The sequence below is a fragment of the Artibeus jamaicensis genome, unplaced genomic scaffold, assembly GCF_021234435.1.
Source record: "Artibeus jamaicensis isolate MK-2021 breed Jamaican fruit bat unplaced genomic scaffold, CSHL_Jam_final contig_76, whole genome shotgun sequence".
Taxonomy (NCBI): Eukaryota; Metazoa; Chordata; class Mammalia; order Chiroptera; family Phyllostomidae; genus Artibeus; species Artibeus jamaicensis.
Window position 1 is genome coordinate 10,671,369 of NW_026521954.1, and position 288,358 is coordinate 10,959,726.

The 288,358-nt window shown below is 35.9% G+C and overlaps 1 pseudogene; it reads left to right on the top strand.

Moving 5' to 3' along the window:
• The first annotated feature begins 72,992 nt into the window (after positions 1-72,992).
• Positions 72,993-184,416, top strand: LOC119044313 (tropomyosin alpha-3 chain-like; annotated as a pseudogene).
• The last annotated feature ends 103,942 nt before the right edge of the window (positions 184,417-288,358 follow it).

The following is a 288,358-nucleotide window of genomic DNA, read 5'->3' on the forward strand; positions in this document are numbered from 1 at the left end:
CAAGTCTTTACATAAAAATTTGACATATTGGTTAAATATGTGAGCTCATATTTAGATAATAAGTCAATCATTTTAATTGCAGGGGCATATTTAATTTGTATATCACTTTTATCCAATGAAGAACTCTAAGGGATATTTATTTAAAAATCTAAAACAATAATTCCACATCGCTGCTCACTAGGACTTTTCACTTAGTTTGCATTTAATATCAGTGTGAATTAGAATATTTCCCCTACAGTCACGGACATGAAATTGAAATTATTTGCATTATAAAGTCACCTTTAAATATCTTCAAAGATGGTTCATGGCAAAAGAAACCCATTAGCTCCATACAGGGTATAAAATGAGGCGGTGTGTGTATTGTAATATGTAATTGGAAGGTCACACTACGTCTTTGCTTGGAGGACCTTTGAATAGAGACCTGAAGAAGCAGGAAAAAAAAATGGAAAGGGATTCTGTGAGTTTAATTTGCTTGGAGCAGCAACAAGAAATTAAGTTAAAATAGGTATTGCTTAACTGCAATTTAAAAATGATTCCTAGATTTAACATCTTAATAACACATATAATGTGTGCTTTAGTAATTCAACTATGTAAATTCTCTAATACATAATTGAAGATGTAAAAGAAGTTAGCACCGAAAGGAATTTTTAAGCTACAATTATGAAATAATACCAATAGCTAGCATTTGTTTAATGCTCAAATTTTGTTAGTGCTCTCTGCATTGCCTAACTTAATTTTCTCTATTAACTAAGAGGTGCAAAATACTACCGGTACTTTAGGGAAACTGAGAGCTGCTCAGGTATTAAACGAGGTAAATTATGGAATAAATAAATACCTTGCAATCACCAAAATGTTAATGTTACTAAACAAAGTAGGATATCGCTGCCTGCTGCCACACACAGGCATAAAACAGAGATCAGCGGGGAAAGAAAAAATTCTTTATTAAAATGTTGCCAATTTGGGGGAAAGGCGGTGATTCCCCCGCCAATCTCTCCTGCAAAACACAGAAAGAGCCCAGCCACACCGAGAACCAGAGTCCAGAAACCTCTCTCCATTCTTCTCTGTCTTCAGGGGCCCAAGGCGGTCGTGTGAACAGGTTTCCAGCTTCAGGCTCTCTCTCCCGAGTGTAGGCACTTGTGGGGCCCATGTCACCACTGACACGTCGCAGCTCCTTCCCTCTCCCACAGGACAGGGAGCCCAAGGCCAGATTCCCACATCTGTTCATGCGGGCGTTCCATCTATGGGGTCCCCCCAGAACCTGGGGATGCTTGCAAACCCAAGGCTGGCAAACACTCAGGTTCCCGCGTCCATGTGCTGATCTCGAAAGGAGAGAAGAGATGCAGTTTTGGCGCGAAGCCTCAGCGTCCCGCAGGTCACTGCTGGAGGGGGTAAGGCCCAACGTGGGGCTCGCCCTTCCCTTGAACTGGCTCCTGACCAGACGAGGAGGGGCAGAGGGTGAAAAGGTGCAAGAGCCTCGCAAGTACTCCAGCTCCCCGACTGGGAGATCCAGGGGAAGGAAAAGAGGGTGAGTCCCTGAGCACCCTCTGTTTAAAAGCCCCGGCCCCAAATCCAGTGTGTGGCAGAATCACCGAAATCCGCAGCCAATGCAGGCTAGCATCCATCGCACTTGCCAGCCTGCCCGGCCTCGCTGCGCCTGATCCTGCCACCAGGAGAACCTCCATAGCACCCGGGTGTTACGACCTTTTCAGCCCGCGTATACTGCGTGGAAGCCTCCTCTGGTTGTGTCGCCAGCGCCGCTGTGTGTTCACCCTCACCAGGGGCCATGGAAATGGGTCACATGCCAGCTGGGTTTCAGTGCCGCCACCCCTGGCACTTCTGATTCTTTCCAGGGCTTCCTCCCCTCTGCCCAGCAATCTGGACAGACCCCCTCTGTAAGCGTGTTCTCAAAGTACACCTGACATGTGAAAAATATTGTTAATATGTAAATGAAATAACTAAGTTGGATAGTTATTTCTGAGTTTTGGCGTTATGAATGAATACACTTATATTCTTTATTTTTTTTATATTTTCCAGATTTCATAGAGTTGACTTGTACATCTTTTCTAAACTAAAACTATTTCACTTATTACGTTATAAAAACAGTCCTTAAATTTTTTCCTTTAGATATAAAAAGCAGAGCTTTGTGCCTACTATGTTCCAGGTACTGCTTTAGATGCTTTGCTCCTCTATTAATTCTCTATGCCTCATAATACTTGAAGAAAATACAGTTATTTTTATTCTTATCTCCATTTACTAAGGCATAGCAGTTAAATTCGTTGCTTGAGATTACAGCTACAGAGTGGCACAGCTCGAATTCAAACAATGGAAACCCTTTTAGTTTCCTTGGCTACTCCTGTCTGCCAGCACGAATGCATTAGTGATCTTTCTTTCCCACTCTGGTTTTCTAAACACTCTTTATCTTGGACTTGAATGTGTGTCTTTAAAATGTTTCTTTTACCTTTGCAAGTGGCAGAGCCCAACAAGGCAGTTCCTGGTTGGGGAAGCAATGTGATGCAGGATCTCCTCCAAGTACAAAGAAAATGACATGTAAATTAGAATCATCATTACATTTTCTCCCTTCCCGCTGAACTCTCCAGCCCTTTATCTCATCACAGGGGCACTGCCAAGAGGAAGGGTGGTAACGTCATGAGTCCCGGTTGACTGGAGTCTCAGCCCTTTTAACACCGTAGCCCTTGCCATTAGTCCAGGACTTCATTTAATATTCTCTACTGTCAGAGTGAGTGTAACTGCAGGAGGAGGCAGATTTAGCAGTTTCGGATATATGCTCATTTCTCAAGGTTGTTTTTTCTCTTCAAATTAAATGGCACTTCATAAATTTAAATAAAATCACAGATCTTAGTTTATATGTTTCAGTGGGTTTTGAATTTGAGGATTAAACTCTTTATTTATTCCTTCCCAGGCCATTCAATATGAGCTATAATATAATTAAAAGAGCAAAGTTGCCAATAATTCATAAATCTTTGGCTTTGCAAAGTTACTTGTTTTATTGTTGATGCTTATAAGACTCGCGTAAATATGAAACAATTTGGGGGCTGTAAGTTAATTTATGAAATATAAGGCTACAGATTAAAAATAATAAAGCATGCCCTGGCTGGTGTGGCTCAGTGAATTGAGTGTCAGCCTGTGAACCAGAGGGTCATGGATTCCATTCACAGTCAGGGCACATGACCAGATTGTGGACCAGGTCGCCAGTGGGGGCCAAATGAGAGGCAACCACACAACGATGTTTCTCTCCTTTTCCCCCTTCCTTCCCCTCTCTCCATAAATAAATAAAATAAAATAAATGAAAATAAAAACTAATAAATTGCCTTGGCTGGTGTTGTAGCTCAGTGGATTGAGTGTGGGCCTGTGAGCCAAAGGGCCACCAGTTCAATTCCCAGTCAGGGTATATGACTGCATTGTGGGCCAGGTCCCCAGTAGGAGGTACTTAAGAGGCAACCACACATTGATATTTCTCTCCCTCTCTTTCTCCTTCCCTTCCCCTCTCTCTAAAAATAAAATCTTTTAAAAATAAAATTTTCAGATATATAATTATTTAATTAACAAAAATGGAATATCATTAAAATAATACCAATTTACTGTGCAAACATAAATAAAATACATATATTATGACAGTGAGTCTGTTTATAAAAATAAAGCTGATGATAGCCATGGAAAAAACAGGGCCTTCCTCATTTCAATAAGTATTGTAATTAGGAGCTAAAGGCAAGTCACAGTTCCTGCTGAAAAAGAATAGGATGGGATGTCCTACAGTATAATATTTGATTATCTTTTCCACAAATTGTGAACAATAAAAGCAGTGCTTTGATAAGTCATACATCCCTAACTGGACAGGCCATAGTGGGTAGTCATGCCCCAGGCCTATAACTCCTTTGGTGAACACAAGTCTTACCCATTGTTTTGGGACAAATTGGTTGACATACCTTTGAAATGCTAGAACTAATATTCCTGCAAGTCTTAACCACCCCTATGAAAGCACACGATCTTGTAATCTGATGCTAGCCTTGCTTTCTTCCCACAATGATGTAATATTCTTTACACTTGTAACCAAGCAGCATGGAGTCCAGCTGCTTCTTGCCATGTAGATGCATAACAAGAAGATTTGTGGGGAAGGACATAGGGTTTTATTAATAAGGTTCTTAATTTGAAGAGGTTAAAAGTATTCCTGCTCCAAGCGGACCAAGATACTTCTCCTGTAAACCAGAGAAAACCACCTCCCCAGGAAGTTTAAAGTCCAAATTCAGATCCAGAAGTTTCCCATTATTGCCTATCTATAACCCAAGGTTGCTCCATCTCTCCAACTCCAGGCTCTTTCTCCCTTGTGCCAGAGTTGACATCTCCTCACAGCAGCTCTCTCTCAGAGTCTGGGGTGCACTTCCTGATCACTCCAGACAGCTGTGCAGCTGAAGCTCCATGCACAAGGAACTCCCCAGCTCATGCCTGTGTGTGCTGCTCTCAGGGTGAGAGAGTACAAGCAGTCCAGAACCCAAGAGCCATGCTGCACAGGGTTGCAGCCTTCCAAGGGCTGGCACCTGGCAAGTCATGCATCTCAGCGTGGGACCCTGTCTTCCAGGGGCCTAAGCCTCAGGTGGGTCTAGTGTCTGCTGCTCTTACCCACGGGGGTCAAAGCAAGAGAAAGGCTCTTGCCTGCCTCCAGTTTAAAAGTCCCCCAAATCCTGTGTGCTCCAGGAGCCAGTGGGAGTGTCCACCTTTTCAACCAATGAGAGCTCATGTTGGCCATGTTTGCCTTTGCCCCTCTTCCAGCCACCATATTGTGCAAGGGGGCAAAGGCCCCAGGCATGCCGGCTTCGTACAAGCTCCCTTCAGCTGAGTCATGAACTGCCTGGATGCCTCAGCAATTTCCTTTTTCCTGCACCTTCTCCTTTCCTGGGAGGGCAAGCTGATCTAATTCTTTGATTTCTCCTTGGGGTTTCTCTCTGCTACCTGCCTTCTCCAGTGATTTGGCCTCACCACTCTGTTACACTCTTCGTCCTCTATTTCAAATACTTAATACCTTAAAAAAAAACACACACACACACAAAACCTCTGAGAAACTGCTATTCTCCAAAGCGCTTGAGATTTAGCTTTCTAGCAGTTGTCAGTTTTGGGCTCAAATGAATTCTTGCAGAAAATTTTCTATAGGTTTGGAAGTTTCTTACATCCACAGTATCAGTTAGCAGGATAGATTCAGCAGATAAACACTTACTGAAATGAAAATGCGTATTCTAGATATCCAGTGCCTCATTCTCTCATTACCTGGAACTTACCACGTGGCTGGCAGGCAGCATGACCTCTGGATTCTCTCTGACGCTGCAAGAGAAAGAATAGAAAAGCACAAAACGGAAATCTCAGTATTTTCTAACCTAATCAAAGAAAAATCACCCTTCCCTTCTTTCATGTTGCATTTATTAGTAGTAACTAGTAATGAGTCCCCAAATCCAGCTAGTAGGCAAGCAGGATACCAGGAGGTGGAGATTACTGGGAGCCATTTTCAGAGTGCCTGCCCCACAAGTGTCTGTATCAGAAAGTCCATGGACTGAAATTCAAGACTGTGGCACAGCATGATTTAACTTTTACATAAGAAATAATAAAATACTAAAGAGATCATCAGAGACCTTGTCTTATGTCTGTATTTCACAAATTAGCAAGCTAGAACCAGAGAAATACAACTTGTTCAAAGAAGACCTAAAACAAAAACAGTGTTTTCACTTATTTTTTTCTATTAGCTATGCTATTAAGGGGAGCATGATCTGCCACCTCAATATGTCTCTTGGGCATAATGATTGCTTTAATATTATTATCTTTAAGAAACAGTGGATTTTGGTAAGGCTCTCAGACTGAGAAGTTATTCTTTTGTAAGATACATTTACATTTTTAAAGAAAATCTCAATTTGTAAAGATGTTTCCAGCTTTGTAGGAGAAAGAGAATAATGACTAAATATCTAGAAACTCTTATTAATGGAGGAAGCAAAAGACCTAAATCTGTATAAGAACTTTGACTTTATTTACTGTGCTTTTCTTGATAGCTTCCCATAATTGGCAGTGAACTGTGAGCTACTGAATTCTGGCAGCCTTTAGAAGCAGAAAAAGCAATAAAACAGATTCCCACTAGAACTTCCAGAAAGGAAATCAGCATTGTAGACACTCTGATTTTAGTCCACGGAGACCAATTTTGTACTTCTCATGTTTGGAACTGTAACAATAAATCTGTATTGTTTTAAGCCACTGGGTTTGGGGTAATTTGTTACAGCAACAATAGGAAACCAATAGGATACCAAAATAATAGTCATTTAATGTAATTCCCATTTGAATTTTTACTAACTTCCTTTATTTTTTCATTTAATCTTTATTGTATTTTTCCATTAGCATTTAGTTCCTTTCATACCCACCTCCCTCCTGCAAATTAAGTGTCCACTCTGTGGCACTTAATTTTTTTCATTTCTGAAAAAAAAGCACTTCAGAAAGTGCTTATCAAAATTCTAAATCATGCTTTGCTAAATTCACTCAACAAACTTTAAATAACTGATATAATACCCTTCAAAAGATAAGCAGCCTTATATTGGTGATGCTTTGTTTTGAATTACTGGTCAAAAAGTTAAAAGTTAAACTATTATTTACGGTTTAAACCAACACACAACTCTGCCAAATATTGGGAGCTGTTGATGTTAGATACATATTTATATGATAAGAAAAGTGTTTTAAATGTGGTAAATTATGGCCAATGAAATTGCTGATTTGTAATGCAGAAACTGCCAGGTTGGAGGTAACATGGCTTGTAAAAAAGGCTAGAAAAAAAGGAAATTTGTTCATCACTGTTGCCTCCAGCAAAATGAAATGCTGGCATCTGAGAGCAATTAAGAACATCCTCCCACATTTTTATTTTTGCCTCAGAAGATGATGATTCAAATCATCAGTAAAGTGAGAGTTTTACTTTCTTCACAATAAAAGAGACAAAGAGGGAAATGGTGAGACACAACACAGCCATGCTTTTTTGGCAGAAAAACACAGCTGCAAACAAGAACAAAAATTGCTATCCCTGTTTTCTTTTGAAAGTAGAGTACCTGATACTTATCCCCTTTCCATTACATGCATACAGTTGATTGGTAAATAGCCCTCTCCCCATGCCTATACCTTGCTCTCATGTATAAATAAGTGTGTGTGTTTGTATATATATGTGTGTGTATATATATACATGTGTGTGTATATACACACATATTTATACTATAAATAAATATATTAATATAGGTATATTTGTATATAAATATAAACAATATATAGTATATTATATATTTATATATAATATAATATAAATATATAATGTATTTAACTATATTAATATTTAAATATATAATATTTTCCCTTGCTTCGGGCTGACAAAGGCTGGGAGCAGAAGAGAATTCACATCTCACAGTCTTCACCCTTCCCTGACAAAATGCACTCTCTATGTCTGATGTATTATTTCCTCCACTGAAAACAACTTAGTAAAAAGTAGTAACACTCTATGGAAATGAGGACAGTTAGAAAAATAAAGGCAACTGCATAATTTCGAGGTGGCTGTGGCAGTAATTAATAGAAACATAAATTATTTAAATATATACTTATATATGCAAATTGCTCCCCCAATGCCTGAACATGAGGACAAGGGAGACCCAAGACAGGCCAGGCCTCTCCATATGGTCAGCGGCAAGTTCAATGAGCAAGGGAACTCCTGAGGTTTGTCTTAGGCACCAGGAAGAAGAGTAGATGTCAGCCCCCACCCACCATTATTTCAAACATTTACGTGGAGAACTTCCCTGGGTTCAGCCACGTGTACTGTCTTGATTCCTCCACAACACTAGCCCTCCCAAGGCTGCGTCCTTGAAACTGGCTCTCGCTGTGCGATAGGTGAGCAAAGGTGCATTCCAGGGACGGGGCGAGGTGGTGGTGAGAAACCTCACAATTGCTGGAATCCAGTCTGCCTCGTGAATTGGGACCGGAAGTTGCCTCCTCTCACTGACACCAGGACCGCACCACCTGTGGACGCCCCTGAAAACCTTACCTGCTCCCTTACATTATTCTACAATGTGCTCTGAGCAGTCAGCAAGGGGTTCTGCCAGCATGAGGGCAGCTGTGTGTCTGCCTGGGAGCCCGCTTCCACAGCAACAATATAGGCACATGCACACGAAACCACGGGTTGAGGTGATGATTCCTGAACTAAGTGACAATTATTTCTCTCAAAAGCCACAAGATCTAAGCCACTGATTTATTAAGTCCCAGAAGTTGGGTTTGACTAGATGTGGTATCCACAGAAACCAAGGCCTTATTTAGTACCCTCCTTTTGGAGCAAGAGGCCAATATATTCAATTTGCTAGTCCCTCACTTGTTGGGACCTCTGGTAGGTGGCCCCAGACTTTTCTGGAAGTTGCCTTGGATGTGTGTTCTTACTATATGATATAATTATTATATAAGAAATATAAAATTGATCTGCATTAAAGGAAGTTGCCTCTTTCATTAATTTATAGTTATTGCTTTAATTACATGTTAGTTGTAATCATAAATCTCGGTAGATTCTAATGCTATTCACTTAGTCAACTGATATTTATTCAGAGCTTATAAGAATCCGTGAGGGTTTCGAGGCACTGGTGACATAATAGTGAAGAAAATCAAGTCCCTCTTACTCGTTCATGAATTACATTTGGAAACACAAATAGTTAACAAAAAATACACAGGTACGTAGGATGTTACTTGGATAGGAGTGCTTTTTGAGAAATGCATCAAAAAAGGGTTTGGATAACTAAGGTGATGTTGGTAATGCCATTTTCTTTAGAATGGTCAGAAAATAGTTGCTGTGGCTTTGCAGTGAAGGAACATTATGCTTTCAAATGTTATAAAAGATCACACTGACTACATGTTAGAACTAGACTGTAGGGAAATCAGTTGGGAGACTATTGCTAGAAATATTACATAGCTCGCCATTGTCTTGGGCCCAGATGGTAGCAGAGAGAGTGGTAGGACATGATAAAGTCTGGGTATATCATAAAGGCAGAACTGGAATTATCTGACTATAAGTCAAATAGGAGGGTTCAAGAAAGAGAAGTACTAAGAATAATACATTAAGCCACTTGGAAATGTGATCTTTAACCAATTAATTATACTAATGACTTGCCTACAACAAAGGCAGTGTCATTTAAGTTACATAAAAATAACATAGTGAACTCAAATAGAGCCAGTTTATCATAGTCAAATAAGTAAACAACTGCATGACTTTGGACTATTAATGCAAAAAATTTATGAGTGCAGATTCAAACATTCCAAGATTGTGATTGAGAGAAACCGTTCTTGCATATCCTGGGGTAGCAGTCTCTCTTATTTTGCAAAAGTGTCTTTAAAAATACTAGTAATATACAAAATTTTATTTTTGTAAAAATTTAATTAATACTTAGATAATCAACTGGAGCTAAGTGTTTATCTTTTTTTTTGCTTATTTAGAAAAATTATTATCTCGCGTTTCTTTGCAGACAGACTGAAACATACGGCATCAGGAACAAGGCTTTCCTTAGTGAGAGAAATCAGTGGGAGAAAATGTTACCTAGGAACATTGAAAAGGTTCAGAATAGACTGAGAAGGAACAGACTACTGCACTACAAATATATATATTTAATGGTTATAATTCCTATTATCCTCAGGAAATAGTATCCCAAATATTCCCAAGATTTCCTTCTGCCAATCTCGATTGGTTCTCATTCATCAGTTCCATTCTGCTAACAGCACTTGTCAAATTGACTGTGCTTATGTCTGGGAGGAATGTCCAATGTATGCTTGAAATAATTTGGATGGAAAACATTAAGATCCCACAAGAAACCACTGCTCACTTTGTCATTTGATAACACAGACAAAAACATATTGTTTTCTTTTTACCCCTCTGATCCTCCCTTTTAACTAAATTTGTTTCTTCCATGAATTGGGGTGACATTGGTTAATAAAATTATATGTAGGTTTTGGGTGTCACTTCTATAATACATCATCTGTATATTGTATTGTGTGTTTACCACACAAGGCAAGTATCCTTCTATCACTATTTATCCCTTCCATTTTTATGGAGGCTTCAATTTAACTCTTAATACTCACATTCAAAACTCTAAAAGAGAATTGCTATCTTCTGTTGTAAACATTTTGAGAGAGAGAGAGAGAGAGTATCTGGCATAGCCAAAAAGGAAAAGTGCACATGAAGAAAAAAAAATAAGAACCATCGTTCCATTATTTGCTACACTATGCCATTTCAATATGAAATGTTTAGAAAGTCTACTTGCCTTACTATTTGCAGAAAGTGCCCATTTGATTTTCTCTTTTCAGAGGGATTTGCCAAAGTCGAAGTAGAAATGCTGATTTTTAAAACCTACAGCAGGAAATATAATAAACGCCTGACAGAAGCAGGAAAGTTCAGCACCCAAATGGAAATGCGATCTCCCATTACGGAGGGAAGCAGGTGAGGATACGGACAGATTTGTCTCTGGGATCGCAGGGTTTCTGATCCTGTTTCTAGTACGCACTTCCTCATCCTTGCTTAGAACTGCTCTCAGGGCTCTGAGAACAATTGCAAACTCAGTGTCTTTCATGATAATATTTTTTCAGCCCTTCTACTGTCAAACATTTTTAGCAAAGTGTACAAGGTTTGCTCTTTCCAGCCACGAGCATAGAAAATACTATATTTCGTGTGCCTATTTTTCTGTTTCAGCTTAGAGTACCTTTTTTGTATAGAGAAATAATATCCATGTACGTTGTTTTATTATTCAATCAAATATACACAAACTGACCATAAAGATTTTGCTCTTTTGTTTGTTTTTAGTTATTCACTAAAATGTTGAGTCTCTTCATCAGCATAATTGTATCTATGCTTCTAAACATATTCATATGTTTGTTTGTAATAGAGAACATAACAATGGAAAGGTAATTTATGAACTGTCGGGTATTTTATGACTAATTTCACGCAGTTTCATGTTGTGCCAATAGGAAAACTGAGAGTCTAGAGGAAGTGTGTTTTCTAACTTCTTCCATAAATTTTGTGTCAGAGTCACCATTATATTTCTGTCACTGAAATCAGTCCTTTTGTTATAATTCACAGTAATATGAACTCTCTTCCCAATTAAAATCCTCTTCTTTTATAACATTATTTTCAAAAGACTATAAAGTGTTTGGAAGAACAGAGAACATTTAAACATGAGTCAGTTTCTGAAACAAAATCAGTGAGTGATCATCTTATTTGTACAATAGCAACATGAATGTAAAAAATCATAAATGTAGTATTTGGGTTAAGTGAAGATTTTTTGAATATTGTAATAATTTTAAGTACTTCTACTGCAAATTAATTTTGGCATTTTTTATAATGTAAGGATAGATATGGAATTAATTAATGAATGTTTAAGTCACTATAATTATAAAAGGAAAGGAAATTTTCACTTTTCACCTCTTCTAGACATATCTCTAAGTCAAATTTAGCCTATAAATGTCAATGGACATAACATTCTAACACAGTTTTTGTATTATGATGTATAGGGGCCATTTTTTTAAAAGATTTTATTTATTTATCTTTAGAGGGGAAGGGAAGGAGAGAGGGAGAGAGACATCAATGTATGGTTGCCTTTCATGCGTCCCCTGCTGGGAACTGGCCTGCAGGGAACCAGCCAGCAACCCCGGTATGTGCCCTGGCTGGGAATCGAACCGTGATTGTCTGGTTCGCAGGCCCGCACTCAATCCACTGAGCTACACCAGCCAGGGCTAGGGGCCATTTTTAATTCGCAGTTTAGGAATCGAGTGTAGAAACTTCTTAAAGGAAAGTATTTCTGTTGTTGTTGTCAGTGCTGGTACCATTTTCCTTTGAGTTAGCCTTCTTAAGACAACCACTGGTCTGGAATGGCATTTTCTAGATTCTAATAACTGTCTGCCTCCTTTTTTGTTAAACTTAGTAAAATATATGACTGTTAGGCTAGTTTTGTGGGAAGTAAGAATAAACAAACTAACCAAGAAAACCTACCTTAAGAAAAATAAAATTTACTGTAAGAATTTTGTGGTCAAGGAAGAGATCTGACTACTGGAAACAGAGCAGTCTTGGGCTCTCTGTCTTGTCTCTCATCTATTTTTTTCCACTGCCCTTCACATAATACTAGCTGACTGGGTATCAGTTTACTTATTTTAGATTCCTCAGAATGATAGAATTTAACCATGCTTACAGATTAGACTTTCCGATAATTAATTTTATGTGTCAGTTTGTACAGGTTATGATCCTCAGCTTAGTTAAACAGTGGTCTAAATGTTGCTGTAAAGATATATGTTAAATGTTATTAATATTTAAATTAAACAACATTGAGTAAAACATAAATATTATTCTACAAAATATGGTTGGGACTCATCCAATCAGGTGATGACCTTAAGAAAAAAGACTGATGACCCCCAAAGCAGAGGGAATTGTCCTCAAAACTGTAATATAGAAATCCTGCCTGAGTCCCCACTGTATATATACATATATGTGTGTGTATGCATATATATATATGCACATATATATATGTTCTTCTATTAGTCTGCTTCTCTAAAGAACTCAGATGTATGAAACAGCTTACGACATACTCATGAAGACCAATATTAAGCTACTTCTGATCCCGTTAATTAAGCATTAAAATTTAAAGAAAAATGTCCACCATTAATTAATAATGCAAAATTATTTAAACAATAATATGCAAAATTCAATTTCTCAAAGAATATATCTTTAATTAAAATTTTAATTTCTCTGTTTACTGGTTTTGTAATTTTGCATAAATCATATAACCATAAAAAATCTTAGCAACTTTATTTTATAATAGCTTATTTAACAATAATGCAAACTTTGTACAGTTACTAAGTTATTAAAGTGAAATTATCCATATAAAATGATTAACACAGTTACTAGAGTAATCAAGTAGAAAATTCTCAGTAAATAATTGCTCAAATTATTTTATTATTATTAATTATAATGACAATCTCTATATTAAAGTTGGCATGATTATAAGCATAAATATAAGAAATAATTTATATATGATGTTTTTTCTTATTTATAATGCACAGTTTTAATCTTAAAATATTTGAGAAACCTGTCTTTTATGTAAAATAAAATTTAATTTGAATAATTTCACTTGTATAATTTTACTTTAACTTATTCCCCAATTAATGAACCAACTCCCTTTTAAATGTCCATGTTAAAGTCTTTCTGTTCTTATGAAGTGTGTGATCTCATAGTAAATATAATGTGAAAATAGTGTCTCAAAAAAAGCATCATGCTCAATTCCTCTATTGTAAAAGCAAACTAGATGTTTCAGATACATTTTTCTAAACATTTTTCTCTTCGTATCATTTTGTAATGTTTTTTTATTTATTTTTAGAAAGGGGAGAAGGGAAGGAGAACGGGAAGGAGAAGGGGGCAGAGAAACATCAATGTGCGGTTGCCTCTTATGTATGCCCCCCCCCAACTGGGGACCTAACCCACAACCCAGGCATGTGCCCTGACTGGGAATCAAACTCTTGACACTTTGGTTCACAGCACTCACCAACCAGCTCAAGCCCTGAGCCACACCAACCAGGGCTTTTTGTATCATTTTTTTCCTATCATGATGTTATACTCAAAAGAAACAACTTTGGCCCTGGCTGGTGTAGCTCAGTGGCTTGAGCGCGGGCCTGTGAACCAGAGGATCGTGGTTTGATTCCCAGTCAGGGCACATGCCTGGGTTGCAGACCAGTTCCCAGCAGGGGACACATGAGAGGCAACCATACATTGATATTTCTCTCCTTCTCTGCTTCCATTCCCCTCTAAAGATAAATATATTTAAAAAACAAACAAAAAAGAATAATGTTTTTTTAAAAAGAAACAATTTTGTTAATTATTTACTTGAAAATTTACATAAAAGAGGAATCAAAACATAGGTCTCATTTGCCCTGATACCAAGATCAATGAATTAAAGATCATTCCTTCAGTTGTTCACTTTGCTTTCGATCAGTAAGGTATGCTTTGGTTTCTCTAGCCACTATGTTTTACCTTCCAATATTTCATTTCTTGACAAAATGTTTCTTTCCATATCAGTTGGGCTCACGTTACTTAAATCACTGTTTTCAAAGTTAACATTCACCCCCATTCACCCATAATATGTCAACTCTTCACAACTCGGATTATGTTGAAAATGGATTCTAGGCAGGCAGCTGATTCCAGAACTGTCATTTATCTTCTCTAGAGAGCTCATGAACCTTTAAAGGTTGTGCATGGTTCCATAATTATCTTGCAGTAGGATTTTTATTTCTTTTCTGTTTCATCGGGTTGCCCCTGTATATGGCCCACTAGGAGGCTGACACTTTTTTAACTCTTTGAGCTGGACAAGGGGTTGGCCACACAGAACATAGAAAAAGCAAATACTATTTTCCTACCACCATTCATGTCTTTAATATTTCCTCACACATGGAAAGAAAAATTATGAATTTTAATGCTTAAAAATTATATAAAAGTGATTTGAAGAAGGAACAATAGTATTATATTCACTTTTCACAATTATTTTTCAACATTTACTGAAAACACTGTCTTAAAAGATTCATATTTTACATTATTTATCCATTTGACTAACTTGTAGCTGTATACTACATTCTTCATTTTTTTCTTAAAGCACTAGCTTCCAACATAAAGACAGTCTAATGAAAGACTTAGAGCTGATTTTCATACTTTAGAGTAGTCTAACAAATAAAAACATTACTCAGAGCATGAAATTGTATAACTGTGATGCCAAGCATTTATACAACTTATTTATTTTAATTATTGGTAGAAGGCTCAAATTTAAAAAATTAAAACCTACAATTCATGAAAATACACTATAAGGACTCTTTTCATTGAGTCAAAGAGGCAAACATTTTTCTTTTTGCTTATGTGACTCTCGTGTTCCACAGTCAAACCACCACACTAATATCAACCAGTTCCTTGGTCTCTGCAAGCCTTATCTTCAGAAGATGAGAGAGAGTAAGCCAGCCCTGGGGGAGAACTAAGTACACATTTCCTTCATATTGCCCCTCCTCTCTAACCAGATACAAGGCACAAAATAGATATGTCATATATTTTACTGTCTGAATTGATCAACTAATAATTTACTCAAAACCAATTTATCAGTGAGCTCAGCAACTAACGTTACTCCTATGCTCCAAAATTCTTTACAGTGATTCAAAGAGTTTGTGTCTGGAATAACTAACTTCACAAACTTCATGACCATGAAAGCAAAATGTTGCCTAAGGATAACCTTTGTTAGATCCATCCTTTTCCAAGCCAGGCAGCTCATTAGACAGACTGACATTTGTTTGGTGAATCTGAGGCCCCTTTAGCAGTTTTACTTATTATGATATAAAATAAATCATTCTGGACATAAAATCTGCTGTTTGCCTTGTTGTATTGAACTACATGGACTCTCTCTCTTTCCCTCTGTACAACTCACTGCTTTCCACCATATATCAAATTCTAGGACAGTGGTACCTCTGTGTTTGTTGGCTTCAGAATGTGTCCAACCTAGTACTCATCACAGTTTGATGAGAAAAAAATGTTTCCACACTGGGCACTTGTTTGCCTCTCATCGCATTTACTAGAACTTGTGAAGTTCTAGCTACCCTAGAATTGGCAGGTGCCACCCGGCAAGAGAAAATGTTTCATCAATTGTCCTTGGCTTGCCACTTGTTAGAACAAATTAACAATGAGTACCAAGGTTCCACTGTAGATTCTTTACAGCTGAATATTTTAATATTACAACTGTAAGAGATAAAACTCAGACCATTTTTGTTAAGTCACAGTTTTAACTTTTCATTGTAAACATCAACAGATCAAGAACACAGATGTGAAGGGAGCTCAACATATAGGCACCAAAATCTAGAGAACTTAATTATCAATAGCATCATGATTTCCAAGTATGACAACAAATTATTTTCAGAGTACACAGATGGAGGTTATAGAAACTTTTGGTTTTAGTGGGATCATTCCTATTTTATCTCCTGTCTGGTAATGTATGTTGTGGCCCCTTTTACAACTGTCCTAAAAAGCTCACAATTAACAAGCATCAGTATGGCTACATAACAGGACAGGTTGGAACAGAAATCTCTGAGTTGCAAAGGACTCCAATTTGGGCAGGGGAACCCCAAATCCAACACAAGACCCCTCCTCCTATTGCCAGGAAAGACAGGGGTGGGGAAAGCTGCTGAGGCTTCAGGTGAAAAGCATCCTGACTTCTCCAAGGCAGAGAGGAGCTGATGGAGCAGAAGGAGCAGTGCTTAAAGCACATTGCATAACAGGCAGCCATCATCTGTAGAAGAACCAGCATGCATTACACCACAATGAGGCAGCCTCTGCCTTCCCAGCAGGGAGGGGCAACGGGAGGAGATTCATTGCTAGAAGGCTCACAGGAGAGGATGCAAAGGTAAACATTGTGGCATCCACCAACGCAAGCAACAAATGGTCGGAAGCTTCCAGGAGTTTAAGATGGAACTTAATTGGCCAAAGCTTTTCCTGCGCAGGGGCGAACTCTCGGGGTGTCCGGAGACACAGTGCCAAGGGGCTGCAAGTGAGAGTCGCGCCGGGCGCTTACAGCCTAGGGTTTTTATTGGGGTGAGCAAGCAAGCAAATACAGAAGCAGACGTAGCTGTTAGCAATTGGCTATCTCGAGAGAACACACATGGCGATGTTCTCTGCTTGCAACAATGGATACTTTTCTGCAAAGACAAGGTCATGCACAAGGCGGTTATCTTGTTCAGCACTCTTTGTACTTTCTATCTTCCTTGCTGAGTCAGTCTGGAGCCTGCCTCAGGTTCCTCTTGGCTACTTTTATCTAATTCCGGGCCCGACAACATGACCACCAATAGACCTCTTTGGTTAGAAAGCTGGATACTCCCCCGGCTTCCAGAATGCATGGGATTCTGGGAGAGAGAGCTTTTAAAACAGGAAATTGGGAGAAGCTAGTTGTCTTGGCTCTTGGTACTTGGCTCTTGGCTAGTGGCTCTTGAACTTAGGACTTTTGTTGCAGGTACACTTTGGGTCTCTGGCCCGTACTCCCCTTATGGACAGGAGTGCTTGTGTAACCGGGCAGATACTGGGCCCACCGAGGTCTTAGGCCCTGCAGGGTTGGAAGCCGGCTCCTGGAGGAAGGGTCCTATGCTGGGATGTGTGCCTCACTGGGCTCCAGCCTCTGCAACACTGCGATCCAGTGCAGCAGAGTCCATGGATGTGGGACTGATACACGGAGGCTGAGAGCAGCGCATCCCAGGTTCCGAGAGAGCTGCTGCGAGAACATGGCGACTCTGAAACCCCCGAGCACACACTTCGGAGAAGAAGGAGATCTGTTTGCGTGGCTGACCAAAGCTCCAAAAGAACAGATTTGGAAATTGGGAACTTCTGGATGTGGTTTTGGGTTGCAATTTTTTGGTGAGCAGAGAAGTTCTGGGTCTTGTGGGAGAGAAGGGCTCATAGCAGGTGTGTTCTCAGCCCCCATATGGGAACCCTGTTAATAAAAACCTGTTTCCTTCAACACAAATTGTTAGGTAATAGATTAGGGCAACACACAGTTGCACAGTTAGTTATATAGCATAGGCAAGTTACTCAATAACTAGGACTAAGTACTAAATTAAGGATAAAAACACAGTGTTTTTCTAAGGTTCTTTTATAAATCAAGGAAATGTAAAGTCATGTGAATACATCCTGGGTTCTAGTAAGGATTTTAAAAATATATCACCATTAGAATTAATATTCTATACCTTGAGAATAATTTTCCAAGAGTTCAGGGTTCATATCATCTTAGTGATTGTTAGTGATGAATTGTTTCACTCAAAAAATGTATGTGTTGAAGTCCTAATACCCAATGTCTCAGAATGTGACTGTTTGGAGATAAGGCCCTTAAAGGTAATTAAGTTGAAACAAGGTAAACCTCCTCTTCTCATAAGAAGAGGAGGTTTGGACACAGATGCGAAGAAGAAAGACCATGTGGAGATGCAGGAAGATGATTATTTATAAGCCAAGGAAGAGGCCTCAGAGGCACCCAACAACCCTTCTGACACCTTGATCTTGATCTTCTAGTCTCCATAACTAAGGAAAAAATAATTTAATTTCTTTAAGCTACCCAGTGCATGGTACTTTGTAATGGAAGCCCTAGCAAACTAGTAGAGTGATAATCTATGAGCAGCCAGTGAAGTAAAATTGGGCTTTGTGAAAAACAGTTGCAGAAGGCTGTTAATGTTCTTTCTTTTCCTAAGGTCGACATGGTATTTCATCAGTTTCACTGTGCATGTCTGCTTGATTTTCTGTATTAATTAAATTAGAATTTATTGACATATTAATACTCAAGATTCAGCCAAAGAAAAACAACTAAAATCAATTATGTATATTTATTTGTGGCATAGAAGGATTTAATGCAAGGAATTAGCATTTGCAACACATATGGTGGAGCTAGAACAAAGGACACTGAAATTTGTCAGAGTTGCAAAAAATCTGGAAGTTTTAGGAATTACAGAACACCAGTGCTATTTATCACACTTCTTTCTGGCAATGAAGTGTGCAATTAACTGCGGATGACAGAAACCACTACAAAATGTTGTTGACTGTTTCTGGAACTCTCATTCCTGCTTCACCTTTTCTGGCAGTAATGGTTTTCCTTACACTTCTTTCCAAATCTCATGCACTCTCTTCACAGTGGTAGAATCTTTCCGTCAAGAAAATCTACAGAATATGCATTGCTAGATTAGCCTCTGGTGACAACAATATCTTCCATTTGCCTAATTACCTTTCATATGTCCTGTCTAACTTTGCAACACACTGTAGATCGTCACAGTCAAGAGATGTTAAGACTGCTCCAGAGCAACGTGTGCTTCAGATAGGTCTCCCCTCACCTCGGGCACCCACACCTGCACTGGCCACAACCCAGAAGGTGCTCAGGAAGTACAGGCTGTGAATGAACTCGCCCTTCCCCAGATCAGCATTTTCACTTGGTAAATTAGGCAAATATCTCAAAACTTTGTGCACTTCTGGGAAGTCTGTCACCCTCACTTACCCTGTGACACTTGCAGCCTCATCTCTCAGGTCAGTTTTATTAGTCAGGATTCTCTAGGGAAACAGAGTAATAGGCTATATATGTACAGTTATTATGGATAATTGACTCATATAGTCACGGAGGCTGAGAAGTCTCATAATCTATATGGGCAGCTGGAAACCTAGGAGAGGTTATGTGAAGATCCAATCTAAGCCCAAAGACCTGAGAACAAGGTGAGCTGATTGTGTAAACTCCAGTCCAAAGGCTGGCGGTATTGAGAGCCAAGAACAGTAAATGTTTCGTTTTCAACCCAAAGTCTGGAAAAGATTAATGGTCCAGCTCAATCAGACAAGAGGAGTCCCTCCTTCTTTGAGGGAGGTCAAACTTTTTGTTCTATTTAGGTCTTCAACTGATTGAAAAGGGCCACCCGCATCAGGGATGACAATCTACTTTGCCTTAGGTTATCAATTCATATGTTAATTTCAACCGGAAACCTTCTTACACACAGAATAATATATGACCAAATGTCTGTTCCCAGTCAAGTTTAAATTAATTATCATAAATAATATGCCTTGTCACAATGGCATCCATACGTACCTCTTTAAAACGCATCTAATCTCCACATTGAAAAACAACAAGTTCATAAGTCTACCTAACACCATACAACTATGCTGAATACAACTGAAAATCACTAACCCATTCCCCAAAACACAAGGTAAGGACCTTGGGGGTTGTTGACTGATGTTTATTCTTTACTTAAGTAGTATAATATGAAATCAATAATACTTAAATACTATGATATATAGTCAATGCATCATATGTCACTTGATAAGAGAATAGAAGAAAAAGATATTTGCTATACACACATGCAGACAAATTCATAACAAAATAAAGAGGAGATATAACAGTTATAGTCTTTATACCTGTGTGCCTTATGGTTATAGCTGGTATTTATATTTATTCTCTTCTACTATACATTCTGTATTCCTTTTGCCTTCAGCAAGTACATTAGCAACTCATGTAATTTTTACCTGGGGGGTGGCTCAAATTTTCATTCCTAAGGGTCAGGGCCATTAGTTCCTGCTTGGATTAGGTTCTTACATTTTTCCATTCATCTTAATCACAAGGTATGGTAGATAATACTAAAAGATGCCCTAGTGCATTCTACACATCAAGGTATACCCAGAAAAACTCCAGCCATTGTTAATATAATGAGAAAGGTTTGTACAGCATACACGTAACCTGTCAGCCAAGGAGAGTGGGCTGGGATGAGCATGTGTGAATAGTGATGGCTTCACTATTCTAGACAGTGGAGGCTGTAGATACTGGTCAGTGAGCATGTGTACTGTGTGGCCATTGCATTCAAAATGACTAACTAAAGAGCGACTAAAGCAATGAATCTGCATCAAATTTTGCATTAAGCTTGAACATCCCTCTGTGGAGACTATTCAGATGATTCAGAGGGCCGCAGCTATAGGCAACTGGTGACTGGCAGCTTTATCACTACAATAAGCCTGCCCATGCATCACATCTTGTGCAAAGTTCTTTGTTGAAACATCAAATCACCCAGGTAACTCAGCCCCCTTAAAACTCAGATTTGGTGTCCTGTGACTTCTGGCTTTTGCTATAATTAAAATCACCTTTGAAAGGGAAGAGATTTCAGATTGTCAATGAGATAAAAGAAAATGCAATGGGGCAGTTGATGGAAATTGGGAGAAATGTGTGAGGTCCCCAGGGGCCTACTTTGAAGGGGAGTGAGGCATCATCATCCTATATGCAATGTGTCTTGTATCTTCTTCAATAAAAGTCTCTATTTTTCGCAGTACATGGCTGTATAATTTCTGAGCACACCTAGTACTTTCCCTTACCTCCACTGTGGATGAGTAGTGAAATTTCCCCTTGGCAAGCAGTTGATCATCTAAGCCAACACTTTAACTCCCTTCTGTACCTGTTAAAGGCATGAGGAGCTCAACTTGACCAGTTTAATCAAATGATTATTATACATATCGGTAGAGGTATTCCTCCCTTTGTAGCTATGAACTTTAGCCAGCAAAGCATAAATGTAATGGGAATAGAAAGCAAACATTTTGCTGGTTAGTCACTAAGGGTATTAGCAGGTGGCACCACTCCCTTCCACTCTCAGCTCCCTGGCCTTGTGAATCTTGGCAATGGGAGGAACCACAACATATGTGGGATGCAGATTCAGAGCACACACAGTCTTCCAGAGAATCTTGCTTCAGCACAGTCTTCAACAGGCCACTTCAACATTCTTTCAAGTCACTGTTTTAGGATAGTGAGGAACATGGTAAGAACAGTAACACTGCTATATGTCACTGTCCCATTGCTATACTTCTGTTGCTGTGAAGTGAGTTCTTTAATCATAAGCAAGACCATGTAATACCTCAACAGGGAATAAGCCATTCTATAAGCCCATAGATGATAATGCTGGCAAAGGCATTGCGTGAGAGAATCCATAGTTAGAGTAAGCATCAGTTTCACTAAGAACAAAACACTGCCTTTCTCATGATGAAAGTGGTCCAGTGTAATCAATCTGCTACTACATAGGTGACTGATAACCCGAGGGAATTAGTGCCATGTCAGGGACTTAGTGTTGGTCTCGGCTGCTGGCACATTGGATACTCAGCAGTGGCCATAGCCATGTTGTCCTTGGAGAGTGTCTGTCCATGTGGCTAAGCTCAAGCAAAACCTCCATCCCTGCCCCCAGGGCTACTTTGTTCATGAGTCCATTAAGCAACGACCGAGGTAGCTGGGAAAGGGGCTAACTGGTAGCCACAGAATGGGTCATCCTATCCACTTGATTATTAAAATTCTGCTCTGCTGGGGTCACTGTTTGGTGAGCATGCCCATGGGACACAAATATCTTCACTTTTTGTTCCGTGAAAAAGTGTATCAAAATCATTCTTTCCCAGATTTTCCAATATCTTTTCTATATGTCTGACCACCTAATGAAACCATTGGCCACAGCCCATGAATCAGTATGTAATCACACATATGGCCATTTCTACTTCCAAGCAAAGTGATGAGTTTGTATGCAAATATGACACATAAGAGAAATCCAGAACTCCTAGGTAGTGTTCATGCCCTCACATCGAATCCCCTCCCCTGCTCATTTTATTTCTGTGTGTCTCATCACCATTTGACATATGTGGTGCTTAATTATTTTGCTATTAATTGCTCATTTCATTAGAATATAAATTCTACAATGCACCCTGGCTGGTGTAGCTCAGTGGATTGAGCGTGGGCCTGTGAACCAAAAGATTGCGGTTTGATTCCCAGTGAGGGCACATGCCTGGGTTGCAGGCCAGTTACCAGCAGGGGACTCACGAGAGGCAACCATACATTGATATTTCTCTCTCTCTCTCCTTCCCTTCCCCTCTAAAGATAAATAAATAAAATCTTAAAAAAGAATATAAATTCTACAATGCAAATAATTCATGTTTTGTTTTATTCACTGGTGTAATTCTCAGTATGTAAAGGTTGGTTTGTAGTAGTGGTTAAATATCCATTTGATAAGTGAATCTCACAACTTTAATATTTACCACTATTTTCTAAAAGTCTCCATGCTTTTTGCTTTACATCTTCAAGAGAAAGACCCAATGACCCCAAGATAACCCTTTGAGCCAGATGCTCATCTAATACATTGGCTGCAATCATTGGACATAAGTGTTTATTATGATCCAATCAGCTCATGGCCAAGATTAAAACAATGTTGTATATGTAGTACTAGGAAAAAAAACTAACTTTCAGGTAGTTAAGTGCACAGTTTTCTAGAAGATTCTGTCACCAGGTAAAAAGAAATATTTGTATATATTTAAAAAATAGTAGTCAGCGATTAAATGTACTTGTTCCATCTCACTTAGTATTGAAAGATCTCTAAATCATTACAAAAAAAGGGGAGAGAGGGACTAGAAGCACCATGGGAAGAATTGGTAACAAACCCATATTCAGCTGCATTTATTCTTCCTTAATCCAAAATGAGAATTTAGGTAGTACCCTTAAAAATATCAAAACTTTAAGAATTCATTTAATGATGAATGTGTTAAACAAAATAATTTTCTAAAATTAATTTAATTCTGTCATTAATTAGATAGTTTAGGACAAGAAAAGAAAAGAACAACATTTTGAATTAATAACCTTTTTAATAAAATGAGATTACTTCTTCCAAGTTTTCACATGAATTTATGAAAAAATGCTAACATTCCTAAAAGTTCATTAGTTTATAACATTAATTATTAACAACTTTAGATTAATTATTTAGCTACAAGTCGCCTATAAATGTGTAGGGAACAATTTAGAATACTTTTACTTCGGTTTCAAATAGAAAAATAACAACTATAATTTAAAAATAATAGTAGAATTAAAATAACACTTTAAGTAAATGGCAAACATGTTAACATTAACAAAATACCAAAATGTAAGTTAGTTATAATTTAACTGTTTAAGATACTTTCAACATTAATTTAAGAAGATGTAACTGGAGGTGTGAATGAAGGTATTTACTGAGGGTGCATTATCTATTAGGTGCTGGTCAATAAACCCAGGAAATAGCAGAGATGAAAAAAACAAAAATCTTTTTGTGGCAGCAGCATTCTTGGTGTGGATGGGTTGAGTAAATGATAGATAACCACTAATTCTAGAGAGCATTAAGAATAAAAAATGTCTCTATTTTTTATATAAAAAAAGAATATTGAGGAAACAATGTAATGAGACAAGGTAAATGACTAGACACTACCTAGTCCACTTTTTGTGTGTAAAACAAAACTTTCTTTGATAAGATGAATGTTGAACAAAAATTGGAAAGAAATGGAAGAGCAAAAGACATATCTGATGGAGGCAATTCCTAAGCAGAGCAAACATGAGTTCAACCAAGATTCAAGCATTAACTATGTGTTAAATTTTTAGTGGAAGACCAGAAATAATAAGATCTCACTGTTGGCACTAAGAATAGAATAATGGGTTCTGATGGCAAGTTACATAATTCTGAAGAAACTACTAAATTTTTTGTGTGATGGGAACTGGCCACAAAAGACTTGTTAAGGTGGGGGTCAAAACAAAACAGAACAGAACAAAACCAAAATAATTGAATATCACTTTTAAATAAGAAATTTTAAAATATCAATTATTTAAAATGTTTTTGACCATTTAATAAAATACCATTTTTAATTGGTGACAGTAAATAAATAAGACATGTTCCTTGTTATAATGGGGTCTGAAATATAAGTGAAAAGATAAATATACACAGCTGCTTATATAACAAAACAAAACTATATGAGTGCCAAATAGTGGCTATAAATAACAATTTTACTAAGAATATGATAAGATCACAAGAAGCAAAGGACACAGTATATTAGGAGAAAATAACAATGTCAAATATTATCCAGAGAATGTAGGCTATTTAAGAATTTTCTTTAACCAATAATTTTCAAAAGGTACAAAATACAAGTACCTTTTATTCATTAAATCTCTTTCTGCAGTGTTAAGAGTTCCCTTAAAAGTGAGAAATATTTTGAGAAACCTTTAATAAATTTCTTTAGGAGTTAATAAAACTACAGGTAACTTATAAAAAACATATAAAGTTAACTCATATGTATGGTTAAGAAAAGCAAGCAAACAAAGAAAATGGCCAACAAGCTTCATTATGAAATATTTGCCTACAAAGAGTGAACCAAGTCCAAGTCCATCTAAATGTTGCAAATGCACATCTGAATGCAGGATTCAGTGAGAATTCGTGGGTGGCTCCTGTGTCTACCCACATCTCTAAGTCTGTGGGCTTCTTTATAGAAAGGACCGAATATTATTTTGTATCCAGATAGTCTAACAATAAAGTCTGCAGAAATGAATTTTAGATGCTTATTGAACAAATAAATGAATATAATACATTTTATAAGAAAGCTAAAAACTAATCTTGATTTCATATGATAAATCCTGACTTTAATTCACTCCTCTAATTATGTGAAATAATTCTTTTCTGAGGTTGGATGGTTTTCAAATGAAAACTTGTATCTACCTCTCACATGTCAACACTTTCTAATATTGCCTGAAATAAAGTACAATGAAGACAAAGGCTGGGATATGATTTTAAGCCTTGGATAACAAAAAAGATAGGGCTAGGCATTTAATTTTTTGAGGAACTTTTAATAATTCACATATATGTGTATATATGTGCGTGTGCATATGTGCCTATAATACATACACATATATGGCTGCTTTTACCATTTGAGGTAGGTGCCTAGGAGGTTCAAAATTATTTTCTGTAGAGAGCCACATAAAAAAATATTTTCAGCTTTTGTTGCAGATACTTAACTATACAACTGAATCACAAAAGCAGACCCAGAAAATACCTAATTATATGAGCATGGTGTTGTTACAATGAATTTTTTTTACAAAAGCAGAAGCTGGGTCAGATGTGGCTTAGGAGATGTAGTTTGACAAGTTCCTCTCTCGCAATGTATTTTATAATATGCTAGAAAATGACAAGTCATATGGAGAAAACAAAGGCCAAGTTAGAGTGGAGGTGGGAGAGGAGTTAAAGTCGTAATCAAATAGTCAGGGTAGACCTCATTCAGAAGGGGCTATATGTGTAAGAAATTGAGAGAGATAGATGAAGGAAGAGACCGTGTACCCATTTGGCAGTATTGTCCTGGAAGAAAGAACGCCCAATGTACAGGAGCATACCTGGCTTGCCTTGGGATGAGCAAGGAGAACAGGATTTTTGTGATGAAATGAACAGAAGATGAAATCAAAGAATTTTCAGCATGCAAAACAGTGAAGGTCTTCATATGCCAGTGCACAGTTACTTGATTTTACTTTGAGATAAAAAGTGAGCTCTCATTCTTAACTACATATAATAATTATTATGCACAAGTATTCATTCATAATTTTGTGTTATTATTTTATTTAATTCATACAGTTGTTGAAGGAAATAAATGAGATAATATCAGTAAATAATTTAGGACAATAACTAGTAGATGGCAAATGATCAACAAATACTAACTTGGTGTTACCATCATTAACATCATAGTACATATGAAAAGTAAATCTGGTGAGAATAACAAACATACATAGAATCTGGAGGCAGAGAGGTGACTGAGAAAGCAAGATATCATTTCTGTATCTTGGCTGGCTACTAGGTTCCTACAGTAGAATGTTTGCAAAAATGACACAATTATTTTCTACCCTTTTACTTTTGCTCATTTGCAACATGGCTTTGAAACTCCTCCCATTGTCTGATGAGATCTATTTTTTTCACCTATTGAACATGGACTGGTTTTGTGACTTGCAAAGTAGCAAATGGGATGCACAAAAGTCATGATGTGGTTCTAGGAAAGCACCTTAGAACTCTGTGCTTCCCTTGTGAACAAGTCCAGGCTAGTCTAAAGGAGAACGATAGACACTTTGCCTCTCCATATTTCCAGTTGATAAACATCTGGTCTAACCAGACAAGTGAGCAAGGCTATCTCAGACCACCCAGCACACAACTGACTGGAAACACATGAACAAATCCACAACAACAGCTGAGAATTACTGACATCAACTAAGTCATCAGTTGCCCATACACTTGTAAGCAAAAAATATTAATAAAAAAAATTTATAATTATCAGAGAAACCCCGAGCTACACCAGCCAGGGCAATGGCTATTATTTTAAACTACTGAGATTTAGAGTGATTTCTACACATCAAAGCTTAACTGATACAGCTATACATAACTTATAAAGTTTTGAAAGTAAGAAATAAAGGACTAGACTTTAATAAATAGGAATAGTGGAACACTTTCTTTAAAGATGCTAAGTCAATTGAGTTGTATCTCAGAAAATCCCTGGCCCCTTCCTAAACTATGTGGACAAGAAAGCCCTGGGGAATCTGAAGGGGTCTGAAGGGGTGAACATAGAAGTCAGTGATTGTGAAGGCGCTTATGCATAATCAAGAGGAAGAACCAAGCATTGTTATTTGCATGAATGGATTTTACCCACTGAAGTCACTTTTTATGTCTTAAATTTCCTTTCTAATGTTTTGCTAAGCGTGTTTTTTAATGGTAATTTTGGTAACATTACTTTTAAATACAAATTTCAGATATCCCCATCATAGTTGAAAAAGTGAAATTAAACCATCTTGAAATGACCTGAGAAATCAATTACCACATAACCATCAAAATATTTATAGTTTTTATGTATTGATTTATAGTGGTGATTTTCAACCTGCATGTTGCAAGAATATTTTTCTTTTCTTCTTATTTTTCCATTATCATTTATCCCCCTTATACCTCCTTCTCTCTTCCCTGCAAATGAACAATACATGACAATTTAGTCAGGAGAAATCTTTTTCCTTAGATTTTCAAATTAAAGAATGACAACCATCAACACAACAGTAGCTGTCTGGTGTGAATTACCTGTCTTGAACCATAAATATATAGGTCACACAATAGAGTTTGTATCTTATTGGTCATCTCAGCTAATAAGGTTGTGTCTGATTGGTAGATTCTTGGTACCAGAAATTCTTATATGCAAGTATATATGCAAGTATATATATGCACTTGCTTTTTTTAAAAAGTCACTTTGGAGCAAGAAAATATATAATTCATATTATTATTACTTGTAAATCAATTAAAATTATGTTTATGTGTTGTCATATTAGCAAAAATATATATATTTTGGTGTGCTGTAGTAATTTACTAATTAGTTTATGTGTAGCATGAGATGAAAAAGGTTGAAAATTACTGGTTTATATAAAACTTTGTATTAGTTGAGGCCAATGTACTAACAGACAATTTGTACACCTTTATGGTCAGTAATAAAGCTCTGTTATGTATCTATAGTTTGTACTACCTTTTAACAGTCTATTTTCAAATGATAAAAGGATATATTTAACCAAGACTTCACCTAATTCAACTTGAACATTTTAATGTTAGCAGAATAGAAGCTCCAAGATGGCCAGGATTTTTATTTGCATCAGTTACTGATTCACCCCAAGAAGTAGAGCTGTGTCTGTCCTACAGAAAATTGCTGCAGCAGATGTTTTGGGTGCCAGTGCCACAACCCTTTGGCCAATCCCTGATTTCAGCTTAGCTGTGCCAAAAAGTAACTGACTCGCCTTGGCCGCCAGTACTGAACTCAAGCATACCTGTTGGTTTTTCCACATGTACCCCAATACCTTCCTCAAGACTCTGAAGCTCTAGATCTGGTGAAATTTTAGCCCGTAAGTGTGGGGGACAACTCTCCACTGTTAACAAATGGAAACTTATATAATACTCCAGCCTTCCATCTTCCAATTGGTTGCTTCTGGGAGGCATTTGGTGTACTTCTCAATAAAACACATCATCAGTAAAGCATATGAAATCACCTTCCATTTGACTCTCCCAAGTCTTTGTCTTAGGTACTGTTTTGGGGGGTTGGGTTTGGGAGAGGGGCTGAACTAAATCTATATTCTATGGCAGCAATTTTCATCCAATGCTCCACAGCAGGCACACTCGTGTGCCACCAGAGTTTTAAAAATATATAATACCTGATTATTTAGTCAGGGGCACTGACCTCTTTTCCCTTACATTTTCAAATTAAAAACATACCAATGAAGAATACAACAATAGCCATCTAGTGTAAATGAATACAAATTATTCCTATATTTTGTCAGATTGGCAAAAATGTATTTTTGCCATGCCACAGAAGTTTAATAATTATTTTATTTGTTTCATGAAAGGAAACAGTCTGAAAATCACTGCTCTACAGCTATTTAAATTATATATGACACTCTTCATTTTTGGAATGCATACCCCTGGTCCAGGTGGGAATCTTTAAATTCACATAAAGAGAGAGTTGCATGAAAGGTGTACTCTAAAATCTGCAGTAACACACAGTTTGGGATAAATATTCCTCTTTGCCCTTTTATTAAACATAGACAGATGAGAGAAGAATGGCACAGGAATTCACAAGGTGCTCTTCTACTATTATTTAACAAATCATATTTTACAGGTCAACTACACAGCATTTGAATATGAATCAGCAATTTGATGGCTATTGGTCAAACAAAAAGTATAATTGCTACTTCTTGTTTCCTACTTTAATACATGAGCTCACTATTTTTCATTTATTGAAGTACATTTTAATTGAAGTCATCCTCTTCCAGGCACTGAAATATGTAGATAGCACTTACCTGGTTGGTCAATTGCTTTGCCTTCTGGGCGCTCAATTTCTTGGCAAGCTCTGAGAAGCCTAAGAGAAATGACTTTAGGACAAAACTAAAAAAGAGAAGCGTTATCCCAGTGTCTCCCAAGGCTCCTCGACCATAGTTATCTCCCAGGGCATTGTACTTTCATGGGCTCTATGCTGAGATCTAAGTAGTTTTCTTCTGGGTCCATCCATACAGCACACAGAACACCCCAGGATTGAAGGAAGTATGCTGTGTTTTAGGTTGAGGTGGGGTATCTCAAGATGTACCAGCATGAATTTGGTCCTGGTACCGATGACTAGAACACAGGGCGAAGCTGTGAGTATTCAGTGTCGTACATGAGCAATGATTGAGGTCCACTCCATTCCACCTGTGGGTTTCCTCGTTGTTATTGCATTAGGTTTATTTTTGGAGATTGTAAACATGTTTCAGGTATGTTTTTGTTCTTCATGATACTTTAAAATCATTTCCTTTTAAAATAAACACTGGATTGTAAACCCCTTCTATGTAAGGTCAAAGGATGTGTTGTTTGCTCCTCTATCTTTATTAGGTAAATTGTATGCACTCGATATAATTTTGTTTCCAATTGCACAAAAAATTATCAAATGGTTAAGATTCCATATTTTCCATCTGAAAAGTAAATGGAGATATTTGTAAAAAGGCTGATAATACTTTATTTATAATATGATAATGTCCATATAATTTTCCCTTGGATTTCTTGTATTTAAGAGACTAAAAAAACTACTAAAATTTTCAAATAACTAGCAACCAACCTGACAGAACTGACCAAGGTCTGTAGGAACATTGTTGAAAAATATATACTTTTACAAAGTTAAATAATTTTTATTTTTATTGAAAATGAACTTTAAATTAAGTAATTAATCCTACATTGTTTTTTTTCAATAATGAACCATTTACCTAGGGAACTTAATTTATCTAGGTAACTGACATGTTACAGAATGTGTTGGCTTCATTCATTTGCATCTCCACCTGCATGAGCCCTAGCCCCTCCATATCTTTATGAAATGTTGCTATTAATAGTTGTGTGTATTTAATAAAAAATAATATTCATAGCAGTTTAATGTAGACTTGAACCCTATATTACCCTATTAACCAACACCACCCCAATAAATCAATTACTTAATTAATTAATTAAACATAAAAGATTTTGGTAAATTGAGCAGCTCATTCTAAAAATAATTGACATTATGAAGGGAAGAGATATGAAGCTCAATTTATTTTAATAAACATTTGTTAAGTATCTCTTGCCATTCAAATATTAATTTAATTAATATAACCATTAACCATAATCTCTTACCAAGTAAACCATACTCAATTGGTTGATATAAGTAATCAGGTAATTTTTCTACATCGACTTTCTTTGCCCTGTTAGACAAGTACATTTTCGAATATATAAAAACTAATACTAAATATTTAAGAACATGTAGAACATTTAAAATAAAGTTCATTGTAGTTATTGAATAATTATATATTAATAAAGTTTTATTTTCATTTTGTTTATTTTTACAAATGATGTAAGCTAAACATTAAATACCATAATTTTTGTCTCAATATTACTAATACGATTATTAAAATAAGTACAGAACCTATGCAGACATAATTGCTTTTATTCTATTTCTAAGAAACTACCAAATTCCATGTAGGAGACTGTACCCATTTATGCCAATTTTCATTAGCAAATATTCTAAGAGTCCCCCATTCTGCTTACTTTCCTTTATGGTCTGTCTCATAGGGAAACAAGAGTGGGGATAGAAGGTGAAATAATTCACATATTCTAAAGAATTTTCTAAGATAAGAGTTCAATTTTAAAGTTAAAATTAAGGTATTAGTCTACAAAGTTTCAAAATAGTAGTGATGGCTTAATGGAAAACAAAATAGATTAAAGTCTTTGAACTTGTATATTTCATTTTACAAGAGACCTAACAAAAAACAAATAGAGTCAGAGCAGAACTATATATATATATGTAGCAAATAGAAAACTCCTCTAGAAAACTCATAGCAGAGATTGCCAGCACCCATCAATTATTGTCCTTAAACTAATCTGGGTGATTAACTGAAATGTATTCTCTGTAGAACTTTTTAGGTGTGACCCTGTGACTAAGTTTCTGTCTAAACAATACAGTGTAAGAGTAAACTTGATGGGCATCACTTCCAGGACAGTCCCTTAAATTCCTCATTCCTCAGAATTTTTTCTTGTTTTCCACCTGTTAACTCAATGGAGACAACGCTAAACATATTTTAGAGATGGAGACACAAGATAGAATGAACCTGGCCATGGGTAGGGCAGAGCCCTGGCCCCCTTGATATTACCTCTTTTTGCCCACATTAGATACTGTGCTAAAGAAGAGGTACATTTTTATTATGATAAGCCAGTGAAATATCAGAATGTATTTGTTACTGCAAATAGTATTATTTAGCATTCTCTGATAAAGATGTGCTTAGATTTCAGTCTGGTAGAGTACATGAGTGGAGAGTAATATTTTTGAAAATTTGCCTAGAGTCCCAAAGAGACTCCGTTTGTCCATTTCCCACAGAAAGCCTGCAGAAAGAATGAAAAACAGCCAGACAGACATGAGGACAACCACGCCATACAAACTCATTCCCACCATCCCTCCTTTAACAAGATAGAAGGGAAACTGAAGACAAATATGAAGAAAAGCATGCTCAAGGGGCTCCTTGCCTGGCGGTATCAAGCCAATGTCCTACATAATCACTTAGGCAAATCAAAAGATGGTCTTTTTGGTGGCTTTTAAAATTAGAGTTGTAGTAATACAGATGCTCTGTATGATTAGACCTTGGCCTCGTAGACTGTAAGAGAATGCACTTGTTCTATATAAATATGTTAATTAAACTGAGCAGGAAGTGTTTGTTGTCGTAGAAGACTACTTTGGCTGAGATAATCTGTTGAAGCCTCTGGTTTTTGCAGGTTTATTTCATTGAATGTCAGTTATAGAAGAATCTGGGTCTTTAGCCGGCAATAATAATACAATAGGTTTGCCAAACTTAGAAAGAGAAGAATTAAAATATAAAGCATATCATACCATGAAATATAAAATTCATTAAGCCTTACAAGAAGATGCTTACCTTTAGTTGTCAAAGAAAGGGCAAAGATTTTAAGAGAAATAACTCAAGCTCATTTCAATTAACTTAAAATAACTCAAAACTGAAAGCTAGGAGACTTTTTGAGAAAGAATATAGCATTATATTCTGTAACGATTGACATTAATTAAGGTTTAAATATATCATTACTAAACTCTAAGTTTTAAAATCAAATAAAATACAATTTTAAAAAGAAGGAAACATTTCTTTAATATTGTTTAATGTAAATGTGTTAGAAACCAGGCTTATATTTTTAGGTTGGTTTATATTTTAAATGATATCTTCTTTGTGATAAACTCAGTAAAAAACCACATACCATAAATTTAGAAAATCAAACTGCAATACCAGGGCCAAGGGACAAAGAACTAATTTTGAAAGTAAGGTTGATGTTCAATTAATAAATTCTGTTGGTGAAAACAGGTCCATTTATGGACATATGGACACAAATTATATTAATTTGATCAAATCAGAATATATTAAAGCTAAGGTAGCATGGCAGTGCAAGATACTTTTTATTATTTAGTTAATCAGACAATATATGATATAACAAAAAGATGTATAGATCATGAAATTAACATAAAAGAGGGAAGATACATGAGGGTAATTTTGAATTTAAAAAATGTCATGGCTCCAAGACAACCATTCCTTATTCAACTGCAAAATCTGACCATGACTGTGAACATCTGTCATGTGTGCTTCTGTATCAATCACTGTCTTTATGCTACATAATTATATTTTCTCCTGAAGTAGAGAAGTCGACAGTTGCACTTGTAGCTGCAAGGGTATCCAGCGGTATTCCTCTTATAAAATGAGATTGTGGTTTGTTACAAGAACAATTTAAAAATACCTTTCCTATGCTGTGATATTTATCAAATGATGAAATCACAATGACATATATTTTTTAAAGATTTTATTTATTTATCTTTATAGGGGAAGGGAAGGAGAGAGGGAGAGAAACATCAATGTATGGTTGCCTTTCGTGCATCCCCTGCTGGGAACAGGCCTGCAGGGAACCGGCTTGCAGGGAACCGGCCTGCAACCCAGGCATGTTGCCTGACTGGGAATCGAACCACGATTTCCTGGTTTGCAGGCCCGTGCTCAATCCACTGAGCTACACCAGCCAAGGCTATAATGACATATTTTTAAAAGTCTTACTATTTTTTCATTTTATGTTTGTAAGATTTGCAGTATAAAAACACTGCAACAAAAGAGTTGCATATCCATTATGATAGTGACTTGAAAGTGATCAGTTTATTCAATCACATTATAATAAGAGGGTGGAAAAACAATACAATGGACCCAACTGCAGAAAGTCTACTTGTAAAGGTAACAAAAAGTATAGATTGCTTTGTTATTACTCATAAGCCAGCCACATTTTTCTTTTTAAAGGTCAATCAACGACAGCATGAACTTTTTCTTTTCCAATACTGAAAACAGCAATAAATGGCTTTTCACTCTACATGGTGGTACTGTATACTCTTGGATAAGTTTTAATTCCCAAAATCACAGTAAATGACCTTCTTTGTAATATCACAATTGTTTGTCTAGTTTCAAAGATAGTCTTGTGACAACATCCTCAAATTTTCACAATTCTGACATTTCTTGTCAAGTTGTCAGTCATGCAGTGAATTTATATTAAAGCCTATTTTTCTTAGAGAATTTGGAGTTAAAAGTTCAAATACAACTTAAAGTAATAGAGGGACCTATAAAATCTAAGTGGTGTATTATAGATTTTTTCAAATTAAGATAAGTAAACACTTCAGAAAATGGAATAGAACAAATATATACCTGACACCTTTAAACCTTACCAAATAGAGTTTGTAATATTCTATTTCCAATTGGCAAGCTTATTCTTCTCATTCCTTGGTCATATCATATATCCTTTTAAGTAATAAGTGGTGAACGCAATTTGTAAGATTGATATTATCCAATCAGCACCAACCATCTGGAAACACATTGCAAAGGAAATTACACACCATGTAGGTCAGAATTAATAAAGAGTTTACAAAGGTAATTTAACTTATTTATTGGCAGATGTATTGTCCCTAAAAAAAGAGAGAGATTGGGAGCTAGGGTCCCAACTAATCTTCTGTAAGTTAATTTCCCCTCAGGTGAAATTGCTTTTGGGTGATTTTGATCAAGTCTTTAAAAGTTTCCCCTGTGATTGCTTGATATCATGTATCAGCCTTGCTTATGGAACTTCTGGTTAGAAATTAAATCCCTGAGCCTCAAAACTAACTTAATGAAACAAACACTGAGGAACAACATGAGGTTTGGGAAAAATATTCTACTGTTGATTCTTCCTTCACCAGAATGCTACAATTGTTGACTAAAACTTGTAGTATATTGAGGATTATACTTAGGCCATTTATTCATCTTCCTTTATATGTGCTGGGAAAAAAACGAAGTCAGTAAGATTTTTTGGATTTAATTTCATAATCAGACTTTTCAATTTTTTAGAAAACTGGCTTTCTGTTCCCCCAGATTTATCCTGATCCTGGTTATGAAAGAGCTACAAAGACAGACATAGAGGAAATAACATGAGCCTTTGTCACACTGAATTTGGCAATTAAACCTTGATTTATCGATTTTTAAGATATAAAAAATTTGGCAAATTTAACTTCTCTGACTCAGTTTCTTCAAGATAATAATAATGTTTATTGGGTACAGTTGTCATCATAACTAAAGGAGATTATATATATACACACACATACACATACATATGTATATATGCACACACACACACACACACACATATATATACACACAATAACTGCAATTAAAAAACTGTGGTTTCCCATATTTTATATTATAATTTTTCTGCCTTTGGAAGTAGAATTAATCATGCATTTCAGCCTTAATATAAAAACATCTCATCATAATATTGTTTACCTCTTCCCTTCCAAATATCCATTTAGCTTACTGCCTCACTTTCTATAGGAGTTTATTAAAATGGTAGCCTTCAGTAAGAATTTCATTAGCCACTCTAAATGTATTCCTACCTCTTCCTTCTCTCTCTTCCATAAGTTATTTTACTCCATATTTTGTCACTACCTAACACTCTAAAAATTTTACTTACGTTGTGTGTTTAGTAACAGCTTTCTACTGTAGAATGCAAGTTCATAAGAACAGATAATTTTGCTAATATCTATTACTGCTAAACTTATAGGACCTAGAAAGATGCTAGCACCTGTTAACTATGCAATAATAGTTTTCTAAGGATTAAAAATTGATAACCCAGAACCACAGCATTTTACAAATCAAAAGTTAGCTTGATATCCTGGAAGCTATTTTTGCACAGTTATACCAAGGATACCTTATAAAATGTACTTTTTCATCTTTCAGGTGCTCACAAATCATGTAGATGTTTTATTTAAAAAAATGAAGTTTCTTATTCTATAGACCATGGGGGGCACCTGGGACTCTGCATTTTTATCAGAGCCAGCTGATGCCAGTGTTGGGTCTCAGACCTCCAGTTGAGTAGAATGATTACAATGTGTGAAAGATTTATCAAAGTCACAAAGAAAACACTATAGAGAATGATGTAGGAATGTGCATGTCAATTAAAGACTACTTTGTTGTCTTTCAAAAACATGTGTAGCTTTTGGTTTGAGTAGCAATTTGGATTTTGCATACATAAATTCCTATTACTTGTTGAAAATTTCCAAACTCTAAGACAATCTGTGAATGGGAAAAAGATGTTGCTAGTTGCTGCTCAGATCCAACCTTCAGAAGCTGGGGCTGTGTGTGTGACATCTAATTTCCTATCACTTAGCCTCTAGCAGACAGAGATGTTGTCAAGTTCATGTCCATTGACCACAGTTTACCCTCCCTCTGGTAATCTCAGTTAGTCCCCCTAATAAATGTAACCTTACTTCAAGTTTGGGAAGTTTAATAAATGAGAGAAAGGACGGAGGGCATTACCAGTCTTCTAAACCAAAAAATAAGAAAAAAAGGAAGTACAATATAATTTTAGAATATTTTGCTGCTATGTATGTGATTTGTATGGGAAACACAGAAATTTTTTGTTGGTGATTATAAAACCTTAATTCAAAATATATAACAAGATGGATGTTAATAGATTTTGTGACATGTTTCAAATTATTAGTATTTTAAACTCATATTTAATAAAAATGAATATTTATATTAAAATTATGTGTTGAATTATTTAGTTTAGAAGAAAGAAGAATAGACTCTGACTACTTTTCACATTTTTTGACACTCCATGACCCCCAAAAAAGTGAGTATATGGGTCTTTTGAGCAACCATTGATTTTAAAGTTGATGAAAGATGCAATAATTAAATCTGATTTTTATCTTTAATATTGATTTTCTTCAGTATCAATTTGTTTTTAACTAATATGTACTGAAGTCGTTCAAGTAATTGTAGGTCAGGAAGAGAGATCCATAGCTGACCTTCAAAGACCACCTCCGAGTCTCCAAGTATTTCATGTTGGAGGCTTTGAATTCAATACAACTGAGAAAACATTTAGGCAAAAGTTTAATGTGCCAGAGCTTCTAGTGGAGTAGACTAGCTAAAGGAAGTTGGAAATTATAATAGAAGTAGAAATAAGAAATAGAAATACCCCTGGCACAGCATCACAAAACCGGAAAATATAAGATTGCTATTTTTTAGGAAATATAACCTTGTACAAAATGAAAAAGTGGGGAACCCTCATAGATTTCTTGGGGCAAGGAGATAAGTCTTTCTATGCTATTTCCCCAGTAGACTGAGTCTATAATGATCTATTTTCTCTGATTCCAGTTCATGACAGAAGGGAACAGGATAGTTTATTTGCTTCATACTTTTGTATTTCCACCTGCTAACAAATCCCCAAGACTACATAGTTCACTGCCATGTGGCAATAAATGTACTGTATTCTTTCCACTATGGTGTCAACATTCTCTTTGTTTTATCCTTTAAGCTCTGCGCACAAGCAAAAATTATGTTTTTATTCTTATTTTCAGCAAATTTCATAGTCCCTTGTCCAAACTGAATTTTAGCTTTCCAAATGCAATTTTTATGTGTAATGGTAGGGATGCTTCATGATACTGAAACTAAAGTGTGTAGGTTAGCTTCTTAATTCATGTTTGCTTCTTGATTGTCTGAAAAACAAATGTTTGGTCTCAGGCTTTCCTATTTTGTCTATGGCTATGTTGTGCCACAGTTTTGAAATCTCAGTGCCAAAGCCTAGATGGGTGGGAGTGAGGAGGGCGGGGACTTCTCTGTGAACTTTCTGTCTACACAGATTGCTCTTAGGTGTTTTGATGCTCATTTGTGTATTCCTTCGCTTCTGTCATCTTTGCTATTTTCATAGCCCTCTTTTGTCAAGATACCTTGGTCACAAAGTTGCACACATTAATTGTTTTCTTTCTCATATTTACACACTTTCTGAGACTCAAGAAACAAGTCACATGGCCTTGGTGTTCACAGCACTACACATGAGTTATATGTGTTCTTCTCCTTCATCTACCAGAATATTTAAACTTTTTGGAAAAGCTTGTATCCTTTTAAAAAATTATTTTTCATAAAGTTTCCTGAGAAGTATTTCCCGAAGCATTATCTCAAACATGAGTTTAGATCTTTTGGAACTAAATTGCCCCCGGAACAAGGAAACTTACTGTGTGTTATCTGCTGACCTAGTGAAAGAGATATGCGAAAATAATGGGAGAAAAAGAATAATTTAACATTGCATTTAATAACACTATCTGTCCTGTATGTTTCATCAATTATTTTGTTCATGTTATCCCTTGTATAGTTGACACTTTGCTTCACTGAGAACTTATCTCTGGATGTACTTTAATATCTTTCATTCCCCATTAATGGTTTTGGTAAAAGATAAACTGAGGCATGTTAAAAATTTTAAGAGTTCATTTGAACACACATTGATTTAAATCAGTTAGCATCGACCAAAGTGATGATGAACTCTCCACATACAGGAACTAGGGGAGAGGTTTCTGTAAAAAATATACGATGGTAACTTAAACCATTGCCTTACTTGGAATATCTTCACTGTCTACTTGTGGTTAGGGGTCATTAAATTGCATTCACTCAGATTCAAGTGTACTGACTGGTGTAGGTTTAGGTTTGCTGATGTAGGCTACCAAGAGATTAGAGCCACGCCAGTCAGATGGCTCCCTCATTTATTTCCCTTAATTGTTTGCATGCATTTTTACATCTATTTCTGAATCTATAGTTACCTATTTAATTGCTGTCCATGGAAACAATTTTGTATACACACAACCACTTTTAAACCTCTTATTAATCTATGTTTTATCCATTGTCACTATAGGGGTCATCACTGACACTAAGAAGCACAAAGTTCCATATGTTACTATTCAAGGTGATGAACAAAAATCCTCATGCCCACTCTTCATTACTCCCCAAGAAGAGAGAAATAATCCAATTGATCATCTTCTGGTTTTAAATTAGGCCATGATTTGAAGAGTAGGTTTTCTGTTTATTGTCACACACAGTTGTGATACTCTCTAGGTCTGTCTTTTGTGTAACATTCATGCTACAGAAATGGTGAGTAAAAAGTTTCAGGGATAATCAAATCCCAGGTTTGTCCTGCTCTGCTTTCTTCTTGAACATGTATAAATTAATAAATCCTCTACGTAGAAATCACAACCACATTTCCTTATAGCACAAAGTCCAGAAACCCAATTCCCTCTTTTCTGACATTCTTTATTTATGACTAGAGAGTGGTTGGGTAGTTGGTGTGAAGAGTTCAAATATAAATTATTGATCATCTTTCTTTTTGAGAGATCTCTTCACTTAAATTTTATTTAACATTAGGAAGAGGTAAAACTTAAGGATAGAATTTTACTTTCTTTTTATTACTGCCCTTTCTGTATCTTCCTGAGGGACCTTATAAGAAAGGAACACTAGCCCAAGGTGCATTTGGGCTTCTTATGATCCTATGAAAATATAGAAATTAAATACATTTAATATTTACAAACATAATGCATAGTACCAGGTGTCTTCATTCCTACGACACACTTAGATTCGGATGAAAGAGTTGCTTTGCATCAGGTTAGGTGAGTTTCCACAGAAACCAACTCATTTTAAATATTACTCTCTTTGCTGTATTCAGTTATAACAATGACCTTCGTTTATTTCTTGAACATAACTATATTCCTGTAACTACAGGACTCATGAACTTGATATCCCTTCTTCCTGGAATGTTCTTTAACTATTTAATTTTCACTTAATTGACTGTTTAATTCCCATTCTCCATTCTTAGTCCTCTTGATACAACATCACTTCCTGAAGGACTCTCTGTTCTGCTTATTTAGGGCATGGCCTCACTTAGGCCATTTAACCAAGTGGCCACTTCTCCCACGACTATAGCATCGATGTATGTATGCCACTCCCAAGGGGTTAAAATCATCAGTCAGACTTAGACCTGTTTTTGTTCATTAATGTATTCTAGACCTCCTCACAGAGTCCAGCATGTAATAAACACCAACAAACCAGAAATTATTTTCTGTTCACATAGTGTATATTCTTTTCACTTAACACTTTATTTTGATTTGCATATAATTATTTTTCACTTTCAATGGTTTGTCCTTTTGTATTCCATCTTCCTTGAATTGGAAAACCCTAAATTTTGTGTATATTTCCTCATGGAACCTGGAATAATATCAGGTTTTAGGTTCATAACACAAATTTTAAAAACTTTGATACATAAAAATAGTAGTTTTTAAAATGATGTACTGTCTATATATTTCATATAAACATTATTAAAGAATTACAATGACTTTTGTACATTAATATAATAAATCACAAATAAAAACATCTTAACTTCAAATCTTTTGTTATTTAAGACAAAGTATGGAAAATGAAGCTTTGTTAAAGCAGCAAAATTAATTTTGTGTTGTAATATAACATAAAATAATATTCCCTTTGGATTAGAAGGTGAGAAAAAACCTTGAAAAATAATTATTTCTTTGGGACTTATAAAACTTAAAGTCATTAAGGCTTCGAACTGTATTGAATGTATTAAAGCAGTTGATTCAACGTGTCAGCATCACAGTAATTCACATAAAGAGGATTCTGTTTTTGAAAAACAGCCTAACAATAGCAAGAAAAGTCAAATTTTTTAGAATTATTGTGTCTTATACTGTACTGTTACATATTTGGATATATTCACTGATTTTTTTTAGATTCTGAAAGTGGCAAAATAATTCAAAATTGCAGGTAAAAAATAGCTCCTTAAAATGATCCAAGATCATCTTTGAAAACATAAAAGTTGAGTAGTAAGTGCTGAAAGCCGAAGTATACTTTTAGAATTATTTGGCCACTATATCTTATGAGTGAGCATGTTATCCTTAAAAATAATCTTTTCTTCAAATTTTACTTATATATTTAGTTCATTTATGTATTTGTTTATTATTATTTTTACTTTGCCAGAGGCAATTTGCTTAATACCATCAGTTTATTTGCCCATGGGTTTGCTTGATGCAGAGTTAAAAATGTCAGCAGAGAAGGAGAAATCTTTTGTAAGGTTTCCATATTATACTGCAATGGCTTCGAGAGTGCTGTTTTTTCTCTCAAATTGATTATATGCTCTTTGAAGGCAAATGTAATTTACTTTCCCCCCCAGTTTCCAGAGAACCCAACATTATCATTAACAAATAAGGATTCCTTAGAGAATTTTTTTGTGTGAATCACTGAAAAAAAGGTATTTAACAAAACAAATCTCATGAATTAAGATAATTAGAAAATAAAATGGCATATACATTTTTTAATTATAGAATGAAAAGTAGAATTGGAAGAGAAGGTAAAAAACCATTATAGGTCAAAGTTTTAAAAAAGAAAGTTTGTAGGGGTGTACCCATAAACCAAAGAAAACAACATTTGTTTAAGTCATCCATTCAAACAAGCTCCTGGTGCCCAAATATAAAAAATAAAAATTAAAAAAGGTTAAATAATACAACATTGAATTCTACCTCAAAATGTACAATGAATATACACAAGTTTATATTGATATAAATAAATAATTGAATAAATAAATAAACAGCAAGAAGACATCCATCTTATTTTTTAGAATATTTTAAAATTATATGCAGGTTTTTTTCCTCCCTGGGAGGTAACATTAAATTTCTTCCTTCTTCAATGTGAATTAGACTTCAGAACTTGCTTTAAAAATATATTATGCCAAGAAAAATCCTAGTGACTGCACACCAAAAAACTTAGAAGATACAACTATGACTAATAATCAAGGTTAACCTCTCCATAGTAAGTCGTATGGATACCACATACCCTTGGTATAATATGGTGAAAGGGGATAATATGTTCTCTGATTTTCTGCCCCAAACATATAGTACTAGTCTAACTATGAGAAATTAAGGGACATTTCTCTAACTATGAGAAATTAAAGGACAATTAAAGGACATATAAAGGACATTATACCCTTGGTATAATATGGTGGAAGGGGATAATATGCTTCTCTGATTTTCTGCCCCAAACGTATAGTACTAGTCTAACTATGAGAAATTAAAGGACATTTTTCAGGGTAAATGAATAATGTTCTTCAAAATTCTCAAGGTCACAAAACACATGGAAAGACTGCTGAACTATCACAGCTAGGAGGACAGGAAGGGTGCATGAAAGTTGACTGCAATGTGGCATCCTAATTTGGATCCTAGAACAATAAAAGAACATTATTGAGAAAACTGGTAAAATCTGAATGCCTTCTGGGGTTTAGTTAATACTAATGAACTAATGTTATTAGTTTTGAAAAATGTATAATGGTTATTAAAATGGGGGGAAAAGGTGTTGAAGGGTGTGTGGAGTGCACTCTATTTGCAACTTTTCTATGTAACTAAAATTACCCCAAAATAAGAAGTTTAAATTTTATTAAAATTATATGTCACTATCTAAACATTTATATACAGGATATAGCAAAAGTAGATTTATAGTTGTTTGTATGGGAAATAATCATTAAGAAATAATAATAAAATTGGTGTATCTCATACTCACAACTATAAACCTACTTTTGCCATACCTTGTATTATAAAAATATATAATTTCCATCTAAGTCAGGAAATTTTCATTCAAAACATTAACTATAAAGGTCTTTAGTTAACATTTTTATTACTGAAAAGTAACCTTCTTACGTAGTAGGTACCTGTGACTTTGACAACCAATGGAAACGATGCTCCATAAATGCTTATGGATGATCACATAGTCTATAGTGTGTTGTTAAAGAAGACAATCAAAATAGTTCTTAAACAAAAGGAAAGGAATGTACATGTAACACATGCACATATTCAGAATGAAGTCAACAGGGCACAGAGAAGAGCAGGGGCTCTGACATCAGACCTGTTGGACTCGGGTCTCAGTTTCTCATAGCCACATCGTGCTCATCAGCAAGGTGCTCATTAGCCTCAGGTTCATTATCTGTTAAATACATATAATGATATTTTATATCACTCTATTATTCTGAGATATTAACAGGAAATGCATGCAAAGTGATTAGTATTAACATATAGTAAGCACTTGTTCAATGGTTAGCTATTAATATAATTATTTTGGGCATCAAATATAGGTCTACTATAAAAAAACATTATTTTCCACATCCTCTTAGAGGAAGAGTGGGAATTGATATGCATTGAGCAACGACTAAGTACCAAGTTCTGTGCTTAATAAATTCATATCTGTGTCTCAAACATATAAATTGGTATATTCCTATTATACACATGAGAAAATACTGGCTTAGATGGTATAAGTAATTTACAAAAATTTAGAACAGCATCAAATTTGACCTGGTAAACTCCAAAATCCATGTTTACAATGGTAAGTATCTTTCACTGACTATTGTCACTCTTTACGGATTCAAGGTAATTAGGTTAAATGAAAACAGAGGACAAACAGAACTGTAACTGGCATACAGAATGCCCTTTCAATAAAAGTTTATTTTTTTTAATTCGTATCTTTTAACATAGCCCAAGAAGAAAGAATCAAATTATTTTTATATTCAGCTATATTTCTATCTGATGAAATCAAATTTCAGTTCCACAAATTTGTTTCAGAAGTTATCACTGTTAATTGTCTTCAGAGTCTTGTTTTTTGTACTATGAAAAAAGGTTTTAGAACTTGCATTCTTGTCATTTATTAAATTATATCTCTTAAAAAATCTAATTCTATTGTACCCTTAGAGAGGTAATGGGATGAGGCTATGGACAAGAAGAATTGACACAATTTTCAGTGCAGAAGCAGAGCAAATGCACACACCCCTAAGGTCTGCAGTGCATAAACGCCCTTCACAAACACATTGTTAGTACCTGGATAGAATCATCTAGCAAAGCGGTGTCAACGAGCAGGGGGAGAGAAAGCCATGAGCCTCGCCTGTACTCCACTTATCCCTTTTATTTCCTTCCCACAACAATACACTGAAGGCGCTGTCTCTTGAGAAGGATTCCCTCTTTCCTACTGCAATGAAGAAAGAGGAGATCGATAATGTCTAAGGCAGATTACAGAACGATGTCTCTCCTTTTCTACCTCCGTTCAATCAGCTACTATGAAAGATCTTTGGGAGGAAGTGAGAACTAATTCAGTTCTGCATCTGAGTGTCAAGAGATAATATGTTAGCTTTGCCTGTCCTTTTCCTTCCCAGTCCAGTGTTAGCTTTCTTTATTCCATAGTTGAAAGACAATATTTCTTGATTTTTTCCTCTTCTCGGTTACTGTTCAGTGCCATCTGCTTCTCCTTGACTCTCCCAGTTCTTGCAAGCCTCCTGCTGTGGCCCTCAGCTGGTGTTCCTGGGAACACCCGCTTAACAGGACACGGCTCCGTCTGCAGAAGCTGATGTGGTTCACACAGGTCACCCATCTACTCTGTATTTCTAGTTCTTTATTCATGACAAATTAATCACTCAAGAAACTGTGCGTGCATTTTATATAGATTTTTAAAGGATTAGAGTAATTAGAGCTTATTAGAATAAGCTCATTATAAAGTAATAAAAATAATTAAAATTGTAGGCAATGTGACGTGTTTTACTCTCCTAAAGGCAAAACACCTCAGGAAATTGGAATAGAAGTTAAAGCGGTGAAATGATCAGATTTCATTTAGGGACTTTGATAATAAGGATATGATTGCTTTACTAAAGTATAAGAATGAAGTTTATTAAAATAACTTAAAGGATGCTTATTTATAAGTCATCAATATGCCCATCTGTATAGTTTAAAATTTTATTACCATTACATATATTTTTTAATCTCTTGAAAACTACAAATTTTATTCCCAGGAGCATGCGCAAAATTTCACAACTTCAAGGTTGTTATCAGTCTCCTTTTCCATTAGAATCAATAAGGATGTCGTTGGTTGTAAGTAACAGAAAAATCTAAATTAAAATAATTTAAATAATAACAAAAATTCATTATAACACATAACATTAAGTTGCAAGGTTGGCGATACAATCACTCAAAATATCACAATGGACATCAGTACTTTTCATCTTTCTTCTCCGCCACCGTTGGCATGTCAGTTTGCATTTGGGACTAGCCCTCTTCATGGACACAAGATGGATGCATCAGTGCCCAGAATAGCAACCAGAGCTGAAAACGTCCAGCTAAAGAAATGATGATTATTCTTGGTTTGTTTTTTTTTTCCAGAGAGGAATCTTTTCCCAGGACCATTCTTCCTGCCTCCAGACAACTTCATCTAATGCCTAATTGCCAGGATTGATTCATATCTCCATTCTTAAATCAATCTATTGGAAGAAAAATTAACTTTCCATTAAGGGCTTAGGATGATGTATATGGAGCAGGCTTAAAATTTAAATAAAATTGAAACACTGCCAGCCAAAAACGAGGAAGAGATAACCATAAGGATTGAATTGAAATCCAAGCCACTGTTAAGCCATATTAAGACTGAATGTTTTGGGCACTAGTTTAAGAAACCTCTGCCAGAAACTGTAATCAAAACCATTATTACTTGTACATTAGCAAAAAAAATCAAGAAGCAAATAAAGAAAAATGAGACAAAGGGATTGATAAAAAGCAGAGCAATTAAACCACAGTCTCTCAATTCCAAAATAAAGAGTTTCAACAGGAGAGTGGTGAATTGCTTTAAATGTTTCAGGTACAAAAATGAGTATGTGCACAATAAAGATTCTACACAAATGCCATCATATAAGTAAAATGTTCCTTTCCTCACATACATAGAAGTGGGAATTTTCATCTGCGAACCTCCAGAGGAACATTCCACCTTGCATGAAGGGATCTCTTCCCACTGCTCTGTGCTTCTGTATTTGGTTTCACATATACCTCAGTATGCACAACTTTAAGATTTACTCACATTCTTAATCAAAGCAGGAATGTTCTCCTTTATCAAACATTTAAACTCCCATGATTCTTCGGTGACTACTGTGAGTCACACTTCTCTCTATCCAAAGCCTCAAATCAGTTGCATTTCCTAGTGAAACTTCCCCCCACACTACACACCATATTATTCTCTCCATTAAACAAAGATGAAATTTTAAATGAGGTCATGTAGTCTTGACTCTATCCCATGATGACTGTAATTTTAGGCAGGAAAATACATGAGCTCGTACTTGATCTCTTTAGTTGTGAATTGGAGAGTGAAAATTCCTCTTTTATTAAAGATTTACCTTACATACTGTATGCAAAGTGCCAGTACAATGCCTGACACATGGTAAACTTTCAATAATTTTTAGTAAAAAATAAAATGCATTAAAGACAATGTATCACTTTTCAGTTTTCTATTATTTATCTCTCATTCCTTTCAAACCCTCACTATTAGTTTCACAAATCAAAGTTCATCTCTGTAGCTAAGCCATGTCCATCAGCACAGCCAAGGTAAGTGGTTCTCTGCTTTACTGTGCATAATAATCATATAGAGACTCAGTAAAAATGGAGATTTTCTGGATGCCCCTTGGAGACTTACATATGGAGGGGTTATGTCTTTGGCCAGAATATACATGCTAAAGCATCACCCAGGTGATTCTAAACAGGAGACCCATGGATGACGTGCAGAGAATCACTACTTCACAACTTCAAAAGGGTGGGAACATACTTGGATAAACACTTGCTTAGGGAAATAAGGCAATGAATGCAGGATTTTCCAGTTATGTCATATTATCAGCTGGATAGTCTTGAAGTTATTACTTAAAAGAGGTATGTGGAAGATAATATCTCCCTTTCATACGTGAAATGTGTTCCTATATGCTAAAAGGATGTACAAATTTGATTTAATGCAATTTTAACTTCTTTGAAGAAAGTCACAGTTTTCTTTGTGCCACTTAATTGCACTTGGAACACAGTAATCAATAATACTTTATGTATGTATTGATTTACTATCATAACTGAAGTGGACAAATTTCTCTTAAAATAGTTTATATTCAAGTGTGACATTATTTCAAATTCAAAGAACATATATTGCTTAAATATCCAGTGTAATATGACCCTTGCAGGTGAAGTCTAGTAGTCTGCTTGGTTGCCTGTATAAATGCAGAGTTATAGTCTTTCCAACATTTTTCTAAAATATTAATAACTATTTTTATAGGTTTTCTTAACCAATCATAGAAGCAGAGACAATCCCTCCTGGGATAACATTATTTCCTGCATTTCATTTGTGTAACTCTCCAGGGCTACATTTTTCCAATAAACTGCATGAAGAGTCACACATCTAGAGTAGTTGTACATTAATGAATCATTCAGCATAAGAGGAATAATGTCCCATAGCTTTCTACATTTTCTAAGAATTCATCTAACAGCCATTGGGCAAGTATTAAAGAATCTTCTTTGAATAGTCATTCTTATTTTTATCTTGGCTTGCCTATCTGCATTAGTGTGTAAGGTATGATTAAATACATTGAATTTTTAAGATAGTGTCTCCGACTGCATATGGATTCTCATTACGGTGTTTTTTTAATGTGGACAATTAACAGTGATGTATTTCATTTTCTCTTTTTCAGCTACACTATGTGTAAAGCCAGATAAAAAGAAGAAAGTTACAATCTTTGGGAGTCAATACAGCTAAAGAATGAAATTCTTGTTTAATTAACTGGGCAGAACTTCTTGATTTATAGCATTCTATAATATTGTGTAGGATCTGTTCAGTACACACTACCATTGTAGTGTTTCTTTGTTTTTGACAGGTTGTGATCATGAGCTTCCCATGTCATATACACATCGTATATTTTTTGAGGAGGAATGGTATGTGATATTTGAGTGGCCAAAAAGTGCAGCTTCCTATATTTGCTATTGTGAGAGGTTTTCAGATGTTTAATGCAAACTAAGATTTTTCATTCAGAAAAATATTTTTGCAAAAATATATTCACACACCCCTTGTGGTTGGTATATTTTGACAGTAGTCCTCAAAGATTTCTGCTTCCTGGTATTCACACTTTTATATAATTTATTTCCACTGAGTGTAAGCTAAAGCCAATAATTCATACTTCAAAAAATCTTGATTTCTAGAGAGAGAGGAATGAGGGTGGTGGAGACAGAGGCAGAGAAGCATCAGTTTGTTCCATTTATTTATGAATTAATTGATTGATACTTGTATGTGACCTAACCAGGGGGATCGAACCCTCAAACTTAGCATATTGGGACAACACTCTAACTGACCAAGCTATCCACGCAGGACCAAACTTCTTTTAATAAAGAAAATAAAACAGAAGTGATAGAATATCATTGCTATCTTATTAGCTTTCATTCATTCTATGTCATATTACCTATTCAATGAAACCAGATGTCATTTTATGGGGTGACTTATGGAGAAAACTTGGGGCAGCCTTTAGCCAACACATAGACCAGCCAGCAACTGAGTCATAACCAGGTAAGTGAGTTAGCATGGAATTCCCCCCCAAGGAAGCCTTCAGATGACTGTAACATATGAAGCCCAAAACTTTGATGGCCCCCCAGTGAGAGATTCAGTTCAAGTTCCTAAACGGTGCCAGTCAACTTCTAAAACCCTGACCACTCTGGCCTGATGTTGGGAAATTGAAACTGGGAGAGAGAGTCTTTACTTCTTGTATAAAGGCTATCTTTAAGCACACTGTAAGATTTTGCAATTTTTGGGGTGGGGGAATTCCTCCTACTGAACTGCATGTTGATATTACTTCACTATAAAATATAACTTCATATGCTTAGATTACATTAAAGAATAAGTATATGTTAATATGGTTTAGTGTTACCTAAAATGTAGACAAAATTTTGGCAGGCAACCAGAGAATTCATTTTTGTATCTCTAAAGTAATAACATATACATATTATATTAGTCTGTTCATAAAGTAGAAAAATTCAAGTAGGATTATTTAAATAACAAAACTAAATTTTACTTAAGTGTACATATGTTTAGCCAAAGATTGATATAAGCTCTTTGGTTTAAATCTCTTGAAATTATGCAAAATCTAAAATTTCATATCTGAGGATAGAATTATTTTTAAATATTATCTTTACTGAATTGTTTAAAGTTTATATTACAGAAATAAATCAAAGAACTTTAGTCCCTAAAGTTAGATTTTGATTGTATCTTTTATTATGCTACTATAGTTACCTTAATCAAATATATATTTTTAATTTGGCAAAATCACTTATTTTCATGCAGAGCTACAACTCTAACATTTATGTTCATATTTCTCATCTCTGCTCATTTCTCCTAGTGTAAGGGCCAGATATTAATTTAATTAATGTATCATTGGACTTTTTCTATATCATAAGTTAAATTTAGCATCCAAATTCTAAATGTCTTTCCAATGGACACTTCCTCTTAGCTTATAAATTATTAATGCCAGTGGGCAGTTATATTTTTAATGTGTTAGGGTGTTTTATGATCATAAAAATTAATTTAGTTGGACATAATAGCATTTCTATAAAATTTATTTCATGAAAAAATAAATACACCTACGCTCCAATGCTTTAGACATTCTGGAATGACAGTGTAAGTTCTCTACGGTGTAAGTACAGACTTGCCATTTTTTTTCATAATGCCAGTAATACAAGGTGATGTGATATTGTATTTTTTATTCCTATCTATAATCTTCTTCCAAGCATCTCCCTTCTAAGCTTTCAGAAATCTTTCTAGAGAAAATACGCACATGCACACAAATGCACACATGTACAATTAAATGAGGGTGTTCTGTTTCAGCACACAGGAGATAAAATCACAGGTGAGAGTAGTCAAAGCATGTATTATATAAAGCTGGAAACCTCAGGAAGGGGTATCCATGTACACAGAGTACAGAGGGAGGCTTGGTTTTTCCATCACACCTGCACAATGAAATACACCATCTCAAAGCTTGTTCATTTCAGAGTGGCCAACTGATACAGGGAGCAGCATAGACATTTCACAAATTTGTCAAAGTCTGTCTCTGCACCAGCATTGTGAAGAAGTCATCGGTCTGAAGGGAGGTTACAGCTTGAAATTGAAACACGCCCCTAAATGGACACATCACAGGAAGGAGTCAGCTCCTTCTACCATGATTCTTGGAGCGTGGGCTCCAGTTGTGGAGGTCACAGGATCTCACAAAATAAATTACATTATTTGTAACTGTGCAAAATATTTTCCTGGATTCCCATTATCTTTAGGGTTAAATGTACATCATTTAGCATTTTACCTGCCTGCAAGCCTGGTACCAATTCTGCGGTTTCACTGTGGCAGTTGGCTCCTCATTTTCGGTGCCTTGGCTTTTCCTTCATTATCAGACATGATCTCATATTCTCTGAATATTTGGTCACCCCAAAATGCTACCTCTTTGCTTATCACATATAATTCCTGATTGTTGTTCATATTTAAGCACAAATACCACTTTTCTTACAGAAGCAGAGAACTCATGACGCTGTCTTTCACAGTGTTATCTGAAAGGGATTGTAGCAGCTGTTTCCTTACAATGTCACCCTAGCATCCTCCATCAGCAGACACCTTTCCAAATGCTGTGTTCTCAGTGTTAAAGGTTGTTACCACTTTAAAAAGACAGCTACTTTTTTTACTTTTAGTAGTTTATTAGTCTCCTTACAACAGAAGGCAGATCTTGATAGTCATACAGCTTTTGAAATACAAGTTCCATATATTTTGAACCACAAAAGGACTTGTGATTTCTAAGCTTGGCCTTTTAATAGTGAACAGCAAGTACCTGGATAAAAACATTATCTTTTCAGCAAGAGAAACAACAGAATTGGAAAAAATGAGGAAGGATGTAAGAGCAGGCATCTACTCCAAATATGTTTTGAAGCATATGTTCTATGAAGCTGTCTACAATGCTATCTTCTCAAGTCTGCATCTATAGAATATCACAAGGTACTATACAAAATGTAAATTTATTAAATACAAAAATAACATTTTTGTTAATTAAACAAAGGAAGATCTATATTTTGAAAATGAAAGAAGCTAACTTGCAATTTGTGGCCAAGAGAGAGTTCATTGGAAGAATCCCAGTTTATCAGAACTAAGTACTGCAAAAGTAGGACTGTGGCTAAGTAACAGAAAACTAAAACCAAGGACTTAATGTGGGCCATTTTCCTCTCTACTAATCATTTTTGAAAAATCTTCTGTGCCAGCTTTATTCTTCTCTACATGGCAGAAATTTGAAAACCAATGGACAGAAAACATAAATTCACACCTTGACCACCAGAAATGAATCACTACTTTTTTAAAAATCAATGTATGGTTGCTTCTGGTGCATCCTATGCTGGGAACTGGCCCCTGCTGGGAACTGGCCTGCAACCCAGGCATGTGCCCTGATGGGGAATCAAATCGCGATCTTTTGGTTCGCAGGCCCATGCTCAATCCACTGAGCTACACCAGCCAGGGCTGAATCACTACCTTTTAAAGTTAAGTCTAGTTCAAGTATCCCAGGTAAATTCTCCTAATCTTTTCATTCCTGAGCCAGGAACTGTGGGCCAGGATGCAAGGTGCTCTGGTGGGTAGCACGAGGTTCCTTGGAAAGCCTGATTCAAGTTGCAGATCATACACTAACTTTGCTAACCTCTTTGAGAGAAATTTGCTTAGTCCATTATACTTTGTATTGTAGGTGGCTCTCAGCAGGCCCCTGGCTGGAGCTGAAACCAACTTGATATTACCATTTCATATTTTTCTTTATTCCAGGGAGCAAACCATATAATAAGCCATAAGTATTACTTTGAATATTGTATTCTTGGGTCTAGTTGCCCCATCCAATATGAAGATGTACATACAGGATAAAACAAAAGGTATTTATGGAGCCCTTTATAATGTATAAATGAAGTCCCTTTTTCATGTTTAACTTCACATTTCTAGAGATGGATTCAGGGGTATACTGCCCACTGATATTTAGTGGATATTTTATTTAATAACACAAATATTATTTAGTGTCCAATATAACTTTTAACTGTATAGTAATGTCTTTCTCAGAATATTTAAAGTCAAGACAATTACACAATTGTATTTATTTTTAAGTGTGTGATCACTTAGAATAAATTAATCTTAATTGAGGTGTTCCTTGGTTTTCTAGCTGGCTGAATTCTTTACTTTGGGCAGAGAGACCACAGATAATAAGGCTACTAATATTTTAATGAGCAGGACCTGGATTTTAATTGGTCGTAGTCTATGCATCTTTTAGTTTCCATGTCATTGCATTTGTAAATCCTACTAAGGCAGGATCAACTTATAGTAAAGTTCATATCAACATTGTGAAAAGATTACTGATGATATTGGGAATGACAGAAAAAAATTTTGAAGCTTCCAAGGTCTTTTGTTGCCATGTATAGCAATAAACCATCATTTTTTCTTTAAGTCTCTATGACTTTGAGGAACCAGTATAATGTAAACAATATTTATTTAAATATAGAGTAATATTGAATAAATACTAAGTAAAATGTTAAATCTGGTATAAATGAAATATTAAACAATATATTGGTATATATAAGAAGGCTAATGAATTGTGCTCATTAACATGTCATTACATGGTCTCATCTAAATCAGTAAACATCAACTCATAGAAATCTACAAAAAATATAATGATAAATTCTACTAATAGGTCCATTGCATAGAGTTGGAAATGCCACAGAAGTATTTACTAATGAAGAGCATGATCACCTGGATCTGGGTTTGATTCTGAGGGAACATTTGGCAGATGGAGAAGATAACTTCATTTATTCTGTGTCTGAGGAAAAGCCCTTTCCTCAATGCATTGGCTACAGCTCCAGCTCTTCAATTCCACTTTAATCTTTAGACTTGGAAATCAAACTCTATTCCTACTGTTCTCAGAACTTTGTTTCTTCATGACCCTGTGAATGAAGTTTGCCATATTTTCCCATCAGCATCCTTGCTTTAGTAATATTCCTCTTCAATTTGTCACACTCGGAGTGCAGAATTATTTCCAAAAGCACAGCTCAGATTACAATACTCCCCAACTGCAAACGTTAATCAGCAGCCTGCTGCCAGTTTAGGAAGTCAGATGCCTAATGTTGGATCTGCTTATTCCAACAGTTACCACTCCAACTTTGTTTTTATTTCCTACAAGTCAAATAAAACATACTTTAAACAATGTTATGCATTAATCTCTCTAGAGTTTTCACGACTTTGATAGATGACCTACATATATTTTACTCAAATATACTTCTAACCACACAATAGAGTGTAATCAGTGACATATTTTTCAACAAGCACATAGGTTTGAGTGACCATTTCTTACTTAAATTTCATTGTGAGTTGTGAATAATAATAAGTTATTACAGTAATAGAAAAGGTCTATAACTTCCAACACTGTGCTAGGTAGCATTCTAAACTTTAGTAGGCAGTGGTCATTCAAACGTATCTACTATATCTTATAGACAAGTCAGTTATTATATTATTAATAATAACATTAATATAGCTAATAACAGCAATAATGATAATAATTATAGTTACAACTAAATGTATATCAGGCACTAAGCAGCTTCAAAACCCTTTATATATATTAATTTATTTAACCCTCATGATATGGTTTCAAGTGGGTATTATTGCTATCCATTCTATAGCTTATAGAAATTTTTATCAAGATGAATACTTGATAAAGTAATATATAAATATAGTCATTTAAATACAAATGTTCTTCACTAAGGCAAAAAAACATATTGTTTAAAATAATTGTTTTACATTATATCAAATAACATTGGATATGAAAATACATACATTTTTAATATAATAGAGTAACAACTTTTATAAATATATTTCATTAAACAGCCACATATGCTATAACATGATGATTAAATGAAACTATATTTATGTCAACTGATGCATGCTATTCTTATGAATAAGATTATAAAACTTTCTAAAATATGTTTTTCAAAAACTTATTTTAAGAACATATTTCTATTCACTAACCCTGAGAATAACTATGAAAAATGCTTTTACTTTATAATTTTATATTTTAAATTGTATTTTGGACTAATGGCATTGTCAACAATGTGAAAGGTTTTTTTGTATACATGTGAATACATGAAATGTGGATCTTTTTTCAAGTAAAACTAAAACATGTTTTTAAATTCAAAATTAGACATTAAATAGAGTTTCTTCCAAAACAGTCTCTGAAATAATTAATTTTGATATTAGGGAATTGAGTATTTTAAAACACTATCTGTCTTCTTAACTGTCAAAGGCTGCTATATCTACAAGAACTACTGAAATACTCTTTCCACTTCTTTTTTTCTTTTTTCTGATTAAAGACCCTGCCTGATCATTGGTCTTTGGATTCTTTTCTCTTTTCTCCCTGGAACTAGAGTTACATTATGCCCAGAGAACGTCTCCCTTCCCTGAGAAAGCGAAGTAGGATAGCAGAATAGCGGAATTTGGACAACTGTTTTCACCATTCGCACACCTAAGACTCTGATTATGGAGTCAGTGTCTCCTCCTCTAGTAGAGCTCCACCCACCAAGCATCACTGGTCCACTGGTGCAGTCCTGAATTTTGCCAGGATGGTTTATGGACCTTTATTTAATCTAGCATGCAGGATTTCAGCTTCAGGTCATTTTGGATTTTTTTTTGCCTCTGAATGCACCTTTTAGTTAGTGACTGCAATTTTTCTGAGTCATAAGACAGACTTTTCCATATTCTGCCTGGACTTTCACATCCCAGCTTCTAGCTTTCTTGCTGGCAACTCTTCCTCCTTGCAGACAGCTTCGGACTTAGTGAGGCTTGTAGAAGTCCTAGCCAGCTGGGGGGGTGGGGGCGGGGGGCAGTGGGAGAATACAATTATTTTATAACAATCCCAATACATTTTTGTTCCAGAAGGAACATAATGTAAAATACAGATAGTAAGGCAGGAAGGTCAATTCAAAAGTGTTTAATTAAAAAGCCACTCAAATCCAAAAGGCAGAGCGGATGGAATGTAATTGAAATGGAGATTGGAGGACTGAAATATGTCCATGTTCTGCATGCTTGATGAGACCATTCTGTATGTGGACAAGGAAGTTGTTTTCATGCTAATTACATCAGAGCGAATAATTGAAGTCAATCAATAAGAAAATATATGAATATGTTCCATGTGGAGAAATAAAATAGGAGAACATGATATGATATTAAGTGCGTATCAATTCAGAGAAGGTAGTTCAGTAAGATTTTTGTGGATATGATATGTAAGCTGAGATATTAATGACGAAAAGATCCTTTCATGTGAACAGCAGGGGAAGCTAAGACAAAACAAAGGTAAACTGAAAGTTCAGAAAATATTCCAGTTAGCATGGCATCCTCAAAAATACTTTGAGTGAGCTTTGCCAAACCAGACAGGAGATGGTGGTTTAAAAACAAGAAAAATACTTTTGATTCTCAGTAAATATTTACCAAGCACCAGCTTGGTGTCAGCTATTCCACTAGACATTGGAGAAAATAACAATGAACAGGACGTCCTGCTCTCCCTGTAGGTACTTAGTTCCAACAGAAACATGAATAAATGGATAATATTTTGGCAGACTTACACTGTGGCTTACTCGGATGCACTCCCATGCATTTTCACTTTTGTTCCTATAATTCAGAGGCAAAAAAGCTAAAACAATATACAAACTGCAGATGCCTTAGCCTGAAATGGTCTAAACATGATCCAGCCTCTGCCCTGTGGCACTGGGGAGTTTGTAGGAGAGACATGTGTGAGAGACCACACGGGAGGTCAGCCTTGCCAGGCAGGACTGCACAGAGGAGGCATTTTTGCATCTTCTGGAGTAGTTGTAATGTAGGGTCTTATATTCATGCTGTAGTCTCATCAATCAGGTCTGCATGTGTATTACTATCAGGTTTACACCAGAACAGTCCAAAGGTACAATTTCATATCTTTCCTGTCTCTGACCTCCTGGCTATTTGAATGCAATCAGTTTTCTTTTTTTGGGGGGGGTGATTTTTATTTATTTTTTAAATTAATTATGTTTAATTGTTGTTCAAGTACAGTTTTCTTTCTTTTACTCCCATCCCAGCCCACCCGCCCAGCCCTCCCCACCTCCCTCCCATTTCCACCCCCCTTAGTTGTTGTCCATGTATCCTTTATACTTGTTCCTGTAAACCCTTCCCCTTTTCCCCTGAAATTTCCTCCCCTCTCCCCTCTGAACATCAATCAGTTTTCTTGTTCATTTTAGGAAAGTTCCCGTGAGTGACTTAATGTATAGTTCCCTTTTAATATCCTTTGGATATCAGTTCTTAGTACAGTAGGCCTCACTTCATGTCATGAATAGGTTATTGGAAACTGACTTTAAGTGAAACAAAGTGTAACAAAACCAATTTTAACAGATGCTACTTGAATTAAAAGTTAGGTTCATACAAAATATTCCTGGTCACAAAACCATCACCACACTTCTAAATAAAGATTCAAAATACTTCTAATATTAAATAGTGAAATAAATGTCAGCTATGCTTATATTTAAGAAAGATGAATAAGAACAATTAAGGTAATTATTTTTCACCTCATTTATCTCAATTAAGGGCCCCTGGTGGTGAGAGCCCATTCAGAGAGCTCAGAATGCAGGATGGAAACTCACCCACCCAGACAGCACACCTGTCCATCTCAGGGGCCACTCATACCACACACATGCACACACAGACCCACTTGGACTGGGACAATGTGGACATGCCCATTCACCTCATCTGCCCATCTCTGGGATGTGGAAAGAAACCAAATGCTGGAGAAAATTCCTGCAGCTGTGGGGGGACAAGCAAACCCTACACAGACAGTGGCCCGGTTGGGTATTGACTTTTCTCTCATCAACATTATCATGAAACAATATGCTTTGAGGATGTACTATTGCCTGAACAGGTGACACCAAGACCTGACCAGAAGACACGCTGTTAGTGAATCCTCACCCATCAGTGAATCCTCACCCCTGTCATGAGTGGGTAGAAAATTCCGGTACCACCCCATATCTTCATGGCTCTGCATTCTCAGGGTCCCCGCAGCCATGCCAAGCAGTGCAGACGACAACTGGTATCAGTCGCCAGCATCTCTGAATGGCAGCTTTGGCCACTGGAATGACCTCCCTGGCATCAGCAACTGCATCTCGCCCACACATTAGCTGCTTGTTCTAGATCTTGGCATCCTTATTGTTTCCTTTGGCTTCCCATAATGAACCAGAGTGTTCTGAGATATGATGTTAAACTATTTATTAGAGCTATGTGGTTGTATTCAGAGCTTCTCTGTTACTTATACTTCCAGCCAGAGATAAATTTTTCTGACATTTACACATTATTGTAATGATTAATAATAATAATGTACACTTATATACCACTTCAACTTTTTCAAGCACTGTAAAATTAATTTTTATGCTGTATCTTTTCCTGAACTGCACTCAGCCCAGGCTCTCTACATGCAGAAGAGTGGGATAGCACTGGTACATATCCGTCCGCCAAGCTGATCTCGTCCTGCGTTCTCTCTTGGTCCCATATTAAATGCTGTTTCCTCCAATATGGCTCCCACAGCCCCACCATAAATCTAAATCATTTTTTTCTGTTTCACTCTTTTATCATACTTTACATTGTTTCCTTTAAAATTATACCTTTGTTTTTGTTATTTGCTTAATATTTGCCTCACCAAGACAGCATTTCCTTGTAAGAAGCCTGCCTCTTTTAGGTTACCAATCTGTTGCCAGTGTCTAACAGATTTTTTTTTAATTTTATTTTTTTAAGGTTTTACTTATTTATTTTTAGAGAGAGAAAGGGAGGGAGGGAGACAGAGAAGGAGAGAAACATCATTATGTGGTTGCCTTTCATGGGGCCTTAATGTGGTTGCCTACTGGGGTCCTAGCCTGCAACCCAGGCATGTGCCCTGACTGGGAATTGAACTGGCGACCCTCTGGCTCACAGGCCACACTCAATCCACCAGGCAGGGCTAGATTTTTGATAAATATTTGTAAAATTGTTGTATAATTCATTGGCAATGCTGAGGTACAGTTTAGAAGTAGAGGTTAAGAACTCTTACAAGGAGGGGAAAAGTATCTTCAAAATAATTTATAATTTGTATAGAGTTGGGACATGAATTATAAGTATACAAATGAAGACATGATTTCTCCTAAGTGCAATTTGAAGATATACCTCATAGACCCCCTGCTTCCTTGCTCATGGTCAAAGGTGTACAGGCATACCAATGTGTTGACAGAAATTCCGCAGGTGCTGCTGGAATGGACAAAGATGCTTGAGCCTCTTAGGGAACATTTGTCAGGGCTCAGCAGACTTGGAGAGAGCCAAACTGCTGGATGTCAGAGTCACTGATCAGAAACAAGCCAACAAGAAAATAATGACAAAGCTTTTAATCACTCCCTGCTGTAGTATGAGCAAGAAGCTAAACTATGAAAATGCCCACTACCCCATGTTCCATTCTCTGCCGTGAGTGCACTGGTTGAGACGCAGGCGGATCAGGAAAGGTGCGGGGACTGCCTCACTGCTGATGCAGTTTTGTGGACAACTGATGCGGTAGAATTAGGAATCAAACATATCCCCTCCCTTCTCTCACAAATAGCCATTGGCAGAGGTACGTGAGGAGGTCTTCAAATACAGGGTCTCTGAATGAAGGCACCTGAGCTAAGAATGTACCTGCATGAAGAACGTGGCCAGCCAGAGGGCCTGAGTCCTTGACTGTGACTCTCTGGCTGTGGGACTGGTCTGGTGTGGGGAGGGCAGCTTTGCCCCACGAGGCCTGGCGTGGTTGGGCCTACAGAGTCTCACACACATCCATTTGGCCTGCAGCTGGGTTCCTCCAGGGTGGCACAGCCTGGAGCAGATCATTACGGCTCACATAGTTGTTCATGTTATATAATGAATTGGTTGCAAAGCTGTACATGTCCAATAGGCATTTCGAAGTTATCACCCTTAAAATTGGACTCTTGATTCTTCTTGCCAAACAATTTTTCTTATTTTTTTTATTTCTGTACAAGAGCCCTTTACTAACAGTTGTTTAACACAAAACTCTTGAAATCATCCTGAGTTTCACTTTTCCTCATATCTCAGTTCTAATCAGTGATATTCTGTCAACTCTCCCTCTGAAATACCCTCAGAACACGTTTTTTTTCACCACCTCAGCACTACCACCTTGGTCCAAGCCAGCATTATCTGTCACCCTTATCGTACATCAGCCTCACCAGCATTTTATCAGTTCTTTTTATCAGTTCTTTCTGCTTTAACATTATCTTTTACATCTTATTCCCCACTAAACAGCCAGGGTAATTTTTTTTTTAAATGGGTCAAATCATGTGACTTCTTTGCACAAAATCTTCCAGTGGTTTTCCATGAACTCAGATAAAACTCCGAGTTTCTTCGAATGTCTAAAATTACACCTTAATTTACACATTACACATCTACTATGGCCTGAATGTTTTTGTCCCACTGAAACCCGTATGTTGAAATTTTCACCCTCCTGGTTTTAGGAAGTAATACTTCCGGGAGGTGACTGAGACATGAGAGGGATGCCCACATGATTAGGTTCAATGCCATGGTGACAGAGACCCCAGAGAAGGAACTGTCCTCTCTGCCCTGGGAGGACACACAATGAAGACGTTCATCTGTGAACCAGAGAGTGGACTTTTACCAGACATCTAATCTTCCAGCACCTACCCTACACTTCCCAACCTCTAGAACTGTGAGAGATAAATGTTCGTTCTTTGTAAGTCACCTGGTTTATGATACTTTTGTTATATCAACCTCAACAAGCTGAGACATCTTTTTCTACCCATCTTTTTCTTGCTCACCCATTTTGCTCTTCCTTTGCTCTTCCTCCAACTCACCAGAGGTTTTGCACTGGCATTTCCTCAGCCTGAATGTTTCTTTTGCCCTATGTTCGTATAACTCTCTCTTCTTAATTCAAGTGTCTAAACGAATGCTCAGCTTTCTGTCTTTCCCATTTGTAGGTCCAATGTACTTAGTAAGCCAGAAAGATAGACTTCTGGCTCATGGAAATTGTCACACAATAATATTATGTTGTTTTAATTTGCTAAATTACTGGTAACTTGTCATGTAACAATTGAAAACTAATTTAATATTTTAAACTGGTAAATTGTGTTGATATTTATTATAAAGCAGTATCTAACAAATAACACAAACTAAAAAATCTTAAGATTGTTTCAGGGTCTGCTTTTCAATTAGCAAAATGAGAGCTATTATACCTCGCTGATATAGGTCTATATCCTCCTACAAATAATGAATTTTTTGAAAATTCATTCATGCAGAGGCATTAATTGTTTTCTCTTCCTTTCAAATAGCAAATATTCTCTTTTGGGGTATTTTTCTTCATACAAAACAAAGAGATGAATAATTAACATAGTTAAAAGTAACAGAAAAGGCAAGTAACCTATTTTTTATGTTTTTCTTTTTAATCTTGAGTATTTATTCGAAGGTAACCATAGTAACTGTCACTCTAGCACAATCTGTAGGTCACTTCAAAATATTCACTTCTCTCATTTGCATACCTGGCTTATGCCCCTGTTAGGCTCTTTTCTTCCTCACTTGCCTTTAATGTATCAGTGTAAGACAACAAGTTAGGAACAGAAGGTGATAAATAAAAGTGTTGGTGAATTAATTGCAGAAGCATTTGAGAAAAACAAAAATATTCTATAAAATAACAGCTCTTGGCTTTCCATCAAAAGACAACAGCTAATCTTTTACCTACTAGAATGAAAGGAAATGAAAATCAATCACTTCAGCTCATGCTTTTCTTTGGATTACTCTAGATAATTAAGCACAGGGAGACTCAGCTGCTAACATGTGTTTTAAAGGAGCGATTAAGGCTAACATGTGAGTGATTTCTCATAGCAAGGATTTCTCCTCGACATGACAAACTTTGCCTATTAGCTTCATAGACACAAACCTATAGCAACTATGAATAATGGTAGAAAAACATTAAAAAATATTTTTTACCATATAGGTAGCATAATCAATAAAATACACGTTAAAACAAAATGTACAAAAATAAAACAAAACAAAACAAAATCCCAATGTAAGTATTCATAAATAGTAGAATGGATAAATTGTGGTATAATCATAGTATTCATGAATTTCAAAAAATACTTACAAAAATGTGATTTCATATTTATAGAGAAAATTAAAAAAAACAGGTTCCAGAGTAAATTAACAAAGGTAAATCAAGAATATAGACTTTTGGGGAAAATGGGTAATAATACTTACAATTATTTGGAGCAGTTATTTGTGTGTGTCTGAAAAAGTTCCTTTTTTAATGTTCATTACTCAACTCTGCAAATATGCTTATTTTGTTACATTTATTATTCTACCCCTGATATTTGCCTTTACTCCAAACTTTCAAGCTGATGTAAGATTTCTAAGTTATGGACTTTAAGTTCTTTGTAGGAGAACTTTTTTTAGCCTATTTATGACTTGAATATTCTGCTAAATGCTCAGAATAATATAGCTACAGTTAGAATAAACCAAATGCATACTTTTGTAGACAATTTATTATTATAAACAGGTTTTAACTCTAATTCTAATTTACAATGGAAATACCCATTTATAACCCATTAAGTAAAAATTAAACAGATTTCTCTTTTTGAGTTATGTTTATACCTAAAGAGGTTCTGCCGTTATCCGTGTAGATGAATAGTTTCTAGTTGTTTTTATTCAAAATTGAGTAGAAAATATGTGCTTAAACATAAATGATAGAAATGTGAATTCAAATCCAGAAAAGTGAACTTTTCTATGGTATATTTAAATAATAAGGAAAATGAATTATTAAAAGATAACAGAGCACATATCATTGTCTTTGAATTATAATGGGAGAAATAGGAACATCAGAAAATTCCCAACTTCTTCATAATTTATGGCATCATGTTTTTTAGAATATTAGGTCAGATCAAAAACACTGTTTCTGTCATATTGAGGAGGTTACTGCTATTGACTTTTTAAAATAACATGTAAAAATGTTTCATCTAAAATATCAGAATTAAGAAAATTTGAAGGTAGAATCATCATTCTGAAAAGGAAATGTCTAGAATGGACCATGGTGGATCAGCAAAAAGCAGAGTTTGAAAACTACAGACAGAGAGATTGTACACTGTTGGTAAGCACCATATTTACAAATAAATAATAACAATGATCTATAGTGAAGCTAGAATTATTAGCCACCATTTCAAATCTACACATCTATGTATTATCTTTGAAAAATCACAGCAGGCTATGAGGCTCCACTGGTCAACAGCATTCTCAGACAGAAAAGTAAGTGGGCCCTGAGGAGCTGTTTTGCATGAAAGAAGGCTATGCTTCTGGACCAGGAGTGGAGAGACCTGATTTCTAACCTGGTTCTTCTGTCATTTCACTCTCCCATTCTCACTCTCTTCTCCCTTCTTTCTTTCCTTCCATTCTATTTATTCATCCATTCAGCAAAAACAGATCAGGCCTCTCCTATGTGATAGGCTCTGTGCTTGATGCCGTGGATACAGAACATATAGCATTTGTCCCTATCCGGGCTATAGTTCAGCCACGAAGAGAGATAGGTAAAAAGCCCATAATAATACAAAGTGAGGGATGCTATGACATGTCCAGTAAGAAGAGTTCAAACAAGAAACAAAAATCAGTATTTGGGGGTCAGGAAAATATGCAACTGAGAAGAGATATGTGGATGATGAGCAAGGTGAAGATTTGAGCAAATGTCAGTAAAACAAGAGCAGTATGTACAAATAGTTTTATTTTCTCTTTCCAGTGTGTGGCTTATATCCTTCCACTGGAGTTTTGATGTGTAAAGTATGCTTATTGGTAAAATTGCTTCATAAAAGGGCAATTAAGTAGTACACAGGTTAATAAACCTTTACAAAGAGAGGATTTCATGTTCAAAAAATGAAAAACTGCCCTGGCTGGTGTATCTCAGTGGATTGAGCATGGGCCTTTGAACCAAAAGATTGTGGTTTGATTCCCCATCAGGGCACGTGCTTGGGTTGCAGGCCAGTTCCCAGCAGGGGCCAGTTCCCAGCAGGGGCCAGTTCCCAGCAGGGGATGCACCAGAAGCAACCATACATTGATATTTCTCTCCTTCTCTCCTTCCCTTTCCTTCTAAAAAGATAAATAAATTTTAAAAATTTTTTAAAAGAAGAGATTCATTATTATTTAAAAAAAATGAAAAACTATAAACTCTGCAGAAGACACCCTCTTGCTCACTCCTGCCTCCCACAATTATTATTCTAACACCATAAATTAACATTGCCTGCTTCTGAACTTTATATAAATGGACTCATTGTAATGTCTTTTGCTGCATATTACATTTACATGATTTACCCATATTGTATACCAGTGCCCACATGTATCATGTTGCTGCATGTCCCATCACTATGGCCTTAGTTATTTCTTCTCCAATGAAATAGCTTGCTTTCTGTATTGAGATCTTCACACTGATGCTCTCACTTTGAAAATGTTCTCCTCATAGTCATTTGTATTGATCGCCTCTGCATTCAGGTCCTTGCCTAACTTGATTTCTAGCAAACTTTCCCTGGACACGGTACCAAAACATCCTGTCCACTTAATGACTCTATATTTCCTTTTTTCCTGTTTATCTTTCTTCACAGTATTTTCTGTACTTAACGTTCATTATATATCTATTGGTTTTTATTTGTTGATTACCTATCTTCCAAAGTAGAATGCAAATTTCATAATGACAGAAGAATATCTGAGTTTTCCCTGCTGCATCTCTCTCCCATTGATCATTGGCATATGCTCCCTGAAACCATTTAAACCCATTTTCAAGTAAATAGATGAGAATGCAAGTGTGTACTTCTGAACTGTTCATATCTCCACTATAGCACAGGTGGCATCTCCAAGGGGCTGATGTCAGGACAGTGAGTGCTCATGATTTCCATGCCCAAAGCCCCAAAAGATGGGTTTTCAAAACCAGAGAACCAGACATCAGAGAGCACAGCACCTGACAGTGGTGGATAATGGCTATAGGAGTAAGAATGGGGGGGAGAGTGAAATTAGGAGGGAAAAATAGAGACAGAGGCAATGGTAAAAACTGAATTGGTCTCCTTTTGAGTAAAAAAATTTGCTTGACAAACAACTGATACAGGAATTCAATATATGTGTATTTTATGAGTAATTGGAAGAAAAAACAGTAGGAGGAGGAAGAGCCTGAAGGAGATGAAGAGATCTAGAAGGATTTGAAGTGGAAGAATAACTGATATGTGAACTGAAGAAAAAGCAAAATGAAACAAGGTCATTCAGTCATCATAACATTGAGGCAATAATTTGTCTTGTGTGGCCTGGCTTGAAAGGTACATCCAGAACACTTCAAACAAGGTATAGACACTGCTTTAAAGTTAAAAAACAAGTTTGACTCTTTCAACTCATTGATTTGTTGTCTAAGTGATATCATGTTTCAGCTTTAGGCCTCATTTTCATCATGAACAAAATAAAATAGTTTTGCTATTAATTTTCTGAGCTCCTTTGAAATTTTAAATACCTACAGTCCTTGTATGAATAGCCAAAGTCAATGCATTTAGCATTTGCTAGGTGCAAGAAATTCTGTGATATCAAACTTAATATCTTCCACATAAGCCTGAAATATTAGAATTTCCCCAGGGGAATCAGTAGGCAACAACAGATACAGCAGGTGTCATTGGCATAACAGTGATGAATCAGGCTATTCTGTTGGAAAATTGAAGACCATGATGGATAGATAGTAAAGGATTTATTTGGTGAGCAGGCAATCTCTCATGAAAGAGTTCCCAGTCAGACACACTAATATTTTGTGCTCTAAAATCTTAAAACTCAGTATGTATTTCTTTTCTGGCCACTCATCCTTTGGCTAATTAAGATGTGCATAAACAGAATGTGTAAGTGAGAGTGAGTTAAAATATAGTCTTGGAAAAGACTATAACTATTTGGCTGATTTAGTTAAAATCTGTCAAATTAAAGCTTTCCCTTGAAAAGACCAATATCAGGGGGGAAAAACAAGTACTTGACTTTTTAAAACTCATACTAATTAATAGTTCTTTTCTCTGCTGGTTGAATAAACCAATGTCTACATGTACATACACATGCATATGGAACATTAGATAAATTGGACTAAAAGATTCACTAAGAGAGTAAGACACTTCATAGGCTAAATGTATTAAACTTTGCTTTGGGACAGAAAAGTGTCGGCTGTGGGAGACACACCCAGGGATGATCCCTGAGTGTGAGGAGGACCTGTGATTTGCCTTTGAGCAAGAGAACAGAGCAAACCTGATGAATGCCACTCCCATGTTGAGATGAAGTCACATTGCAGAGGTGTTAGGATTTTACCCCCATGATTGAATATGTTGTACACTCATCCATTTTAGGAGACTGGAGAGCGTCTCTTCCTGGCTATCAAAAAGTAAGTTGCCATATTGTGAGAAAGTCATATGGTAAGGAATTGCACATGGCCTCTAGAAGCTGAGAATGACCATCATCTAACAGACAGTCAGACAAGGGGATTCTCTGTCCCACATCTACAAAGAGATGGATGTTACGAACAGTGTGACTGAGTGAGGAGTAGACTGTTTCACAGCCAAACATCCATATAGACTGTAGCTTACTGAGTCCCCAACAGATGACTCAGCAAAGTCATGCTCAGGTTTCTCACTTGCAGAAATTGTCAAATAATGTGTAGTTTTTATCCACTGCCAGAAAGTAACACACCACTGCATTTATTTTAGATGCTGTTGACCCTTGACCAACATGCATTTCAACTGCACAAGTCCATCTACATGTGAATTTTTTCAATAAATATGGTAATTTTTTAATCTTTATGATTTTCTTAATAACATTTTCCCTCTAGTTTACCTTATTGCAAAAATACAGTATGTAATATATAAAACAATACAAACTTTGTGCTAACTATTTATATTCGGTAAGCCTATTTGGTCAACAGTAGGTACTTAATACTTAAGTTCTTATACACTCAAAAATTGTACATGGATTTTCACCTGTGTGGGTGTTTGGCACCCTAACATCCGTGTTGTTCAGGGACTGACTGCATTCCCCACTGGCAGAGTGTAAGGTAAAGAGGTTGTATAGAAATAGAATACAATGCTGACAAGTTGTCTCCATCTACATCAGAAATTACATCACTAATCTACCTAATTTTATCTACTTCCTCTCCAACATTGCAATATATTAGCATGTGATGAGATATGTCAAAGTAGAAGGTATCTTCTCATTATCTCAAATATCTTATAATGTGAATGGAGGACAGATTTTTGAGTATAGAAAAAAAGCTGATGTACCAATGAGAAAATTTGAAGATATGGGAAAGCGTAATTGGAGTTGGATAGTCATTTAAACAGGGATATAATATCAGTTGGCCACCATTACTTATACATTTCATATAATATATTCTACAGAATACTTATTTCATAAGTGATCATCTTAGTCATCAATTCCAGTAAAAATGTCTGCAGCATGCTGTCAAAATCCAGTTTATGTCTTGTGTCTTTCCTTTGTAAAAACCAGAACCTAAGTAAAACATAACAAGAATTCCTAAGTGTGCTGTAGCTATGAGGAATGCTGATCCGTTAATTATATCATCTATAGCCTGTACATACATAATGAAAACAAATCACTTACCCTCTCCACTTGAGTCACTTTATCTGTATTTTGAAAAATACACTTTCTCATACAGTGCAAGTGTTAGGAAAGGCATGCATGTAGGTGTTTGACCCTGACTCAGTCACCTAACAATGAGCCTTGGTTCTGGAACACTTCTTTATCACAGATAAAGAGTCCACACAGCCTGTGGCAGGCTTATCAACTTGTATGAGAATGTGTTTTCATGTTTTGTACTCAGTGGGGTGTTCCTTTGCTTTACTATGCACTTCTGTGGCTCTCGGGCAGCCCCCAGCTTTCAGTATATCAGGCTCTGTGGGGCAGGGGTGGGGGTCTTCTCCTGTAGCCCTTGAGGGGCTCAGAGGCCAGTCGCCCTGAGGCATCACTGATGGGGATATGGGGGAGGGACAAAGACAGTGTGTATTAGGAGCTGCTAGTCACCAGGGGTGAATGCATGCTATCTAGCATGGTCTCTTCTCTAGGTGATTAAAGGGGAAAGAGGTTGTTTCATCCAGGACTTGACTGTGTTGTGTTTTCCTTGAAGAGCCTGATAAAAATTCAATGGGTAGGAGCGTGTGGACTTCCAGTCCTAGAGGCTGTCATCATGATGATCTTTGATATCCTTCATGTAATTGAATCCTGGCTTTGGCAAGTGGTACTAGGTATTTTGCTGGACAAAAAGACTATTGGACCCTGACTGGTGTCACTCAGTGGCTTGGGCATCATCCTGCAAAGTGAAAGGTCACTGGTTCGATTCCCAGAGTGCATACAAGAGGCAAGCAATTGTTTTTCCCTCACCCTACATTTCACTCTCTAAAAGAAAGAGAGAGAGAGAATCAGACACTGAATTTATATTGTATCTTAATTGTGAGATATACTCTTACTATTTTCTAAAGGGTAGATTTAATAAAGGGGTAACTAATAAAATTTATAGAATGTGCTATTTAGGTAACTTGTAAACCTTAGATTTCAATATAACACAGGAATCATGTTCTGCAGGCATAGTGAAAAAAAACATACAGGCATCAATCTGTGAGTGAATCAAGAGGAAAGATGTTTCTTGATCATCTTTACATTACAGTTTCTAGAACCATATTACATATTGGAATGTAAATGCTTATATTAAATGCACAATGTTAGGAATGCAGATAGGTGTAGAAAAAATATTAATATAAGAAGTGCAATGTGATAAATTCTAAAGTCTGCAGCAAATGACATATTTTTAGACAGTAAAGTTGCTTGAGGTTTGGTTTGTAGAAAATGATTTAGGAAAGTATCCCAGCTTTATGTTACAAAATGATGAAGGCTGAATAAGGAGAGGGTTCAAGGCAAAAAAGATAGCCTTCCAAGATGAGAGCAATGAACTTGTACTGTGTACAGCAGTAAACACAATGACAGATCTGAAGTGGACTGATTACACACAGGAATATACTTTGTGGGAAAAAATCAGGAGAATCTTGAAAAATCTATTTGAGATACTCAGTTTGATGTTCCAATCATAAAAACCAATAGCACGCTCATAGGGCTAAGAATAACACGAGGATAATATTATTCAAGGAAAATAAATGTACATATGAGATCACGTCTTTGCCTCTGACTTATAGCAACTAGGAAAATGCATTCAGGATTAGAATCAAGTCTCTTTCATTCCCTTGCTGTGCATAATAACTGCCTTTTATGGGCTTTAATAGATGACCAGTTGTGAAATGGAACAATTAAAATACCTATTAGGATTATTTTAAATAAAACTTTAAGTCTTAGTAAGGGTTCAACCATCATAAACTTTTTTGTTTTTCCCAAAATAATCTGAATAGATACATGATCAAAAAAATAGGTAGACAGAAATAATTTGGATATAAACTTTGTTTTTCCAACAATAATCTGAATAAATAGTGTTACATATGTACACACGATTATTCTTCAAAAAACAGTATTTTCTTGCTTTTAGGCTCTTCTTTATATTTTTATTTATCTAATGCATAAACACTTAGAGGAGAAAAACAGTTTAAGAAAAAAGCATTACCGTAATAGCCAGACAAACTTTATTAGACTATATAAGTAGCTTTAAACATTCCATAAGTTTTATTCTACCATACCTTTAATCACTGGCATTTTCAAAGATGTATCAATTACTTAAAATTGTTAAGGTTCAGAAAAAATTTTGCCAAGAAAAAGTAAATTATAAATATATCTCCTCTGTCTCTGTTTCTTCTCCCAATGTTTTCAGAGGGCGACTGTATATAAAATATTATGGATCTGACCATATCTTTCTTATTTCATAAACATATGAAACAAAATAGTGCATTTTAAAAATTATACTCTTAGCCTTGGCTCCTAGAAACTGTGAGTGTGTCTGGGCACAGTTCCACCATCACTGCCTTTGGTAGGAAAACAAGACATTGCTTTCAAATCTGTACAAAACCCAGAAATTGAATCTTTAAGCCATTGACTTCTGAATTAAAAATCAGTCTGGATCAGAGTCTTGGAGCGGTCTGCCTGGATTTAAGCTTCGGTTGTACCATAGGAACCACGTATTGCCTTTGCTGGGTTGAAAATTGTGAATTTTGCTCTACGACTAATTTCCTTTTCATTAAACACCTACTCACACTTGTCAAGGTTTTGTCAAGTAAACATTTTAGATTCTAAGAAAGCCCTTATCCTCCAATTATTTTGTTCAGAATATTTGGTATTTTGATTTCTGGAAAAGTTTGCTTTCCTGCAGTATGAATAAGTCTTGCCAAGTACTGGGGTGATTATACCAACAATAATAATGGAGCCATCATGCAGGAGGAACATCTGAATATGGATGAATTTTCAGTCTTTTCTTTAAAGAAAAAAACAACTCTTCTGTGGAAACCAGGAAACCATCACAGCTGTGCAACTGCAATTTTGTTATATTATTAGATGTTTCAAGAAAATAAAATCTCAGTATGACAATCTAGGACTTTTAATATTGTACAGAACATCATGCCCTGATTCTGGACCTACCCACTGAAAATGAGGCAATAGTGCTAAAAAAAATGAAGAAGACTTTCAATAAGTGTTTCTTAAATAATGTTAACATTAATGCAGATGCATAGAAATATATAAATATGTGCTTTATACACCTCTAATATAAAGTCTACACTACAGATATATAAAAATGAAGTAACCATTAACTCCATGCCACGATAAATGGTATAGTTATGATTTCTGATTTGTTTGTATTTGTAATTATTTCCAAGTTATCACAATATGATTGAAGTTGAAGGACTGCTTTTGCCACTGTTAGAGAAAAACAGTAAAACGTACCCCCAATTTCCTGAGTTCACACCCAGAATTTCTCAGTTTTCATTTTAACTAAGTATTTAAATGGAATAATATTTTCTATTTTTTAGAATATAATAGGTTCATAAAGGCCAACAACATTCCTTTATATTTACCAATTCTGTCAACAAACATTAACATATTCTGACTTTATGCAAAGACTGCATTTGGTATAAAAAATATACTGGAGAAGGAATCTTTTACAGCTCTGGACATTACAGAGCTTACATTCTAATAGGTGGCACAGAATAGAACACAGAAATACCAAATTAACTGTTCAATTAAGATGATGACAAGTGTATTGAGGAGAAGTATAAGGTGTCATGAGAGTATGTGCTAGAAAAAAATTAGTATAATCTTAAGTATCAGCAACATTTAAGAAAATAATGCTTGATTTAATGTGTGTATATGTAAAGACAAAGGAAAAATTCTGGGTGAGGTAGGCGTTGAATGTCTTTTTGAAGGGCTGGAAGCAGGTATAGATATGGTTGAGGAGAGGAGTTACTGTTTCCAAGCAGAAAATGACATAAAAAGACCACACTAATATTAAGAAAGACATTTTCTCTCAAATTAGCATCTTTCAACAATAACTTATTGCATGGTTATGGCAGTGATTTCTTCTTTTAAGACTATTTTATTTTTTCAATTTTTACATATTTATTTCAGAGAGAAGAAGAGATGGAGAGAGGAAGAGAAAAATTGATGTGTTGTTTCTTGCATGGCCCCTACTGGGGACCTGGCCCACAACCCAGACATGTTCCCTAGACTGCCAATAACCCTTTGGTTTGCCGGCAGACACTCAATCTGCTAAGCTACACCAACTAGGGCATAAAACAGTGATTTCTATCTTAAGTGTCCCTCTTGATATGTGCTTCATTGGATATAGTTCTCATTGTGTCTGGTTTTCTGTGACTGTAGGTGGAACACAGTCTCTGGTTCTGTTTCAAATAAATAGGAGCTCTTATCATTGGTGTCTGTTAGGCTAGGACAACTTTAAAATGATCAGTTCTATTCCTTCTAAATGATAGTGATTTATTTTTAAAGATTTTATTCATTTTTAGAGAGAGGAGAAGAGAAGGAGAGAAACATCAGTGTGTGGTTGCCTCTCAGAGGCCCCCTACTGGGTACCTTGCCTGCAACCCAGGCATGTGCACTGACTAGGGATTGAACGGGTGACCCTTTGGTTTGCAGACCAGCACTCAATCCACTGAGCCACACCAGCCAGGATTCTAAATGGTAGTTTTGAAGAGAATCTAAACTTTTCTCTTGACTATACTTCTATAATTTTTAACAGCAATACTCGAAATATTTTCAAAACAATCTATTGATATATTGGTTTAGGCCTAACACATTTGCAATCTGTGGACTGAAAAACAGCTTGCAAAAATATTTAATTTGGCTTATAGTGTGTTGGCACATACAATATCAGAAAGCATTTTTCTAATGTTAAAAAAATTAATAGATTTGGCAAAAGATCAGGATTAGGCAACATAAGACTAAAAGAGAAGAACAAATTTGGAGGACTGACATTACACAAGTTCAAGACCCACCATAAAGCTACAGTAATTGAGACAGTATCATGCCATTTACAAAAGAATAGACAAATTAGTCAAAGGAGCAGACTGTAGCCCACAAATAGATCCACATAAATAGCTGATCTGACAAGGAGCAGTGGCAATACAATTGAGTAAAAATAGTCTTTTCAACAAATCATGCAGGAAGCTGGGCAGCCACTTGTTAAAAAAACGAATCTAGATATGAAACTTAAACTTTTCATAATAATTAATTCAAAATTAATCAGAGACCTAATACAAAGCACAAAATCCTCAAGAAGATAACAAAAGGAAATCTAAATGACCTTGGTAATGGCTATGCCTATTGGTATACAACACCAAAGACATGAGCCATTAAAGAACAAGCTTAATACAGTGGGCTTCATTGACTTTAAAAACTTCTCTAAGAAAGACAGTGCTGAGAGAATCAGAAAACAAGCCACATATTGTGAGAAAATGCTTGCAAAAGACATATTTGATAAAGGACTGTTTCTAAAACGTACAATGAACTCTTAAAACTTATAGTAAAAATCAAACAACTCAGTGAAAAAAATAGGTAAAATATCTGAATAGACATTTCATCAAAGAAGTAATACAGGTAGCAAATCCACATATGAAATGATATTTAACATCAAATATGTCACTAGCAAATTGCAAATTGGAACAGCAATGGGATATCACTGCACATCCATCAGAATGGTAGAATCCAAACCACTGAAAACACCGAAGGGTAGTGAGGATGTGGAGCAACAGGAACCCCCCATTCATTCAATGCCAGTTGGATGCAAGATGATAGAGCCAAACAGGAAGACTGGTGGTTTCTTACAGAAGTAAACATATTTTTATCATACAATACAGCAAACCAGCAAACATGCTCTTTGATATTTACAAGAGTTAAAAATATATCTCTGCACAAAAATCTGTATACACAGGTTTCTTGCAGCCTCATTCATGATTTCCAAAACTTGGGAGCAGCCTTTAAAAGGTGAATGGATAAACTATGATACACCCAGATTGTGAACTATTATTCAGTGCTAAAAAAGAAATGAACTATCAAGTCATGATATATGGCAGAAACTTTAATTCATGTTACTAAATGAAAGAAGCCAATCTCAAAGGCTATACGCTGTATGATTCCAACTACATGAATGACATTCTTGGAAAGGCAAAACCATGAAGACAATGAAAAGACTAGCGGTTGCTGGGTTAAGTGGGAGTGATGAAGAGGGAGGAGAGCCCAGGGGATTTTTAGGGCAGTGAACAATTCTGTACCGTACTATAATAATGAATAAACATCATTATATGTTTGTTCAGATTAATAGAATATACAATTCCAAGAGTGGATGCCTGGTAGTGATGCTATGTCACTGTAGGTTCATCAGTGGTAACAAATGTACCACTTTGGTGTGATGTGTTGATAGTAGGGGAAGCTGTGCCTGTGTGGGGCAGAGAATATATGGGGAGTTCATGTGCCTCTGCTCCATTCTGCTGCTTCAAAAAAGTCTATTAACATTAAAACTAAGCCCTGACTTGTATGGCTTAGTGAATTGAGCACCGGCCTGTGAACCAAAGGGTCACCAGGTCAATTCCTATCCAGGGCACATGCTTGACTTGTGAGCCAGGTCCCCAGTAGGGGTGCGCAAGAGGCAACCACACATTGATGTTTCTCTCTCTCTCTCCCTCCCCCTCTCTAAAAATAAATTTTTAAAATATTTTTAAAAATTAAATTTAAAATAGTGTAAAAATTATTTCTCAAATAAAAAGGCATTCATTTCACATTGGGGCTTTTTTGTGAAAAATATGGCACTCATAGATGAGCATCATGGTCATCAGAGAAAGGACAGTGCCTGTGACTTTCAGACAGGGTCCTCGCTCTGCAGGTCCGCACACCCCACCGGTATCCATTACCCTGGACACGGAGGCCAAACGGCACTTGCCATTAAGTCCACTTAATTCTGTTAAGGTAGCCGTGTGACATCTATAGGCAATTAATTCCGCAACCCTTAGCATAGGGAAACAAGCCCATGCCATGCCTCAGTCACACACATATTGACTCTTTCTTCACTTGTACTAAGTTATCCTCCCACTGGCTTATGTTTGCTTAAAATTTGTGTTACTATTTTCTTATAGTTGTGTATGGCCTGCAGGATTTCTGTGCAGGATCATTCACTTATATCTCTAATTGCCTGAGCATGGCTATGAAACAATTCTGATAAAATAGTTTAGCTTCTCTTCACATGATCCCCCACCCAAAATATCAGCTTCGAAACTGAAGATTTCTATGACTTCCCAAGCATAGGAGTTGTTCTCAGTATTTTATAGTCTTCAAAGATGGATAAGTTCATCTTAAATGCAAGCTTGGACTGTAATACCTTCTCTATATTCCTCACTTCTCATATAGTAATAATTGACAGCCACTGGTGCTATCCTCCTTACATAAATGGTCAAAACTAGAAGCACAACAAATGCATTTGTGGAAGGTTAACACATCGGTAACCAGGAACAAGATTGGAGATCAAACCTGAAATTCTGAGGTCAAAATCTGACTGTACGGGAAGGTAAAGGTAGGATCTCTGCATTACAAAAGAACAAGCTGTTCTTTTCAATTTTCTCTAATGGATAAATAATGAACCATATGGTGTTTCCTATTATGCAGGTTTTTGTAAAGTATTTTCTTTTTTCTTTAAGAGAAAAAAGGAAACTCTTTACAAATATATGACTGTAATTAAGATGAAGCACAGTGTTACACTGTACTTATTTTGCATTTGGTTATAATTCTATGAATGCCAATTAAACATTAACCTAACGCATAAATAGCTTTATCTTCATAAGCAATGGACTATAATTATAATAGCATAATTTGCATATAAGCATGAATTATGAAACAGTAACTACAAATCTAATCTACTTATTAGTGACTGATAAACACTGATGCCAAACATTATTAGTATCTTTTAAAATAGCCTTTCAAAGGGAAAATTACCAAAACTATTATTATTTTACTGTGATAACTATGACCACTCTGACTTCTCTTTTTCACTAAATGCTATATTATTGTATATTCTAAGACTTATGGGAAAGAATATTACAAATATTGTCTAATATACTTTCAAATTGGAATAATGGTATCTCATGTTTGAAATAAGTGCTTATATTCTGAAAAAGGGCTAAAACTAAATCTACAAGGAATTTTACCATAGGATTTAAGAACTTTCACAATGGTTTAGATTCTTTAATGTTCTTACATTCAGGCCATCAGAATTGAAATTGATATTATAATGTATTTCAGACATGAGATTGTGATTGTAACCTGAGAGTAAAAGATAAATTATAGTTAATTTTTTAAAACTGTAAATTATGTAGTCTCGATCATTTTTACTTTTTATATTTTCATTTTTTTTAGATTCTGAAATGTAAAGCTATTTTTCATTGAAGTCTGATTGACATACAGTATCACATTAGTTTCAGGTATACAACATAGTGAGATTCCACATTCATACACCTTACAGAGCAATCATTACAAAAGAGGCCACTGTCTATCTGTCACTGTACAAAATTGTTGCCATGTTATTGACTGCAATTGCTACACTGTTGTTCACATCCCTGTGACTGATGTATGTTCCTATTATAAGTCTGCACCTCTCAATTCCCTTGGACTTTTTTCTCATAGCCCTACTATCCATCCTTTTGGCAACTATGCAGTCTTCCTGTATCTGTTAGTTTATCCATTTGTTTAGTTGTTTAGATTTCTCCCATAAGTTACGTAATAAACTGTTTATATTTATTTGACTTATTTTACTCAGAATAATACCCACTAGGTGTATCCATGTTGTCACAACTGGCAAGATTTCATTCTTTCTTCATGGCTGAGTGATGTTCCTGTGTATGTGTGTACACACACATGGCACACACATGTATTTCCACTGCTTATTTATCCATTCATCTATTGATGAGCACTTAGGTTGTTTCCAAATATTGGCTATTATAAATAATGCTGCAGTGAACATAGGGATAGGGGTGCATGCATCTTTTTAAATTAGTGTTTAATTTTTTTTCAGGTAAGCTCACAGAAGTGGGATTGCTGAGTCCTTTGTCACTTGTTAAACTCTGTTTTAAAGTCTGCTATGCATATTTTGTCTGCTGTACATATTGTTATCCCAGATTCTTTTGTTTTTTTTAATTTTCATTTTCCATAAATATCTTTTTTCTAAGCCTTTACTTTTAGTTCGTGTGTACCTTCCAATCTGGAAGTCCATGTAGGCAGTGCATGTAAGAATCTTGTTCTTTCCCCACTCGGGCACCATACCTTCTTCAATGGAGCACTTAGTCAATTTACATTAACATAACTAGTGATAGGTATGTACTTATTGCCATTTTAATTCTTTACATACTAGATTTATAAGTGATTTGTCTACTATCTTCACTATATATTTGTCTTTATTTGTGATATTTTTTCTTTCATATATTTTCTTATTCTAGTTTTGGCCTCTTCTTTTCCACTTAAAGAGTTCCATAGCATCTCCTGTGATGTGGATTGAGTGCTGATGATCTCCTTTAGCTTTTGCTTGTCTGGGAAGATCTTGATCTGTCTTTCAATTCTGAATGGTATCCTTGCTGGGTACAGCACTCATGGTTGTGGGACTTTCCCATTCATCATACTGAATATATTGTGTCATTCCTTTCTGGCCTGCAAAGTTTCTGTTGAAAAGTCAGCTAATGGTCTTACAAGATTCCCTTGTATGTAACCAGTTTTTTCCCTTGCTGCTTTTAAGATTCTCTTTTTATCTTTGACTTAAATAATTTAAATCATGATGTGTCTTGGTGTGGGTCTCTTTGGGATTATCTGGTTTGGGACTCCCTTTGCTTCCTGGACTTGGATGTCTCTTTCCTTCCACACACTAGAAAAGTTTTTCCTAATGTAAGAATAGATTTTCTATCCCTTTCTCCCTTCTGTTTCTGGGAACTCTAGAATTCAAATGTTAGTACACTTGATGTTGTCCCAGAGATCCTTTCTGCTCATTCTTTTGTTTTTTCCATTTTCTGTATGTAGTTTTAGTTTTGGTGCCAATGAGTAGAAGTGAGGAAGAATCTTCCCACTGTGCCACCTTGAACTCTAAGTCAGGAGTCTTGTTCTTGAATGCTAACTTAGCTTATCCATAAAATGTTCTTTGTGGTTGGTGTACTGACTCTGTGACAAATGTGCCTCTGAACTGGATCACTGAGTCACTCCTCCATCATTTTTATTGTGATGATTTTTATAAAATGTTTCCTCCCACCTACACTTTTTAAATCACACTTACAAATTGATCAGATCAATATATGTAAAGTATTTTATTGTCCTGTTTCCAGAGATTAAACCTTTAAGATTTATCCTGTAGATCAAAGTTGCCAAGGACAGCTTTGTTGCATATGCAAAACTGTTTTCTTATGAGAAATAAAAAGAAAGTGACAAAAATAAGATCACTTTGAAAATTTCACCCATGTGAAACTTGTGGTTGAGTTCTTAGTTCTTTTGCATGTTTCAAAGTTTATAAGAACTGATATATTATGAAACAATCCTTTCGGGATAGAAGTAAATCCTCTAGCTCAGCACAACCCCAGTGAAAATTCTGGACTGTTAGATATATGCAAGTCTTTTGTTCTTTCTTCTCAGCAGTTATCCCTACTGATATAGTCGATGTTTGATCTCAGCATGAAATAACATCAGATAACACTGCACTCTGAAAAGCAGATAAAATGAGAGGACTCTCAAATGAGAATGAATTAGAAATATCCCCATGGTAGCAGCCAGGAGTTAAAAACATGAAACTGACAAATGTACTGCAGAGGGGGTTTACAAAGCACTTTTCACTCCAACTTCTGATTTTTCACAGAGATTATTAGTACTGGAAAGTGTCAGACAGCAAATGATAAGCTGCCCATGACAGATTTATGATTTGAAGCAAAACCAACTGTGTAGTAGATATCCATCTGATGACAGCTTTCAAATATAAAAACAAAAGAGCAAGGCATTTTCTCAAATTGTTTTTGAAAAATTTCTGTCTCATTGCATGAATAGATTAGGGAGGGGGTTGCCTTTGACTTCTACCAAATACCTAGAAAAGTAGTCACAAGAATATTCTGTAATATACAGAACTTTCTCTATATTTATTTATATAACAAACTAAAATATTTTCCTGTAGGACATACAATTTGTTATTACTTTCTTTTTCTTTCTGGCTTTATTGAGATACACTTCATATATAACATTATGTGAGTTAAGTTGTACATGTTATGGGTCTCTTTACATTAATTTATTAATTTTGTTCTTTAACTGCAACTTACTTTTTTAAACTGTTTATAAAGAGGTCTTTGAAAATGAAAAAAATAAGTTTTTATGGTTAATTTTTTTCTTATAGCACCATTATTATTCATTCCTTCTCTTTCAACATTTTGAGAAGTTATAAACATTTACATTTCATCAGGGCCCAACTCCTTAATATCAAATATTTTACCCATAAAACAAAAGTAAGTTTCTGACTCACCTTCAGCTTAAATGTGTTGAAAAATTTTGGTTCCATCATTAGGATGGGCTTAAATAGCATAAACATCTTAGTTCAAACTATAGCTTTCACTGAGTTCCTTCTCTGGATCAGACACAGCTAAACTAGAGGAATCTCTCTCATACACATACATGCACACAGTTTATGCCTTTTCAATGTTTCTTTAACTAAAGAAAATTAAGCCAGTGTTTCAATTAAATGTAGGAAGTTAACACAATAAAAGAAGCACACAGTATTCTGGGAGCCTAGTGCATTTGTCACTAATGCAGCACAGGGAAGATGAGGGAAGAAGGCATTATACAGAACATGAGAAATAAGCCAACACATAACTGATATATTAAAGGAATTCACAAGTTAAGAGTGACTTGGAAAAGTCAATAAAGATTCCTCAAATCAAGTTATTACACAAATAGATAATATAAATGTACTATAATACATTGCATCATATTTTGACAACATAATCTTCATGGTCTAAATCATCCTGTCACCGTGATTTATTTAACAACTTCCATGGCACCATAACACCTTCTCTATTTACTGCATTTACTTATGCTTTGTGGCCTCTTTGTGAAATACATGTTTTTGCTCTACAGAAGATTTAAAATTAAAGATGCTCAGCAAGATTAAATCAAACATTTTCTTAAGGCAGAGCCAGGATCCCCTCCATATGTGTCTAACCTCCAAAATCACGATGCTCCACAGCAGCCTGCATTTTACATATCCTCATCTTTATTACGTAGATGCGCAGACCCAGAGTCCTACAGTTCTTAACAATTGTAAATTACCTTGATAGGCCCTCGGGTTTTCAGAAACTTGGAATACATGTACATGGACTGCTCTTCCCACAAGTTTGACTTGGTGACTGGACTTTTTCTTCAGATTACCTTGTGTACATTAACTCATGAACTGTTTTATCAGCTCTTACACATGCTGAAATATTACCGAAACTCTTTCCCCCCATGAACATAATACATAATTTTCACAGCTAGCAAAAACATGTAAAGTATCTAAATCTCATACCAAAGTGAAGGACCATGCTAGTAGGTTCCGCTGCAGTTGAGAGAAGCAACTTTTCAGAATCAGGCAATATTAAATATAGACATATGAATTTATTATTGTTCAGGAAACAAGGGATTCTCATAGCATCTGTTTAAGTTAATAAATTGGTACAATGTCAGGAGTAGATACTAATACAGCAATAATTAGTGGTTTATGAAAACATCTCTATATTCTTACAAATTCAAATAAATCTATTCTTTATTCTCATTAAACCAATGAAATATGAAAGGAAAGTTTGCACTGATTTTGGAGCCAATGTTCATGTTCATTAACTGAATTTGAGGGAGAGGATGAAGAAAGAAACAAAAATAATAAATTGTATCTATTATTGTTGGTGGCACTGTACCTTCTACTTATAACCCAGTTTTAATTCTCAACCAATGTTCTTCTCAAATATTATTTTAATAAGATGATTATAAACTAGAAAAATTAAATTGCCTTAGGTCACAAACTGGAGTTCATTAAGTCTCAAAATTACCTGGAAAATTCAGTTTCATCTAATTGAGAAATAAGTTTTTAAAAAGTACAATAGAAAATAAATTACAGAACACTTTTTGGAATTTTTTATTATATTGTATGCATATGGCAGACCAGATTTCATCTGACTTTGTTTAAAACTCTCAACTATTTGATAACTAATCTTTTTTGGGTGGTGAATTGCAAAGCCCATTGTTGGCAGATATATCTGCAAAGGCTAAAAAAGCTCAAATCTTTATTTTACTTTCTACCATTTTTAAGATTCCTACCTCTTCATTCAAACACAGTATTTCTAAAGGCTGTAGACAGCCCCATATAAGTGAACAAGAAAAGGGGATTATTGTTTTACAGCAGTTATAAATAGAGTTTGGGGGAATAGTGAATACCTGCCTGAAGAACTCTTAAAGACTATGCCCATTTTTTAAAAAGATCGATTCTCGGAACTCCCGCCAAGATGGAGGCATAGGTGGGAATACTTTGCATACTTGCACAACCAAATCTAAAAACAATAAAGTTTTAACAACAATAAATGCAACCAAACCACACAGAAAATTGAAAACGGAGTCCAAAAACAACTAGCTGCTCAGCTAAACCAGTGAGGGGGCGAAGCCAGCAGCTGAGCCCGTTGAGCAAAAAAGAACCCCCTGGGTGGTGCACAGGCTAGCTACGGGCAGAACCCAGGGAAGAGGCGCAGCTGGCTGTATGCAGTGGGTCCCGCATTTGCACACAGATAAACCAGTGAAGAGGCAAGCATTGACACAGATCAATGTGGCTTGCGCAGGGCAGTGGGCTCACAACTTTGCGCTGGGATAAGCAAACGGGGGCGAGTGGTGAGGCAGACGGGGTGAGCGGAGAGGACCACCATTGTTCCCTCTCTGACCCACTTCCACATACAGCATCACAAACCAGGGACCTGGGTGGCTCCACCCTGGTGAACGCCCAAAGTGCCTCTCCTCATAGTAACAGGCACTGACAGATCAAAACATGGCTCAAGAACAACTCAGAGCCCCAAAACTGATAAATATAAGTGATGAAGAAATAGCCAAACTTTCAGATGCACAGTTCAAAACGCTGGTGATCAGGATGCTCACAGAACTGGTTGATTTTAGTCACAAATTAGAGAAACATATGAAGGCTAAACTAATTAAAATGAAGGGAAATACACAGGAAACCAGTAGTGATGGAAAGGAAACTGGGACTCAAATCAAGGGAGTAGACCAGAAGGAAGGAAAAAATGACCAAACAGAAAAGAATGAAAAAACAAGAATTCAAAAAAATGAGAACAGGCTTAGGAACCTCCAGGACATCTTTAAATGCTCCAACATCTGAATTATAGGGCTACCAGAAGGGGAAGCGGAACAGTCACAAGGGGAAACCTTATTTGAACAAATAATAAAAGAGAACTTCCCCATTCTGGCAAAGGAAATAGACTTCCAGGAAATCCAGGAAGCTCAGAGAGTCCCAAAGAAGGTGGACCCAAGGAGGAACACACCAAGGCACATCATCATTACATTAGCCAAGATGAAAATGAAGCAGAGAATCCTAGAAGCAGCAAGAGATAAAGGGACTATCACGTACAAAGGAGTTCCCATCAGACTGTTAGTGGATTTCTCAAAAGAGACCTTACAGGCAAGAAGGGGCTGGAAAGAGGTACTCCATGAAAACCAAAGACCTACAACCAAGATTGCTCTATCCAGCAAAGTTTTCATTCAGAATGGAAGGACAGATAAAGTGCTTCTCAGATAAGACCAAATTCAAGGAGTTCATCATCACCGGCCCTTATTATATGAAATGTTAAAGGGACTTACCTAAGAAAAAGAAGATAAAAAAGAGGAACAGTGAAAGGACAGCAAACTCGCAGTTATCAACAACCACACCTAAAACAAAAGCAAACTAAGAGGACAGCTAGATCAGGAGCAGAACCATAGAAATGAAGATCTCAAGGAGGGTTAGCAACAGGGGAGTGGGAGGAGGAGAAGGGGAGAGAAGGTACAGAAAATAAGTAGCATAGACAGTAGATAGAAAATAGATGGGGGGAGGGTAAGAAGAGTAGGGGAAATATAGAATCTAAAGAACTTGAGACACGTGTTCATGAACTAAAGGGGGGGAATGGTGGGGGAGGGGTGTGCAGGGTGGAGGGGAATGGAGGGGGGAATAGAACAAATGTAAAGGCATAACCAATAAAATAAAATAAATATTTTAAAAAGACCAATTCTCTCTTTTTCTTTCTCCTTTTCCTCATGTACATACACCAATTTTGCGGACAATTAATATTTTATATGGTGAATGAAAGTACCCTTGGGAAGATGTAAGGAGCATGAATATTTGCCATTCACATTAACAAGAAAATTGTGTATTGCATTTTAAGCAAGACATTAAAAATAATTATAAGGCGATTCTCAATGAGACAATACAGAATTCATTTATCAAAATGGATCTTTAAAAAGCCATTACACTTTTCTGTAGATCTTGATCTTACTCCTTTCTCCTTCTAGCTCCAGCTCAAGAGATCTGCATTCTGCAACATACTTGTTGTCGAAGAGCCCACACCCTCTCAGGAAACAGACTTCTGTCAGAGATCATGCCATATATCTTCATGTCGTAAACTAAAACAATGGAAGTAGTCACAAATCATACCTATACCCAATGAAAGAAAAGGCTACTGAATATGTGCTCCCCTGTCCCTCAGGATCAGACCCCTAGGCTTTGTCATTTCCCAGGGGGAAATCTGCGTCCATGGAGGAGTTCTCCTTCAGCCAAGAAAGGCATCTTCTTCCTTAATGCATTCCTGTAAACCATGCTGTCTGAGTAATGATTCTGTCCCTGCTTCCCTTTTTTATCTCAGAATTTTCTTCATGTCTGCTTTTATTGATGATTACTCCCTTGATATATTTATAAAATCTATGGCCTGTCTTATATATTCAGATTACAGCTAGACATTTCCCCTCTCCTTGACATCTCAGCTTCTGTCTACCCTTAGGAGACTAGGCTTCTGAGAACCATCCCTGAGTTATACATATGCTCTCCTCCAGGGAGTAGTGTCTCCTTGTTCACTATTTTTGCCCAAGAAGGAGTGTAAACAATTTCTGACATTAGTGCTGATAGTGACGGCAACATAAAATGCAAAAGGCAAAGCCTCTTTTGGGAATGATTTAACAATACTTGTGAAGTTTTACAATTTTTTATATATTTTTCACTCTTAGTAAATTATCCCAAGACTGTCATTTAGATTCAGGGGTGTCCGAACTTTTGATGTCTCTGCTCCACACTGGAAGAATTGTCTTTGGCCAGACATGAAATACATTGTGACACATGATTTAAAATATCTCATAATGTTTTAAGTAAATTTATGATTTTGTGTTGGGCCACATTTACAGTCATCCTCAGCTACATGCAGCCCCAGGGCCCCAGGTTGGAAACCCCTGAAAAAAGAAAATACCTAAAAATATTAATTACAATTTTATCTCTAAGGGCGAATAGCTGAAAGCAACTTGTCATTGAACATTATAGCATAATTATAAAAGCACTATGCTTTGTCCTGGCTGGGGTGGCTCAGTGGATTGAGCATTGGCCTGTGAACCAATGGGTTGGTAGTTCGATTCCCAGTCAGGGCACATGCTTGGGTTGCAGACCAGGTCCCCAGTGGGGGCCATGTGAGAGGCAACCACACATTGAGATTTCTCTCTCTCTCTTTCTCCCTTCCCCTCTGTCTAAAAATAAATAAATAAAAAGTTTATAAAACCCAGTAAGTTGCACCAAATTATTGCATTTGGTGTGTTTATTTAATATCTATGAAGACAATTAAATTATACCCAAATATTTAATCTGTGATACTTTCATATAGAACCATAATATCATGCACACAGACACATAAACATATATGAATAGTGAATTCTCTCATGGACTATTGACAAAAGTGAACAGTTGGTTTATTAGAGGGCAACTATAAATATTTTTTTATTTGAATTTTTGTTGCTATAATGTCATTTGTGCATACTGAATGGAAAAATTAATGAATGCAACTTGGGTATGTCATTTCAGAGTAACACTTATTAAGCAAATTTTAACATATGGATAAGTTAAACATTGACTATAAGGCTCATTACATAAAATATACTTATAAAGAGTAGAAAACGTGTATAGCCAAGTAGCAAACATAAATAGCACACATAATATAGCCAAATAAATTTTAGCCATTGCACTTGGGCATGAAAACATTCATTATAAAACACCAGAATCTATAGTAATGATTTATAGTACTTATTCTTAAGGTGTTCGTTTAAAAAAATAACCATCATATTTTTTATTGGAACTAACTAAAATCAAAACTATTTTATCTTTTTCAAATTTTTAGGTAGCAGAACAAATGTTAAGTCAATTTGGTGATGAGATAAAAATCACAGTAGAATTTCTAACTCTCTTTCGTCATGTATTCTTTTAGGGAAAAATTGCATTCACATAAAAAGAAAATGGAGTAATATATAATTTCATATAAGGAACTTGCTAACCTCTCTTGGTCGATCTATGATTTCTCATCAACTTTCACAGATCCTATCCTAGTTAGATTTCTATAACAGAAATAATAAAGACTGTGTGGTTTAAACAACAAACATTTACTTTTCACTGGTGTGTAGGCCTGGAAGGCCAAGATCGAGTCACTGGCAGTTTGGTGCATAATGAGGACTGGCCTCCTGGTTCAGAGATGGCCATTCTTTTTAATTGCACTATATCCTCACATGGCAGAAAGGGCAAGGAAGCTCTCTGGAGTCTGAAATGCACTAACCCATTTTGCGTGCTCCACCCTTACAAACTACTCACATCCCAAAGGTCCCAGCCTCCTAACATCATCACCTTGGGGTTAGAATTTCAACATATGAAACTGGAGGAAACACAGAAAGACAGTTCTGGTCTTTGACTTTATGGTGAAGCACCATATCATTCATTTGCCAACAGTAAGCTACTATTATCAATACTTCATTCTATAAATTCAAATGTATCCTAACATCCAGGGTTTTGTGTACAGCACTGCCTCATGTTTGTGTAAGGCACACCTACTTGGTCATGATGGTAGCTAAATTTTTATTATGACTTTGAAATAATACAGCGGTGCTACACAGCTCCTATATTGGGACTCAGCGAGAGGACCAGTCCTGCTTGGTGGTTCTGAGTATGGATTTTGAGGATAAACTTCCTGAACTTGAATTATGACCTTCACATTTAATTCCTAAAAAAGACTGAGCAAATTCTTTGTACTTCAGTTTTCTCATGAATAATATAGACAAAATGTTAATATTTACTTCACAAGGAATTGAATGAGTCAATACATGTTGAGCACTTAAGACAGCATATGGTAGATACATGATGCTACAGAAATCTTAGTGATAGTGATGATTCATGTTGTGTGCTAACTTGGATGGTCTAACAGATAACCAGATACCTAGTAAAACAGTATTTCTCTCTGGCTGGTGTGGTTCAGTGGATTGGGTGCTGGCCTGGGAATCAAAGGGTCACTAGTTCAATCCCAGTCTAGGGCACATGCCTGGGTTGCAGACCAGGTCCCCGGGAGTGGGTGCATGAGAGGCAACCACACATTGATGTTTCTCTCCCTTCCTTTCTCCCTCCCTTCTCCTCTCTAAAAATAAATAATAAAATATTTTAAAAATAAATAATTAAAACAATGATATTTCTGAGTGTGTCTGTGAAGATGGTTCTGGAAGAAATTAACATTTAAATTAGTAAACTGAGTAAAGATGATCCACCCTCACCAATGTCAACCCAAATAGACCAAAAAGGTGAAGAGATAACAAATTCTTTCTCTTCAAGTAGGGATGTCCATCTGCTCTGCCTGCAGACACAGGTGTCTCTGCCATCAGACTTTGGCCGTATACTAGCCACCCTTCCATGTACCCTCTCTCACCCTTTTCTCAGGTATGACTCTTCAGACCAGGAGTTACACCATTGGCTTCTGTGGTTCTCAAGCCTACAGACTCAAACAGAATTCCACCACTGGCTTTCAGGTGCATGTAGCTTGCAGATAGCACTTTGTAGGACTATTCAGCTTCCCTAACCATGTGAGCCAATTCCTACAATAAATCTCCTCTCATATCTCTCTATATATCTTATTGGTTCTGTTTCTCTGGGGAACCTATTTTGGTGATTGTTATTCTTTAATTAATTCTGAGTATCTGATCAAACTCCCAAAGGGAACTATACATAGTATTTCATTATGGCAATGATGCAGAGTTGTGTGTGTACTGAAGAATGTTAGGGTGAGGAGCAAGCCTAAAGAAGTGACCAGGGACGGATCAAAGTTGGTAAGAGTACTTAAAAATTAAATATTAACAATCAAATATGTGACACATTCCACAACTAATTTACTACACAGAGAAGGCAACTATAGCTACCATTTACCTATAGGGAAAAAGGGAAATTAACAATTTTTATTTTTAAAAATTTAAGGAAAAAGTAATTTGGCCACAATGTGAAGCTTAAAAAAGAGAAATAGAAAATAAAATCAAGATTATTAGAATCTTCAGGCAAATGGTGAGAACATAAGCAGAGACTAGGACTAAGGTAATAGAAAAGGTAATAGCATAGGCATTTCAAGAGAGCATGGCTGGGACATAGTATTTCACAGTTGCTTGCATCCTCATCCTTGAACAGAGAGCATGATAGCTTTTAGTTATCATGATGGGTTGTGAGCACTGACCACCAGAGAGATGAAAGAGTGAAAAAGATTCCACCTAAAAGTGCAGTTTCTTTCTAGGCATCTAGGAGGCAAATAACACCATTAACTTAGTACCTGAACATAGGCAGAGGAGAAGCCTTTGCAAGAGTAATAAAAAGCGAGGCTATAAAATTCTAGGTAAGTCTGAAGCCACAGAATTCAACACAGTGTAAGTGATGCATTTACTGTAAGCAGTTCTCTTTAGATAACTAATTTAATTTACTTAGACGATCCAAATTGCCTTAATTTAGAAATGTGTTAGCCATATAAATCTTCCAGTGATTTGCTCTTTTGTTAGGCAAAATGAATATATTCATGGATGCATTTTAATACAATGAGTCCTTTTCTCCATACCTTCATGGGCACTTATTGTTCGTTGATTTGTTTATGATGGTGAGTTTGACAGGTATGAAATGGTATGGAATTTCCTCCAAAAACTAAAAATGGAACTGCCTTTTGATCCAGAAATTCTACTGCTGGGATTATACTCTAAGAATCCTGAATTCAAAAGAACCTTTGCATCCAAATGTTCATAGCAGCACAATTTACAAAAGAGAAGTGCTGGAGGCAACCTAAGTGCTCAGCAGTAAATGAAAGGATCAAAAAACTGTGGGCCATTTACACAATGGAATGCTATGCAGCAGAAAAAAAAAGGAGCTTCTGTCCTTTGCAACAGCATGGATGAAACTGAAGAGCATTGTGCTAACTGAAATAAGCCAGGCATTGAAAGACAAACACCATAAGATCTCACCTATAAGTGTAGCACAATCAACAAAACAAAACAGTGAGCAAAATAGAACCAGAGACATAGAAATAAAAAACAAACATACGGTGACAGAGGAGAGGGGGGAGGAGATAACAGGAGAAAGAAGGGAAAGGGTCAAGTCAAGGAACATGTATAAAGGACACATGAGAAAGACAATTGTGGGAAAGATTCAATGTGGGAGGTGCAGGTGGGTAGAGCAGGAGAGAATAAGGGGGGGAAATAGGGACAACTGTAACTGAACAACAATAAAAAATACAGTGAGTACTTACTTAATGGCATACACTACAAAGTGCTATAAAACTGTTCCTGCTTCTTATGGGAGAAGAAAGTTGGGGTGCAGAGAAACTCAGAAAGATCACTTCTTTTTAGAACTATTTCTTTAAGAATGACTTGGAGAGTTCCAGAAGGTCACGCATGGTGGAAGGAGAACAGTCCATGAAAGTTTCAGAAAGGCTGTTTTAAACGTCGCATATACTAGGAATATAATAAGGACAATAAAATTTGGTAGTGCTGCATTTGGTTTTGTAGTGTATTTTTATTTCCAGTTTTTTCCCTCAAATTAAATAAAAGGCAGAATTTCACTTTGATCCACAAAAAAGCTAGTTAATGATTATAATTTAGATGCTGGCGTAGGGCAAATAGCTATTTATACAAATTATTACCCTAAGCACCTGCTCCAATTTTTCATGTATTAGGCTAACAGTGTTTTTTGTCTTAATTAAAATGTTAATTAGTGGTGATATAAACAGTAAAAGAAGATCTGGTAACATATGCACAAAAATTTTACAATATGTGCATAACTTTTTTCAAATTGATGAACTAAGCATAAAAGCAGTCTAAAGTGCTGAGAAGCAGTTGCAAATTTTCAAGTGAACCTGACATTATTCTCTGAGCATCAGACTAGGTTAACATATGATCAGTCTCTGCTTTCATATGTTTTGTTTCTAGCTTCACTATTGTACATTTGTGAAATCTGAGCACTGCTGTGTTCATTTCAATGTTGTGCATTTGGATTCCTAAGATGATTTTCCAGCATATTTTGGCATTTTGAATTTTTCTGATCTCATCAACTCATTCTCAAAACATTTCCTAGAATGTTCAGAAGTATTGCCTTAAAAAATCCACCCTGCAGATATTGACAGGTGCCTATATTACCCATTAATGAAGAATAGGAAAAAAGGAAGTGGGTGGCAGGTGATTTCCAAAGGTATGAATAATCTTTTGTTCCTTGTCTTTTGAAGAAAGAATTCATAGCTGACAGAAGCATTGCAATTTTCTATGCAATCCACCCAGGGTTAGTGTGATTCTAAGTGAAGAGAATAAATCAGATTTCTTGTATTGCTTTTGAAATATTTTAAGACATCTTTTTCTCCATTAGGTCACCCTGTCAGGACATTTCTGATGGCTTTATCGCTATGCCAAGCAAACAAATGAAAACTGAACAACTCAGTAAAAAAAGATGTGGGCAGGGGGTTAATAAAAAACATTCTTCTTTACAAAGTGTTCAACTTATATGTATCTGGTATGTTTTTCAACTGAACACACCAAAATGTTTTTTTTAATTTCCTTTACAGAGTTTATTAGAGCACTTATAAAAATTTGATATCTAAAATAATAAATACGATAATGCAATGTTATTGTTTATTAATCTTCCATTTATCTCTTACAACTTAAGGAAAAATACAATTCACAAAATCAATAAACTCCAACTACATTATGTTAATTGGAGAAATTAATATATGGGCTCTTTATATTTTAAATTTTTATTTAAAAATTTAAATAAATTTAAAATAAAAATTTAAATAAATAAACAAATTTATTTATTTATTTTTAGAGAGAAGGGAAGGGGGGGAGAAAGAGGAGAGAATCATCAATGTGTAGTTAGCTCTTGCACGCCCCCTACTGGTGTCCTGGCCTGCAACAGAAGCATGCGCCCTGACCAGGAATTGAACTAGTGACCCTTTGGTTCACAGGCCAGGATTCAATGCACGGAGCCACACGAGCTAGAATTATGGGCCCTTTTAAAAACAGAAATAGTCTACCCTATTGGAGACAATACAATGTAACAGAATGTATGTTGGAATTTATGAGATCAAAACTCCAGTCCCCTGGTACTGAGACTGGTTTCTCCTTTTCCATATTTATTACATATGTAATTTATTACTTAGTTTATATGTTCTATTTTGTATCATTTATATAGTACTTATTATACTATATACAATTCAAATTTAAGTATATATTTAATGTGATTCTTTCATATACGAGAAGAGAACATTTGAAGTGCAAGAACACTGTTTAGAAGATTGGTAGAACTGGATTATGGGAAAACATTTTGGCATTAGAGAATGTTAACATTGTACCTGGGATTCATTATGTAAAATAGAAAATTTGCAAATGTGAGAAGATGCCTTATTTTCCACTTCCTGACTCAAAATATCATTTGTATTAGATTTAGGAGACGACATATTTTTTATTCATTTCATTTTTTTCTTTTTTAAAATTTTAAATTTTTTAAATTTTTTTATTGATTATGCCATTACATTTGTTCTATTCCCCCCTCCATTCCCCTCCACCCTGCACACCCCTCCCCCACCATTCCCCCCTTTAGTTCATGAACACGTGTCTCAAGTTCTTTAGATTCTGTATTTCCCCTACTATTCTTACCCTCCCCCTATCTATTTTCTATCTACTGTCTATGCTATTTATTTTCTGTACCTTCTCCCCCTTTCTCCTCCTCCCACTCCCCTGTTGCTAACCCTCCATGTGATCTTCATTTCTATTGTTCACTCCTGATCTAGCTGTCCTCTTAGTTTGCTTTTGTTTTAGGTGTGGTTGTTGATAACTGTGAGTTTGCTGTCCTTTCACTGTTCGTCTTTTTTTATCTTCTTTTTCTTAGGTAAGTCCCTTTAACATTTCATAGAATAAGGGCTTGGTGATGATGAACTCCTTGAATTTGGTCTTATCTGAGAAGCACTTTATCTGTCCTTCCATTCTGAATGAAAACTTTGCTGGATAGAGCAATCTTGGTTGTAGGTCTTTGGTTTTCATGACCTGGAATACCTCTTTCCAGCCCCTTCTTGCCTGTAAGGTCTCTTTTGAGAAATCCACTAACAGTCTGATGGGAACTCCTTTGTACGTGATAGTCCCTTTATCTCTTGCTGCTTCTAGGATTCTCTGCTTCATTTTCATCTTGGCTAATGTAATGATGATGTGCCTTGGTGTGTTCCTTCTTGGGTCCACCTTCTTTGGGACTCTCTGAGCTTCCTGGATTTCCTGGAAGTCTATTTCCTTTGCCAGAATGGGGAAGTTCTCTTTTATTATTTGTTCAAATAAGGTTTCCCCTTGTGACTGTTCCTCTTCCCCTTCTGGTACCCCTATAACTTGGATGTTGGAATGTTCGAAGATGTCCTGGAGGTTCCTAAGCCTCTCCTCATTTTTTTGAATTCTTGTTTCTTCATCCTTTTCTGTTTGGTCATTTTTTCCTTCCTTGTGGTCTACTCCCTTGATTGAGTCCCAGTCTCCTTTCCATTACTATTGTTTTCCTGTGCATTGCCATTCATTTCAATCAGTTTAGCTTTCATATGTTTTTCTAATTTGTGATTAAAATCAACCAGTTCTGTGAGCATCCTGATCACCAGTGTTTTGAACTGTGCATCTGAAAGTTTAGCTATTTCTTCATCACTTAGATTTATCAGCTCTGGGGCTCTGAGTTGTTCTTGAGCCATGTTTTGATCTGTCAGCACCTGTTATGTATGAGGAGAGGCACTTTGGTCATTCACCAGGGTGGGGCCACCCAGGTCGCTAGTTTGTGATGCTGTATGTGGGAGCGGGGTCAGAGAGGGAGCAATGGCAGTCCTCTCCGTTGGCCCAGTTCGTCCCAACACTCACCCCAGCCTGTTTATCCAAGCAGAAATGTGCAAGCCCGCCACCCCGCACTGTGTGGTCTCAATGCTCGCCTCTTTACTGGTTTATCTGTGTGCAGATGCTCAACCGACCACAGACAGACAGCCACACCTCTTCCCTGTGTCCGCCCATAGCTAGCCCGCACCTGGGATCCGTACCTTCTGGTGCCTGCACACTACCCCGTTCGGGGATCTTTTTGGCCAACCAGCTCCGCTGCTGGCTTTACCCCTCTTACCGGTTTAGTGGAGCATTTGGTTGTTTTCGGACTCCGTATTTGATTTTCTGTGTAGTTTGGTTGCGTTTATTGTTGTTAAAACTTCATTGTTTTTAGATTTGGCTGTGGGAGGACACAAGGTGTTTCCACCTATGCCTCCGTCTTGGGGGAAGTCTCCATTTTTTCACAGTAAGTCATGCTGTTCCCTCTCATATCCTCTGTGGTTAAGAATCCAGGCACAGGTCCTTTGGTTTTCTACATTTTATGATAAAATGAAAAGAATAAGTATGCATATTTTGTGAGAAGTTGTGCATTCTTAGTTGCATAGGGCTTTCTGGGTCACATGACCACTGTGCCAAGGAAGGTGACAACAGTAGGGGTTTTGAGGCACGGGGTATTGCATATTGTCTTTCCTGTTTATCCCACCCTTTTGAGTACCAGTAAACAAGGAAGTAAGGATGCAAGGAAAATGAAATTATAGTACATGATTTAAATGTAAGCAGTGTTATTCTAGCTATGGTTATGAAAATGTAATTAGAAAATAGAACAAGAAGAGTAGGCAAACTAACTCTGAAGGAGGGATACAACCAGGAGGACATAAACTGTACGATATTTCCAAAGGGCACAGCCCGGAACTTCCTCCTAGAAAGGCATTTAAAGTATTTAAATTGTTGGATGCAAGGTTCTGCTTAACGATTCAATGTTATCATGATAGCTCTCTCATGCTTTTCTCTCTCTCCTATTCTACATAGACATATATGTAGAGTATATACATATACTCTACATAGACATATATGTCTACTCTACATAGACATACATAGACATGCCTTCCTCTCTCTACATAGATATAACTACTTTTTTGCAAAGTAGTCTATGTCTATGATCTACCCATTTGCTGTGCATGTATCTTAGTCATAAACCCTAACTTCTTTATAACACTCCATGGGGTCATCTGACACATTTTACCTACCTACTCTGCCGACGAGGGACAGCCGATCTGCTCCCAACCCCTTTCCCTGGCCAAGAACTTTGGGGCATGGGTAACCTTGCACATGTCCCCCTATGGTGCTGTCTAGGATGACCGCCAGTCCTCACAGTCTTACCACCAGTGAGACTCACATCTCCACAAACACCTTTTCCGTACTTTTGATCATTGCTAGCAGTCTGATAGGCAAAGCTATAGCTTATCATTGCTCTAACTATTTTTTTAAATTACTGATGATTATGAATAGTTTTTGTATATTCATTAGCACTGGTAACTTCTTCTTTAAACTGAGTTTTTACTTCTTTGCAGTTTTTTAAAAATTTTATTGCTTGTTGACTTGCAGTAGTTCCTGCCTATTCTACATGCGAAGCTCTAGTCATTTCTATAATATATCTAGAGGGTATTTTTCATATCTGATAATACATATTTTAATTTTCACCATTCTTCCTCTCAACAAACAGAAATATAAAATTGTGATATAATGTTATTATCTATTTTGTCTTTATTTTTGTGCTTTTGAGTTTTTCCATCATTAATTTTAATTTTTATTTTTAATTGAACTCAACAGGGTGATAGTTAATAAAATTATATCAGTTTCAGGTATACAGTTTTATAAATACATCATCTGTATATTGTTTGTTTAAGAATTTCTTCTCTATCCTAGGACAGAAAAGCATTTTGTATGGTTATTAATTATATGTTAAGTCTTTAATCCAACTCAAATCCAATTTTATGTGTGCTCTTAGAAAGGAATCCAATATTACTTTTTCTCTATATGCTAATTAGCTTTTTAACACTGTTAACTAAACTTTCTGAAACTTCCCCAGTACATAACGTTGGTGCCTGCTTTAGAACATTAAAATTTCCACTGGTGCCTTTGTCTAGCTCTGATGTCTTAGCTCTTTATTGTTCCAATAGTTCAGTTATTTCTTCTTCGGTTAATACAGTTTATTATTGTTATCATTGCTGTTGTTAATATACCATAATTATGAATTTGAAATATAAAAGTATGTTTTTGTCTCTTTGTGCAAGTGTCTCTCATTATTATTTTACAAAGTTTATTTAGCTACATATTGTCTGTATGTGTATGTGTGAGTGTAACCAATTACTTTGTGGAGATAAATTATCTTTTTCTATTCCTAGGGTATCTTCTGTAAGAGTACACGCTCTCTCTCCATTTATTTAGATTAGTGGCAGTTTTGATCCCTCGGGGACACTTGGTGTTATCCAGAGATATTGGTTATTTACTATTTTGGCCATTATAATTGGGAAGATGCTACTGACAGCCAGGTGAAATACAAAAAATCCTACAACGCACAGGGCTGGATGTGGAGGTGGAGAAACTCTGATTTACATAACAACTCTCTTCTTTAATTGTTAGAGTTCAAAAGCACCCCACCCCCACCATGAGGTGTCTATTTATTTTCAGTAACATAATCCCTAGATTTTTACATATTTTACATGCTTTCATGTATCGTACCTGAATGAGTTGATATTGAGTTGAGCATGTTTAGTTTTTATTTTATTTCTGCAGTCTTGCTAAAATGTAATTAGTTCTAATAGTACATTGATTTTATAGGATTTTCTAGGCAAATTATTCTATCATGTTCAAAATAAACTAAACTTTTATTTTGTTCATAAGTAACATTGGCTAAGGCCTGAATTACAATGCTAGAGGAGAAATAATATTGGGTATTTTTTTCTTATATCTGATGTTAAAGGAAATGTTTATAAAATGTCCTTTTAAAGTGTAATGTTTGTTACGGGCTTTGGTAAAATAAATTAGGTATTATATATTTAAGTTTCTATTTTTCTACTGAGCTTTTTAAAAAAAATCACGAATAGATTATAAGCCTATTTGTGTTGTATTTTTCTGAAACAACTTACAAAACAATGTGAATTATTCTCCCTCAATTTGTTAAAGTTACCAAATATATCACCATATTGTTATTTTTTCTGTCACTGAAACATTTTTACAGTCTTAGAATTAAGACTCTTTAACAATAAAGTGTGTATTCAGTGGACTATTAGAATTGCTTACTTAGCCCTGGCTGGTGTGGCTTAATGGATTGAGTGTCAGCCTGTGAACTAAGGAGTCACCGGCTTGATTCCCAGTTGGGGCACATGCCTGGGCTGAGGGCCAGATCCCTGGGGGAGGGCATGTGAGAGGCAAACACAGATTGCTGTTTCCCTCTCTCCCTCCCTTTCTCTGGAAGTAAATTTTAAAAATCTTAAAAAAAAAAAGAATTGCTTACTTAATGATTTGCTTTGAATTTTAACATCTACATTTCTCAGTGAAATGGACCTGTAATTTTTATTTATGTGTTTTATCTTAATCTGGTTTTGGAAACATGATTATAAAGGCCTTATTAAATTAATCTATAAATGGAAATGGAATAATTTTGTAAAAATATTTTTGTACAACATAAAAATCAAATTAATAGTTCTTGAAAGTTTGATAAGTATAACTCTTAAAACCATTTATGTTTGAAATTTTTGAATGGTTCTTATATATCTATTTCATTTTATTTAACATCTATTTATTCATACTTTCCATACTCTTCTTAAATATCATATTAACAATGAACCAGAGATCTTGACAGTGTTTTTATTATTATTCAGTTCTAAATATTTCCACATTTTGTTTTTAACCTTAGAGTACTTTTGCAATATGTTATTTTGTTAACATAAGGTCTTTAAAAATATTCTGCCATTAATTTCAAATTCAATTACCTAAGGCATTCAAAAATACTTATATAATCACTACTCTGATAGAATATATTACATAATATAAAGACAAGGAGCAAACAGATACTGTCATGAGAATGACTGCTAGAGTGGACCATCCAAGAAGGCCTATGTACACATGGACATTTAAACAAGACATAGAAGCTAAAAACATACAAATAAAGCCAGCTTAAGGTCCATTATACACATAGGAAATAACAGGTTATTAAGCTGGGAAAATCAGATTTTGTTGGAAGGAATCTAAGAGTAAATATTAATTAGTGACTGAACAAAGAGAAGAGAGGAAGGAGATGAAATTGAAAACATGTTAGCTAATACCATCTGTTGTAGTTTATGGTACATTTGCCCTAACTGCAGCAGAAGCCTCTGAAGAGTCACATGCTGGCACAGACATGGAATGGTTTATATTTAACAATTAACCCTTCTTTTGACTGGTCCCATGGGATGCCATGAGATGCACTGCCCAGATCAGGTTCAGGAAAGGACTCTGTCTTCTCTGATTCTCTGTCTTAGTGTGAGCATGATGTTGACCATGGTTTGTGTGGACTTCTCATTACTCTTTGCAGGAGGAGTGGGTTTTACATAATCATCAGTACTTCACTACTTTCCTTTATAAATAAGTAGTACATGACTCATAATTACTTTTTTCAAAATTTACCATTGTTATGTCATTTCATATCATTGATCTCAGATCATAATAAGTCCCATTAGAAATAATACTCATGTTTCCAGTGATATATGCCCTGTTAGAATCCTGGTGCTAACAGTACACTTGTCTAGAGTAGATTCAAGTCCATGGCTACTTTGCTTGAAATTACTTTATAAAAAACAAAATCAATATACTGGGAACAGTCTTGTCAAGAATCAGTAAGTAGCCAGAAAAAATAATCCTATTTCTGAATATCAAAAACTGAGTGAAAATAAACTATGATCTCGTAGCAGAGCATGGCAGCAATAGCATGGTGATGCAACCTCTGTGTTTTGCAAGGCGTTCTTGGTCACTTTACCATAACATACTGTCATAGTCATGGCCTTCACACATGACTTCCCAGAATTGTTATTAAGCTCACAAAAGTTAGCGGATGCCAATAATGCACAACAATCTTCAGCTTCTCTAAATATAAAAATGTGGAGGAATTACATCATAAAATAAGCCTAATAAGCTTAACCTCAAAATTAATAAATATCTGTTAAGTTTTCCTATTGAAATAATAAGTTATTATTACAAGAGCTGCCATCCTGTAACTCTGTGTAATCATGGATTGGGGATAGTTCTGAAGAAGATTGCTTTAAAAAGAACATAGAATTTTCTTTTCCTCAAGATACACATTGTATTACGTAATATGATACATGTATAAAGAATCAAGATATCAAAAGAGTGTTATGGAAGTTATAAGAGAAATTCCAATAGCTGTAGAAAAAAAGGCTCTAACAATGCTCGAGATTATTCTTCAGCTACTCAACATGCAACGATTTGTTAAACACTTGTGATACTACAGACAATATAAATGGCTCTATCAAATGACTTGTTCTATGGGGTAAAGAAATTGTGGAGGAGTGTCTGCCCCACCAAACTCTCCTTGCAAACCTCTTGGTACCATATGGGAACACGTTGCAGAGTTTGGGCCAATGAAGTGAGGGCCGAATTGATGCACACGTCAAAGCTTGACTTACAAAAACTCTGTATGATCCCCCACTGTCTCACTTTTCCGTGCTATTGACTAAATATTAATGCTGATAATTTTCCTAGAAGTTGCAGTTCTGACATGGCAGAGATATGGTCCCCTTGAGTTCCTAAGTGACAGTGTGGAGCAGTTCAGTACATTGCATCACAGAAACTAATTAAACTTACTGGTTATTGCATTGGGTTTACCATAGACTTGCACACTTGAAACCTTTACAATTTTATTAACCAATGTCACCCCAATAAAGTTAATGTTTTAAAAAATTTAAAAACCTTACTAGTTATTAATGTTAAGGTCAGTATAAGTTTTCAAGTAATTCTACCTCTTTATGAATATATGTTCATGCACATGAGTATTGTATAATGAATATAAGTGTGTATGTATGTTTGTGTGTATATATATATATATATATATATATATATATATATAGTTATAATCTGATACATTCTTCTTCAACATACCCCAAATGAACACTTTTCATGAAGAGCACTTAATTTCAATTCTTCAGAGACCTTTGATATACCTTGGACTGAGAAGAAGCCACATTTTCTCACTTGTTTTTACTTTTCTCTGGTTGACATACACCCTTCCATCCCCCTACCACACGTGTTGCTAACTCAGAGAATTAGATGCTTCAGAATAGAAACCTTTTTTATTTACCTTTTAATTTTCAATGGCCAGCACAATTTCTGGTCCCAGTAGTTTAATAAATATTTAGATTAAATGAATGAATGTGTGAATAAATGCAAGAATAAATCATGGGTCTACTTTAGTTACCTGTTAATTTGTTCCCATGTTATCTGTCTGTTTCTTGACATTTTCTGCACTTGAGGGTTGTAGAGATCTTCCAAAAAGTTTACTAGCTTTGTTCTTCACATTGGTTGGAGGGAGGTGTGTCTCAAAGAAAGAATTCTTTAAAAAGACACAACCAATTAATCTTTCACTTCTACTACTTCCATGCCCTCTTTCTAAAAATCTTTCTGTTTCTAACACTCTTGAAAGCCAGAAGAATTTCTCACAGGAGTGTCCAACCCATGGTCTGAGGGCCACAGGTGGCCCAGGATGGCTATGAGTGCAACCCAACACAAAATTATAAATTTACTTAAAACCCTTTATTTTTGTTTGTTTGTTTTTGCTCATCATTTTTTGTTAGTGTTTGTGAATTTAATGTGGCACAAGACATATTAAATGTGTCTTTGTGTGGCCCAGGACAACTCTTTTTCCAGTGTGCCCAGGGACACCAAAAGGTTGGACACCCCTGTAGGGTTTAGGTAAGCCAGTAAGGTCAGCTTATAGCATAGAAGGATAGAAGAGGTGCAAGTGTTCACTGACTTCAAACTTGTCAAAAGGGGAAATATTGTGTCTGCCTATTTTCAGTGATATATAATAAATGCTAAAACTTCTTAAAATACTCAATTATAATATTTTCCTAACAATATATTGCTGTTTTTTATTTTTATACTTTTAAAATGTTATTTCACTGATTAGTTCTCTTTTTATTTAATTATTGTTCAAGTACAGTTTCCTGTCTTTTACTCCCATTCCAGCCCACCCCCCAGTGCTCCCCACCTCCCTCCCATTTCCACCCCCCCTAGTTTTTGTCCATGTGTCCTTTATACTTGTTCCTGTAAATCCTATCCCTTCCCTTACAAAATTCCCCTGAAATTCCTTCCCCTCTCCCCTCTGGTCCCTGTCAGCCTGTTCTCTATTTCAGTGTCTTTGGTTATATTTTGCCTGTTTGTTTGTTTGTTTTGTTGTTTAGGTTCCTGTTAAAGGTGAGGTCATATGATATTTGTCTTTCACTGCCTGACTTATTTCACTCAGCATAATGCTTTCCAGTTCCATCCATGTTGTCACAGAGGGTAGGAGCTCCTTCTTTCTTTCTGCTGCATAGAATTCTATTGTATAAATGTACCATAGTTTTTTGATCCATTCCTTTACTGATGGGAACCTAGGTTGCTTCAAGCACTTGGCTATTGTAAATTGTGCTGCTATGAACATTGGTGTGCATAGGTTCGTTTGGACTGGTGTTTCAGGGCTATTTTTTAAATCTGACAAGTTGTTTTTATAGGGCCTTGGTATATAATGTTTTTTACCTTTTATGTAGGTGAATTACACAAAACCCAAAATCTTAATGGACCACTTCAGAACAGGGATCCATTCCTCCTTGACCCCTTGGCTAAGGTCAAGGGCAGAGCAGGGGTGGGCAAACCTTTCTGTAAAGGGCAGACAGAAAATATGTCAGACTTTATAGATGGTAGTTTGTGCACACTACTTGTAGTTCCATTGTAGTGAAAAAGCACACAGATACATAAATGAACATATTGTCTATGTTTCAATGAAACTTTATTTATAAAAACAAGCAATAAGTTGATTTGTTTCATGGACACAATTGGGCAGTCCCTGTTCTAGATAACATTATGAAATGATAATAGTAGGTACAATTTATGGCTGGTAAAACTATTGCTCATCTTGAAGTTCAAATATATTAGATTTAATTAGTGCAAATAGGCTTTGTTGTATCAGTACTTTCAGGAAAGCATTTATTATTCACAATATGTTCTGACAAAATGAAGAAAATGAAAACAACTTAGAGTTGTCCGTATGCCAAGCCTGTAGGAGTGAGGTCATCGAGTCACACACATAACATCCTATAAGATGAAGCACAGAGTCCAGTTCAGGACTTTTTGTTCCAGCCTCAACACTGTGTGTCTAGATTACAAAGCCCTTACACATGTTAATGCTATTATAGTGAGAAAAGCTTCAGGCAAATAAAGTATTAATTAAAGACAGAGTAATGTATTGTCTTGACAAATTCTACCTGGGGAAAGCTTAGTGAATACGTTTCAAGGTGTTACTGAAGTGAAGAAAATACATTATAAGAAGATGACAAATTGTAAATAAAAGACATTGAACTTAGCATGTGAGTTTATGAACACCTTTGGCAGACCTGCCAACCCTTCACTGAAATGGTCCTCAGGTGTCCAGTTTAAACCAGGTATCAGGGCAACCACTTTGCCTCAGCTGTTCAATATAGTAACATTACTACATTAGAGTTATTTTCTCAGGTTGATGGATGTTGTAAATTAGTTTATTGGGATATCAACAATAGTGAAATTTTGCTACCTTATTCTTCCAACTGTGTATTGCTGGTACCAGAGAAGGTCAAGTCATCTCAATGAATTTCAGAGAGTCTGAATAAGGAACCAACAGTAAATAATTAGCTTAACATTTAGAGTTGTAAATCTCTGCATGTCATCCAGTTACTCTGCATTAATCTGAGATCGGAAGTCACTAGGATAAAAATCCAAAGAGAATAAATTGCTAAAGGGGTTAGGTTTTTGATTAATGGCAAGAGAGTGCTCTATTAATATCTGTCTTCTTGAGTGCCTATGCTACCTCTTCTTCCAAGAGACAGTAAAAAGGTCTTGCCTGCTAAGTTTTGCTTTTATATAGTGATGATTAAATAAAGATTCATTCCAGGTCAGACGGAGTTCCTCCTTGATAACCTATCATGAATCTTGAAGGCTGCTACGATTATTTCCCACAGAAATAATGTGATCATTTCTCTTCTCAAAACCCCCTGCTGTATCAAAATCTCATTCAGTAAGTGGCACACCTGCACTGAGAATCATAAAAATAGCTTCTTCCCCCGCCTCTCCTTTTTACTATGAAACCTTGTGAAAAAGGAACCCAATTCTCTTGTTGTCTGAGTCAGCCAACATTTCTTAGTGCCCACTATGTCCTGGGCAAGGTGCCCTGGTCACTGCCTTCAAGAAACTAAATATCAAATACAGGATATAATATGTATAAGTGATAGTCTTAAAATACTATTGGACTATGATGATATTTAAGGGCCTTGCAGCATATTTTCATTTTTTGCAATGAAAACATCACTTGCCTTTATTTTACAGATCTTAAAAGTATTATCCAAAAATAAAAATTCAGATGAGCTCAAGTTAGTAGAAAAACATTATTTTGAAAGAAAAATCATGATGTAGCTGACTTCACTTGAGAACAGATGAAACAAATGTCTTGCCTTCAACAACAATGGTAGCGTTACAGTTAAAATTTAAAATTGAATACACTGAAAAATGAACAAAACTCACCATGAAAAGCAGGTTGAAAGGGATAAACTCATGTTTTTAGGAATAAAAGGTTATGGTTTTATAGCACAAATATATGTGTAGAAGAAAATTATTTGTCAAAACATTGCTAAGCTCTTGTGTGTCATTTTTATTATAAAATGTTTTCTCGCTGAAGTGACCTTAACAACACAACATACAGAAGTATCTGAAAGGCAAGCCATTGCATCTGTGTATGTTCTTTTCTACTATAACAGTCAGGGTGACAGAATGTGCTGTCAGTTTTTAGGGAATGAGAAATGAGACGTGCAAAATGATTTTGTTAAAGAATCAAATATATATAATCTAGGTATCCACAAAAATAATTTTAGAATGTTCATGGCTAGCTCTAAATGCTTATCTCTTTATATTATAGACCCGGAAGGACTAAAAACATACAAGTCTTGAAAATGAGTAATTCTTTGGTGTAGTTTTTCCTTTTAAACTATAAGTTTCTATTCTTACTTGGGAACCTCAAAAACTGGTATGTATCTTATAGAAGTAAATATGGAAGTGTAGCCATAGATAAAAACATTGAATTGCTTCAGGGAAACTGGGTATAAAATGGGGTTCTCTAATATCTGTCATTCTTATGGATGGGGTAACAGCATATATTTTGTAGACTGATATATATATATTATATATACAAAAGCAGTGATATAATCTGCATTCTGTTGTTCTATTATTTTATTCGGGTATATAGAGATTTGGTATAAAATAAAATATTGTGAAATTAATCCACTAAGATAGTTACAAAATTATATTTCCTTTCCAAATCTTGTACATATTGGATTATTTGGATTATTATATTGGATTACTTTAAAGCTATATTATAATAGAAAATCTACGTGAAGGAAAAGATACATGTGGTTGAACAGATAGAAAAAGCATGACACAGGGGTGTTCAAACTTTTGGTGTCTCTGTGCCTCCCTGGAAGAAGAAGAGTTGTTTGGGGCCACACATTAAATACATTGCAACACACAGTCACACACACAAAAAATCTTACAATGTTTTAAGCAAATTTATGATTTTTGTGTTAGGCCTCATTCACAGCCATTCTGAGCTATATATGGCCAGTGGGACACAGACTGGACGCCCCCATAAGGTGATTTTTACATCTAATAACCTTTAAAAAGGACTCAAAGTTAAATTTATAAAGTTTTATATCTAGGACTAAAAACATGCCTACTTACTTGATTAGCTATAATAATAAATGTTTGATTATTCGTTCATTGCCACATTCCCATGTGGTTCTAGAAACCATTCTCTAAGCTTTCAGAGTTACATTCAGAAACACAGGACTCCTAACTTCCCTTTTTATATAATGTGATCAATGTGATTTCCTAAAATATTATTACATAGCATATTTATAAAATTACTATTCCTGAAAAAATGTTTAGAAAACTCACTACTTGCCAGGACCCAGGGAAAGAGAGAGAGACACACACACATATTTCCTGCTAAGGAAGTCCTAACTCTCTCAGAGAAAGAGAGATAATTGGGAACAAATTCAAGATTAGGCTCTAACAGTTAACTGTGTGGGACTAATTAAATCTCCTTGGGTTTAAAATTAAAGAACATATTTTACTTCAATTTATCAAGAGCTTTCTATATATTGCAAGTTCTATTACCATGTTTAATATATAATCTCACCTAGTACTTAAAGCCATGTGAAAAATGAATGATCACATCCATTCTACAGGCAAGTAAAATGAGATTTAAAGAGCTAACCTGTAGCTTACCTGACGCTTCATAGCCAGTGAGGGACAGAGATGGAATTCAAATTACAGATTATCCTGACAGTAAAGCTCATGCTCACAAAATCCATTCGTGGATTACTCTTTCTCTGTTTTGAGCAGAAAAAAATGTTAAAGGGTGAAAGCAATTTATGCCTTCTTATTGCATGGTGGGGTGGTAGCATTTTTCATCTCCTAAGGTAGAACTGCTTTTGAGATAGATACAGAGAAATAATTGAGTACATAATTTTCTGTACAAAATTTAAGACCATTCTCTGAAGGAAGAAAACCTCAACTCAAATACAGGTGTAAGAGTTCCTGGCCTGTTTGATGAAGCCATGTTCTTAATCAAGAGTGTTGGGGGAGCAGGAAAACCACAGCCAGTTGGAACAGCCTCTGAACAGGTGCAGCAGCAAATAGCCTGAAAATGAGCAGAACTCATTTCAGAAGTTTTTGATTATCCTGAATGCAGGTCCTTTCCAAAGTAGGTTTTCTGATTCAAATTCCTAGTGCTGCTGTATTTTGCCATTCACCTAAACAATGCAAATGGTACAGAGAAATGGTCAATTTAGCACAACTGGGGTCATTTTATTTGCTTACCAATTATTTCAGATAACATACTAGAAATATAAAAGAAGTTTTCATCTGTGACACAAGTTTACTTCCCATCTGTTTTATGATCTTTGGGGAGTTATTTGTCTTGATAACAGGGTCAGTGTCTCAAAGTAAATTAAAATTGCCAATGACTTCCTTACTTTTTAAATATAAATGTCTGAGTCAATGTATAATCCATCTGAATCAGGAAATCCGGGCCCTTGTACAAACCACCACAATTTTTGCTCTTATAAAAGGAATGAAGTTTCTTAGATGTTAGTGATTCTATTTCTTATTCATGATTCTAACAACAATGAGGATTTATCCAAACTGATCAGACACCACAGTGAACAGGGAGAGAAAAAAATCTGCGGAGACACATGCTGCAAACACACCACACACTGAAACGCTTTCCTAAACAGGGTTAAAAACAAATGACGGAGAAGGATTCTGCTGGTCCAGTTGATTCAGAACACTGTCTTTAAGTATTGCACTCCAGATACTCTATACTCTCTAAATTATGACAGGTGCTCAGAGAATAATTAAATAAAATGCCCTGAATTTCATTGCAGCCCTGTCTCAGTTCTCAGTGTTAACACACTCTGTGAATGCTGGCAGCACGCAGGTGTGCTCACACACACAAAAGACAAAAGAAATAAGGTTACACTAGGAGAAACAAAAAGAAACACAGAATGGTGGATACATATTTTAACTCACTACACACTTTAACTTGAGCCTCCAAAGATCATTAGATTTCCACCCCTGAAAATGATGAGTTATTGAATATAAATGTAAATGGGTAAATTTCTTAGGAATTACCACAACCCAACAAAGGAAGTATCTATAAATTACTACGAGGATATTTTAAAGTGATTTTGTGGATATATTGTTACACCATTAAAATTATGTGTTTTTTCCCTTTCAGGATCATTTTTTGCTGTTTTGAAACAGCATATCTTGTGAAATATTGTGAAAACAAGATTATGCTTAATAGTTTTTAAATAACAAGTAATTCCATAAATCCTGCATGTAGAACCTGAACGTATTGGCATGATACACAAGTTCACTGATCTCAATTTGGTTGAGTGGATTAGCAGAAAGAGCTTGAAATTAAACCTAAGTCTAGCAGAAATTAAACCTAAGTCTTAGGTTTAATTTAGTGATGATATTTAATAAATATCGACCTTTAAAAAAGTGACTTACAGTTCTTGAGTCTTAAGTTCCTTATTTATAGTACAGACCACAAAAGCCTGTGCATGTGATTCTTGTAGAGAATATACCTCACACAAATTTGATGGTCCTTTGACATTGCTTCCTTTGTCTTGCTACTATTGTTCCCACTCCCTGAGTCTTTAAGGTTTTGGTTCCTAGACTACAATGCTCTTACTCGACACGCAAAAAATAGCAAACTACATTGTCATAAACATGCTAAATATGCCTGCATCTCTCTAAAGTTACTCCACTGTCTTAAGTGAAAAAACTTTAACTTCCTACTAACCTCTACTTTCCCTAATGCCAGTCCTTCAATGAATTTTTTTTCTAGAACCATGGAAAGTTGAGTGATATAGTCCTTTTAATATTCTCACAGCATTTTAAGATATCTGTATTATACCACTTATGCCATTAGGGAAAATTATTTTATTTTTATTCCCGAACTTCCAGTTATAATGTGAATTTTAAAACATAGGAATAGAATTTTAGTTTTAATTTTCTTTTCAAGTAAGAACTTTCTTTCACTTTATTTTTATTTGTTGATACTGTTACAGAAGTCCCCATTTTCCTGCCTCTGACACTTCTACCCATACTTTGTGCTGAGAAGAAAGTCTAGTCTTTGTTCTCGTTCACTAATAGCACAGTTATTGAGAATAAACTAATCATTTCAAACAAATGACTACCTATAATTCATGTGGATCTTCAATATTATACTATTTTTCAAAATAATTCTGTTATAATGAGACATTATTAGAAAATGTACCAAAATATAAAATATTTAACAAAGTTTGCTTCTGGATTTCCTATGTTTAATTGTGAAAATACAGCTGTTATTATAGCATCAATACTATAAATTTCTATTAATAGTATGATTACCTGAATTGTATTTGAAAAAACAGTTTTTACTTTTTCACTTACTTTTTAAATTTCCTTATAAGTAATTAGTAATCTTAGTTTGTGTCGTGTTGCTAACATGTTATTTTATATTATGTTATGTTAACAACATAAAATATCCTCAGGTTATTTTTAGGGTTAACCCAATAAAATACTGTCAACTATAGTACCACGTTGTATGTTAGATGCTTTGAACTTATTGATCTCATAACTGAAAGTTTACCGTTTGACCAATATCTCCCCACTTTCCCCCATCTTCCAGCTCTGGCCTCAACCAATCTACCTTGTTTTTTACGAGTTTAACTTTTTTTAGACTCCACATTTATGTGACATCGTACAATATTCGTCTTTCTCTGACTACCTTCACTTAGCATAACACCCTCCTGGTTTATCCATGTTAATGCAGATCGCAGCATTTATTTTCTTTTTGTTACTAATTTCTGTATGATTCTTGTGATAGTTTCTATCTCTTTGTTGATATCCTCATTTTATTCATGCAGGATTTCACTGATTTTATTTAGCTGTTGTTCTATCTCTTTTAGCTCATTGAGCATTTTTAAGATAGCTATTTTAAATTCTTTTACAGGAGTTCATAGATCTGTCATTTCTTTAGGGTTGGTTTTGAAATTTTATTTTGTTCCTTTGCTTGGGTCATATTTCCCTGTATCTGTAAATATACCCCCCCCACCATGATTCGGGCTTTTGAATAAACCACCACCTCTCTCGTCTCTGAATCCTCACTGGGCACGGGGAAACTCTGCCTCGCTGGGCACTGCAGGATCTCACGAACCTTTTCTGATACTTTTTAATCCCTAGTGTCTACCAGCAAAACTACACCTCCCACGTGTGGAGGTGGTCAGCTGTTCCCAGTAGCTTGCAGACTCTACAACTGGTCTTGTCAGGGCTGTGAGCAGAGAGAGGCAGAAACCAGTCCCTAGAGCAGCACCCAGACATGCTAGAGCATGGTGCTTGGAGTCCACTCTTCTCTTTTTGTCCTGAAAGAGGAGCCGTACAGAAGGTTTCCTCCTGGTTGCTTGGCTTTGCAGCACTGGAGGGGAGGAGAGGATGTGCCACGTGCGGATAATATTCCGGTCCCTTTCACTGGACTCTCTGCATTGTTTTATAATCGCCTGGGCACTCTAGCTTCTCAGGTCCATATATGGTAGTTTACTTGGTGTCCCTGTCTTGGAAGAAGGCAGACCATTCATGTTTAATAGATTTTGCTTTGGGTTATTTTAGTTAAACCTTATTTTTTTTTATTTAGTTATTTTTTTCAAGTACAGTTTTTTGTCTATTTTTCCCATCCCAGCCTCCCCCGCCCCTTGCTCCCCACCTCCCTCCCATTTCCTCCCCCCTTAGTTCTCGTCCCTGTGTCCTTCCTATTTGTTCCTCCAAATCCCTCCCCCTTTTTTCCCTTAACTTCCCTTCCTTCTCCCCTCTGGTCACTATCCCCTTGTTCTCTATTTCAGTGTCTTTGTTTTTTGGGTTTTTTTTTTCTGCTTGTTTGTTTTGTTGTTTAGCTTCCTGTTAAAGGTGAGATCATATGGTATTTGTCTTTCAGCACCTGGCCTATTTCACTCAGCATAATGCTTTCCAGTTCCATCCATGTTGTTGCAAAGGGTAGTAGCTCCTTCTTTCTCTCTGCAGCATAGAATTCCATTGTGTATATGTACCACAATTTTTGGATCCATTCATTTACTGATGGGCACCTAGGTTGCTTCCAACTCTTGGCTATTGTAAATTGTGCTGCTATGAACATTGTGGTGCATAGGTTCTTTGATATTGATGTTTTAGGATTCTTAGGATATAATCCTAGCAGTGGAATTGCTGGGTCAAAAGGCAGGTCGATTTTTATTTTTCTGAGAAAAATCCATACTGTTTTCCATAATGGTTGTACCAGTCTGCACTCCCACCAACAGTGAACTAAGGACCCCGTTTCCCCACAACCCCTCCAACATTTGTTGTTTGTTGCTTTGTTTATGATAGCCATCCTGACTGGTGTAAAGTGGTATCTCATTGTGGTTTTAATTTGCATCTCTCTGATAGCTAATGATATTGAGCATCTCTTCATGTGTCTCTGAATGTTCTGTATGTCCTCCTTGGAGAAGTGTTTGTTCAAGTCCTTTTCCCATTTTCTAATTGGGTTGGGTGTCTTCTTAGAGTGGAGTCGTGTAAGTTCTTTGTATATTTTAGAGATTAAACCAGAAAGAATGTTAGATGAAGTAGACGCTGATCAACTATCAGACAGTGAATTCAAAGCACTGGTTATTACGAAGTTCAAAGAGCTCAAAGAGCTCACAGTGAGCTACCAGAAACTACAGGGAAATTATAATGATCTCTCTGCAAACTACAGCAACATCAAAAAGGAAATGGAAACCATCAGCAAGAGACAAGAGGAAATGAAGAATACAATTTCCGAATTGAAGTACACAGTAGAAAGTTTCAAATGGAAACGGATAGGATTATGAGTTGGACAGGGTAGAAGAAGAGAGGAGGACGAAAAAAAGAAAAAATGAAAAGAGGCTCAGAAAGAATGAAGAGGGATTAAGAGAAATGCTAAACCTTATTTTTAATACAATTGTGTTAATATAAACATTTCAAAAATTGTCTACGTAGAATATTTTAAACGGGCATATTTCATGTATAAACTTTTCCTTTTTCTCTATATCCATTCATTCTCTATATCCTACATCATTCTTCATATCCATTATGAATACAGTCTAGACAATAATACATTGCCATTCTTGAGGATTATCATTTGGCATGTTAGTTACTTTTGCAAAGAATATCACCTTGATGAGTTAAACGTGCGAGACACCGAGGATCTAGTCAGAGCTGCCTCTGTCCCATGACTCGCAGTTTTCGCCAAAATACTCCCTTAGTAAAACCACCTGCATAATAATCTCCATCCATAACTTCTGGCACTGTTTCTCAAAAACGACTGAGACGCTAACGCTAAATGGACAGAGTTCAAAGTGAATCAAAAGCACTCAAAATTGGGAACGGTTGTTGCCTTTTTTTTTGCAGTGATAAATGCTGTATAGATATTTGATTCAGGACTTCATCTAGCCATGTGGGAGGTATTATTTAAAATATTTTAAAAGTTATAGAGGCAACAGAAACATTACACTGGGGGGAAGTAGTAAGTTGAGTGGATCGGAAAATAACGTGGGAGAAAGCAGTGGGGAGAGACGACTGGGATGGAGGTTAGGGAAAAGCTCAGGAACCTGAAACGACGTAGCGCAGAGACTTAGAAACTGCTCGAGTTCTCATTGACATGATTAAATCTTTAAATTAGAATGCTATCTTGGTCGAAACTTTCTGTTCTGGTTAGAGAGTTTCCAGAAATATCGACGTTCTAATTCAGAAACAACCTTGTCCTGAAACTGCCTTTGGCAATATCGTTAAGACTCCTGTTTTCAACAGTTCTGTATCTTGTTGAATAGAATTTGTTCATTCCATGCTTCATGTCACTCTTACAAATATAATGCTCTATCTTCAAGTAAGGGGTTTTGCTGTTTAAAAGTTCATTTAGGTTTTTTTTTATAAACAGTCTTCCCAGTGTCTCAGAACTTACACACTGCACACTAAACCATCAATAGCAAGTGTTATGGGCTTTGGAAATATTCTGGGTGCCTTAAATTACAACACATCGTTAAGAGGCTGCAATAAAGTGACTATTATACTAGCCCAACAGTATATTTTAAAAATCCAAATTATTGGAGCAACAATTAAAGAAATAAATTACCTAAATAGAGTCTAATAGAATTACATTGTCAAGAAAAAAAAACGTAATGCTTTTATCCTCTTCCTAGACTTTAAAATAGTGTGTAAACATCAATTTTGTATAAAGGACTCCAACTTCGAGACTTGCATTCAGCCCTCCCAAGTGAGAATTAAAAGCCCCAAGAAGTGTATCTCAGTAGCTGAGAACTTTACACGGGCTTGCTTCATGTTTAACCCTGTGAAGACCATGCGTGAGTAACTGATATTCACCGGCTTTACTCACCAGGTCTTTCTGAGTAATGCTGCTCTTTCAGCTTATTTTGATAAAACAAAACAAAGAAGATCATGTCTGCATCACTACATTTTTCTGAGGTCTCACTGAATAACCCTGACTACTTTTACTATTTTACACTAATTAATCAAAATGCATAACTTGTATGTATTTAAATTATCATGGGTATTGTGTCTCGCAACCATTCTTGGTTGCGAGTAGAAGTGCCTCTACTCCGGTTACACAGAACACGTGTTGCGTGAAACTGCATGTCTGTCAATAACTGGGGGTTATTTTGTTGCTGTTCAAGTGCCTTAGTAGTGAGAAAAAATTAGAGTAAACTAGTTCAAAGCATGAATTTTTAAAAAATGGAAAAATGTATAGATTAGATTTGAATACCACCATTAGTATGAAAACATATAAACATAAGTTTTAAATTATGTTCATTTTAAATTATGAACATATTAAAATTTGAAGTCAGGTAAAAATCTGGAGAAAAATTTTGATAAAATTTATGTCTTTTCATTTCCAAGTATACAAACTTTCAGTTCACTGCCTCTGCAAGTATCTCAAGCACTGCCTCTTCAAATGAGAGCAATTTAAAAAGTCATCCTTATCTTAATGGGAATTAATGTATTTGTCTGCTTCCAGATTTACCATAAAAGCAGATATATGAAAAGTCTCAAAGAAAATGTGTGTTCCAGAGAGAAATGGAAGAACCGGGGCATTTTTCTTGGGTTAAGAAGTTGATGTTGAAAAAATATTAGGAAAATACAATTTTAGAAGGCTGTCATATTTTAATAAAACAGAAAAGATTCACACGCTTCAGTAGTTGCCCTCAATATTTGTTTTTCCTTTCCACAAAAATATTTGTTGATTATAATAAACCTACATCAGCAGAAAAAGATATATTATGGTCAATATGGATTTTAATAAATAGTCAATTTTATAAAATGTTCTATTGCCAAGTGCTTGTGACATTTCTTGGAATAAATATTATTTATTTGCAAGATTAAAGGTCAAGAATTCTTTGTTTCCTTTGAAAATGATCATCTATTTAATATTAATATATAAGTAATTTTTTCATGGTTATATGTTTCAGTGAACTGAAATTAGAAAAAAAGTTAAGCATTCAAGACGGGAATATATATAATTAACTCAGCAGTTTTACTTTTTGAAACATTTTCTTCTTAACATAAAATTGTTTGGATCATAACATGGAATGTCAACCTTTTCACAAATATTATAGACGGTAACTAATGTGCTAGTTTGCTAAGGCTGCAAACAGACTACCACAAACTAAATAGCTTAAACAACAAACATTTGTCTCACAATTATGGAGGCTGGAAGTCCCAAATCAAGGTGTACCCAGGGTAGGCAAGGTGTGGGCTGTGAAGCGGACCCCTTCTGAGCCCTGTGAGAGAATGTTCTTTTTTCACATCAGTCTGCACTCCGTGGTGTCTATCCCCAAATTTCCCTTTCATGAGGACACTTGTCATCCTGGATTGGCACCCACCCTAATGACTTAGTTTTTGCTGAATTATCTCTTGAAGACCTTATCTCTGAATAAAGTCACATTTTGGCACTGAGGGTTAGGACATTTTAGGCACGGAATGTTAATGACCCAGTTCAATCCCTAACATTTAACATTTTATGTAACTAAGGAATGTGTTCAATAAGTCATCCTTGCTTGTAAATAAATTATATGTTTAACAGCCTAAATATACAATATTCTATAATGTTATATGGCAGAGTGATTAAAATGTAGTTAAGAGAAAGAAGATAGGCAAAATTTAGAAATCTAGGGGATAATGACCCTGGCTGGTGTGTCTCAGTGGATTGAATGGTGGCCTGCGAATCAAAAGGTCTGTGGTTTGATTTCCAGTCAGGGTACATGCTTGGGTTGCAGGCCAAATCCTCAATTAGGGGAATGAAAGAGCAACCAATCCATGTATCTCTCACACGTTGATGTTTCTCTCCCTCTCCTTCTCTCTCCTTTTCCCCTCTGTAAAAATAAATAAATAAAATCTTTGAAAAAGGAAAAGATATTAAATCTGCTGAGAAAAATTATGCTTTATACTTTAAGAATCTAGTTTTACTTATTAAATAAATTATAATGTCTGCATATGAATTTATTCAAAACAGAAAAACTAAATTAAAGCAATTAATTTCTTTATGGACTATTCACTTTGATTTGGTTTGGTAGTTATGTTTTTAAAGGTCTAGCATTGTTTTAAATTAATACACTTTCAACCGATCATGTAAATGTCAAACTAAAAGTGTGTTATTAACATTTAATTTTGAAAAGTGATTTCTATTCTGACAAATCATTGCATGTATCAAATTTGATCACAATAGTTCATATATCACCTATCTAAATTCATTTTAAAATCTGGTTATAATTAAATGTTGTTAAAATAAAATTAAAGTAACTCTAATAGTTTTGGTGTTTTACTATAAACATTACCTGTCCAAAGTCAGAGTGTTCCATTGTTACACATAATATGCATTCACTAGACTTATCATTCATGTTTAATTGTAACTTGCAAACATGCTTTTTTTTTACTGCCAGTGAAATTCTTTTTACATCTGACAAGTCAAATGTGCAGTCTGACAAAGAAAAATAATACTTGACAAGGAATGTCACATAGATATGCCATTAAATGAGACATTATGTAATTCAATCTTGATAAGGGCTTTATGCAAAATTCATAACCTCCATTTGAGTCAAGCACTTCTATATTCATTTATCAGATAAGTACCACCTTGAGCAGTCTGTTTTTTATAACTGCGATCTCTGACCTATTTCTCATCTTTTTAAATTATGGTGATAGAAAAAGACTCCCAAATACTTAAAAACATTTTATCCTCAGTGGCATTTAAAAAAACAGTTCACTATTGAACAGTTGCTAAGTAGACTGTTCGAGAGAGGTATACAGGAAACTAAAAATAGCAGAATCTAGGGGGGGTGAGATTTGCATGAAGTTCAATCAAATTTAATCACAGCAGCACCACCTATTGGTTATTTTCATCAGTGTGCATTCTATCAATGCTGATTACGTTAAATAACAATATATTTTGAATTAATATTCACATATTTTCTTATGCTCAATTCATAGATTTTTGCTGAAACTAGGCAATGATTATCAAGTTCATCTCTTTTTAATAATAATATCTACCTAAGTATTTCTCTCTATATCCATGACCTTCAGTTTAATATTCTGAAAATACTCAGCATGTATTCCTTCTCACAAAATAGTGTGGACGGGCACATTTCAACTTATACTCCAGCATAGGATACATTTTCCCCTTAAAATAATGCCATGTCTCATTGTATTTTTCAGGGACTAAGTAATTTCATTTTAGAATAATCAAAAAGAGTTTTCTTATTTTAAAAAAATATTCCTTTACAGGCCTAAGTCACTGTTACCTCTCAGGATGCTAAGCCTGTTGTATGCAAAAATATTCTGACTGGAAGAGGGAGTAGAAATGAACATAATTGCTTCTGTTAACATAGGAATAGTATCCGTGACTCTTATTGGTCCTAATGTAGTCAAACTGTAATATAAGGCTGGGAAATCTTCTCTGGTTATCTAAATATGAAAAATTATAATATAAAATGTTATTAAATCCTAAGGAAGATAATGTGAACTGCAGACACATGGACATTGCTGGACATGCACAGCACGCACAGGGAGACGGAGCCATTCTCACATAGGAAAGTGGAAAAAGAAGCCTGATGACATTTTGTGAGACAACTCCCACTGACCTCTCACCCTTCCAGGCCATAGGGCGGAGCCACTGAGACTTTCACACACAATCTGTGCGGGACAGACTAGTGTTAAGTTAATAATCACAGGATGATTCCATTGACCCTCATATTCCAAACTCATTTACAGGGATTGGTAAATAAAAAGTCACTTCTCCTTATGGATGGTTGAAAGTCCCCTAAAAGAAGAACATTTTGTTTCATAATTACAAAATAAATTATCTGTGGCATAAAAAAAAGCTATTGCAAGTTTAGAACTTTAGCTGAAGAAGTGTAATTACAAAACAAGCACAGATGACTGTTTTTTAGATCATTTCCTCTTTTGGTAAGTAAAGAAAGATCAGTAACAGGGTTATAGAGCTGGAGAGTTTGCCTAACAAAGAACATCGCACACTAAAGCATTGGAAAGTCGTTGGCTAAATCCAAAAGGGCTTGCTTAGTCCAAAAGCCAGAAAACCCGGAGAAGGTAATACTTTTTTTTACTTGCTACAAATGTAGGTTACTAGTTGGAATACTTATCTAAATGTTTTGTTCATCTGTATTTATGAACACACAGATATTTGTTTCCTGAGGAGAACTCATTGTTATATCTCCAAATATTGAATTGTTTAAAAAAAAAGAAGGAAAACCAAATGACCCACTACGACTGACTGAGTTATGTCTCCCTCAAATTCACAAGTCGAAGCCTTAACCCTCAGTGTGACTATATTTGGAGAGGGCTTTAAGGATTTACTTCTGGTCAAATGAAATCATAAGGGTGGGCCCTATTCCCTAATCTTATTAGAAAAGAAAGAAATGGCTGAGAGCTCTTCTCTCCTGAGAGAGTTTGCAGAGAAAAACCCTGTGAGGACACCGTGAGCAGGTGGCCGCCTACTCGCCAGGGAGCAAGACCTCACTCAAAACCAGCCCAAATGGCACTTTGGTCTTGGACTCTAGCTTCCCAAACCCTGAAAAATAAAGTCCTGTTCTTTAAGCCACCAGGTGGAAGCCACTTGTCGCAGAATGGAACCCTCTCTGTCAATGGAGAAGCAGATCGAATGTGGAAGGCACCTCATTTCTATAATCCGTGCACGTTGGATTCAGCTACCTCGACTGGATCTTTGTTCTTTTTGTTATGGCAGCTCTAGCAGATGAGTGTACCAGCTTCTCCCATTCTCTCCCCAGTATGTTACTTTCAGATTTGTATTTGTGGAAGATGCCAACGCATTAAGTTAATCATGCATCTCACTGTATTGCCAACTGTTTGTTGCTCCTGAATTCATTCTCTTGTATCTTAAAAAGAAAATTCCCCTTCATCTCCTATGTGCACTCTCATTTCCCATCTCCTACAGAGTATCTATTGATACATGTGTGTATATTTTATATCATCTGTCTTAGTTAACTCTTGCTGCAGAGCACATTATGCTAAAACTTAGTGGCTTCTAGCAACTAACGTTTATTATCTCAGAATTTTTGTGGGTCAGGAGTCTACCCACAGCTGTAATTGGGTTCTCTGCTTCACAGTCTCTCTGCTGTCACAGATTTACCATCTCATCTGAAGTCTTGAGTGGAGAAGGATATTCTTCTAAGCTTATTTACATTGTTATTAGCAGAATTCAGTTCCTCGAGAATTGTTAGGCCGAGAGCCTCAGTTCCTCATTAGGTGTTGGCTAGATGCCACGCTCAACTCCTTTCCAGGTGAGTCTCAACAGAGTGGTTTACTTCATCAGTGCGTGCAAACTGAGATGGCGACAGACAAATGCCTGAGGGATTGAAGTCTGGTCTTTTATAATCTAATCACAGAAGTGAGATCTCATTACTTCTTGTCATACTCTATTTGTTATAAACCCTAAGATTATATCAGGAGGTGGAGATGATTGAAAGCCAAATCAGAAGTTAAGTTACATAGTTTTACATTGTACGTATATTTTCTTGGAAAAATGCATATTTATTTGAAGTATGCAGTTTTAGTCTTCACGAATGACACGTGATGTAGATGTGGTGCTGTTGTCACAGTCACTGCCCCTAACACAAGCACTCCTGCGACCCTACTTCCACCTGTAGCTCTTTCACTCTGCGTGTCTTCGTTTCTCTGTGCTTCTCCTACACACACACCCTTACAGATGTGCAATTCTGTCCTCTGTGTTCACTTCAATAAACAGTTATATGATCTATCCATGCTGCTGTATATCTGTTTTATCACTGCCTGCTACATGACATTGCTGGGAAACACTACTGTCCCCTTAATACAGAGTAATACCTAGTACAAAATTGATGGTCAATAAATAGCTATTGATTGATAAATAAAATTATATATACTCTGTGCTAGATGGCTCAAGTACCTGACTTCCTACTATAAGAATAAATTTCAAAGCTTTGAAATTTTTTAAATTTTGAAATGAAAACACACTGCAACTAATCCATGATTAGATTTGTGATATAAACTAAAGTTTTATGTTCATCCTGATGACTGATAATGCCACATTTTGAAAGCCTGTCCATATTTTGAAGAGAGCACTGGAATCTCCAGTTTCTTACTGGAAGTCCTGCCTTTATGGCTGAAGACCATCTCGTGGTCCAAACACACAAACACACACATACACACCAGCATGTACATACACAGGTGCGATCATGCACACCTCGATGAATTCTTTTTTCCCATGTTTGGTTACTGTGACAGTCTGCTAGACTGACTCCCTTTCTCTGGCTGCACATTCAGTCAAGTTCAGATATGCTTCCAGATACACAGTTTGTTCCTTTGTTTCACAAAATGGACAACCAGACAAAGGGTTTCAAAAAAATTAAATTTGAAGAAATTTAAGGTATTGACAAAAAGATGATCTGAACAGTATCATAGTTAAAAGGACAACTGGTTGGGATTAAGCATTAGCAAATTTTGTAAGAATCATAATTAATAATAGAAACTAAAAGTGTGGTATCACTGATTAAGCCATTTTAAGGCATTTCCTCAAGTTTGAGTCTCATTTTTTTAATCAGAAATAAATGACTTTTTTGATACTGCCTCTTCTATTCAGACTTTTGGGAGGAAAAAATGGCAGGAGATCATTTTTTTTCTTGGGTCCTTCCCTCAGAAATGAGAATAAATGGCTGTAGGCTGCCTCCTAATTCATTTTCTAAGACTTCCAAAATTGGATATTTCTAAAAAAAGAAAGGCATACTTTTTTTCACCAAATGCTTCCTCATAAAGTATAATTTCCTATCATACTATTTTGGTCTAAATGGTACAATTTGTTTGACTCACAGGGTCTAAGTCAGAGGCAGGTATTGCATTCCGCCAACGGACAGGTAAGTATGCCCATCATGGTGTGGACCAGACAGAAATATTGGCACAGTATCTAGTCCTAATCTTAGCTGGCTGTCACTGATAAAACTGCTGAAAACAACCTTTGTACTTTTAACTTTATACCCTTAATTCTTGAGCCGTCACTTGTGTAACGGTGGAACCCGCTCTCCCCATGGAGACCCGGAGCCCAGGGGACACCGCGTTGCTGTAACCTCTTTACTTCGGGTTCGAGTACTGGACTGGAGTTTTCATTCCGGTGTTCAGTGTTTCACAGTGTTAAAGAGTCACATTGAACTTTTTTGGGAAACTAAGTCAAAATTTTTCCCAAATATGTGATCTTTGAGTAATTTTGAATGTCTCTTTTTAATAAGTAAAAATGCTTTAACCAGTCTTTGTTCTCAAAATTCTAATTCAAGTCATTTTGCATGAGTACATTTCACCAAGCACCCTATATAATAAGCATGAGTTGCCAACTTCCTGCAATTCTGAGGCAATTTCCATATGTTACACTCTTATTATGTTCGTGTAGGCTAATTGATAATTATGCCTAAATTGGGGTTTTAGGAAATGTTACTTAATTTTGAGAAAAATGTACCTTTAACTTTTGTTCATAACTTTTTTCCCACTTAGGTACTTTATAATTCATTTACATCATATACAAGACCCTTTAATAGTGCGCTTGTGGCACCATATATTAATTTCTTAGTAATATTAATATTAAGTGAATATAATAAAAAGTCTCCAGTTGGGAAACAATTCTCTCTTCCTCTCAATCTCCAGATCCAACTCACAAAGATAATGTAAAATACGTCTTACCAAGGAGGCACATACAAAAAAACCAAAACCTTAGTGCTGTTCCCATGTTTATATTAGATGTAGGAAATGGCTGCCCTGGTCACAGCGCTATAGCGCCCTCCAGCGAAGGGCCCTGGGAGCACACCTGTTGTTGACACACGAGTTTATCGCTCACTGCAGATGTAAAGGGAAAACTCACACCAGAGTTCCTCTGCCCATAGTGTTGCCAGGCAGAAAACACTCCACTTCCCACTGAGCTCTCCCAAATTCTCCCCTCATCGGAGGTCTTCTGGAGGGGGTCACCATCTGTGTGATTTTAGGCCTTCACTCTCTCAGAAGTTCAACTTTCTCATCTGTGAGATGGATTTAAAGTCCCTTACATGTCTATCGCTGTCCCCAGATGCACCTGTTCCCCTGGGAAACCCAGACCCACTTGCATTAACCCACTGCCCCTGGATGAGAATATCTTTCTGGGCTCCCAGATGCCACACCACAAAAGGAAAAAAATGCTTAAAGATGCTGAGGTAAGAGGGAAATGTGTCAAAGCCTGGGGCCGCCTGTCTTCTGGCCTTCCCTGCTGGTGTGTTCAGTTCGGCTCTGGGATCTTTCAGAGGTCGACATGCTGCGGTGGGAGGTGAGGGGCTTGAACTAAATGATACTTGAAGTGTGACTGCAAAAGTGTGACATGCAACAGGCATTGAGAGACATCTCAGAGGTTGTTAAAAAGACTTATTAAATTTCCGTCTTGTGTGACATGATCTGGGGTCAAATGTAAGGACTTAGAGATTTGCTCTAAATGGGACAGTGTTGGGAAGCAGGGATAATGCTGCCATTTGCCATCCTAATAAATCAAACCTAGAAGAAGAAAAACAGCTAAAGCTGTAACTGGAAAAGAAGTAGCAGTCTCTCAAACTAGCAGGGATGGGGATGTTTTGTCATCTTGTCTGTGTGCACACATGACAATGACGAGGTCTTGTTTTTGTCTTGACTTGCCATGTGACCAAGGAGTCGCACTGATGTTGTGTGACATTGTTTGTGTTCAAACAGTGGCCAACACAGCCACGCTGGGCGCAGGTGCCTCTCATGGCAACAGCAGGTCTAGCTGGCAGTACCCAGCCAGTTCCTGCAAGTCAGGGCTCCTCTTCTCTCTCTGTGGTTACAATCACATCAAGGTTTTAGCCTTTTGTACGAGGTCACCCACCTCTTCTGGAAGGTGGAGATAAATGGAGAGACAGTGTGAAGCACCGTTCATTTGTGAAGCAGTGCCCCTCAGACACGGGTTCTGTGGTGGCCTTCCTGACTTGCCCCCTGTCCCTCCACAATGCCCAGCAACTTCCCACCTGAGGATTGTTCATTATCTCCACCCACGATCCTGAAATCATGTGCTCACAGTCACTATGCACGTCTTTGCTTCAACATCTCAAAAATAACTTCTTTCATCATGTCCCAAAAAGACAAGTTTCTTGAAATCAGAGACTATGTAGGTCGTATTTACCATTTCCTCTACCACATTAAAGGTCCATATTAAGTATTTAACAAATACAGAAATACAGAAAGCAAAATTCTGAAGTCCCGTGTCTTTTAATGTTCTCACTGTTAAATGTTCTTCTGAAGAAGGAAGTTTTCCTAGTTAGAAAGGTATTGTGAAGCAAAATAAATTCAAATCCCTCCATCCTAAGAGAGTGTTTAGACAGAATCTTATAATCCCTGAGAAACAGTGGCAGGGAAGAGAGGATCACTGTAGCCACTCTGTGTGGACATAATTTTGAGCACTATCCTATACTCTTTTCCAGTGCTCTATGTCTGAAGCAGTTTAATGAATTTTACATTTCAAGAAAAGAGTTAATCCTATGGCAGCCTCATTATTATAGGTTGAAGGTTTCCACCTAAGGACGCTCACCAGCAGAACTAAGAAAGCAATTTAGTTGATTGTAGGTGATTCATTCTGACAAATGTCATTCTATGACAAAGTGACCTGCCTAATCTTACGGCAGGCAGCACGGTTGCATGTAGGCAGAGATAACAAAACCAAAAAGAATGTTCTCTCTTGTGTGCCAGGAAGAGCCGATTGCCAGCTTCCCTCTTGGTGCCAAGGTTAGGCAGACTCTCAGGATCCTAGCACAGGATAAACTCAGGCATTTTTCTAGCTCACCCTTCATATGAAAGAAAGCTAAAATGATGAAATTAATATTTCTGTGACTATGCAGTGGGAGAGTTGACCATTATTTGGTATTGCAGTTATATGATAAGCATATTTTATCTAGGCACATAGTTTTCGGCTCCCCCTCTTTTTAAGTATATAAACCTTCAATGTGGGAGAGATACATCCATCAGTCAATCAGTTGCCTCTCACACATCCCCAAGTAGGGACCTGACCTGCAACTCAGGCATGTGCCCTGACTAGGAGTGAACCAGCGACCTGTTGCTTCACAGGCAAGCACCCAATCCACTGAGCCCCACCAGCCAGGCTAAATGCATTCATTTTTATATATAATATTTGCTATTGGCATATTGAGAAAATACTTGAAAACTAAAAGAAATTCTTTTTGGTATAATTTATTGATTATGCTATTATAGTTGTCCTATTCTCCCCTCCCCTTCATCCCCCTGTTTATCCCCCTTTGCCTGGTACTCCAATTCTTTCCAGCATCCTCCCACCTTTAGTTCATGTCCATGGGTCATACATATAAGTTTTTTGGCTTCTCCATTCCCTGTACTATTCTTAACCTCCCCCTGTCTATTTTGTACCTACCAATTATGCTTATTTTCTATACCCTTTCCTCCATTTTCCCCCCTCCACCTCCCCACTGATAATTTTCCATATGATTTTTGTTTCTGTCATTCTGTTCCTGTTCAAATTGCTTGCTTAGTTTGTTTTTGATTTTGCTTTTGTTGTAGTTTTAGGTTAGACTGTTGATAGTTGTGAGTTCATTGTCATTTTACTGTTAATAGTTTTGATCTTTTTCTTAGATAAATCCCTTTAACATTTCATATAATAGGGCTTGGTGATGATGAAGTTCTATAACTTTCCTTTATCTGGGAAGTACTTTATCTGCCCTTCCATTCTAAATGATAGCTTTTCTGGATAGAGTAATCTTGGATGTAGGTCCTTGCTTTTCACTACTTCCAATATTTCTTTCCAGCCCCCTCTTGCTTGTAAAGTTTCTTTAGAGAAATACACTGATAATTGTATGGAAATATCTTTGTAGGTAACTGTTCTTTTCTCTTGCTGCTTTTAATATTCTCTCCTTGTCTTTAATCTTGGATAATTTATTATGATATGTTTTGTTATGTTCTTCTTTGGCTCCATTTTTGGGGGGACTCTCTGAGCATCCTGGATTTGCATGTCTATTTCTTTAGCCAGATTTCAAAAGTTTTCTTTCATTATTTTTTAAATACATTTTTCATTTCTTACTCTTCCTTTTCACCTTCTGAACCCCCTATTTTCAGATGTTGGAATTTTTAAAGTGTCTTAAATCTCTCCTCATTGATTTGAATTCTTGCTTCTTCATTCTGTTCTGGTTGAATGTTTATTTTTTCCTTCTGGTCAAAATCTTTGATTTGAGCCTTGGTTTTCTTCCCTTCATTGATGGTTCACTGTAAATTTCCTTCATTTCACTTTGTACAGCCTTCACTCCTTTATTTTGCAGCTGTACTCTGTCATTTGAGTGAGCATCTTGATTACTAGTGTTTTGAACTCTGCATCTGGTAGGTTGATTACTTCCTCATTGCTCAGTTCTTTTTCTGGTGTTGGATCTGTTCTTTCATGTTTCTTTGTCTCCATGTGCCTGTCACCTTGTAAGGGGCAGAACTCTGGGTATTCACCTGGGCAGAACAACCCATTTTGCTGCGTTGTGGAGAGGTATATGGGGGAGGGATCAGAGAGGGAACAATGCTGGTTGCTCAGCCCTTGCACTGCTTTCAAGAGACTGGCAGTTTCTCCTGCTGCCACACCCCCCACAGATTTTTACAGCCAGAGGTTCTGATGCTTTATCTTGCTCTTACTGGAACCCTGCATTGTGTGGTCTGACTTACTCCCCAGTTGTTCCTCTTCTCCTCAGATAAGTGCCTTTAACATTTTATATAATAAGGGCTTGGTGAGGATGAACTCCTTTAATTTTATCTTATCTGAGAATCACTACATCTAAGATTACTCTATCCAGCAAAGCTATCATTGAGAACAGAAGGGCACTTTTCAGCTCCCTTGAAGATCAAGTTGCAAATGACTCCTATTGAGGAACTATGCCTCATGGCACTTCTGCATGTCCTATCTCAGTTTTTGTTTTGAACTAACCTTCGGAAGATTATTTACATAACAAACAGCCTTGGGAGATACTAATAGAGTCTCCTTCTGGGGCAGGGCAGATTGGTGTCTTGCCAGGGTAATAAAGATAATGGGATATAAAGTAAAGCACAGGGAATATAATCAACAATATTTTAATAACTATGTATGGTGCCAAGGGTATACCTCAACTATTGAGGGAAACAGTTTATAAAGTAGATGATTGTTTAAATGCTATGCTGAACACCTGAAACTAATACAAAATAATGTTAAATGCAAACTGTAATTGAAAAGAAAAGTATGTTTATCTCTGAGATCATTGTAAGAGAGGTTTGCTATAGTTCCTTAAGCTCAGTTGGGTCTTTAAGCTCAGCAGTCTTTGGCTATGATACATGCCCAAGGTATATGTAAGCATCTATAATTGCCCACCTGAACATGATTTCTGTGAAGCCTGGGGGCAGGGTGCAAGGGGACCCAATGCTATTTGGAAGCTATGAACTCTGCTGTGCCATGAGTAATAAAATCCTTTTTCTCAGGTTTCATACACCTGTGTCTTCTGCAAGCATCTATGAAACTGCAGCTGGCTAATCCAAGAGCTGTCAAGTAGGATAGAATACCAGACCCTCCACAGCTCTTGACTGCCCGGCTCATGTTTGAAAACCATACCATGTAGTGGAGATAAAAAACAAATACAGCATGCCTGGGCAGCAATGTGTGTTTTAACTCTGCCTTAGGCATGCCTTTTCTTATACAGACTTATCTTTATTATGTAGGGTAGTGAAAATAGCAAGGGTCATTTACACTGTTTCAGTATAGTTACTTTTTTGTGCACAATTCCAGTTATAGTTCCACAGTTATAGTTTTAGCTATAACTCTATTCCTTTTTTTTTCCCCTTCAGGTAAATTTAGAGATATTGGTGATTAAGCGAAAAGGATTATTAGTAACAGTCTTAATTACTTCTGTCAGTATACTTAAAAGAAAAGCAAATTTATTAAAATCTAATATTTTAAGGATTTCTAGCTATAAATTACTTGTAATTGACCATGTAGCTAGTTACGCCATATGCCATTAGAGTTCCACGGAAAACATGGGGATGGGTAATATCTAAGGCTTCTGTCAAAACAATAATTACTCTGTGCACAAGTTTGCAGTAAAAATGCATGAACGTATCATTTTCATAATTTAGAGAGAAATGCATATCTCCTTATAATTAATTTGCTACCAAGAAGTGACTTTTCTTAATGAGATTCTAACCAGAGATTTACTGTAAACTCTGAGATCCTCCTCTGTGACTGACACCAAAAAATAACACCATTTTTATGTTATGAGTGACAATGATTTATAAGCACAATGTCCAGGACACAAAGCAGGCAGCTGAAGGTGAGTTAACAGCTACAGTGAGGCACTGAATTATAGTTTTTTAGAGCATAGAAATCACTATGTCAGTTAAAAATTTTGGAATAAAAAGATTATAGGAGAAGAGTGAACTGAAAACTGAGATTTGACGACACCAGTCAGTTTCCCAGTTTGAAATGATAGTCTCTTTATGATAATTTATTCCTTAAGAAGGCATTACATCTTTAAATGAACTGTGAGCCATGGCACTCCATTTACAGAATATATGTCAAATTATGAAGAATCTAAATATGAATAGTGTTTCTTTTAAAAGAAATCATAAAACTAAGCTATGTAGTTGACATGAGGTTTTAAATAAAATGTCTGCTAATCTCAAATCTCTAATACATTCAATGGTAGAACAAATTATAAAGTTTGGCTCTTCATTTGACAAATATGACAAACAAATTAAAATTGTGTGGACATAGAACATACAGAAAACATATTGTGTCCCTTATGCCTGTCTCACTTCCCTTCCCCGTAAGGGCAAAATCCAATCCAGGGCCCTGGCAAACCAATCACATGAGCTTGGCTTTAGGCTGTTACTCTCACTTTTACAAAAAATACCCACTCGGTCTGTATACTTTCATGTTTATTAGCCTCAAAGGAAGGTTACTTGTCATTGTACTTATTTTTTCTTTATTTTATTTATACTTTAAAATTCATTTCCACATGCATAAAGAAACTTTAAAAACACCTAAGTCCCAGAGGGTTTTAGAACTTGTTGCTCAATAACAGGAATATTAATGCCAAGTATAAACAAAGAAAACAAAAAGGAATTGACATCTAAAGAAAAAGAAAACAAAATCAAAGTGCCAGTTCATTGCACTAACGCAAAGTAACAGTTCATATGTAAGCTCAGTTGGGTCAATGAACTGTCTTTCCAATCATCCATTGGTAGACCATTACAGGAGGGTACATGCTTTAGGGATATTGTTCTGGGTTGGTGAAATAGGTCCAACCATTGAACCACATGACTGAGGAGAATCTTCTTAAACCAACTGACAGCCTTTCAAAGAGTTCAGTGCCATGAGTGACACTCACTTTAAATGTGCAGGGTGCTATGAGGGTGATCATGACTAAGTAAAATAATTTGTTATATTCATTACAAAGTATAATTATTTGATTCTTAGCTGGGGTTGCCAGCACCATATTCCTCAATTGGATCATAGAAGAGTTGTTAACTGGCACTAGCAGACCACGGGTTAGCGAGTGGCAGTATCTGTTAATGACAGTGTGGACCACTTAGCAGGCACTCTGGCTTCTTCACATATATGAGTAAGAACCTTTGCTCAAAGATACGTTGTTTTTACTTTGGTAATTATGTTATGTTCCCCCTGGTTAGATAATAAATTGAACTAGCAATAGACAATTCTCAGGGAAAAAAGTCTCATCTTCCATTTCAAACAATTATTTGTCTTCTAAAACAATAATTATGTGTTGTCTTTCAGTAGCCCAACTACAACAATGCAAGAGTCTTATTTTAAAGACTTTTTACTCCAATGAAATGCATTTTAATATTTCATTGATTAAGGTATTCTGTGTTTCTCAATATAACATACCAGTGTATAATTCAAAATATATTTCTTCACTTATGCCTTATTTTCTTTGGAATATATACTATAATTGCAAGGGTATAATCTGACAATGTGAAAAATGTTAAACTAATAAAGCTGAAACACTGAGAACCTAAGAATAAGAAAGAATGTGATTATCTACACATTATATTTTATGAGTTGTTATAAACACATATATTAGGCCACATTTTGTCTCCGAGTTTTCTAACAGCCCATGGGATGAAGAAGCCCAACATTTCACAAAATGCATAAGGTGTAGAAGAAGAAGAAAAAGCTGCTCATACAAATCTAATTGTTTATGAGTCTAAGAAAAGGCAAATACACTTCCTAAGGATTCTTCTAGGTAGACATTTTACAATGTGTTATATAACAGATACATGATGTATGTATAACTTAGTATAACCCTGAAAGATATGGGAGGCCCTAGTTTTCCCAAGACTCCCCAATTTTAAAACTGAAAGGGCTTCATCCCTAAGAATTCCTAACCTCAGGCAATGAGTATGGTTGCTCCCACTAGCAGTAATCAGTAACAGAGTGTGTTCTATGCCTGGAATTTTTCCTTTTTCTTTTATTTTTATCATAGACCTGCAAACCACTGTTCTGTAGATATTTATTACAATCCAAGCAGTGATTCTTTATACCTCCAACACATACAGTTTTATATTTTCATAGATTTCCACTTCTGTTTCTGTTGAACGTTGTTCCATTCTGGATTTTCATATGTAACTCTCCATCTGGCTGAATTCAAGTACCCACTCATAACTTGTGAACTCCATAGAGCATTCTGAACAACAACAACAAAAAAGTTCTACAAATGTTAGATAAAACAAATTAAATGTATTAATTCATTCTAAACTACATTTTTATTTTAAATGTGTTAAGAACTACTCTGACTAAAGCGTTTTTGGAAGAGCTGGCTGAACCAGTCATATAATCTATGAGCATGAACAGCTCTGGAGTCACCAATCATTTTTCCTCTTCCACTTGCCGGAAGCTGTCCATGAATGCTACAGTTTGAACTTGTGAGATAAATATATGCAGATGTAGAATGACCTGAGAATCCATAAATGGTGCTGTACAGTAATGTATATGGGAGGAGGGCCACCACATGACATACCCATTCTATGTAAATAGGATAATGAGGAATTTCATCAAGAAACAAATTAAGCACTGACTTCTAAAAAAAAAGAATGGCTTTTTGTAAAGCACTGGGTTCATGGATTTATTTGAACAAAAAAAAAAATGTTTGGAATGAACGTTTTCTAGACAGGACCAGGAACCACCCCTGAGAATATGGACGTCTCTTGTAAAGCACAAAACAAAATACAGAACAAGGAGTCACTCTTCTGTCTCATAAGCCAGTTCATGCATTAATTAATTAATTAATTAACTAATGGGAGGCAGCAGGAACTGGATTGAATGATGTAGGAAGAATTCCCTGATTTTTAATTATAAATGTGTCAAAATTTGCATTAGGGAAGTATTTTTCCCCTAATGCATTTTCTTTTAATATTATAGTTTACATTAAAAAACCATTTCCTCCAGCTTTGATTTATTTTATGTTTATCAAATTGACTCAGTAAGCTTTGAGTAACTACTATATGTTAGACAAAATGATGGATACAATAAATACACAGATAAATAAAAAAGTGGCCTATTTGGAAGAAGCAGGTGTGTAATAAAAGACGGTTATGAGGTACTTCTGGTACTCAAGGAGCAGGCACATCATGATTTATGTCATTTTTATACACACAGACAGACAGAGTTCTTCAGACAGTTATCACTGTTCTACTCTTTATATACTTGAAGATACAAACATAGAAATGTAAGTAATGTAAAAAAAGTTTACATACTTTTTCACTGGTAGAGCCAAGATATATTTCTGGTGAAAAAGTAAAACGGTGAAGCTAGTTTGGAAAATAATCTAGTTGCCCATCAACTATCACACATACAATCATTAGTCATATATTCAAGAGAAGTAAAAATATATGTCCACAAAATATTCATATGTTTCAGCATTGTCATCATCGTCATAGGGTTTATCAACTAATGGATCCATGAATAAAATATGGTATATCCAAAAATAGAATATTAACTCAGAAATCAATAGGAATGAAGTTCTGATGCACTCTAAAATGTGAAAGAACCTGTAAACATTGTTATAAATGAAAAAAGTCATCTAAAAAAAGAGCTGATAGTGCATGATTTGATTTCATTTATATAAAATGTCCCGAACATACAAATCTAGAGCAACAGGAATTCTATTTGTGGTTTCTAAGGGCTGGGGGTGGGGTGGGGACTGACGGTTAATAGGTACATGGTTTCCTTTGGGAATGACAAAAATTATCTGAAATTGTAGAATACATCAGTAATCCATTCCTATTTATATCTGGTAATATATCATTGTTAGATATGCCATATTTTATTCATCAATTCATGAATTGATTGGAAAGATGGCTGTGGAACTTTACAAATATATTAAAAACTACTGTTCTGTGCACTTTATAAAGTGTTGGATTACAATGTATGTGAATTATATCTCAATAGAGCTCTACATACATACATGAAGATGGCTTTAAGAATTAAGGAAGCTAAATCTTCCAGAAGTGATTAACTTGATAACAAGTGACTTTCAGCCCTTGGTTGAATTAGGTAAACAAAGGTACAGCCCTCTAAGACAGGGAATATAGAAGAAGATACAAGAAAAAATTGGGCTTGATTTTTCAAGGTCATCAGTAATCCTTAAATTCCTTAAAAAAAAACAAGTTTTTGCATAGTCTTTTAAATATTTTCTTATAGCCACTATTTTGGTTTGATTTCCAATTTATAACACTGGACAACCAGTATCAACAGATGTGTTCATTGACTTTTAGAGAGAGAGGAATGGGAGAGTGGAGGCAGAGAGAGAGAGAAACATCAGTGTAAGGGAGAAACATTAGGCGATGGTGACGTTTTTATTATTCTTACCATTAGTCACAAGAGACAGCACTACTCATTTAAAATGTGTATGGTAAGTAGAATTTTGGAAATCTTTATTAAAAATAGGCTACATACAAATTTTTTTGTACTTGAAATCACAATTTCTGGTAGATATAACAGTAAAATATTTTACTCAACTTTTAGCAAACTGAAGTTGAAAGTTTAATGAAGATGTAGTCATCCATGTATCTTCACAAGTGCCTGATATGGTAGCCCTTCTGCTTTCAACATTTAATTCCAGTGTTACTGCTTGAAATCTTGCTAAAATCACCTTCAATTGTTTGTCCTCTTCCTCCTCCTCAGGTGAATACAGAAAAAGCAGTTATGAGCTTTCTCTTGAGATTTCTCATGAAAAGGATCTAGAGATGAAAAGGACTCTTGTTGTTCCATACTTCCTTTTTAGCAAAGTTTTCTAAATGTTAAAGTAAAACTTTCAATGTATTTCTGTGATAGACCAGTGAAATTGATCATTTCCCCTTCCCCTTGGTGCTTACATATCTTCCAATGACATATAGAAGGTGAATTAAATTGTCTTTAAAGACATTTAACTTTAATATATCAGGCTTTATTTCAAAAAAAAGGTATCATACCAGTTGAAAGAAAATTCTAAGGAGAAGAAAAATAATAGAGGCACTTGATAATTTTTAATATAATTTAACAAATGAAAAAGGTTATTCAGACATTAGTGGATAATTAACTTAGAATGTACCACTTACATGGAATAATTTCCTTCCCACAAACCACCTAAGTGCTATTCAGAGCTCCTGCTGTTAGCAGAACAGGTACCAGAGAGAAAATGAAGACAAAGCAGACAAGAAGGTATTTTGCTTAAATAAATGAGTTTGCTTCTCGAATTGTATTATCATGCCTATGCCATTATTTCCTAATATACATAAACCTGGCATTTCCCACATTAGTATTTCTCCCAGACCACATGATGTAGAATAAAAATATTGGCAAACTACATTCCAAATGTAGTTGGAGAAGATAATCCAGAAAATAAGCGGAAGGTCTCCCTAGATACAGGGACTACTACTTGCAATCTGCTATGGGGTTCAGCACAATTCCCCCGGTGGGTCCTGGAGGCTGCAGTCAATGTAGTCTCCAGTGGTTGGCTACCATAAGTAGTGCAAGTCTGGTGGCTAAGTCCATACATGTTGAAGTCAACTAATCATGACCCGAATTTGCTCGTTATATGATCTTGGGCAAGTTGCTGGACCTCCCTTCTTCATATCCTTATATCTAAAACATTGATAATGATTTTATTTCTTCTTTAGATCTTTCAGAATTCTTAGAGAAACAGTGCTGATTTACAATCAATGGTTATTTAGTTTTAAATATCATGTATGCATGCTTTAAAATAGTGATGAGAACTATTAAAATACACATTAGTTTTAATTAATATTAAAATGTACTAAATTAAGTTTAAATAGTAAAGGTTGGAAAACATTGAGGAAAAACTCATAAGATAATGAAGAGAGGGCCACAGATTATTTACATCATTATAGCCATAATAAAGACTGATCTATTTAATTTAGCCATGCTTTTAAAGACAATGTGGTAGAACAATGAAACCAAACTTATACTTTATGTGCACTGGAAAACATCATGAGATAGCTATGTATTGCTTGGTCAGATAATTCAAAGACTGATGTGTAGGTGAACCAATCCTGACTCACTTAGTGACTGGATCCCACCATCATGATCACAATATAACAATGAGAAAAGTTTCATACAAAGGAGACAATGAGTTTGCAGAATTGAATCCTGTGCTTTAGGTATCACTATGGAAAAGAATGGAGAGTTTGGGATGTTTGAGAAGTAAACAGTGGTTGAAATCATGAGAGCATGAGCTCATGTGCAAACTACAGAAATGTACTGGGTACCAGTTCAGAGATTTTGTGTATGTAATACATCGTATGATTATCACAGTGGTAACAGTAAAAATAACTAGATGGAAATAATAGCCAAGCTAGTTTTCACCAGTTACTTCTTTTTCTTGAACTATCCTATATAGTCCTAGCCTCTTTCTCAAGTAGATTTGACCATATTACTGAGCTCTAATAAATCTGGTGTGAACAGAATTATTGTGCAGCACGACAACTCTTGGTCTGGATATTTCCATGTGTCATTTTCTTTATTCTTTCATTCTAGGCTAATATGAATGCCAACACAAATTCGAAAGTTATTTATTAAAGGTGATAATCCCATCAGTTTGTGTCACTGCCTGTCTTTTTGGATCAGATGTCCTCCATTTCCCTGAAAACATCTTGGAATATATCTATATCTATATCTATATCTATATCTATATCTATATCTATATCTATATCTATATCTATCTATCTATTTATCTATCTATCATCATTTATCACACATAGTTCCATTATAACTGAGCTATAACACATAAGTAGATCAATTGTTGAATAGTTAGCATTGCCATCCCAATACAAGGATCTTTTTCTACCTAACAGTCATGACTGGAAAGAAGGTGATCCCAAGACTCAGAACACTTGGACCTTATTATTCAATTTTATTATCCTTGTGAATTGTCCAGGTTTGAAAGTATCATGACAGTTGTTTTTCTTGAGACTTTTTTTCTGATTATAATTGTCATCAAGGAGAAAAAAATCCATCCAAAGGACTAAGCCATGATAAGAATATTTTCTAGTAATCCTTAACACTGAATTGATGACTGAATAGTATTTTCCACCCTGCCATGTTGAAATTATGTGAATGATCTTTGATTTATTGTCTGTAAAACAGTACTTTTAAAAGTAAAATGGAGTCATCTCCTGAAAACGTTTGATTTGTTAAGACCTTTCTTCACTTGAATTTTTATGAGCATCCTCCTCCTATGGAATGTAATCTTGTTTATCAAACTCCTATTCTGAAAGAATTAACCAATTGAAAGAATACCAATGATGCCTGTGTGACGTTGAGTGCCACCTGCTGCCTAGGTGCCCTATGCCACACTATGTATTGAATTTTCTTCACTATTTACATCTGCACAGAAATAATCAGGACAAACTTGTCATGACTAATTTGGAAAGTATGCAATAAGCTGCTGGGTACCTTTTAAGAATCAGCTTATAACTAGGTATGCAAAGGTCTGTCCAGAAGGTGTCCAGCCATGTAATAGGAAAAACAAAGACCTTTATTGAAGAATACACAATATTTTTCATATGACAATGACACATCAGTTCCCTTCAAAGTAGGCACCTTGGGTCCTCACACAGTTCTTCTAATTGCCATCAGCTGCCCTGTGGTATTTGCTTGAATCTTATTGACAGTGTGATGTCTGTTCCTTTTCAAAGGTAATTTTAGTTTTGGGAAAGACAGAAGTCCCTGGGCCCCAAATCTGGCTGTAGGGGCCTGAGTCACCTGGGTGATTTGTTGTTTTGCCAAAACCCTGCACAAGATGTGATGTATGAGCAGGTACCTTGTGATGAACCTGCTGACCACCAGTTGCCCATAGTGCAGCCTTCTGAATCAACCACAATTTCTATGGAGGTATGTTGAAACTTAACACAAGACTTGATGCAGGATCATTGCTCTACTAGCTCAGTCATCTTGAATGTGACAACCACACAGTACACGTGCTCACTCAATAGTGTTTACTGCCTTCACTGACTAGTACAGTGAAGTTATCATTGTTCATACATGCACATTCTGGTCTACTCTCCTTGGCTGCCAGATTATATTAATGTCACACAAACTGCTTTCATTATATTAACAATGGCTGGAGTTTTTCCTGACAGACTTTGTCAGACCACATGCACACACATGGGGCATGCATATATTTCATAGTCTAGATAAATGTCTTTTGTTGCATTGAAAATGCCTTCTCCTGCACTACAGGCTGTCTTTTAATTCCCTCAGCATTGTGTTTTGATTAATAGAAGTTATCAATTTAATGCAGTCAAATTTATTTAATTTTTCTATTGTTAATCCCCATTTGTGGTATAACTTATTTAAATCTAAATATGTTACATATATATGCACACACACACACACACACTAAATTTAGTGAAACTGTTGATAGAGTGAACTGAATGATTAAATAGCATCAATTGGTTTGTGTTTCCATCAAGTTCTTTGATAGAAAAAGACATTCTCAAAACTATAAAGCTATAATAAAATTCACTTTATTTTTTATTCTGAGAGACAAAACTGAAATCTTCAAAAACCCTTCAAAAGAGCACTTAGCTGTGTATCATGACATAAAACTTTCAGTTTAAAAACCTCTAACAATCTCTCTAAATGCATTTATTTTACCCCCAAACGGGATAAGATTGTCTAAATTCTCTATACATAGATGTTGTTTCTGTCTTCATTTGAATTCTCTTAATACATCATCAAAATAAAGGATACAGTTTGAAAAGTATAGGTTAGGATGTTAGAATATATGCAAATAATTTCTTTATTTATTCATTCAAATATTCATCCAAACATTTAATAAATACAACTTCTAAAAAACATTTAACAAACAATTAATGAACATTTGCTATGTCTGAGTCATACTTCTTAATACCAGGAATATAAAAATTAAATATTTATAGAACTATGTTGGGCCATGTCTTGTCAGACAAAAAAATAAGCAAGTATTATTATAGGCCAGGGAAATAAATATAATTAAAAGTACAAAATGAAAGAACAATAAAGATTATTTTCTCTGTGTCCAAGGGAGCCAAAGAAAGCTTAATGCTAGAACTCAACACTTATGTTTATTTTTAAACTATTTTAATTTAATCTTTATTGCATCTTTTCCATTACCATTTAGTCCCCTTACAACCCTTCCCCCAGCAATCACCACACTGTGGTCCATGTCCATGAGCCTTTTTCCTTTTTGCTCACTCTCTCTGCCCTCTAACCTCCCCTCCCCACTAGCTGTCATCCTGCTCTCCATGTATGAATCTGTCCCCATTTTTCTTGTTAGTTCAGTTTGTTCATTAGATTCCACATATGCGTGGTAATGGTATACCACTCACCATGAGTGGTAAGATGGTATTTGTCTTTCTCTGACTAGTTTACTTCACTTAGCATAATGTTCTCCAGGTCTATCCATAGTGTTGCAAAGGGTAAAATTTTCTTCTTTTCTACAGCTGAGTACCATTTCATTGTGTAAATGTCCTATAGTTGTTTTATCCACTAATCTACTGATGGACACAGGCTACTTTCACATCTTGGCAATTGTACATAATGTTGCAATGAACATAGGGATGCTTATGCTCTTTTGAAGTAGTGTTTTGTGTTCCTTCTGGTATATTCTCAGAATTGGGATCACTGGGTTGAAAGTCAGATCTAATTTCTTGAGGTATCTCCACCAACAGCACACTATGGTTGCTCTTTTCCCACATTCTCGTCAGCACTTGTTGTTTGTTGATTCGTTGATGATAGACATTCTGACTGGTGTGAGATGATATCCATTGTGGTTTTAATTTGCATTTCTCTGATGTTTAGTTACACTGAACATCTTTTCATATGTCTATTGCCCATCTGCATGTCTTCTTTGAAGAAATATCTATTCAGTTCCTTTGCCAATTTTTTTAATTGGGCTGTTTGTTTTTTCATATCTTGTGTTTTGTAAGTTCTTTATAAATTTTGGGTATTAACCTCTTGTCAGATGTATTGGCAAATATGTTCTCTCATTTTGTGGATTGTCTTTTTATAGACCTTAACTATTAGTTGGCAAGGTCTGAATAGATTAGTAGGATCAAGACAGATGAGTAGGAGTTAGAGAAACAAGAGGAGATGGAAGGCATTTAGTGCAAAGAATAGTATGCTCACAATTGCATATGATAATTTAAATGGTCAGATTATGCATTCCAAGAGATTGCAAGTAGGTAAGAAAATAAATGATAAAGAGTTCACACATTTTCCTGTGAGCAAAGGAAAGCCAGAATTCTTTTTCTTAATAATATAAGAACTTCATCAGATTTAGTTTTAGAGTGATTAATTAGGACAAAACCAGTTTGCAGAAGATGACTTTTCTAAATATGCTGTATTAGCTCTAGTACATGTAAGCATTAATAATGTCAGGTTATTCTATTCTATTATGTATATTTTATAGAGGAATTTTTAAAAGGCTATCTTGAATTCATCTTTGATCACCTTTCATATAATTTTTATGAAATTCTAAACATCTGACAAGAAATTATTTATCTGATATCCTATATTGAAGTCTTATTTTCTTTTGACTAGTAAAGGAACTTTGCTCCCCATACACACCCAGTGACTATTAAGGTTTAAAATATATCCAATTATAGAAATATCTTTCAAGTTGGATTTTGTTAAAAAATTTAATATACCTAACTAGAGAGAAAATGTCTTCTACTTTACAATAATTCATATTCTTTTATTAAAAGTTGATTACAATTTTTGTATCTGCTGCATGTGTTAGGACTTAACAATTGTTCTAATATGAGCATTCAGTTTTCAAGAACTAATGTAACCCAGATCTCTCCATATATGAGTGGGAAAAGTTTTGTTGTAATGTTGAATTGCTACTTTCCTCTCTTTTTATATCTATGCCATTGAATTAAATAGTTTTAAGAAGTAAACAACTCTATCTATGTAATTCTATTTTGCTCTCGCATTATCTCCTGATAGTTTTTTATAAAGATCCAAATCATTTCAGGTCTTCTGCATATTTCCCCTCTTGACCAAAACTATTAAATCAACAATAAGTGTTTGAGTTAGAAAACTTAAACATTTTTAGTCTGAACTAAACCTACCCCCATATATGATATAGTAGATTTACATATCCATATATTCATATAGATGTATATAAAATTTCATATATAAAACAATCACTTATTCAACATTTGTGTTTTGGTGATAATGTAACAATATCTATATTTTTGTTATGCATTAGGTTACATAGTATTTATTTTCTATTAACTAGTAGTGAAATATTAGTCATTTAAAATAACCAACAATAAATTCATGATCACTACATTGGGGTCATCATAAGTTTTTAAACTGTGTCATAGAGCTTGATGAATAGCTGAATGAGATAACTAGTAGAATAGTATTTGGGAAAGCAAAATGTTCTATAAACATGGAAGATTACATATATTTGTAATTACTATGGAAGACTCACTTCTGTGAAGATAAATTGAATATACTACTCTGATGAATAATTAGATTAATCTTTGCCTATAACAGTTGTCGACACTAAAAGTTCTCCTAGGCGATGTGACAAAATTTTCTGAGTCCAAAACAAGGAAACAAAAAACAAATGGCCTATTGTGCTACAAAATATTCATTTAGTAATTTGTTATTTTTTCCTCACTCAGCTTTTTTAATTAAGAAATTTCTATTACAGTTTACAGTCAACATTATTTTGTATTAGTCTCAAGTGTACAGTATATTAATTAGACAATAAAATACTTTGCAAAGTGTCCGCCCTGATATTTTCTGTGCCCAAGTGGCAACTTATATAGTCACATGTTACAGTATTATTGACTATACATTTCCAATGTTATAGTTTACATCCCCTCAACTATGTGGGTTGCATATTTATTAACAAAAAATGAACTATAAGAAAAGAAAACTAAGTAAAAATTTTTATTTACAACTACAATAGAAATATACTGAGGAATAAATTTGACCAACGAGGTAAAAGTCCTGTATTCAGAAAATTATAAGACACTGAAGAAACTAAAATAGATAGATAGATAGATAGATAGATAGATAGATAGATAGATAGATAAATGGAATAAGATACTGTGCTCATAGATAGGAAGAATTAACTTTGTTAAAATGTCCATACTATCCAAAATAATCTATAGATTCAATGCAATTCCTATGAAAATACCAATGACGTATTTCATAGAATGAGTACAAACAATCAAAAAGTTTATGTAGGACCACAAAAGACCCCAAATAACCTCAGCAGTCCTGAAAAGGAAGAACGAAGTTGTAGAAATAATGTTACCTGATATCAAATTATACTACAAATTATACTACAAGGCCATAGTAATTGAAAAGAATATGGTACTGGGATAAAAACAAACATACAGATCAATGAAATAGAGAGCCCAGAAGTAAATCCATGCCTGTATGGTCAATTAACTAAGATCTTTAATTAAATTTTAATTTAACTAAGATCTTTTAGTTTCAAGTGACAGAAACATAACTCTAATTTAAACTAAATGATTAATTAGTTTCCACTATCAGAATATGTAATATTGAGAAGTGTGTTTAAATTAGGTTGGCTTTCAGAGATCCAATGATTCATTAATATTCACTATCTTTCCCTGTCTTATTTCCTGCTTGTTTTATTCTGTAGCAAACATGGAAATGAATGAATGCCTTACATTGACCTCAGTGAAAAGAATTTTAGAAGGAAATTTCTCTTTCCTGAGAGATCCTGGAAAGCTTTAACTCCGCTCACTTTGTCTGAGCCCATCATTAAACCAATTACTGTGACCAGAACAATTCACTATTCTAATTGGCCAGAAAGGAAGTGTATGCTTTCCCCTAACCTGGGGATGAAGTGGGTATGGCCAGACATGGAGGATGGGTGGTAAAACCCAGACATGGAGGATGGGTGGGATAACAAAGCAATGTCAGGCACACTAATGCAAGTGTGTCTGTGAAGTGTGTGAAGTGTGTACTTCACAGGAAAATGAACACCTAATAAAGGAGAAAATAAGAGAGCACAACCTGAGTTCATGTTACTCCCAGAATTCTAGGAATCTCAGGGTTTGGGATCAGAAAATCCTTGCTTCAAATTTTACTTCCATCACTTTATTAACCAGCGTTCTCAGGGTGATGATAATGATGATGATGATGATAATAATAATAATAATAATAATAATAAAGATTATTTAAAAAGAAACAATAGGCCCAAAATGGAGTCACTGGTGCTAAGCCCCATGTCAGCAAACCAAACCAAGACTTAATATAGAACAACTCGATTGCAGTTTCAACCTTTCCAGGAATGTAATCTTAACCAGTCAATCTAAAATATCCTGGTCAGCACTAGTGAGATACTCACCCAATAGACCCCATGGGAAAGCGACCTATATCTGAAACTATCTACTCTTTGCTATAAGAGCCTTCTTTTATACAGGTGTTTAGAGTCTGTTTCTATCTGCTGGATGGGATGCTACTTGATTTGTGAATTGTTGAATAAAGCCAATTAGGAATTCAAAATTAATCTGTTAAATTTTGTTTTTAATAGGGTGTATATAGTCTCTCTCTTTCCTATCATCTATCTATCTATCTATCTATCTATCTATCTATCATCTATCATCTAGAAATAGGTTCATGCCATTTTGAAGCCTGGCAAGTTCAAAACCAGCAGACTAAGCTGGCAGGATGGGAAACAAGGGTAAACTTGCAGACTGAGTTTGGAGGGAGTCTGCTGGCAGAGTTCCTTCTTCTTTGGGGAAGGTCAGTCTTCTCCTGAAGGCCTTCAGCTGATTGGATGAAGTGTATTCCATGTTATGGAAGCAATCTGCTTTACTCATACTCGAATGATTTACATAGTAATTGCATCCAAAATGTAGCTTCACCTATACATCCAGAAGAGTGGATTTTTTTTGGCCAAAAATCGGGATACTGTTGCCTGGCCAACTTGATACATGAAGGTAGTTTTTAGTCACTTAGTGTTTATCTACCTTAGAAGGAAAATTTATTTTACTTAGCTTCAGTTTCATTTCCTACATAATGAAACTGATGTAATCTACTTGTAAAACTATTAAGAAAATTAAACAGCTATGTGTCCCATTAGCACAGTGTCTGACACATAGTAAATGTTCAATAAATTGTTGCTATTATTACATTTTAATTTAACTGGCACACTTTTTACTATATAATCTAATGCCATAAAAATGTATGTGCGCCAGGTATCTGTTGTACATTTGCATACTTAATATTTCTATGGTCTTTACTGCAAGACAGAAACATGAAAAAAAGATATTGGTGACAAAAAACACAACATGATAGTATATGTTGATCAATGCAAATGGTCATCATTGGTGAAAAGGCCATTTAAAGTACTTTCCCTACTGTGGTCTGTGGGGATGAACTATGACCTGAGGGGGAGAATAGCAGGACGCACCAGCTCCAGCATTTAAGAGGATGCACAACCTAATAAAATCAGTTAAAGAGAAAGGACAAAATGACCCACCTGGAGGGACAAGTATGAAATCTATTCATTATCAAGACGAACATTATGAGGGATTTTTCAAAAGAAATAGTAAAAAAAAGATATATAACAAGTAAAATAGCAAAACAATAATGTCATAATTTGCTTAACTACCATGTGTGTCTAGAACTCTATCAATGTTTTCTTAAGATATTAGAGCACCTATATTCAGTTTGTAAACATCGACTGAGGAGGTACTTCATTAAATATACAACTTTCACAAGTACGACAATTAAGCAACAAGCATGGTGTCCTGCAGATACACAGGATGGGTTATTTGACTGTTTTCCTTTAAGTATAAGAAGGGGAAACATATGAGCAACACATAAGCAAATCCCCAGTGCTTTCCTTCACAGGACCAGACAGTCAAACTTGCACAAGGCACAGCAAACTAAGAGGCTATCTTTCCCTCTTAGCAGGGCCTAGAGGCAGGATAACGAAAGGAGGCAACACAAAAAGGCATTTCTGTCCTGAGGCAGCTTCAGGCTACTGGTCCTGAAAAACACACTCACCTAAAGCCTCAAGGAATGAATCTTGGCAAAAACAGCCCTTCAGAAATAATTCAGAACTTCCTTGACACTAAATGTTACAAAACATTTTCTCCTTCATGGACTAGAGACTTGCTGTTTTTGTGAATTTTGGTTATTCAATTTTCAGTATTTGAAAGCATCAAAATTCTTTGAAAACAGTAGAAACTGACCAAATGTGAAATTGTGTATGTGAACCTTTATTCTTGCTGTTAATCATGGATGCTAAATTATTCCAACACAGTTTTTGAAACTTTATTCTGCATGAGGACCCTATCTCTGTTTCAATGGACTCCTGTTCACCCATGTTAAGGCAGGGAACCTGCCTCACAGCATTGTGGGAGTGACCCATTTCCAGGCCATGCAGCACTAATGACATTAAGAGCAGTTTGTCTCTCAAAGCCCAGAGGATGAACATGCCACAAAGGGCAACATGAGTGTGAGGCTCAGAAACGGTGACCAACAGGACAGGGGCCATAGGCAGCTGTCTTTTGAGGTATCAAGGGAAAGGGGTTGCCACACAGAGTGCGATCAGCTTTTTAAAATAAATCCACAGGCTGGCAGGGAACTGCACCAGTTGGGGAGTCCACAAGGAGGGTCATTTCGTGAGGGACCTTGTTCTTAGGAGCAGAGCTGAGAAGAAAACGTGTGGCTGGGCCCAGGTTTTACCAGATGTCAAAGCACAACCTAAAATCAGGCCCCAACTGTACACCTTAAACCACAGCTTCAAGTCCTGTCTCTTTGTTTGTTAATTTGTATCCCCCCGGCAAGCGCCATCAAAAGCTGTCTTTTTAAATCGCAACATTTCAATCTTTTTAAATGTTGAAGTTTCACAATGTTGGCCTTCAGTTGATTTGGGGCCACAATCGTGTTTGTTTCAAGCTTTAATGAAATGTTTAAAACTGAAGTTTTAGCAGGGATGGGTCCTTTCCGGTTTGCTGCACACAGGGACTCTCTAAAGGAACACCCTCCACTTGTTTATCTTATGTGTTGTGCTTGGAATGCACTTGAATTTGAGACTCTGAGTACCACTGATAATGGCATGACCCACAAGGCCTATTTCTCTTCATGGTGTATCAATCAGTCAAACAACACAAAACAAGTAACCAAAGTTACTTTCAAAGGGCTCCCGTTTCTTACAGGTATTTCCCAAATAAAAAGAGTAGAAACACAGGACACGGTGGTACTTCTTAAATACACGAGGTCATCACACATGGCAGAGCTTTTTGGGTCCTTCTGTCTTTTCAAATTCTACCTAGTTTATGTGACCATTTTTCTTCTGTGTCCTTTCCCAAATAATTCGCCACTGACCTTTTGTTGAGAGTTCTTCAGCTATAAACCCAAAGGAATGAATAAAAAAGGCTGAACTTCCTAAGAGAGTGACAGAACAATGAAACTTTGAATCCTTTTTAGAAGGATTCAGTAGAAGAATAAAGGTTGGGTTATCTTCAAAATTAATGATGAATGCAGATTTTTATGTTTAATAATAATGTTAATTAGTTCATATTAGGAACTTTTTTATGACTTTAACAGGTAACTGGGGGGTCTTAATGGCACTCCGATTCTTGGGAGAGTCAATGGTAACAAAAGAAAGAGGAAAGGAAACAAAAAGGTATTAAACCAAGAAGAAAAGAGAAGCAGAAGAATGTAAAAATCAAGAGCCACAGTGTAAGAAAACACAGGATAATAATGTTTCAATACCTTTTCCTTGCTCTCTAAAGTAAGGAGTTAAATGAAAATCTTTTTTAATGCAAATATTATTTTGTTCCCATCATTTTACATCCTAAACAAGTCCTAAAGAAATTTAGGTTGCTACTTTTTTCAAAGAGTGATTTTGAAAGGCACTATATTAAGCTCTCCTCCACTATTTTGTGACATCCAAGCTGTACATCTTTGCATTTAACATTGATGAAATCCAGGACACTTCCCAACCTGCACCATCCAGGCAGCGGCTCCGAAGTGGCTCTCATCAGAGAAGCGGGTACTTGCAAATTCAAACTTGCATAATGGATTTTATCAGCCAGAAAAAACACTCTGAAGAAAATGGTGGCACACTCATTTAAGAAATGGTACTTTTATAGAATTGTAGACTTGAAAGCTATATAATCTTATTAACCAATATCACCCTGATAAGTTCAATTTAAAACTGCTATGTTGAAGATGCTTTGATGACATAGAAAAATGATGCTGTGTGGACAAACTGACATTGACCACTTTGAGATTAAGTGTCATTCAGAAAGACAAAACTCTGAAGGAGTAGATGTTTTTGGAAGCTTCAATCATTTTATTTTATTTATGTTTTCATTTGACTTGTGCTCAAGTTGGCTATACGATAAAAATGTATCCCAAAATGAGCCTCATAAAGTTCATTCAACAAATGGGAAATAAAAATTCTAAATGATAAATGATAAATTCTTATCTAAGTGATAAGAAAATATTGCTTTATGTTTTAATTGCCAGTGTTTTCTTACAATTACCTTAAAAATGGTGAATCACAGAATCAATCTTTTACTTCTCTTTGAGGAAAGCGGTTTCTCTGAGCCTTCATCTGGTAACTACCATCTAGGTTAAGAGTAAGATAGGGTCAGATAATATGAGTGACTAGAGAACAATAAAATAGCTACCACATTTTTGAAATGTACACATTTTTGTATTCTGTGAGGCATAAACATAGATTTAAAATTTTTGGAGTACTTGACATTACTGTGTATATACACATTATTCTATCTGCAAATCACCAGGAAATTTTCAATTTGTTCTTATCTTTACTCTGGGAGAAATACATATTTTAAGTGTTTGCAAAAAGGTGAAAAGTAGTAGTGCATACTTGTCATTCCTTATTTATTCTTTCTTCTTGTCTATGCTTAAGTGGACATGTGTTTGGCTATTTTTTGAAATGTGCTCAAGAGCTTTTTCTTTCGTTTTAGATGGCTTAAGGAATGTTGTTGACAAACTAGATATCATAATGACAGAAATATATTTTTGATACTTCTACTATATTTTTCCAAACCACAACTCACAAATAAAATATTTTCTGAGTTTGCTTTTGGGGTAAACAACACAAAATCAGCACTCTTAACCTTTGAGACCATGTTGTTCTCCAAGATTGGAAGAATTTTTTGAATCCTTGGAGTTTTGGTTTTTCCAAATAAAACTAACTTGGTTTGAAAAATACAGCAAGAAAGATATTTGTCTTTAAACAAAATCCTCTTTTTTTCTACTTCCCATATACCTAAAATATAAAATCAGTCACTAAAAGCAAACATTTTTTCATAGGGGGGAAATAAATGCTACAGTTTTGCTTGATACGAAAAACCACATGTAAGAAACACTGAATGAGTTGTAATTTTTCTCTGCAGTCTTCCACCAGAAATTGCATCCAGCAGCAGTGTCTCCCAACCCCTCTCGCACATGACATTACCATCTAACTGTTTCTCTTTGTCCCTTTTTATAAGTACTGCCCAATCGATGGCATTTCTCAAGAACAATTCTTCTAGGTCCCTTTTTGAAACTAGCCGAGCATCCACGGACATCCTCCTGCTGGATCCCCACATGCTTCCCCTCCCAACTGGAGCTCTGCCCTGGAGCATTTTCATGCCCATCATTTGCCACAAAAAAAAAAGACTGTGCTAAAGGTGTTGCAGTTGATTTTCTTTCACACTATTTTCATTATCGCCTAAGACAATGCTTTCCATTTAGATTTAAATTTAAATGAATTTGAAGAAGATAAAAAATGTTAAGGGCTTAGCCCAGTAAATGGCACATTGTAATCATGATTATACAGACAACTGAATGAGTTGTGCTCCATAGGAGTCAAGCAGGAAGTAACTTTTGTCCTTTCCTGTGCCTGCTTTATTGCTCTTGCTCATCATCTCTTCTCTTCCTCCTCAACTACTCGGGTCCACTTCTACTCCTCCGATCCTTGGCAAGTCTGGGAATTTTTCTCACTACCCTCAGATAATAAGAAAATCATCTCTCTGCCAGGTACACATTTCCATCCAGGGAAATACACACACTTCACAATCTCATCCTTACACTCTATCTCATGCAGTTTGAGCCAGCTTCAGCCCGAGAAACCTACAGCTAAGAAAAAAGCAAAGGCAGCCTCTCCCTTTCTCTATTTCTCAAGTCAACTCCTAAACAAGAGTGGAACAGCAGGGAAAGAAATAGAAGACAGACGTTTTTACCAGATGGCTACAGGTGTGTGGTTGGAATCTGGGTGTGGTTGATACCAAAAATTGACCCATTGTTTCGGTGTCGTTTATAATATTACACTCACACAACACAAACACACACACACACACACACACACACACACACACACTGCCGGGGATGTCTCTTCCTTCTGCAGCTCCTTTGGCACTGGGAATTACCACTTTGGAGGGTACCTTACAACCTATCAGCTCTTTATTAAATGCTCTTCCTCAAGCTGCTTTCTTGTGAGGTCACAAAGATCATGAAACTGTCACTGGACTAGTTCTATGCCAGGGACCGTCCTGCCCTGGCATGGTCCAGGACCTTCTGTACACCGGGCAACCTCCAGGTTCTTGACTCACCCAGGAAAAAAAAAATAAGAGTGAATTAATAAAGTGGTGGAAGTGGCGCTTTTCACAGGATCCCAAGAAAAGCATTTCATGAACCCACACATGGGAGATGGTGGTGTGGCAAGATTTACTTGGGTGGAAATAAAAGGCCACTTCCCTGTCCCATCTCCATCCATCCCACCATGGAAAAAGTCCAATCATGTCTTCAACAAGGCCAAAACAAAGGCCAGTGTCCAGAGTTTCTGTTTCATTGCTCCAGCATTAGAAGTCTCAGTCCTTGTCCAGGTAGCTTAACACTGTTCCAAGCCCTTCTGCTGTACCCAGGCTCCCACTAGGAGCCTGTGTTTGGAGTTTGCATGACAGCTGGCCACATGGATGTTAGATGTGCTGGGTTACTATGCAGAGAACACTAAACAAATGGGGTGAGTGCATGTTCCTGAGTGAGGAGAGATTTCTTTTATTAATCTGGGTTATATTCTCTGAGGCCTGGGAAACACCAGGAGCTTTCTCCAAATAACCAACCAACTTCCCAAGCCTTCAGGGTTTTTGATGGACTACTGCTGACCAATTGGTCCCTTCCCCAGGTTAGACTGACGGGTCTCTGTGGCCAAGCAGCTCCCTCTGTGCCATTTTGACTTCTTTTGCATATGTGCTTACCTCCAGACACAATCTAGGCAATCGGATCAAGGAGATTGAAAGGCCAGTCCTTCTTCCCTATTTCGAAGGGGGTGGGTTGTTGATCCCTTTTGCAGGGCAAAGCCGTGACCCCCTGGGAAGTATATGAAGCTGTAACTTCCTGTTGAAACAAATAGGCTTATGCTCCCTGGTTGATTATGTTCAATGTCTGATTCCCTTAGCTTCCTTCCTTTATTAGTAATTAGTTAACTGCCTATGATAACAGAAAGAAGTGCAAAATATGTGGCATGGTGGAGTGAATGCTGGTCAGTTTCAAGAACGAGTTGTGAGTTGTGCATGCGGTCACTTAGTTTTGGGGATTTTATGTTTATGTTTTTTTAAATTTTATGGTAATGAATTATGTCTTCACCTCCTGTTTGGGAGGATGCTTGTTCTTAATATGGTCCATTCAATAACTGCACTGGCATTTGTTCCTGTTGGTCCCCCTTCTATTTGAGGTATAAGTTTTCATTATAATGATGGAATCATGAGCTTTGGGGTTGGTTTCTGGTCAATTTTTCCTCCATCTTGGGTTGACTTGGTTTTAGCCAGTGCCTGTTGTTGAATTCTGCAGACACGGCAGGGGACTCCTGCCATAAACTGTTTTCTCTTTGACTGTGCACAGAGGTGGGGGCTCTGGTGAGAGGATTGAGGCTTTCAGCATCAGCTCCTACTTCCTCTCTCCACTCATCTGGATTTTTTCTAACTTCTTTCTATCCTGCCTCAAAACTATATTAGAGAAGATTTTTTTTCTTCCCAATGTAACTCACAGTAAATTCTATTGTATGCTTGTTGCTTATCCTGGCAGCTTTTCCTGAAGGCAGTCCTACCTCTCTTTTCTCTGTTCAGTCAGGCTGAGTTAGCCAGTTTTTGAGGCCTTTTCCTGGCACGTACCAAATGCCACGCCTTGTTTCCTCAAACTCTACAATGAGGTCCCATGCACTTCAGTATTTCTAAAGAAATTCTTTCTACCAGTATCTTCAAACTTCCAGTGAACTTTTAAAAAACTCTGTAATATTCTCCCTATCATATTTTATTAACTTTGTAAACTCTGACAGCATTGTTATCAATGTCACATTCACCTAATCATGCCTTTCTGAAGTAAAATCTGAATGCAGGCTACTCTGTCAATGTGACATTTTCACTAGTTCTATTATTTTTGTTGTATTTTTTCCATTACCAATCAGTCCCCATACAATATTGTATTCAATCAGTACCCAGGTAAGTTGCCTAGATTTGGGTAAAGAATATTGCTAGCAAAAGCAGTAACCTTTATTTATCCTATTTTTCATAGGATAAATTCAAACATATAATCTTAGGGCGTGAGAATACTTGGCACCTCCTGAATGCCACCGATCTCTGTAGGACTCTACAGAACAATGAAACAACAGAATAGCCTGGCTTATATATGTGTTTATAATCTCTCTTTATAACTATTTGATAATATGTACACATGTGAGTGTGTAGAAGAGCAGGTCGAGATAGAAAAGCAAGGAGGAAAAGGAGAATGAGGAGGAAGAGGGGGCAGTGGAGAAAGGGAGAGAGAGTAACAAGGAAGAGAAGCGGAAGGGAAAGTCATATGGAGATGATCTGACAGTTCCCCCACCAGGAAAGCCCTTCATACCCTCTTACTCCGTTTTGTTCTTTTCTCAAGAAAATTGGAAAATTTTCTGAACATGTCAAGCAAAAAGTACATAAAAAACTGCTTCACAGGTATAGATGTTGTAGACAGAAAGTCCTTTCACGTGATCCGAAGGAATGTATTCCACAGACCCACGTATGGGAGACTGGGGAGTGGCGTGGTTTATTTGTGTGGAGATAGAAGCTGCCCCCTTGGTTTCTAGTGTCCCCCATCCTCCATTTGCCCCATCACAGAAAGAGTCCAACTGTGTTTTCAGCAAGGCCAAGACAAAAGCTGGTTCTCAGAGTTTATGCTTTATATTGAAGTACAGTCGAGTCCAGAATCTGGCTAATTTGCTGTGTTCCCAGTTGCCGTCTCTTTCAGGCACCCTCCTGGAGGCATGGGCTACATGGCTTCTAGGGCCACATGGAGAGAGCAGGTGAATGCACTGTGTGAGTGAAGGCCAGAGCAAAAGAAAGAGCGAGAGTGAGAGAGAGAGAGAGAGAGCGAGCTTCTTTGTTCCCCTGGGGTTACAACCAGGAGCTTGAGTTTGGGTCCAATCACCGGGTGCCTTTTTCAAAATGAGCAATGAATTTCCCAAGCTTCCGTGAGCTCCAGATGGGGCCACCTCCCAACCAATCCCTTTTCCTCCACACTAGACTGACAGGCTTTTTGGTCAAGCACCTTCTCCTGAACCATTTTGACTTACACACTGTATGTGCCAGTCTTGCCATACTCCTACCTGGCAATCTGTTACTAGAAGAGGGGAGTGGGGAGTGTTTTACATCCACTTCTAGTGGATGTAAAGAAAAGAAACATTTTTTTGTGCCTGCACACTTGCTTAATGCTTATTTGTGAAATTAATTGTAAGAGAAATAGAAAATACTAACTTACATTCCATTTTCTGAAATCCAATGAAATACTAATCCCCATGAACATCCTGTTAAAAACTGGAAACAGAATTACAAATACAGAAGCAATTTATTTCTGATTGTATTCCATAGCACCCCATGTGAGAAAAAAATGGTGAAATAAATACACATTCAGATTGAAGAGAACACAAATTGTTTTTATTTTTAAATACTAGAGAGTGAAAGAATAGGAATAATTTAACCAGAATGACAATTTCCAAGATTCTTTCACAGCAGTTCATACACCAAAAAGTCTTAAATATATTATAATTAACATTGACTAATCTGATGAAGTCTGGAATACTTCTTGGAACAATTCCTTGAGGTGAATGAGAGTTACTCTTGAAAGAGATGTGTCTTCAAGACATTGCATCCTACTTCTAAGAGCTTGCTTCTCAAAACTAAGTGACGGACATTATTTATGCTGTGAAAAGCTTAAAATTTCCACTTCGATATATATTTTTGCAATATTAAAATTTTATCTATATTACCATTGTACTAAATTCAAAATCACAAAATGAATTTACATAAGAAAATATCTTGAATGGCATGATAAAAATCTGTCCACGCATACTTACTTTTCCTTTTAAATTAAATATTTAATTCCTCTTAACATGTTTCCAAAGTTGATATCAGTCATCTTAATGCTTTCACATTTTACACACACTGACCAACACTCAGCTGACTGACATAGGTGATCAACATACCAGAGAAATCTGAATACCAATGTGCTGTGGAAGTAGAAACGATGAACAAAAAGTGCAATTCTTATAAATAAATGACTTAGTTATGTATTATTTATGTTACACAAATTTAAACAATGTATAATGCATGAGGAGAAATTTACTATATTTGGAGGAAAAATAACTGAACAGTCTCCTAGGACCTTTATTAATATTTCAATATCAGTATTATTCTGCTGTATAATTGATTTTTGGAGAATATTTTGCATATGTTTCTGAAATCTAATGATTAAAACTCAAAATTGTGAGAATATACGAGTTTGATATTACTTGTTTGGGGACAAACTTCAGTCTGAAGCCAAGGTGAGAGCCTCGTCGAGGTGGGAGCCACTTCCAACCGCTTTCAGAGTGATCCCCACTCAGAGTTCCTCTCCACATGTTTATTCTTTCCTTTATGTTCCTTGCCTTAAGAGACATATCAGTGAAAATATTGCTGTGTGAAATACCTGAAATTTTCCTGCTCATGCTCCCCTCTAGGACTTTTATGGTGTTGTGACTTATATTTAAGTATTTTATTCATCTTGAGTTAATTTTTGTGCATGGTAGACACAAAAAAATTTGTGTTGGTGGTTGAGTTTCATTTTTTTGCATGTAGCTGTCCAGATCTCCAGACACCATTTGTAGAAGAGGTTATTTTTACTCCATTTTATGGCCCTGCCCTTTTTGTCTAATGTTAATTGACCATAGAGGCTGGGGTTTATTTCTGGACTCTCTATTATGTTCCACTGAGCTATGTGTCTGTTCTTATGCAGTACCAGGCTGTTTTTATTATAATGGCTTTATAATATAGTTTGATATCAGGTATTGTGATCCCTCTTACTTTGTTCTTATTTGTCAAAATTACTGCAGCTATTTGGGAAATTTTATGGCTCCACATAAATTTTTTTAATGTTTTTTTAAGATTTTATTTATTTATCTTTAGAGGGGAAGGGAAGGAGAGAGGGAGAGAAACATCAATGTATGGTTGCCTTTCATGCATCCCCTGCTGGGAACTGGCCTGCAGGGAACCGGCCTGCAACCCTGGTATGTGCCCTGACTGGGAATCGAACCTCGATTGCCTGGTTCGCAGGCCCGTGCTCAATCCACTGAGCTACACCAGCCAGGGCTTAAATGTTTTTTTCTGTATCTGTGAAATATGTCATTGGTATTTTAATAGGGATTGAATTGAATCTATAGATTGCTTTGGGCAGTATAGACATTTTGATGATGTTAATTCCTTCACCTCATGCTCACAATCAACTGTATGAATGGAAAAAGGATCATGTCTGTTATTTTCCCTTGTTTTCTAAGCTTCATGGGTTTTTTATTTCCTTTGAGGGGAAAGAGAGAGAAGGAGTGTTGTTTTCAATTTCTTTTAAGGAAGGCTTGGCTTCATTATTTTATGAAATAATGGGAGAAAAAAGGAAACATACTCTAAATGATCTGCCTTTGATTAATGCTCTGGATTACTGAATTTATAAACAATCCCAAGAAACTTTTTCCTTCTTTAACTAGTATTTGATCTCTCCTTTGAAAGAGCAGGAAGTAGAATTCAAAGTTGTATTAAGCTAAGGTGAAATGCTTTATGTATGTAAAAAGGAATTTAATAGCTATCTGTGTAAAGAATGACTAAGTACAATAATTTTTGTGCTTTTATTCTAAGAGAACTGTGCTAAATTTTTAAACAAACCTAAAAGGAAATAATTGTATACCAGCCTTTACAGCAAGATGGAGATCATGAAAACACTGGCAAACTCTTACTGAGTGTTCCACATCCATTCTTTCTAGGTCACCTTTGTGAATCCTCAAAATAAACTTATAAGACACATATTTTATTATTATTATTATTAACACTATCATTATTGTATTTTACAGACCGAAGGGAAATATGAGACTCAGAAAAACTAAGTGCTCTATACTCAAAATTTGTATGTAGGCAATTTTGTTTTAGAAGAGATGTATTTATTGCCTGTGCTGTGTTGCTTCTCGTATCACATAGCATTACTATTATTTTTGACAGATGAACTAACTGTTTCCAAAAATTAAGTTACCAGTTCAGAACCACAAGATAATAAATAAGTAGATCAGGAATTGAATCCCAACTCTATTTGATTCCAGTAACCACATTTTACCTCATCAGCATCAATGGAAGGACACATGAGGCCAGGAAAACCACTTTTTATAATGTATGTTAAAGTTCTAAATCTTAATACTATGACTCATAAATCCAACTCTATAATTTCAGGAATAATTGCATTTGTCTGAAGAAGGTTTTTTGTATTTTTCAGACAAAGTTTTGAGCATTTCCAAAATCACACCATCAGATTGCTGTTTTCTCTATATACTTGTAGGGTTATGTCTGACAACAGTTTCTTGTATGAGGGTATTTTTCAACATAAGGGACAAGTTGAATGAAAACTTAAATTCATTTAAAAGTGGCAAACAATCTTATAATTTTGTCATGGGTTTTGAAGAACAACTGCCCATAGATTAGAAAATTCCCAAATTATACCTCTACATTTTTCACTTTCTTCCAGCATTATTTATCTTGATATTACTCATTTATCAATCCATATATTCAAAAATATTTATAAAGCACCTACTCAAGGCCAAGCTTTCAGTTAGGTACTGGGAAGTTAGGAATAGGCATTAGCCTTACAGAGATTGTATTTCTGCTAGAGATACAAATAACTCTCTTTATGTGTGAAATAGAACTAGAATAAAGTAAGTTCAGAGGCAAATAATTTTATGAGGGCATAGGTGAAGGGCCCTGAACCTAGATACCAGGACAGAGAGGGAATTTTCAATAGCAGAAATAGCAAGTATGAAAAGTTGGAAGTTACAAAAGCATACAAATTGGACAAACTATACACAATGCTGGAGGAAAATAAAGTTTGGATCAAAAACTAAGTAGTGAAATGTGGGAGGCTTATAGAGACTGAGAAAGGTTTTTCAAGATAGAGAGTGAGCTTATCTCTGCATCTCTGAATGTTCATTATGATGGTCATATGGAACATTCCAGAATGGAACCAGAAAACCAGACAAAAAAACTACTTAAGAACAGAGGAATGATAAAAAGAAGAATGTTCCAGTGGAAGTGATGTGACTACAAAGGTGCTTTAGGACTGTGAGAGCATCATGCTAAGTGAAGTAAGCCAGGAGGTGAAAGACAAATACCATATGCTCTCACCTATAAGTGGAACCTAATCAGCAAAACAAACAAGAAAGCAAATCAGAACCAGAGATGTTGAAATAAAGAACAAACTGACAGTACGCAGAGGGGAGGTGGGAGGGAAATAATGTGGGAAAGAAGGGAAGGGTTCGTACGTGGACATGTATAAAGGACTCATGGACAAAGCCAAAGGGGGGTTAGGATTGAGAGTGGGAGGTGGGGGTGGGTAGGGTGGGGAAAAGTGGTGGTGGGAAAATAGAAACATATAAAATAAAAATACATATAAAATAAGAGGAGTGTGTGAACACTGGGAATCATGGTGGACAGGCCAGTCAAATAAAAGCTTGGTTGATAGACTGCTTTTCAGAACAGTTTCAAGGTTTGTTATATAAATTTTCACAGCAGGAGGTATACCATTATGCCAAAGTAACTGCAATTATAGATAAACCATAGATATAGATAGGAACATAGATATAGATATATAGATAGATTCCCAAGTGTAATATGAACAATGTATTCTATTCTATCCAATCAGGTAAGTCAACACTTGATTTGTGATTTTAAGACACTATTATTCACGGTATAGTTGACACATGTATCCAAATAATTTACCCTTTCATCTCAACTAACCATTTGTTAGGATGAATACAATTTAAGGAGAAGACATAACTCTTCTTTTGTTTTTGATCACAAAAGGTAGCTCATGACATGTCTCTAACCAGGAAGCAAGAAAACAAAAATACTGTTCTTATTTCTTTTTTAACTAAAGTGTAGCTATAGGGGAGAACAAGGCAAACCATTTAAAAATATTGAAAGGAAATTGAAAAATAATATTATATAGTTTCAAGAATACAACATAAAGATGTAATATGTGTAAATACTGTGAAATGGGCATCATGATAAGTCTATCACATGTCATTCTTGCTTTAAGTATGTAGGGTTTCCCAAATGGTGGTGGTGACTATAAGCCACCGACTAGCTTTATGTGGGGACTCATGTGCACCTCATGTGCACCTGTGCACCAGCTCTGTTGTTCAGAGTTGGAAAACACTCCTATTGGTGAGTTCCTGTGCAAATGAGATCATTACGTAGCTTCAATCACCTTTATATTTGGGTTCAGGATGACTCTTGCCCTTACATTCTCAAACATGAGGTGCAGCCTTACTTCGTTCCCATTGTCATCAGGAAGAGGATATAAGAAATAAGAAGGATGGGGGAAGTATGATTAAGGTTATCCTAAATCTGTTTTGCATGTACAGTATAAAGTTTTGTGACTAGAATATTTCTAATATGCCAGAGGCAATAATGACATGTCACTTTATAACTGACACTGACAAATGAATCCCCCCAAAATTCCCAGAAATTTCTAATAAAATCTTGCTTTTTGTTAACTTTTTAAAAAGAAATTTAATGTGACCGGTAGATTCCGTAGCTCTATTATGAATCCTGAAAGAAATATGAAAAAAGAATAAAGCGATAACATTAAAAAATAGCAAACACCATTTCTCTCAATCTTTCATGTTATCTCCTGAGATTTCATATTCAAGCGATAGAGGAACTGACCCTAGTCAGCTTCTAAGAACTGACAAGATCACAGCTCAAGAGAGTATGTCTTTAGAAAAATGATACTTTTTTTCTTCCTGGTTATTGTTAGTACAAATGTCTCAATAAAGTTCTGAGTTTCCATGGCTCTCCTTGAAAGTTCTCAGTTCTCCATGTACTTTTGAAGAATGAATTGCACAGAAGTATAGGCCAAAAGTCAAAATGCGTGCACACACACAATCTACATATTTCAATAAGCCAAGCCTAATAACTTACAAGTCTAGTGTTTAAAATGTTTTGCTGAAGACTGCTAGCTAAAATTTAAAAAAGAAATAATACGAAAAATGATGGATAAATATTGGAGCAAATAAAACTTAATTCTCTGGACCTCTTACTTGCATAGACCTTTACAAGACTCTGAATCTGATTTTGCAATTGTCTTTATAATATTTTCATTTATTTTCTAAAGGAGAATACTCAGAATTCTATCATTCTCCAGTCCACAAAAACTTGATATGCTCCTGATTATAAAGAATTACCAGCAATGAATAATATCTTCTCCTTTTCTAATGCTGGTGGAGTCATTAGTAGTATTAGCAATAGACTAACACTCATGCGTAGATTCCTTTGCCACTGTTAACTGGATGAATGAGTGGATGGAGATTATATATATATATATATATATATATATATATAATCTAGCAACCACAAACATTTTTATTTCTACTACTACCACATAAACCCCCCTTGCCACCCCTACCTACAACCCTGCTTCTACCTCCTGTCTTACATGCCAACTTTTGGTTAGTCAGATAATATGCTCACAAATGATGCCTACGCAATGCAGAAAACCAGTTCATTGACATTCAGGGCTATACAGACACTCAGAAACCAACTTTACACTCAGCTATCCCTGAGAAACTACTCATCATATGACTCATGCTCTCCTACAGACTTTTACTGCCCACATAGCTGATCACTGCAATTGCAGTAGCCACGATAATTAGGGGGTGTCTGATAATACCCCAGCTTTACCTCGAACGAACATTCTGTCTCATTTTTCATCATGTTCATCACAATTACTCTGAGTAAGGCGCCATTACATCTTCTCAGGAATTTTGCCCTAGTCCTTGATCGTGTATGGTCTCTCCTCAGCCCAACAGTAGGAAATGGTGCCGTTGCAAATGGAATAACTTTGTGTTACTCTTTATCAGTAACCATTTAAAGGCTATCTGATTTCAAGTGAGATCCGAAATGCCTGAAATGGCCTGCAGTACCCTGCCTGTGTATGGCACAATCCTCACACCCCGCACGATCCTCATACCCCGCACGATCCTCACACCCCGCTCGCTTCCCACTCTACCCCAGCCTCATGGCCACCTTACACTGTTCCAACAGTCAAATGCACACTTGCTCAGAGGCTTTGTAATTACTGCTCCCCGTCCTGGAATTCCCTTCCCCTGGATTTTGAAGGCTTACCCTTCAGCTCTTTGCTCAAATGTCATCATCTTGGTGAGATGTTTTGGTTAGTATTTTTGTTCAAAGCACAAGAATAAAAGCTCCCATATGCCTGTCATTGTTTCATCATTAATGTGTAGAAAATAGCCTGCCTTGTAGTAGGAACAAAATTAATATTTTATTAATAAAGGAATGAGTTATGGTTATATATTTCTGTACAATGAGGAATCATTTTTTTAGCTTTCATCATTTGACAAATGTTTTCACTGATAAAAACTTTTTAGTTAATTTAAGCAATTTTTAAGAAAAAGAAAGCACTGAGAGCGGAAAAATCTTCACAAGGAGACAGAAAAAATATGTGAAGATTAAAGCAGAGATTTAAGATGGAAGAGTTTAAAGTCTCCTTCTAATCTTACTAATTGCTTGACTTTGAGCAAGTCATTGACCTTTCTATGTTTCAGTTTCCATAAACTTAAAATGGGGATTATATGAGTACCCCCACCCTGTTTTAGGTATGTATTTATTATTAATTTTTCATAATAAAGACAAATAATACATAAATGTGTGACATAGGGTTACTATACAACAAATGTTAGATATTAATATCTTCAATATAACATCTTACAGAATATAACAAAGAACAAAACTCTTAATGGTCAGTATCCTAAACGAGTTTGCACACTAGCAATGAATAAAACCTCACCCCTCAGGTATTGTTGAACATCAGTCTTGATTATGACAGTTCTGTACTAGCAATTGCAGTAATATTGGTAATTGGTAACCACAATTTCTGTAAGATGTGCAGATACTAATTTATATAATCTCTATAAGACATTTAAGAAGTAATTACTATTGTTTTCCCCTTTTTTACATATGAGGAAATTCAGACATAAAGTAGTTATTTATTTAGCTTATCTAAGCCAGGATTCAAACTCATGTAGTCTACTTAACTACTACTTTGTATCTACTACATCTTCAATTATACTTAAGATACTTTGTCTGAGACTGTGCAGATAAGAAATGTATAATCTGCTTACAGATAAGTGATTCAAGATTGATTGTGTCTGCCCATGTGTGATACGCCTACTCTTTCAGAGGCTGACTGTTCATTTCTTCTGCCTTAACCTGTGGTCTACAATATTTTTGGTAGAATTTTCAAGTCATTCTTAAAGTTCTACAGAAAGACAGAAGGATAGTTCTTAAGAAATTTTATTTGGATAACTTCTACTCCTAATTTTCCATCCTTTTTCCCTTCATCTGTATTTTTAAATATTGAGTGCTATTGAGACATTCAATGTACTCTGGTGACTATTTCATATTGTAAAGATATGCATATGTACTTAGAATCATTTTATGTGTTATCTAAAATCAGGGATATGATTGTCGTCTCTCATTTCCTTGTCCAGGGAAGTTTGACCTCTGTCTGCAAGTTTCACACACAGATATGCTTTCATTATTTCTACCAGATTGAGAGTGTGAGATTGGTTTGGTAGCCTCTTTCCTCTCTCCCCCCTCACTGGTTTGTGGTTTCCTGCTGGTTAGGCTCATAAAGTGCCGAGTAAATTGAATACCTAAAAATTATTTTTAATCTACGTAATTTTACCAAGACTGTTAGTGATCATAAAAATCTCACACTTTAAAAAGATTTAAAAAATATATATAAAAGCCACAAATATTTATGTATATATTCACTTCCATGGCAAAAGTAGAGATACATTTCTTCACTTCTGGTGTATTACAGAACTTCCATGTTCTGCACTGGAAATGCAACTGGATAATATGAAAAATGGCACTGCTAAATAAAACGAGGTTGGCAGTCCTGAATTTTCAGGAGTTGGGTATTAGGAGATTTCAGTTTCGTTAATTCATTTATCCATTCATTACATGATCTTTATTGGATGATTGTGATGTACCCAGCAAGCTACACATAGGAATTTCCAAATTATTAGAGGTTAAAGGGAAGCTGATAGTTGATAGTTGAAAGCATGATTACTGTAAAATGCATATAAAATCAAATACTTTATTTGGGAGAATAAAATAATGTTTCCTGAGAGCTAAGAATTTAATAAGAATTAGCCAAAGGCATACCAAGAGATGGAATGAGAACTTAAAACCAAGTGGAATATGCAAGAATCTGCTAACCAGGGAGAACAAAATTCAGAGAGCTGAGAAAGAGAATTTAGGGTCAGGATTAGAACTTTACAAAACCCTAGAGTGTAGGATTTTGTTAAACCAATTCATCTATCTGACTAGCTCAAGAGTAATGTGGGAAAGATGTTAAAAGTCCAGTATCTACCAGTGAGGACATGGCCTTGCCTTCATTTTGCTGCCTAACTCTACTTTCTGATGTTCTTAACCTAAGTGATTAGAATTCACATGCCACTGAGCTGCAGCTTCCTGCTCCAAATACTCGTGTCCAATCTTTATATCATTTATTAATTCATTCACTCATTCATTCTCTCACTCCTTTATTCATGCATTAATTCATATAACACATACTGCTTCTATTAAATTATTCACTCATTTTATTAGTATAAAGCAAATGTTCATTGAGTCTCTACTATGAGCCACACAAGATAGAGAAAATTCCTGCCTTCACGGAATATTTTAGTTTTAGAGAACAATAGAAGCAGGCACAAAAATTAAATGCATATGAATATTTGATATGATTATAAATATACACATATATAAATTCTACTATCTCGCTTCAGGTAGAAGACTGACTTAAATCCTAATCTATATGAATGGAACCAGAATACTTTCTCTCCTCTTGCCACTTTCTGTTCCCAAGAATATAGACTGGTGTTGAATGGAAACCTTTTTTAGTTTAAACTTTCTTGGTTTTTGATAGCGACTTAGTCCAATTTCCAGTAATCTTTAATACTAAATATGACCCCTGGGACCAACCTACTTTATAATGTGTCATCTTAACCACTTCTACACCATTTTCTTGTTACTGAACTACCCAGTCCTTTTGTTCCTTGAAGTCCAAGCTGAACATCCAAACTTGGTCAGGTGACTTCAATGCAGTGATTTCTCTTTGGTCTGGACACTCAACAAAGATTGTTTCTAGACAATGCTTCCACTGTTTATAAATGTGTATTTATGTTATAAAGCCAAATTAACTCCTAAATCTCAGTGGCATAAAAGAAAACTTTATTTCTCACATCTCACCTTGTGTCATCCAGGTTGTTGGGACCTTGCTTTGCTAGTCAATCAGGGACCAGGAAGTCAAAGAACCCACCATCTCGTTATTCCAACATCTTAACACACAACACCATGCCAAGCCAAGGGAAAAGGGGCAAGAATCATGCCTGTGCTTAATTGCCTAAAATCAAGGATATGTATTTTATTTAAACAAATCTAAATTTAGGCAACTCAAGTTTTATTTGAGACTCAGTTACATTTGATATATAAATGTCCACTTGTTACCTTTATGTAGTGTTTAAAAAGTGTATTTCTATGTTTTCTCCCATGTATTCTTTAATAAAAACATCTTTACCAAGAATTATTATATCCTCTTTAAAGAGGAGAAGTAGTAGTCTCATTACACATGTCAAGTTCAAGATCGCAAGATCAGAAGAGATAAGATCTAGCAGATCTAAACATTAAAACAAGGTCTGTTTTATTCTGAAATAAATTCACTTCTCTTCCCATTATACCGTTTGTACCTTACTTAGAGTTTGTTTGTTAAACACATGTAAAGCAACATATATTATGAAGTTCCATGAGAAATTTCAGATAATCTGATTGAATGTCCTCATTTGATAGATGAGAGCACCAAAAGTAAGGAAGGTTCAGTGTCTCAGCCAATGTACTCAACTGACTTCAACTTATCTAACTTCAGAACTCACACTTTGTTCTACTACTTCACAATACCAGTAGGTTAAGTGTTATTGAGTATGAAACACTCAATATATTTATAGTCAAAAGAAGTTTTATCACTGATGTATTATGTAACATCTTCACTAGCCCGGTTGGAGACCTTCATTCACACCTTATGAGATTTCCATTATCACTTTATTGCCAAGGTTACAGACCAAATTAACATGAAAACATGCTGTTCTTCTCTCTTTCTATCCTTATACACCTCCGATTCTGCCCTGCTGCTAGCAGTTCACCTGTCCATTTCTGTTCTAAATTGGCTCTTCACTAAGAAGTGATTCATCAATGATTATATTCTTAGCATTTCAACCTGCTAAAAAATTGGCAGTCCAGTCTTTTTATAAGAGGGCTATTGAAAAGAGCCAACACAAGGCATATTCTGAAAGACATCTAACTCCCCACTCCATCACTCTCTCTCTCATCATTTTTTTTCTTCATAAATCCAGAATCATTCCAAACTCTGGCTTCCGGGATGTACAGAACTAATAAGACAGTTGAAATCCTTCAGCTGAAAATTCAAATGCTCAAATTTGAAGAATCTCAAAATGTAACCTTTACCTTATCCAAGGATGCTTAGATGACATCTCAAGGATGTCATCCTAATTTTCTTGCTTTATCTTTTCTCATTTTTCTATGATTAACTTAGTCTCACTTGGAATCACTGAATTTTTACTTTTGGTTAATGGTGGAGGGACATGATATGTAATTCACAGTTTTTCTCAGATAATTGTCCACCTACAACAAACTGTATTTATAGCACTGTATATTAGAAAACTATTAGCACTAGCCAGTGTAGCTCAGTGGATTGAGCATGGGTCTACAAACAGAAGGGTCACCAGTTTGATTCCCAGTAAGGGCACATGCCTGGGTTGCGGGCCAGGTCCCCATTAGGAGGTGCATGAAAGGCAACCACACACTGATGTTTCTCTTCCTGTCTTTCTCCCTCCTTTTCTCTCTCTCTCTAAAAATAAATAAAAATATTTAAAAAGAAAAAAGAATATTAATTTTATGCTACAATTTAAAAGATATTAATAGTAATATCCAAGAGGCATGGAAGATAACATTTTTCAAGGTAACATAAAAACATGATAAAAGTAATAAATTTGAAAGCCAGTGATGGTATTTGTTGAAAATGTAATATGCCAAATATTTTCTGTGGGTAAAATTTGATATGTAGTCACAAGTGAGCATTTTTCTAAATTCATTAATATACCTCAGTTCCACTGGACACTATTACGTAGAAGTAATATAGCATTGTTCTTAATAAAACCTCCGATTAGATTGCATCTATTCTTTGCAATATGAAAGTTACTTTCCTGGAATAAATACTTTTGTTGGGTATGTCCTGTCCACATCTTCTATAGAAACCAAATCTTAGTTATATTTAGGAAGGCTGAGTAAATTTAAGTAGTGTACAAAAGAATGTTCCCTATAGTATAACTAGCAGGTAATTAGTGACACCCAAGATTTACTTAGGTGTCACAGATATGAGGGCCTTAGAATTATAAATTATAATCATAAATCAATTTAACATTTATTTGAAAAAACATAATATATATTAGCCAAGGTTATGGTAGGCTATTAACAGGTTAGTAAAAATTGTTTAATAAAAGAAATATACAAAGCTGTGGACAGAGTTAAATGATAAGAGTGATAAAGTACTCACGGCTAAGCAGGAGTGGGAAAGCTTTCCCTACCCCTAAAACTGGTGAGGCAAGTGCGAGGAAGACGAACAGAGACCTACTGCTTTAGAAGAGAGTTGTGACCTTGGGTAGAGGAATCTGGCAGTTGACTTCTTGAGAAACTGTAAAGCAAATCAGGGCACGAAATAGCTATGCCTTACCCTTTTCCTATTTTTACTCTCCAAAAACTGAAGCCATACAAAATCAGAAGTAAAAGGAGTGTAACTGATATGGTCCATTACCACAAGAAAGGGTAGAAAAGAGTAGAGAGTAAGTTAATATGATCTAAGAGTATTAGCTAAAGAGGCAAATTGAGAGTATCAAGCACATCAGTTGTGTAGTTTTAGGAGATACTGTTGCTTTGATAGACATATAAATTAAAATGGATCTTTATTAACTTCAGTCGGAAAGAAGCTTGATTTCATTTCCAAAACTTGCAGTGAAAACTGTAGGAAAACTGTGTGAAACTTTAAAAAAATTACAATTCACTGATATTATTAGAATCAATGAATGAACTCAGCTGTATTGCTGGGCAAAATAATAAATAGAAAACCCTGCAAATAATGCTATATTTCATTATTCAATGAAAAATGGTTAGAAAATATAATTTTTATAATGACATCATTACAACAGCTGCAAAAACATGAAGTATCAGGAATAAGCTTAATTTAAATATCTTATATATTTAATAAGCAAGTTTTAAAACTATGATACACAAACTCATTTTTATAAAAGATCAAAATCATTTTTATAAATTGGAAAACTCATTAAATTTATTATTGAAAAAATTTTGTCATAATTCACTTTTAATTCCAGTGCACTCTAAATTAAAATAAACATATCAGTATTTGTCATACTTGGAATGCTCATTTAGATTTTATACTGATTACAAAGCGACAAGAATAGCCCCAGTCGCACTAAAAGAAGATGAAGTAGAAGGACCGACATATCAAGCAATAGCGAGTACCTAGATTTGTGAGAGCTATAAAGTTTTGTATATGTTATAAAACAGAGGGCGATTGTTTTAATTCTTTTAGTCCTCATTCGAGGACTTTTTTAATTTGCTTCTTTTTAGAGACAGAGAGAAAGGAAAGGAGGGAGACACACCCATATGAGAGAGAGATAGTGATTGGTTGCCTCCATACCCACCCAGACCAGAATCAAACTCACAACCTAGGTATGTGCCCTAACCCAGAATTGAACCCACAATCTTTCTGTTACAGGAAGATGCTCCAACCAACTGAGCCACATAGGCCATGGAAACGTAGTAAAATATTTTTTATAGTCTCACTTTGAAAAAAGATTTCTTATGGAAGACAAAAAATGACTAATCATATTTCAAAGAATGTATTTGATTATGTTACAAGTAAGAACTCTTGATAAAAAATATTACAAAGGAACTAAAAATACTTGGTAACAACATATGTGGGGGGAAATAAATAAAATGCAGAATGACTCTCGAGGGAAATACAGTAGTCACCCCCTCCTTTGCAGTTTCGAGTTACCCACTGTCCATCTCAGTCTGACAATATTAAGTGGACAAATCCAGAATTAAACCATCAGTAAGTTGTAAATCCTGTGCCATTCTTCGTGGTGTGCTGGGATCTAACCATGGTCTGCTCCGTTACCCTCAGGGCGTGGATCCTCCCTCTGTCCAGCGCACCCACGCTCCACACGCTGCGCATGTGTCAATCACTCAGTTTACCAGACTGACTGTTGCACTGACATCGTGCTTATGTTCAGGTAACACCTTTTTAAAAAAAATAATGACCCCTCAGCATAGGAGAAGTGATGATGGTTATTTGGACATGCTAAAGAGAAGCTTTAAGTGAAAACTTGAGTGCAGTAGCTAGAATAAGATATTTTGAGAGATACTGTACTCATGTCACTTTTAATACTTTATTCTAATTGTTCTATTTTATTATCATTACTGTTAATTTCTTACTGTGCCTAATTAGTAAACTTTATTACAGGTATGGATGTTTAGGAAAAAAACATAATATACATAGGGTTGGTGCTATCCTCAGTTTTAGGCATCCAAAGGGGGTCTTGGAAGACATCTCATGCAGATAATAAGGGAGGGGCTACTCTGGACAAAGAATCCATTAGAATAACAGGTGGCAGAAAACTTAGCCAGGCACTTCACAAAAGGGTAATATAAATGGCCAATCATTTCCAGCCTCATTAATAATCAGGTATATACATATTACAACTTCCAAAAATACCATTTTATATCGTTTTAAGAAGTTTGGAAGCAACCTCAGTGCCCATCAGTAAATGAATGGATCAAAAAATTATGGTGCATATACACAATGGAATTCCATGAAGCAGAAAGAAAGAAAGAGCTCCTACCCTTTGCAACAACATGGATGGAACTGGAAAGCATTATGCTGAGTGAAATAAGCCAGGTGTTGAAAGACAAATACCATATGATCTCACCTTTAACAGGAAGCTAAATAACAAAACAAACAAGCAAGCAAAATAAAAACAAAGACTGAAATAGAGAACAAGGGGACAGCGACCAGATGGGAGAGGGGAGGGAATTTCAGGGGAAAAAGGGGAGGGACTTAGAGGAACTAGTATAAAGGACATATGGACAACAGCTAAGGGGGGTGGAAATGGGAGGGAGGTGGGGAGCATGGGGGGTGGGCTGGGATGGGAGTAAAAGACAGAAAACTGTACTTGAAAAATAATTAAATAAAAGAATTAAAAAAAAGAAGTTTGAAAGTACCAAATTTTGATGAGAATGCAGAGGTGTTATAAATTACTGGCCTCAATTTTTCACCCCTTCCCATTCCTACATCTTTTGCCATATAACCAAGTAGTATCTCCCACTAAAGGTAGAGCACCTTTCCCCACTTTTGATTTAGTGATTAACCAGGTGGTCTGCTTTGACCAATGGTATGTTAGTGAAGCTGATATAACGAGAAGCTCCAGCCTCTGCTATCACCATGGAAGGAACAGGCCCCTGAAGCACCCTGATCTAGAAGGGATGAGAGGAAAATGGAACAGACACAGGCCTCTACAACTGCAGTGTCAATCAGACACAATCCACGGATTATATAGAAAATCAACAAGTGCTATGTTTAGCTACTGAGTTTGGGGTGGTTCAGTAAACAGCACTGTTGTAGTGGCAGCTAACCAATCCAGATGCAATGAGACCTCTCGCAAACTTGTGGTGACAGTATAAATTGGCACAGCATTGTGGAAAGTAATTTTTCATTATTCATCAAATGTAAATAAGTATTTAGTCCCCTAAAATGCAGAAATTCTATCCTTAGGCAAATTCTTTAGAGAAAGTCAGGGTACATTTAAAAGAATGTACAAAACTTTTGTAGTAATCAAAACTGAAAAAAATAGTAAATAGAATAAATAAATATATACATCATAATATATTCATAAAACAGAATGTAATGCCACTATGGAAATCAACCTATTTGGCTACACATATCAATATGCATTGTGTGAACATAATGGTAAACAAAAGAATGTTATTCCAAAACAATATATTTCAATTCTGTTTTATAACATTCCAATACAGGTAAAACTACATTGCTCAGAAATGCATTAGATATGTGTATATAAGAGATACGTCATTGTCTTGACTGACATGCCTTTTGGCTTCCTTCTATTCAAGGGCGTTTCCACCATGAGAATCCCGATGAATCCAGCCCCTGGATGAGCAGCTGAATACTTCTGCCACCATCCTGACACCTAGGTCATGAGTATGCAGCCCAGACTCAGAGGGTCAAACTTCTAGTAGAAAGTGAAGGTGGGGCAGTAAAGAAGTTAAGCTGCTATAAAACACAACGTTCTCAGTGTCTTTCTTAGGCGAGGTTCTGTCTGACATTCCAGCTGCAGTCTAGCCTCCTTTGGACCTTGATGTATTTTTTAATTTTTTTCATGCTAGTCCACTAAGCTCCTGCAACTTTTCTGTGCAAACCACTACAGATCCAATGAAGGCTTCCCCTTAATGAGCCAGAGGTGATCCCTAGGTCTCCCCACTGGGAAATCTGTGAGGTACAATCTCCCAAGATCTTAAAAGAGACATAGACAATTTAGGATCATTCTTTTAAGTCTGGATCAACAAGGTACTTAAAAAAAGAAGACATTCACCTAACCTTACTACCAGGTGTGTGAGGTCCTGGGCAAATCTGGGTCAGGGATGGATTCAAGTTTTCATGAAAGACACTATTACATGAATTACTTTGAAACCATGTCAGTGAGAAAAGAGCCCTTTGTTTTCTTCCCAGAATGTGCCATGAGGTTTGCTCCATGCTGTTTTGTCTTTCCACAGGAAATTGCCTCATTAATTTCTGTGACATTATAAAAGCAACCACATTACCTCATGTGGTTGGAAAGTATATCCAACCAGCATTCGATTGCTTAACTTAAGCATCCTCTGTGACTACTAAAAGGGAATTCGTCCCTTTGAAATTGTTACATACTTTTAGTTTTCATATTTAGTAATACAGAACCCTTTGAAAAGCCTGGAAGGGTTTATAAACCATGATATTTTGTAACAAACAAAAACATAAAAGAAAAATGTTGTGCAGAACAGAGTAAATCCACATGAGACACTGGTTTCACATTCATTTTGACTCTGGCAGCAAATTAAGAGCACTGGAGAATCAACAAAGGGAAAATAAAAGGTAGGAAAAACCAAAGGGCCGACAAAAGTTCTGAACATGAAATAAAGACAGCAACACAGAGGAAAAAAACAAAGCTTAATAAGGCAAATAAAATGAAAAACAAACAGAGGTAACCTATCAGGAAAATAATTGACCAAAGCAGAAAATAATCAAGCGAAGCTGAATGATAACAAAAGAATGAAAGGAAAGGAAGAAAACTTCAAATACAGGTTTAATTCTCTTGAGCAAGAAAGGATGCACTAAAAGAGTGAGGGGAAGAGACCTTAGGAAAAGAGAAAAACTACAATAGTGTGTGCAAGTTCTACTCCTTAAATCTTAAGATAGTTGAGAGATCTGAGATATGCTCATTCCTTGTTAAATACTCACAGAGACGTATCTTGCTTTGTCTCTGTGAGTATTTAAGGTCAGTGAGTCAGGGAATAAATAAAATTATCAGTTAATCAACCTGAAGTTCAGATTTTTCTTGAACAGTTAAGTTGAGAGTACGAGGCATACGAGGAAAAAGAGAGCTCATTGTCTCTTCATTCACTCACCAGAAGTTTAACGTGTTGAGGAACATCTTGTATTATACCTGGACCCCATCCATCATTAAACTGAAATGAGAAAAAGGCTGTGATACACAAATGAGCTAATGCCAAATGGATACAGGTGTTAAAGACAGTGTACCATCTGGACTCAATATGGGACCAGGAATGTTCCTATTTATCAAATTATAATCTCCATACAATATTTTATACTTGTAATTCAATGTTGATAACACAGAAATGTTTTCAGTTTTTCAAAGTGGGCTTCCGCAGTAGTGTAGAAAGATAACACATTCATCAGAGAGGATGAAGACTGGTGGAAGATGGAGAACTTTACTAAAATCTTTTTGCTTTTGTAGGGTAAGTAAGTACAGGGACAAATATTAGTCACTATCCAAGGAGCGTTAGAAAAAAGAATAAACATATTCAAGGATTATTCTTATCCCCAGCTGTCTGAATTCATTTCCCAATCTTCAAATTGCTTTCATTTCTCATTACTTATTTGAATATTAAACTGATTTCAAAGTTGAACTCAAGCTGCATCTCCCCCATGAAATCTTCCTTGTCATTACCATCTACTCCATTACAATGAGGTCTCCCTTCCTAAAACTGGAAACCATTCAGCTGGTTTTTAACATATGCTATCTACATGTGCAAGAGAGGTCTTCACTGTTTTCTTTCTTTCTTTCTATCTAGCTAACATCTTTCTTCTCTTTTTTGCCCCTGAGGAACAATTTCTCTCCTTCAAAATTGTATATTAAACACAAATAAAAAATGTAAGAATAAAATCGAGAAAGAGCAATAAGGTAAGGTCCTGCACCTTGTCCAGTAGGCTTGTCTTGTACTCAAACTTCTCCATTAAAACCTCAAAATAGTTTAATAGATCAGTAACAAAATCTGGGAAAAATAAATTAATATAAATCATTCTGTGGTAAATATTGACATTATCTTCACTTCCTGATATTGCTAGTTAGGATAACCAATATTTCATTTCCCCCCTGTTCTTAGGTAATTTCTGGCAAGAGTACTCATTCACAAGGGTACTCAATCTATCCGGACTCCTTAGCTCTTAAGGGCTAGTTCAGAGAGAGAGCTATATTGGCAGAATTTAATGTATCAACCTGGAAAGCAAAAGAGAAGTAGAGGGAATGATCAATCCCCCAGAAGCTCCTTCTTAGCAAGATGCCCTAGAATCTTGTGGTCAAATTTCCATAATTTCCTAAATCTTCTTGCTCCTTGAAATATATCATTTTCTTCAGTCCCTGAGTTTCTCAAAGGCCAAGTACTAGAACTCAAAGTTTCAATTCAATGTAATTATCACCAAAGCAGTTATTTGGTTTTTATCATATTCTCCATTGTATTTCCTAATATATTAATATATACTAATATTTTCTTAATATATAAAACATTTTATTCCTAAACATTTATAATAGAGAAACTAAATCATGTATTTCTTGCCACTGTCATATTTTTTCTAGTGTTAAAATATATTTTAAAACTCAAAATGATACTGTACTTACAGAAAAACAATTAATTGATATGTATTGGCTACTTAAAATATACTATGTGCATTTTTCGGAGTGATATACATTCATTTTACATCACATTTATAATCACTGTCATCCCACAAAGAAAATATGGTTTAACTAATTGTTCATTGAATGATTGGATGACATTGGTTAATAAAATTATACAAGTTTCAGGTGTACAATTCTATAATACAACATCTGCATATTGTACTGTGTGTTCACCACCCCAAGTCCAGTCTCCCTCCATCACCATTTATGCTCTCTCTTCTACCTCCTCCACCCCCTTCCCCCCTGGAAGTCACCATTCTGTTTTCTGTGTCTATGAGGGTTTTTTCTTAATCCTTTACCTTTTTCACACAACCCCCCACCCTCTGACAGCTGTCAGTCTGTTCTCAATGAGTCTGTTTCTATCATGTTTGTTAGTTTATTTTGTTCATTAGATTCAACATATGAGTGAAATCAAATAGAAACTGCATGTCAGAGAAGTTAAATCACATTTTTCAAAGTAATATTCCCCCTCTTAATAGAAGAGTTAGGCTTTGACTTCAGACTTAGGCTTCTTCAAAGTCTACATCCATTTTAATGTATTTACAGATGAGATTGTGTCACTTAACTCAATGCCAAAGATAGGAGAGCTGAAGCCTATTGAAAACCACAAGCTGTAGGTGTGAAAGGGGCTATTCTTCTAGTCCATCAGATCAAAGTGTAGTATCAGAGACTAGCTGAGGAAATTTGCAACACTCACACATACTCTTTTCTCTTCACTAGCACCTGAACTTTCTTCTTCACAGCAACATTGCAAGGCATGACAACTGATACCAGTAGTATATACAGTGTTCACTGACTAACTAAATCCCTACATGATATTGAACCTTAAGTGTCAACCAGTGAACCTACAAACATGGTCAGTCTGTTAGTTGAGACAGCCTGATATGACAATTTTACTTTTATAAAATATTTTCCATTCTGAATTTTAAATCTTTGGGGACTGATATCTATTTCATATATCTTCAAACAATTGCCTATAACAGTAACTTTCTCATAACAGATTTTCAGTAATATACAGTCTTTAGTTTGACATCTAAACACTTTCTTTTATGACAGAATTTCAAAATTTCGCTTGGTGCATGGTAAGGATGGTGTCTTCTATATGGGATCTTGTTGTAGACCACTCTGTCTAGTTTTAGGAATTGCATCTCTACCTTTTGTGGCTAAGGGTGAGAGATGACCTCTGGAATGCCAGCCACAGGAGACAAAGCCTGTCTCTGGTAGCAAACACTGCCTCAGTTCCTCTCCCTGCCCCCAAAGCTTGGTCGGAAGTCAATGATGGATAAGACCCCTCACAGCAGGGGGCAACCTAAACCAGGGAAGGACTCAGGGGGCTGCAACAGAGAGCAATGGACTCTCACCCCCCAGCTTTGTCAAAGCCTGAGTCCCCAAGTACTCTGGGAGAAGCGCTTCCTGGCTCTAATCCCCTTAAGCCTGAATACCGGATGGGGAGGGGTGCAGCTACTTGCCTGGCCAGAGCGTGCCCTGGGGAAAAATCTGGCAACACAAAGACTTGCTTATAAACCTGTGAAATCTGCTCTGCTAAGAATGCTTTCATTCATATGATAAAGGTTTGAGAGGAAATGAGTATGTCTCCCAAAGTTTCTGCAACTCTCTTCCTGACAGACACTGACTAAGACTGAAACCCTCAGACCTCTTTGTAATGTTATCTACTGTTTGATCCTTGCCACCCTGTATTCCTGTGTATTATAACCCAATAAAAGGCTATGGAAAAAGGCGCTCGAGGCCTTTTTCTCCTTGGAGAAACTGGCTGCTGCTGGCCTCTTTCTCCACAGAGAAACTGGCCACAGCCCACTCCTCCTCCCCAAACAGATTCAGCATGTCTTGGACATATTTACTCATTCACACGTGTCCGTGGCACCGGGGGGACCTCGAGAAGTATTCACTCCCACAGGGTCTGCCCAGAAAAAGTCCAGCCATGATTAATGTAACAAGAATGGTTTGTGTGATATCAGGGTAACCCGACAGCCAAGGAGACTGGACTGGAATGAGCGTGTATGAACAATAATGACTTCACTGTACTAGTCAGTGGGGTCAGTAGATGTCATTGAGTGAGCATGTGTCCTGTGTGGCCATCACATTCAAAATAACTGAGTGAGTAGAGCAAAAAGAATCTGCATCAAATTTTTCATTAAGCTGAACATTTCTTTGTGGAGACTGTTTGGATGATTCAGAAGGCCTCAGCTATGGGCAAATGGCCATTGGCAGCTTCATCACGACAAAGTGCCTGCTTATGTGTCACATCTTATGCAGAGGTTTTTGGCAAAACATCCAGTCATCCAGGTGACTCAGCCAGCCTACAGCCCAGATTTGGTGCCCTGTGACCTCTGGTTTTTCCCAAAACTAAAATAACCTTTGAAACGAAAGAGATTTCAGACCATCAATGAGGTTCAGGAAAATATGATGGGGCAGCTGATGGCAATTGGGAGAACTGTGTAAGGTCCCAAGGTACCTATTTTCAAGGGGACTGAGGCATCATTGTGGACAATATTTCTTGTATTTTTGTCTTCTTCAATAAACATCTCTATGTTTGATATTACATGGCTGGATACCCTCTGGACAGACCTTATAAATCTTGAGACAATTGTGATGTTTAAAATATTTATATTTGTTTATGTGTCTTTCAAGAAGTATATAAAAATTCATAATATTTAGAATATTTTCATTTCTAAACATGTGTCAAAAGGGGTATATTTTATTTTTAGCAAAAAATAATTTCCATATAACATTGTATTAGTTCAGAGATACAAGAAAATGGTTCAATATTTGTATATATTGTGAAATAATCCCCATAATAAATGTAGTTGACATCTGTCACCATAATCTGAATGTGGCCCAACTCTCCAAGCAAGCTTATTTCTTCTGGATGTTACATTCTTGGGCAGTGCTGAAGATAAGGCTTGGGGAGTTAGAGCAGGGCTTCAGGGCTCTGAAAATAGGAGTGAATGGAGTCTGGGATGCATAATAAATCTTGGGTGCAGGCATGAGTTGAGGGGCCAGAGTCAAGGCCCTTCTGATTGAGTAAAGAAAAGGGTCCTGAGCTCAAGACTGAACATGGGTGTGTTGAGAAATGCAGTTTTGCATATTTGGAATTTAAAGTGGCCACAGCCTGGGGTGGCATCTGATATGCAAAAATGAGTGACTAGCCCATCATCCAGCCTCCTGCCTTGGGATCATTGCTTTCCTCGGTTGACATCAGCAAGGTGCATGCTCCAGGTACTGTTCACCTTCATACTTAGCAAAAGTGAGAGAAACACACAAGTAACTGTTGGTCTGCTGCTGAAACCTCAGTCTTCCAGCAGTGGCTGTGGGGTCCCATCCAGCAGAAACCTATAGCCCAGGGTCTTACATCAGTGCTGAGTGGAGAGCAAGCCTTCAGCAGCAGCACCTCTGAGAATTGACATGACCCAGGAACAACTTCTCTGGCCTTTCAGGGGCCAAGACATACCCTTATGTATTTTACATCCTTAGAGGATTCTGTATTTCCCATAACAACTGAACAGCTAGAACTCCCACTTAGACCACACCTGGTGTCTTCTCCCAGGCCCTCAAAAAAAGTAAAAGAATTAGAAAGATGTATTTTAAGAGATAATCAATTTAGCTTCATTGGCTACTCTCAGAATCCAAGGTTTTGGTCCTAAGATTAATTTTCTTTTCTTTCTGTACTAAATTCCTAGTTTTCTTATTTATGGAGCACCCAAGTTTAAAGATTTAAGTTAGAGTTGAGCTAGTACATCAAAACTGAATTCCAGACATGTATATCCAACTGCTTTTTCAATATTTTCTTCAGAATATATAATTGGTAACAGTATCAAACTCCACCCAAACTATGTATCCTATGAATATTCCTCATCTTAATAATGGAATCTTTTTTATTCCAGTGTCTCGGTCAAAAATTTCAAAGATGCCTTTGAATCTTCTTCTTTTTCTCACATTCTTTATTCAATCCATCAGCAAATTCTACAGTTCAATTATCAGAAAACTTCTGAAGTTTGCTTTGCACCAATAATACCTAAGCCAACAACATATTGAAATATGAACACTGACATTTCTTCTTAAATGGCCTTTCATTTCCCAATTTTACCACCCCTTACACATGTGTACCTCTAAGTCCATGTTTTTTAAATGATTATTTTAATATATGAATCTGTTGCTGATACTCTTGTAAATAAAGTTCTCCAATGGCTTTCCATCATACTTAGAAACATACATACATTTTCTCCTTGGCCTGTAATTCTGACATGAGCTGGTCTCTGACAGCCTCCCCTTCTCATATCCCATCACTTCTTTTCTCATTAAGTTCTTGTCACACTTCTAGTATTTAAAAAACTCTCCTGCCTTGGGGCCATTGCACGGACTTCTCCCAATCTTCCTTTTTCTAGATAGCTCATGACTGCTTCCTCTTTCATACAGATGCCAGGTCAAATGTTTTGTCTCCCCAATGACACAGAAATCTTCTAAAATAAAGAAGTTCTTCCTTTAAAGGAAGTTCTTCCTTGCATGTGTTACTTTATGACAGCATATAAATAAAATATATATATCTCTACCAACATATAAAAATGTCCTTTGTGTTTCTCATCTTCTAATTTTTCCATGATAAATCTATGTTAAAATCTAGTTGATTTAGGAGATTGAGAGTGATCAAATGGACCACAATCTTATGTTTACTTAATACGAAGTTTGAACGTGAGCCAGGGTGCTGTGTGGTCCATGCAGCTGACCAGAAGGATCATGCACGGGAACTCCAAGCACAGATCTGGAGAGGATAACATATTAGCTCAGTGTTGTCACCTTCTCTGCTTTATCCAACATCTTGCTTATTGGCAGGGCTGGGAGGATGTGGTCTAAAGCAGAATTTAGATATTTGAAAGTTTTCTCAATCATCATATAATGGAATGATGAAATCTCATATTAAATTCAAACGCTTTGTGTGTATGCTTGTTTCTTTGTATACCCAAGATGAAAAAAAGGTCAGGATACATAGATATTTGTTATATTAATTAATTGAAAAAAATGAAAGTTACTGTAAAAGACATAAGCATTAGGTCTCCAACTAAAAAAATGCTCGTTGAGCAGGAAAGAAAAAAGAAGAAAAAATCAATCTACTAATCTATGCATATCTTCATCAGACAAATTTGTGTCATGTCAAATAGCAGTTAGACTTACATTTGCTCTTTAAGAAATTCAACTGATTCTTTAAAGCCTGGTTCAGTTTTTCTAAAACTGTGTCTAACTTTTCCATGAGAACATGTGTCACTCAAATAAATAATTTCAAAGTTTGCTATATGACATCCTTCTTTATTTTTTAAATTTTCCAACTGTTATTGGATTGCAGTTGTCCCAGTGTTTCCCCCTTTGCCTCTTCCATCATCTTCCACAGTCAATTCCCACACTGGTGTTCATGTCCGTGGGCCATTCATACGTGTTCTTTGTCTAGTCCCTTCCATTATTTCCACCATTATCCTCCTCACCCCTCAACTCTGGTCACTGTCAGCCTGTTCCATGTGTTCATGCCTCTGGTTCTAATGTGCTCCTTAGTGTATTTTGTTTATTAGATTCCTCTTACAAGTGAGATCCTATAGTATTTTTCTTTCCTCAACTGGCTTCTTTAATCAGTTCTTTTAAAATGAATTTAAGTTATTCTTATGTTGCCAAATTAACTGAGTATGTTGGTGTCATTTATTCTGTAGATAAGTAGCTGGATAGACAGATAGGTAAAATGTATTCAGTGCATTTTATAAAAATGTATTCAGTACATTTAAAGAGAAAAATGTATCTCTCTTTCTCCCTCCCTCCTTCTAGATATATAGCTAGTCCTTCCCCACTTCTATCAAATATTTCTTATAATTATACTTTTCAAAATTGATTGATCACCTTTTTATCATGCTCATTAGTTGTTGGCTTATTGAGAATAATTAAACAGTTTGTTTTTGTTATCTTTGTACCTATTAGTACTGAATTGCCTTTAGCACAGTAGGAGCCAGGTAAATGTTCTTTGAATAGAAAATAGGTGAATTGTTACTGCAGCATCTTTGCCCAGACTCTGTAGCAGAAGTTTCACCTTCATTCATTTTCAAGGAGACCCCATTTCACCTGTTTTTTTCCTTTCCCTACGAATAGTAATCAGAAAGATTCTTTCCTTCAGGGTCTTTCTGCACCAACTCACTAATAAGTATCAATTGCCCGTAACTGCATAATATCTTTGCAAGAAAACACTTATAAATTTCTTAAAATCTCAAATGAAATACTTACAGACATCAAACACTGTTACTGAGTTAGAAAAGGGGATTTTTTAAAGAAAATCCATGTGGTTTTTGCCACTCTTATATTATAGATCATAGGAAAGAGTCTAAGCTTTCTACATGTAAGGTGGCTTAGTCTGAAGCTATTCAAATTGAATAACTGATTCACTGAGAAAACTTCAATAACAAACGAAATATTCATACATTGAAGGTAAATGATATCAAGAAGAAAACTGTCATGATGACCTGCAAAAGAAAAGTTAAGATTCATTTAAAGGGAAACACTGTCCAAGTTGCCTTAATAAATGTGCCTGTTTGTCAGGTACTTCTCCAATGGGAATTGAAATAAAAAATGATACATGAAAAAATTCACAGAACATATTGATTTTGGCAGAGAATAATGATAAGGGAATGTGATTCTATGTGATAGAAGCATAAGGTGAAAAGAAATTGAAAGGAATCAATTAGCCCTTCATAGAGCCTGAATGTGTAAAAGGGAAAACTAGACATCTATCCACTCTTAGCAAATTTCAAGTCTTACAATATAGTACCACAACCCTCATCACCATACATTAGATCTCCAGAATGCATGCATCTTGCATAACTAAAACTTTGTATCCTAGGCCAACATCTCATTTTCCTCTTTCAGCTCCCAAACTCTGGCAACCACCTTTCTAGTCTTTGGTTCTATTACTTTGATTGTTTTCTATTTTACATGTAAGGGAGTTCATACAATATCTGTCTCTATGTATCTGGCTTGTATTTAATCTTATCACTGTATATATACATACATGTGTACACACATGTGTACACATACATGCTTTGCTTGTATCACACGGGAATAATTTAACATTACTGACTCTGTGTGAAGAGATGGCTACCGGGACATAAAAAAGAAAAATAAACTCATTTTTGAGGGAGATTGAGAGGACAGTATCTTAAGATTAATATTCAGAGTTCTTGGAAACTTTAAAAATATAAAATGTTATCAGGCTTCATTGGGAAAAGAGGTGCTGTTTCACTCTGTATGTAATAGCACATGAAACAATGGAGGTTTAGTGTGATTAAGTAACTTTTCATATGTTCTTTCTGATGGGTTGAAGCTTTGATGTAATCCCACAGCTGATTCCAAAATTCTTGCAAATTAATATATAATTTGATTTTTTATTTTTATATAAAGAATGTGAGCATATATTTTCATCATTATATTTTAAAACTGGTTTTCCACATAACAATGCATAATGACAAAATCATAAGGAGTTTGATATTAGAGACTTAGATTTGAGTCTGATGTTTGCTGTCAAATGCTGTGGATCTTAGAAAAATCTCTTAGACTCTGAAAGATTTAGTTTCCTCATGTGTAAATTTATACAGCAAGATATAGTCACAGAATTGTCAGGGAATAAGAGATGATATGTTTAAGAAGCACTTTTAAACTAGAAGGTACAAAATATATTTTCTAGTATGTCATATAAAAAAGTTACTTGGGAAAATTTCATCAAATGCCTAGTTTAAATTTTTTTAAAAGTCAAAGAGAATGATTTATTTTGCTTTTAAAAAGGCACTTCATATTCAAAAGAACCGCTTTCCTAAATGATGCTATGAACATAGAATTATACCCAGCGGGTGGGTTTCTCTAAGAGCTGCTCCCTCTGCAAGACGTTTGATAGGTGTGAACACATTTGAGCTCTGTCCCTAACTATACATAAAAGACAGGAGAGAATGGCAACATCAATAGGCTCCTTATTTCTCTTGCTTTCTAATGGCACTTTACACTGTTGAGATAATATTCAGAGCTGAGGACAAAGATGGTATTTTTCTCTCACAATGAAAAAAACCTCAGTGTCAGACTTTGACAGTACTTAAACAGTATCTTTTCTTGACTGACAACTTTTAAGCCAACACTACTTTGCCCAAGGAATGACCGAGATACTGGACTTCATAGTTAAGGATGTTATTTAGGAAATCCACGGGGTTGGGATGTTCTTACTGTTTAACAAGTGTAAGCAAGAGATCCCACAAGGCTGCTGTACAAAATCCCTTTTTCATTCCACTTAATCCCCTTCACCCTTTCTTCTCCTGAGCCTTAGCTTCACGGCCACTTTAGTTCTTTGAAGATTGTTTTTCTGCTGTCCATCCATGCGAATCACTGCAGGCCAAATTTTGCTCTTACAAATACAGGACAGACAAGAGGAGCTGCCAGACTGGATCTAAAGACTGACTTTAGCACCATAGGTGGTGGCTGTTCTCTAACAAATGTAAACAAACCCATCAGAAGGAGTAGCTAAACCAGGCAAGTGTCTGGGGGTCTTGAGTGGAGGGACCAAATAAATATTGTTATAAGACCTTACAGAATTCATTGTATTTTTTTGTTTTTTTAATTTTCTGTATTTCCAGGTCCACTGTGATTTTAAAAAAGAAATAAAAACTCTCCAGTTTGCTTAAAAGGTTGTAGAGTTTTAAAAAAAATAACATCTACTAAAACAGTAATATTACTGTAGTTTATATTCAAAAATATTTTCAAGGTCTCTTTTTATGACATACTTAGGGTGGATTATAATATTAGATAAAGTTGATACATTTAATTTTATGATTATAAAAGTATGGGCTTCAACATATTTGTCAATGAGAGAGCTAATTCAATTATAAATCAATCTGATTGCATTCATTGTACTCAACAAATATGTGAAGGATTATTTTAAATAACCTAATGGGACTCTTAGTTTGAGTTAATACATTTTCAGTAGCTCATTCACCCCCTTCTTAGAATGTGGTAGTTAATAATTTTTTGCTACATGTCTAACATCTGTGTAATGCTCTTATGCTACAATTTTTTTCCTATTAGCTCCAGGAATTCTAATACTATATATAAATTGGTAATAAAAAGATATTTAAGCATGCCACTTACAGCAGAGAAAATAAGTTAACTTAATTGCATACATCTCAAAAAGAGAACAGAGGTATAAATCAATATTTACCCCCAAAACAGCTCAAGCACAGCACTAATTCAATAAAAGCTACCAGATGCTTTGTCTAAAGGAGGGTTGGTTCTATTATATATAAATTTATAGACTCTGAATTAAAGTCAAAACCATTTTCCATTATTTTACTTTGCATAGCCTTCACTTCTTCATCTATTTTGCAACCACACTCAACCATTTCTGTGAGCATCCTTATTACCAGTGTTTTGAAGTCTGCATCTGATAGGTTGGCTATCTCTCCATTGCATAGTTCTATTTTTGGAGCTTTGATCTGTTCTTGCATTTAGGGTATATATTTTTTATCTCAGCACACCTGTTACATATAAGGGGCAGAGCCTTAGTATTTGTCAGGGTGGGGAAACCCACATCTCTGCATCATAGTGCTGTATGTGGGGGAGGGGTCCAAGAAGGAACAATGGCGCTTGCTTGATTCTCTGCTATCGTTTAGTCACTTACTCCACTCTCACAAGCAAACTGGGCCCTTCTGGTGCTAATTTCCAGGTGGATGGGCTTTTGTATGTTCTAAAACCCTGTGGGTCTCTCCAATGGACTCTCCTGTGAAGCTGAAAGTTTCTCTTGCAAACCCCACATGTTTTTTCAGTCAGAGGTTTTGAGGCTTTATTTCCCCATGCTGGAAACCTGGGTTGCAAGGTCTGTCTTACTCCTCAGTTGTTCCTCCCGGTTTACCTGCATGCAAATGTTGCGCTGCCCGGTCCTCCAGCCACTGCCTTGCTGTGCATCCTCTCTGTCCTGGCTGCCCATTTCTGCCCCTCCTACCAGTATAGATGAATGTTTCTTCTTTAACTCCTTGGTTGTCAGATTTCCACACAGTTTGATTTTCTGGCAGTTCTGGTTATTTTTTGTTTTTAAATTTGTTGTTGGCCTTTTTTAGGTTGTGCAAAGAGTCAAAGTGTATCTGTCTATGCCTCCATTTTGGCCACAGTTCATCATCACCAAGCCCTTATTATATGAATGTTAAAGGGGCTTATCTAAGAAAAAGAATGACCAAAAATATATGAACAGTAAAATGACAACAAATTCACAACTATCAACAACTGAATCTAAAAACAAAAACAAAAGCAAACTAAGCAAACAACTAGAACAGAATACCAGAAATGAACATCACGTGGAGGGTTATCAACATGGAGGGGGAGGGGGAGAGTGGGGGAAAACACACAGGGAATAAGAAGAATAAATGCTTGGTACGGAATAGATAAGGGGAGGTTAAGGATACTATGGGAAATGAAGAAGCTAAAGAACTATATGTAAGAGCATGGACATGAACTTAGGTGGGGGAATGCTTGTGGAAGGGGGTGTGCAGGGCAGAGGGGAGAGAAAAATGGGACAACTGTAATAGCATAATCAATAAAATATATTAAAAATGCAAAAAATTAAAAAGAATGAGCATTTTAAATTAGATTAAAAAGTTAAAAACAAAATTTAAAAGGTTTATTATTATAACATTTGCCAGATTTTAATATACTAATAGACATTGTGAATATCTAAGACAAGAATGTAAAATTTGTTGTTTCTTTACATCATTCATTGTTAATATCCCCATCTTAGAAGGAGGGTTGAGTGAGGTGACATCATTGCTAATATCCATTAAGTTGTGAAATTTCTGTTGTGTAGGAAATATTTTCAGAAATGTTGCTTCATATCATGAAAGCCTTTATTTGTCTATTTGCATGAAGTCATTGTTTAAGGAAGCTATGTATTATGATAGATCAGCTATATTATTAAATATACACATAGTACAGTCATACATATGAACAAACATATATAGCACATTGATTTATTATGGACCACACATCATTCCATCGTGCATCCTTGTAGTCACTGGACTGTCCCTTACAGTTGGCTGCAGTCCTGTTGCTGCACCCACATAGTCATCTTTTCTTGGATAGGTCATTGTCAACATTGCAGCTTTGTTTCTGTATTGACAACATAAAGCGTATAGATTAGATTAGCAGAAATCAGCACATTAGAATCACCCAGGGATTTTTTTAAAAGTGATTTCTAAACTTTACCTCTAAAATGTTTTATTTAATTTGTGAAGGTATTTTGCAAAAGCTCCCCCCAGGAGATTCTAATGAGCATCTAGGCAGACACACACTTAGATACTATGATGGTTTATGTCTCTCAAGTATATTTATATTATCGATTCATTTAATTCTGTTGTTAATCTAAACTTATTAGAATATTTATTATATGTTTCCACAAATCTTTTGATGTTGTTCAAGGTCCATCTAATTTCTACCGTTTGGATGATAACTATGTGAAAGTAATGAACCAAAGACAGTTGATCAGATATGACAAAGCCCCTCCTCTCAATGTGTGTGCCAGAAAATTGACTTTCTTCAGTATTTTGAGCCATGACGTATGGAAATATGACTAAAAGAGCTTTACTTGTAGCCTTGACTCACTGCTGTCACTCAATACTTTTCTTCCAAATTGTTTTCTAGATCCATAAGGAGAGCAACCTTTAGTCAAATGAATCTATTCTGACCCTACACTGATTTGCCACAAAACGCAAGGAGGTTTGCCTAAAAGAGGGGGTGGTCAGAGTTTGAAGAGAACAAATTTTAGCTCTCACGCAGTGACCTAAACGGATCCATTGTCTTAAAGGTGGTTTTCAGAAACCTTGGAAATACTTTCTGGAGAAGCCTAAAAGGGAGTGAAAAAACAGGACCAAACAGAGGCAAAAAGGTGGGTTTGGATTAAGTGTAGCTGTTACTGTAGGTAGTTAACTAGGGAAGAATTAGACATTGAGCTTAATAAATTTGGGAGCCTTGTAGCCAGGAAGCTACAGCATTTATGGAGTCACTCAGGCACTGCAGTGGCTGCCACTGAGGACACTTTCCTAGGATCCCAAGAAATTTCCCCAGGTGCACTGTCTGTCCTCCTGTACTGAATTGTTGGGGGAAGCTGGAGAAAGTGCTTGACCATAGAGGACAGTCAGTCTCACTATGGGGCGGGCCCATCGTAAATCCACAAAATCTTGGGAAGTTGATTGGTTATTTTGGAAAAGGTCCTGGTTATAACCCCAAAGGAACAACAATCTCTCTCTTTCACTTGGTGATGTGTACTTTCCACATTCATTCTTGTACTCATTCTTGTTGAGGAACACATGCCAGTATCTGGGTATAGCGACCACCAGGCCCCTGGCAGACTGCATAGGATACAAAGGACTAAATATTAATATGAAGCAGAATTTATAGACACTGGCCTTTGCTTTGGCTTTGCTGAGAATACAGTCAGAATTTTTCCATGGTAACACAGAGGGTGATGGGACATTGGAAACACAGAGGCATCTTTCAACCCAAACAAATCTTACCACAAAACCACACCTCCCACACAGGTCCCTGCAATGCTTTCCTTGTGATTTGTTGGAAGTGCCTGATTTACACTGACAACATCTGGTGGGCCAGCCAGGACTGGGAGGAGTGGTGGCCCATGGTAACCGGTCAATCTCCATTCACTCTATTTGCCTCTCACTGCCCTTCTGTTAGCAATGTAAGCCCATCTTCATGCAGCAGAAATCTCTAATGCATTAGTATCACCAGAGTTGTGTCTTCTGTTGAAGAAAGGGGCCAGGCTGTTGAATGCCTTTATCAGTGCATCACTGACCCACACGGCTTTGGGATTGAGGTGAGTGTGAAAAATCTCACAAACATCTCTGAAAAAGGTGGTTCTAGGCCAGAGAAATTCTCCAAAGAGGAGTGAAGGTATGAACTATTAACAATTAGTACTCAGCAATGGAGAGGATGGGTGGTGTGCTCAGGAGGTTTAATTTAGATGGGGCACTAAAGCGTCTACAATGGTCTACAAATAGCTTTGCTCAGGTACACTTCCGTCTAAAGATGAGTTTATTCCATGACAACAGAATTTCAGGATTCTAACTGGTCATAGTTTCTATATATTTTTTAAATAAAAATTGCACAATGAGATGGGTTGGTATACATATACACAGTGAACTATAGTGAAGCACATCACTGCCTCGCAGTTATCATTTTTGTGTGTGATGAGTGAACCTGAATTCCTACTCTTTTATTGTGCTTCCAGTATTTAATACAGCAGTATCATCTGTAGTCATTGTGCTTGTACATTAGCTCCCTAGAATTATTCACACTACCTAACTGCATCAGTTCATACTTGTTGACCAAAAACACCCATTTCCCCCACCTCCCTGCCCCTAGTAATCACCCTTTTACCCTCTGCTTCTGTGAGTTTAATGTATGCACCACCATTACAATATTATTCTCAATTTGATTATATTCTTACCTCACAGTTTTATATTTTTATGTGTTTTCATGTTTCAGTACTTTTATTTCAACTTTAAAATTCCCTTCAAGGTAGGTCTAATAGCTATGAACTCCCACAGCTTTTGTTCATCTGTGAAAGTCTTTATCGCTCCTTCGATCTTTAGCTCTTATGAAGGTGGCCAGGGATGCTGCTAAGTATTCTGCAATGCACAGGGTAGATTCCAACATCCACAGTGAAAAAATGATCAATGCCAAAACATCAACAGCACTGAGACTGAGAAATCCTTGTCTACAACTTTTGAATAAATATAGTCAGCTTTTGAATTTTCCAGAGCTATATGGTAGATTTTTTTTAGGGATTCCTATGTTTTAAGCTTTTTGGTATTTTCCTCCAAAGCATGTCATGGCAGAACAGGTATCTATACTGCATTTAATGTGGACCATCCCTTTTCCCATTCTTTCAGGTGTCATCTCACTAGCATGTTAAAACAAGATCCAGGTACCTCTGCCAAAACGTTGCAATCTAAGGCATGAAATAGTGTATCGATATCAACCAAATCTCCTTTATCCAGCTTTACATCCTGCTCCCCTTTGATCCAGTACTAAAGGATTCTTAGCTAGTCTTCCTCGGACGCATCCTCCAAGTATGTGTTAGCTATATGGTACAGTTTCTTTAATGTAAAATTCTTCTTTTAGCAGAACCAGCACTTTCCCAGTCAGATCTTGCTGAAATCTGACCTTACTTATTGCTTTTATGCCACCAGAGAAAGCGAGATGTGTTTAGGAAGGCTGGTATTGAAAGACATTCACCTTATTTGAAGCTTCCCTTTAATTACAGGCTTGAAGAAGGCTTGTTTTTTTGTTTTTTTTTTATTAGCTAACATTTCTCTTTTTTTCTTTTTTTATTTAGTCGTTTTTCAAGTACAGTTTTCTGTCTATTTCTCCATCTCAGCCCACCCCGCCCTGTGCTCCCCACCTCCCTCCTATTTCCAACCCCCTTAGTTATTGTCCTTGTGTCCTTTATACTTGTTCCTCTAAATCCCAAGGCTTGTTTTTTAAAACAATTGTTTAACAAAGCAAAGGAAGCCACTTTTGTTAACCCAGAAGATTCAGAAAAACAATTTGTTTTAAGATTCTCACATGCATCTACACAGAAATCTCTATCCTCAACTCACCCTACATCTCCCCTATCAGAACCATGACTTTGGCAGGAAACAGTTGCCTAGACCAGCGATTTTCAACTGCTGTTGAAATAATTTTTAGGACATGCAATACCTGACTAGTCAGGGGCACTGACCTCTTTTCACCTACATTGTCTGGTTAAAAAATAACAACAGCCAACACAAATATAGCCACTGGTATAAATGAGTCAAAGTTATACCTATTTTTGATCAGATCAGCTAAAGATACATTTTTGATGTGCCGATGAATTTGAATAATTAGTTTTCATGTGCCATGAGATGAAAAAGGCTGAAAATTACTTACCTAGACTGAAATTTTTTTCCTGTCAACCTTCCAATTAAGCACAATTTTTCAGTTTAATCTTCTGTGATAGAGACTGTGAATCAAGTGTTTTAAGTCTGCTGACATTTTTCAAGCCTACCATCTCCGTTCCTTCCTTTCTGCCCACAGTCTTGTATGAAAGCTTGGGTGCTGCTTTAATTAGTATTGGTAGGACTCAAGTCATATGGATGACTCCATGGCCTAACTGCAAGAAGGCTTTGAAACCAGCATCTTCCCCAGAATCAAGACATTTTGGATCTGCTGAGAAGCTATACTGCTTTCTACACAAAGTCCTATTATGTAAATAATAAATTTTTCATATTCTCTTGGTGTGTGTATGATGTCATCGATCTTCATATGCAAACCACATTTTGGGTAGTGATACTTTCTACTTACGTACAGAGGTTGTAATATCTGCCCTCCAGATACACAAAATTAAGGTATACTTGAAAGTTTTCAAAAATGCCTTTGATGCTCACATTTTTAAAAATTGTGAAAAATAGATGCCCAAAAAAATCCATGGCCTTAACAGTACCCACCCAACTCTGCAGCGCTTGTGGGAATTATTTTCCTTGGACATCTCCAACGTCAGGAACATTGCACAGGGTAGAATATGTCTTCTACTTTGATCTCATCCTGGTTTACAAAAATGGAATGTTTCCGCAGTCACACTTCTAGAGCATGCTAATGACTGTCAGTGCTTTACCTAGTACCCGTCATAGGGTGGTCATGGCCATTCAGGAAACAAGTTATACAAATCTAGAATTCCCTCCTTAAAGTTCACTCTCTTCGGGTATGTCTAGTACCAACTCTCTTGGGTCATATTCTCTAAGCAGTGTCTCAGATGGGATTTCTTGCATACGAGTTCTTTTAAAAAATGTGCTTTACGTGAAACAGGAATCTGGAGGGAAGAAATAAGAATTGGTCAGGATACGAAGCTAGGTACAGCCTGACCCCACAGCTTCATAGCATGAATGTCTCTCCAGGATTGTTACCATCTTGAGGCTCAAGGGCTGGGCTTCATACTCCCATATCAGTAGTCATTGGCTGAGGCTGTCTTGCTTGGAAAGCATAATTACCACCTGGCCATATATATGGACAAAGTGACTTCCATTGCTGAAGACAATTTTCCAGAATGAACAGCTAAACTCCAAAGTGGCTGGTGGATAGGTGAACCAACATAGTAAAGGGGAATCTGTGTGAAACATCAAGAATATGTACTACATCTTTAGACAAATACTCCAACTAGTTATTGGAAAGACATATGTTTTACCAGTTCCAAGAATAAAAGGCACAGAGGGCTATAGCCCAATGGACTAGGGGAGAGTGATCTGAAATGAAGTAGAAAAGGTAGGTAGGGGTTATTCAGTTAAGCTATTTAAGGCTAAGATGAAAGAGTGAATTATCTTAAAGGTGAAAGGAAGGTTTTAAATGAATTTAAGAAAGGGAAAGGAACAATCTGACATTACTCTTTTATAGCTGATGTACTGAAGAGAGTCAATAAGCCTTTGTCAGTGACTTCCTAGCCTGATGAAGAATATTAAAAAGAATTTTCAAAGGAGAGTTGGGGAGTAGGAGTAGTGACATACTTCTTCCGAAATTGTTAATGTTTTGATATTAAGATAAAAGGCAAGGTAGGAAATGATAAAAAAAAATTGCAAAAACCAAAAATGTGACAGACTTCTTACTTAGTTTGATGAGGAGAGATTAAAAAATGTTTAATGAGAAATAAAATATTTTTCAAAAACTTTGTTTGCCTACTGTTAGCTGTAAGGCAAATCACACTTATTACAATGCGGAAGGTACACCTAAAGTACACGTCACTCCTGGGAGGGGCCTATGCCCTGTCGTTCAGAACATCTCGAGACATTGTTGGCATTGTCCCGTGGCAGGAAGACAGGTGTTTCTCCTGGTACAGGGTCTCGATATGTATGTAAACTCTGCTAATGTGATTTTATTTCACAGAAGACAGTAAAAATATGAAAACATATTCCAAAGTGTCCCCATGATTTTATTTTGTGGCACTCATCACCATATAACTTCTTTATTAAGTTTAATATTATGCTGACCAAACATATTTTCAAGAAGTACTTCCCCATAAAGTGACAAATTTTAAATAATGTTAGATATAGCTGCCAGATAGTTTACTTTAATAGAAAATGATAGTTTTTATACATTGTTCTCATTTTAGTCTAATCATTTATAATATGTCAATAGTCTTACTTATAGGAAGAGAGGCATTTTATAGTTAAAATAAACTGTTGCAGTAATTATCAATGATGTGCAGTGTGTAAGATGTTAACCATTGAATAAAATATAAAAAAATAATTTTGACCTTTTTATTTACCTAGATAAATAAACTTATGGTTTCAGTGACATTGATGATAAATAAATTTCATGTTTAATGATAGAATTACAGTAGAATACAAAATAGATGAAAAGTATACTGTGCTATATTTAAATATAAACAAAATACACCTTCTTTTCACATTGTATGTAGAGTAGTATGCATATATCTTATATATACATTCAATATCATTATAATAATTGCCATCAGTTTTTTATTTAACTGGAACATTTCTACTTTTAATTACTTGCAATTGCTCATGATTGCATTCTGGTCAATTAAAACATAGGCCATAAAGATAAAAGATAAATAAGTTTTTTCCCCCTATGATATTGATATTCTGAAATTAATGATTCCGAAGGGGATGTGGGCATTCCAGGCTACAAACAGATCGATGGTCATGAATGTGAAATCGCAGCTATAGGATTTTGAATTGAACTGTGAAATGAGTGAAGTTCCACAGATAATGAAAAGAAAACAAATATATATATTGGAGGTACATTGTTCCTGCAGTTCCTCATTATCAAGTATGCACCGACTCTCTTGCATCATGCACTCGCTTTAGGAAAAAATTGAGATTTCACTGCTAGAAAAATAGCCACCATTTTTAGTTCAACTGAAATGTTATGTAATTCAGCATTAAATAAAAAGAAAACTTCTTTCCAAGATGATTTTCATAACACATTTTTCCATAGACATCAACCGTAGCTCTCGCCCAGCTTTCCATCTCTTATCATTTAATCATGTATAGTTTTATGCAGTTATGGGAAATAAAAAGTGAATAAAATACTTATTATTTGTGTTCAACAGTGTTTCAGACAGAAAAATGAGAGATACTAAGTATTATCAGTTAGGTTTTATCCTCCCCACCAAAAAAAGACATGCTGAAGTTCTAATCCACGGTACCCCATTACCCCAGAGAGGGAATTTACTTGGAAATAGGGTCATTACAGAGGTAACAAGTTAAAATGACATCATTAGAGTGGGCCTAATGCAATGGGACTGAAGTTCTTTTAAACACAAGAAATGTGGATGCATAGATACACATAGTGAGAAGATGCTATAAAGAGACAAAGGTAAAACATCATGTAAAGATGGAGAGGGAGAGATTAGAGTTATGCTGTCATAAACCGGGAGATAGCTGGGGCTACCAGAAGCTAGAAGAGATAAACAAACATTTTATATATAAATAATATAAATATAAATATAAATATATACTTTCGCTACAGATTTCAGAGAGAAGTACTTGCCAATACCTTGGTATCTGATTTGCAGCTTCCAAAACATAAAGAATAAATTTCTGTTGTCTTTAGCACCCAATTAACTAATTAGTAAACTAATAGTAAGAATATAACTCTGATGATTAAATGATGAGATTAAGGTAGAGAAATTCAGATTGAAATAAAGAAAGCAAGTGCGTTAGAAAAGAAATAACTAATAATAAAATACTTTAACTTTTCTTATTTTAATTAACAAATAAAAGTTTGTTCAAATAATAACAGCAGCAACTTATTTGATAAATATAGCTAATAAGTAAAATGAATAGCAGTAATGATATTAGGGAAGGGAGGTAGGAATTAAAAATGTTTGTAATTAGGAGGAGCAGGACTGCAGGATCAAGTGGAGGAGGAGGAAAAATCAGCAGGAGCAGGACTGGGGGGTAGTGGGGGAGGGGAGGGGGGTGAGGTCAGGGTAGCAGGGGTCGGTGATGGCACTGTGGTAGGGATCACCACCATCAAGGCAGTGAAAGGCAAGTTCCAAGTTCTACAGCAGCAGGCCCATGATGCAGAGGAGAGGTCCAAGCTCTTCCAGTGGGAACTGGAGAGAAAAAGGTGGGTCCCACAACACGCTGAGGCTAAGGTGGCCTCCTTGACCTGCAGGATCCAGCTTGTTGAAGAGGAGTTGGACAATGTTCAGGCAGGTCTGGCCTCTGCCCTTCGAAAGCTGGAGGAAGCTGAGGAAGCTGCTGATGATAGCAAAAGAGGTATGAAGGTCATTGAAAACTGAGCTTTAAAAGGTAGAGAAAAGATGGAACTCCAAGAAATCCAATTGAAAGAAGCTGAGCACATTGCAGAAGAGGCAGATAGGAAGTATGAAGAGGTGACTTGTAAACTGGTGATTATTGAGGGAGACTTGTAACACACAGAGGAACAGCTAAGCTGGCAGAACCCCAAATGTCAAGGACAGATGATCAGATCAGACTGATGGACCAGATTCTGAAGTGGCAGAGTGCTGCTGAAAGAAAAAATATATAATAAGTAAACAAATGAATGAATGAATAAATAAATAAAATCTTAAAAAAGAAAACAACAAGAAAACACTCTCAGAAAGAAGACAAATACGAATAAAAGATATTCTTACTGATACACTTGAGGAGGCACAGACCTGCGATGAGTTTGCTGAGAGATCGGTAGCCAAGCTGAAAAAGACAACTGATGATTTGGAAGATAACCTGAAATGCACCAAAGAGGAACACCTCTGTGCACAATGATGCTGGATGAGACTGCTTCACCTGAATGAGATGTACAGCACCCCAGTCCTGCCATGCTGCTGCTCCACCCTCTGACCCTGACTCTGCCTGGGGCCAGCCTTCCAGAAGTTGACCTTTAAACTGGGGACTGATCTTCAACTGCAAAGCTGCTTTCTCCTTTCCCTCCCAGGCACAGTGGCTGGCTCCACAGTGTCTACCGCCCCCCACCAACAGTAAGGTGAAGTTGTCATTGTTCATGCACGCACATTTCAGTCCACTCTCCTTGGCTGCCAGGTTACACCGATGTCCCCCGAACCATTCTCATTATATTAACAATGACTGGACTTGTTCTGGACAGAACTCATATATTGTTTATATATTTTATATTATATATTATTGGTAATTATTTTACTCATATTTTATATGTTGTGTTTTATATTTTATACTGTTATAGTCAATAACCCAAAATGTCTTCTAGAAAAAAATGTTATTACTTAAAAATTTTTTATTGAAATGACAGTTCTGAGTTGTGTTGAAATGCCATTCAAGATATTCAACCTGCTTTTCTCCTAGATTTTCAAGTACACACATTCTGTTTCACTGTAACTGAGAATTAATACAATAATCACAAGATATTTCCCTATGTATTTTATTTGCAAAATGAAGATGTTAGAAATGATCATCATTGTGAACATTGTCAGTTTTAAAGTTATTTTTGCTATGCTTTGCTTTGTATTATTTTCAATTCTTAATAATGACACTATTTTATTAACAAAGTGCTCAAAATGTTAAATTTATCATCCTTGTTTTAAAGATGAAGAAACTGAGGACATACATAGTTCATTACATTAAATATTTGAACCAGCATTCAAGTTTAACAGCATAAACATTAATAGCCTGCTGTATAGTAAGTGCTACAAGGACAAGGGAAATAAAAATAGAGGTCATAATAAATATGAGTCCAGATCTTGTGTTTTTCTCCTAATTAGATATGTCCTTAATCAAATTTTTAATCTCCCTAAGCCTCAATTCCTTCACTCTTATAAGCAGACATTTGCAGAACAAATCTTTGTTTTTTATTTCCTTCTAAATAAGTTAGAACTCAGAGTTGATTATTTGCCTAGGAATCTAAGGGGATTTATTCAGCTGCAGAATAAATAACCAATTCTTTGTGGTTTTTTTTTATCATGCAAGTGGATTTTATTGGCTTCAACGAAGAATGGTTTTAAATGTCTGAGTTTTTTTTCCAAATTTAAATTATTTTTAAATTGCTAGCATATGGATTTTTCCAGTTTATGCTCAGGTTAATAACGCCATTTCCAATGTTTGTCATTTTAATGGCTTCTAATTGTACTTTGGTCAATATTAGAATATGTTAAATGTGACTTTCCTGCAACTGGTCCACATGTAGCCATCATTACTGGAACATTCAATTATGTAGAGAAAGCCCAATAGCAGAATCACAATTAATTTTTTCCTTTTAATTTTTCATTTATAGTTTTCAATTATAGTTTATTTCAGTACTATTTTATATTAGTTTCTGGTGCACATTTGTATTTTACTCCTGCTTAAATGTCACATGTAACATAAGTTATAGATTTCTAGAAATAACTAGTCTCATAGAGACCACTAACTATGAACTTTTTTGCATAGAAAACAGGTAAAGACAAATGTAGGAGTTATATTTAATGACAGAATGAACAGAAAAATACAGAATAATGCACTTGTTTCTGTACCAGCCTCCAGCATTTTATTTATTGCATATCCCATATTTCACCAACTCAACCGCAAGAGGTATTGGTGAACTTAAGATGTGACTTTGACATTTCTCAATGAAAAGAAAATACAGTAAAAATAGTAAAACATATACTTAGTGATTAAGACAAACCATGACTGTTTAATGGATAACTACCCTCTATAGATTATTACAAACTATCATTCTGACAATGCAGTTGAGAGTTTTTCAGCGATCAAATTAATATTTACCTCTTAACATTGAGTTTACTGATGACAATATTTTCTTTTTTTAATTTTTATTTTTTTATTTTTACAGGGGAAGGGAAGGAGAAAGGGAGAGAAGTATCAATGTACGGTTCCCTTTCATGCGTCCCCTGCTGGGAAGTGGCCTGCAGGGAACCGGTCTGCAACCCGGGTATGTGCCCTGACTGGGAATCGAACCGCGATTGTCTGGTTCGCAAGCCCGTGCTCAATCCATCATGATGACAATATTTTCTAGTTCAAGGTGTTAGCAGGGTTGCTTTCTCCAGAGCCCTCTCCATTGGACTTCTAGATGGCCATCTTCCCCCAGGGTTTTCAGATGGGGCTTCTTCTATGTGCACCTGTGTCCTAATCTCATTTTCTCATAAGGAACCCAGTTACATTGAACGAGGTCGCACCCTAAGGACATTGTGTTAACTTAATCATTTCCTTAAAGACTCTATGTCCAAATACAGTAACATGCACTGGGGATTAAGACTTCAAATATGAATTTGAGGACTGGGGATACAATTCAGCCTTTAATATCTGGCTACCTCCAATAGCACAAGTAGGTACAAGTGGAAATTCAGCAAGGCAGAAACTGGGGTAACAAATGAACTATTGCTACTGGGAGAAAGTCTAAGTGGGTGTCAGGAAATAGTGTTTAGGAATTAATACTAGTAACTAGTTGTCATTGGGAGGGAAAATAATTTTAAAATGTGTCCAGTTCAGTGGTGATAATCTGGTGAAGTTCATACCAAAGGAATTAGTTAATTTATAAAAAGATACAAGCCAAAAGCAAGATATCATATGCAGGACCAGAATTCTCTAGACTTAACCTGGCAAAAATAATTTATTGAACCAATCTTATATGGAAAATACAACAAAATTAGTCCACTTATAAGAAATGCGATATAAAATTAATACCGGATATCAGGAACCATGACACATGGGATTCATTCATTTATTCACTCATTTGTTTAGTAAAAGTTATCAAAAATATCTACAAAACACCAATTATTATTATTATTATTATTATTATTATTATTATTTAATTGTTATTATAAGCACTGAATTGGCCAAAATGTCTTTATTTTTTCCATAAAATAAAAGACACATTTTTCATTTTCACAAATAACTTTATTGATTTGGATATTTTGAGAATGTCGATGATCTTCTGCATGGTATAACATTGATTGTTCTCACTGTCTCATTTTGATCACTCTCAACTTCAACTGGTCTTACCCAGCCATGGAGCATTGTCCGGTGAGAAATCTCTAGCACAAAACTTCGAAAAGCACTCTTGACACACTCGATCAGTCACAGCACCTTCTCCATACACTGCACAAATCTTTTTTGGGGTTTCAATTGTGTTTTGGCCTTTCTTGAAATAATAAAACAAAATATGTCAAAACTGTTGCTTATTTTCTTCCATTTTCAATATTAAAATGGCTACACAAAAATTCACAAAGTCTGCTAAGTTTTTTTAAAAGCACACTGATATGACAGCTGTCACAATACAATCTAACAAAATTGTTTCAAATGAAGTTAAAGACAGCTAAGTGTTATGAGAACCATCTTACAGAAAAAGCAAATCAACGTTTTGGCCATCCCAATACAGATGAGGCATTTATTATTATAATAGACAAGATGGATATTTGCATTCTCATTTAACAGACGAGGCATCTGAGCCTTAAAGAGATCAACCTATTGGTCAGAAGTAGCTGAACTGAAGGCTGATTTCTTGTCCTTATTTTGAATACTTTAAGAGGTTTGAAAGTGAGTTTTCACATTGCTGTCCACCATTTTTTAATGATATGTAGGTGGAAGTAAGGATCTAAAGCAAGTTTTGCCAAGGTTGTGTAAGCTTTAGTATTAGACAGGATCCAGTATATGTTTAGTAGTTTTAAATGTAAAGAGATGTCACCTCCTACCTGTTAGGATGTCTATTATCCAAAAAAATGCTACCAAGAGTTTGGAAATAATTTTACAATGCAGGTGAGAGTATAAATTGGTGCAAGCTATTATGGAAAACAAAAGGGACGTTCCTCAAGAAATTCAAAATGCAAGCTAAACCTCCTTTTGCCCTGCCCTGTATATGGCAAATCATTTATTCATTTTCCTGGCATTGGTCATTGGACTTGTTTGTAGATCTTTGTGGTTAGAAATGGTGCTTCTGGGAACAACTTTGTGCATGCCTTCTGATGCATGTACAAAGTTTCTGAAAATATATGACTGGTGGTATAATTGCTGGCACATTGAATATATTAAAAATTTCACCTTTAAGAGGTAGTGCCAAGTTATTTTCCAATAACAAGCTCTACCAATTAATACTGTTGTCAGTAGTGTTTAAGAGATATTTAAACACTTTCTTACCTTTGATATTATCAATATTATAAACTTTTGTTTATCTAGTGGGCATAAATGTTATTTTATACATTTTCTGATTGTTAAAATTTGAGGTTTTGTTCCTATTTCTAGCACACAAGAAATAGAACTATCACATAACCCAGCAATCTCTCTCCTGGGTATATATTCAAATAAAATGAAACCTTTACCTTGAAGAGACTGCACTCCTATATTCACTGTAGCTGTATTCTCAACAGCTAAAGTGTGCAAACAACCAAAGTGTCTGCCAATGGATGAATGAAATAAAAATGTTATTTTATATAAACACATAATACATATACAATAAAATATCACTTACCATTAAAGAAAGAAATCCTGCTATTGCAACAACATGGATAGACCTTAATAGCATTAACCTAAGTGAAATAAACCAGACAGAGAAAAACAAAATCTACATGATATCACTCATATGTAGAATCTAAAAAAAAAACGAAACCAAGTTGGAGTCAAACAGAGAACAGAGAGTAGAGAAGTGGTTGCTATGGCTTATGGATGGGAAAACAGGGGACTTAGGAAAAGGGCATAGACCTTTAGTTTTAAGATAAATCAGGTTTGAAGATCTAATGTGTAATATGGTGACTATAGTTGACAGCACTGTATTGTATAATTAAAATTTACTAAGAGATTAGAACTTCATTGTCCTCATCCCCCCTAAAAAAAGGAAATATGTGAGGTGATGGATGTGTTATTAACTCACTGTGGGGAATCCTTTTACAGTCATTACATATATCAGATCATATTGTACACTTTCAAGTTTCTTATCGTTTTGTCAAATATAGTTCAATAACAATACAATTAAAAATAAAATATAAATAAGTATAAATATTTTAAAAATATGATAGAGTATAGGTTCCTTTGTTTGTAATTATTTCAGTGTAAATTGCAGACCAGTACACTGGAAAGATTAAAATAACTAGTTAGGATATACTGGTCATCTCTCCTTAACTATCCATCAAAATGTGACCTGATCCTACACACAGAGGTAGGGAAACAGATGGGTGAGGGTGGATTCTGCTTATAGAGAGGAAAAGGGATAAGAACGGAACAAAATGAATTAACTTATTAATAACCAATCTTTACATTTAGTCATTTAATTTGCCTAATAACCCAATGTTATTTTTTCAGATGAGTATTGGAAATCTGGGGACAATTAGAAATCTTACAAATAGCCAGGCCCATTTTGGTAGTCATTTTTAACCCAAGGATATATGTCTCATTTGCTCATGTTCTTTTCAAATTATATGTCTAGGAATCAAATAAAAATGAACAGAATCTCTCTCACACCATCCTCTGACAAATGTGACCTCAGTGTGACTGGAACACAATGATTTCTTAGTTTTCCCTGCCTTGTGGGTTTTACTTTTTCCATTTCACACAGTGATAACCCTACTGATTAGAAATGCATTTTTTTAGTAAGATACAATCCTCTTTATAATTTCTAAAGTGTATTGGAAGAAAGAACAATATTAACAAAAATACTGATGATCAATCTGTTCTAGGCCCTCTTTTAAACATTTTTATTTCTTAATTTATGTAATCCCCCTACATTTTATGGTATATATACTGCTTTTATCCCTAGGTTACAGATTGCAATCTGAAGTTTAGAAATATTAAATAACCTCTCCATGATCACCTCCCCACTAGACTCCAAAGTAATGGAATCGCTATGTCTTTTGTGCTAACATTTTTTTTCTGGCGATTAAGAATGTACAAATAAAAGACATAACACAATGATCACTGTATTGCTAGTATTCTTTTAAAAACAAATTTAATTTATTTATTTGTAGAGAGAGGAGGAAAGAAGAAGAAAGAAAGAAAGAAAGAAAGAAAGAAAGAAAGAAAGAAAGATGAAAGAAAGAAAGAAAGAAAGAAAGAAAGAAAGAAAGAAAGAAAGAAAGAAAGAAAGAAAGAAAGAAAGAAAGAAAGAAAGAAAGATTAATGTGTAGTTGCCTGTCACTCACCCCCTACAGTCAGGCACCTGTCCAAAGGGAATAAAATCAATAACCCTTTGGTTCCCACAAAGGCTGGCACCCCAATCCACTGAGCCACACCAACCAGGGCTATTCTTAGTATTCTTTTGCAAAGAAGATTCCTTTACTGGAATCCCCATGGTAGGGAAATTTATAGTTTCTCAAGAAACATATCATGTGCCTAAATAAGCATAAAGCTAGAGTTTATGGCACATAAAATATATAGGGAAATAATCTAATTAAAGAAAAATAATAGTTCAAAGAAGAAGGACATCAGTTTTATTGGAGTCACACTTAAAACTCTCAAGATTTTCTGTTGAGTCTTTAATCATAGGACAAAACCTAAAAAACTAAAAATTATTCCCTATTATTAAAGCTTCTGTTTTGTTTTCAATACTCAGTCATTTCTGTGTTATACCCAAATATCTATTTGAGGACTGGGAACAAAAAATGTTTCCAGAAACCAAAAAGTACTCATTCTTATTCTTATTTTTTTATGTTTGAGCTTAACTTATAATTAAAATTTAATGAGAAATGGACTCCTCCAATTATTTTGGCTATTGAAATTATGTATCTTTTTCAAGACATCATTATCATAGAAAGTAAGCATTTGTAGCATCATTCAATGAATGGCCAAGTAGAAATTAACTTTATCCATTCAACATTAATTAAGAAATAATTTTATTGAATGTTACTAGGTACTAAGTTACAACGATGAATAAAATAGATGAAGGCCCTTGTATTGCCACAGTGCCTTCAGCCTAATAGTCCTTCTTTGTATACCTAAAATTAAATTAATTTTAGGTGTCCACAATATGTGAAGTGAGCTTCTTAGGAAAACATAATAATAATAATGTTTACTATTTATTAAGACTTTGGTAAGCGATTTTAAGGGTGTCATTCGCATTAACTCATTACAGTATCCCCTCAATGTCACCATTTTTAGTGAGAAAAAATGAGCTTTGAAGTAATTAGGAATATTGTCCAAAAATCACATAAGAAGCAAATCATAAAATTGGAATTTCATCATGGGTTTTCATATTTCCAAAGTAAGACCTTTAGATCCCACTGCAATATACTGGTCATATCATTTATTTTCATAAATATTATAAATTATAATTTCATTTTAATGTCATACAAATTATAAATTTCCTAAATAAGTGTTTTTCATATCAGAAACTACTTGCACATGAAGTGTGATCATCTATATCACATTTAATAATTATTCATCTTTTTCCTCTCTAGGAGAATTAAAAATCAGAAGAGTTTTCTACTTAGTTAAAAAAAATAAAACATTTACAAAATATGATAGTCAGCTAAATAGCTAACCTAATTTTAAATATAAATGGATTTACTACTTAAAACTAATAGACTCTACATTCTGGAAAAAGGTAGATTTGCTTGTATTCATTGAACTGCTAATCTAAAAAAGAATATTAAAAGAAATTTAAGATAGTTTTTTTAGGGAAGATGCAAAAACTTGAGCTGCTGTTGGAAGGCAACATTCTGATACCAGCATGTGAAAGCGCGGGTATACAACCCAGGAAATGTAGGCGAAAAAAAAGAACCTGAGTTGGGGGGGGTTAATTTAATCAGGGGGCCCGTTTTCGAAAATCAGCCCTATACTTCAATGCACAGAATGAGGAACCTAACCCACTCAGCACTTCCAGAGTAAGATTCTTATGAGCTAAACCCTGATTTCAGTAACTCGTTTTCTTATTTTTTCTAGCAGTATCACAAAAATTATCTGTACCCCTCATCTATCAATCATATACCGCATTTATGTCTCCAACCTGAAATGGAGACCCATAATTTTGGATAGAACACCTTGACTGCATTTAAAAACCTATACCTATTTAAAAATTAAAAATAATAATAACATTGTTCCTTTGACAGTTTCTTTCTGCATCTTTTGTTCTCACTAACCAAAAAAAAAAAAACCCAAAAAAGAAAACCCACAATTATTAGAATGACTTCCTTTTGCCACATCCCCACGCAAATACAATTGACTGATTTGGTTCAAAATATGTTTATATATTTTTTATTGAATGCATGGGGTGATATTAGTAAAATTATATCGGTTTCAGGTGTACAATTCTGTAATGGCGATGAAAAGAGACTTGGGGTGGTGAATACACATTACAATGTACAGATGATGGATTGTATTCAAATACTTTTTATTTCTTCTTGTCCGATCACTGTGGTTAGGACTTCCAGTACTACGTTATATAAGAGTGGTGAAAGCGGACACCCTGCCTTGTTCCTGATCTTTAGGAAAATGCTTTCAATTTTTGCCCATTGACTATGATGTTGGCAGTAAGTTTTTCATATACGGCTATTATTATGTTGATGTATGCTTGTCTCTATTCCCATAGAGAAATGGGAATTTCTCTGAGCATTTTTATCATAAAAGGGTACTGGATTTTATCAAATGTTTTTTCTGCATGTATTCATATGATCATGTGATTTTGTCTCTCATTTTGTTTATGTGTTATACCACATTTATTGATTTTCAAATATTGTATCACTCTTGCATCCCTGGAATGTATCCCACTTTGTCATGGTGTATGTTCTTTTTGATGTATTGCTGGATCTGGTTTGCTAATATTTTGTTGAGGTTTTAACATCTATCTTCATCAGAGATACTGGCCTGTCATTTTCTTTCTTTGTTGTGTCTTTACCTGATTTTGGAATTAGGATAATACTGGCCTCATAAAAAGAGTTTGGAAGTCTTTCCTCTTCTTGAATTTTTTGGAATAGTTTGAGAAGGACAGGGTTAGTTCTTTTGGTGACTGGTAAACTCATCTGTGATGCCTACAGTCCAGCACTTTTGTGAGCCTGGGGTGAAAACTTCACCTCGGGTGAAGCAGTAATTGATTACTTCTTCAATTTCACTACTTGTATCAGTCTATTCAGGTTTTCTGTTTCTTCCTGATTCAGTTTTGAAAGATCATCTGTTTATAAAAATTTATCCATTTCATCCAAGTTGTCCAGTTTTTTGGCATATCGTTGTTCATAGTAATTTCTTACAATCCTTCGTATTTCTGTGGTATTGGTTGTTACATCTTCTCTTTTGTTCTGATTCTATTTATTTGTGCCCTCTCTCTTTTTTTCTTGATACATCTAGTTAAAGATTTATCTATTTTGTTTATATCTACAAAGGACCAGTTTCTGGTTCTTTTGAATTTTTTTCAGTCTCTGTGCCATTTATTTCTGCTCTGATCTTGATTATTTTCTTCCTTCTATTTGCTCTGGGCTTTACTAGTTTTTGTTTGTCTAGTTCTTTTAGGTTTAAGGTGAGGTTGTTTATTTGAGATGTTTCTGTTTTCTTTAGATAGTACTATAATGCCATGAACTTCCCTCTTGGGACTGCATTGGCTGTGTCCCATAAGTTTTAGGTCGTTGTCTGTTCATTGTCATTTGTTTACAGGTACTTTCTGATTTCCTCCTTGATTTTATTTTTCATCCATTCATTATTTAACACGTGTTATTTAGTCTCCATGTATTTGAATTTTTTCTTTAGGTTAATTTCTAGTTTAAATTCATTGTAATTTGAAAAAATGCTTGTTATGATCTTGAATTTTAAGGCTTATTTTGTGTCCTACCATGTGGTCCATCTTTCAGAATAATCCATGCGCACTTGAGAAGAATGCATATTTTGCTTCTTTGGAGTGAAATGTTATGTAGATACCAATTAAATCAATTGATCTAGTGTGTTGAAAGACAAATACCATATGATCTCACTTATAAGAGGATTCTAATGAACAAAAATAACTAATGAGCAAAATAGAACCAGAGGCATAGAATCATGGAACAGACTGACATCTGTAAGAGGGGTGGAAGATGATTGGAGTGGGGACTAATTGAAGGAAGTGATTAGTCAAAGAACGTATATGAAGGACCCATGGACATGGACAGTGGTGTGGGGATTGACAATGAGAGTGGGGGCCGGCTTGGTGGAGGAGGGTGAAAGGGGGGAAAACTGGGACAACTATAATAGCATAAGCAATAAAATATTTTTTAAAAATGAAGTTTTTCCATACTCACCATTGCAAACTTACTTTTGCCCTACTCTGTATACGCATATACACACTCATATATATATGTGTGTGTGTGTTAATTATGTTTTTTTAATTTCATGTCTTGCTATATCACTACAATTTATATATTATAAAAGGTTAAGTTGCAAAAAAAAGCCACAAGTGCCGCTAAAAATTTTTTTCATATTCCTTTTTCCCACATCCCTGTCAGTCAAAAGTGTTTGGGGACTATCTGTAACAGGTGCCCTCATACTTTGGCTTTTGCAGGACAGGTTGTCAAATTATCAAGGGTGTGTTTGACTTTGAAGTTCTGCATTAGCCGAGCTATGTGAGTAGCATGCACAGAAAAGATTCTTTTAAGAACAGAGAATTTTAAGTTCTAAATAATTCCCTTTTGTATTATTTATTTGATTTTCACTAGAAACTTGTGCTATAAAGGAAGCAACACAATTATGTCCACTTCACAGAAGAGGGCACTCAGCAGTGGAGAAATAAGTTTCTTACATAAAGTCAGAAAAATTGGAACAAAGAACCAAACCTTTGTTTGTACCTTACAACTATATATTCTAGATACATAAAGAGAACAGTTTACCAATGCCAGAAATAGGAAATATCTCATGTAAACTTTACATCTCTTTCACAGTAAATCAGATGTTTTATTTTTCAGTGTGTGTGTGTGTGTGTATGCTTGGAAATTTATCTTTCTAATTGCTCACAGAACATTAAATTTGCCAAGGGCATGAGAGATTTAACCTAAGCCTTGAATTCTGTCTATGGCAACATATACAGAGGCAGGACAATTTTGATAATTTTTTAACTAGTCAGTAGCTTACAGCATTAGAAAATTAGTTTCCTGACTCCAGTGCCGGTGTTTTAATCCTATTCCACCACAGACTTCTGGCCATTTAAAAAGGAAGTTATTTCTGTTAAGACAGGACTAAATAGTGAACCTGATCAAAAGAGAGTCATTTTTATGTCTAAAGCATAGTGATAAATTTTTATTGACAACCTAAGGGAGAAAGGGCCCAATTCTGTTACTAATGTAATGAACTATCCATTACTACACTAAACAACTTTTGTCTTTTAATGCAAATGAGTCACTGTTCAATATTTCTACTAAGTGTGCATCTCATAGCATCACCCAGTTGACTGGATGCTACATAAAAATGAATATTTTATTTTGACCAAAAAAAAAGAATATAAATGTTTCTTTGGATATTTGTTGTCCCTCGAAATGAAAAAATATAATTATTTTATAAGTTATAGTTTTATTTTTCAGTTTCTGCCCCTAAGGAAAATTTATAAAAAGGACCTAACTACTTCTACATTATTTCTGTAAAAAGCATAGTTACAATGACCAAACTCTTTAATTCCTTAACAATTTTGAACATTTTCAAGTTGGGGGTATTTCTCACTTAAACAATTCACTTGTCTAAAAATACAGTCAGAAAGAGCTGTCCCAACCTCTGCGGGGCTGGCATGCAGGTGTGTCGCACCTGAGGTTCAGCACGCCTGTCAGACATGCACATTGGAGGAACCAGTCCCTGCAATACCTTCCTAACAAAGGAACAGGAAGAGTCTGTGTATTAAAGGCCAAGGTCCTGGTGGTAACATTTCAGTGTGTGATTTCCGGTGTCTTTGCAGCGATGGCATCTCACTGGGCCCCACAAGAGCCGTCTAATGGTATGATTGGGCCATTATTCCTGGCTGAATGGCCCTCAGGCCTATTTCTCTATCTTTTGGGAGATTCTGTGAGCTGCCTAACATTCTTTAGTATATTCACTGTCTCAACAAACCAGCTATAGGAGCTTTCTACTTTTCTGCTAAAGAAGATCCCCATCTGATACAAAGAGTAACAAATCAATCAACTGTGGCCTAGGAAGCTATCATCACTTAACCAGATTTTCAAACAAGCTATGGCAGGCGGGTTTATTAATATAAACATTTTTAAGCAGGTTCTGTGTTTAATGTGAAAATAAGAGTGAAAAATTTAAAAAGGGTCCAGTTTTCAAGTTGTTAACAGTCTACAAAAGTAGACAAATACATAGTTCATTATTGTACAGCACGATATGTTCTATGATAATGCAAATATGAGTTTGTTGTGGAAGTACAAGAAGACCTTGAAAATTCTGTCTGGGTTTTGATGCAAAACACACAGAAAAGGCATTTTATGAAGAGAGAAGAACATGAGAAAATGCACACAGACTAGAAGTGAATGTTGTACTGACTGTCCAATGTGTAGCCACATATGTAAAAGTCACAGGTACAGTTATAATACTCAGGACTGACAGGAAAGCAGTGAAAGGCAGTTTGAGACCAGATGATGAAGGACCTTAACAATATGCTTAGGATTTGAATGTATACTGTGGTAGGTTGTATAATGGCCACACAAAGATCCTTGCACCCTAATTTCTAAAATCTGTGTTACTCAAATGGTAAAAAGAACTTTCTGGATATGATTAAGTACTTTGAGAAAGGAAGATTATCTTTTATGAACAAGATATGTAGTATTAATATAGTAACCTGTACTGCCGGTGATAATAATTAATCACAAGGGTCCTTCTAAGAGGGGAACAGGAGAATCCACATCAGTAGTAGGAAATGTGACTACAGGAGCAAGAGATCCGGGTGATGCTCTGAAGGAACCAAGAGGCCAAGATGTGAGAAGCCTCTAGAATCTAGAGGAAAGACTAGGAAATGGATTTGTCCTTGAAGTCTCCGAAAGGAACAGAGATCTGTGACCACACCGATTTTAGATTTCTGAATTTCAGAACTATAAAAAATTAAATGTGTTGTTTCAAGCTGCTCAGTTTGTGAAAATTTACAGCAGCAATAGGCAAGTAATAACATATAACCCAGAAGGAAAGGGGACATTATTAAAACATTTGTAATTTTTATGAGAAATGTGCCAGATCATCATTTTAGAAAGCAGACTTGAATGAAGCATGAAGGCTTAATTAGAGGGAAGTTAAGAGTTAGGGAAAATAGATGGCCTTTGCAATGATTAGTATAAATTCTCCATAAGTGAGAAAGGAAAGGAAGAGAAAATTTAGAGAGATGATACAGTGGTAGAATATGTTGATATAAGGGATGTGGCATGCTAAAAAAGGAAGATCTTCAAGGTATTAATCACGTTATTAAAAATATAGTAAACATTTATAAGAGTGCAGGTATTGCACCAAGAATTTTACATGAACTGCCTTAGTTGAGTTTTATATCAGCTCTATGAGTTGGATACCATTATTACCATCCCTGGTTAATAAAACTAAAATAAAATTGTACATTGGCTAGGAAGAGTAACCTGCCACAAGTCTCAGAGCAACTGAACTTTCATGTTAATTGATCATCACAAATTGAAATAAAGACATCATGTCTGGGACAAAAGAGCTACTGAGTACATAAGCATGCTCTTGTTTATTTCAGGAAGAAAATGGAGCCTCCAAATACTCTCAGGGTATGGTTTTGCATAATGCCCCCTTGGTAATGCAACTGCTTAGGAACATAACATTGGGGGAAATATCAGTCTCTGGAAACAGAGTCCCAAAGGACTGCTGAGCGATTCTCAAAGCAGAATTCATCTCTCATGCCTGGAGGAGTTGTACAGGAGTATCTTGGGAGTGACACTCTGAAAAGTTTCCTCAGGGTCCATTGAGCTACATTCTTGCTAACCCAGGCTATTATCTTCCATTGCAAACTCAGGCTGGGCAAGGGGTCAGGTACAATTTGTCATATATGAGTTTACATTTTTTTTGTAATGAAAGAACAATGATGACATTAGGAAATCTTTAAGACTCATCCTTTGGAAATTCCAAGTTGCATTATGGTTGAAGATTTAATACTGTAAAATAGGAAATACATTTTAGTATCCTCATTTTCATAGAAGCACATAACCCAGAGTTAACTACTGGTGGCAAGGCTCTGAATTTTGTTTAAAAAACTGTTTGTGAGATAAAGACGAGTTAAAAGCAAAATGCTATTTTTTAATTGAATCAATAGAAAGTTATCTAGAAATCTTACATAGTTCTGCTCTTAGATCCTTAAAAAAGGGAATAAAATGTCAAACAATAAAAAACTTTTGAGAGCAGTTTTGAAATGATATGAATCTTATAAAGCGATATTAATGTTTAAAATTAAAAAATGGTTAGATTTTTAATATATTACTTTAAGCATCATAGAAAAACCATCTTCTGTATTTGTGATATTAGGAAAGATACTTATAAAGAAGTGCATGAAATACGTGACCTAGAAATATTTTTTCTTACCAACCAATCAATTCTAAGGCAATAAAATTTGGCCAATGAAATTGAATGATCACTTTATGTTTTTACTGAAGATTTGTTTGTGAGAAAACCAGAGTATATTTTTTGGCCGGTGCACAAACATATGATTGAAATGGCACAAAATATTGACAAAAGCTGTTACTCTGATGGATCAAGGAATAGAATCCCCCAGGTGAAGTAATGAAAGGATTTTTCACTAAATACATAAAACATCTGCTCAGGAAAAATAATACACTTACCAAAATGACTTGAACATTGCAGTAGATTAAATCTGGCTGTGAGTTCTTCATTAAAGTGTAAGATTCCCCCCCATCTCTTTAGAAGTTTGAGGCCCCACAGACAACAGGGCAGGGTCTGACAGAGAGAGAAGCAGGGTAGGTGAAGGGCAGAGCAATGGGGGGAAATTTGGGACAATTGTAACTGAAGAGCAATTTTAGGTTCCTGTTAGACAACAAAACAAACAAGCAAGCGAAGTATAACCAAAGACACTGAAATAGAGAACAGGTTCACAGCAACCAGAGGGGAGAGAGGAGGAAATTTCAGGGGAAAAGGGGAAAGATTTACAGGAACAAGTATAAAAGACACATGGACAACAACTAAAGGGGGTAGAAATGGGAGGGAGGTGGGGAGCACTGGGGGTGGTGGGCTGGAATGGGAGTAAAAGACAGAAAACTGTACTTGAACAACAATTAAATAAATAAATTTTAAAAATTAAAAAAATGATGAATACTATGTTCTAATTTTTTAAAAAGCTATTTTAAAAATAAGGAGGACTCTGTGACCCCTTTGACCAATGGAGCGCGGTGGCAATGATGCTGCCCCAGATTCAGGCTTCAGGTGGCTTTGTCCTGCACTCTTGGAGCTCTAAGCCACCATTTTTGGAATCTGTACTTTCTGCTGCAGAGACCATGTGGAAAAAATATAAAACTACATGATAGATAGGAAGACCATCCGAGTTTTACCTTTTAGTTGTTCCTGCCAGGCACCAGTCCTGTAAGTGACACCATCTCAATGCCTCCAGGCCAGACCAGCTACCAGGTAAACACTACCCAGTCACCCAGTTTATGCCGCATGGAACTTCAGGTATATCATCTGGTCCCCTCTGATAGTCATGACCTGAAAAACCGTGAGAGAGAACGAAACAGTTGTTTCATGCCAGTAAGTTGTGGGTGCTTATGTGCAACTTGCTGAACTTCTCTGCTCCTCATTTCCTTCACCTAAAAATGGCTCAACAGTCACGTAGGTTTGTTTTGGGCATTAACTGAATTAGTGCATAGAAAAAGGTCAGACTGCAACCTATCAATTCTTATTGATTCATTTGGCACATAGCAATAAGAGTTGATATTTTTGAAGAAATTGCTAATGCTAGACAGCATGTGGAGATTAAGTATATAGTTGCCTTTCATGCCAAAAAAAAGTTACACTGCTAAATCTCTGGTTGAATACGTACTACAACTTCCTCCATTTGTAGGATTGGGTTAACATTGATTCATCTGTGTCCAATCATCTTGTTTTATTTTATTATTGAAGAGCAACATTTTGCAAAGCAGTTGATCATGGTTACAGGAAACCTAAACATTTAATTTTATGAATGAATATATAACTCTCACTAAATAAACAAAAATATTTCCATTTGTAAGACTTATAACTACTTTCTAACATGCCATGTGTTGTGAGTCTAACAAATAAATCCTGCGAAGCGTAGAGTGAAGAATTATTATCCCCATTTTGAAGGTGAAAAGCATAAGATTCAGGGATAAGAGTGATATGTGAAAATCAATGTTAAATGTACGAGTGAAATGAGAATAAGTTTAGACCGTTTTCTGCACATTTTGTAGGAGTCCTCCTTTGTAGCTTCTCTAATTGTTTTCCTTGGTTTTTGATACCCAGATTATTTTCTTCTAGAAAAATAAATATCAATATAAAATACTGATTTCAAGAATCCAACTTTTTTGCTTAGAAATCATTATCAGGTTCAGCATTTGCATGACAAATTCAAAAATAAAATTCCAAAACAATACTCAGAGCAAAAATCCAAGTAAACAATCGAAAACTTTTTCTGTAAGCACAGTGCAAAGTTCTTTATTCTAGACGGGAAAAAACCAGTCCCACTTACAGGGCCTTAACACGGATGCTTAATGTGCGACCAGTGTCGTTTCCAGGCAACCTCTGGGACAGGTGTTTACCAGTGTTCCAGCCTCACAATAAGGCTCACTGCTGTGCCCTCACACACTCGAGACATTCCGGTGGAGCCTGCGGCTTGTCTTCCATCTAACGCGTGTAGAAAGGGAACTCTCAGTAATGCATGCAACTGTACAAAGTGCCTTTTTTGAAAATCTTGGTATAAAATTTAAAATTAAAGTAGCTTTCATTTTATCAAATTCCTTGCTAAGAGCGAGTGTCTAGATTTAAATAACTGGGCTCATACTGAAAATTAAAAATAAATAAGTAGAAAAATGTGTCCCTCTATAAAGTACCTCAACACCTGCAGTTTTTTAATATTAAATTGTAAATCTGTGGCAGTGGAGAGAATGAGGTCCTTCCTGTGAGTGCCCCCCTACATAACATTTGTTAGATGACTGCTATAATGTAAAAAGTCCACATATGCATTTGCCGTTCACAAGGCATGATATGTACTATTTAGTCCTCTACATTTTATTTATGTGACTACAAATACTAGCAAACCCATTTCAGTTTTAGTTTTCCGTAAAAGACAAAAAATAGAGCCCAACTCAAAGGTAAGTAGTAAATATGGTATTAAGATTCCCTTATGAATGTTCAGCATATTGTTAAACACAAAGTTTGTCTTACGTGAGTGCAGAAAGCCTGCGTGGACAGTGTTTCAGAACATGCATCCAAAGGGTCTGGGTCTAAACCAGGTTCCACACCTTAAACCATGTAACTAAAGCAAAGGAGTCACCCCCTGCCAACTCATTTTCATCTGCTGAAGAATAAGGAGAATCACAGTCTACCTGTAAAGCTGGGACAAGAATTGGGTTGGAGCACATGCAACAATACCTAGATCATCGGAAAACCCTGATAAATATTGTTATTTTAAGAGAAAGAGTAAAAATGTTTACTGAAAATAGTTTTTACAAAAATATTTGATGCGTGGGTGACACTTAATGAATGAAAATTGTACAAGCACAACATGAATTGAATAAGTATACTATATATAGTATATATAGTTTATATATATTAGTTTCTATATATACACACACATACTTTGTCTATATATCTATTGTCTGTTATCTCTCTCTCTCTCTCTCTCTCTCTCTCTATATATATATATATATATATATATATATATATTTCTGATGACATTCAGAGAGATAGCCAAGTCGCCAAGTCTGTGGCAATATTCAATTTCAGATTATAATTAATTTCTTCTGTATTTTCTCTTTGGCTTCTTATAGACCTAATACCTATTTACTGAGACTATACAACCACACAATTGACATATTACTGAAGTAATGCTCACAATTTAAGTAACAGATGTAAACATTAATATTGGCAATTGTTCACTTATTCCTTTATTAAATCAAAAATATTTAATGAACACTACTTATACACCACAGACCTTGACACACACCGAAATTAAATAGAGAGTGAAAACAAACCGTCGCTCCATTGTTTGTTAATGATACCCAAGTGCCACGGGCTCTCCTACTACTCAAGGAGTCAGTGTTAGGATAATAATAATTCGTTTGAAATTCTCCTATTTCAAGTATAAATCATTCTCTTTATAAGATTTGAAATTAAAACTACAGAATCTCCTGAGATGACTAAGTTGTTTCAGAATCTCATTTGTATCATTAACAAAGCACACCTATACAGAAGAAGGTCATGGTTTACACGATCATGTCAGAAAGGGGTGTGCTCGTAAATGTCACCAGACATGAGATCTCCATCTAGCATAGTGCCCAGTGCATAGGAGATGCTCATATAAATACTGATGAAATGGATTAATAAATAAATGCTTCTAATTACAATAGCAACTACCCTAACAATTTTCTGTCCAGTAAATATACTTCACATATTTTATTTCTAAACCTTACAGTAACCTTGATAATTAGATATTATTTGAATTTTATGTAAAATTAAACTGAGTGACATAGAGCTTAAGAACATATGGAGAAATTCTTAATAATAAGGGATCAAGCTGTTCAACTTGCAGTTTGAGGAAAATAAGCAGAGTGAACTGTAAAGACACTGAACATTCTCTAAGAACATGCTTTGACTAGACAACCATGAACCAGACTATAGACAAGATGAAAGCAGGTAGTAAGACAGTCTACTGCAGGTACCCCTGTACCATCATGGGGTCCTCATTTCAGAACATTAGCAAGAGACTTAGAAAACTATCAGAATTGACCCACAGGCAGGCTCTACTTCCTCTCTCTAGGAGGTAATAATTCACTGATGCCTAGTTCTCTTTAGGTATCAAAAAAGCTAGATGTCTGTAAAAAGAAAAAGAAAAGTCACCAGAAAGCTGACGGTATCTGTGATCCAAAGGATATTTCTCTGAATGTCACCCAGAGCTACGTGTCTGTAAGGCGTCTCTCTCTCTCTCTCTCTCTCTCTCTCTCTCTCTCTCTCTCTCTCTCTCTCTCTCAGTTTTCATGGCTAAATACATCACGTTGTTACAGGGCATGTCTGTAGGGTGCCCGGTGACAATAAGCAGCCCACTTGAAATGTTCAGCATGGTGCATGCAATGTAAGACAGTGTACAAATGTGTTTTGGAGAATCATGAGACTGCTGAGGTTCTATGCAAAGAGGCCATGCATTTTCTTTTGAGGATTTTTAAAGAAAAAAAATTCTCTTATTAAGAATCTCAAATAATTTAGTAAACCGAATACAGTCTATTGGGAGACATATAGGATAAATACCTTTACATACAGAGTGTGATAGAAATGCACAAGGGTTGCCATGGGATTTGAGATTAGAGTCACCTGGTTCAGACAAAGACATCACAGAACAATTCCAGCAAAAAGTAATGCTTAAAATTACCTTTAAATGATGAGTGGGAGTTAACAGATTGCTGTAAGATGGAAAGAACACTTTTAGTGACAGAAAAAGTAAGTGCAAAAATACTGAATTGCTAAAGACCTTATTCTTCATGAAAATGGCACATTGTTCAATATGGTCAGAATTAAGGGTGAAAATAGAATCACCATAAAAAGTAAAAGCTTGTTTCCTTGCTGAACTATTAAATTAGTCCAGTTCAAGTTCTTTTTTAAGTACTTTCTAAGTGACCAAATCTGTTGTTATCTGACAATCAGCCTATGGCAGCAATTTTCAACCTTTCATGAGAAAAAAAAGGTTGAAGACATCTGGCCCATTGCCGAGGATGTTAAAGAGCAATAACAAAATCCAGGTGGAGAGGGCAGGGGATCGAGAAGATGCTTATTTTACATTTGAGAAAAATTCTCAGTTTCAATAAAAATTTCATCATTCAAAGAAAAATAATAAAAAGATAAAAACAAATGCTCAGTTTACAATATGATTCCTTGAAACCAAAGATTTAAAATCAAACACTCAAAAGAAAGAGGAAAAAGTTGTATTGGAGGAAACAGAAGTAAAATACAGAGTTTCTAATTTGTTTCCCAGTAAAATAAAACATAAAATCTATAAAACAAGAGTATAAACAAGATGACAAGACCAAAAATTTGAATGAAATTGTAATATTGGAAAAGAGATTTTAAAAAATGAATGAAATAAAATAATGACTTACCAAAGGTCAAAACACAGTAAAAATTTCAAATGCTTTATAAATTTTGTTAGTAACAGAACCATGTAAAACTCAATTCAGTGATGTAGAGAGCAAACCTAAATTCATAGTTGAGAATTTGTGGTGGGAGTTTAAACATAAAAATCATCATAAAGAAGAGGATGTCACCTGGGGTAGGTGAGTATTATTTTGGGGGATGAGGATGAAAATTAGAATTGGAGTAATTTACTGCAGGAGATAGGGTAAGTTAGGTTTTGAACTGCATGAACAGATCATTTAAATGAAGAGTGAAGAACAAATGGGAAGGGTAAAATATTCAAATTACTGTAAAAATATATTTCTGAGTTGAAGAAATCCCTAACTCTCCTGACAAGAAGATCCTTGATTTACATGACTAATTAAATGAAGGGAACGAATACAGAGTATCTTAGTAAAATACTTGGCTTAAAAAAAAACCCAACATGCAGGTAGAAGGAAAGTTCATAAATGGGTCTGAGCTATAATTTTTCATAGGTTTAGTTCATTTTCGTGTAATATAATTAATTCATTAATTACAAAATTTGTGAAAAACTCCATTTGTTTTCTAAAGTACAGATTATCTTAACATCAAAAGCGGTTAACAGTAATCATTTCATAATGAACTTGACTGGATTTAATTTGGCCTCACTCTTTATTTGCTTTGTAACAATGGGAAAGTTCTTTCACTTCTGTGTTGCTTACTCTATGAGTCACCTCATGCCATTGGAAAAAAATGCACTGGGTGCTTTACACAACAGAGATTTATTTTCTCCCAGCTCTGGGGGCTGAAGACTGGGATCAGGATAATAGGGTTCTGGTGAGAGCCTTCTTCCACGCTTGCAAATGGCTATTTATTTATTTATTTGTATTTATTTATTTATTTTTTAGAAAGAGGAGAAGGGAAGGAGAAAGAGATGGAAAGAAACACCAATATCTGGTTGCCTCTCACATACCGCACATTTGGGACCTGACCTGAAATCCAGGTATGTGCCCTGACAGGGAGTTGAACCCAAAACCCTTTGGTTCATAAGCTGGTGCTCAGTCCTCTGAGCCACAGCAGCCAGGGCATGTATGACTACGTTCTCACTTTGTCTCTCTCTAAATGGCGGAGACAGAGCTCTTGTGTCTCTCCCTCTTCTAATAATAACACTAATTACATTATAACTCCTACAACTTCATGACCTCATCTAAATCTAATTATCTCCCAAAGACACCATCTCTAAATATCAACACTTTCAGAGTTAAGAGCTCAACATAAGACCTTTGCAGGGATACATTTCAGTTCATTTCACTCACCCTCTTCACAGATAAAACAGATATCAATAGAACATCATTTTTACATGGCTGTTGTGAAGCGCAAAGGAGATAATAGATGGAATACTGTTAGAAAAGATACTAGCACATGGTTAACGCTATATGAGTGCTGGCTAATAACTCCCAGACACTATCCCTAATAAATAAGCATAACCAAAATGTTCAAAGACATACAGGTGACTTGCATTGACAGTTATTTTCAAGGTTCCTGATTGCTATTTTAATATATTCTATTAATTATGCTATTACAGTTATCCCAATTTTCCCACTTTCCTCCCTCCACTCAGTACCCTCATTCTCTCCAGCATTCCCCCTTTAGTTCATATCCATTGGTCAAACATATAAGTTCTTTGGCTTCTCCATTTCCTGTACTGTTCTTAACATCTCCCTGTCTATTCTGTACTTACCAATTTGTATTACTTAATTTTTGCACCTTTTCCCCCATTCTCCCCCTTCCCCACCCCAACTCATAACCCTCCAAATGATTTCTATATCTATGATTCAGTTTCTGTTCTGCTTGTTTGCTTAGTTTGTTTTTTAGAGTCAATTGTTGATAGTTGTGAATTTATTGCCATTTTACTATTCATAGTTTTAATGTTTTTCTTAAATAAGTCCCTTTAACATTTCATATAATAACAGCTTGGTGATGATGAACTCCTTTAGCTTTACCTTGTCTCCGAAGCACTTTATCTGTCCTTCCATTGTAAAGGATAGGTTCACTAGGTTGTAGGTCCTTTCTTTTCCTCACTTCTAATACTTCTTGCCAGTCCCTTCTAGCCTGCAAAGTTTCCTCTGAATAATCAGCTGACAGTTTTATGGGAATTCCTTTGTAGGTAACTCTCTTATTTTTCTCTTGCTGTTTTTTAAGATTCTCCCTTTATATTTAACCTTTGGCATGTTAATTATGATGTGTCTTGGTGTAGACCTCTTTGGGTCCATCTTGTTTGGGGCTGTCTGTGTCTCCTGGACGTGTATGTCTATTCTCCTCACCAAGTTAGGGAAGTCTTCTTTCATTAATTTTATCAAATAAATTTTCAATTTATTGCTCTTCCTCTTCTCCTTCCAGCATTTTTATGATTAGAATGTCAGAGTGATTGAAGTTGTCCTGGTGGCTGCTTGTACCTTTGTTTTTTTTTTAATTCTTTTTTCTTCTTGCTGTTCTGATTGCTTGTTTTTTTCTTCCTTATTTTACAAATCATTGATTTGATTCTAGGCTTCATCCACTCCACTGCTGTTCTCCTGTAAATTTTTCTTTCTTTTACTTAGTGTAAATTTCTGCCTGGGTCTTTTTTGTGCTGTTGAAGGACCCAGTGAGTTCCTTGAGCACCCTGATAACCAGTGTTTTGAATTCTGTATCTGATAGGTTGCTTATCTCCATTTAATTTAGTTTTTTCTCTGGAGTTTTGTTCTGTTCTTTCATTTGGGCTATATTTCTTTGTCTCCTCATTTTGGCAGCCTCCCTGGATCTGATCCTGTGTACTAGGTAGAATGCTTTGACTCTCTGTCTTAGAAGTGTGGCCTATTTTAGAAAAGTGAACTGATATTTTAGATGGGGTGGAACATTGGGTAACTGCCAGGACTTTGCATGGGGAGGGCTCAAAGAAGGGCCAATGCTACTACCTGGCCTCTGGAGTTTTGTCTTGGAAGAAGCTGTCTCCTAGCACTAACCCTGATGCCATATACTTCAGTTTCTTCCCGTATTCCACTGGCGACCTTCCAGCTGTTTCCCTGGTGCTGGAGCCCAGAGAGTGTAAGTCCATAAAAGTCCTAAGAGAGTGTAAGTCTGCAAAAGTCCTAAGTTCATTGAAAGCTCTATAAGAGGAGACTCCTGAGAATCCTGCAGTTTCTTCCACTGCCCCAACCCCCACTGGTTTCTGTAGCTAGAAGTGATGGGGACTTCTCTTCCTGGCACTAAAACCCTGGGCTAGGCAGTCTGGCGTTGGGCTGGGATCCCTTGCTCCCAAGGTGTCCCTTATGATTTTTATCCACCACACATGGGTGTGGGACTGCCCACTCCGTGTCTCCCTGCCTCTCCACATATCTGCTTCTCCATCCCTCCTGCCCATCTGGATGAATGTGGCCCCCTTGATTCCTTGGTTGTCTGACTTCCATACAGTTCAACTTTCTGATGATTGCGGTGATATTTGTTTCATAGTCTAAGTGTAATTTTTGCTGTGGTTTGAATTCAGCAGTTGTTAAAACATGATAAAAATTGTTTGAATTTAGGACATTTAAAAAATTTATTAAACAGTATAATTTATCTTATTGCTATTTTGAAATATAATGTGTATATTATCACATTAATGGATCATGGAAATATAACTAAAGCACTTTAAAATACTAATTAGACAGAATACTAAAGAGCTAAGTCTGGACACCATGCATCATTTTGAAAATTTTGGGGCACTCTCATAAGCAGCAGAAACGAGGTAAATATGTCACCATTAACTAGTATTATTTCTTCCTCAAATGCATCAACCTCTGAAATATTAGATAATAAAGTACCATCCTGCTCATTCTCTTAAAAAAACATGTCTAGGTGTATAATTATTAATGTAAATTGAAAACTTATCATATGTTCAGATGAAATTATTATCATATTGGGAATCAGATTAACTTTACAAATTCTTAGAAATAATGAGATGGTATTATTCAATGAGAAATTTTTAAATAAAGATTATTATTAATATGATAGCAACATTTTAAAAAATACTGACCTTTATATATCCAATGAATTCATTTTTGAATAAAATTATAATGAATCTATTTTCTTTCATTCTAAGATATCACTAATTTAAAAAAAAACAAAGGAAGAGGGTCAAAAGTCACCTTTTTCTCAATGCTGTAACAAATTATCACAAAAAAGTTGGTTAAACACAACAGATATATTAAATTCCAGCTGTGCAATTCAGAAGTCTGGGATGGGACGCAGTGGCCTAAAATTAAGGGGTTAGCAGGGCTGAGTTCCTTTGTGAAGGTTTCCAGGGACAAATGGTTTCCATGCCTTTTCCAGATTCTAGAAGCTGTCTAAAGTCTTTGGATGAGGGTGAGGTTCAATACAATGCTCCACTTTGAAGTTAATTCACAAATTTCTTGGCTGACATAATAAAGTAGTATATATCATGAAAGTTATACATGTATTCTAGTTTTAAGGAAACTTTATAATCACCATTCTTGGCATGTGTTTTAAAAAGTATTTATTCAAGGAAATGACAATTTGTAAATTTGATGACAGTTATTATATATTCTTCCTCTCACAGGGCTTCTGTTCCCTCTTTTCTCAATTTTAACCTTGTTTAAAACCCCAAGTCTGTAATATTCTGCTAGGACTTCTCCATAAGTAACTCTGAAATTGCACAGCTGAGCCAATTTTGCTTTACACTATCGCAGGTACGGAATGTGATAAACTGCTATCTCTATAGTACACTGCTTTCTAGTTTCTCTAAGAAAATTTGGCTACTGTTGCTGTTAATGTATTTAGTCTCCCATGAGGAAAATTCTGCTGACTATATTGCTAACCATTTTTAGGAATAATCACCTGCATTAAAACCACAGCAGCATGAGAAATGGCAACAAGGTGAGTGGTATACTTGCCTCAACAAGGTGAGCACCACAGTGCAACAGCCTCCTCCTTCCAGTTAGTAAGACCCAGAGGTTACCTCCCTTTAGGGAATCTCAAGGTCGAAGAAGAATTTTAAATAGGAGGAAACAAAAATTGGGAGCCATAGAAAAGGAATTGTTTATGTGTCACAACATTGTTATATTTAATACTTGAACTGTTACTAAAACAATAGGAGCTCAGCAATATTTTGATTCAGAGAATCAATGGAATATGTACCAAATTGTGTTTGTGTATGTGTGTGTGTGTGTGTGTGTGTGTATATATATATATATATATATATATATATATAATATAGAGAAAGAGAGAGAGTCAGTATTATCTCAAGGAAAAGTCAATTTTATATGTATATGAAAATCATATGGAACAGAGCATTAATTTTATTCCGTGACTGAAGTATAACCATCATATCAAGAAAAATGACTGGCCTAAAGAATGGGATTACTCTTGTCTTTTTATTTACTTTTCCATTTCCTGGCTTTCAAAGTTAAGACAAAGAACTTTTCACTGAAAAAAAGATCTCAATTTTATCAGTAGTCAATATATAAAATGGTATATTGTTTCATCTCGAATTGATTTAGATAAAAGTAAGTATTGAAATGCTACTTTTTTGTATCCAGCTATTTATGGTTAAAACACATTGCTAAGGTATATTTAATACAGTAAAAATGATTAGATATATATTTAGGTTCAAAAAAGGATAGTCTCCTTATGATGTTTGATCAGACTGTTTAGAAGCAGAAAAGGCAATCATATTAACACCTAAAGAGCTAACTCCTGTACACTTTTAGGTGGTTCCCAATTTCAAACCAAAGTAAAGATGTTTTGTGACTGTGCTAAATATTAGTATTTTGAAATTGAGCAAACCATTTTAGAACTGTTTTCTGTATATTGTTATTTCCATCCCATGAAGTAAGAGGGAAGGTAAAATTCTAATTTGCAAGATATTTAAATTTTTTCACACATTTCTATTAATTACGTGTGTTAAGTACTCTGGTTTTCCATCATGTATTTCAAAGATATTTATAACAAAGCATAATGAAGATTTTTCCATTTACATTAAAATCTTTCATTCACTATTAAACTTCAGAATTATTAAAAACAGACTCAAGAGAGTAATTGATTGCTATTCACAAACCAACCGATATCGGTTCTGATGACAACATATCTCTCCAATGTAGCTATTGTATTTTGCCATGTACAATGTGTACTCACATTTTTGGCCCAAACTTTAAGACAAACATTTCTGTTTTAATTTTTAATTCAATTTTTATTTATATACAAAAGCAATTATCATATTCCAGGGTATTGTTTTATATATTGTTATAGATATTGTTATTGCTTTCTAGAGTTACACTTTTCACACAAGAGCATAAATAAAAGAACTAAAAACATTTATATAGATACAGAATTACTACTATCCATGCATAATATGCACCCTTATTTTTCCCCAAAAAATTTAGGCAAAAAGGTGTGTATTATACACAGCAAAATATGGTATATCTTTCCAACACACTAGATAAGCCCTTTATTACTCTTTCCTCTTTTTCTTTCTCTCAAATCACAGCTATCCTTTATCCTCTTGAACTCTGTAAAAGTTAAATTTGCAAAGCAAAAAAAAATTAGCTTCACTTCTTTTTGAATTTATAGCTATTTCTAGAGTCTGGCCACTTACTAATTGTCCTTGGGAAACCATTCATAGCTGCTGACCAGTCTTCAGGACACTGCACAGGGTCCAGTCTACTTTCACATTGCTGACGTCTCTGGGTGATATGTTCTCTAAATTGGAATGACGAGACCATCTCTATAGTGTCAAAAGGCCAGGAAAGAAAGTAGAATTTTGGCTTTGCTCTGGGCCCCCATGTTTTTTGCTAGCTGAATGCTTTGGTATATGAATTTGAACTATAAATAAATGGGCTTCATTGGTAAGACAGAAGAGGTATCTCAAAGTGAGAAGAGAGTGAGGGTTAGTAGTATATAAGAGAACTAACAATTTTTTTTTCCTTTTTATCAAAGCAGACCTAGGCAGGAGAGCAAACAGATGTGGGTTCCAGGTGAAACTTCTATACGTCATATACCGGGTGAGACATATTGGTCCCACATAACTTCTGAAATTGTGTAATTTATAGATGACTACTGGTACCTTTGGTAATTTGAAGAAATTTTATTCAGTAATTATATGCTGTATACCTAATTAATTTATATTTTCTGCTTGCATTCTGGCTTAAAGATGTTTGTTATGCATCTGTTCATTGAAATGCTTCATGTCCATTGAAATTTAAAAAGAAAGTCTTTTTGGCCATGTACACTCATTGCAGGACAAACAAAATTGTTGTTCTGTGATTTATTATATAGTGTAATTATTGAAAGCCAAATAATATTGAGGAAAGGGAAATGTAAACATGTGTGTGGGGAGTGTATTTCATTGAGTAAACAAATTGTAGATTTCTTCCTTGCTAGTTACCAAAAAAACTGTATTATTTTTTCAGAAGACTTATAAGTGCAATTTTTAACCTTTCAATCTAGGATGCTTATTGACACAAGTAACAAGAGTATGAATTTAACTGATTGATCTATTAATTTTTAATTGAGATGAAATTGACATATAACATCAGTTTTAGGTGTACAGCTTAGTGACTTGACATTTGTATAAACTAGGAAATTATGCCTGCATAAGTGTAGTTAACATCCGTCACCATACATAGTTGCAATTTTTTCTTGTGAAAACTTTTAATATCTACTCAGAAACTTTAAAATATGCAATACATTATTATTACTATAGTGACTATGCTCTACATTACATCCCTATGACTTATGTATTTAATAACTCGAAGCTGGTTTACTTATTTTAAAATAATCGTTGAACACACACTGTGAAATTTTTATTCCTGATTTCAGGGGCCAATCTTGGTAGCTACTTAAACTTAATGCTAAGTTTAAGACTCTTAATTCGCCTTTTCCAGAGTCTTGTTTAAAAACAGCGCATATGAAAGGTAAAATTTGTAAGAGTGAATTAAGGAAAACTACTTACACTATAAAAATTTCATATAGTTTCAGAAAATATATATTGGTGCAATTCTTACACATGAGAGCAATTTCATTCTAAGTTTAAATTTCAAGACTTCTGCAAGTCTGTGGGGGGGGGGTTAAATACTTAGGCTCTTTCAGGACAAAGTGCTGGACTCCAAAAATGGTGAGTATTTTTCTTTATCCAAGTATTTTTCTTTATCAAAGAAAAATAAAGGTAGCTACAAGCTTTATTTTCTGAAATAAAACGCTGATTAAAACTGAAAGCTGATACCCTGTGCTGACTCTCTTTAAAAGATCTCTCAGTACTCTGGGTATGGTGGGCTGCAAAAATTGTGGAAGTAACCTGAGAGTTTTTCACTTCTGTCTGGCCTGTCTCAGTTGGAGTCTCTCATGTGAACCACAAAAGACAATGAATTGAATGACTATTTTTCAATTCTACTGGGGTTGATTCATAACTAATATTATACTAGAGGTATAACAGAGAGTCTGACTTGGTATATGCAATGGATGTTTAAGGCTATTACTGCTTAATTCTCTCCAGAAACCCCAGATGAGATAGGCTGAGACCTTTATTTTTAAAGAGATATACTATTAACATTCCTTTGTCCTTTTTTAAATATGAAACTATGAATGATAAAAGCAATACTGTAGGTATGCAGAATATAGCTGTGGCCAAGGAGAAAGAAGGATTTATTGTCATTCTACAATATTTTAAATACAGGGTGGGGTAAAATTAGGTATGGAGTTGTGAGTACCTGAAACATGGTCTATTCTTATTATTTATTTTATTGTATTAGTTTCCATGTGAACAACTGTGAAACTCCTTTTGCCCCATCCTATCTGTATTATTTATCTTTCAATGTCATGTCTACTAAATCTCTTACCCCAAACTGCAGTTGCTTAACTTGAACTAGTTTTTGTAATTGGTGAATTTATGGTCTGCTCTTTGCTGTCAAAGTATAAATAGGAGGCAGAGTTTGATGAGTATTTTCAATTCCATGTGTTTTTTTTCTTTTTGCCACCCTCTACCAGAATCAATTCATTTATTCTTTTCAAAACTGATGGAACACACACAATTTTACATGCACTATTCCATTCAGTGAAGATTTGAGAAATAGTAAAAGAAATCTCTCTCTTCGAGAGAGAGAGTAAGGAGTGGAGATAATGAAACTGATAGAATAAAATGTAACAGGTCAAGGATAGAAGGAAGGAAGGAAGGAAGGAAGGAAGGAAGGAAGGAAGGAAGGAAGGAAGGAAGGAAGGAAGGAAGGAAGGAAGGAAAGAAGGGAGGGAGGGAGGGAGGGAGGGAGGGAGGGAGGGAGGGAGGGAAAGGAAGGAAGGAAGGAAGGAAGGAAGGAAGGAAGGAAGGAAGGAAGGAAGGAAGGAAGGAAGGAAGGAAGGAAGGAAGGAAGGAAAGAAGGGAGGGAGGGAGGGAGGGAGGAAGGGAGGGAAAGGAAGGAAGGAAGGAAGGAAGGAAGGAAGGAAGGAAGGAAGGAAGGAAGGAAGGAAGGAAGGAAGGAAGGAAGGAAGGAAGGAAGAGAAGCAAGAGGACACAGATTTTGTTGAATACTGGCAAGAACCCATTGTAGCTTTGACTAGTCATTAAGGTCATGAGGAAGGATCAGAAGTTAGGTATATTATGAAGGTGAAGTAGACATGAATGCCTTATAAACTGGAAATGTGCTATGAAAGAATGAGAACAATCAGTTAAACCATAAGAGTTTTTTAGTATAACTTCTTTGTATACAAACGAGTATCTTCTGTGTCACAGTTTTCAGTTTTATTATTACAACCACCTAAAATAAATAAGCAATGGGAATCATAATGTCTAGCCCCAAATCTCCTCAAATGCAAAATCTCCTCTTTATAATTGCTAGATGGGAGTACTAGAAAATAAAATGAATTTTATATTGTAAGCATTATGCCCTTTAGGAGCAAGATGACCTTTTTTTCATTAATTTTGAATCTCAAAATTTAGCAGCAATCCAGAAAGACTCTGAGGTTATCATTCTTGTATTTCATAATTTTTATTTCTAAGCCAGCCATAAGCTTAAAAATTCAATAGTTCTATGAATGATTATAACATGATCTGTTATGGGATTCCACAATTGTTCTTCCTGATTTATACGCAGTATAACAATATAACTTACTGAATACACTACATTTGAAAAACTGCAAAATGATAAATTTCAGCAAATGGTAAAATAAATAAATGATCTACAACTTCAAAAAAAGTCAGTTTCATTCAATATAGAGGTTTCTTTACTGTTTCCTTTCACTAGCTATTTACTAACAGGAATTATTTGTTTTAGGATATTTAACTCCAAATTCTTATTTAATGTCCCAAGAAGTGCAAAGTTATTTTTATCATATTGAGAGTCTGACTAACTAATCTGAATTCACTTTTTCTTGAATATAATACTCTGAATTTTAGCAACACTGATATGTCTCATCTCCTCATTAGTAAAAAAATCTTTAGTGAGCTTATGATTCGTAAACTAGTACATTAAATACTGTATACTGGTGATATTTAGTATAAATACTAATATAAAAAGAATGAAATGTAGCATGAATCAGACAAAATACAATATTAAATACTCAGAATCAGTTGTGTGATAAACATATAATTATTTCCTTGTTTTTTTCCTTTTTCAGAAATTTTCTCTTGCCAGTAACAGCATTAATAAAACTTATTAGTGAATGCTTCTTGCCAGAAGTTGTTATCAGAGACCAAATGTTAGATAATGAAGTGATGAGAAACGAGTTCAGTGATAAAACAAAAACTCACAACCATCAGTTTTTAAATATTGACATAATATTAAAGTGATATATTTGTCTCAAGTTACAATCTAAAGAAGAAAGATTATTATCCTGATCCTAAAAATAAAAACAAGCCAGATAAGCTATACATCCATAGTGCTTTTTTCTTTCATTTGATATTCTTTTTAATCCATAGTGTTCTTGGGATGCAATGAAACATAACAGAATTAAGTGCAACAAGTGTTAACTGTTGGGAGGAGGAGACCAGGAGCTGTGCTGCATGTGCACGACATCTGAGATGACACTGTGCACAACAGCATCAAAATACGTGAGATACTTTGGGGTAAATCCTACAAAATATACGCAAAATGTGTATTTCCAAATTATAAAACAATAATGTGATAAATGAGAGAAAGCCTAAATACACCTTGTTTATGGATCACAAAAATCCACTTTGTAAAGATTATCTTTAATTCTCCCTCACAATATTATCAATTTTTTCTGAATTGTTCCATAGATCTCATGCAGATTCAATAAAAATTTTAGCAAGATTTTTTTTGGTAGAATTTGCTGAAATCATTCTAAATTTATACCATAAACAAAACAAAAAACTTAGACTAGCCAAAAGTAATTTTGAAAATAGGAAATAAATTTGTAATGCTCAACTACCTGATTTCGAGATTTCCTATAAAATGTACAATGTTCAAAATAGGGTAACATATGCTAAAACACGGGTGAATGGATAGAATAGTCAGTAAAAGAATCCCGTTTTAATGGATGGTTAATGGGGAAAGAATAATGTTTTCAATATTCAGGCATCAATACTGAAAATAAGGTAAAGCATCCCTTATATCATTCCGTATACAAAAAATAACTTGAAATAGATAACAGGCCTAAAACCGTAAAACTTGTAGGAATTTGAGTTAGGCAAAATGTTTCTTAGACTATAAAAAAGCACTAATAATGTGATGAAAATTCAATAAATAAACATTGGTCAAATTAAAATCTGTTGTCCAAAAGGCACTGTTAAAACAATTTGAAGGCTAGACACAGACTGTAGGACATTATTTCCAAAATATATATCTCACTTAAAAAAACTTATATTCAGAATATATAACACTCATGACATAATACTAAGAAAATGATTTTAAATGGACAACAGATTGGAGTAGACACTTCATTAAAGATATATAGTGCAGATTTCATAAACAGATGTTTGACATGATTAATAATTAAAAAACAAATTAATTTTCACATGAATTAATGCAAATCCACACAGAAGCAATACAATGCACAACAACATAATAAAATATGCATTATATAGATCATCAATCCACAGTGACATATCATTACATTTGAACTAGAATGGTCAACAAAAAAAAAATCTAGCACCGACTTTAGCACAGTTGTGTGTTGGCAAGGAAGTGGAGCTACTTGAACCTTTTAGTATTTCATATGAAAATATAAAATGCAATAAACTCTTCAGAAAAAAATGGATAGTTTCTTATAAAATCTAACATCTATAGTTACCCAACCACCCAGTAAACCACCCCGTAGATATTACTTAAAAGAAATAAAAATTCATACTCTCCCAAAGACTTGAACACAAACGTTTAGCTCCTCTCCATCTATATACAAAATGTTCCAAATTAATCTATCTACTATGAGTGAGACATCAAGAATTTCCATACATCTATAAAACAGAATACTGTTAAAAATAAATAAAATGACCAAACTGCTAACAATTGCAAAAATATAGGTAAGTCTCAAAAGCAGTATACTAGATGAAAAAAAGCCAGACACAACTTCTTACACATTACATGGTTCAATTTATTTGACATTCTGAAAAGGTAAAATTATAGGTACAGAAATCAGAAAAATCTACAAAATACCCTCAAATACCTTACAAATACCTAGAAATATTACATGTTCTAGGAAATGAGGAAAGAGAAGATGGCATATTAACAAATAAAATATAAACTACCTGCTTTATTTAGTTGTTTTACATAAACCAACTAAACTAATCTTTCCTCAGTTATAGAACTAGCGTATATTTAATCATGCAAAGAAACTGTCACCAACATACTTTTAGAAAATCATTGAATCTAGCCTTCCCTTTTGCTGAAGACTGCCCAGTTAACTCAGCATTTCCACCTCTTAAATATTTTATTTCACTTCTATTCTGTAATTCTTCCATACAATTACTCCAGTTTATAACATTTGGAGTAAGAAAATTTCTGTGAATTAGTTTATTAATTTAAAATTAATAATTTTAAATTTGTAACTAACTTTCAAAGTATGAATGAATATATTAAAAATAACTGGTATTAATGTTATAATCAAAGTGATTTGTAATAAGAAATTGTGTAATGTCAAAAGAGAAATTCCTCTGGACTGTGGTCGGTTTTGTAGAGTGATTTGAAGTATATTGTCAATTATTTTTGCATCTTATTATCAATGTAAAGGATTACTTTTTAGATTTCAAAAGAAGTATTTTCAGTAAAAACTGTTTACCACCTTACTGCATGTTTTATTAATTCTCATTTCTCCTCTCCAAACCTGTGTATTTCATTGATTTTACTTATTTTTCTCAAAAACAATATAATACAATCTAAAGTGCCATGAATATAAGATATTTAGTTCTTGATTAAATAGACTGAATAAGACTTATAGCAATTTTTAAAAATAATGTTCTGCACTTACTGGACCAAAGCATTTTGTCATAAAAATTAGTGATGTGCCAAAGCCAGCCCATCCTGGCTCACAAGAGCTGAGCATTCATTTTTAAAGAACTTTGTTTTTGATTGTTAAACACAACAAGTATTAAAGTTTAATTACAAAAATTTACCAGTAAATATATAACATTAAAAACTAAATTCTCAAAACTCATCACTTCCTGAGCTGTTTTTATGCTTTATTATTACTTATGCCCATGATTATTTACATATAATTTATATGCATGGAGAAAATCATATATACATTGTGCCATTGCAAATTTCCCAATCCCGCTTCCTTGGTACCTGGAAATTGGCTATGGTGGTAATATTTACATTATAGAAAACAGAAAAGCCCACTAAAAAATAGTTGTTCAACATGTACTAATGTGCAACTACATAAAATCTTGCTTTAGATATCTGCTATGTAACAAGCACAGGTTTTAAAAAAATAGAAATAAAGGAATAAGGGACATCTCCTGTCCTAAAGACAAATACAGGATAAAAAGAATATCAGGACTTACTGCAGGCTTGTGAAAACTGAACTCTTCCAAGAGTTCATACAGAAATAGATCATACAAAGAGGGTTTATTTTGGAGTTGGGTCCTAATAAGTAAGTAAAAAGTTCATCAAACAGAGAAAGTGGGTAAGGTTATCCCAGGCACGGGAAAAAGCCTACTCAAAAGAAAGGGACTTGAAAGAAATAGCACCTTACTATTAGAAACCCTAATATTTGTAAATCTCCAGAAGAGAGAGTGTGCTAATTCCATTTACCTCTCTCTAAGAGCTCTTATGACACTTAGAATGGTGCAGATATCCAAGGCAATCTCGTCATCTTAAAACCTTTAGTTACCTTTGAAGATTCCCTTTTTGCAAATAAAGGAACATACATTTCAAGGATTAGAATGTGTCTTTGTGTAGCCATTATTCAACCTACTGCAGGTATATTTTACTTAGCAGTAAAAAGTGAAACTATAGTCATAGAAGAAATTACAAAGAAAAAGCTCATAAAAAAAGAGAAAGTAGCTCAAATCAGTGTCCCAGCAGTCCCCAAATTACATGGGTAAACAGAAGAGAAACCAATGACAGACATTAAAAATGCCACGAGAGCTATGAGGAAAAAAAGGCAAGAAAATAAAAGTTGTAAAATGAACCACAAGGGAGTTGAAAGGATACAATGAAAAAATAAAGAAAAAATAGATGAAGAAATTTAAAAATTGAATTTTAAAATGCAAAAAACCTTAATATTTGTAAATGTTTATTAAATATTTGCACATATTTATTGTAATCCTAAACCAATCCTATGGTCATCTAGCCTGGTATTCAGTTTTGTACAGATTGGCCATTGAAATTATGTGACTGTCATTTCTGAAACTAAATTGTAGTGCTTGAGGCAATGTTAAAATCAATTTTAATTTATGAAGTATTCTGCAGGTGTGAGGCGTTATAATTAACAGCACCAAGGGGATTCCTCCTCAAACTAACCATGCTTACTAAGTAGATACTAAAGTTGACTGTTTTTAAACCGCTGAAAAGTCAATGTGTAATATGTCAGAAGGTAGAAATAATTAAATATCAAAATAACACAATCTCTTAAATTATTACTGAAAGACGATACTGTTTAAATCTTGGTTGATTGTGGCAAAACCATGTTCTACAACTTAGTTAAGACTCTCTTTAAATATTAGGAATATTCCAACTTTTATTCCTAACTCTATAGCTGTCATTTTTCAAGATGTTTAATTATTTTACACACCTGGTTTTATTTTTTCAGTGCTACCACTTATAGAAATATTCTTCATCAATGTACATATCTATATGCATTATATATGACTGTTCGTCCTAAACTTAACGGTTGCATGTTTTGCAAAGTGGTCTTCTTGCCCTGGTATTTCAAAGCTTGATTTAAAAAGAAAGTTTAAATGAACTTGACATAATACCTTTGTAATATTTTTTAAAGATTTCTATCATGTCTGGTCTTAGTTTTCAACTTTTCAAATTGAGGAATCCAATTCTCTTTGGTACATTCTTATGGGTGACTCCTAAGCAGAGGCTCAGACTGGACATAAAACATTTTCTGGAAAGATGAATCTCTCAGGAACCACTGGAAAACATAAGCCAACTTTGGGTTGCAGTGGAGAGCAAGACTAATAAAATGGCATTGATTGATCAAGATAGCATAAAGCACATAATATCACAAAGTAGAGTCACTCATGTCAACCAAAATGGCTGTCAGTCAGCCATGACATTTTGGTTCAAAAGAAAAATGACCTAAGTCAGAGGAAACATATCTGGCAAGGAGACACACCTAAGATACAAAAGCACAATGTGCAAATGCGCATGTGATCAGAACGGCCACATCTGTAGGGCAGGACCACCCACAGACAGGCTCCTGCAAATTCCACACTTGGCAATAATGGTGCCAAGACATTTACCTAAAGGACCCAGAAGGGTGGAGTGTACCACTCTCCAGGTATACCTGAGGCAGGCTCCAGACCACTGCTGAGACAGCCTAGCTCTACACACCAGAGTGCTGCTCCACGTCTCACCAATCTCCTTTGACATTGGCTGCCAGAGGCTGTGCCCTGATGGACTGAGGACTTTCTCTGCCCTGCTGCCAACCTGGCTCTAGAGAATCTTCCTTGTAAGATGTTGACAGTTCCCTTCCCCATGGTGCTCTCTCTAGGACCTGCAGGCTGAGACTCCAGGACTCGAGTTCGTTATCCCCCACTGATGACTGTGTGTGTATATTGTATTTCTCTTAAATTGTTAGAGTGTGAGTAGGATATTAATGTATGGTGACGTTCTATTTTAAGTGAGACTACATTCAATAAAAGCTGAGTGAGTAGCACAGTAACTGTGTGTGTCTCTTGTCTATTCCTGGGTGCTGGGTTGCTCAGCAGGCAGCTAGCCAAGCAGTTGCAGGGCTGACTTACAGGAAAGACTGTTGCAAACATACACTTGTGACAATTGCTCAAGTAACAAGAAAATTGGAGACAGAACCACTGAAAAGGTTAAGTTGTATGAAGGTTAGCAAGCCTCTGAACATTTCTGCTAATTATCTTATTTGCCTTCAATACCCAGCAGATGACTGACAAGGATAGGCACTGTTAAGCCTCTGCAAAATCCAACACTGTACCCCACATACCTGTCTGCTATCACATGAGGACAACGGCTTGTCTATAAAACCCAGTTTTCAAATCTCACAGTGGCCTACTATAGTAAGAACCCTCCTGGTAAGGGAGTCTGGAAAATGCAGTTTTCAGGTTTTTAACCCTTAAAGTATGGAGAATAACTTACAGTATTCAGAAGAGATGCTGTGATGATATAATTTGAGATATGATCATTAAATGTTTTTAGTCCCATCATAACAAAGAGTTAATTATTCTCCTTTGTTTTAATTTACCTTGATAAAAATGTGATTTTACACAACAGAACAAAGACAACTATGGCACAGTTTCAAGACATAAAAAATTTCACTTTAGAGAGTTTTACAGTATTTTACATTATACATATTTTATATATGTATCCTTGTACTATTGGTCATTCTGTATATTTATCATATCTACTTATAGAACTGTTATTAAAAAATGTATAATATTTAAAATAAAATATAAACTATGACTTTAAAGTATCACTATTTTAACATTTTATAAAGTTACTTAATTTTAAAATATTCAATGATCCAAAGTTAAAAGTCATAAGATATGGATCAAAAATTCCTAAAAGACCCACACCAAATTGTTTTTTTTAAGTTAAGTATGGCTTGATTATTTTTGGAAGAGAACACAAAACTTATGCTGAAATGAAAAGGAAAATATAAAAAATATGTTAAATCACATATGAATATGAAAATTTGCTTTGTAATCCTGAGTATAACTATCTTCTTTCTCTTTTCAAAATCATCTTTAGTTTTCATTAATGAACTACATAGAAGAAATATGAACTCTGCATCTTTAAGTATTTTATATATTCTATACCTTGTATATACACATAATTATATTTTTCCTCTGACATACTGTTAACCAGATGTCCAGAAATCATGTTGAAAAAAAGATGACATTATATAGGAAGATGGAATTATAAATAGTCTATGATCACGTGGTATAGGAGGCTGATGATTTATTTCCAAAGAATTTTCCCACCTCATTAGTGATTATGCATACAATCCAAAACTTCCATTAAACATAGTATTGAAGTTCTAGACACAATAATCAAACAAGAAAAAGGGAAAAAAGGAATTCTAATTGGAAACAAGGAATTCTAATTGGAAACAGTGACAAGAAAAACTGTCACTGTTTGCAGATGACATGGTAGTATACAGAGAAAACCCTATAGACACCATCAAAAAACTACTCAACCTATAAGTGAATTTGGAAAAACAGCAAGATATAAAGTCAATATTCAGAAATTGAAGTTATTTTTGTACACCAACAATGAAATGTCAGAAACAGAAATTAGAAAAAATACCATTTGCTATATCGACAAGAAAAATAAAGTACCTAGGAATGAACCTAACCAAGGAAGTTAAGTACTTGTATTCAGAAAAATGCAAAAAACTGAAGAAAAATTAAGGAAAACACAAACGCATATACCATGTTCATGGATTGGAAGAATTAACATAATCAAAGTTCCATACTACCCAAAGCAATTTATAGACTCAATATAATCCCTATTAAAATACCAATGACATATAGAACATTTCAAAAATTTACATGGAGCCATAAATGACCCTAAATAGTCCCTAACAATTTTGAGAAAGAAGAATAAAGTAGGAGTGATCACAATACCTGATAACAAACTATATTATAAGGCTACTAGAATTAAAACAGTTTGGTACTGGCATAAGAATAAATACATAGATCAATGGAACACAATAAATCCAGAAATAAACCCATGTCTCTATGGTCAATTAATATTTAACAAATGGGGCAGAAGCATAAAATGGAGTAAAAATAGGCTCTTCAACAAATGATGTTGTGAGATCTGGGCAGCCACACACAACAAAATGAAACTGGAGCATCAACTTACATCCTACACAAAAATAAACTCAAGATTAATAAAAGACTTAAAAAGAAGCTGTGATACCATAAAAAAATCCTAGAGAACATAGGTAGGAAAATTTCAGATATTCCATGTAGCAATATTTTCACTTACATGTCTACTAGAGCAAGAGATGTAAAGGAAAGAATAAACAAGAGGGACTTCACCAAATTTAAAATCCTCTGAATGGCTAGAGAAAACAGCAAAATGAAAAGGGAGCCAACTGTATGGGAACAAATATTTGCCAATGATACTTTGGACAAGGGTTTGATCCCCAGAATACATATAGAACTCATACAACTCCACACCAGGAAGACAAGAAATCCAATTAAAAAAATGGGCAAAAGACCTGAACAGACACTTCTCCAAGGAGGACATAGAGAGGGCCCAGAGACATATGCAGGGATGCTCAGCATCACTAACTATCAGAGAGATGCAAATTAAAGCTGCAGTGAGATACCATTTCAGACTGGTCAGAATGACTATCATAAACAAATCTACAAACACATGCTGGTGAGGTTGGGGAGAAAAAGGAACCCTAGTACACTATTGGTGAGAATGCAGACTGGTACAGCCACTCTGGAAAACAGTATGGAATTTCCTCAAAACGCTAAAAATTAAACTGCCTTTTGACCCAGCAGTTCTACTGCTGGGATTTTATACCCTAAGAATCCCAAAACACCAATTCAAAATAACCTATACACCCCAATGTTCAGAGGACCATTATTTACAATAGCCAAGTGTTGGAAACAGCCTAAATGCCCATCAGTAAATGAGAGAATCAAAAACTGTGATAGATTCACACAATGGAATACTACATAGCAGAATGAAAGATGGAATTTCTACCCTTGACAACAGCAGGGTGAAGGGTAGTACTGAACTGGAGAGTATTATGCTAAGTAAAAAAAGCCAGGCGGTGAAAGACAAATACCATATGATTTCACCTATCAGTGGAACCTAATAAAAAAAACAAACAAGTGAGCAAAATAGAACCAGAGACATGGGAATAAAGAACAAACTGACAGTGACCAGAGGGGAAGGAGGGGGGAAATGGGGTAAAGAAGGGGAAGGGTAAAGTCAAGGAACATGTATAAAGGACCCATGGATAAAGACCAAGGGGAAGGGAGGATTGAAAGTGGAAAGTAGGAGTGAGTAGGACAGGGGAGAGTAATGGAGGGAAGATAGGAACAACTGTAATTGAACAACAATAAAAAAAGAAAAGAGAAATCTAGAACTTGTGAAACAATGAGTGGCTTTGTGACAGAATACATGGATATGTTGCAACAATTCATTCTTATCTCTGGGTTCTAAAGAACCAGTTCAAATCTCAAGACCAACGTGTAAATAATTTTAGATCCCTTGATGATGCTAAATTTATTGTTGTTTCAGAAGTAAAATGACTGTGGACCTAAAATGGCTCCAAACAATAATCTCCATTAAAAATCATACAAAAGTGTCAGTATGTATTATCTTCTCAACAGTAAATTTCTTTATCCCATTGCATGTATAAGTATCCAAGGTATTGTATAAATATTAAAGATTAAAAAGTGACAGTATATTAATAAGGAGAACACATTCTCTATTAAATGGATACACAGAGATTTTATCACAACTGGAAATATTTGCTGTATCCTAACACATCTCAAATATAAGTTCCACTCCCAAGCCATGTGAAGATTGTTCTGTAGAAAAAAATAAGAATTACAACTAATTATAATTATGCTATGTCATATTTCTCTTAATTCTAATATATGCAATAAAAACTTTATGGTTCCACACAAACAAACAACACTAGGGTTCACAGTCCTGACTGCAAGAAAAATCACTCTTTTTTCTATCCAGTCGAATTTTATGGAATAATCTTGTCTGTTAAATGAGATAATACCTGTGAAATTACCTTATAAATATGAGACATATAAAAATGAAATACATTTTTAACTTTTCTGGTCAGTAACTGGACAAATAGAAGTGGGTTCCCAACTTATTTTAGTAGCTATTCAATCCAAGTAATGGGGTGTATTGCTGGGATTATTTGACAGTTTTATGTAACAATGGAGATACAGATATTGCACCTATACAGGATGAATTGATAAAGAGGTAATCCTTGCAAGAGCCATGTGGTATTGGTCACATCTGACCCTCATCTGCTAAAAACAAAATATAATTTTATTAAACCTAGTCCAATTTCCAGGAAGTCAAAATGAATTAAAAACTTCCTAAAGCAAGTTCTTCATACCTGAAAGGCAAATTGCCTCTCTCCAGGGAGGAACTAATATACCTGAGAAAAGGTAATTAGGTAATTTCTCAAGAAGTTTCTTTTTTTTCCAGAAGAATTGGTTAAGCAATAGAATATTTTATAACCCAATCTCTTCATGAAATCAAGATCAATAAAGGCAAAATTTACACTATCTTTCCCTCCAGAGCACTTGAAAATCTATGCTCTAAAATGAGAGTAAATATATTTACAAATAAGCCATTTTGGACGGCACTTTACGTTCAAGATATGGTGCTAATCACAGCTGATGACATAGGTCCGAATCACTAGGAAATGCTGTCCTCAAATGCCATACAAGTTTTTTTTTCCCTAAAGATTTTATTTCTTTATCTTTAGAGGGGAAGGGAAGGAGATAGGGAGAGAAATATCAATGTATGGTTGCCTCTCGTGTGTCCCCTGCTGGGAACTGGCCTGCAACCCAGGCATGTGCCCTGACTGGGAATGGAACGTGATACTCTGGTTCGCAGGCCCGCGCTCAGTCCACTGAGCTACACCAGCCAGGGCCACCATACAAGTTTTAATGCTACGTTGAGGCAGACCGAGACATGCACAAGTGTATGATATACACACTGCCCTTCAGGGAATCAGAGTGTTTCATACGACAGGATGATAGCCACTATGTGTGTGACAGTTCCCTTTACATTATGTTTTCACTTCTTTTTCCTTGCAAGCTTCTCTTTAATTATGTGGTGTCTTAAGTCTTACCCAAGTGTACTGAATTAACTGATATATTATGATTAAATGAAAGTTTCCTGCATAAAATTAGAAAACATATACTTGAATATATATGTGTGTATGTGTGTATACAAGCATGCATATACATGCTTATGCATACCTACAAATAGACATATCCATACATATGTAAAAAGACACACATATGTACAGATATGTGTTCTTTCAAGTTCACAGAAAGAAATCTCTTTGTTAGAGAAAAATGAATGAGTGATTTTTGAAATACTAATATAATTTATGATATCTAGTGGTTAAGAAAGCCTACTAAGATACATATTAACATGCCCTGGCTGATGTGGCTCAGTGGATTGAGTTCTGGCCTGTGAACCAAAGGGTCACCAATTTCATTCCCAGTCAGGGCACATACCTGAGTTGCAGGCCAGGTCCCCAGTAGGGGGTGTGCTGGAGGCAACCACACATTGAAGTTTCTCTCCCTTTCTCCCTCCATTCTCCTCTGTCTAAAAATAAAATAAATAAAGTATTTTAAAAATAAAAAAGAAACATAGTAACAATACTGATTAAAGATGATGATATATTCTGAAACAAATATATTTAAATTAGGTGGACTTAGAATTTTCTAAATTGAATTGTTCAAGGTATTGCACATGAGAAAAATTTGTACCATGACTTCAGGTATAATATATACCACCTGTGAAACTCTTTGGTATAGTTATGGAACTTATCTTCAAGTAGCAAAACACCCTATGAGGCAATAAGGACTATGTGTATTTTAAGGTAGAATTAAAATATACATTGTGCCATATTAAAGTCTGAATTATTCTTCTGATATACTAGAATACACTGAATAGTTTCAGTTGTGATGTGATCTCTGTGTATCCATTAACAGAGAATGTGTTCACCTTACTAACATACTGTCACTTTTCTTTGTCCTTAATATTTTTACATTGCCTTGGATATTTTAGTCATTCAAGTACACTCAAAGGTGATAAAGAAATTTACTGTTAAGAAGATAATACATGCTGACAATTTTGTATGGTTTTTAATAAACATTATTGTTTGGAGCCGTTTTAGGTTCATAGTCATTTTACTTCTGAAACAACAACAAATTTTGCATTAATAAGGGATCTAATATTATTTACAAGCTGATCTTGAGATTTGAATTGTTTATTTAGACTCCAAAGATAGAAATGAATTGTTACTATATATATATATGAATTGTATCAAAAATCCATTCATTGTCTCACAAGTTTTAGATTTTATATATACTCTATAAATGAGGTAGTAAAATTGTTTGCAAACAAACCATCAGCCTCATTGACCATGTGATCATAGACTACTTATAATTTCACCTTTCTGTGTAATGTCATCTCTTCTTCAACACCACTTCTGGAAGTATGGCTAACAGTAAGTTGGAGAGAAAATATGTTTTTACATACACACACACACACACATATATATATATGTAGTACTTAATGTGCAGAGTTCATATTTCTTCTGGTTCATTCATTAATGAAAGCTAGAGCTGATTTTTACAAGAGAAAGGAGATAATTTTGCTCAGGATTGCAAAGCAAATTGTCTGTACTCGTGTGCGATTTAATACGCAGCAGGTAGCTGTAGTCCACAAAAGTGAATTCCTTTATCCTTCAGGTAACTTGTTAACTTCTTGTCTTCTAAAAACACCTCCCTGCTTCTTTACCCCTGTACCGTGCTCTATAACTCCTCTTCCACACTTCTACTAACAGATAAAATTGAAAGGTGGGAGGATCAAGGGGGCAGGTGAGGAATTGAGCAAAATAATTTTTGACCTTATTATTTTAATGTTTTCTAATTAATAAAAAGAAAAGTCTAATTAAAATTAATTTGAAATCATCCCTAAATATCTGAAACACGCCACTGACCTATATGAAGCTTCTTGCAAACTGAAAAACTCTGTTTTTAGAGGAACATGCTTTATGACAGATGGATGATAGATAATAGAGTTATTCACACAGAGCACAAAAAATGTGTAATGCACTCAGCCAACATATAAATAAATTGTATCTGCCACACAGTTCTTGTGTTTCTGTATTCTGTAGTACATTGTGTTCTCATTTTTGTGTACATTCCAAGGAAGAGAAGTTTAATTCCCACCTGATCTACACAACTGTCTTGCCTAGCCTCTGCACTTAGGCTGAAATAATAGATTATCTACCCCAATACATTATCACACTGGTGAGACAAGGAAAGATTGATTCTTATGATTAATAAAATTGTGATAGTTCAGTTTCATTGTTATGAATTATTTTAGAGCTTTAGCTTAAAGGCTATTAAATAGATTGTTGTTTTTATTCCCTAATCGATGTCTTCTCCTTTTCTTTCCAGTAAGAAAATGCTTATCGGGGGAAAACGGCCAATACTACCTGCCCTACTCACATTGCCGTGATGCATTTTTATGTGATTAATTCCAAATGTATTCCTGTGCCATGAGCAGCATCCTAACTGGTTTCTTAGAGGAACCCTAGCTTTCTATTTACATCCTTCCTTCTAATAGAAATGAGTACCTGATGTGGAGTCAGAATGGTTCATGAATGGAAAGACAGCAAGTTAAGAATGGTAGAGATTAAAGATTGTTATAATGGGAAAACTTGGATGACCTTCAGAACAGATTCATTATTTCCTCTGATCCTTGTATTTCCAGTTTGATATCTGTGAGAGATATAAACTCAATATAAATTGCAATTATTTGGCTCATGGTTATATCTGTAGCTGAACCTATATCCTAACTAATAAACATACCTTATCTTTCTTACTAATCATCTATTAAGTATTAAAATACATATTAAAGCAACTAACTGATAGTGAAAGTATTATAGAATGACATATATAGACTTTTGAAACTTCTGGAACCAACTTCCAGTTTATAGAAAATACAGGGGATAGAACTTGGTAAACAACTCTATGGTACATTCAGCAAAATCTGCAGTTTTGAAACTCAGATGAATCGCCTAGTTTAGTGAACAAATAAATGGTAAGAATAAAACGTGAGGGTGATGTAGCTGTAGCAACTGAAAAATATATCAAGCACATATAATAAGTGGATTTTGTTTGAATCTTGATTTCAGCAAGCCATCTATAAATTTTATGTGAAATAATTGGGGACATTTAAATAATTACTAGAATGGGAAGATAATACAGAATCATTGTTTATTTTTGTTTGGCTATCATAACAGTATCATAGCTATGTTAAAATAAAGCCATATATTTTAGAGATATATCAAAATATTAACATGAAACTATGTAACATATAGGGTGTTTGAAAATAATACAGAGGAGGTGGAGACAGAGATGAAACAACAGTGGTCACTAGATGGGACCTAGTGAATCTGATTGATGTCTACTCGGGGGGTACTTAAGCATGTTAAATTTAGTACTTATCCACATGACATTTTTATACAACATAAAATATATGCTTTGAAGTAAGATCCAAGTATTCTAGTCTTGGGTAGAAATCTCAGAAGCTCTGTGCCCTTGGACAAGTTTAATACCTCTCTATCTTTATTATTTATTAATGAAAAAGAATAATTATATTCATGCCACATAATTAAGATTAAAGTAGTTCACGTTTTTAAAGCACTGGGCATATTATAAATCAATAAATGTTAACTACTATTTTTCTTTACACAGTGTCATTCACAGGCATTTCTGAGCTAGTTTAGGAAACTAAAATGGCATTTGACATATTTTTGTGTGGAAAAATGGGTTGTGAACTCACACACAAATTAAGCCGGGATACATAGCCTATTTAGAATTTGGGAATTGCTAGGATCAGAGGAACTAGAAATGAGTTGTTAATATATTTCCCCATGTAAATTGACTCCTTGATGTATTGAGGCTTCTATAATTATCCCAAGGCAATAATAAATAAGCCCCTTAGCAGGAAAATTATGTTAAACCTAAATAATGATTTAATAGAACTAACACTGACGTGAATGTTTTAACAAGAGAGTGATGCAGATAAATTTCTGTTCCATACATGTCTGGAGGACTTATAAAAATTACTGCACCTGGCACTTTCTCTCTCTGTCTATCTCTCTCTTTCTCTCTCGGTCTCTCCCTTGCCCTCTTCCCATCCCTATGCCTCGCTCCGTCCCTCACTCCCTCTCTTGCTCTGACGAGTAGAATCATCAGGGTCTATGAATAATCCACAGAGGAAGGATTAATGAAGGATTAATGCTGTGATAGGCCCATTATGCACTGATATATTTTTAATTCACTTTTAACGATTCTATCTGTTTGTTTTTATGAGTAAAATAGCAATGAAAAGTGTAGTTTCCTTTTCCTCTCATTAAATAAGCACCTTTTCATGGCCAGCAATGAAAAAGATAGTTATATAAATGTGAGATTTCCAATAAACTCTTATTTTTAGCTGCAGTACTTTTCAACACTCATGTAATTTCTCATTAGAATTTAATCCTGAAAATGTTTCTAGACCACATTCTTCTCTTCACTGCCGTGTGATCACTTAACCCTTTTCTCCCACCAAACTTGTCAATCCTTTTCATGCTGCGTCTTTGTTGTCCTTTTTATTTGCACCACCTTTAAATAATGGTGTCATTTTCTGTAGGATACAATATCTGGTTCTCTTCCACTTCTTCTCTCAAGTTGCTGCTGGGGCAACCTAATCACAGCCTGTGTTTTTTTACAAGTATCCCAACATATGCCAGTGACTCAACATCCTTATCTTCCACCAAGACTATATTCCAACATTCCCAATTACATATGCAAGTATAGATCACCAAATAATCACTACATTTCCCCTGAAATAGCAGTTTTGTCTTGACTTCTCCCTGGTTGCATATCACTCAAGCAAGACGATGAGAAGTGCACACCCTTGATTTCTGGCTCACAGTACTGTTCATGTCTAAGGCCTATTGGATCACAATTTGAGATACGCATGTCACACTGGTCTCTTTTCTACACTCGTTCGGTCTCCGGTCCATGCCGCAGCCCGCTGCAGCAAGGGTGGTCGTGAGGCTGAGCGAGGGACTGAATAAAGGAGAGGACCAAATGCTCTGCTGGCATAAGGCAAGTTTATTGCGTAGTCTTCTGGCTTATATACAATCTTGAGTACATAGAGGACAAAGGAGAAGCCTTCTGGCACGTAGCTCACTTCCTTGACCTACAAAGTTTATCTCTTCCCTTAGAGTCCGGACGTTCCCAAGCTAACATACTTTCCGGGTACATGACGCACAGGCCAAAGATATGAGTTGATGGGAGAGGCGGCTAGTTTCTCAAGGGGTCAGAGAACTGTTACAACCCAAGATAGCCCCGAGGCCGGAAACCAGGCCCAGTCACCACACCCGCAGTGCTAGACCCTATCCTCGACCCCTCACAGGCCCCTTGGGCTCCAACAGGTCCAATCCCATATTCCTTCTTGTCTGGATAGAATAGATTCACCACTGGTCCCTCTGAGTTCATTCTTACCTTTTCCCAACCTGCTCATTGGTGTGTTGTTTTCTTAACTGTATATCTATCTGTCAGTTGCCTGTCCTAAAATCCTTTACTGACTTCCAATTGCTTTCAGAGTAAAACAAAATTTTCAGTCAAGACCTTGTATCATCCAATTTCTGAACATCCTTTCATGCCATTGAATTAGGCAGGACATATTTGTCCTTCTGTCAGTGTGCCCAGCCATTTTATATTCTTGTGCCTTTGTTTACATTATTCTATTGCCTAGAAGAGTCTTTTTCTTCTCCTCTTTGAAAGCATGTACTTTTTTCACTAGGGATTTGGCAACATTCATTTCTTGGAGTGTGTGCTTATTTCCCCCCAATGAGGTAGGTAATCTCTAGGTTTTCCTGCTCTGTCCTCCTATGAATGCTATCACAACACCATGCCTCATTATAAATATTGACTACTGCTTTCTCACACAAGGCTAGAAGTAAAAACCTTTATTTGATCTTTAAATATGTTTTGCTTTAAAAAGCACTTGATTTAAAATTAGGTTTTGTCATATTTGGGGATCTAAAAATCATAGCAATATAGTTTGTAAAAAAGATCTTCCTATCATTAAGGTTATTCAACGAGGGTTCAGAATTCTTACATGATGTTAATAAGGTCAAACAATAATTTGAATCTAAATTCTACAACATTGTAGAATTCTATCTTAGTCTGGTAAATTTCCCCTTATTATCATGTTTTTTTTCTCTGAAAATTTCTAAAGTAGTTTCTTCTTGTTTTCTTTTTGTGTGTCATTTTTTATACTACTGTTTACTCTTTGAATCTAATTCATTCTTAGCTGAAACAAGGCCACACGATCTAAAAGTCTAATGCTTTTCTTTGAATATCAGAGTTTAGTTACTTGTATAGACTCCAACACTACAGATGAGTTTGTATATCAACCAATTCTGCTTTTGAAAACTCGAGGGAGAAGGTTTTGTTCAAAATGTGAAATCAATCTTATATTCTAAATTTAAAATTTTCTGTTAAACATATCTTGTGATTTTACAAAAAAATAATCTTATTCAGGCCCCCTACTAAGCTAGAAGTGAAACATGTCATTTTAAAGCACTTTCATTTCTTCAAAGAATAGACTGACAATGTTAGAAGCCCAAATAACTATTTGTAAAGTATATTACCAAACTTCATTATTTTATTTCTGTTGCAAAATTGTTTTAAATGCAAACAGGCTTTTGCTGAAAATGAGAACCACTAGAAATACATGAAGAGATAGATGTTAATGGAAACTTTAAACAAGTTTTTATTTATTTATGTTTAATCCAAAGATAAAATCTATCTGAAACTCATCTTTATAAACTAGAGCAAAGAGAAAATTTGACTAGTTGAATTATCTTCTTAAGCTAATAATGATCCTTTTGCGTGATTTTGCAAACTACCCAAAGGTAAAAAATTAAAATCTAAAATTAATTGCATAATTAAAGTAATATTTAAATAAATGTGTATTTTCCCATGGTGGTAATATTTTATGAATAGCACTCACATATATATTTCTTTTTAAAATGCACCTTCATTATTCATAGCTATTCTTTATATATATATATACATATATATATATATATAATTTCATCTTATCCTGCAACATCTAGATACAACTTGTTGCAAAATTAAGCTAATTTTTCACCAAAATGTTTATTTTTTCTGCAAACATGAATGAACTCCTTAATAGGAGAGGTCAAGTGACTCTGTCCTGCCATATGTGACAATCTCTGGCACAATGGTCTGTTTTCATTTGTCCCCCATTCTGCAGAAGACCCAGGGGAGGACATAAGGCCTAAAGGTTTAGTTCCACCACATGGCAACTTTTAGGATTCTAGATATTGATTGTGAAAGAGCCTTTTGGAGAGATCCCCATACAGACTGGACTAGAAGTTAAACAGCATTGTTTTAAGCCACTGACAATGTAGGATTGTTGCTTATATCATTTATACTACGTTGACTAATATAAAAGTAGGTTACTAAAGTGGCCCACAAACAAACCAACCATATGTTACATAGTAAAATATCACCTACAATGACATGGATGACAGACCACGTGTTCACTGAAGCTCTAGGGATAGGGGATAGGAAGCAGAAGCTTAGAAAGTGTCTTGATTGTTAGTAGGCATCTCTAATACAGTATTAGTAGGGATGAGTTCAAACAGAATTTGACCAGTTACAAAACATAAATGAAAGTGAGTAGTAAATGAACAGAAACATGGGGCCTTGAGGGTCTGGAAAAACTGATTGCTTATAGACTGGAAGCAATAACAGGAAAGGCTGAGAATGGTTTTGAGTAGCAAAGAACTATTAAGAGTTAGCTTTGAATGGAAGATCAGATTAAGCAGGTGGTCCCCCTTAGATATTTTCCAGATGAATCAGATAACTTAAAGGTATCTCCGTTAAATTACAAAAGATAGGTGAAATGGGTGCCAATAAGCAAAAGAGTAAATCAGTCTTAAAATTAACTGTAGGGGTAAAAAACTTGCCTAAATAGAACTATTTAATAGAACTTTTTAATATTTCCATTACCCTTTATCCCTCTTATACCCTCTTCCATCTCCACTCGCTCCGCCCTCCCCATCACCCAGCTGTTGTCTATATCCATGTGTCCTTTTCCTTTAAACAGTCCCACACAGGAAGTTCTCTGTCAATGCAATGGAGTGTCATTGGAGAGTTTACTTCACAAGACTGATTTCTGAAGGTGTCAAACAGAATTCATAATGGCAGAGCCAGAAGTGATGAAGAATAATGAACACAGTACCCAGAGAAGAGAAGCAGCAGTTTTTTATCAACATTAGAAGAATTCCATATTCCGTGCCCAGCAGGAGTCTAGAATTACTATGGATCAGCACCCTCTTGTATGATTACCATTTTTCCTCTTTTCAAACTGAATTTCGAAGTCATTATCTGTTGGGTGTATGTTTGAGCAGTAGATTGAGGGATAAAGATAATTTGTCTCTTTACACAGTGCCAAGCCACAAGAAGCAATATATGACTGATCCCTATAAGACCTTAAATTTTGAAATGACTGCAAGGACTTAACAGAATTTTTTCTTGTGCAAACTGCTATCTGTTGATATCTTTCAAATTCATATGCCTTCTCTTCCTTGTCTTTGTACCATAGACACACACTTGGAAATTATACTGCTAGGCTTCCCTGTCCAGTGAGATCTGGTTTAGATTCCATGAATAATAAAAGACACTTTTATGAAAAACAAATATGTGTGAGCAAAGAGCCAATACAAATTTGGGGCACTTTTGAGTTAGCATCTACAATCACTGGTGCTATGGTCAGCTGCACCCAGCAGAGGGTCTCCTCTGAACCCAGAATCTCTCCAATACTGCTAAAGTGAGCAGCCATTCTTTCTGATATTTGCTCTCCCAGTTCTTTAAGTGCATTTTCCACAAGCATGTGCCTCCTTGTATTAAATACTTTCCTTTTATAAATTCTGGGGCCCTTCTTATTATCTGATCAGCCCTGACTGATGCATCTCTTGGGTAAAAGGTGTTTATTATATATGTACAAAATGTAGGATACAGGGATTTATGTCAAGAAAGGTGGAAGGTAGCAGATTTATCACAAATTGTTCACCAAATCATTCTCCTTTTGCTCTTAAGCACAAAGCTAATCTGCATTTCCCAGCCATCTTGCATTTGGTTCCATCCTGAGATTGCTTCTGGCCCATCAGGTGTACTGGCCAAATGTCATGGATTCAGTGAAAAACTATAAGATCCAGGGGGATGGTAGATCCAAGAACTGAAAGAAGCCTGAATTCTTGGGTGACTGCTTGAAGGACAGCCACTCCATCAGGAACCTCTGTGTTAAACTCTTCATGAGTAAATTAACCTTTTTATTTCATTTTAATCTAATGTTTATTGTTGTTTTATAAAAGTTAGTCATCATGATTAATAAACAGTTACTTTCTATGACCTTGGAGTTAGGTTTGGAATAGAAAACACATGCATAAATGCTGACGTTACTATAGACTGCTTACTCTATTTATTGTGCAAATGTCAATGGGTAAAAGTTCAGTGATTTGCTAACAAAGTCTTGCATAGATTTGGAAGGGGGGGAGAAGTAAAGAAGTAACAATTACTTGAAGACACTGAGCCCTTTTCTGTAACAATCCAGACTAAAAAACAAACAGATTCAGAGACAGAAATTGCCACACACTTCAGATTCCTGGGCCTCAATTTTACTTCCCATTTTCTAACAAAGACTGCAGCTCTTTTCTCTTCATTCTTCCTGCTCAAACTCATGCTGTCTGGTCTGCTTTTGTCATACTCACGAGAAAAGGACAGTGGGGTGGAAAGAATGAGAGATTTGGACTCTAGTGGCTCTATGGAGGTAGAAATGAACAGAACTCTACAAACTATGAGCTTTATTGCCATCAGCAAATTCTTATTAGTAAAGATTGCTAGCTCCCATTTTTTGCTATATTAAATAAGGCTAACAATGTTTACTTAAGAGTATTTTTGAAAATTGTAACTTTATTTTTATTTTTACTTTTTTGTGATGCTAGTATTATTTTTATTTCTGTGAATACAAATTTTTCTTTTTTAAAATTTAATTATTTTTCAAGTACAGTTTTCTGCCTTTTACTCCCTTCCCACCCCCTCTCCCCGTGCTCCGCACCTCCCTCCCATTTCCTCCCCCCTTAGCTGTTGTCCATGTGTCCTTTATACTAGTTCCTATAAATCCCTCCCCCTTTTTCCCCTTAACTTCCCTTCCTTCTCCCCTCGGGTCACTGTCCCCCTGTTCTCTATTTCAGTGTCTTTGTTTTTATTTTGCTTGCTTGTGTGTTTTGTTGTTTAGCTTCCTGTAAAAGATGAGTTCATATAGTATTTGTCTTTCAATGCCTGGCTTATTTCACTCAGCATAATGCTTTCCAGTTCCATCTATGCTGTTGCAAAGGGTAGGAGCTCTTTCTTTCTTTCTGCTACATAGAATTCCAATGTGTATATGTACCATAGTTTTTTGATCTATTCATTTACTGATGGGCACCTAGGTTGCTTCCAGCTCTTGGCTATTGTAAATTGTGCTGCTATGAATATTGGGGTGCATAGGTTATTTTGGATTGGTGTTTTAGGCTTAGTGAAAAGTGTAATTTTAAAATATATATTTTATTTATTATGCCATTACAGTTGTTTTATTCCCCCCTTCATTCCCCTCCACCCTGCACACCCCTCCCCCACCATTCCCCCCCCTTTAGTTCATGAACATGGGTCTCAAGTTTTTTAGATTCTGTATTTCCCCTACTATTCTTATCCTCCCCCTATCTATTTTCTGTCTACTGTCTATGCTACTTATTTTCTGTACCTTCTCCCCCCTTATCCTTCTCCCACTCCCCTGTTCCTAACCCACCATTTGATCTTCATTTCTATTGTTCTGCTCCTGATCTAGCTGTCCTCTTAGTTTGCTTTTGTTTTAGGTGTGGTTGTTAATAACTGTGAGTTTGCTGTCCTTTCACTGTTCATCTTTTATATCTTCTTTTTCTTAGGTAAGTTCCTTTAACATTTCATATAATAAGGGCTTGGTGATGATGAACTTCTTGAACTAGATCTTATCTGAGAAGCACTTTATCTGTCCTTCCATTCTAAATGAAAGCCTTGCTGGATAGAGCAGTCTTGGATGTAGGTCTTTGCCTTTCATGACTTGGAATACTTTTTTCCAGCCTCTTCTTGCCTGGAAGGTCTCTTCTGATAAATCCACTAACAGTCTGATGGGAACTCCTTTGTAAGTGACTGTCCCCTTCTCTCTTGCTGCTTCTAGGATTCTCTCCTTCATTTTAATCTTGGTTAATGTAATGGTGATGTGCTTTGGTGTGTTCCTAATTTTAAATGAGTTAATATTTGCCTAAAATGATTGAATTACATAAATATCTCAGGGAATGATATTTTGTTCTCTTTGTTACTGACCTTCTTCCTTTGCTCTTTCCTTAAACATCATGTGGGTTAGAATGTAGAAATATATTACCTTGCAGTATTAATTATCACTTTAAAAATGTCAGTATCATGTATTAGATAACAACTTAGACATGCCATTTAATGACAGCTTCTTTAAATTTAAAATAAGAATAATAAAGTTCACCTTGTGGAACTATTGTGAAAATTTATAGCTAAGTAGATAATAGAAAATTAATAAACTATTTATTCTTAATTTAATTGTTAACATAAAACTTTTGAGGGGACAGGCAATGCCTGGATACTTTTTATCATAATGCCTGGCCCAGTGTTGGACCTCAGAATAAAGATCTTAATAAATGTTTGAGTTGATATAAATTGACTGATCTGAACCAACTGCTTTGCTAAGTCTCTTCCTCATTTTTACGTTCCTATTGTTCACAAATTTTGACATTTATCTTACTTGAAGCTATACTTTGCAAACTATGAAAAGAGTTTAGTTAATTTCCTAACCTGGCATTTCCCAAATGTGCTGCATAAAATGACTGTTCTGCAAGATGGTTTATGAAAAAAAAGGAGCCTATGGTCAATTAAGTTTAGCGTATGCTTGATAGAATATTTTAGTCTTGGAGACTGATGCTGCACAGGAAGATATGAGGAGCTCTGTGAACTCTAGTAATTAAGACACATTTTTACCAGGTTCTCAAAGGTTTCTGACAAATGAATGGTTCCCACCCTCACTGTCACCACCTGCCTCAGCACCTCGCCATCTCAATCACAAAGCACTTATCAAATTTTCAAAACTAATAGAACATGGAGATGTAGTCCTGAACCCCTAGACTAAGCACAGGAGAAAATTCTGAAGGATTACCTTTTCTTAGTAATAGCTCCATTTTCTGAAAGACCTGCCCATCTGCCTATGCTGTATTCACTAGGTGTGAGCACCTGTGTATACTTTTCTGGCTATGGAGAAAAATTCTACTGCTTTGCCCTTGCATACCAAGGATGATGAGAAGGGAAAGACAATGGACTACCCAATGCCTCTATCTGAGGTCAACTGACAGACTTCAGCTATAAAAGTCTATACATTTATCCATAAAATATGCAATTTTTTTTCAGTCTCAAAGTTTGGTGTTTGGGCTGGATGACTCCCTGGTGTTTGGGATGGACAACTCACTGGACACTTCCACTGGTTTTCTGTTGTGTCCTACCATAAAACTGTTTTTATTATGGAATTAATCTCTATCCACCTACTTGGCTAGCCTACCTTCCCTGAGATCTGAGACTCCTGAATAGATTTCTCAGGTCCTGTATTCTAGTTTACATTAAACATCTAAAACCAGTTCCCACCTGTCCTTCCAATTCTTGCTTTTATTTCATTACTTTTATTTTTCCTCATGTATCTGCAACACCCTGTTTTTACAGAATTGTTTTTCTTTTGTGTTGTCAAATCTCTCTGTATTTTCCTTTGTTAACTCTAACTTTGGTTTACTTATTAAAGTCTTTTTCCTTGATCTGTGTTTTCAAATTTTCTTCTGAAATACTTTTTAATACATTTATAGTTCATGATGTACCTGAACCAAAAAAATAAAGAACAAGTCAACTGAAGCTCTCTTTATTATTTTTAAAACCTGCTGTTAATCATACTCACAATATTGCCTCATGATTTTCTTGATTACACCTAATCTTTTTCATATATCACCAAAATGTTTAAATTCTGTCTCTTTTTTTGTTCATTCATGTCAACCTTTCTCCTGCCCACATTTCTGGTCTTGAAATGTCATGGGAATCCTTCTCAGATATCTTTGTTCAAATCTTACAGCTTGGTCTGACTTTCTGGGTAGCTCTTGTTCCACATTTCTCTGAGATCATTACCCCTTTAATTTCTTCCTGTATAACATATGAAATCATTTTGGACTAAGTGCTATATGAGAAATATATAAACATGTCTTTTTAAGATTTTATTTATGTTTAGAGAGAGGGGGAGGGAGGGAGAAAGAAAGGGAGAGAAACATCAATATGTGGCTGCCCCTTGCATGCCCTGCACCAGGGAACCTGGCCTGCAACCCAGGCATGTGCCCTAACTGGGAATCAAACCAGTGACCCTTTGGTTCACAGGCCAGCACTCAATATACTGAGCCACACTGGCCAGAGCTATAAACATGTTTTTTTAAATGAAAATAGACATATAGCTATATAATTTAGATTTCGATTTTTAAAAGATTGAACAAAATATTGAAATGAGTGAATAAAAACTACTTGGTTAATAAATATAGATATTTCCAATGTTGAAAAGTTATTGTGGCTAATGTAGCTATCCAACTTACCAAGTAAAATTTCACTTGTAGGCATAAATCTACATGTGCCATACAGTGTAAATATCAATGATATTACAAACTATCAAGGTTCCATTCTGCTGGAGATCAGTTTGTTTTCAATTTAATAAAGAAAAATAAGGACCCTTTATCTATCTTTTTTTAGTTGAAAAATGGCAACTGCCTTTGCATCCAAATACAGAATCTAAAATAATTTTATTGAGCTCATGTTAGAATATATTGTAAGGCCTTCAGCTTCCCATCTAAGCCATATTCACTTAATTTACCTTTAGTAATTGTGTTCTGATAGCTAGTGTTCCTGGCATACATACTGCTATAGGCTTAGACTATCTCTGACTTGCTACTCTACTCTGGCTAACTAGGTCTTTATCCCATTTTAAACATCAGTCCTGTTGCCCTCCCCAGTGACCTGAGGAACTGAACTTCACAGAGCCAGCAACAATCATTGGCTGGAATGTTGCTATAAATGCAAATGCACTTTATAATGACTCTTCCACACTTTACGGTATATGTTTCCTGCCACGTATTCTCCAGTTACTACATACTAGGTCTAAGCTGAGTCTCTGTAGCCAATTTTTCACCCAATTCTGTGTTTTCTAGTGAACTCTCAGTTATTCTCTGCACAGTTATATATCTCTTAAAAATAGCTTCATTGAGTGCTTATTTTATTCCCACCTCCTTCCTTATCCCTAGGCATTTATGGAATGCTCTCCATTTTTCTACCCTATCAATAAAGTCTTAATATACATAGAATGAGTATAATCTAGTTCTGGAAAATATTCCCTATACAAAATTACTTTTACTGAAACCAAGATATATATTTCCTTTCATTGATTCATAATATGTAAATAAAATCATGAATTATGTATGTCTTGCATTTACTCATTTATTCAACATAAACTTATTGATCTCCTACTCTATACCAACACTAGTGATTCAGCAGTATAACAAGACAGAAAATCCCCCTATTCTGATATAACACTATGTCTTTTCTGCTTTTGTCAAAAAATAATTCATATATCCACCTCTATAATTTAATAGATGTCAGTAATTGTTTTCAAATTCTGGATAAAATGTACAAGCCAGATTCACATCGACAAAGACTGATTTCCATTTATTAGGTCCTCAGAATACACTGATTGAATTGTGCCTTGACACAGCAGCTATCTATGCTCCTGGGTGTAAAGGGAACCAAAGCAAACTATGCAAATTCCAAACTCTATCCACGGTGCCCTTCATTCAGTAATAAACCAAAAGGGGGACTGACGGGAGTTTTGCCAACCATCCTCACTCAGAGATTTGACAGTCTATTTGTGACACAGAACATTCTAAGTCTTTCTTTTTGCATTTATACAGTGAAATGCTCCCGTCACTTAAATTGCCCTTAACCAGCTTTAATTCTGCTCTAATTCTAAAACTACACCTTGTTCCAGTTACATTTTAAAGCTCACAACATGTCCCGTCCTACTTAAAGACTTTATTTTCTAATCAACACTGAACATTCCCCCACTTAAATATTTTCCTAGCCCAAACTTTCTGTATCACACACATTTACTCTACAGTTATAAGCCTTATATTCATGATAAGATTGTAGGTTTTACAAGGATAAGGATTAAATCATAATACAGAGTATATTTGCTACCGAACAAGAGGTCCGAGGGAGGGGCAATACAATATTTGGCCCACCTGGGGATGCCAAAAACTGCTACACAACAGGGGCCCCTCCCAAAAAACAAAATACTAATATCTACTGGGCCCTTCTGTCCGCCGCCAATTGGAAAGACATCTCTCAATGCCAGAGATTTGTGAAAAGGAAACAAAATGTTTATTTAATGCTATTCAGGCCTAATGCCACCACTAAAATATCAAAGTCTTTTAGGGTATACACCTACACCCACACAGCACTCCCTTCTTCCACTGTCCCAACTCCGGGTACCGTAAATCAGGAAAAGAGCACGTCTGTGTTGTAGGCCGCTGGCACCGTCAGCTGTGTCACTGTGCAGGATCTTGAGTTAATCCAAAGTACTGTGGTACCCTCTCATGGTCCACTGGCAAGAGTCCTTTGTACCCAGTTCCAGTCAAAGTATCTCTTGCTTTTCAGACCCCGTGGCCAAAGGTGGCACCCCAAAGCCGCGTGGGCCTCTTCTACCAAAACTGCAGGGGTTTGCAATCCACCAAAAGCATGCGCCTTTCTTCTTCACCTGGCTGCAGGGATCTCCATTCTGGCAAAGCTGCGTGGTTTTCCCTTTCACCTGGGCAGTTCTCGCCTCATGTCCTGGAGCCCATCTTTTCCAAGCTCTCATACACCTGCACTTCACTCAGGAGGGCAACCCCTAGTTTCCATCTTGAGTCCCAGCCACTACCTTCTCCCTGGCTCAAAACCTGGCCACAGCTATTTAACATATCTATGAAACCAGTTAAAGGTTATAGATATGTTAAATAATCATTCCAGAGGTTAGCTGCAAAACTATAGCTATGCAAAACAGCTCTCAATGGCCCTGCTCCATTGTCCCTTCCCCCTGGGTGGGGGCGGTAAGGACATCTTATATGTCTCTCCAATATTCCTATACACTTTGAATTCTGGACACCATTCCAAATCTTTTTTGGCCCCCTCCCCCAGCTGCATCCTGTATCATATTTAGTACTAGGTATACCTTGAGTAAATATATGTCCATTTTAGATAGTCTATTGCTATCTATATACAAAGTACTTTCTCATATCCTTATAAAATATTTCATAAAAACATTTGATCAGTTATCACTTTTCATTAGTATTATACAACATTTCCCAGAGGTTTTTTCTACTTTTTCAATTTTCTAGAAATCATTGATAATTTAAAAATTAGCCTGAGTTACACACAGATATTTAAATAACAAAAAGCACTGTGTAATACAAATCAAATGCAAATAGAACTAGTATGAGTACTCAAAGGGGGAAGTTAATACGATCATTAAGGATATATAGGTACCCCGGTTCATTTTTAAACATTTCTTTATATTTGTGTAATCATTGAACAAAGGAAAATAAAAACTTGAATAAAAAGTGATGTAAATCGGAAGGATGACTGATTACCCAGTTCCATGCAAAAAATCAGAAATATTAGCACACACAAGAGAACTTTCCTGTGATTAATCTCATAGATTAAGCTTTATTAGGTCTTTATTAAGCTGATAGATTAGTGAAGAATACAGCCAAGCAACAATCTGAGATCTCATGAAGGAAGAGGAGTTTGGTACAAATATGAAAGACCAAAATCTGTTCTTTAGAGGGATAATAAAGATCTCAGAACTAACTAAAGTGATATCTAAGCTGAGAGGCTAGCTTGAGATCTAAAATTTATAGGACCCAGATTTGCCAAAGATGGCAATTCATGAATAGTGTATTCAAAAAAGAGGGAAAAATGTTAACGGTCCATAAATAAGAAGAATATTCTGGAATGGCAAACACATGTAATCGATAATTTGCCATAAATCTGGATCACAAAATGGGAACAGGGCAAATAACTAGGCACGTAAACAGAGAACAAAACACAAACTATCAGATTTGGGCTTCATGACAAAGAGGTAAGGATTGACCTCGGAGGAAATCTAGTGGGATTTCTCCTACTAATCCATGCAAATAATTATGATGGATTAATTACAGTAATGACAATCAAAGTGAAGAACAGTAAAATGATTCATTAGATATGCAGGAGGCTTGATGGACAGATCTTGATTATTTACAGAATGCAGGAAATCAAAAATAGCTAAGGAGTGAGAATACTGGGTTTATAGTTTAACCTTGTGGTGAATCTGAACAATGTACCATTCACTTACTAAAAGCTCTGTCATATTTTTGTGTTGCTATACAACTATTTATTTATCCTTTTTCACACTGACAATCAGATTATTTCCATGCATTTTGCAAGACTATTCTTGTCTATATCTCCCTGTTATAAGTTTTGATACAACTTTTATATCCCATTTTATGTGAGGTTTAACTTCATAGTATATTGTCAACTGTCTATCAAAATGTTTGCAAACATTTCTACCTCAGTCATAATATATCAGAGATCTTGTGGCCACCATCCTCTCCAATACTTGGTGTTATCATAATATTTATTTTTCTCAATGAATTGTGAATAATATGGTATTGTGTCATGATCTTGGTTTTCAATTTCCAACTCATTAATAACATTGAACTTCTTTTCATGTTTGTTGGGCATAAATATTAATCAGCAGATATAGTCAAAGATGCAAGACACACCATAGACCAAGTCCTTGGGTTTGTGAAGTTTCTCAAGAGGTACACAGAAAACAGTTATTAAAATAATAGGTGACTCTAAGTATTATAAGGAAGGAAAGGAGTGTCAGTGTGGTGCACTGTTTTAGATATTGAGTCTTGGGCTAGGTACACCTGAATAGATGGTATTTCAGCAGATAACTCAATATAAGGACAAAGTTTTGAATATATGGGAAAATAATTCAGGCTCAGAGAATAAAATATATGAGGTCCTGAGATGGGAGATTATATTTTAAGAACAAGAGGAAAACTAGTGTAGCTTGATTGTAATAAGAAAGGAAAAAATTATGAGTTGGAAATAAGTGGGCAGTAACATTCATCCAACAGAGTTTATTGTTTATGCAGAAGCAAGCCAGACACAGTCCCCTCTATCAAACAGTGTATTACAGAACTAGTTGATATGCTATCAACCCCTTCCCTGCCTTAGTGTTTGTTTTCAATGTTTATTGATTTTGGAGAAAGAGAGGAAGGGAAAAAGAGAGACATCAATCTTGTTGTTTCACTTATTATTTATGCATTCTTTGGTTGATTCTCATATGTGCCCTACCCGAGGATCAAACCCACAACCCTGCTGTATCAGGATGATGCTCCAGCTAACTGCATTACCTGGCCAGATCCTTCAGTAGATTTTGGCAGTATTTTCTCTGCCCCTCACTTTGCAACATGTTTTATGTTATTTGTCTCAATTGTTTTCTATCTACTTAGTCTTTATTTGATCTTCATAATAACACTGTTGATAGATAAAACATATTATCCCCACAGACTAGCAAAGAGGAGTAGACTGATTAATAAACTCCATTAGGTCACATAGTTAGTAGTGTGATGGGGATGGAAATTAAATACAAACCTCTGCTCCTAAGGCCAAGAGAGGTTGAGATTTTCTTTGGTAAAAATAGCATTCCCAAGGACAATTCAAGGAGCAATCAACCTGTGGTCATGAATATTTCTGGAAGCAAGGTGGTTACAATGAACACCACACTAAGGGTGCTGACAGAAATGAGAGCCAGTTGATTTACTATTTTATTTTATTTTATTTTATTTTATTTTATTCACTTTGCATATGCCTGCTGTACACTTACCACTTATTTCTAGTTGGAACTTTATTATGAATCTAGAAATAGGTTTTTTAAAAAGATTTTATTTATTTATCTTCAGAGGGGAAGGGAAGGAGATAGGGAGAGAAACATCAATGTATGTTTGCCTTTCATGTGTCCCCTGCTGGGAACTGGCCTGCAACCCAGGCATGTGCCCTGACTGGGAATCGAACTGCTATACTCTGGTTTGCAGGCCTGCACTCAATCCACTGAGCTACACCAGCTAGGGCCAGAAATAGAAGTTTTGACTTGTATGGCTATATATTATCAGGTCCAATATTTGTAGAAACTGTATCATCTAGACTCAAACAAAACTGGTTTTTTAAATATTTGTTTGTTTTTAGGGGTATAATGCTCACACCTTAGAATACAGTGCTTTTTCTATACAGTCATAGTCTATACAAGGTCTGTCTGGAAAAGATCCAACTATTGTTACTATAACAAGAATGGTTTGTGCGACATCGATATAACCTGGCAGCCAAGGAGAGTGGGCTGGAATGTGCATGTGTGGGCAATGATGACTTCACTGTACTAGTCAGTGGGGGCAGTAGATGTCACTGAGTGACCACGTGTACTGTGTGGCCATCATATTCAAAATGACTGAGCAGGTAGAACAATGAAACTGCATAAAATGTTATGTTAACCTTGAACACTGCTCCACAGAAACTGTTCAGATGATTCACAAGGCTGCAGCTATGGGCCACTGGTGATTGTCAGCTTCATCATAGCAATGTGCCCTGCTTATATATCGCAACTCATACAGAGTTTTCAGTGAACCATCAAATCACCCAGGTGACTCAGTCCCCCTACAACCCAGACTTGGTGCCCTGCGACTTCTGGTTTTTCCCAAAACAAAAAATCACATTTCAAAGGGAAGAGATTTCAGACTGTCAATGAGATTCAGGAATATACAACGGGGCAGCTGATGACTACTTTTGGAGGTCCCACCTTGCCTACTTTGAGGGGGACTGAGGCATCATTGTCCTACGTACAACACGTCCTTTTCCAACAGAAGTCTCTATTTTTCATAGTACATGGCTGGATACCTTCTGGACAGACCTCATATAGTCTGTAGGAAGATGGGAAATGAAGGCTAGGGAAGTCTGTTTATCAACTACAAAGTGAAGAAGAGTTGACTAAGTCTGCATCACAGAAATCTGTTCCATTAAATTATCAGTTCAAGTCACTTATTTATCCTTAAAATAACTGTCAAGAAATGGTAATACAAGGAAAGGTGGCTGACTTTCTGGTTATATAACATAAGAATTTTAAACCAAGGGGATCTCATTAAGAGTTTACATAATCCTAAATTACTCCTGATCTTCTACGAGATTCTCATGTACATTCAGAGACCTGTAGAGAAAATTTGACCTAAATCTTTTGGTAGGCATATTTTAGAAAACTCTTATAATTCCTTTAGTAATGAATGTCTGTACATTCATACACATGGTGGGCACACCAGGCTCCTCAGAGAGAGAACTAGAGAAAATGACTGATTTGGGCAAACATGGATACACTGTCGGATCATTAGTTTTCTCTTTTGGCTTTGCCTTGGGTGATATTCCTTCTACAAGTGGCAGATGCTTATCTAATCCCACATAAAAAAATCCTTGAAGAAAAGCCAGTGTTCACAAAGTATACACACAGTGTTTGTGGAAGAATACATAGATTTGGGGACTGAAGAAAAAGTGAAGTAATAACCTAAATACTACATTTAACTAAATATTAATTTTATTGAAACATGAAACAACTGCAATTTTATTAGGTTTTTTTTTCTATTAAAGCCTATGGGAGAAGATTTAAACTAGAGAAAATCTGGGTATATATATTAAAGCCACTGAAAAAAATAAACTTGAAATTAAATTTGTATCTGAAATACACTGTTATCCCACTTTCAACTTCAAAAATTACCCTCACTGTACTTCCTTAAAACTTTTGTTTCATAAGCAATATGATTATGGTGCATATTTAACCTCAGCCCAAGAGAATATGGTTGGAATTTTATGGAATAATTTTACTTTCTTAAAAAAACACAATGAAAGAATTCTATTGGAATTTCCTTATAGCCTCTTTCTTTTATAAGATATTGCTGAAATATATAACACATATTTATTACAGGCAAAACAATCAATAATTCCATATCTGAGTTGGAATATAAAGGAAGATTTGGAAAAGAGATGAGAATAGCCAAAGTTTTCATTTCAGAACAGCTAAAATAGAAACTAATCTATTTAATCCCCTAAGGGATCAATCCCGAGGAAACTATCTGTGGCCTTCAGTACATTTCAGGACCCAGAAGGTGACACCTAGTCTCTGCTGCAGAGTAAGCTATTCAGCTGCAAAGTTCAGGAGCCTGCAGAATACATTCTGCCTCATTATGTTTGTCCAGATCAGCTTGTTCCGCTGGAATTAGACAGAAAGAGAGAAAGAAAAGCTGTGTTGCTGGAAAAAAAATACTGGAGATAGATCAACAGTTGACTCAAAACAATTTTTTAAGTAGATCTGTTTGAACAATTATTATTCTTTTACCAAATAAGTTCTTTGCTTCTTTTTTCAAAAAGGAGATGGGCATGGGGGTGAAGACAAAGCATAATTACTTGCTGGGGAAAGCAACTCATTAAATGTTTTGAGGTTAATGATGCCTCTGTTTCCAACAGAAATTCCATGCAGCTTCTATTACCTGGAATGATCACACCACAGAGTGCTAGCTTGCTTCCTTCTTGTGATAAATGTGGGAAAACAACATTTCCATTGTATAACAAATCTTATACTGACAATAAAATACAACTCTAGATTTTTACCTAGGGGAGATTCTAATTAGAAAAACTGAATTTTTTCTCAATGTTTCCACATCTCAATTATGCTTCATAATTGTCTCTTAAACATCAGTTGTCACTTAGAACAACATAGTCTTAGAAATAATACATAGTTGAGAGACATATACTTTGAGTGTAGAATGTAACTTACATTTTTGGAGGTTTTTCCCCCAGTGATTGATATGAGCTTGTTTCCTTAAATTTTCCTCATATTGTCAAAAGATATAGCTCCAAAACCACTGTGATTCACTGAATCATGGGGGTTTCTTTATTGTGGAACTGTTCTCTGTAATAATCTCTAAGTCAATCCCTTGTTCTCATTGCATTTCAAAAATGTCCAAACCTAAAAGGAAGAAATATTTCATTTTCACATATTCTCCTTAATTTATTAACAGTAATATCTATTGGCTTGGTATACCTACAAAACATAGCCACATTTACTAATTGCAATTATCAAATTTATTGAGCATTCAAAACCTGTCACAGGATAGATAGCATTTCATTTAATGCTCACAGCAATATGATACTGGTGTTACTTGCATGATTTATTTGGCAGTAGAACAACTACAGGAGACCGGGACTCATTTGGTGATAGTGATATGATCTGCTTTGGCGAAATAAATACAAGAACAAAAAACACATATCATTTCTGGCCAAGAAGGTAATAGGACAGTGCCACTCCTTATGGCGGGCACTGAGCCACACAGGCATTGTGTCCCGAGTCCGGGTCCCAGAGTGAAGGTGACATGGACCAGTGTGGTAAATGTCCTGAATCAAACATGTTTGCATGGGGAAAATAACATTTGCCGTCATAGGCATGGAGAATAGGGGGTCACTCTGCGTGACAGCCTAGTCTAACCCTACCCTGCTATTGCAGTACCCGTCACTTTTAAGATCATTACTAATGCTATAGTTTGACATGCCAGACTCTTTATCATATGACTTCTGAAAATATTTCCAATTTCATTCCTAGCTCTCATCCCCTGTTATTTTCAGCTTTCATGATCATATCAATCTGTAATGATTTTATGCACTCCCATGCTCTTATCCATAAATTAACACCTCCCTGTAACACCTGTATTACACTATATATCTTCTTCTGGGAATAAGGCATATAACTCAGACCATCACCAATCCCCTGGTCTCAAAATGGCTCACAGGTGTCCTAAATACTTTATGAAAAGGGTAGTGATGTAGTACATTTGGCATATTTACATCTTTAATGAGATAAAGTCCATGTTGCTAACGATAGAGCTTTAATTCACCTTTGCATGACCACTGCCTGGCATGGTATAGTATATTATACAGCTGTTCAATAAAACTTTATTGAATATGAAAATGAGCAGTAAATGATAGACTTTAAGGTTAAAGGTTAATTCTTATCAGGAGGTAACATTCCAACATATAGTAATCCCATGCTAGGCATGACTATCTACAACAAACATTCTAAGATTTTAAATTGCCTATTCTCACTTTTTTTATATTTTATTTTTTATATATATTTTTTAATATTTTATTTTTTATTTTTTAGAGGGAAGGGAAAGGAAGGAGAAAGAGAGCGAGAGAAACATCAATGTGTGGTTGCCTCTCACACGCCCCCACTGGGATCAGGCCCGCAACCCAGGCACGTGCCCCGACTGAGAATTGAACCACGGCCCTTTGGTTTGCAGCCCGCCACTCCATCCACTGAGCTATACGCCTATTCTCACTTTTAAGAAAACAGCAGAAAATAAGTTAACAACTTTACTTGAAAAACTTTTAAAACAGATAAAATGAGCCGACATGCCATCATTTCAGCTTTATCCAGCAAGGGCCATTCATCCACAAATGCAAAAATATTTTCAATAGTTAGGGATTTTATCACTGAAAAGGAGGAGCCTTTATAACTATCGTTACTATACTGTCACAAAAATCTGTGAGCCCCATGACAGCCCTATAGTTAGTAAACGGGAATCCCCCCTGTCTTCCAGAACCCTTTCTTTCCCATCCTACCTGCATGATTTTCTTCCTGGTGTTACAGTACAAATCTGTACAGTTGTCAGTATTAAATCTCCATATCTCATATTCCAAATTCATCTTGTTGGAAAGAATTCAACATCCTATAATTTTACCCTCCATTGAACTAGAATAATTTCTACATTTAGATTATTCAGAGCCATCAACAGAACTTTGTTTCCCACCAGCATTTAATTTTACTATAATCCACTGTCAAATGCATTAAATAATAGCATCTCACACCCCTCGAAGGCAAGGACAAACTGGCAATGAATAGCAAGTGTTTAAAAATACCTTTCTGAGCTGCTATAGAAAAATCACACCATTATCAGTGATCCATCATAGGTACATCCTACTTTATGTGAAATCAGTAGGTTGCTCAGATAATAGCTTTTGAATACTCCACAATACTAGCAGCAGCCTGTCATGAAAGAAAGGCTAGACAGGGATGCTTAATCTTCACAATAGATATTTCCTCCCCAATAAATGGTGATCAAGAATTCAGATGATTCAGGACCCAACAAATCACTGTATGCTTCCTATAACTTGAGATATAAAGTACACAACTCCCAAAGAGAGCCATCATTAGTTTTAAAGACTTTGTTTGGAGCACTTGTATATTCACAGCAAAATTGAGAGGAATAAGCTTTCCATATACTCTCCCCCCACCCACATGCAGAGTCTCCCCTATTGTCAGCATCTCTCACCAGAGTGTTCCATTTGTTAGAAATGATGAACCTACACTGACTCCTTATTATCACCAAAATTCCATAGGTTACGTTAGGGACTACTCTTGGTATTGTACCTTCTAGGACTTTGGGAAAATGCATAATGACACATATCCATCATTACAGTATCATACAGAGTGTTTTCACTGCCCCAAGTACGTTCGGTGCTCTGCCTACTCATTCTGCCCAAACCTCCACCAGCACAAAGTAATTTTTAAAGCCTCCATGGTTTTGCCTTTTTGTAGAATATCATATAGTTGGACTCGTACAGTATGCAACCTTTTGGCTTCAGAAATGCATTCACTAGATAAAGCATTTACAATTTTTCTATGTCTTCCATAGCTTGATTCATCATTTCTTTTTTTGTCCTGAATTATATCCCATTACACTAACATACCACAGTCTATTTTCCCTCCCTGAAATTGTGTATTATTATCTTAGTAAAGATGAAGTTGTTTCTCCACCTTTTGAGTTCATTGTGGCTTCATGAGTATTCTGACCAAGAAAAGAAGGGAAAATGTTGTTCTGGGTCTTCTGAACCCAGGCCATAAAGAAGCAGGTAATGTTTTCTTCCTTTTTCTTGAATTTCTCCTTCTTAGAATCTACAAGCCATGTTGCAAGGAAGCCAAGCAGCCACATGGGCAGGCCCACGCAGAGATGTACCAAGGACCCAGACCAACCATTCAAGCAGAGCTCCTAGCTGGCAGCCAGCTTTGGTCATTTGAGTGAGGCCATCTTTGACTTTCCATTAATTTGAATGTCATAGCCAACACCATCTGATTCAGGGGAACTGATGGTCAATTACTCAGACTTGAGAAATAAGAAGGCTTTTTGTTTTAAGCCACTACACGTTGGGATGATTTGTTAAGCAACAAAGATAACGGAAACAGGACTTTCTGATCAACTATGAGGTACATAGCTGCCTATTCTACAGACCAATAAATGCACTTGTACAGAGGGTAGATCTGGATCCAGTTTTCCTGAATCCAAGTACCATTTCCACCCCTAACTCACTGCATGACCCTGGCCAAGCTACTTGGTTTCCGTGTGTCCATTTTTTTTCATTTAAAACTTGGGAATCATGAAAATAGTTATGTTTCAGAGTGATTGTCAGAGTTCTAATCATTTAATAATGTTAGTACAGGTTTAGTGCTTAGAAGAGTGGAAATGTTTATTTTAGTTATCTTTAGTCTCTGGTCAAAGTTCTTAGTCATTATGCCGCCAATTCAAAGCCTTTTGTAATCTGCCCTTTTTATTATTTGGGGGCTTATCTTTCTTGTATTGCACAAATCTTTTGTTCTATCTAGCCAATCTGGAATAGAGATATGTCTCTACTTCTGTAATATTACTTTTCCCTCTATATATTCCTTTCTAGATGGTACTCATCCTTCAAACACTAGATTATTTCATTTCCAGTAAGAAATCCCAATCATCCCAGAGACTGTATGTATCAATTTGCCAAACATTTAATGAGTAGTTGCCATGTGTCCGGCTTTGTAGACAGAGTAGTGAATGAGATGGATAAATAACATCCTACTAGGGCATATGATCTAGCAGCAGTACATACTCTTTAAGGAACCTGGTCTACTCCTGAGCCATTCTTAGAGATTTTTGGCCCTTATTCTTACTATTCTACTTGAAAAAGGCATTCATCCAGTTCTGAAGGTCATTAGCAAACATTTACTGATAACAAATTCCAGAGTATTTATAATACTTCATTACTTGCAATATGCTTCCACATACCTTATCTGCAGTTATAATAGAAATTCATTAACATCAGTATTATTTGCCCCATTTTGTAAGCACTGAAACTGAGAAAATATGACCTAAATATGTTAAGTCCTAAGAAACCAGTGTGTGATTGGCTGAATAGGAATCTACTCCTAGGTTCCCTGGACCTGAAGAGCATGATCTCTCTAATTTAGGTCACAAGTGGCAAACACAAGGCCCTCAGGCCCCAATTCCGCCCTTCACTTTGTTTAATCTGTCCTGGCACCTTGTTTCTATCTGGCAGCATCACTGAGCTCTTGCTTAACAGCTAAGAAATAGTAACAATTACATTCAGCCTTTGAAGGCAACTGTGAGGCTGATGTGGCCCCAAGAGAAAATGAGTTTGACACCCCCACACCCCCAATTTAGGTATTTTTATTTGTGAGCCCCTATCTTATATAGATCTTAAGGGAGAGTCACACACTATTAGGACAGAAATCCCTTATCTTTAGAAAATGAAAATAAAATTTTAAAAATTATATGAGTATAGAATTCAGAAGATGAGTGGAAGGTAATCGTCAAGTTGGTACGACGGCCCAGCAAATGTGGCATTTCAAAGAGGGAGAGCCACTGGGGTGAGATGGGAGGAGGATGAGTGGGGGAATAGACCAGGTCTATGGCGTAGGAGCTGTGCCACTGACTTGCCCTGTTTCAAAGAAGCATAACTCCATCACGCCTATACTGTGAGAAACAAAATCGTTATGTAAATAGGATAAACCTACTCATTCTCGTGTCTTTCATGCAAATATTACACACAGTATATTTCTTAATACACAAGAAAACTGAGAATAATCTTTACAGTTGTTATTATAAACAAGCTTTCTAGGACATTAGAATAATGCCTCCTGAAACTATTCTTAATATCAATTAATTGACTGATGATAAAAACATATATTACATTGTGGTGGTGAAGAGTTCAGGCTCTGGACATGGTGTGTTCACAGAATCATTGGTGAATGCCCTTTTCATCTGTCTACAAAATATTTGTCTTAGATCAAGTTATTCAAGCTCTTCGGTCCTTAATTCCTCATTTATTTTATGGAGATTAATAGTAATTCCTGCTTTAAAAGGTTATTGTAATTAATAAATGTGATAATCCATGGAAACAGCTTAATAAAATGCCTACATATTACAGATGTTTAATAAATATTATATATTAGTGGTAATTATAGTAATGGAAACAAACATACCTCAGAAATCAGGTAACCCAATTTTATGACTATGAAGTAAGTAAAAAGCCTTCGTTCACAGGGTGTTCTCTAGACAGCAAGGACTCTATTCACCAAACCAACTGTAACTACATATGTACAATTGTCCCCACACACAAACCCAGACCTCCATATTCTATGTCTGTGGCCAAGTTAAGGTCAGTCAAAGGGAAGTCCTCAAAATGACATCAGGACTTCAGTGAGATGGTCACAGAGACAGCCGTTCCTCTGTGGACAGTCCTGTGTCACATCGCACAGCCTTCTCCACCCTGCGCTGGTCCCACTCACCCTGTCCCAACTACATACAATGGGCACAGTCCCTTCACCACTTCCAATAAGTTATAGATATCATGGTAATTTATTAAATACTTCTTAAATGCCAGATTTAATGTTAAGGACTCCTGCTAAGTTCATTTAATTTATACAACCACTGCACAAGGTAAGTACTGATAATCATTTTGCAAAATAGGGAACTGAGTTTAGAAAGGTGAAGAAATTTCCCTCATTTGATGGCAGAATACAGATATGAATGCAGCTAGGTTGGAACATGCTGGGGCAAGACCCTCTGTTCTATGCCGTTTGGGTTTAGATGACCTTCTGAAGACATACCTTGGACTCCAGTCCAAGACCCTGATAATGTCCCATCTCTTTCAAAGAATTCCTCCTTGACTGCTTCAGACAACAGCAATGAATCCTATTTCTAGATATGCACAGTGTTTATAATCTCTAGTGTGTAGCAATAATTGTTGGCCATTTGTAATTATTTGCTGTTAACGACAGTTCAATTTTGTGTTTTTCAAGTGTCCTGCCAGAAATGTCTCCCTTTTGAAATAACCTCCAACATTTGCTTATACAATTATTTGTAGATTTGCTCATAAGAGAGAGAAAGTAGAGTAACTTGCCAGGGAATGGGGGTGGGAAGGATTTAGTGTGGACTAGTTGCTAAGAGGAAAGGGCCTCTTTTGGGAGTAGTGGAAATGTTATGTAATTAGACATTGGTGCTGGTTAAAAAAACTGTGAACATAAAAACCACTGAATTGTACACTTTAAAATCATAAATTTACATGAATTATATATCAGTAAATAATTTCCTATGCAGACATGGAAAATATGATATTATGGAAAGGATATTTCCATATACACCCAACTTTTCAAAAACAGTTACAAATTAATTTATATAGTATGGTTTCATGTTTGTTAATAGTAAACTAAGTGAACCAACTCAATTTAGCAAATAAAAACAGAAAGAGAGAGAGACAGACAGACAGAGACACAGATAGACAGGCAGAGACAAAAAATGCTATTATATGAAGGAAGACTCCCAAAACACAGGAATTTTCTTCTGGAGGGTAGGCGCCTTGTAGTACAGGCTTTCTCCTGCCAGGTGATGTTGTTGGAATCCATCTGTATCAGTGTACCAGCTGCTGTTGTTGTGACAGGCTGTGTTCAGCTTCAGTGAAATTTTTTGAAGATTTTTTTTTCAATGCATTTGCCCATTTCATGACGGGTGACTTACAAGCTCAACCAGCCCACACTATGCTGAGTGTTCAGCAATTTTTGATGAAAGAAGGCATGACTCCTCCCAGCCTCCAAATCTCCCTGTTCACCCAATCTCACCCTTAGTGATGTTTTTTTTTTCCATTTCCTCAGATGAAAAAAAGTGCTCAAAGGCAAACATTTTGCCAATGTGGAAGAGGTGAAACAAAAAACTATAGAAGCACTAAAAATCATCAAAATTGACAAGTTCAAAAGCTGTTTTGAGGAGTGGAAACATCTTGAAAAGTGTATTGCATCAAATGGAGAGTACTTAGAAGATGACTGGAGTTTAAACATGCAAGAATAAATACAAATTATGTTTTATAAATAAACTGTTTTGAAAGATTTTTTCCTCATATACATATTAGGTAAGTATTGCCCCAAAAGATGAGGGCATGAAAGATTTTCCACTTACTCTAAGACTTGCCTTTAGCTTTTAAAGAGCCCTACAATCATCATGAATTAATTTTTAAAGGAGAAAAATAAAAGCAACTAGTATGAAAAATTTCATAAGGAGGAAATTAAAACAAGTCATATTAATGTACCCTTAAAAAGTACATAAAGGCCACACAATATTGTGTACGTGTATGTGTGTGTGGGAAGGAAGTTTGGCATTTTCCACCTAGAAAGGAAAAGTAAGTCTCTAGTAAGGTAGATGGAGGCCAGAGTAATTTCAACCCATGCTTCCTGTGCTTCTGGACTTTCCATGTGGACCACAGAGCACAAGGGAATCAGCAGGGCCCTAGTTTCTTTTCCCAGGGTCCCTCACCCCACTTATGTCTCCCAGTCTTTGAAGTCCTGGGCATCCAAGAGAAGCTTGAAAACTTGCAAACCTTTGGGCCATCACAGAAAATGTTTTAAATTGGAGAGAAAAGTTAGTATTATATTCAGCCAGTGTGACTTGGGGAATTTGTGACATGGGGAAATTTTATTCTGCTAATGAGGCCAGAGATTTTCTGACAAGCAAACTATTTATTAAGCCAAGGAGGTTAGAGTTCCCCTCACACTTAGCCCAGCACATTTATCTTTGCAGGAAAAGAAGAACTAGTCAGCAATAGCAATTAGACTACTTGTAAACTCCCAATTATGAAAGCTTCATTTACAAATTGCATACCTAGGGATTATTACTGTGGTTTGCAGAAGGAGTTTTCCTAGGAGTCCACTGGAGCTTTTAATACTCCCACCTAAAAACCAATGAAATGCAATTTATCTTTAGGAGATTCAATGCTCTTTTTCTTTTTTATAATTTGTTAAGTTCGCATCTTCCTTCACTTTAAAATAAAATGGCATTTGGGTGTCACAGGAAGAGGAGGCATTGCAAATATCTAGGGAGATGGGAAAATGTCAAAGTTTGCTTTTAGGTGAAAAATCTAGTGTTTGTTAGGAAAGGTCAGAGGAAGTTGAAAGTTTTTTCTAAGGGGCAGGGATGGAGATGGAAGCAGGAAGGTAACATCTTCTCACTGGCAAGTAAGCTTTGCATTCAGAATCCATAGAAAGCTCAGAGGTACAGAATAGCCAGCTGCAATAAGCAGCCAGTATCAACATAGAGAAAATGTAAGCTAATCGGCTCCTTACTTTCCTCAGCAAACAGGGCAAAAAAACACAAGACAGAAAATGAATTGAAGGGGCTCAAATCCCCCCCTCCAGGTTCATTATAGTATGTTCTCCTATTTATTATCAGAACAACAAGGTGAATGAACCAACCACAGAAGTTAGCACCTTGTCTAAGGTAATAATTTACAGTCTGGAGAGAGCATAAAGTCTGGGAATTTATAAGATGGAAGATGCCCCTGTTGTATATCTGGTGGCTTTGATTTTCCCAGAAATATGTATTTTCGACAAGCTGGCAAGGTAATTCTGATATAGAAAATCCAGCACCCTACCTTTGATTTGCCCTAAGTTTAAGATTTGGAGACTCCTATGCATACCATGAAGAAGACAAAAAGGAATGAACAAGTTGGCTCAATGCATCCTAAAAACTTCTAGAGGCTTATGTATAATTAGCAAATCTCCTGTATTCGGAGCATGCACACACACATGTGTAAATACACACAAACCATCAAGAGGCATATGTTTCTGAGTTCACGAACACAGTGAGGTGCTGAAAGAGTGGCTCCCCCAGAGTGTGTGTGGAAGCCCTACACACACATGCCTACACCTTGCCTTATGCATTTCTTATATTCAGCTGCTCCTAACACATACCAGCAATACTCTTCCTAAGTGGTATCCTTTATAAAACCTCCCTGAGTTCTGTGAGCTGGCCAAACAAAACACCAAACCTAAAGATGGGCTCATAAGAATCCCTGACTTACAGATGGTTTGTTCCAAAGGACCAGTGGCCTGGGACTCGAGAGATTGACATCTGAAGTGCAGAGTTTTGATGGATTGATCCCTTTAATTTACAGGATCTGATGCTAACTCCAGGTTGATAGTATCAGATTGGAATTGAATTGTTAGATATTCAGTTGATGTCAGACAGTTGGTGAAGTGGTACTGGAAAAAAAATCCCACTATTTGGTATCAGGAGAAACAAATCCCTATCATTTGGTGTCAGAAATGTAGTGCATAAGAATCACTCAAGTACTAACTGCAATTTTCATTTACAATTTCGTTTAAGCAAACATAGGGGTCAGTGCTCTATCTGTTTACCTATGTACCTCTTGCTTAGAACAGTGCAGCGCATCAAGGTGTTCAATCAGTATTTGATGGAAAAATTAATGAGATCGTTAGTGATATTTTCAGGAGAGTGGCAAGGTCAAATGACAGCATTTTAGAAGTTAAAAGATAGATAATGTACTACTTAGGGAACTAAGTCCGAGTAAACCATGGGTCCAAGGAGGTCAGAGGTCAACAGAAAACAAGAGAAGAGAGCATTCCTCGGAAGTGGAGATCTAAGAAGGTAAAGGGTTATTTGAAGATAGGAAAAGTTTGAAAGTAAAAAGGAAACTTACAATAACAAACAAACAAACCAATAAAAACCTAGTAAGTTACTACTAGAAGGGAATGGTGTGAAATGTATAAGGAAAAAGAGAATTTATTTTCAAGATGAAGGCTGTTAAGAAATAGAAAAGTCAGTACATTTTTAAAATGAGTTTCAGGTTATGTTTCTTTTCAAAAGTTTTTAGAGTCTATTGACTATGAAAAGGAAAAATTGCCTTTGGGCTGGAGAGGTCCATTAACACCCCCAACAAGAACGATCTCCAGCTCACTAGGCAAGCTGGAGAGGGAGAGGAAATCTGTATCTGGACAGAATGCACGTGTCATGGACCCGACCCTTAGGCCAAGGACTTTCTGCTAAGACACTTCTCAGAGAAGGAGCCGGGGTGACCTTACGTGTCAGGAAAAGTTGGAGGAAAGAGCAGGCATATGTCCACATCTAGCTTATGTGCAGCGTAGGTCATGGACTTGCATGTTTTGTACCATTATTTCGTCCCCATAAATGACTTACATTTGACTCTCTGTCTTCAATCATCATTGTATCTGGAAAAGAAAACTTATTTCAAAAAAGCTGCATTGCATAACTTCTTGTACACAGGTAATTTCTTTACACTATTTTATGAAGTTTAGCTATTATTATTGAAAGGAAAGTGATTAGTGACATATTGGGTACAAAGTGGGAGCTCATGAATATTGGGGGAGTGGGGGTAATCTCATCTGCATCCCAGTTTCCACTGCTGTGACAAAGGTGTTCTCTCAGAGTCCACTCTGTCCCCTTATTATCACATTTGCAACCACATTTCTTTGTTTCATTTTTTAAAAGATCTCAGGATAATGAAATCTAAGAAAAAACATGATAGGAATAAAAAATGAAGAATTTGGAAACAGCACAATAATTTAAGTAATGATTCCATTTATTTCTAAGATTTCTAAGTCCTCTAGGATTTATTTGCTTTGTTTTTAAAAATGATGTTTATATCACTATTCCCCATGCTGTCCCGTATGTCAACTATTTCAATTCTTCCATTAACACTCATAATAGGCTTGCATGCCTTGAGACTCTCGTAGCTGCCTGGGACCATGTGACCTGTGCTGGTCAATCATTCTGAATACAAGTGACATGTCTGACTTTCAGACCAAGCATGTAATTGTTATGTGAGATCAACTAGCACTCTGCTATTCCTCTTTAACTATGGTGGAACCACTCCATATTTTCCTGTTCATTAACCCAAGTCTCAAGGCAAAAACAACCAGTATGAGTACCCAGCACACTTTACAATATTGAACAATAAGAAAAACAAAAAAAGACTTTTTTTACTATATTTCACTGTGCTCTACAAGTTATTGCAACATAACCTAGCTTTCCCTAACTCATATACAAATCGGTACTGGAAATGCGGCATAAAAGTTATACTCTACCTGTAACAGGTAGAATTGTCTCAAGAGTCAGGTGGAGGAGGACCTGGAAGCATGGGTATTGGTGTCTGTATAAAGTGAGTAAGACATTAATCCATAATAACTTGAGACAGACAGAGAGAGGGAGTTGACATCTAATGAGCTCGTTAGTTCACAGGAACAATTTCAAAAATTTAAATATTACAGGATGTGTCATTTACTATTATCTGTATTCTACTACTCTACCCTAGAAAGACATGTTCTTAGAATAGTCTGGTTCACAAATATGATTATGAGGTAAAGGAGAACAAAGAGAGTCCTGAAATTTGGTTCTTATTGAATAGAAACAAGCAATTTTTTTCCAACTAGAAACCATAAAAGAAAAATTTAGGGCATATTTTGACTCACAAGAACTGATTAAAATTAAACCTCCTGGTAATAAGTAAATTCAGATGATGCATAGTAAATACTTTCAAGTAGAAAAATGGCTCAGAGGAAGACACTGAGGATTTTTTATGTATGACTGATAGACTCAGAGCACCTTGCTGTTAATTCCAGAGAAAGCAGCATAGATGAACGAGAGCAGAAACATACAAAAAAATAAAAAGAACTTTCGCTGTCAAGATTACAACCTAAAGTTGACTGGAACCAAGTTAACAAGCCAACTATATTTTTGCTAGGGTGTAACCAACCTGAGATGCCAATAATGCGGAATTAAAAACTACCTCTTGTTTTAGCATAGCAGTACTACTGTAACAAAGTATGGCAAGTAGGTGGATTAGAAATGTATTTATCTCACAGTTCTGGAGGCTAGAAGCCTAAGACCAAGTGTTGGGAGTACTGATACCTTCTGAGGCCTATGAGGGAAGAATCTTCTCCGGGCCTTTCTCCCTGGCTCTTACATGGTTATCTTCCTCCATGTCTCTTCACACCGCTTTCCCTCTGTGTCTGACTGTCTCCAGGTTTCCTCTTTTGTAAGAACACTACTCATATTGTGTTAGAGGCCCACCCGACTCCAGTAGTACTTCTGACTTCCGAATCATTTCAGGATTTTTCTGAGAAACAAAATAGGACAGAGCGATGGAGACAGAGATAGATAGAGATGACAGAGACTAGAGACCTCTTACACCTCATGTAAGTTAATTACATCTTCAACACCGCATTTCCAAACTAGGTTATATTCTGAGGTACTGGGGTTTAGGACTTCCACACATGGATTGCAGGGTGGGGCACACAGTTCATCTCACAACACCCTCGGTCTTCCAATGGTTCACAGGCAGGAAGGAAGCTCAGAAAGCCGCTCATCCCTTAATGAGGGCGCATTCTTTCATGCTTTCCTCAGATGTAGTTAGTCAAAGAACATAATGGATGCGAAGGTCCTCTTAGAGGGTGGGAGAGTCAACAAAACTCTTGGACTGCCACAAATGTGTCAAATTTGTAACACCATTCCAGTTGTTTCAGACGGTCATTATCACATCTCCCAGAGCCAGGAGTGGTCCAGATGCTCTGATCATGCCCCCTGACATGGTTGCCATGGAGATAACTAACTCAGAACAATGTAGCCATTGTGAGACCATCTTGCTTAAGGTGAGCAAATTATTGATATTTCCTGTAAATTAAGAAATGTGAGTAAGAAGCAGAGGCTTGTTTCTCTTTCGGCGCCTTCAGTTGACCATGTAAATGATTGCAAATGGTTGACTGTTTAGGGGGAAGAGAGGAACAGAAACAGCTGGAGGCCAAGAGATCTGCTGCTGGTTTCCAGTAGTTCTACAGCTCACTAGAGCCCATTCCTGACAGATACGTCTGTCCTTAGATTCCAAGAGGTACCCAGTGTCCTTCCAATATATTTGTTATTGTCTTTTTGCTGCTGCTGCTGCTATTGTTCTGTGGCCATCAGAGTTAGTTTTAGATGTGCATAACCAAATGGAAAGTATTCAACAAAGAAACAACTACTTAGAGTGTTACCAAGGACAAATACAAAATATATAACATAATAAATACTAAACTATACACTGACTGCATTGTGGAAAATAATAAAGTAATGATGCTTCCTTCATAAATTCAGAAAGATAAAATTATGTGTGGTACTCCAAGAGTTGATTGTGGAAATCAGGCGATGTGTCCATGGGTACTGGCTTTATGCCCCCCCACCAGGCAGTGGCACCAACCACTCTTTCGTAGCTAGAGTAGAAATTATGGCTAACGGGTTTAGCAAATATTGTAAAAACCTCTCATTCTCAATCTTATTTTTTGGGGAGAATTCAAAGTATATCCTTGTTCTCAAGTGATATAAACCCTGTGCATTGCTTTTGCTTTCTGTGGCTCTGGTCAGTGATAAGTCCAACGAACACACTGAGAAATAAAAGGGAAATATAGGATGCCTTCACAACTTGACTCAGTACCATAATCTTTAGTGAATAAAACATAAACATTTGTTTTACTTCTTCCTAATTACAATGTCTGTGAAAAGACCTCTGATGCTTGTGATCGGGTCAGAGGCCATAGTGAATCTCTCTGACCACTCCATTTACCATTGCCTCACCTGGTATGCAACTTTTAATTTTTATTGCAAGAGTGCCACACAAAAGGAATAATGTTTTTCAGTCCAGTGAGCATATCTATACCTTTTGCACAACTCTGAATCTGCTCAGTCTAATTCTGACCGAAACCCCCTGTTATACACTGTGTCTCTCTGCTGCTGGCTCTTCAATCACAACAGGTTCTTGCCAAATGGACTGATGTAATCTCAGCTACTTCTCCATGGAGGGAAGTGCAGTGGTTACTCTTCAAACACCTCTGAGATTTCAAATTGAAAAAGAAAAATATGACTGTTACCTAACAGAAGAGGAGTTTGGCTGACTGCTTTCACCCACAGGCAAATTTTGGAGGCAGAGTTTTGCTGAAAATAGGAAAGAGATCTTTTATTCAACATCTCACAATCTGGGAGAATGGCAGGCTTCTGCCTCAAAGCTTGCCTGTTATGGAAAACCCAGGGGAAAATCCACCACTCCCCAAAACACCAGTGCTCAAAACAATGACCAGAATTTCCACTCCAACTTTATCTGTCCTTCGGAGCTTGAGATGGATAGACATATGGCACCTCCCTCAGTTTAAATCTCCTAGCTCAAACCTCCATGCCTTTGGGAAAGTCTCTGCCCAGCCAATCCCATGCGTTTGCCCAGGCTACACTGACAGCTGTTTTCCCAACACAGGACCTCCCCCTGTTGCCATGTTTGACCTTTGAGGTACATGCTGCTGCGTCCTCTAGGATCAGAAATGATAGGAAGGCTTTTTCCTTTGTCAATCACTCTACAAGCCTCTGGAATGCTTGGTGCAATGACATGCTCCAGGGTTGGGCTAGCTTGGTTACCAGGGCAATGAAACATCTGCCCTTGCCTCAGGGTGGCTGTCGCTCTCTGCCCTCCTATGCCCTGTGGTCTGGCCACTTCTATCTGTATCATAACCATTATAATGGTTATAAACTTTCTCATATATTTTGTCTCATTTAAAATAAAGGGTGTGGGGAAACCATGACAACAACTACACATGGATGGATCTCTGGAGTATCATGTTAAGCAAAACAGGTCAGATGGAAAGGACAAGAACTATATGGTTTCATTCATGAGGGATATAAAACAAAAAGCAACAAATAGACAAACTCATGGATACAGACCCATGGGTAACAGAAGGGAGGGTGATGGGGAAGAATGAAGAGGGTAAAGAGAGTGAAATATATGGTCACAGAAGAGGACTAGACTTTGGGTGCTCAGCACCCAATGGTGTATATAAATGTCATAAAGTTTTACACTTAAAATTTATATAATTCTGTTAATCACTGTTACATCTGTAAATTTTACTAAAACATTTCTTAAAAGATAAAGGGTGTTTCATAATGTAACTGACTGTCAATTACATAGTCCCTCTGGTTATCGGGTTGTATATCTGTAAAGTTTGGATACTATGGATACTTCAGGATACTATGAAGGGAGTGTTCTGAACAACTGTCATGTTTTAGAAGTCATACTTACACTAGTGTATTTCTATATTTAAAATACTATTTTGAGTCTTTTTCATTTGAAAACCACTATTTCACATACCTTTGGAAATTCTGATTATGATTTTCAAGTATGTAACTTCCCTTCCTGCTTAAAAAGTCTCATTATCTTCTTTGAAACACAAAAAGTTAAGTTACATTCTTTATAAATAAAGTTATATCCATGGTTATCTTATGAAATAAATAACCAAGCTTCAATGAGATTTAAAGAGTTTCAACGACTTTTTAAAAATATATAGAAATATATGTTTATTCTATATGTTTGATTTATAGAAAAGAGGTGATTGTTAAGACAGATGCATATTTTATACTAATGACATGAATCATTCCAGTAGCTTAGTGGCTTACATAACAAAGTTTAGTATCTCTTAAATGTCACATTTCTGTCATGGGTTGGTTTGTCAGTGTCTTAATAGTCACTGACAAGGCATACACTGTCTTCAGTGTCACCAGGCACATCATCAGAAAGAAAGGAGAACACTTACATCATCAGTTAAACAGACACAGCTAAGTCACTGCTCATTGGCCAGAATGAGTCACATGGTCCTATCCACCCATAATGGGCAGCAATATCCTCATTTCTTTTCCTCAGAAGGTGAAGAAAACCAGATACCAGTGAGCAGAGCAATTATTTATCAATGGACAATAAAATTTGAAATGGGAGGGCCTACCTTTCAATTCTATTACTACCACTTAATATTTAATATAATAAGATGGCCATGAATTTATTGCTACTTCTTTCCTCCTCTGTAAAATGAGGCTTGATAATTCATGACAATATTCTGAGGATCAAATGAAGTCTAACAATATGTAAACTATTTTATGTAAGATATAAAAAGTGCTTTTATAGAAAAATACCAGGAAAAAGAGATTCATTTAAAATAAGTAGAAGCCATATTATTTAGTTATCAGAAATTAACTTGAAAACTTGACAGTTAAAGGGGAAAAATTAACTTGAAATGTATGTATTTACAGAAGAGAAAATAAATTGAAATCCTTTGTGTTTGTGGCAATATACCCACCAAAATTTTTTCTATGCCTATTGCATTAAATTTAAATATAGATTGACCTGAATTAATAATTTAGCTGTATTTCTGGATGAAAATCAATAGTGTTGCAATGAAAATATGTCAGTTTTTGTTATTTAAATAGTTTTTTCTTATTTTTTGAATTATTTACTGATAGTTTACCAATGAACTTTTGATTTCTATACATTTGTTATTTGTGTATAATTTTCTTGAGTTCCTCTGATTAGATTTTGTTGTTGAGGTGGTTTCTAGCTTATTTTTTGAGAATTACCTATGTAGGTAATCATGGGAAAAATGGATAACCACATACAAAAGAATAAAACTCAACCACTGTCTTGCACTATGCACGAAGATTAACTCAAAATGGATTATAGGCTTAAATGTAAGACTTCAAACCACAAAACTCCCAGAAGAAAACATAAGCAGTAACATTCTTGAATTGGTCTTGGTGAAGACTATCACTAAAATGAAAAGGCCATCTACTATTTGGGGGAAAATATTTGCAAGTAATAGATCTGATAATAGGCTAATATATAAAACATTTAAAGAACTAATACAACTCAATAATGAAAACAATTTTCTCTTGTAGTAGGCTTGTTGAATTTTAATGTCAGTAGCGAGGCAACATCTTTAATATATAAAGACTGTGTTTTTCTTTGAGTAGACTTTCTGCCAAACCTAGTACAAAAGTTAATCCCCTAAATAGGCCGAAGTCAACCAAAATAGATAATTTTAAAGTCAGAAGTGAATTCTTTAATTTTAACAAGTTTTTTTTCCCTTTAGCAGCAGAAAGGGGCATTTAATAAAAAAGGTATATTCAATTTTATGGAAATAAAAACATTAACTTTTGGACCATTAATGTTAACATCTGTATATACTTCTAACTTATTTTAGCTCATTAAATGTTCTTTTTAATAAATACTGCCATTGTATACAGAGCTTGCCAAACACTGAGCCAGAAGGAAGGCCCAAAAGTAGGGAAGCCTTGCGCAGCTCTTTCCAGGTATTATGTAAAGGTGTGTCACACGTGACACACCTTAAAAAAATTCACTTCTGACCTTAAAATTATCTATTTTGGTTGACTTCAGCATATTTAGGGGATTAAATTATTTGAGAGGTGTGTCTCTTAGTTGCTAGTTCCTCTCAAATAATTTAATGACCAATAGTGGAAGGAGTGAAACAAAATCTAGTAAAACAAACTAAGATTTAACTATTAATTAAACCTATATAAAACATAACAGTTAAGGGTTGAAGAATTACATAAAGAAAAATGCAATGATCTTAATTTCCATACATACACAGGACACTGACCGAATGAACCCTTAGTTCATTCACAGCTAATTGTGAGTCTGTGTAACAGTCCTGGAGGGAAGTAGCTGTGTAACCACCAGATAGCTGTGTCCTTTACAATTAAGTACCCCCTGGGGTAAAAATGGACTTGTCCTTGGAAGAAATTATGGATCATAGTAGTTAATTACCAGGTCTCAATAATCACCAGGCCTCAATGATTACCAGGCTTTATGAACACACCTCTGGGTGTATGAGTAGCTGGGCACCACGTTCATCACTAAGGCCACTCCCTTGTTCCTGCCTCTTGGACTGACCACTTCTCTGATATGTATCTTCAAATCGTAATCCCATTTTTTAACATTTCATTCTGATTTTGAGAGCACACTCTCACTCTCCTGGTGCATTCCTAATGTATTAACAAGTAACATTTGCCTAGTTTATGGTGCAAGAGGCTCTGAGAGTTAAAGTCACAAAATATTTGAGCAAAGTGCTTTTCCTGTATAATTTCTCATTTGATGCCCATAAGAGACCTAAGAGTTAAGAAAAATAAATATGTTTATTTTAGTTACACAGATGAGAATGGTGAGACAAAGACTTCTACCTCCCTACCATTCTCCTCACCAAGTACAAGAAATGATTGGGGACAGGCTCTGCAATTCAAACTCATTTCTACCACTCCGTGAATCTGGAATGCGGAGCCTATTGCTGCAAATCCCCGAGTTGGTACTTCCTTGTCTGCCAAGTAAGATTAAAAAGGAAGACAATTTAACTGATGACTGTTGTGAGTTCCATATAACTCAATTATCATAAATCCCTTAGAATAGGACCTGGAATAAAGTGAGCAACAAATAAGTAAATGCAAAGTATCCAACACATGATTATTGATATTAGTAAAGCTTCCAACATGTATGTCCAGTGTCAATGGTTTATACTTCTAACCAAATCATGTACCAATGGTCCCCAACTTTTGGGCCACCAGAGACAGGTTTCATGGAAGATAGGGGTGGGTGGGGCAGAGCTTAAGTGAGCTTCCCTGGCTCGCCTACTGTGGATAGATGTTGGGGGAGACATGAGGTGGATATCAGAGGAGCTTCGCTCGTGGACCAGTACCAGGAATTTGGGGCCTCTAGTTTACCTGATCCGTTTACTCCCCATCAAATCTCTTTTAATTGTAACACTTTTATTTGCATGTGATCATCATTCAGAGACTTACTCTCTCCCAGTAACTATTAAGTCACACCAAAAAAAGTTTGTAAGCCACATCTTATACACTATTCAGTAGGTAGTATCTCTCTCGGGGCAATTTCAATGTCAAGTACTTGAGGCTCAAGTTACTCATGATTTATGCTGCCCTAAACTACACAACATTTATTGCCTGTAAGATTTTTTAAAAAGTAATATTTGACTTAGAGTGGGACTTTAAGGAAAAATCAGAGGTTAGAACAAAGCAATCTAAAGTGGTTTATAATGAGTGAATTTGTGACAGAATGAAGAAGACAGGCTGGGATCATTAGATGTAAGAGAAGTACTAATTCAATTAGGTGTGAAGATTTAGATGGCTCTGACTCATGTCATACCATATATCAATTTGACAGTCAGACAAACCTAATCCAAACTGAATCCAATCACAGAGCCTACAGAGATTTGCCCACTCCTAATTAGTGGAAAAGGAGGAAAATATCATGTCCCTAATGCCCTCAGGAGAAAGAATAAAATGTAATTTGCTAATTGTCAACTGCCAGACCATACCCTTCCCGTGTCAGTCACGAGGAAAGCAGTGGTTACTCGATTTATTCCCTGGTACAATGGAAGAAAGGCAGTAAGTCATGCTTCCCCTACTGGCTGTTACAATTTCTGCAGATGTTAGAAACAATTACCATAAATTAACTCACAGAATGTCACATTGAAAATTTCCATCTGGATTGCTGTTGAAAAAGATTCTGTTTGTGATCTTGAATAGTGTTACCAGAAGTGTGAGAACGGTGAGCATTCGGTAATAAATGTAATAATAACTGTAAAGAAGTTTCCCTGAGGAGGACCTGTTTATTTATAGTCACCCACACTAAGTCTGCATCTCATCAATCTATGAAACAGTGTGGAAACAGCATCCAATATAATTGTGCAAAAGAGGAAAATATGTTCTTGGTTTTAAACTTTAGAGAAGAAACAACTCCTTTCATCTTACTAAAGTGAGGAAAGACCTTGTTCAAACGTTCAAAGTGTTTCCAGAAATTGCCAACCAAGTCAGTTGCGGGCATGCAGATAGAAATAAGCAGTGCTGTCTAAAGCTACATCTGTCAGCCCTAACTGCACTTCCAAAGGTGCACGCCAGCCGGCCTGTATTCTCCTGATAGGTTCTACCCCGCTGACCACGTTACCAGTTTCAAACTTTCTCACATGACTCTTCTTTGAACCCCAGTTCTCACAAGATGATCATGTCTCATAACCCACACAGAAAACTGAAGTCATCAACTCACCACTTCTTCGACTTTTGGCCACCAAACTTATGAATTTACTAAAATCTATTGTGTTTTTTGATGTTTCTTATCATTTAAAAATACTCAAGTTATCACCACGTTGATTAAACAAACACAGAACAGAATCCGCATTGATTTTCTTTCACACCTAAAACTGTTACTTCATCTTTCTCCTCTCCTTCATAGTCCAAGTGGCACAATAACCTGTGTTAACTGTCTTTACTTCTTTTTTCAAAGGATTTTATTTATTTTTAGAGAGAGGAGAAGAGAGGGGGAAAGAGAGGGAGAGAAATATTAATGTGTGGTTGCCTCTCACATGGCCCCCACTGGGGACCTGGCCTGCAACCCAGGCATGTGCCCTGACTGGGAATTGAACTAGCAACCCTTTGGTTCACAGACTGTGCTCAATCCACTGCGCTACACCAGCCAGGGCTATCTTTACTTCTTTAATTTTCATTGACTCCTTATACCACTGGCTTTGACTATCATACCTGCATAACTAAAATACAAATGTTCAGAATGGTGGCTTCAGGTCATTGCAGACCATCTTTCCAGATAAATAGTAACATAAAACTACTAAATAAAAAACACAAAATGAAACCATTTTTAATAAAAATCAACTATTTTCCTTGGCTGGTATAGTTCAGAGGAGTGAGAGCAGGCTGTGAAACAAAGGTCATAGGTTTGATTCCCAATCAGGGTACATGCCTGGGTTGCGGAGCCAGGTCCCTGGTAGGGGCCATGCAAAAGACAACCACACATTGATATTTCTCTTTCTCTCTTTCTCCTTTCCTTCATCTCTCTCTAAAAATAAACAAATAAAATATTTTTAAAAATCAACGATTTAAAGAATCTGTAACTATCCTAAGACCATACCCCAAATGGAGAAACACTTGGTCTAGAATATCTACTAAACCTTAAAAAAATAAAAACCTGTGACATAACCCAATCCCTTCCACTGAGGTCAATGAGATAGAAAGCTTTCTCTATGAGAAAAGCTTTCTCTTCTGGAAAGCTTCAAGCCAACAGAGCAGGCCTCTCTTTCTTCATGGGCCCCAATTCCTCTCTGGGTAAGGCAGGTTGCAGTGTTTTTTATCATCTCCTTTCTGCCATCTCTGAGTGACTTAATATGGAAAGCTGGAAAAGTCTCCAAATTAATGAAGACATTAAATTTAGTCCCTGTCAGAATCCCAAACCGGAAGGTGAGAGAAATTAGTTATCCCAAAATGCATACTAAAATGTAAAGAGCCAAGAATAGCCAAAGATACCTTTAAAAAGAACAAAGTTAGATAACCAATATGTCACAAAATTCAAAACTTACTACAAAGCTATAGTAACCAAAAACTGTGGTACTGGCAGAAGGAGAGCCAAGGATTAACGGACGGAATTGCCAGTCCAAAACTGAGCACTTGTTTTTATGGTCAATTGATTTAAACAAGGAGGGGATGTGAAGACAATTTAATGGGGGAAAACGTGGTTCTGGATAACCATGTGCAAAAAATAGTTACTGTAGATGTCTCACTTACATTAATACAAAACTAACTCAAGATGGACAACAGAAATAAATTTAAGAATAAAAACTGCAGAGAACATCCCTGGCTGGTGTAGCTCAGTGGATTGAGCACAGGCCTCCAAACCAGAGGATCACAGTTTGATTCCCAGTCAGGGCACATGCCTAGGTTGCAGGCCAGTTCCCAGCAGGGGACCCACAAGAGGCAACCACACATTGATATTCTCTCCCTCTCTCTTTCCCTTCCCCTCTAAAGATAAGTAAATAAAAATCTTTAAAAAAACCTGCAGAGAAAAAAATGTAGAGAATAAACACTAAATAAGAACATTAAAAATCACACACAAAATGAAAGAATACATTTTTAAATCATATACCTGATAAAGAACTATATTACAAATATATAAAGAACTCTTACAACTCAATAAATAAAAAGATGAATAACTTTTAAAAAATAGATAATTTACTTCTAATTTCTTCAAATAAGGTACACAAATGGCTGATAAGCTCATGAAAAAATGTTCAACACCTTTAACAAGAACCTAAATAACAAAACAAACAAGCAAGCAAAATACAACCAAAGACACTGAAATTGAGAACAGGCAGACAGTGACCAGAGGAGAAAGGGGAGGAAATTCCAGGGGAAAGGGGGAAGGGTTTACAGGAACTAGTATAAAGGACACACGACAACAACTAAGGGGAGTGGAAATGGGAGGGAGGTGGGGAGCACTGGGGGGGTGTGCTAGGATGGGAGTAAAAGACAGGAAACTGTACTGGAACAACAATTAAATAAATAAATTTTTCAAAAATGTTCAACAGCATTGTCTATTAACAATATGAACATCTAAACCTCAAATACCACTTCACACACACTAGAATGGATATAATAGGAGTAGCTAAGTGGAGTCAAGGACATGAAGAAATGAGAATCCTTATACATCACTGGTGAGAATGTAAAATGGGGGAGGTGCATTGAAAACAATATTAAACATAAAGTTGCTGTATGACCCAGCAATTTCACTCTCAGGCACATTTCCAAGATAAATAAAAACATAATCCATGCAAAATTTGAATGTTAATGTTCATAGCAACATTATTCATAACAGAAAAAACTGATACGTCAAATGTGCATTAACTGATGAGTGGATAAATAAGATAAATAAAATGAGGTATATTATAATGAAATATAATTCAGCAATAAAAAGTAATAAAGTACTGGCATGCTGCAACATGGACACAACTTGAAAATAATTTATATTTATAAAATTAAAAATGGGTCAAGATTTTAAAGATTTAGTGTGGAAATCACTAAGTTCTTGGCACTACATGGTATAGCTATTTTTTACAACTTCTATATTATTACAAAAGTTTCATTTGTATAAAATGTGCATCGCAAAGCGAAGTATAACACCTCATTACTGACAGTTGGAATGGTGTTTCTCAGGCTGCTCTGGGTCACCTACAATCACTTTGCTAATCTTTTAAAATTCTGCCTGGCTGGTGTAGCTCAGTGGATTGAGCATGGGCCTGTGAACCAGAGTACACAGTTCAATTCCCAGTCAGGGCACATGCTGGGTTGCAGGCCAGTTCCCAGTGGGCGGATGCATGAGAGGCAACCATACATTAATATTTCTCTCTCTCTCCTTCCCTTCCCCTCTAAAAATAAATGAACAAAATCTTTTTAAAAAATCCTAATGAACATCAATTCTTCTCCATCCTGCAGAAAGGTGTGTTAAGGCAAGATAGTTTCAATAATTATCTGCGGATATATGATAATTGAGTAAAATAGCTCTTTATCAGGTGTGTGCTAAGACACATTTATCCACAGTAGAGAGACAAAGAGAAAAATTAAGGTAATTATTTAAATAAGTCAAGGTAAAAGAAAAATTTGTCTCTATTTTCTAAACATTTGGGCTTAAATCTTTCCATTTGAGTCTAGAATCATGGGAATAATTACCTCTTTCTCTGTTTCACTTTGCCAGTGTACATTTGGCCTCAACTACATGAACCCTTTTCCCGGTCAGAAGCATCCCTGTGATTGCTCTGCATTTTGCTTTGCCAAGCCATTCCATCCATGTAAATAGAAAAAGAATTTAGATTTGTAATTTGGAACATCTTTTAACCCTCCTATTTTGTTGCCTTGAAGGATGTTTTTTTAAAAAAAATACTAGAATTAATTCTCAAAAAATATCTTTCGACATAGATTTTGATTCTAATTGTACATCAAGAAAGGCCGAAAGTAAGTTTCTCACAAGGAAAAAAACTACTTTCCAAAATGAGAAGATTTCCACACATGTATTTCTAATTTCTAATGAGCAGACATTAAGTGGTGTGAACTTTCCCAGTCGTGATCAGAAAGCAAAACAGACCTGTGTGGGTGTGGCCAACCAGGGCCCATCGCCTTATGCCCACTAACCAATGAAAATTCGCTTCATATGAAATGGAAAACAACTCAGCTTTCTACTGCAATTTGGTAGCTTTTCAATATTTCAAGTTTCCTCTTAGGGTCACTGGAAACTAATGACTAAATATGGATAGAAAAATAATTGATATTTTCCCTGAAGGATATGAACTAAAACTATCCACCAATGAAAGAGAAAAAACAAAAGACAAGGTTTTTAGTCTGGATTGCTTAGATTTATTACCTGCTTTGAAAAATGTTCTATTTCACTCTTTGCTCAGCCCAGAGAAGACAGTCCTTTAAAAATATGGTTAAAGAAAACGATGAATCTCAGATTTATATTCTCTTTTAGCCGTTGTACTACTAAAAGAAATAAATCTTCAAAGTGCAAAAAAACCTGCATCATTGCTTTCAGCACTAAATTAGTATCTTTGAGGTTTTCTTTCAAATCATAGATAGATTGACCCAATCTATTGTAGGTGGGTTTTAAATTGACTGTGCAAAAAAAACATTATTTTTACATGTTGCTTTGTTCCGCTGACTCTGTGACGATTCAGTTCCTAAGATATATCATCACATTCATTCCATATTTAAGGACTGGGAGAGAAACAACTTTTCAATGTGTGTCACAATGACCTATTACATATTCATATATGGAATACATGAGGAATTGCCTTCATTGAAACAAACTATAAAAGCCTTAAAGCTTTACAGTGATGGACTTGATTGGCCACACAGCCAGTGTAAAATTAGATTCAGTGCGATTATTTCCGGGGAATAGTTCAGAGCAAATAACATCAAGAAAGGCTTGCATAAATCCAGATGGAAAAAAACGGGTTTAAATCAAACTAATAGGTTGCGAAACATATGGAATATGCTCCGAATTGTGCTTGGAGACCCATGGCCGAATCCATATTCAAAAAGTAAAAACAAACCGGAGTGATTTGAGGAATAAATTACTTGTCATCGTGATCTTTAAAAATGCCAGAATTTAACGCAAAAATATAATGCTAACATTTATTACTGCAAAAATAAATGCCAACATATTAGACTTAACTGGTGAAGCCTTGTGGTAGCATTTCTGCAGAGTGAAAGGAACATGACAAGCAGTATTTCATATTTATTAGAATACGATTTGGTCTTCTTGATCATAAGCAGTAGATTTAAACACTTTATTTTAATTTACTTCACAGTATTGAGGAAAATGTTGACTCAGATAAGAAAAAAATATACTATATAATGTTGTTTACTGAAACAATCCATCACTCTCAGAAGCTAAATATTTATTATGACAACACCAAGCCTTTATAGTTAGAAAAAAAAGAGTCTTGTACAAAATGGCTGTGACATATCCCAGGTCCCAGACAGCATATGTGAGTGAAAAATTCGCTGTGGGTGCGCAGTCACGCATAACATATACTGTACTTTTTCTGTGTCTTCCCATCATGTTCCTTGCGGAGCTGACAGCAAATAGTGTCCAGACAGACCTAAGAATTCCATTAACTTATCAACTCAAAAATGTTCCTTTTTATAAAAGGCATCATTTATATATGTACTAAAGGCATTTGTTATTTGAGTGCCCTCTTCCAAAGATAAACCAGGTTCCTGAGCTCTCACATATCTGATATTTTATGATCCATTTAAAGAAATCACCCCATGTCTGCTCAATAGATCGAATATTCATACAATTCAGATACTATGGAAAGTGGCAAACATACTTTCTCTAGGCTTCGTCAGGCCAAGCACAGCAATATTTATCATATTAAAAGTAAAATGTGTAGAGCACACTACATAAAATATTAGGTACATAAATACAATAAATATGTATGTATGGAAATCCAAATGTTTGCATACACATTTTGTGTGCATTCATAAATACCTTTTCCAGGAGGAAAAAAAATAGTTTTTATTTGCATGAAGGAATGCACAATTATACATGCAAATTTGTAAATGTCTAGTATGAAAATTAGTAATTTCAATACACTACACTCTGCAAAGTTATTTACATTTAAATATGAATCCTCTTATCAGTTAGGTAGTAAACAAAATTCCACATGTCTAAGCATAAATATATTTTATATAAATATTCTATCTCTTGAAAAATGTGTGATTATATGGATTCAGCATATGCTACCAGTAAACGCCAAGCAATAAGATTATGTATTTTGAAAATTCTCTTTCCCAAATACTGACTACAGAATTTACATACTAAAGATGATTACTTGGAAATTAAGACCTTAAATATAAACATTTTATATACATTTGTGTGAGTATTTAATGATAACTATAATAGCCCATATTCTTATGTAGGTACCTGGGAAATTAAGATAATACTCTCACATTGTTTGGAGCAAGAGTGAGAGGTTTAATCCAAACTAAAAATATAAATACGCCAAAATTTACAGTATTCTTTAGTGCATACATAATCCATGTATTCCTCTGCCAAATTATATAATGTTATAAAAAAAGTGTGCCACAGAAACTAGTTTTTCTATAATGTCATTTCATCCAGCATGTACAATTTCTTGGTTTTATCCTTTGGCAGTAAGGTAATGAGAAGTATATTTTGATATCTTAATTTTGATATTCATGATAAGTTTGCTAATTCCATACATCCATCAGTCAATCTATTCAATGAGAAAAGAAATGTGCATGTAGCCAAAGGCTAAGCATATATAAATGGCTTCTATATGGAAAACTCTTCTAGGCCAACAAGTGAACTCAGTGCTACAGAATCAGGATCCCTGGCCCTCAGAAAGCCCCTCGCCCAGGTGAAGAAGACGGAGAAGCCAAACTCATCATTATGAGTGGCATAGTAAGAATATAGAAGCAAAAAAACCCACCTAATCTGGCTTTGTCAGGTGAGAGTGAGGTCAAAGGGAATCAGAAGACTGTGGCTAAGAAGGAGGCTTGATGTAAAGAAGAATTCATAGCCCAAAGTGGAACGTGTAGCAGGAGGTTTTCCAGGAGGGCGAGTGAGTGGTGTGTGGGCAGGATGTGGCCCGTTCCATTGGAGACCTCTGGGAGGCAGGTTGATGTGACCGCAGAAGACTAGATTAGTAAAGCCATGAGTGGCTTTTGTCATGCCCCCACCATATATGTATTGTCATTGTCTCAGTGTTCTCATTTCCCTTCATTCCTGGAAAAAGGGCATCCAACTATTCAACCCAAAGCAAAGTAAATTATTAATTAAAGAGGCAAGGGATTTGCACGTCAGCAAATCTTTGGCCCCTCTAAGGAAAACAAGCTCAAATTAAATGAAATGAGCTTTTATTATATTACCATAATGTATGGTAATAATTATTGCTTTTAAAACAATAGAGATTATAAGGTCACCCAAGTGTTTTAAATACCACCATGGGCATATAAGCATTTGCTAGTTCTCTTTCACATAGGGCAACTACTTCAATACTCAGTAGAAGTGAGCAGTCTATGAAACGACACACAACCACAGATACATAGTGACTCCCTTCTCACTTATGGGCTGGCTACCCTCACCTTTCCTTTATGGTCCTATACCGAAATCATTCCAGTTCCAGAAAGCAGTCTGTCCTGTTCCTTAAGCCCCATAATGTCATGGAGCTCAGAATATTCTTCCTCTAAGGAAATGTCTTCTGAGACTCCATTGCTGTTTTATACGTTGTTATTCTGAAAGAACAAAGGGTAGTGCTCTGTTCTGTCTGTTTACCTTTGTCTTCGGACTCATCACAAAACCACAGGAAGCTGAACCCCTCAAAAATTTCACCCAAGGACTGACTGTGGTTAGATAAGGCATTGTCTTATCTGGAAGATGTTTCACTTTTCATGTAACCTTCAATCAATGCTCATTATTTAACTGATATTTCTTTTTAGCTATTTTACACTTTAAATTAAAAAAGAGGGATCACACGGAAATATGACATGGATTGTGATGAATAAAGAGAATTCTGCACTAAGTACTAGGGGAACTGGGACCACAGCTGACTCTTTTATGAAGGCAGTGAAAACGATGTATTATAAAGTGGGAGTTACATAAGATAATCTATTAGTGCTGTTCTGACAGAGTTTGGGTTGGGGTAGAGGAAGCTGTAGGCTGTCTTGACCTACAAGCAATGTGGATGGGATAGAGCCATGAAATTTTTTCAAAAAACACTGTTACAAAGTTTCCAGAGGTTTTTTAAAATGCATTTTTATTGTTTTTCTGTTACCTTTTATCCCCCTTATTACTCTCTCCTCCTCAATCACCACACTATTGTCTATGTCCATGAGTCCTTTTTCCTTTCTGCTCCGTTCTGTCCACTCCTTAACCACTGCCCCCTCCCAGAGCTGTCCGCCTGCTCTTTTAGAGAATGTAAGGAAAGAACGTACTGGGAGATGTTCTGAGACTGGGCCATATGTAATGGTTTCCGTTCGGAGGATCCAGAAAACTCCTGAAATGTGGACTTTGGAAATGAGCTGTTCTAAGATGGAAGGATATAGGTTAAATAAGGTCTCAAATAGTTTGAGATAATTTAAGCAAGATGCTAAAATAAAGAAATATTAGTGAAGCAGATGGCTCGTAAGTTACAGTGTCAGACAACTGATGCAAAATTTGGTTAATTATTTCAAATTTCATCTAAGTTAAGGCAGCCAAAATCCATGTCATTGTAATACAAAGTCAAACAATGGATAAAACTGTAATAATTTTCTGAACTTCAGTGGCCCCAAAACAATGTAAATTATCCAAAATTTAAAATAAATTGCTAGTTCCAACATAGTTTATATTCAACCAACAGGAATTTTGATTTTTATTTTAAATGTTTAGCCCATATAGTAATAATCTAATATTCTTTCCCTGAGAGATTTCATCATTCTGAAATATCAGCTTTTTAAAATTTATAGTTATGATTATTTAGAAAAATAATGGACAGTGCATTCTGTCACTCCCCTGAATTATCTATTTCCCAAATATTTTAATATAAGTAAATGAATCTGCATGTGGCATAGAACTATGAAATATTTTAATTTAATCCAGGCAAAGCTAATTTATACAACAAAGTGTCACACCAACACAGTCAATTGGACTTAGAAAAGCATTTTTTATTTTCTTGACTTCAAGATTAATACTTGAGAACAAAACTAATTAGACTTCATTTGTCCCAAACAATCATTTTACCACCTTGTCAACACTTTTTGAAATCTCTTCCATTCAGGTTTGGATAATGAGACATTCACCTCTTGCTACCATGAAATACATGTAATCCTCCCAAATAAGATAATCCATAAGTAATACAGTACAATGCATTTTATATACAAAGACACAAAAAATGCAAATATGAAGTTTTTCACTACATTCAGGTACAGATTTATGCCTATTTCTGCATACTTGTATGTGTGGTGTGTATGTGAGAGAGATGGATGACTCACATGGATTCAATATTTAATGCTTTCTTTTATGTTATCACTATCAATTAAACCATCCCTAATACATGCAGAGAAGTTATTTATCTTCAGTCTAACAATTACATTACTGCTGATGGCACAACCATTCACATTCACTTTCTTTCTCGGTCAGTGTATTCATTCCTCTTCCACTTCTCGGTGCAATTCTTCATCAAATTCCAAGTACAAGTGCCAAAGCCTTCCTAGTGTGTCTCTTTTTGGTTCTTTCTTGATGAACATCAATTCTGATCTACTACCCTCATCTGTGTCAGTTTTTGTCATATCTACCATGTTGAAGATGCCAGTCAAGAAACAAATTTGTTATAAAAACTGGACACGTTTGTGTTTTGTGTTTGCTTGGCTGGGCATTGCCACCTCTGGTAGCTGTCTCCTTTGTCACTGAAATTTCCTGACATATGGCATATAAAGTCTTCATCAGGAAGGAAGCTGCTTTAGAATATTCTCTGAAGTCTACAGAGGAATCCAGTTGGAAGGAAATGATTGGGAATCATTAAATTTTCTCTAACATTACAGAGCTGTGATGACTTTATCAGCTCTGTCACATAAGCACTAACGCTTTCTCCTTCAAACTGTGCATGGTTTGTAAAATCTCACTCTAGCTCTCATTAGAGAAGAGCCTTCACTGTTTCACTGAAAACCCTCACTGCGGAGTTCCCAAGTGCTTTCACATTTCTGATGAGAACGTGCGCTTTCCTATAATTAGACTACAGGGAAGACCTAAACTTATTTCTCGTAAGTTCAATCACCCAGCTATTTCCCCTTAGATTTAGAAATCTGACATCAGAGCTGACCAAAAAATTCTTAAATCCACAACTTTTACATGAATTGTTTTTAATAAATAGTCTTCATAGGTTCCTTTGTTTCCTTTGAATATCGGTATTGACCTAATGAAACTAAAGAAAAAATTAAGTAGATTTGCCATCCAGAGAGACCAGCTGTCTATTTAATAAGGGCCCCAGGAACACAATTTTGAGGGTGGAATAGTAGTAGGGTGTTGGCCTTAATTTTTGAGGCTCAAAAAACATTTTCCAGTTTTCATAGATGCTTTCAGATTTAAGAGGGCCCAACTCACACTAACCAAACAGAAATGGCTGATGGAAAATCCAGAGGTTGAATTTCTTATATCATTAAAATAAAAGAGCTGGCAAACTTCACAAAATATGCATGATGAAGATCAGCACAAGACCTTCCAGTGACAAAGCTGTTGGGAAGAAAATTCTGACGAATGCTTTGTGTGTTAAGCACACAATCACAGCAAGGAGAAGCCATTGAAGATATTAACAACCAGTGTCGCCCAGTCATTTTTAATTCATTTGTCTTTTATGTACAAATACTTTTGCTCAGCAGACTGCATACTGATTCAACGTATTCTGAAATATCTCCCCTTGACTTTGCTGTTGGTACACCGACACATCCTTGCTGTATGGAACTTCTGTTTCTTAGATGCCATTGTTGTGGGTGAAAAATCAGGCTTTTTCACAGATTGCTAGGAGAGCATTCCAAGCCACACACAGTAGACTGCGGTGTGCCAGAATGGTTTCTTTGTGTGGAAGGCTGCCCCTGAGTTTCCAATTTCTCATCTCCCTCCATCCTGCCATGGAAAAAGTCCAACTTTGTCTTAAGCCAGGCCAAAACAAAGCTATTGTCCTTCATATTAAAGCTTAGCCCCTCGGAGCCCACGCAGTCTGCTGTGGGCCAGGTACCTGCCAGGCCTATATGGTCAAGTGCTCCTGGGCAAGAGGGGGCACAGGAATCAACAGGGTGAGTGCAGGTCACAAGTGAGAGATGGTGGGGTGAGGGAGCTGTTTTTTTCTCCTAGGAATATATTCACTTGGGTTTGGGCCAGACCAGGTACTTTTTCAAAATAACTAATGAACGTCTCAAGATTTTGTGGGTTTTTTGATGGGTCCACCTTACAACCAATTCCTTCCTTCCCCAGGCTGAACCGATAGGCACCTTTGCTCAAGGATCTTCTCCTGCACAGTTTCGGCTTGTGCGCTCCCGTACAGACCTTCTCTTGCTTCCCCCAACAACCCAGCACCAGAGCGGGAAAGGGAGGGGTGTTAATTCAGTTGGAGAGCAAGGCTATGATCCTCTGGTACGTGAGGCTGCCGCTTCCTCATGAAGCAGACATGCTCATGCTCCCCAGCTGATTAAGCTCAAAGACTAATTATCTTTGCTACTCTTCTTACTAATAATTAGTTAACTGTGATAACCCTACCTCTTTTGCCAAAAGTCTTTTTGAGGACACAGTCTTGTTCATCTAATTTGCTTAATCTTATTATGCAATGTAAACATTTTTTAAATTACCTAGTTTACTTGATTTAGCTCCCTTAACTACAGCCTTCCGAGGAGGATGACCATGATGCTTATCGTGCAAACTGGGCCACATGTGATACTTAATTTTCCCAGGATTTCAACTCTAACTGGGTTCTGCCCCACAACGTGATGGGCCTCTGCCTGTAGGTGATCTATACATTTTCAGATCACTAACCTCATCTGTGGAATTCAGATGCTTCCTCTTTTTGCTTCAAGATTGAATTTTTGTCATCCTTGTTTCACACCAACTAGAGTGAAAAGAGCTTTTCTCTATGTAGTTACTTGAGACTCCTTACACTACTACTCATTCGCTTTTCTCACTTCATCTTTCTGATTTCAAAAAATTGCTGTAGCCATTAGGACTGTGATGTCAAATAATAAGTGTTTGGTTACCTAGTATTCCCGAGGGCCTTGTGAAGATGTATGTCACATTCTCTGAATCCCCCCTGAAAACTACTTTTTAAAAGATTTTTATTTATTTATTTTTAGAGAGAGGGGAAGGGAGGAAGAGAGGGAGAAAAACATCAGTGTGTGGTTGCCTGTCACATACCACCCATTGCGGACCTGGTCCTCCACCCAGTCATGTGTCCTGACTGGGAATTGAACCAGCAATCATTTGATGCGCAGGCTGGCACTCAACCCACTGAAACAGATCAACCAAAGCATGAAAACTTCTTTTAGAGAAACAAATGTTGGGACACCCTCAACACATATACTTCAAGTCACCCAAAAATATCCTTATTTCTCTTGGCAGAGACAACCCTATATGCTTGTGCTAGAGCTGACTGCCTCACTGATTGGATTCTGGAAAATGTAATCTACAGCACTTGGAGGTCTAGCCCCTGCTATCTTCCATTAGACCCCTTTTTCAACTCTCCCAGATGGAGCGACTCCAGTGGAGGATTCTGACGCTACATCAGTCGGCAGAACAATGTGATTAAACAAGCCTTGCTCTTCCTGCCTTACACACTTACTCTATTCTGAGGGGAAAAAAACAAAAACAAAAACTTTTACCATGGTAAGCCACGGTTATTTGTTATAGAAGTTAATCTTCAATGACTAATATGGGTGACGTTGTAAATAAATTCACAAAAACCCACTAAACAATTCATTAAAAAAACATAAAAAGCCCTGTCTAAAGATTATGGAGGACAAAATTATGTCCTCCATAATTTTGTCCTCCAACAAAAGTTATGGTGAAAAAATTACATACTTATAAGAGCACATAGTGTCTTCCAATTCTCTCCAATCATACCTTTACCAATATTTTAAATCATTAGTAACTGCATTAGACAAATAATCAATAACTACTATTTTTCTTTAGATATTATTCATTAAATAATATTTATCTAAGCCTTACTAATTCAGGTCTTATCATCATACACCTGTCCAACCATTTTACACCCCCAATTTACCACTTCCTCGTTAGTCACTGTACTCTCTACTCTGCATGTCCCAGGGCTCCCCGATTAATCTCCATAAGACCATCCCTTGTGCAGGTCCCCAGTGGATTCTTCTTTGCACAGCATAAAGTCCAAATGTTTTCCCCTTTTACTCAAACTTTTGTTATCTTCTCCAAACTCATGAAACATCCAAATGACCAACTCTAATACTTACTAATTGAACACCCATTTTATTAAACCCTATATTAATCACTGCAAGGTAGTAATCTTCCTAACATGTAGCTTACTCTTTCTACTTCAATGGTAAAGATAATAAGCTTTACAAAGATTGAATATTTCATCCAAAATTGCATCAGTAGAAAGTACAGATGTTGAAAGTATAACACAAGCAATTTTTATTCTAAATTTTGCCTATATTCTGCTAATACTTTTGCCTTACATCATTCTTATTTATCTCAAAAATAAGGATGAGCAAAGACATACAAATTATCATGTAAAGAGAGGGCATCTAAACCTATCTTAATAACCAATGAGGAAAAAAAAATCACCATTATTCTAGGAACTTCAAACATGTTTGTCTAACATTAAAAGCTTTCTAACTGATAATTATACATGTGTGGGGAATAAACCAAAAGAAATATAGAGCACATTTTAGAATGTTAAAATGCTGGCAATAAAAGTGTTGTGGTCATTTTTTATTTCTTCTTTAAAAACTCACCAAGAGCAGTTTGAATAGTGCTTGTCTTCTTCTTTTCACATTACGTACAACATGCAGTGAGAATCTTGTCCAGTGTTGACGAACTGACACACCTCTCTAAGCGTGGGGCAGTTTCCAACATGTTTTCCTTTAAACTTTCAATGTCGTAAAAAATTACAATTTCTTAAATGTGAAGTTCTTTTTTTTTGCCAGCACCGCTTCCTTTCAGACATTCTTTTATTCTTTGCATAACAACAAATTTTATCATTTTTGTAGATAAGATCTGCCTTCCTTAATTTCCTCCTCTAGTTTTTGGATGGTAGCAATGTCAACTCTTTCTTCTATAACTCCACTTGCCTTCCACTCAAATTTTATTTCCAGCATCATCACCTTTTGTTTCTCTGTTGCATTTGAATCTTTGCTGGCCAGCTTTCAGTATCACAAAATAGCAAGTGGTTTTACCACTGGAAGACAGGGAGGCAACTCAACTAACTACATGATTTCTGGTCTGTGCATGACCTGAAGAACAGATATGTGCAGGGCCGATCACTGACAAAGTGTGAAAATATAGCATAATCAGTCACTGTTTATGCTGTACATTTGTTAATTATGCAGCAACTTGTGGACTCAAGACCTAGTAACAATATTTGTATTCTATGTAATTATCTACTGTTACCATAAACACTGTAATTTGAACCAGGTCGTTGGAAGCTTGGTGTTAGTTAATAAAGTCATGGCAACTCAAATTTACACATATTCATACATGATTCTCAAATAGTTCCAATATTTATTAGCACTTTTTTTCTCTTACATATGACTTCTTTAAACACTTCACCTGTTCTTGTCCCTTCCCTTTCTTGATTTTGACTTAAGAAATAAGGCAGGATTGAGTCCATCATCAGCACATTAATATTTGTTGTTTCCCTCCTTTTTCCTACTCCCTCTTACCACTCTTTTTATATCTTTTTAAGCTCCAGGTCGGGGTCTCAAAAATCTGTACCTCTAAGATAAGCAAGTCATATAATTGAGTGGCTGTGGGAAGGGGACTTGTCGTTCATGGAATGGCTCATGCCACTGAGGGACTCCTGCTCATGGCTCCAGAGGAAACTCAGCCATGCCAGAAAGAGAACACAATCCCCTGAGATTTCTAGACTTTTTTTCAAAAAGAAGCATAAATTTTCTGTTATAAAAAGAGTCTTTATGGCAGTTCTTCAAACCATTATAAACAAAATTATCCTATGATCCAGCAATTCTAGTTTGGGATTTATACTCACAAAATTGAAAACTGAGACTCAAATAGATAGTTACACACTAATGATCAGGGCAGCATTATTCAAAATAGCCAGAAAGGTGGAAGAACCCAAGTGTCCACTGACCAATGAATGAGTAAACAAAATATAGTCAACACGTACCTTGAAATAGTAATTCACCTTTAAAAAGAAAGGAAAGGCTGACACATGCTACAACATACATGGATCTTGAAAAAGTTAGGCTGAGTAAAATAAGCCAGTCACAAAAACGTTAATACTGCATGACTTCATTCATATGAAGTACTCAGTCCAATTGACTGAAACTGTAAATGGTGTTTGCCAGGCTCTGGGAAGAGGGGGGAATAAAAAGTTATCATTTCATGGGTGCAGAGTTTCAGTTTGCAAGTTTTGTAAGTACTTAATGTCACTGACTTACATACTTAAAATTATTTAAATATGTCATGTATATTGAAACATGCCTAATTATTAAATATTAGCAATTTATTTATTTAAAAATATGTAAGAAAGGCTGAATCCAAGTGTTTTAAGACCTAATACTGATAAAATATAATGGTGAGCTCCTCAAAAGTCTGAATAATTGAATATATTACTAACAGGAGAGAACTTCTATTTTGTCTTGAAGAGAAACAAACCCTTCCCTTAACATTTACACATCTAGCAATCACATGTATTTCCTGCACCTTCTGCTCCACATAGTTCAGACTCACTTTCCTTTTCCCCTACATGCTAGGTCCTAGTTCTATACAACATTTTCACATGATGTTTGGTTTCTTAAAAGCATTAAAACTCTCAAATTCTTTCTACCTGGGTTTAGCTAGTAATGCCAGTCAGGAAAGTGATTGCAAGCCCACAGATATATCGATCTAAACCCAAACAAAATGGATCCTTTTAAGCAGAATCTCCTTAGCAGATATGAAAAGTGCTTATAGCCACCTAGAAATGACTTACATGAGGGAAGATGGGACAAAAAATGGGTCTTAGTGGAAAGAGACATTTATCTTAACCATTTAGATTTTAAAAAGGTCAATCAGTGTTAAAAACTAGTTAAAAACTAATTGAATTGTGAGGGAACAGTATACAACACAAGCAAAAAAGGGAGAGAAGAAGACACTAAGGCAAAAGGTAAAATGTTACTTAATTAGAAGATCTGAAGCTATATATTAAATAATTTTACTAGGATATTAAGATATAGACCTTGGCATAACACAGGAACAAAAATAGGAATTATGGTGCTAAAGGATCTTTGGATTGGGAAAATTTATTTTTGAAAGAGGAGAGAAAGAGATAGTTATGTGCACAGAGAAAAATGTGTCTAGCAGAACATTTACAGTAAAGCAGGTAGGGGAAGAAAACAGAAAGCCAGATAATGAAGCAGTGGTAACAGGACAGGGAATATATGGACATAATTTGGTATTTGGCAGAGAAGAAATACCAGATTTAAGCCCTAATGGAACATTATATAACAAGGAGGTACTCGGAAGGGGAAAAGATGAGTAGAATTAGGAAGACATAATTTGCCAACTCCATATGCCATCAGTTAGTATGACAGTGTGTCATAAAGTAAAATTGTTCATAAACACTGATAAATTGACTTAAAAAATCAACCTGTGGCATCTGATGATGCATAGATAATTGAATGCAGGTCAACTTACAAATCAAGCAGAATTAGTTGAAGGCCTGAGAATTCAAGCTGCCAACATAGCATGTAGGTCTTATGAAGGAGAAGTGCTATTCTAATTAATGTTTTAAATTAAAATGTCTTTATATTATTTATTAACAAACATTTTATGTTATGTCCAATACATTAAAAATAAAGATCTTGGGAAAAAGGTAAAAGGTTGATGCCCATGATACTAAGAGTTGTGGGTTCCTTAAATTATGTACTATCTTGCATTAGTAGAAAATTATATAAATGTTCATAAAATCATAGTAGAAAGGGCAGAAGATAAGCAACTTTGACCAAATATGTTTACTGCAAATTTTATCATCACAGAATTGGAAATTAAGTGTTTTTTTCTACTGTTTCTTATGATATAGTTGATTTTGTCATGAAAAGAACAATAGTTTGGGTTGTAAAGGTGAAGAGTATCTTCAGAGGTCTCAGAGGGGCAACTTACTTTTGCTCTAGAAGGATTAAACATTTGTTTTCCCAGCATGAATGACATACAGGTGATACAGGCTAACAGGACACCAAAATACAAGCATCCCACTGTAGCCATAGAGATGATAGACAGCCTCTACTTCTAGGGATCTCCATTGCCCTTGTGCTTGACCTTGTCACATCCTTTTTTCTATCTTTAGATCCCTCAAGTTCCAGCTCTATTTTTTATTGTTGTTCAAGTACACTCGTCTCCATTTTCACACCACCGCTCCCCACCACCCCAGCCATCCCCACAAGTTCCATCTCTTGAAACTTCGTAATAAGGAGACAGAGGAGATGATCCAGGTTTCCATTCACTCAAGAAGCAGATAATGATTGAAGTGATCTTTATTAAGATATTATAAATGAGCAGTTATTGAATCTATTTAGATGAGAATCAAATTGCAGTCCACTCTCATGTAAAAAAATTACAGTACATTTGGGAATATATCTGAAGTTACATATTTTCATGAATTTAGCATAATGATATGTTGATGATCTACATAGGATGTACTGTTGAGTGGCGGGTGTTACATGGTAAAGGTTGCAAAGATCAATTATTTAGCATGCCTATGCCAAAGCATAATGATACCAATATTTTTGGATACTACTTAAAACTTCTTATTTAGTTCATGGAAATTAGGGTTATTACAAACTGAACTTGAACACTGAGCATGGTAAACAGGTATTTTTCCGTCCATCCATTTATTATAAAATTTTACAGACAATAGTTTAATAGAAAATTTGCAAAGATCACTTTTAGTTTTAGTTATTAAATAGGATTAAAAAGAAACGAACATAAAAGTCCTCTGGCTACAAGAAAGACAATATGTTTATCTATAATTACCTGTTAGATTAAATACCAGATTTGAAGTGCAGAGTTTTAAGAATTTGAAATAGAAACTAGATCTTCATATTTCACTTTCTTCAGGAATTCTGTGAGTATTGATTATATAATCTATATGAAAATATCTCAGAAAAGTCAGAACATTTAAGAATCTGCCAGCACATTTAATCATTTGTCACTTCACAATGCTTTTGTAACATAAAGTTTGATTGACTATCATTACCAGCAATTATCCCATGTGCTTCTTTATTCGTGTAGGCTAGTATGTCAGGTGGTGCTTTAAATAGTTCCCTAGAATTTAACAGTAGAGGCTCTATGTATTTTTTAAGTATTTTAAAGATTTTATCTACTTAATTTAGATAGGAAGGGAGGGAGAAACATCAATGTAAGGTTGTCCTTCACATGCCCCTCACTGGGGACCTGGCCCATAACTGAGGCTTGTGCCATGACTGGAAATTCAAACAATGACCCTTTGGTTTGCAGGCCAGTGCTATGTATTGCTTTTTTTCTTTTTAATTAACATGGGTTATTGTTGATTTTACACTATTGACATTTGTTCTCAGGAAATACAGTCAAAAGAGAAATATTTCAAATTAGTAAAGAAAATACTAATAAAGAAAATTCTAGTGAAGAAAAGTGAAATGACATAAAAGGTAACTTCTAAGATGAAAACTTGAAAAAATAGTGTATAATGCACAAAGTTTCTCTGTCTCTTTTTCTTTTCCTTTCCTTTATGTTTCATTTTTTCTTTTTTTCTTCATTTATTCTTTCTTTCCTAAGCATTGTTATCTGCTGAGTTAATTAATAGGGATATATCTCTAGGGAACAGACACACAGAGAATTTTAGTGTGCAAGGAAAAAAATACTTGAATATAAATTTCCTTTATAGTGATATCTGTTCAAAAGGAATTGCAGGACATTATCAATCAAGTATTACTTGTAATGGTATACAAACAGCTTTTTGGTCAGATATGTCAGAGGTAATTTTGCTTTTGCTATGGGTTTGCTGGCCAGTCACTACTGAGATCCAATTATCAATTTTAAGTACTAAATTTACTTAGTTCAAATAAAAAATATTTCCTAATTTATCCCTCATTATGTTTTATCTTATTATAAAGCATGAAATTTTACATCCAGGAAAATTTTAATAGGATTATGTTTATAGAACACTTCACTTTTAACCTATTGAAAGTATCAATTCAATAACATTCACCGAACATATGATATGTACTCTCAACTGTATTTGGCACTGAGACTATAAGCTGCACAAAAATGATATATTTCTAGTCTACATGGAACTGGAAAGAGTCTAGTGTGGGTAGAGTATACAGAGAATATTTAATGAAGAAACAAATGAAATGCATATTGAAAATTAAAATGATTTTTATCAATAGAGAATGAGAACACTGTGTGGAAGATAAAAGCCAAAAAAAAAAAAAGCAGGAGTGACATCATCATGATGGCGAAATGGGATGTTCCTGACCTCAGTCCCCCCACAAGAGGACTGACTATCCACAAACAAGGTGCCCTCGGAACCCGGGGATGAGGCTGAAGCAGCCCTGGACCACAGAGGCCTAGAAGGACCACCTATAAGGACAAGAGTGGGAGCTACCCTGACTACCCTGTCCTTCCCCCAACCTGGCGTGACAACCAGAGGGGTCCCCACTGGTCTCTTCAGTAGGAAACAGAGCCCCAGGCAGACACCCACTTTTCCCCACACTGCAGGGCACTTCCCAGGTGGCACACTGGGGTCCC